This window comes from Prunus mume, linkage group LG3 (assembly GCF_029339155.1).
Source record: "Prunus mume cultivar Tortuosa linkage group LG3, ASM2933915v1, whole genome shotgun sequence".
In the NCBI taxonomy this organism is placed as follows: domain Eukaryota; kingdom Viridiplantae; phylum Streptophyta; class Magnoliopsida; order Rosales; family Rosaceae; genus Prunus; species Prunus mume.
Window position 1 is genome coordinate 15,222,063 of NC_142700.1, and position 261,327 is coordinate 15,483,389.

General features: G+C 36.6%; 9 protein-coding genes, 2 long non-coding RNA genes and 10 pseudogenes across 33 annotated transcripts; 12 read left to right on the forward strand and 9 right to left on the reverse strand.

Moving 5' to 3' along the window:
* Positions 1-11,739: 11,739 nt before the first annotated feature.
* LOC148918844 (N-carbamoylputrescine amidase-like) lies at positions 11,740-13,161 on the forward strand. Its single transcript, XM_089049108.1, has 4 exons — positions 11,740-12,038; positions 12,305-12,396; positions 12,595-12,746; positions 12,825-13,161. The coding sequence occupies exons 1-4, from the start codon at positions 12,030-12,032 to the stop codon at positions 12,905-12,907; spliced, it is 336 nt and encodes a 111-aa protein (XP_088905234.1). The 5' UTR covers positions 11,740-12,029; the 3' UTR covers positions 12,908-13,161.
* A 3,068-nt stretch (positions 13,162-16,229) lies between these two features.
* On the reverse strand, positions 16,230-18,789 carry LOC103326363 ((-)-alpha-pinene synthase-like). The gene is made up of 7 exons (XM_008228579.2): positions 18,579-18,789; positions 18,195-18,474; positions 17,728-18,103; positions 17,433-17,651; positions 17,181-17,319; positions 16,864-17,112; positions 16,230-16,709 (listed from the first exon to the last, which is right to left on the reverse strand). Exons 1-7 carry the CDS (start codon positions 18,693-18,695, stop codon positions 16,413-16,415), a joined length of 1,677 nt encoding a protein of 558 aa, XP_008226801.2. The 5' UTR covers positions 18,696-18,789; the 3' UTR covers positions 16,230-16,412.
* A 10,046-nt stretch (positions 18,790-28,835) lies between these two features.
* LOC103326369 ((-)-alpha-pinene synthase-like) lies at positions 28,836-30,681 on the reverse strand. Its single transcript, XM_089048436.1, is given in 6 exon segments — positions 28,836-29,303; positions 29,306-29,363; positions 29,449-29,697; positions 29,816-29,954; positions 30,072-30,290; positions 30,371-30,681. Coding segments are annotated over 6 exon segments (1,206 nt in total). The 5' UTR covers positions 30,679-30,681; the 3' UTR covers positions 28,836-29,070.
* A 9,228-nt stretch (positions 30,682-39,909) lies between these two features.
* On the forward strand, positions 39,910-43,991 carry LOC103331378 (uncharacterized). Of its 15 annotated transcripts, none has more exons than XR_016125227.1 (8): positions 40,660-40,754; positions 40,841-40,904; positions 41,180-41,311; positions 41,546-41,605; positions 42,352-42,389; positions 42,478-42,570; positions 43,450-43,539; positions 43,728-43,991. It is a non-coding gene; the product is annotated as an uncharacterized LOC103331378 (long non-coding RNA). The 15 variants fall into 15 exon arrangements; XR_016125230.1 differs by having other exon boundaries at positions 42,493-42,570; XR_016125222.1 differs by lacking the exon at positions 41,180-41,311 and having other exon boundaries at positions 40,644-40,737.
* A 5,572-nt stretch (positions 43,992-49,563) lies between these two features.
* LOC103326370 ((-)-alpha-pinene synthase-like) lies at positions 49,564-52,403 on the reverse strand. The gene is made up of 7 exons (XM_008228583.2): positions 52,203-52,403; positions 51,829-52,108; positions 51,365-51,740; positions 51,070-51,288; positions 50,823-50,961; positions 50,506-50,754; positions 49,564-50,257 (listed from the first exon to the last, which is right to left on the reverse strand). The coding sequence occupies exons 1-7, from the start codon at positions 52,326-52,328 to the stop codon at positions 49,961-49,963; spliced, it is 1,686 nt and encodes a 561-aa protein (XP_008226805.2). The 5' UTR covers positions 52,329-52,403; the 3' UTR covers positions 49,564-49,960.
* Positions 52,404-61,908: 9,505 nt separating this feature from the next.
* Positions 61,909-68,421, reverse strand: LOC148918845 ((-)-alpha-pinene synthase-like). Its single transcript, XM_089048720.1, has 6 exons — positions 68,378-68,421; positions 68,200-68,231; positions 63,032-63,263; positions 62,785-62,923; positions 62,468-62,716; positions 61,909-62,205 (listed from the first exon to the last, which is right to left on the reverse strand). Exons 1-6 carry the CDS (start codon positions 68,419-68,421, stop codon positions 61,909-61,911), a joined length of 993 nt encoding a protein of 330 aa, XP_088904846.1.
* An 8,591-nt stretch (positions 68,422-77,012) lies between these two features.
* Positions 77,013-89,782, forward strand: LOC148918846 ((-)-germacrene D synthase-like; annotated as a pseudogene).
* Positions 89,783-92,700: 2,918 nt separating this feature from the next.
* On the forward strand, positions 92,701-96,064 carry LOC148918847 ((-)-germacrene D synthase-like; annotated as a pseudogene). The gene is made up of 7 exons (XR_016124919.1): positions 92,701-92,886; positions 93,075-93,374; positions 93,463-93,835; positions 93,909-94,126; positions 94,368-94,506; positions 94,944-95,189; positions 95,452-96,064. The product of XR_016124919.1 is annotated as a (-)-germacrene D synthase-like (transcript).
* Positions 96,065-99,188: 3,124 nt separating this feature from the next.
* Positions 99,189-103,234, reverse strand: LOC148918848 ((-)-alpha-pinene synthase-like; annotated as a pseudogene). Its single transcript, XR_016124913.1, has 7 exons — positions 103,118-103,234; positions 102,739-103,018; positions 102,264-102,647; positions 101,965-102,187; positions 101,729-101,848; positions 101,389-101,637; positions 99,189-99,784 (listed from the first exon to the last, which is right to left on the reverse strand). The product of XR_016124913.1 is annotated as a (-)-alpha-pinene synthase-like (transcript).
* Positions 103,235-112,858: 9,624 nt separating this feature from the next.
* LOC148918849 ((-)-alpha-pinene synthase-like) lies at positions 112,859-115,398 on the forward strand (annotated as a pseudogene). The gene is made up of 7 exons (XR_016124912.1): positions 112,859-113,019; positions 113,105-113,377; positions 113,488-113,863; positions 113,944-114,162; positions 114,279-114,417; positions 114,536-114,784; positions 114,870-115,398. The product of XR_016124912.1 is annotated as a (-)-alpha-pinene synthase-like (transcript).
* Positions 115,399-126,121: 10,723 nt separating this feature from the next.
* LOC148918850 (cytochrome P450 736A117-like) lies at positions 126,122-128,690 on the forward strand (annotated as a pseudogene). Its single transcript, XR_016124914.1, has 2 exons — positions 126,122-127,116; positions 127,828-128,690. The product of XR_016124914.1 is annotated as a cytochrome P450 736A117-like (transcript).
* Positions 128,691-129,721: 1,031 nt separating this feature from the next.
* Positions 129,722-130,475, forward strand: LOC148918851 (uncharacterized). The gene is made up of 2 exons (XR_016124920.1): positions 129,722-130,156; positions 130,265-130,475. It is a non-coding gene; the product is annotated as an uncharacterized LOC148918851 (long non-coding RNA).
* A 19,383-nt stretch (positions 130,476-149,858) lies between these two features.
* LOC148918852 ((-)-germacrene D synthase-like) lies at positions 149,859-153,286 on the reverse strand (annotated as a pseudogene).
* A 3,808-nt stretch (positions 153,287-157,094) lies between these two features.
* On the forward strand, positions 157,095-162,776 carry LOC148918853 ((-)-alpha-pinene synthase-like; annotated as a pseudogene). Its single transcript, XR_016124917.1, has 7 exons — positions 157,095-157,217; positions 160,358-160,640; positions 160,733-161,108; positions 161,185-161,398; positions 161,504-161,645; positions 161,734-161,982; positions 162,463-162,776. The product of XR_016124917.1 is annotated as a (-)-alpha-pinene synthase-like (transcript).
* LOC148918854 ((-)-alpha-pinene synthase-like) lies at positions 157,293-197,822 on the forward strand. Its single transcript, XM_089048721.1, has 6 exons — positions 157,293-157,608; positions 157,701-158,070; positions 196,381-196,602; positions 196,683-196,821; positions 196,909-197,157; positions 197,275-197,822. The coding sequence occupies exons 1-6, from the start codon at positions 157,293-157,295 to the stop codon at positions 197,446-197,448; spliced, it is 1,470 nt and encodes a 489-aa protein (XP_088904847.1). The 3' UTR covers positions 197,449-197,822.
* A 4,139-nt stretch (positions 197,823-201,961) lies between these two features.
* LOC103342479 ((-)-germacrene D synthase-like) lies at positions 201,962-204,858 on the reverse strand (annotated as a pseudogene). Its single transcript, XR_016124916.1, has 6 exons — positions 204,516-204,858; positions 204,065-204,440; positions 203,731-203,950; positions 203,141-203,279; positions 202,601-202,846; positions 201,962-202,504 (listed from the first exon to the last, which is right to left on the reverse strand). The product of XR_016124916.1 is annotated as a (-)-germacrene D synthase-like (transcript).
* A 2,584-nt stretch (positions 204,859-207,442) lies between these two features.
* Positions 207,443-214,513, reverse strand: LOC148918855 ((-)-germacrene D synthase-like). Its single transcript, XM_089048722.1, has 4 exons — positions 214,348-214,513; positions 213,884-214,163; positions 213,564-213,826; positions 207,443-207,523 (listed from the first exon to the last, which is right to left on the reverse strand). The coding sequence occupies exons 1-4, from the start codon at positions 214,471-214,473 to the stop codon at positions 207,443-207,445; spliced, it is 750 nt and encodes a 249-aa protein (XP_088904848.1). The 5' UTR covers positions 214,474-214,513.
* Positions 214,514-219,230: 4,717 nt separating this feature from the next.
* Positions 219,231-221,791, forward strand: LOC103342535 (cytochrome P450 736A117-like; annotated as a pseudogene). The gene is made up of 2 exons (XR_016124915.1): positions 219,231-220,239; positions 221,106-221,791. The product of XR_016124915.1 is annotated as a cytochrome P450 736A117-like (transcript).
* A 10,231-nt stretch (positions 221,792-232,022) lies between these two features.
* LOC148918856 ((-)-alpha-pinene synthase-like) lies at positions 232,023-235,980 on the forward strand (annotated as a pseudogene). Its single transcript, XR_016124918.1, has 7 exons — positions 232,023-232,256; positions 232,367-232,649; positions 232,742-233,115; positions 233,202-233,423; positions 234,817-234,955; positions 235,043-235,290; positions 235,408-235,980. The product of XR_016124918.1 is annotated as a (-)-alpha-pinene synthase-like (transcript).
* Positions 235,981-237,389: 1,409 nt separating this feature from the next.
* On the forward strand, positions 237,390-239,866 carry LOC148918857 (uncharacterized). Its single transcript, XM_089048723.1, is given in 5 exon segments — positions 237,390-238,103; positions 238,219-238,597; positions 238,921-238,979; positions 239,100-239,733; positions 239,736-239,866. Coding segments are annotated over 5 exon segments (1,917 nt in total).
* An 11,618-nt stretch (positions 239,867-251,484) lies between these two features.
* Positions 251,485-255,344, reverse strand: LOC148918858 (scarecrow-like protein 21). Its single transcript, XM_089047668.1, has 2 exons — positions 254,902-255,344; positions 251,485-253,746 (listed from the first exon to the last, which is right to left on the reverse strand). Exon 2 carries the CDS (start codon positions 253,579-253,581, stop codon positions 251,815-251,817), a length of 1,767 nt encoding a protein of 588 aa, XP_088903794.1. The 5' UTR covers positions 253,582-253,746; positions 254,902-255,344; the 3' UTR covers positions 251,485-251,814.
* Positions 255,345-261,327: the final 5,983 nt, after the last annotated feature.

The following is a 261,327-nucleotide window of genomic DNA, read 5'->3' on the forward strand; positions in this document are numbered from 1 at the left end:
GAAGATGTAGTAGTTACTTTGTGTTTGCTTGAGAAGTACTTTCCCCCTTCATTCTTTGATATCATGGTTCATCTAGTAGTACATCTTGTCAGAGAAGTTCATCTGTGTGGGCCAGTATATTTTAGATGGATGTATCCGTTTGAAAGATATATGAAAGTGCTAAAGGGGTATGTTCAGAATCGTACTCGTCCCGAAGGTTGCATTGCTTGCGGTATATAGCTGAAGAAGCTGTAGAGTTTTATCTTGAGCATTTATCGATGTTAAATACAGTTGGAGTGCCTTCAAGCCAAAGATGGGAGTTTCAAAGCCATTATCAGGTTGCCAGTGGCGTAGTTGATGGGACTGTTGAACCAAGCACATCTATATGTCTTGGAGAATACGGAGAAGTCCTACCTTATATCATGCGTATGAGTTTTATTCTTTAAGTTTCCATTTTAAATTATTTCTTATGTTTATCTTATATGTTTGGGACCGTAATACTTGAATTTTGTGTGTCATGTAGGCAACATATGATTCACATGTCAGACCACTTATCCAAAATTTAGAAGAGAACAAAGTGGCTGCGGGATAAGCACAATAGCACTTTCATTCAATAGCTCGCTTCAAGGTATATGTTATTGAATAACATATTGGACTTTTAATTTTCTTCTTTCTATGTTAGATTGAATGAAGTTATATGATTAATTTGCAGGTTCAAAGTGAACTTAATGAGGGAAGACAATCATGGCGTATCAGAAAATTTAAGGTGGCTAGCAGCTGGTCCAAACATGGCAGTGCCATTATATAGGAGCTATCTCATTAAAGGTATTAAATTCAACATCAAGGCACAAGATGATGTGCGGACAACTCAAAATAGTGGAGTTTATTTACTTGCACATACTATGCAAGTTGCTAGTGCCAAGGATAAAAACCAATTCTCTCAAATATGGGTTTCTATGGTGTCATTCAAGAAATTTGGGACCTTGACTACCAAAAGTTTACAATCCCAGTCTTTAGGTGTGATTGGATTGATAATACTTCTGGTCTTGTAGTGGACGAACTTGGATTTACCCTTGTAGATTTGAGTAAAATTGGACATAGGAATGACCAATTTGTTTTGGCTTCTCAAGTCAAACAAGTATTTTTTGTTGACGACCCGATGCATCGTGGTTGGTCGGTAGTATTATCAATGCCTAATAGAGAATATAATGATGTTATTGGTGATGATGTCTTAGGTGATGTGAGAATTGAGTGTGAGCCATTTACTAGGGGGATGCCAAATGTTGACACATTTGATGAAGTGGTGGTTGAGTTAAGAGTCAAAATATTGAGATGGGTGTGAAGATATATGGGTTGAATGATGCTTTTAATTGGCGATGTATGACATTAATTTTGTAATATATTGTAATGTGATTTCTTCACTTTCATTATACAGGTTTTGGCCACAAACCAATCAGAACAAAAATTACTGGTTCCAGATTACAAAACGGCGGTTTTGATAAAAATGTAATAAAGCGTCTGTTCTAATAAATAACGGCGTTTTGGAGCATTCAACGACCGCAATATATTTACCGGCGTCTTAAAGCAAAGTAACAATGAAGAACCACGGCGCTATTGTGAAGCGGTAATCCGAGGATAACACGTCGGACAAGTATAAAGAACCGCCATGTAATTCAAAATAACACGACTCAATCCCATAATACCGGCGTCTAAAGATGAAATTTTAACACGAGCGTTACAAAGGCGGCGTCGTCATGAATTTACCACGTCGTAAGTTCTTTAATAAGCGAAGTGGAAAGGATGAATTCACGGCGGTATTTGAAGTCCATTAAATTAAATCGACGTTAAGATGAATTAGGCGGCGTTAATTTTTAATGAAGGCGTATAAATTATTAAACACGGCGGTCTTTTTCATGGTACCGCGTTGTATATAGACGACAACGTCGTCCTTATAAATATATGCGTAATTAATGTAGCTCCATCATTTTTTCCACGTCGTTTATTTTCAAAATATGGCGTATAAATTCTATGTCGGCTCTCATTTATTTGGAACCGGCGTTGTTTATTCATTTCACGTCGTCTAAGTAAATACATTCGTAATTAATGAACCGACATCTATTTCCACGTCATAATTCATAAAAAATCGAAGTGGAAAATTTATTTTACGACGTTGTGGGAAATGTTGTGACGTAGTAGGTGTCAATAACGTCGTCTATTATGATTGTAAGGCGTCGTATTTATATTTGTCATCTGTTTCCTTTTTAACGACGTTTTTTTTGTTGGAGTTGGTCGTCTATTCTCATCCTCATTGTTTTTATGTCTTTTTGCAGCACAAAGGCGTCGGTTTTATTTTTGATGGCGTTTTGTTTTAACAACGACGGTTATTCACCGTCGTGGTTTTGTTATGGAAAGATGTCGGTGGATTCCACGACGATTTGAAAACAGAATACACGACGGTGAATACCCGTCGTGGTTTTCCTTTTGTAGTAGTGCGACCAAATATTTAGTCGCGCAAGATTTTGTAGTTTTTTGTGACGAAATTGTTTTCCGTTGCGGGAGTGAACTTTGCTTGCGAATTTGTCTTCGTCGCGTAAAGTCTCATCAGCAAATAGTAAAATGTAGTAGGGAATACTTAGTTTTTCTGCTTAGCAATTGACATAATGCATCATCAAATCAACAATCTAACATTAAAACAAGAAATAACAAATAACCCCAAATCAAAATTTGACCCAACAATTCAAAAATCAAAAGCCAACAGCCAAATTATTAGAATCAGAAATAATATAACCAAAAACAAAAGTAAAGTCACTTTCTTGAACTTCAAATGATATACAATAGCATTTAGAACTCATGTTCAAGCTTATAACTGACTTACTTTCCTTACACACCAATAATTCCTATTATAATTGTAATTGATTTATTTTAATTCCTGATTTCCTACTGTAAATAGATTTAGGAATTTATTATTTACTTACTCATTCAGGTTTTGTTGTATTATAAATATGACCTCCTACAAAGAGAAGAATACACGGAAAATTCCCACAAACAAATATTCTCTCATACTGTTCATATTTTAGCATGGTATCAGAGTGGCGATCTTATTGGGATTGCTGACTCTAGTTTCTAAACCCTAGCTACCGCCATGGGGGAGGATGACTCTTCTAATCCTCATGTCGGTAGCACCACTGCTTCCTCATCTCCTTCTCAACCAACCATAGCAGTTGAGTACCTAGGTGGCTCAACTAATGAAGATGCAGACTCAAACCTTGAACCCAATCCTAAATCGGGATCCTACCAAGATGACCTTGAACTCGACTCGGATGCGACCCGAACTCGAATCAGGAGCGATGATTACGGCGACGATTACCTATGAAGCTTCCGCTGCAGTTGGCATAAAGTTGGAAGTCACCAACTATGCCCTATGGTCCCAAGTTGTTGAGTTGTATATCTCCGGCAAAGACAAATTGGGATATACTAATGGCGATCTTCCACAACCTCCTTTGACGGCTCCAACGTTTCCCCGCTGGTGCATTGAGAACTTTATTGTGAAGGGATGGCTCATCAATTCTCTGGAGCAGAGCTTGATTGGCAATTTCATTCATTTTTTTATGGCAAAAGTAGTGTGGGATGCAATTGCCACAACTTACTATGATGGCACTGACACCTCTTAGGTTTATGATATGAAACGACGAGTCTCCTGTATGCGACAAGCTGGCAGCTCCATTGAAACCTATTACAATACTCAAAAGCTTATGGAGAGAGATTGATTTCCGTTGTCCAACTATGATGGAGTATGAAAGTGATATCAAACATTATAATGATATTCTGTAGGAAGATTGAGTTTACATATTTTTGGATAGCCTTGATGATCGTTCTGATAAGGCCCGAAGTGATGTTTTTCACATGACTCCATTCCCTACTATGGACCAAGCTTATGCATATGTCCACCGTGAAGATGTTCGACAAGCTGTGATGATGGGTTCATTTGCACCCACTGGCGGCTTAGCGGCCAAGTACACCTCGATCGGGTCCCCTTACCTCTTAGGACAACCCGAATTCCTCTGCAGCCACCTTGAGATCCGGTCATATGCTACTGCTGCTAGTACACCACCTCCCAAACATACCCGTGACACTGTTTTAAGCTGAATCATTATCGATTGGTGGGAGGACCTCCGCGCTCATAGCTCAGAAAGCTGCTAGTAGTTTGGCCGTCTGATCTTGTCTCTATCAAACCCCAATTAGCCTTGTTTATGCAGGTAGACCCTATTGATAGTCCCAAGCTTCCGGATGTCTCAGGTAATTGTGGTTATGTATTTTGTACTTCTGATCTATGAGATACTACTGGTTGGATAATTGATTCTGGCGCCACTGATCCTATGACCTTTGATCCGAATGATTTTTTGCACACCACTACATCCCGCTACACAAGTATTACCAATGCGAATGGAGTTACCTATCCTGCGACAGGGGCTGGCACTGTCAACCTTTCACCTTCTCTATCCCTTTCTAATACTCTACTCGTTCCATCTTTGTCCAATAAATTAATGTCTGTGAGCCAGGCAATTGAACAACTAAATTGTTGTGCACTCATTTATCCCAATTTTTGTTTATTACAAGATATTCTCACCAAGGAGATTATTGGGCGTGGTACTAAAAGGGGAGGATTGTACTATGTGGATGACTTCAGTATGGGGCGTGCCAACAGTGTAAACATCTGTCGATAACAAGCAACGACAAATTTGGCTCAGCACAGACGTTTGGGGCATCCATCATTTCGTTATACAAGACACTTATTGCTAGAGTTATTTTCTGTAATTAGGGACTCATATTTTAAATGTGACACTTGCATTTTAGCCAAGAGTCACAGAGCATCTATCCTTTAAGTATGAATAAAAGTACCATTAATTTTGCTTTAATTCATTCTGATGTTCGGGACCATCCCCTATTTCTACTCATTCCTTTTGAAAAGAACTGGACTTTGAAAAGAAATTGCCTTTTGCAAGAGATAGGATCGTGGAGCTGTACTTTTGGATAGTTGGGGTCTATTTCGAACAACATTATATGTCAACAAGAAAAATTCTTACAAAACTGATTGCCCTGGTGTCAGTTTTGGATAATATCCACGATGCATTTGGCACATACGAAGAACTCGTGATTCTTACTGGAGCAATTGAAAGGTTAATTGGAAAAAATTTATAATCTGCTTAATAATTAGTTATTGAAGCTGATTTATTTGTTGCATAACTCCTACCTGCTTGTATGCCTAAGATGAATGTGGTTTATGCAATATTCAGGTGGGATATCAATTGTATGGATGAACTTCCAGACTATATGCAAGTATTTTACCATACCTTTTTCATCTGCAGGAATCAGAAAGAAAAAAACCAAGACATTGGAAAAGCCAGACCTTTTTGAACAACACAAATATAGCCATGATCTAAAAAGAATAAAATACCATTATTGGCAATTAAAAAAAATGATACACAAAGTTTTGGATAAAAGCCTAGCTTTCTAAGAAAATCTCACCACTTGGTCTCTATCCCAAAAAGCAAAAATACCAGTATCTTTCTCTCAAGAAGGATGATACAACTTGATTTTGAAAAGTCAAAACTTTCAATTATCATAGAGGAGTTGATCTCAAGTCAAATTTTCGACCGCAAGATTTTAACTTTTTATCAATGCGATTATGCATATCTAAAGATTGCGGTATACCACAATATAATTTAAATAATTATTAAAATAAATATTTATAATTATTTGAGTTGAAATTGCAATTGCAATTTTACATTAAGATATATTAAATATTGCTCATATGTTTGCAAAGCGAAGTGTCTTTCAAAGTACACTTGCTGAAATTTTCTTTTTTACGAGGATACATTTACTTGAAGAAATTAAAAGAAATATGATGGGCCGATTCAATACATTACAATACTTCTGCATGCTCTTTTTTGTTGATAGAAAGTTCTATAATGTTTTTTTGTTTTTTTGTTGAGAAAATGGATTTCATTAACACATCAAGATCACAATACAAGATGTGGCAGCGTGCACATAAGATGGCCTCATTAAAACCTTTGAGGAAAATCCAAAGGGGTAAAACCTCAGAGGAGGAAAAGAGTACCATACACGCCATAGACTATACTGAGGAGAGTCATACAAAACTAAAAGTGGCAGGATGGTTGTCATAGAGACAGTCCCATATATAATCATAACGGTGGCACATCAAACCAAAAAGCAAGATCCTCTTGACTAAGACCATAATGTGCAATACAATCGGCAACCCCATTTGTAGTCTAGAGAACATAGTGAATAGAAAAAGATGGCACAAAAGCCATAATACGAACAACATCCTCCACCAAACCCCCTGTCTTGCTGAACATTTGTGATTTGCAACTGCAAGTTGGTTTTGCATTTGCTTTCATGGCTTGGATGTCTTTTACGAGTCTTTTTCGACTTTGATATTTGGTTTGTAGGAGTTCCTGTAGAATATTGCTAAGTGATGAGGGATTTTGAAGGGTCTTATGGGTTTGGTAATTAAAGCATCTTTGGTGCATTTGTTAATTGTTTGTTCAATATCTTAAAGTGAAGATTAATGATGATTGCCGTGGTTTTTAAATACAGTTTTCTTAATTAGACAATGAGGGCTGGTTTGGTACACTATATTAGACTTTAGATAGGAGTAAATAGTCCATGTCAAGTGTTTGGTGTCAACTTGTATTATTTAATTACCTGACTATTTTAAACGAGTTGGACTTTTAATACGCTCCTTACCCGACTAATACAACCCACACACCTCGGTTTGGATAATACACACTTAATTATACAGCTAGGAAAAAGAACACGCACGTTCATGTGAAAAATTTGCGATGCTATTTTCATCATCTTCTCCCTAGGGTTCTTCTCTGCTATCTTCTCCAAGGTTATTCTCTTCACTCCCTCTCTCTCTCTCTCTCTCTCTCTCTCTCTCTCTCTCTCTCTCTCTCTCTCTCTCTCTCTCTCTTCTTCTTTTGTGGAAATTAGGTTATGAGTTTTTCCTTTTTGACTTTTTTTCTTGACGTTTTGGAACAATACATGTGGCTGTGTATCCAACTCAATAATCAAATAATCAAATTATCATCATGCAGCCATGTATCCAACTCAATACATGCTGTTGAGTTTTTCTTGCTTTTCTTTTTCTTTATATTTCATCTTCTCCAAGTATCCAACTCAATAATCAAATTATCATCCCAAGTCAATAATTAGAACAATACATGCGACTATGTTTTTCTTGCTGTATTTTTTCTACTTTTGGTGCTTTGTTGGCTTGTTTTCTGGTTATATGAAAACAAAATCTTGGCAAAAACAATTGAAAAACAAATCTTGTCATATGAATCTTATCATAAAATTTTTTTATGTACTTTGAATTTGAATTTCCACTTAAATTATCAAAGAAGTTTTTGTAAAAAAGTAGTTTGATTCGATGTTATCCGGAACAACACCAAACAAAGTATAGTTTAGTCAGACTATTTATCCGGAACAACACCAAACGCCTTATAATATTACAGATAAACAGTCAATACTTTCCAGAACAGATTAATATTATTCGATAGAAATTAGTCAGTACAGTCCGACGTATCAAACGAGTTCTGAAGGTTATGTGTCGTAGAAATATTGACTGCAATATACCGACATGCGGTATATCGCAATTTGTTGGTTAGTTCATGGTTTGTCTTTTTAGCATACCTCAATATGTCGGTCGATTCACGATTTAATTGAAAAGTTGCGGTAACTGAATAGCACCCACCCTTACTTGAAGATATACTTTGAAGCATGTCGTTGATGCACAGCTTCTCTGATTGGAGCTCTTTGGCGGCATTTTCTGGTCATAGAGAGAAGAGGTGACCGGAGCTCTCGAATCAGATGACAATAAGGTGGCCGGCATGTTAAGTGGCTAAATTTATCTTGTAGGAGTTGGCGGCGATGTGGTGTTTTTTAACATATGAAGGTTGAATATACACTAAGTTTCTAAGCCTTTTTATATGTGTAAAACTATGTAATTACTGTAGACATCCCTGAACTTGGCCCCCATTTGCAATTGGGTCTATGAACTTTTTTTTTGGCAATTACATCCGTTAACTCGATAAGCAGTTGCAATTAGGTCCTGCCGTTCAAATCTGTCAATTTGTCCGTCAAAATTAGGGGTAAAAGCGTCCTTTCAGTTAGCATGGATGAACTGCTCCTTCTTCCATAATTATTTACTGTGCTGGAGAAAAGGTAAATTTAAAACAAAAATAATAATAACAAGAACAAATATATCTTAAAGAATAAAATAACAAAAAATTCAAAAAAATAAAACCTAGAACAAAACGTGCACCAACCAGAAAAAGGCACCCTATGTCATCTTAACCCCATCCCAACCTCCCCTTCCCATACCCATCCATGCTTCAAGCGAAACTTGAGGGACTTAAGCGACCCTGTCTCTTGTGGAGAAAACTTTGGCGTGGGCTTGGGATTCCACGGATTCGGTGTCCTTCTATATCCGCGAAAGGCAAGATCGAAAAAGTTTCGGACAATCCAATCCCGGGACTACAAAATCTCGTCGAATTTTATACTGGATTGTTTGGTTGTAGAAATAGAAAGAGTTTTTCTATTTAAACCCCGCATTTTTCTTTGTTCACCCCGTATTCTAAGTTCACCCCAACTTCTAATTCAAATTTTCACAATTTCTAAGAAAACCTCATTATCTTCCCAAACTACCCCTAAATACACACTCAGCATAAAAAATAAAAAAATAAAGAACTCATCAACATCACACCCCACACCCCGCTATCTTGCCCTTCACCATAGCCCAAATGATTAGAAGCAGTTATCCCTCAAGGTCCTATATTCGAATCTCTCCTTCCTCAATATTTCTTGTAAAAAAATATACAAAAAGTAAAAAAATAAATTTTTTTTTTTGGTTGAGTTCAAAACCATGCTTGTTTATACCAAAGTGAACAGCCAATGAATACCAAACACGTGGAACAAACCGAGACACAGTGCCTTGGCACTCACCAAACCTACCGATCGCAACATTAAGACCTTGCCCGCCCTCTGCGATTGCGCCCAGTCTCACGCCGAAACTCTCAACTTGCACACCTCCCAAGGCCTATAAAGGGACACCTATCGGCGAAGGTAATCAATCGGGACTTACGGCATCGCCTATTGATCGAAGTTCAAACTTATTTACTCAGTGCGCATCGGAACCCACCGGTGCCCTAGGATTACCGTGTGTTTGCTGCTTACGAGATCGCATGCCCTACCGAGGACATCGGATGAAGAGACCTAATCCCACTAAGTTACGCGGAAAGTATTAAACCATTTTCTCGTCAACAATGCTAACTAAGTAATCACAATGTTGTCATTGAATAATATAGATGAAAGTATAACTTAGGTGCAAACTACAATCAGCCATCCCTCTGTCATGTACCATTAAAGAAAGACACACACAATTTCAATAGAGCATCCTCTCCTTGGTATAGAGAAACTTTGCACTACACCTAACACATTGCAAGAAGACCATTACAAAGACCACAGGCCCTCAACTTCTCCTCCTTTGCGTGCCTGTTCTTGATCTGACAAGGCCCATGTCTTCCAACCCAAAACCTCAAACCAAAAGGAGGCATTATAATGTGGTCTCTTACAATGCAATGATTGAAGATTCTTGAAGGCAGGATAATTAAGATGTAAAGCGCTGGATCTTTTCAATGAGATGAGGCTTAGATTGCTCCACCCGAGTCTCTTGATTTGTCAACCTTCTTGGTGTTTCAGCTGATTTATTTACTTTGGAATTGAGCAAGTAAATCCATGGCCTAGTCACCAAATATGGGTACTGTTTGGACGTAATTGCTGGCAGTGCTCTTATAGATGTTTATTCTAAGTGTGTGGTGTGTGTGTATAGATGTATTAGGGTTAAGTACTAAGTTTGATGACCTTTTTTGTCTTTTTATACAATAATAAAACTTAAGATCTTAATGATTTAATTATTGGGGTGAACAAAGAAAATGTGGAGTTTAAATAGAAAAACTCAATAAAAATCCCATCTTGTTCGTCCTATTGCTGCATGCTGGGTGTTAATTTCTTGGTTCGTTGATTGGCAAGGAGCTTCTGTATACGAATTTTAATGGGAACTTCGGAGTTTCCAGATCTGGGTCGGCATTGCTACGTCGCCGATTGCCAGCAGATCGATTTCTTGCCCTTCACCTGCGATAGCTGCCATCAGGTCCTCTCTCTTTCTCTTTCTCTGTGAATTATATACTCCATGCTTATGTGAACATCAAATGTTAAGAAATATGTGTATTTGAAATTTTCATTTTGGTTATTGGGATTGAGATTATGTTATGTTTGGTTTGCTTGGAGAATTGGGGGTAAGAATTATTATTTCCTGAAAAAAGAAACAGAGGAAGATCCCGAAATAAATTTATCTAATCAAAATTCGAAAATTTGTCCATTTGGAACTGTGCATAACAACATTCTCTGGGAATTTACAAGAAGTTTCCAGGAAATTTCTAGTCTTGGGGTGTGCTCGAGTTACTATTATTGACTTTATCGGGTGATATTGCATTTCTGAACTGTTTTAAATAATGGTACATCATGTTGCATTGCCATATATGCTCAGAGTTTTTATATTATTTGACTGTTTACTAGTATTTCACGATTATTCCGATTTGCAGGTTGGGTTGGGGAAGATGAGATGGGGGTGCCTTTTTCTGGGTTTGGTGCGACTGTTCTTGTTCTAGATTTTATTTTTTTGAATTTTTTGTTATTTTATTCTTTAAGATATATATATTTGTTCTCATTATTATTTTTTATTTATTTTAAATTTACATTTTCTCTAGCACAGTAAATAATTCTGGAAGGAGCAGCTCATCCATGCTAACTGAAAGGACGCTTTTACCTCTAATTTTGACGGACAAATTGATGATTTGGGCCGAGGACCTAATGCAATGTTTATCGAGTTAACGGATGTAATTGCGAAAAAAAGTCCACGGACCCAATTACAAATGGGGGCCAAGTTCATGGACGTCTATAGTAATTAACCCTTTAGGATATATATGCTTGTGCTTTACCTTGTCACTAGGAGCGTGGTACCTTTGGCTTGACACGTGGAGGGCAGTCCAGCCCTTGATTTGTTGGACTATGGTTTTTGATTGAGATGGGATTTTGTTTTTGTAGGGTGGGGTCTTAAAAAGAAGGGAGCTTGTGTCGATTATGGAATGTTCTTAGGATCTTTTTTTTTGGCACTAACCCACTTTTCATGGAGATAGTTATTTTCAGTGACGAGTGTTTTGTGTTGTGTAAATCAAAATATTTGAAGGACAAATGGTGGTGGGGTGTGTGGGTCGTAAAGGTTCACTAACTCCTAGCCCAAAAGAGAGAACAAGAAAGCTGGATAAAATTTTTAAAAAATAAAATAAAAGAAAGAAACCAAAAAAGAAAAGGGTTTACTTTAAGCTTTCTCTTGGGATTCTTCCATGGACCTGAGATAATCATTCTTCCTACGAATTGGAGTTTAACACATATATAAAAGTAGTAATGCTATTTAGACACACAATATTGACCACCTTAGCTGACCACCTTATGTGGTAGATGATGTGCTTTGCCATGTCAATTAATGAATGTTGTCATGTGTATTCTATTTTTTCTTTTTCTTTTTCCAATAATCCTTAAAAAAACAAAGACATTAAAAATTAAAAATCAAATTAAAAAACCCTTCCTGGCAAGTGGACTCAAGTCGTTCTCAATTCTTCCTCACGTCTCCACAGTACAACCTTCCTCCATTGTTGCTGCACTCTGATAAGAGAGTCACTAGAACGTGGCTGAGAGTTGGAGTCCCCCCGTATTCTCTACTTTGCTTCTCTCATTGCCTCCCTTCCTCCACCAAATTTATCCATCCCCATCCTCCACTGTTGTTGGTGAGAGTTAGAGTTTTCTCAAAAAGAATGAAATTTGCAGTCTGAGTGATTGGGTGGGTTGAAGAATGGAGAGGTTCACTTGTCTATTCTTCTCCAAAAGCCTATCTGACAGAGAGGTTGATGATTGAGGTACATACCCATTTTTAGAGTAATTTTGTTGTAAAACTTCTTGTACAGTTCTTAGTTTTTGTTTCTTGAATTTGCAATTTGTTGTAAAAATTGATTAGTGTACTTAGTTGGGTCTTGCTAGCATGTAGTTCGCGGGTACTGGGTGGCTATAATGTCACTGAATGTGATAATATTTTAATTATAAAGATCATAACACTTATGATTGAATGCAAATTGTGATAGTTTATATGTGGTCTTTTCTTTTTCTTGGTGCTGGATTGTTGCAGGAACTTTTTGAGGGACATTACTTCTGTCAGGCACAAAGGGAGGACTTCTTTCAGCGAGCAAAGCCTTACAAAGATCATCCAACAATTATTAGGTGAAAGCATTGGGCAATAGCTTTTCAATTTTGGTTTGATCTTCCTAGCTGTCCTCATCCTGGATTCTGCATCGTGCTACTAACATATGAGGAGAACCTTTAAAAAGAAAAATGGAGGAAAAAAAAATTAGGTTCTTAATTGACTTGGGAACACTTTTTTGGTAGTAATACTTATGTATTTTATTGCTTGCTCTGTAGGATGCAAAAACTTGCAAAAGAGTTGGGTGTGGTAATACCAGTTAGTTTCTTTGAAGAGGCAAATAATGCCCATTACAACTCAATTGCCATTATTGATGCTGATGGGGCAGATCTTGGACTTTATAGGAAATCCCACATCCCAGACGGACCAGGTATTCAAGTTGCATAATGTTCCTCTTATTTGATCTCATCTTTTAATTATGATAAAAGCCACTATTTTTCTGCTGCAGGCTACCAGGAAAAGTTCTACTTCAATCCAGGTGACACTGGATTCTGTAGCAGTATATTTACACACAAGGGGTCGCTCAGGTGACACTGGATTCTGAAGCAGTATATTTACATTCTATAATCTGAACGTTGCATAGCTTGGTCTACAATGACAAGGAAATTGAGAGATTTTACAAGTCCAAATTCTGCAACCCCAAGTTTTGTTTTATTTTATTTTTCCTACAATTGCAGATAGGTTTCTCTGTCTTGATTGTAAATGCTCATTGATGAATAAGTGTATATACTCATATATTTTTGTAAGGAAATTCATTGAATTATATGTTTTGGTTCTTTGGATCAGTATTGGCGTTTCTTTGAATGTGGTTCTTTCTGACTGGATGATAACCATCCTACTCTTAGGCAACAATGCAGGGAGGCCCAAGTAACTCTTAATAGAAATGCTGGAAGTAATTAGACAACACTGATATTGGAAGAATAACTATAGAAATTAATAATGATATTTCCAATCCACAAATGGACATGATTTGCAGTACCATGTAGATTAAATTGCTACAATAGTGATATATATGAATGAAAAGGAAAAGAAAAAGAAACTAATTTTGCGGTTGAGTACAAGATCAACTCCATTACTTCTGGACACCAAAATGGGACTTGAGCACTTCCTTATTTCATGTGTTCGTGAGGTTGTAGATAAACAACAGGAGGGTGTCGTGTGCTTTCTATCATATACTCTCCATTCAAGTGATGTGGACGATCTGCTTGAGCAAAGCCCATGAACAATGCCATATTATTCTACACAAAACATAAACAAATCCAGTAACCAAATAATTTTAAATACATCACTAATTTAAAAATCAAACAATTAAATACAAAAGTAATAGAACAACATCAGATTAATCTTTTAACAACTCACATTTTGAATGGGAATGTAGGGTATTGATCATCATCCATACCACCATGAATATCTCGTGCATTTTGAGAATCCTGAAGTACAAAAAAACCAAGTATCTCATTTTAAAAATACATATGTATCAAGGCCAAGATATAAAGAATGGGAATCACAACTAAATATTCTTACAGTAAAAAGAATACTCTCTTGTGTTCCAACTATATCACAACTAATTTTGTCAGTGGGTGGAACATCACTTTCTACCATCTGGAACTCCTGAAAAATATACAAATACTACACATGTACAGCATGAATATTTTACTCACATGCTTAATCAAGACATAAATGGCATGTTTGCATAGTATTCCCCTAAACTCAAACTTGGAACAATTACACTTAACTTCACTGTCAAATTCATGGAATATAACTATACCCAGTACCCATGAACTACAAGCTAGCTAGACCCCAACTAATTACACTAATCAATTTTTACAACAAATTGCAGATTCAAGAAACAAAAACTAAGAACCTGTACAACAATTTTTACAACAAAATTACACTAAACATTGCGTATGTACCTCAATCTTCAACCTCTCTGTCAGACAGGCTTTTGGAGAAGAATAGACCAGTGAACCTCTCCATTCTTCAACCCACCCAATTGCCTAGGACTGCAAATTTCATTCTTATTGAGAAAAGCAGAGTAGAGAATGAGAAGCAGAATGAGAGAAGCAGAGTAGAGAATATGGTAATTGAGGGGACTCCAACTCTCAGCCACGTTCTAGTGATACTCTTATCAGAGTGCAGCAACAATGGAGGAATGGAGTGCTATGGAGACACGAGGAAGAATTGAGAACGACGTGAGGCCACTTGCCAGGGATGTTAGGGTTTTTTAATTTGATTTTTAATTTTTAATGTTTTTGTTTTTTTAAGGATTATTGAAAAAAGAAAAGGAAAAAATAGAATACAGATAGCAACATTCATTAATTAACATGGCAAGACACATCAGCTGCCACATAAGGTGGTCAGCTAAGGTGGTCAATATTGTGTGTCTAAATAGCATTACTCATACAAAAGTAGTTCATAAAAAACACAACAAAAAAACTTTTGTATATATTTCACACTGCTATTTGAGAATGTATGAGTTTCTACTTATATAATGAGCTCCTAAACCATTTTCTTAGATAAATTTTATGGCCTAAGCCATTTCGTTTGATACGGCGGACTGTTATGGACAGGACTAAATCTTGGGACTATTTTGAATTAGCTCGGATTAGTCTAAATTTGGATTAAATCTTGGCCTACGTTTGATGTTCGTCGAACTAAGAATCTAGAGTGTAAAAATAGTAAAGACATATGTTTGGTGCTCTTCGGACTAAAAAAATAAATATTTTATTTTAAATTTAACTAAAAAATTTAACCTATAAATGAATAAATAAATAAAATTATAATATTTATTTTTTTGGTCAATTCATCATTTCATTAAACCCACGCTTGTTGTCATTGTCTGTATGTAAAGTGAGAGTGAAACGTTTTCTTCTTCTTTTCTCTATTTTTTATTTTGTATTCTCTCTCCTCTCTCTCTTCTTTCTGATCTCATTTTCTTCTTTTCTTTTCTTCCTCTTTCTTTCCTTCTTTCTTCTCTTTGTTTCTGGTTTCATTATTTTCAACTTTTCTCTATTTGGAACTTCTATGAATTGGAACTGCTTTTCTCTTCTTTTTTTTGGGTTTCATTACTCTTTCTTTTCTCTCTTCTTTATTTTTTATTCTTCCTCTCCTCTCTCTCTCTTCTTTATGATCTCATGTTCTTCTTTTCTTTTCCTCCTCTTTCTTTCCTTCTTTATTTTCTCTGTTTCTAATTTCATTATTTTCAGCTTTTCTCTATTTGGAACTTCTACTAATTGGAACTGCTTTTCTCTTCTTCTTTTTTTTGTTCTCTGTTTCTAGTTTCTTTATTTTCTGGTTCTTCTATTTTACCAATTCCCTAAACCCTTTTCTGATTTGTGTTTTCCTCTTGTGTACAAACAGAGATGGTGAAGAGAGATAGTTCTGGGTTCTGTGGGTGACTGGGGTGGCGAAGAGAGATGGGTCTGTGTGTGGCTTGCGGGTGGTGATCATGAGGGATAACAAATTCGGGGGAGAAGGGAGAGCGCTGGGCATTGGGTTTTGCCAGAGTCTGTCGATTGGGTCTGTGGTGGTGGGGGTTTTGATTCAAGGCGTAAGCTCGCTTGTTCAAAATAGTGATGGTGCTATTTTGCGAACTGCATTTGGGGCTCACTGAATTAGACATGCGAGTCCGGTTATTTTTTCACTGTTGGACAATGCAATCTCATTTAAGTTAATCCTCTTCCTAACCATACGTGGGTTTTAAGTGTTATTTAACACAATCCAGTCCAGCTAGGCATAATGAGGCCTACCAAACATGTCCTAAGCATATAGCAGTGCATGGTGGCATCCACAAGGTAAGTTTCTATAGTCATTGTGCCACATGAGAAAAAAGGAAAAGATACAATCCTCAGCATTCAGGACCCAAGTAGTGTCGGTTTTTTTTTCAGTGATGCATGTAGGATAAACATTATTACACACATTTAAATAAGGGCTAAAATCCAATCAATAACCAGACAATATGGGCAGTACCTAACTCAGAGCATAGAGGTCCCTCTCTTATTTGAGCAAAGACCGAAAGACAGTCTGACATAAAAACTCATATAATTGTCACTGGATCAATAAAATGTGAAGCAATCTTATCCTTCACCACTTTACCAACACGCGTGTAGCCATCGTCACCTTTGTAAAGGAGATCTACCACTTTTGTTAAATTAAGAACTCTCATTAGGACAGCCATTGGCGCTGCAGTTGGTCTTAGAAACTCCTCGTTTATGTCCTTCCACAGATCCACCACTTGCTTGTTCAAAGCATCAAGTGCCTCTTGCTCCGACACCCCATATTGCTTCATGTAACAATCAATACTACAGGCAACATGGCCTCTCTCTTTCTCAAACTGCATACAGATTAATTCAAAATATTATAGAAATTCAAAATATTAGTTGTGGAACCACTTATTATATATGGTGTTTTATTTTGTCAAGTTTACGATGTGAAACTTGCATTTTAAACATGCATACCTAATCTAGCCTGACAAGAATATTTTATACCTTGCTGGTGACAACATCATCCATGAACCTAAAAAGGGTCGAGGAAGCTCTAACAATTTTTGCGTCATTGAACAGCCACTCAAATGTGTCCTTTGTTACAATTTCTCCCATGCCAAGTAAGGATACAGTTGAAAGCATGGGGTAACCAGTAGAAACTATTGCAGCAGGTAGATACTCCTCCATGGTTGGGGTGTATCCTTCATTGAACCATCTGGCCTCCTCAAAGTAAGCTCGGGCTACAGCTTTCAACTGGAGGGGACATAACGTTATAGCTAGATAATGTGGAAGAAAATAATTTAAATATATTATATACATACAGATTCCTTTGCATAATAAACTCGGTATGATCTTCCATCCTTTGCAATCTCTTCCTCAATTTCATCGACAACATTCAAAAGGGTACGATAAAATATTTGCATATAGTCTGGTAGTTCATCTATGCAACTCATATCCCACCTGAAAATTTGATAAACCTTGTAAGTTGGCTTATTTAGGAGCACTTCTGCAATTACAATAAATCAGCTCTAAATTATAAAAAAAATAAATAAATTATGATTTCAAAGTAGTACCTCTCAATTGCTGCAGTAAAGATCTCAAGTTCTTCAAACGTAGCATATGCGTCGTAGATATCATCCATCACTGATACCAGGGCAATCACTTTTGTAAGAAATTTTCTTGCTTCGACGTATTGGGGTTCAAAGTATACTCCGACTACCCAGAAGTACAACTCCACGATCCTGTCTCTTGCGAAAGGCATCTTCTTTTCAAAGTCTACTTCTTTCCACCACCTAATGAGCAATAACATTAGCTGTATGTGTAACTTGAGTATATATGCTCACATTTACAATTAAAAGAGGGACTTACCTAGTAATCTCACTGAGCTCATTTTTGTGCAAAGACTGAACAAGATTGAAATCTAACTTCGCAAGTTTCAACAAAGCTTCATTGTGTGAAGCTTCATCTTGGTAGATTGACATGTAACGCCTGGCACATACCCTCTCTAGATCTTTTTGCAATGGTCTCTCCATGGCTTGAGTGATTTGTTCTGCATGTTCGTAGCTTCCATGAGCTTTTGCAGCAGAGTCAAGGTGAGTGGTGGTGAAAGCAAGAGCTTCATCTAGTATTTCTTCTCCCCGTACTCCTAGATGCCCGGCTTCATAAAGGCTTAGCATCCCCGGAACATCGACAATTAAACATTCCTTGAAGCTGCCATTTTCGCCTTTGAACTTGTTGAACACATCTGCTTGATTGTCATAAAAATGAACAGGCACTAGTTGGCAAAAATCAGTCACATTACACTCCACTACATTATAATTTGTTGATTAACTTACCACATGAAACCTTATATCCATGTTGTCTTAGTAGCCGGAAACCAAGAGCAACGTTGTATAGATCTCCATCATCACTAAAGTCATGGTCATGAAATGCAGCATGCATATGCTCCAACGCTTCTTCAATTTCACCTTCAAAATGGTATGCCACGCCAAGGCGCTGGATTGCATCAATCAACTTGAGCTGATGTGAAAAGTCACCTGCACTAGTTGTAAATACTTCCCTCCTCACTACATCTTTCAGCTCCTCAACTTCTTCTTGGTTCCGGGCACTTGTTATCTGCGGCCAGCAATTAATTAAATAAGAAGAACACTTGCGATTTTTTTTTTTTTGAGAAAAATAAACATGAATATATAATGATAATATAATTTGCATGAGATTACAATGTCTTGGGAATCATAGTTCATGAACCGATCTCCCCAAATGCTTGGTGGGAAATTTGCCGTCCGACGAATAATTTCAGGCTTAGATTGGGCTGTTTCACAGACTTGGATAGACATGTTTTGCTGTTTTTTCTTTGGTAGATAAAAATCAGACGGCACTTATTAGTACTGTTTTCTATACGCTTCGAGCTTTGCTATGAAACTATGAAACACATTGATGGTAGACTCATGTATATATAGGCAAGGGTTGGGATATAAAATTATTGCAAAGCAAGAATAGAATCGTGCATAGCAGAAGACAGATTCATATAAATCATATAATAATTTTCAAAGCAATAATTTCCATGGCTAGGGCCGCTCCCTTTTTTGAGTGCGGGTATATATATTATCTTTTTCCTTGTAACGTTTTTCTCACGTAACATATTATCCTTTTTGAGTGCTGGATTTAGAGCAGATGTGTAGCGTTTTTTTCGCCTCTTTTAAAGCTAGCATAATGGTGAATCGATGATGATGGTACTTTCCTCTTCAATACATGAGTTAAATCAATATGATGATGGTTCATGAACCGATCATCCGCCATGCATCCACATGTTTAAACGTGAGAGAGACATGCGTTACCCTATATTGCAGTAATTCTAGTTAGATATGGTTGATGTGATCTTGTACGACTTATGATTCATAAACCCAATAGCATATCTACAAAAAGAGACATTGTCAACCTAGAAGTCATAGATTCCCACAAATTAATTAATAAGGAATTAATAGACGCTTAATTGCTCAATGATTTGAGGAGTTTGATTGGTTGGAATATAGTATAGCTAAAGATGTTGCATTTTGTCTTCATTGTTATCTCTTTAAACCTAATTTTGATCAAGTGGGTGGTGACGCATTCACTGGGGTAGACTTTAATAATTGGAAGAATGGGAAAAAAAGATTTAACCTTCATGTTGGACCAGTTAGTAGTGTTCACAACCAAACTAGAGAAGTTGCTTACAATTTGATATATCAAATTACACACATTGAAACAGTTGTGATCAAGCAAACAAACCAAGCTCGTACGGCTTATTGCACTTACTTGAATGCATCACTCAAGTTCACTAGGTATTTGTTGCAGCAAGATCTTTCTTTTCGTGGTCATGATGAAAGTGTCATTTCAAGTAATAAGGAGGATTATTTAGAGCTCTTGCAATTTCTTGTGAATCATGATGAAAAAGTTAAGGCCGTTGTGTTGGAAAAATGCTCCGGGCGATCTAAAGTTAATAGCTCCTTTAATTCAAAAAGATCTTGTCAATTCTTGTACCAAAGAAACCATTGGTCTTATCTTGAGTGATTACAAGATAGATTTTTTTTAATAATGGTGGATGAAGCACGTGATGTTTCAATAAATGAGCAAATGGCGATGGTGTTCCGTTATGTGAGTGACAAAGGACAAATAATTGAAAGGTTTGTAGGGGTTCAACATGTACCCGACACTACTTCAAGAGCACTAAAGGAAGCCGTTGATGAATTCTTTTCTTCCGAGAATTGGAGCTTTTCCAAGCTACAATAACAAGGTTATGATGGAGCTAGTACTATGAGAGGTGAATTCAATGGCCTTAAAACAAAGATTTTGAGAGAACAACCTTGTGCATTTTATGTTTATTGTTTTCCTCATCAACTTCAACTAGCTCTTATTGTCGTAGCTTGATTGTTTATATTGAGAGAGATGTTTTGTTTGTATTGATAATGAAACTATAATGCAACATTTTCAAAATATAAAAACTCGTTGTGAACAATTGTAACTTGTTTTATTAGTTTTGTCATGAATTATGAATGGAAGTACTATCTTACTATTTTTTTAGTATTATTTTCTTTGTAGAAAAATTTCGGAACTTTTACACTGTGACCCCTTGGCCACATAATCCTGAATCAACACTGGCTGCAACAATTAATTTCATTAATAAAAGAAAAATACAACAAAAGGGCCCCACAAAAGGCTCTTGCAAATAACAGAAAGATACAAACAATACTCTTAAATTTAATTGGTCCTTTTATTTAGCCTCACATAGGAATACGACTAGTGATTAGATTTAAAAAAAATATGGGTAGGGATATAAGAATTTGGGTGGCAATAGCATAACCAAATTAATTTACAAATATTGAATTTAAAAGAATTCAAAGTTGTAAAACTTGTAGGAGGAGAGCACAAAAGGAAGAAGACGAAGAAGAAAAGTAGACTCCTTTTAAGACCATTGCTGTTGCTGACAGAGATCCATATAAAAGGAATAAAATAATAACAGCGATTTATAATAAAATACCCCAAAATAAAATAATAACAATACTGTCGGTAGCCTTCGACTGATCATGTCCATTCCTTTCCATTTCCCTTCCAGTTTCACTTGGTCTCTGTTTTGGTGGGCAGATTTGTGGATCTTTTGTGGGCAGCTATGTTGGTTTGTGTGCTAGGTTGTAGTGAGTTTTATGCTTTTTTGTGTTTTTGGGTTCATTTTGGTGTGTGTTGGAGCATGAAATTTCGGGTTCTTTAATAAGTAATCTTGTGTTCTATGTTGAGAAGCTGGACGCCATTTCAATTGCCATCAATGAGGAATGAGGAGGGTACCTACAAGAAAATACTCCGACACTCAAGTCAATGTTCGTTTAGGAATATTGCAGTAGAGTCAGAATAATGACATACATCTATTCCTTTATGCTGGGGGATTAGTTGACCTTTTATAGGTATTGAACACTTTGACTTCAAGTTCCATATCCCTTATTTATCTCCACGTTCTATGGTAGTGAATATCATGTTATTTGATTCCCTATCCTCCCACAAAATTAAGGTTCATGGGAAGTGGCTTTTTACTTGAGCCTTAATTTTTGCTCCCACAATGTAACTGATTTTGGCTTTCAACGTTAATAAAACTTGTTTCTGACAAAACAAAAAACTTCGTTCCCAAATTAGTTTCATTAATACAATAAAAAGCCTTCAATCTAGCTAGTATTGTATACTAATCTTTTTATTTTTTAGTTTTGATAATCAATCTCATCTCTTGAACCAAATGAAATGGTCATCAAATGAGATATATCTACGAGTTATTTACACTAACATTTTATGAAGTTTTCAGTGTTTTCATATAGTCCATTGAAATTTTAAAAATTACACAACTACACCATGAAGTTTTAAATTGTTTTCACCTTTTTCAAACGACTGTTGATGACCATTCATGACCAAGGAAAAAAACATAGTTAACGTGTGAAATCCAAAAGGGGTGATAAAATGGATAGATTGGGAGCGTCTTGATAAGAAATGTAGCTTTTGGAATATTTAATCATCCAAATAGATGAAGCCGATCTTCAACAAGATCTTACCAAAATTGGCAGATAATGTCATATGATCCTGCGCATCCAGAATTTGACAGGTAGTGAATCATGATTCATGATGAACAGGTTGGACCTTTCATGATAACGACACTGGATGCATGTTTTGTGTTGAATTATCCAACAGTGCTGCAGCCCTACAAGCTCGTGTTACAATTGCTAATGCTGTAATGTCATGATCTTTTTATCTATATAGATAAAGCAAAAGGAATTCTCAATTATTTTAAATCATTTTAACAATTTTTTTTATAAAAATTATTATTATTATTTTTGCTAAAGTTAGGAAGGTGGGAGGAAAGGAACTCGTAGTGGCTTGAATTGTGGTTTATTTGAGAGCACATCAAAGGCTCGAGCCAATCCAACTAACAATAAGCCTATTGGTGTGGTAAATTATTTTGAACTAAAATGCTCTAATTTGAACGTAACAAAAAGTCAAGAGGTCCTTATTGCAAACAATAGAAAATAAGATACAAAATAATAAAACATAATAAGGAGCCGGCCTATCCCAAAGCTTCAAATACCTTTCAGAGTTAAGTACATGCAGAGATGGTACCTGTTCAGAGCCGGCTTGTTATTAGCCTAGAAGGATAATCGCCTAGTGCTCCACATCGGGGATGGCCCCCAAATTATTTTATGAGATCTATATATATATAAAGGCAAAGACCTCAAACGGTGTTAACATCCAAACACCTTTAAAACGCCCCTTGGTTAACCAATTTGGTAAACAACCACAATTTAATATATTAAGGGCAAAATAGTAAAAACTTAATCTTTAATTAAAAAAAGAAAAAAAGAAAATTAATTTGCTGATGCTAAAAAATGGTCCGACATTGCATTAAGTCTACATCTAGTATGCATTGGGTATTCTAGTCCCCTCTCTTCCAAAACACACTGTTAGAGCCGTTTTCAATTTGAAGGGGGAAGAAACCACTGTTATTATGAGTTTGCAATCTTAGTTGGGATGCCTATGCCAGAGTTTATTTGATCCTACATGATATGATTGTTAGTTAAACTGCACTAAATTGTCTTAATTTTGATGTTAGATTGCTTCATTATTATAATGGCCATTAATTTTGTGTCTAGTTTGTATTGGTCTTTGTGACTAGTGACGTTTTATAAGTATATGTTAAACAATCATCACCGGATATATTAATGCAATCGGTATTTGTGAACATGACGTTTGTCACGCTGAAAACGTGGATACATACCTGATAAGCTCGTTTTTAAGGATCATATCTAATACTTAAATCGGATCAAACACATATCTATGCTCAGAAGGAGGAAAAAGAACACGTGGAAACATATGCTCTAAATTGAGCCAATGGCCTAAATCGTACGTGACAAAAAGAAAAGGGAAAAGAAAGACATCCCACTCAAAGAGTCATGAACGGGAAGCCCACTTAACCGGCCACGACATGGAAATTATATCTGAATTAGAGTGAATGATGTGGATTTTGCCGATATATACATAATCGTATATACATATAATCGTACCCTGTGATCATTTTGCCTATATGTACATAATCGTATGAGCAATATTTCAGTACAAAGCAAACCATGTCTTTCCCAATAGCAGCTCAAGTAGCACACAGTGCTGAGCCAGAAATTGTTCGGCAGACAGCAAGTGGACCAACTGAAAGTAGCAGTGAGGAAGGAAGTATTCACAACAAGTGCAGGTGATTTTTCACATCAGCTCAAGCTAATTGATGCAGTCCAGCGCCTTGGCGTGGCTTACCATTTCGAAAGAGAAATTCGAAGAAGCCTTGCAACGTGTGCACGTTACATATCATGACTATGATGGTGCGGATCTCTACACTGTTGCTTTTGGTTTTCGGCTACTAAGACAACATGGATTCAATGTTTCTTGCGGTAGGGGGTGAAGAAATTAATTAATTAAATGTGTGGAATGTGATGTGAGTGGCTCTTGGCTATAATATTATTCCATGTCTCATATATGTGCCCATTTTTTCTGACAATAAACCAGATATATTCAACAAGTTCAAAGATAAAAGTGGTAACTTCAAGGAGAGCTTAACTGCTGATGTTCCTGGGATGCTAAGCTTTTATGAAGCAGCACATCTAAGGAAGCATGGAGAAGACATACTAGAAGAGGCTCTTGTTTTCCAAGCACAATTCTATAATGGCCTACCCGAAAACAACCAGTGATTTGAGGAGTTTCCATGGCCTTGCAACCTTTTACATGCATTTTGTTCGCTATTTCAATACCCTGACCGCACCAATTACTAAGTGCCTGAAGCGTGAAAATTTAATTGGGGTGAAGAGCAAATACAAAGCTTTGCCCTTATTAAAGAAAAGTTGAGCACAACACCAGTTCTAGCCATTCCCAACTTTGAGAATATATTCGAGGTCGAATGTGATACGAGTAGAGTAGGGGTAGGAGCTGTTTTATCTCAAGAGAATAGAGTAGTTGCATTTGTCTCAGAAAAACTCAGTGAAGCATGCCAAAAATGGAGCACTTATGACTAGGAGTTTTATGCAGTGGTTCGAGCCCTGAAACAATGGGAACATTATCTAGTGCAACGGAAGTTTTTACTTTACACTGACCACCAAGCCTTGAAATTTATCAACAGCCTGAAGAGTGTGAACAAAATGCATGTCAGATGGGCTACTTTTCTGCAGAAATTTCCATTTTTTATTAAACATAAATATGAAGTTCTTAACCGTGTAGCAGATGCACTGAGTCGTCCAGCAACTTTTCTTGTTACTTTGGCTCAAGAAGTTATGGGTTTCAAATTTCTGAAGGAACTATATGAGACTGATGAAGATTTTCAGGAAATTTGGGCTAAGTTTATTTGACAGGACCCGTCCCGAATTTCCCGGAACCCGAGACGAACCCTGCGGAGACCCCGGCATCACACCCACGCCGGGTTCACTCCTTAAATCTATGTCCTCGTTTACCCTAGAGGATTAAGGGCACGAGACTTCCTGCCAAAATTTCAGCAGAGTCTCCCCTGTAAATTGAACATTTCCCCAAAATTTCCACCTGCATAGAACGCATTTTATAACCCAATCGGCAGCACGCACAAAATAACCTCATGCAATTTTACACAAATGGCCTCCGGCCTTCAAATGATTCTAGCAAAACTGCCCACAAAGTTTTTACAATAATTTAATGCATCAAACATGCATATAACAATTTCAAAATCTACTCACGCGCACCTTCACTCACTTAGTCCCCAGGACAAGCCTCAATTCAACCAAGTTTTGGGACCAACAACGAGGTCCAAACCAATCCCAATAAGACCACCTAAGTGGGGTCTAATCTGTGGCTGCACCTAGTAACTTCAGCTGCCTACGCCCTTACTGAGGATCAAGCCACACGTAGCTCTTTCGTATCTATCCTGGCTCCTAATATCAAATAAACCATTACCACCACACAAATACATAATCCCCTCATACGACGGGACGCACTCGGCCTCGTATGGAACCTATCTGCACGCCGGATAAACCTACGACACGTGAGAACCCAACAACATATCACATAATCCCCTCATACGACGGGCGCACCCGGCCTCATATGGGTCTGTCAACACGCGGCTAATCCAAAGACGCGTGCGACCTCACTAGGCCTCGCTACATTCTCACCAGCCTGGCTACATTCTCACCACCATCACACAATCACATCTCCCTCATCGACGCACCCGGCCACGTATGGAGTCATCACACGCCGGCTAATCCAAAGGCGGCGTGCGACTGGCACACCGGGCCTGCATTCTCACTACGGCTACATCACCAGCCCTCACACAGGCCTGGCATACGACGGGCGCACTTGCTAATCCAAAGACGCTGGAGGCCTCGCTACATTCTCACCCTCACAAACTCGATCACAATATGGAGTCGTGGTAGTGCGTATAGCACTGTAAACTAACATTCGATCGCTTTATTTACCTTTATACATCCCCACAATTAAATATAGAAAATATAATTTCTAAACTTATATAAATCTCAACAAATAAAGCATTCCATAAACTTCCCCCATTTAAATTCATCAATTATATCCTAAACCCACAATATTCTTTTGACTCAACAACGCTCAAGACCTGTCACTAAGGTCATCCTAAAGCTCCTGGGATGGTAGAACTACAACAAAAGTCTAGCGGTCAACCCAGGGTCAAACTACCCAAACTTGGTCAAACAGGCCCTTGGGGGCCCACGACCTCCAAATTATGATCCGAAAGTTCCTATAGGTTCTACAAGGTCTAGGACACACGTCCTGCAAGTTTGGTCCAGATCGGACGGTCGGATCGCTCACGATCGCACGATCGGACGGTCGCTAAAACTAACCTAGGGTTGACATTTTGGAGTATCCGGGACTCCATTTCGATCATCAAATCCTACATGATCCTGGAAATACCGATCAACATATTATAATTTCAGACCATCAACGGTCCAAACCTAGCGAACCCGGAAAATACGCGATATCGATATCCGTTCGGAACTCTAACGGTATCCAAAATGAGATCCGAGCACACCTACGCGCTTGTGACATCGAGAGGATCGCAATAGGACGAAAATTCCCCTCATTTATTTCCACCACCTTGCGTGCGGTAGCGTGTATCGCGATATCGCATCACCGGAAAACTTCCAAATCGTGAGCCAAGACTCCTACCTAGGTAATACACCTAATTTGGAGTCACTTTTGTTCTTGGGCATACCCCAAAAATTGACCGGAAGTGGCCGGAATCGCAATCGCAAAATCGGTCGAAACCTAAATCAAAATCGGATTGCCTCGCTACAAATTGATCAATTCCTACCCAGTGAGGCAGCTAGAGCTCGGAAAATAGGTGAGAAACCATACCTCACTTGCCGGAAATCGGTGGCGGACGACGGAGAACGAAGCCGGCGAAATTTCTCAATCGAGCTTTCTCGCTCGTTAAATCACTGGCGGCGAGACCCGGCCGGGTAGGAAGGGGCGGCCGGTCATTTTGGAATCGGCCCGTCGACTTTGGCGGCCGGACGAAGCAACGGCCGGCCAAACGTGGCCGCCATGGTGGCTGTCGAAATCCAGAGGAGAGAGGAAGAGCCGCGGGAGAGAGAGAGTGACGGGGGCAATTCCGTCTTTTTAACCAAAAATCCATTTTCCAAATATTTACGATTATGCCACTGAGCTTCTTTTGACCATATCTCTCTCGTTACAACTCCGATTCGAGCCCACTACGTGTCTACGGACTCATCTCACCGTGCTCTACGCAACGGTACAACTGGAATTCCCAAATTCCTTCCGAGTAAGAAAATGACTAAAATACCCTATCCCACGGGTAATTTCTCAATTCCACTTAAATTAATTAAACATGGGATAAATTTGGGGTCGGGGTGTTACATTATTCGCAATGAGCCGATGACAAATTATCATGTTAATGAGGGGTATTTATTAAGGGCAATCGATTATGCATTCCTACTTCTTCTTTAAGGGAGAAACTGATCAAGGACTTGCATAGGGGTGGACTAAGTGGCCATCTGGGCCGTGATAAAACCATTGCCATTATGGAGGAGAATTATTTTTTGCCACACTTGAAGCGGTGAGATGTCAACACCAATATGCGAAAGTACAACAGTTGTCAGGTATCTAAAGGGGTAGTCCCAAAATATTGGTCTTTATATGCCTCTCTTTGTCCCTGATGACATTTGGCAAGACTTTCTATGGATTTTGTTATGGGACTCCCTCATACACAACAAGGAGTCGATTCTGTTTTGTTTGTGGTTGACAAGTTTTCTAAGATGGCACATTTTATTGCTTACAAGAAGACTGTGGATGCTTCCAACATAACCAAATGGTTTTTCAGGAGGTTGTGCTGTTGCATGGTGTTCCTAAATCTATTATGTCAAACCATGTCACCAAATTCCTTAGCCACTTTTGGATAACCTTACGGAAGATGTTTGGTATGGACTTGAATCGTTGTAGCACCGCTCATCCGTAGACGGGTGGTCAATCCAAGGTTACCAACAGAACCCTTGAAAACATGGTTAGGAGCTTTTGCAGAGACAGGCCGAAGCAATGGGAAGTTGCATTGCCACAAGTGGAGTTCACTTACAACAGTGTTATTCATTCTTCCACATGAACGACAATGCCTATGTCGTGAATCTTCCTTCTTCAATGGGCATATCTAGCACTTTCAATGTTGCGGATCTACATGAGTTCCATGATGATGAGTCAATTTATCCTAATGATAACTCGACGTCGAGTTCTTCGGAAGTGGAAGGGACTGATGTAGAACAAAGGATGGAAGCAATCAAAAAGGAGCTGGAGTGACATGCGCACAATGGCAAATCGGGTAAACTATAGATTTTGGGTCTAAGCTCAGAATCGGGCCCATGACCCTTCGATTTGAAGGGAACAATGTCACGAGTAAAACCCCATTGCTTTGCTGTGATGTATGGGCTTTTTCAAACATCCGATATCGTTTGGTAGCCAGAAATCCATTTTTTATAGTTTTTGGAAACTTTGTTTATTTTCCTATTTTAATTCCTTTGTTATTCCTGAGGTTTCTATGAGTATCTAAGCATACTTTACTCATGGTTATGGTTATGTTTTGTTATTCCAATTTTATCAATAAATCTTGAGGTTTCCTCATATCTTGTTGATGGATTCAAGAGTTACATGTTTTAGGCTAAAGTTTAGCCAATCAATTGTCACGCTTTCTCAAAATGTCAATCAATCCCTCATTATGCTCTCTCCTATAATCATGTATCATCTTTGGAATGAATCAGTATAGGAATCAATATAATTATTCTCTTACCATATCTAGTACACAGTTGCTCTTATATGTTTACTGACAATTATCAAAGAATAATATCAATCATTTCTATCTCAAAATCCTTCAAAGAAGCTATTACCCTCCATTTGCTTTTCGAAGCTGCAAATAGTTATGGATCAAGCTATAGTGGATAATACAAATAATCTTTATTAAGGTTCAGTTTCTGTCTAGCCCGAAACATGTCGTAAAGAAGTGTACACATACTAATACAGCATAGCAAGCCCAACAACCATCTCTCTCAAAAACTCTAAAATCCAATCAACATGACAACATCAATTCTTGGGAATGACCTTATTTTTAAAATTAATTCTAAGGAACGACCTAAAAGTGACTAAAAGGAAATCTCATAATAAGCCAAATCAGAGAGGCACGGGTTCAATAAAAAGTGAAGCAACACTATCTTTCATCACTTTCCCAACATGTGTGTAGCCATCCTCCCCTTTGTAAAGGAGATCAACCACTCTTGTTAGATTCAGAACACGCATGAGGACAGGCATTGGCACATCTGTTGGTCTAAGGAACTCCTCGTTGATATCCTTCCACAAATCTTTAACCTGTTTGTTAAAAATATCAAGCACCTCTTGCTCTGGCACCCATATTGCTTCATGTAACATTCAATACTAGAAGCAACATGCTTTCTCTCTTTCTCAAACTGCAAAAATAAATCCAAAATACAAATTTAGTCATCTTACCTAATTCTGATTTGTACCAAGGTAAGAACATCTTATTATACGTACCTCGTATCCACTAAGGTCATCCATGAGCCTAAAAATAATATTTGAAGCTCTAAGAATTCTAGGATCATTCAACAACCACTCAAAAGCTTCCTTCGTTACAATATCTCCCATGCCAACCAGAGATGTAATTGAAAGCAAGGTGTTACCAACACAAGCTGTTGCTACACTCATATACTCTTCCATGCTTGGAATGTAGTCTTTGTGCAACCATTGGGCCTCAGCGAAGTAGTTCCGGGCTTGAGCTTTAACCTATGCCATTTGTTAAAAGCATTGAAAAGTAAAGTGAGTTGTGACTGTTGAAAAAATCCCAAGGAACAAACTCAAAATAGATTAACAGCAAATAAAGTTGTGCATTTGCATTACGTACAGCTTCTTTTGCATAGTTAACTCGGTATGATCTTCCTTCTTTTACCATCTCCTCCTCAATTTCGTCGTAAACATTCAAGAGGGTATGGTAAAATACTTGCATATAGTCTGGGAGTTCATCCATACAATTGATATCCCACCTGAATATTGCATAAACCACATTCATCTTAGGCATACAAGCAGGTAGGAGTTATGCAACAAATAAATCAGCTTCAATAATTAATTAGAAAGCAGATTATAATTTTTTTCCAATTAACCTTTCAATTGCTCCAGTAAAAATCACGAGTTCTTTGTATGTGCCAAATGCATCGTAGATATCATCCAAAACTGATACCAGGGCAATCACTTTTGTAAGAATTTTTCTTGTCGCCATATAATGCGGTTCGAAATAGACTCCAACTATCCAAAAGTACAGCTCCACGATCCGATCTCTTGCAAAAGGCAGCTTCTTTTCAAAGTCCAGTTCTTTCCACCACCTATAATTAATTGACAATATTAAGTGTATAGGGTGTACTGATTGCAAACTATTTTATGTTTACATGATTCAAAGACTTACCTAGTAATCTCACTAAGCTCCTTCTTGTGTAAAGATTGAATGAGATTGAAATCTAACTTTGCAAGTTTCAATATAGCTTCACTACGTGAAGCATCATCCTGGTAGATTGACATGTAACCCCTGGCACATACCCTCTCCAGACCCTTCCGCAGAGGTCTCTCTAAGGCTTGAGTTATCTGTAAAGCCAGCGGATTTCTTGCGTCCATCGTTTCTGCCGACTCAAGGTGAGTGGTGGTGAAAACAAGAGCCTCTTCTAGTATGTCTTCTCCATGCTTCCTTAGATGTGCTGCTTCATAAAAGCTTAGCATCCCAGGAACATCCACCTTGTTCTCTTGCAAAACTTTCAAGCCTTCTTAAAATGTATCAGATGCTCCTCATTGGTTTTGTTGTAAATCAGAATGTCATCAAAATAAAATACAACACATGAACCAATAAAGGGATGAAAAACCTAATTCATAATTATCATAAATGTGCTCGGTGCATTTGTCAACCCAAACGGAGACAATCCAAACGGCATCACCAACCATTTGTATAATCCATGATTGCTCTTAAAAGCTGTTCTCCACTCATCTTTAGTTTAGATTCGAATTTGGTGGTACCCACTCAAATCAATTTTGGAAAACACTTTAGTGCCCTTCAAAACATCCAACATGTCCTCCAAGCGTGGAATTGGAAATCTGTACTTGATGGTGATTTTATTGATTGCACAGGTTTTAACACACATGGGCCATGTCCTGTTCATCTTTGGTACCAACAATACTAGAACTGCACATGGACTCATACTCTCTTGAATAAATAATTTTTACAGCAATCTTCTATCTTTTCTCTGAGAATCTCATTCTCCTTAGGGCTCATACGATAATGAGGTAGATTGGGAAGACTAGCTTCAGGTACCAAATCAAGTTGATGTTGTATGTCTTTCATGGGTGGTAGGTCATTCGGTAAATCATCTGAAATTAACCCTTGAAAATCAATTAAAATTTTATTTACCTCTCTAGGGCAAGACACACCTTCTAGCAAGGCAACTAAGAATCCTTTCACATACGTAGAGTACATGACATTAGCTTTTTTAATATTTTCCTTAAACTCTTGCTTGCTGTTTGACATCATTAGAAAATTTGAGTTCTTTAGCTTCTCTAATTTTCCAGATTCACTGACAGAAGCCGATAGCAATCTTGTGGGAACCCCAATTGATCAAATACACATTATCACGTCCTTTATGTGTAGCATCTGTATCATACTGCCAAGGATGCACTAGTAATACATGACTAGCATCTATATCGATCACGTCACACGAAACGTCTTGTTGGTAATGCTTGCCAATGGAGATGGGAACCCTGCATACTTCTGTGACCTGAACCACCAGTCCTTTCTTTGCCCACCTCCTGTTTTGAGGATATGAGGACGCTCTATAACACTAAATTGACCATCTCATCACCATCTTTATCCGCAAATTCGGCATCAATATTACCCTCCTTATCTCCGTCTTCAGTCACGTCAGTTAGATTGACCTATTTGTTTTGAGGTGGGCACTCATTGGAGAAATGCCTTGGTTTAGAACACTTGTAACAAATATCATTCGTTGACCTAGCCTAAGGATTGCTTCTCTTGTTGCGTCTCTTCCCCAATTTATGCTGCTACCTTTGTCGCGTGGGGTAAAGTTTTTTTTCTTATCACTCTCCCCAAGAACATGCTACATACCATTGTTTTTCTCCATGGATGGAGCAGAAGATTCATAACTGCTCTTCTTGATACCAATAGTACTCGACTCAATACACTTATCTTTTTCTAGTAGTTCGGCCTTCAATGCTATATTATATGCCTCATGAACTGTCCACAAGTATGAAGCCCAATTTTCTCCTGCAAAGAACGTCTCAACTCAGTGATATACCTAGCAATCATCTGACCATCTATTTCATCCGTATACTCAGACACGGTCCGATTTCCTTAGTGAAAATTACGGTAGAGCCGATATAAGTACTGCTCATAATTGGTATATGTTTATTGATTATTAATATCTTAATTAGCTTAATTAAATAGTAAGATTTTTTTTTACTATTCTATAGTACTATGTTTTTTTGATATTTTTTGTAATTTAATATATATTATATATGAAATATATTTTAATTTTTATTATATATTTTATTTAGAATTATCTTCTAATTATAAATTAACGGAATGATTGTTTATAGCCATTTTATAAATTTATATTATTTTACTATTATGATGTTAATTAAAATTCTTATAACTTATAAATCTTATAAAAAAAAAATTAGAAACAAAATTAGATTACTTTTATAATTAGACCAATCAATGAATAGATCTCTTTACTTGTATGACTTAGATGTCTCGTATTTCTTGAAAAAGTGATTCGATTGATGGGATTTGGTATGATACTTATGATATCGATGAGATTGATATTCAAATATTTCTTCTTAGAACGTATTAATTTGACCCCATAAGCGGGACCACCACCCCATAGCATGTTGCCGACAAAAGCAGAACCCCGTATTTCTTCTAGAGAATCTCCTAATTGTTCCCGAGCAACTAGAAAGAGATTCTTTAACCAGAAAGAATTCAGTTTAGATGTAGGATACCTATCTAGAAGTTTTCCCAACTCAGTCATGTATGATGGAATCATCAAAGATTTGACCCTTTCGAACTCTATCTATAACTCACTATAGGCTCGAGAAACAAAGAGAAGATGTGTACGAATGAGATATCCAGCAACAAGAAGAAGGAAAAGGATTGAATAGAGGAACTCCCGAACATTTGGCGATCGTAGATGTGTCGATATCAATGATGAATCATTATTTCAATGAATCATTTCTTCCGTAGGAATCTCCCCATCATCAGTTGCATCATATGGTGCCGAGTCTTCACTGCTTGCTTACCCTACCGCTGCCATGATTTTTGAAGCTAGTCCTACCATACAACTGCACTACCATTCATATGGAAGATATCCATCTTCACCATCTTCATCTCTGGAACCTCCATAATCTCGAGGAAACGCTTCACCTCTACCAACCAGTCAAGAAAGTCTTTGATCTGTAGGTGGCCATTAAAGTATGGAATATAACCCTTAATTCGAAAATCGTCCATATACTGGTTACGATAATTCTCATTAGGTGCATTCGGGGTGGTGTTTATGTAACATCCCACATCGATCAACGAAAAAGGGGTGATGTGCCTTATATGTACATATCCGCCTCCATCTATTACGAGGATTTTTGGGAGCTCATTGGTTTTGGAGTCATGGGAACTCTGAAGTTAAGCGAGTTTGAGCTAAAGCAATCCCGGGATAGGTGACCCACTGGGAAGTTGCTCGTGAGTTCCTAAAAACAAAACCATGAGGGCGAGGGCTCAAAGTAGATAATATTGTGTTACGGCGGAGCCAACCCCGGGATGTGACAATTTGGTATCAAAACCACTCTGCCATGTGGTGCTAGTGTGTCAACGAGGACATCGAGGCCCTAAGGGGGTGGATTGTAACATCCCACATTGACTAACGGAGAGGGGGTGATATGCCTTATATGTACATGTCCGCCTCCATCTAGCTCGAGGCCTTTTGGGAGCTCACTGGCTTCGGAGTCATGGGAACTCCGAAATTAAGCGAGTTTGGGTTAGAGCAATCTCGGGATGGGTGACCCACTGGGAAGTTGCTCGTGAGTTCGAAACAAAATCGTGAGGGAGGGGCAAAAAGCGGATAATATCATGCTATGTGAGCCGACCCCGGGATGTGACAGTTTATGGAGTTTTCTTCGGACTTGTCGTCACTCACAAGGAAAAGACGTCTCTCAACAACAGGACATTGTAAGGAGGCACCTCTACTAGGTCGCGGTAGGGGGTTTTGGTTTCCCATGCCCAATAATAAAGGTCGAACCTCCTCCACTGCCGCCGAAAGGGTCTCAAAATTTGCACGAGTGACAACTTTCCTTGTTCTATGGGTCTTATCACCTCCATCTTGGTTATTCACAAGGCCGGCCATATCTGCTATGATACCAACGGACGTAGTATGACAATTGATTGGCTAAACCTTAGCCTAAAACAAGTAAAGGTTTATTGATAAAATTATAATAACAAAACATAATCTTAACCACGATTAAAGTATGCTTAAATACTCCTAGAAACCCTAGGAATAAAAATGAATTAAAATAGGAAAATAACAAAGTTTCCAAAAACTGTAAAATCTTTAAAACTGGATTTCGGGCTACTAAACGATATCGGATGCCAAAAAGCTCATATATCATAGCAAAGCAATGTGTTTTACTTGTGACGCCTTGATCCCTTCAAACTGACGGGTCATGGGCCCGATTCTGAGCTCAGAACCCAAATTTGCAATTTACCCGATTTGTCTTTGCACGTGCGCAGCTTTAGTTTCTCTTTGATTGCTTTTACCATATCTTCTACATCACATTTGATTGACATAGTGATGTTGAGGAGGATTCTTTCCAGTATGATATCTATAATGACATTGAGGAAGCTGTTTTTTAGTTTGAGCGAATTGGCAGTACTCATCTTCAGTGCTAGAATGAGAAACACCACCTTGTTTCTTGGAACTCCATGAGACCAAATTTGAACTAATATATTGTTCAGTGCTAGAATGAGAAACACCACCTTGTTTCTTGGAACTCCATGAGACCAAATTTGAACTAATATATAGACAATAGCCTATGGTAGAACAGCGAGTGTTGGGTCTTTAGCATAATCAACATCAGAATAAGTTGTGAGAGTGAGATGACCAGGTTTGTAGAACATTCCATGAGTAGCAGCCCCATTGAGATAACGCATGATGCGCTTAACAACAAGCCAATGTGAGGTGGTGGGTTGGTGCATGAACTAGCACACCTGGTTCATAGAAAAAGTAATATCAAGATGAGTTAAAGTGAGATACTGAAGAGCACGTACCACACTTCGATATTCAGTAGGATCCTCCAAAGAGTCATCACCATCATGAAGGCTAAGACGATGACGACTGATAGCAGGGGTGGAGCCATGCTTAGCATCCTGCAAATGAAAACGAGTTAATAAATCACGCACATACATATGTTGAGAAAGTGAGAAGCCATTGTTATTACTAGTAATCTCCATCCCCAAAAAATAATGTATAGGCTCAAGATCCTTCATAGAGAACATGAGCCCCAAGTCAAGGATGAGTGTAGAAATATGGGAGGGATCATCTCTTGTAACAAGAATGTCATGAACATAAACTAATAAATAAATTCTAATCATACCATGGAGATATGTGAACAACGAGGAGTCGGCTTGGGAGCCGTGAAAACCTAATTCTTCAAGATGAGAGGAGAAAAAGTGAAACCAAGCTCTCTAGGGGCTTGCTTGAGCCCATAAAGTGATCAGCGAAAGCGACAAACATGGTCAAGGAATTGAGGATCAACAAAACCAGTGGGTTGGTGCATAGACACCTTCTCATCAAGATGGCCATGTAAAAAGGCATTCTGAACATCCAACTGATGGACAGGCCATTGAAACTGATCAGATAAGGCTAGAATAAGTTGAATGGTAGAATGATTAACAACATGACTCAAAGTTTCTCCATCATCTAAGCTCACCGGCTAATGAAAACCGTTAGCAACAAGTCAGGCTTTGTAACGTTGAATCGATCCATCTAAATTCCGTTTTAAACGGAAAACCCACTTATTGGGCAAAACATTCATAGAGATGTGTGAGGCACGAAAACCCAAGTACCAGCCTGCTGAAGTGCATTAAATTCATCAGTCATAGCTAACCCCCATTCCCTAACTTTATTAGCCTGAGTAAAACATGTAGGCTCAACAATGTTATCAGTAAAAGATAAAGAAATAGAAGTGTGAGCATATTTAGGATTAGGTTTGTGAATACCAAATTTAGCTCTAGTCACCATAGAATAAGCAGGAGGGTCCCTAACTTAAGGCACAACTGTTGAAGGAGAGTGTCCGAGGAACTTTGAGAAATAGGTGCCACATGTGGAGGTGATGGGAGAGGAAAGGGAAAGATATGGCGATTTGGATCATGTTGGTAGACGCGGAGTGAGCTAGAAACAAGTTCAAGGAGTGAGGCGAGGCCGGGTTGAACAGGTGGGTTTGTAATTGTGTCAGGTACATGGGTTAGAGTAGGTGAGGCGGCAATGGGTGGAAGACGAGTGGACAAAGGGAAAGGCTCAGTTATGTGGAGAGGTGGCATAGGAACTACCGACGAGTGAGACATCCCCGGAGACAGAGACCCCTAGGTCTCATGAAAAGGAAAAGATTGTTCATCAAACAACACATGACAAGATAAAAAGACTGGGTTGGTGGAAAGGTTCACGCACCAATATCCTTAGTGATTAAGAGAATAGCCTAAAAAAATGCATTTAGTATAACAAAATTGAAGCTTATGATGATTGTAAGGTCTTAAATATGGAAAGCAAGCACAACCAAATGTTTTTAGGAAACCATAATGAGGAAGTTTATTACATAATTTTTGGTATGGAGAAATAAAATCTAAAGTTTTGGATGGAAGTCGGTTAATAAGATGTGTGCATGCCCTCAATCTAGTAGAAAGAAGGCAGAGAGGCATGCGCCAATAAAGTGAGACCCGTGTCCACTATATGGGAGAGGATCCGCTGTCCCCAATTTGGTGTCCCCTTCATGTCCCCTCTCTAGTTATTTGACATGTGTCATATAACTTAATAGAGAGTTAACTCTGTTAACTTCTTTTTATTTTTGACATTAAAAAAAATTAAAAACTCAGCAAATACCAAGTAAAGGAGCGTACGCATCCCAGCAGTAACCCTAGGCCATTGCCTTCAAGGGCCAAGTCAATGCCCCTTTGATACCATAGAGCAAGTGCGAGTTGATTGTGAGGTGCCTTTGGCTGTTTCTACATGGACATGAATCTTGGTTGTGGAGAGCTTCTTGTTGTTAAAGATGTCCAAATTTTCTATTTGTTTTCTACTGTTTTGGGAGTTATCTTTGGGTTTTGGAGTTTGCTTCTGTTCTTTTGGACTGTTGATTCCTTCTCGGTTTTGTTTCATTTTGGTTTCGGAGTGTCCCTCTAGTTCTGACTTGTTATTTGTTTTGGGTTTTGGTTGATTTGTTTCTTTGGATTTCAATTTCATTTGATTTTGTGAACTGAGAGGTTGAATAGGAGTTATATCCCTCCAAATCGATTTCTTGGTTTTTTCTTTTTTTGCTCAGAATCCTCCAAATTGATTTCAACAATCATGTATCTTCCCTTTGTTTTTGTCATAAATCAAACAGTCTCTTCATTGTTCTAGCATTTGTGTTACGTAAAAGATGAGTTGGTTTCATTTTGTGATTCAGATGTCTTCTTCTTAGGGATTGTGATTTATCATGTCTCATCTCTCTTCCATTTTGTGATGTATTGGTTTTTAAGTTCACTGCACTTTTGTCTCGGGATTTTTATATATTTTTTAAAGGATTTTTCTTAATGATAAAATAAAACAAGTTAACAAAGTTAATTTTCTGTTAAGTTATATGACATGTGTCGAATAATTAGAGAAGGGGACACCAAATTGGGGACAGCGGATCCGCCCCCCACTATATGGTGGTGTTTGACTTTCCGTGAACCCATTTTGTTCGGGATGATGTGGACATGAAAGATGATGTTTAATGCCATGATGAGCTAAAAATTGAGTAAAGGCTCGACTAGTGTATTCCCCTTCCCCATCAGTTTGTAAAGCCTTAATTTTAGTAAAATACATATTCTCAACAAGGGTTTGGAATTTAACAAAATGGGAATAAACCTCTGATTTTAATTTCACGGGAGAAATCCAAGAATAGCGTGAAAAGTCATCCACAAAAAGCACTTAATACCGAAACCCATAAATTGAACTAGTAGAAGCACTCCATACATTAGAACGAATAAGATGAAAAGGAGCATGAGTATGGACAAAAAGCAGTAAAAGGGACGTTTAACACTTTTGCCCAATGAGCAAGAATGACAAACGAAATTATTAATTTTTTTTTTGGTGTCATCAAGAGGTAGTGCATTGTTCAAAATTATATATATACTAAAACTGAGTTCACGAATTCACTGTTCCTAGACTGTAGCTTAGGAATAGTGAAGTGCCGATTTTTCCCTTTACTGAAATTTTCCTTATGTTCCTTTTTGTCCTCTCTCTTTGGATGCTAACTCTCCCCACTGCTTGTTCCGTTTCCACAGAACGATCGTCCGCTCGAACCAGCTTGGTTGGGCTGGTTGGGGGCAGCAAGCATGGAATGTACGGCTTCGATCTTTGGGATTCCTTTGGGGCCGTAGATTTCCATTTGGGCTAGCGCCTATGCGAATCTCGCCGTTCGTTTGGTCTTCATCTCATCTCATCCTGCTCATTCGTTGGTTCAACCATCTTTCATCTCTGCTGTGCAACGTTCGTCTGCGAGAGATTTTCGATCCTGCAAGTTCTTCCATCTTTTCTCTTCAGGTTTGCATCCCTTTACTTTTTAACGGATTAATGGCTTCGCTGATTGGGTTCTCAGAAGAGCGTATGCTGTTCAATCCTTTGATTCTTGCCCAAAAAATTATTAAGCAAGTCAAGATCTCTCTGTCTCTCTCTATTTGAGCATGTGGATAATGAACCCTAGGAGCTTAATATCTGTTTGCATCTAAAAGAAAATATGATTAGGAGCTGATATTCTGAACTAATCGACCAGTCTCTTAGCTGGAAGGTAGAGATGGTTGGTTCAATATAAGATCATTCAAACAAAAAATCTGATTTTACACTTCTATAAAATATGTAGAAACCTACTTACTCTCTGTTTGTTTGCTTAGAAAATGCAAGAAAAAAACAGAAAATGTCATCTTTTTAAACATTTTACTGTTGTTTTGTGGGTAGGAGTTCAATAATTATGCTTATAAGAGCATTTGAGGTCACCCACTTAATAACATTTCGTACTTTTTATTGAAATCACTTGGGTTTTGTGGAAACTCATGGACATAAAGGAAAAAGTTTGAGTCTTTGTTCTATAATTATGTTGGATTGAAAAGTTGGTGCCTTCTTTCATACATGTGCTTAGCATTACAATGAAAATTTCCTTTCATTGTTTTTTGGTTATTGAATGGTTTGAGCATGAGGAAAAAGGTGATTTTGCAACCTCAACAAAGCATTTCAAGTAAGAACCATATCCTCGAATTGCCTCTTTTGGACCAAAATTAAGCCTTTTGTGTGATGGCTTTATCATATAATGGGTTCTATGTTTGGGCTTATGGATTGGTTCATGGTAGATTTGAATTGGCATGCGGAGTTGCTTGGGTGACGCTGATGACTCGTGCATTGCGAGGACTACAACAAAATGGTGCACTTACATCTCGATTCGTGGACTTTGAAATAGAAACAAGGTTTGCATCTTTTAATCGCCCTTCCACTTGTATTTCAATTTCTTTCCCTTTTATTAATTTTGATTGTATTTCTCCCCTGTGATGGGATTGAACAGGCTTTTGAATTGGTAATGGCAGGTGACTGTTTGTGCGTGAATAAAGGCTTGCCATTGCCCTTGCGATGTTGTGGGCAGAGCCAGTGTATATGCAGAAGTTGAGGATACAATGTTCTCTCTCCCTCTCTTTAATTTCAGTTATTTTTCTTTTAATAGAATTTCGTCAAATATTTTGGTTCTGGATTTTTTGTGTTGAACAAATTTACAATAAAGGTATTTTATGACGTTCTGTGTTCGTAAATATCTTTTGTAGAACAGCACAGAATGTTGACTGACTTTGAAGGTGTTGCAAGAAAAAACGAAGTAGGGTTCCGCATTTGGACTAGCAAAGAGGTTTGTCAATCGTTCTCTCACCCTCAATTTTTTTTCTTTCAATAAGTCGATTATCTCAGCCTTAAATTCGCTGTTTTTTATTTCTGTTTAATTTAATGAGACAATTTCTGTTACAGAATTCTAAATTATGCTTCTTTTTTCCATGTTAGGGTATTGGGATGCTAAGGGGTTCTTATAACTTAGATGGGTATGCTTCAAGAAGGTTGGTTTTATCATGGAAGAATACCCATTTGGTTTTCGACATAGTTTATTTAGTTAAATATATGGTTGCTGGTGAAATGGATTAGCCAAATATTGCATATGTAATATGCCTACAAATTCTTAGTATTGTTGTGAACAGTCAGTTTAAGTGGAGGATTGTTGTATGAAATTTGGTGAACAAATATCTAGAAATTATCTTCACAGTTTCTTAGGTTCCATTTAATTTGGTATTTGTTTTTGTGTGATATATTTCTCTTAGGGCATGTCAAATGGTAAAGCTGCAATTAATGGTGTCTTTTTTGTGTTGCAGTTCCACCAGTACCAGTTGTTGGGAGAAAGCTCCCTATGGCATCTAATGAGCACCCCAAGATTTACCAAATGAAGCTCTGGGCCACAAATGAGGTTCACGCCAAGTCCAAGTTCTGAATAATCCTTAGCCTTCCCAAATGTTCATTGGTGAATTTTTGGTTAAACTTAATATTGTTGATTGATTTGTTTGGATTAGGTATTTCATGAGGAAGCTGAAGAAGGTCAAGAAGAGCAATGGCCAAGTGCTTGCCATTAATGAGGTTTGTTCTCTTTGCCATTTATACTTTATTTTTTTCCAATTAATAAATTTGTACCCATTTTGATTATTTGTTAGTGTCTAATGTAGTCAATGTTTTTTTGGGGTGGGGAAGTGGTTCCTTCTCAACTCTCCTCCTGGCAAAATCAATTTGTTGCCAAAGGGCTCCACCTTTGACCCCAAAGCGTCACTCTTTTATCACATTTATTTAAGCTTTTTCTAATTTTGTTTCGATAATTTGAATCGTATTTTGTATTTGATGTTTGGCTTTGGTGGCAGATGTGAAGGAGGTTGCGTCATAGGCATCCTCTGAATATGAAAACCTATCAGCATATCCACACCTTCTTTTACACCCGATTTCTCTGCACATTCTTCTCAAAAACTTAAATGCTTTATGCTCCATAGCCTTTGGTAGTTTCTCTTCTTTCACTTAGTTCCATTTTAAGTTTGAACTTTTTTTTTAAAAAAATCTTTATTGTAAATTTGTTACTTTAAATCCTTAATTTTAGGATTAGTTGTGGTTTATTTTTATACCTTATAATGAATTGAGATGTGGACAATGAATGTGTTTCTTCCTTCATAGTTATGGTTTATTTTTATACCTTAAAATGATATTTCTCTTGATATCTTTTCTTTGGTATATAGGTGACATGAAGCAGAAACAGGGAAGGAAATCTCATATGAAATGGGTATTTTATGTTGGAGGTTAGGTTTATTTTATGATTTTTAATGTTAGATTTCATACTGAATCAATTTGAAAGGTTCTCTGAGGACTATATTCTGAACTTCTTTTTAAGTTTTTAATGTTATAAGTTTAACACATTAAATTTATTTTTTCTTATCAGTTTCTTTCTACTTTATTTTGCTAATTCAGTGATAGTAGTTGTCAAAATGGCATCAAAGCTTGGCAAATCTATGCTTGAGGGGTTAGTAATTACGATTTGATCGGTGATGAGCGTTTTGGTTAAATCCCAAGCAGGGAATGCATTCTTTGCCATAGTTCCCGGACAGGTCTCTTGGCTTCCCTTGATGCTATCAGTAATTTGATTAGGGTTCTATAACCTATAGGTGTTTATAGGTTATTTCTGGTTTTATAGCTTCTCCATTAAATTAACATAGCCTATAAATGGGAATACATGTATCAGTTTTGACCATAGGTGTCTAGAGATAATCTATTCTTTTGTACAACAAACTTGCACATGGTTTGATTCTGTTATGGGTATTTGGTTTGATTCTATTAAAGGCTGGGTCTTTTGGATTCATTCTGTTATAGGTATTTAATAATTTGTGGCAATGACATTATACTTTTGTCCACCACATTCGTAGAATGTGACGTTTTAAATTGTGGTTTGTGCATTGATTTTGTGGCCTTAATTTGTAATAATAGCCATTGTCTTCACTAAATTTTCCCATTTGTTTGCACTAACACCTACCAGTTTCCAAATTTGTAGCAATAGAATAAACACCCATTGATTTGAGGCTATTAAAGGTTGAGTGTTTTGGCTTAATTCTCTCATACCTATTTAATTATAAATTATCACAATTGTTCTAAGTTTGTTATCAATTGTTATCTCGAGGCTTTGACTTTATAGGAGTGGCGAGCGTTGGTCTTCTTCTTAAGATTGAACTCCAGCTTTTTCTATGTTTCGGTCTCTCTCTCTCACTGATCTGTAAGTAAATTTTGCTTCATCTTTCCATTCAATTTTTGTTGCTCTTCTTTTTCATTTTTTTTTTGTTACTAATATCTTAGATCTTATTTTATTAAACTATAAGACCTATTTTAATTTGCTGCCCTAAAAGTCCAAATTCCTAATTTTTCCTCATAGTGGATCTGTGTTATTGATTTGCAAATGTTATCCAAATACAGAAATTGATTTGATTGTGTTATTATTTTGATGAAACCAGGTGGAACAATTTAGTTATTAAAATACTATATGATTGCTTTTGGTAAGGTTTTCTGTTTGATTATTAAAAATTAGTTGGTAAACCCTCAAAATCGGTATTTGGATATGCTGGTTCTTTTGTTACAGGGTTTAGGATAGCTCTGTTTTGGTAAGCAGGATATGCTGCTATTTGGGTAGTTATGTTTAAAGACATGTTCGTTCTTTTACTACAGGGTTTTAATTCAAATTCGTTCTTATACTGGTTTATGGGACTGGGGATTTGAATTTGATAATTTTTGGTTTTGGTAGGGGAAAGAAAATTTGGGAGTGTGATTCTAGGAAGTGATTGCAATGTTTTAGCATAGTTGACTTGAAGAAGATTGGTTTAGGAAATATGTGGGATTTGAAAATCTGACTTCTAAATTGGAATTCTGTTTGTGGACATTAGAGATGATGAGAAAGAATTCAGAAAAGTTAAAATTCATAGGTTTTTTTGTTTGTGGGTTTGATTTACCAAGCGGATTTTTGTTGATTTTTGCATTGAATGGAGACTTATTGAAAACTAAAAAAGTTTGTATATCCTAATTTCAGAATGCAGAGTTTGGTTATATTGTTTTTTTTCCTTTTCATGGGCTAATAATTTGGCCATGCTTCTACTCTTTGCAGTTGCTAGGGACTGGAATGGATACGCAAGATACATCTCCTTCAGTGTTGCTATTCTTTGACAAGCAAAGATTTATATTTAATGTTGGAGAGGTAAGGAACTCAATTACATACATTTTCCCTGTGGTTTCTTTCCATACAGATTTTGCTCAAGCTAATTTTTTGGTTTAATGAAAAGATTGTGCATGCATAAAATACTCAAGCTAATTTCTTCCCCGATTTTTCTGTTTTTTCTTTTTCTTCTTTTTAAAAAAATCATGTTTTCTTTTGATATTTTGCAGGTGGTCTTTCTTTGCTTTGGATAGAGCAGTTTGGTTGGTGTTTTCAGTTCTGTTAAGCAAGGGGTGAGTTTCTAGGCTGAAATTTCAATTAATTGTTTTAAGTTTTGTGAATAGAGCATAGGAATTAGCTAATGGCATCAATTGACAATTGGTTGGTGTTAATTTGTTGTTGTAATGATAGGTTTAGATGATTACAATATTTGAACATGTTGGTAAATCCTTTGAGTGTTTTGGCAATTGGGTAGTTGAGATGTTCCCTGCCTATTTTCATCGCTTTGTACACATTTCCATAATTTTAAACCATGCATCATCAGCTGTGAGCACCTTTGCTAGTTAAAAACTATAAAATAGGTGAGGAGGGATGACCAAGACGAGAGTGCCAAACCATTACATGAACACGGGTACCAATGAAAGCAACATTACTAAGACCTATGTTGCGGACACTGAAATCTGGAGTGTCGGAGTGGAATGCACCGACACACCCCATTCACCTCTCCGACGCCGCCCCGACACGCCTTTGCATCAACGGCTCCGACACGGTCAAGACACGGCTCCGACACGGCAGGGACCAGATTGAAATTTTGGAAATAAAATTAGGGGTCTAAACGTGATTTTTGAAACTTTAGTGGACTGATTTGAAATAATTTTAAAAAGATGGGTTAAAAGTGGAAAAATAAATTTTTAAACCTAAATGAATCTCACGAAAGTATCAGCCAGCCACTTCACTTCATTTCTTCCGTTGCATCAGCTCTTCTCCTCTTCTCCAACTTTTGCAAAGGCGAGTCTTTTTGCAATTTTTTTTCCTTTGTTTTCAAATGCTTTTATTTATGTTTTATATTTTCTTTTCTTATGTCCCTCCATAACAGTAGAAGAGTTGGACTAGGTGGTGAAGTGAAGATTCTTTTATTCTGTTTTTTTGAAGAGAAACGCAACAAGGACCATTCTTTTTTTTGGTGTATTAATTATTATTTATGGATGATGAACAATGAGTTATTTGTTTTGTTTTATGGAATTATGTGACATTAAAGTATTAAGAATTAATTAAGCAAAAAAAAAAGTATTGATAATTAATTATTATTTTAATTTCCGTGTCCTAGCCGTGTCCGTGTCCTAATTTTTAAAGAATTTCTGTGTCGCCGTGTCGCGTTCCTGTGTCCCCGTACCCGTGTCCGTGCAACATAGACTAAGACGGGTCTTGTTGGATGACTTAGGAAAAATGTAGAGACCATTGTTACTCCGCCCCCAAAAAAAGATCTTCCCCGTCGATAGATCCTGCACAATATAATAATCGGAAAATAAAGTAAAGAAGCAGTTATTATTGGTGGCAAATTTGTTTACAGATAAGAGTTGGCAAGAGACATCGGGACAAATGAAGCACATTGTTAAGGGTATAAACATAATCATAAAGAGAGAGGTTAGAGGTACCAATATGATGTATAGGAAAACCTCTACGGCCAAGCACAAAACCGACAGAATTAGGACCACAACTTGGCACGTTGCTCAGCACTGAGGAGCAGGGCCTCAAGAAGATCAGCATAGGAGATGGGTGTCTCACGAGCTTGAGCAACCGCCACCGTATATTCATATGCATGACCAACATTTATCATGATGAGAGCAAGCAAATCATTGTTATCAACCGGTGAACCAGAAAGAGCAAGGGAATCATCAATAAAATTGATTTTGTCAAGGAAATTAGATATAGATACATCATTGCGACAGAAATGAATAAGTTGGCTGCGAAGATGGAGGATGCGATGGTGATTAGAGGAGGCATATCGTTTCTCAAGGGTAAGCCAGGCTACGCGAGCACTAGTTTGACGAGTGGCGGTAGCAAGAACAGTTTCACTAATGGAACCAACAATCCAAGATACACAAATTGATCCTTCTGAATCCAATGCACTTGGATTTTTAATTATATTTGTAATGTACTTCTAATAAAGAGCTTCTAGAAAAAGCTATTATAAATTGATCAAAAGCACATTGAAATTGATAGTCATTTAGTAACATCAGAAACTCCAAGCACGCATGATTTGAACTGCTCATATCTCAACACCTTATCAGTTCGCTGACTTATTCACCAAACAGGTTTGTCCCAATTTGAGACTTGCAAGTTAGGCTTATTAATTGCACCTTCAACCGTTACAAATGCAGCTGTAACAGCTGCAGATCACCCATGATATTAGCACCAGCTGTAGTCTTTCCTTCCTAAGAATCTTGTAATTATTTTGTAATCTTTCCTAGATCATAGCAAGTGTAACACCTCCTTGACACTATTTGGTGTGAGTGAAGCTTCCCCTTTGGGCACACAAAAGAGAGAACAAGATTGAAAAAAAGGAAAAAAGAAAAGAGAAGCATCAGAGTCAAAGCGAGAGTGAAATTGGTTAGTTGAGGGAGGATAAGTGTTAGTATGAAAATTGTATTGGCATTTCCTAGACTCTAGCATAGGTCGGGAATTAGTGTGTCAATATCTTTTCCAGGAAACACATTCAATTCTGGATTTTCAAAGTATGACTTGATCAAAGTGAGGAACTTGATTTCAGGTAAATCATGATACAATCATGCATTCATTATAGGATTCCTAGCTAGAGCTATTTTCACTCAAATGCTTTTATATTAGTCTTATTTTTAATAGGATTAGATTTTATCTCTTGAGATTATTTTCCTAGTTGGACCTTATTTTGGTTTAAAGTTAAAATATCCTTTTTCATATTTAACTTGGAGAGTACGTCCTATTTGGTTTCATTGTTTTCATCTTGGTACATATTGTTTCCTTATATAAATTGATGAGATTGGAAGTTATTTTAAAGCATGCATAAGCTGATGCAATTGTATAAAGAATCAAATCTGTTTAGGCAATATTTGATCTCTTCGGTTTATGCAATTCCCTTGGAAAAAGGAGAATAGGTCTGTATAAAGATAGGACGTTTTGCCTTGGTTGAAATACAGCTTTTAGATATTTTGGTTGAGAATCTAAATTTCCTAACAAAAGTTGTTGTGCATATCTTTGAGACAAGTCATCAAGTGTTTCATGTTTACTTGGTGATTTATCAAATACTTTCATCATTCATATTGCATTCATTTGCATGTTCGATGACTCATACGATTGAGGGCACCAAAACTGTAGTGGCGGTTTGTCTTCAGCGAGCTTGAAGCAATCGTGACCAGTATTGCATTCAACATAAGGAGGGTCAAAAGATCATCGCATGACGAAGTTGAATTACGAAGAAGTCGGTAAATATTATCTAAAATATGTATAGGATAATTGTGTAAGTACTTCTTGTAATCATCGTTTTATAGTGGATTTGTTTTGGACTGAGGAGTCTCATGGATTTTACCTAGAGATGGGGTTTTACCTCGTAAAATAATTCTCTGCGTGTTCCTTTATTTTATTGTCAACACGTTTCAGGATTGTTAAGCATATCAATCTTGCTACCGAAGTTCATTTTTATTTGATATTGTCGATGAGTTTGATATTGTCGATGGATCCCTCTGTGTTGTTTGTAATCCATTTCTGGGTAGTTGTAGTGGCCATTATGGCTATTGTATTTGTATTTCTCTCGTGGCGAAATTTATGAATGCAATCTCCCTACCCAGTAACAAAGGGAGCAAAGGCCCAAGGTGGGGATGTGCCCCCTCTCAAATTTTATTTTAGGCTATTGTTTTATTAATATAATCCTACTTTTCTAACCAAAATTTGAAGTGCCCATGCATTTCTTTCTTTGTATTTTTCTAATTTTCATTTCTCACTATCATTTTGCAATCCTGATCTCCTATTGCCGATCTGCCAATGCTTATTTGGAGTGATAAGTGATTTTTTAAAAATTTTGGGAAGTATGACTCGTTTGATAAACTATGAAAAAATCACTTATTGTTGCATGCTTTCATTTTTGATTATGTGTAAATCAGATTGAGGAGTGCTCGGTATTTAATGAAACTTTCATAATTCCAATAATACTCTTATTTATGTTTTGTGATGAATTTTGTGCTTATATTTGTGATGAAGTTTTGTTTAAATTATTTAAATCGAAATTCATCTATGTTTTTTGGTTTGATGCTTTCACTACCATCTTGTCGTGTCTTGCTGCGCAAATTGGTGATCTTATCAGTAAGAGTTCTTTGCAGTTGTCACAAGGGTTGCTTTCTTTTCAGGATGCTTTGCTATATATAGCTGCCCTGCTACTAATAATAATAATATATATATTATTATTATTATTATGTTATGAGATTGCTTAATCAGTATGCCCTTATTGTATTTGTTTTATTGTCTCAGTGGGTGATTTCTTGTCTCTTGTTGTCTGAATTCTCTTGCTTCCTATTCATATAGGCTATACGAAATCGTTTCTTCACAGCAATGCACCTCATGTGCCTAATTGTATTTGTATTATTTTTTTTTAATGGAATATCGTTGATGTATATTAGGAATGATGGCAAGATAAACTTCAGGTATTTGAATTTTTTTTGTTATTGTTTTATTAGTGTATTGATATTCAATTTTTTTTTTTCAAATTTAAAATTTATTTTAATATTTGTATATGCCATAATGCAGGCAAAACTCAAGTATGCAAGATTCCAATTTGAGGGTATTATTCATGAGGTGGATGAGAAGTAGATAGGATGTTTTGAACGTTACAGCCACTGGTAAGATGGTCATATAGCACAAGAAATGGAGACATTGAGAAATCATATAACCGCAAGTTTAATGAGTTCATCCACTCATAAATAAATATATATATATATATATATATATATGTATGATTGCTTGTTTGTGACTAGTTTATTTTTTTTTTATGACCATATTATTGACATAATATTTTTTTTAATGGAATATATTGGATTTAATTTGAAACATTAGTTTAGAGCATTTAGATACAAATCTTTAATTTTCAATTATTGGGCTAACGTCAAAAGACTCCTTGAAGGTTTGGGGTCATTCTCAATATGGGCCATCGGATTTTAATTTCATCAATTTACACATCTGACCAATTTAGGCCTTTTGTTAAGTTGACTGTTTGGTTAGACGTTAACTGATGACATGTCCACTATGGAACCCATCAATTCCTTAAAAAAATTAATAAATCAATTATATAATATAATACAATAACATTTAAAAAAAGCTTCGAAGAGAAGGTGCGGGTGGCTGGATTTGTCGGAGGGGAAGGGGGATGGGGTGGGAGAGCTTGGAGGAGAAGGGGACAGAGAGAGAGAGAGAGACGAAGAGAGGGAGTTTCTTTTTTAAAAGCTGTTTTTTAATGTTATTTTATTAACATTATGGCATGTAGGGAGGAAGGGAGTGCTTTATCCGGGTCGTGGTTCATTTGTGCGAATGGTGACTTCATAAGGAATGCTTAACTGCAATCATCGTTGATATTTTATATTTGTAAGAATAATAAATAGAAGGCTAAGAAAATGTTTTTCTGAATAGTTCTGAAGATTTTTCACTGTATTGATTTAGAAAGCTCAACAGAGTACTTATACCCTTACCCTTACCCTTACCCACCACCACCTCCTCCACCACCACCAACTCCACCACCACCACCACCACCACCACCACCACCAACAACTCCACCTTCACTTCCACCTCCACCACAACAACCACCACCAACTCCACCTTCACCTCCACCACCACCACCACCACAACCACCACCTCCTTCAAAACCTCCACAACCACCACCACCATACTGCCACATCCACCACCATGCTGTCACCACCACCACCTCCACAAGCGCCATCCCTACCACCACCACCTCCACTCCATCACTACCACTACTACCACATGATTACTACATAACACTTTTAACATCATGTCTATTTTAGTCATTATTCACAGTTACAACAATTTTATATTAAAACTTACCAAACGGTTTTGACATTGCTTTTTGTACTAACAGCACTTTAAAAATATTGTTTACCAAACACGGAGCTGCTTTACTTTACAGCTAATTATTTTCAAAGACAGTAGAAACAACTTTTTTAAAAGTGACAGCAATCCCAAACTGGGCCACAATCCTCAGCATTCAGGACCCAAATAGGGTCGGTTTATGTTTTTTAGTGATGCATGTAGGATAAACATTATTACACACGTTTAAATAAAAGTTCAAACCCCTAGAGCCCCTCTCTCCCAATAAGGGCTAAAATCCAATCAACAACCAGACAATATTGCCTGGACCTAACTCAAAGCATAGTGGTCCCTCTCTTATTTGAGCAAAGACCGAAAGAGAGTCTGACGTAAAAACTCATATAATTGGCACTGGATCAATAAAATGTGAAGCAATCTTATCCTTCACCAGTTTACCAACACGCGTGTAGCCATCGTCACCTTTGTAAAGGAGATCTATCACTTTTGTTAAATTAAGAACTCTCATTAGGACAGCCATTGGCGCTGCAGTTGGTCTGAGAAACTCCCCGTTTATGTCCTTCCACAGATCCACCACTTGCTTGTTCAAAGAATCAAGTGCCTCTTGCTCCGACACCGCATATTGCTTCATGTAGCAATCAATACTACAGGCAACATGGCCTCTCTCTTTCTCAAACTGCATAAATTCGGTAATATTATACAAAATCAGATTGTCATTCTTACTACTAGTATTACTAACACCGATGTTGTTTCCAACTTAACCACCAACAAAGTTTAGTGTGGGTTTTTATCACCAAAGACCATGATGCTATCAGTTGTGGAACCACTTATTATATATAGTATTTTATTTTGTCAAATTTTCGATGTGAAACTTCGCATTTTAAACATACTTACCTAATCTAACATGACTATAATATTTTATACCTTGCCTGTGACAATATCATCCATGAACCTACAAAGGGTCGAGGAAGCTCTAACAATTTTTGCGTCATTGAACAGCCACTCAAATGTCTCCTTCGTTACAATATCTCCCAAGCCAAGTAAGGATACAGTTGAAAGCATGGGGTAACCAGAAGAAACTATTGCAGCAGGTAGATACTCCTCCATGGTTGGGGTGTATCCTTCATTGAACCATCTGGCCTCCTCAAAGTAAGCTCGGGCTACAGCTTTCAACTGGAGGGGACATAACGTTATAGCTAGATAATGTGGAAGAAAATAATTTAAATATATTATATACATACAGATTCCTTTGCATAATAAACTCGGTATGATCTTCCATCCTTTGCAATCTCTTCCCCAATTTCATCGACAACATTCAAAAGGGTACGATAAAATATTTGCATATAGTCTGGGAGTTCATCAATGGAACTCATATCCCACCTGAAAATTTGATAAACCTTGTAAGTTGGCTTATTTAGGAGCACTTTCTGCAATTACAATAAGTCAGCTCTAATTATTAAAAAGAAAATTATGATTTCAAAGTAGTACCTCTCAATTGCTGCAGTAAAGATCTCAAGTTCTTCAAACGTAGCATATGCGTCGTAGATATCATCCATCACTGATACCAGCGCAATCACTTTTGTAAGAAATTTTCTTGCTTCGACGTATTGGGGTTCAAAGTATACTCCGACTACCCAAAAGTACAACTCCACGATCCTATCTCTTGCGAAAGGCAGCTTCTTTTCAAAGCCTACTTCTTTCCACCACCTAATGAGCAATAACATTAGCTGTATGTGTAACTTGAGTATATATGCTCACATTTACAATTAAAAGAGAGACTTACCTATTAATCTCACTGAGCTCCTTTTTGTGCAAAGACTGAACAAGATTGAAATCTAACTTTGCAAGTTTCAACAAAGCTTCATTGTGTGAAGCTTCATCTTGGTAGATTGACATGTAACGCCTGGCACATACCCTCTCTAGATCTTTTCGCAAAGGTCTCTCCAAGGCTTCAGTGATTTGTTCTGCGTGTTCGTAGCTTACATGAGCTTTTGCAGCAGAGTCAAGGTGAGTGGTGGTGAAAGCAAGAGCTTCATCTAGTATTTCTTCTTCCCGTACGCCCAGATGCCCGGCTTCATAAAGGCTTAGCATCCCTGGAACATCGGCAATTAAGCATTCCTTGAAGCTGCCATTTTCGTCTTTGAACTTGTTGAACACATCTGCTTGATTGATATAAAAATGAACAGGCATCAGTTGGCCAAAATCAGTCACAGTACACTCCACTACATTATAATTTGATTAACTTACCACATGAAACCTTGTATCCATGTTGTCTTAGTAGCCGGAAACCAAGAGCAACGTTGTATAGATCTCCATCATCACTAAAGTCATGGTCGCGAAATGCAGCATGCATACGCTCCAATGCTTCTTCAATTTCACTTTCAAAATGGTATGCCACACCAAGGCGCTGGATTGCATCAATAAACTTGAGCTGATGTGAAAAGTCACTTGCACTAGTTGTGAATACTTCCCTTCTCACTACTTCTTTCAGGTTGTCAACTTCTTGTTGGTTCCGGGCATTTGTTATCTGCGGCCAGTAATTAATTAAATAAGCAAAACACGAGTGAAATAATTTTTTTGAGAAAAATTAACAGGAAATATAATGATTTGCATGAGATTACAATGTCTTGGGAATCATAGTTGAGAAACCGATCACCCCAAATGCTTGGTGGGAAGTTTGCTGTCCGCCGAATAATTTCAGGCTTGGCGTTTGGTGATTGAGCTGCTGCACAAACTTGGATAGACATGTTTTAATGTTTTTTTTAGTACTGTTTTGTTTTCTATATGCTTAGAGCTTTGCTATGAAAAACATGAATTGTAGACTCATGTATATATAGGCAAGGGTTGGGATATGAGATTATTGCAAAGCAACAATAGAATCGTGCACAGCAGGTCAGAATTTCCAAATCAATCATTTCCATGGTACCCCCTTTCACTATTTTTAGTGTAGGATACACACTTTTTTAACCCTTAGATGAAATCGGTTTTAGTGGCTAGGATGACATTGAAAAAGAAATCAACACCCTCTTAAACATGATTAATAAGTAATATATTCTCTCTCCTCTCTCCTCATAAATTTCATTTGTTTTTTTTAAACCATAAATTTCAATTGTTTTTTTTCTTTTTAATCGCTTATTGGAGCTGTTATTTTTTGGTCGGTGTTGCCCCTATTAGTCTTTTGGTTTTTACTAGCCGTTTCAGTTCTCAAACAATAGAAATATATATATTCCTTAAAGTCCATCTCATGAATTCCGGACAATCCAGTTGTGAAAGATGCTGAGAGCGATCGAAAGCTAAACAACAGAGAGTGAAAGGTAGGGCAGATCAAGGGGATTGAAAACTTGTTCATTAAAAGAAAATAGAATTACTATTGTGTATTTGGCTGGGGGTGTGAGAGCAGGGCATCATCTTCATCGTTTGCAGAAGGAAGGCCACAAGAAGGATTTTCACAGGAAAATAGAAATAAAAAAAAGAAGAAGGATATTAAAGAGAGTGAGAGAGGAAACACCGAAGAGAGGAGAGAGAAGAAGAAACCAGACAAGTTATTAACTATTGATATTCCCAATGCACGTTAATTGAAAGAAATAAAAACCAAATTGTCATTAATCTCAGCCATTGAAAGTGCCTTAATCTAACGGCTTAGAATGTGTGTCAAAATTTGTGTTAAAAAATGTGTTTCTCAATCTCATATATATATATATATATAAATAATTTTTTTCCTTATAACATAATTAGTTGTAAAGTAAAGCAGCTCAATGTTTGGGAAACAATATTTTTAAAAATGCCTTTAGTATAAAAAACAATGTCAAAATCGTTTGATATTTTTTAATACAAAACTGTTGTAAATGTGAATAATGACTAAAATAGACATGATGTTGAAAGTATTATGCGCTAATCATGTGGTGGTAGTGGTAGTGGTGGTGGTGGTGGTGGTGGGGATTGTGGTTGTGGAGGTGGAGGTAGAGGTAGTGGTGGTGGAGGTTGAGGAGGAGGTGGTGGTGGTGGCGGTAGTGGCGATCGGTGATGGTGGTGAAGGTGGTGGAGTTGGATGTGGAGGTGGAGATGATCTCGTTTTTTAAAATTCATGATGATATTTTGGGAATTAAAATAATTCATTGAAGGCTCATCTTTGCTTTTTTTGAAAGAAGCTTTGAAAAACAACACCAAGCCTGCTTTTACAAGCTGCTATCAAAAGGCCATTGTTTTTAAAATAATCGGAATATTTTATTTTTACCAAACATCTTAAACTGCTTAACTTTAAAGTGAAGCGGGTTTTTTGGGAAAAAAAGCAATCCCAAACGGGGCCTAAGTCTACCAACTTGCATAAGTTGCTTTCCTCCAGCCATAGTTAGGTTAAATCTCCATATCACGGTAGGTTAAATCTCCATATCATGGGCTTTGTTCACCGACTTGACCATTTCCACAATTGCGAGCCACATGCATGTGTTGTGGGTTTATAAGACCCGATATTGACCTTCTAGTGAGTTTATAGGACAACAGTCTAATTGGCCCTTAATAGCTCTTGGCTTGTTGCTTGTTTGCTTATAGATGTCCAATTTGGGATTGCTGTCACATTTAAAAAAAGTTGTTTCTACTGTGCTTTGAAAATAATTAGTTGTAAAGTAAAGTAACTCCATGCCGTTTGATAAATTTTAATATAAAACTATTGCAAATGTGAATAATGACTAAAATAGACATGATGTTGAAAGTATTATGCGCTAATCATGTGGTGGTAGTGGTGGTGGTGGTGAAAGAGATGGTGGTTATGGTAGTGGTGGTGGTGGGGATGGCGGTTGTGGAGGTGGAGGTAGAGGTAGTGGTGGTGGAGGTTGAGGAGGAGGTGGTGGTGGTGGTGGTGCCAGCGTGGTGGTATAGAGTTAGGGTAAACAATCAGTAATTCTAGCATAGTCAATCAACCTGCTTTGATATCAGGGAGGCTATAATGAGGATTTTAAAGTGAGGAGGTTAATGTCACCATTAACAAATGTAAAGAAATTATGGGACTTAAACATGTTAAATGTTTTGATGGTGGGATTGGCCTCCTTAAATAGCCTCCTCATTTTAAACTCCTTATTATAGCCTCTTCCGCTATGATATTATGTTAAATTTCAGAGAGGCAGGCTATCGGCCTATTACTAGTAACACCGATATTGTCCCTAAGTTAATCATCTACAAAGCCCAGTAGATATGGGGGTTTGTCACAAAAAGGTCTCGATGATATTAGTTGTGAAACCACTCATTATATATTATATTTATTTTGTCAAATTTCCAATGTGGTAAGACTTTAGATTCTTCAACAGTTTAATATGCAATTCAATTAATAAACATATATGTACTAATCATTGATCCTTACGAGAAACCATGTAATTCAATTAAATTCAATAGGGCCAGCTATTATTTTTTGGGTTTGTTTATAGAAACTAATTGGTGTAGGATTTATCTATATCATTAGTGCTAAGAATGGGTATATGACTAAATATCTCTATAGATTTTTGGTTCTTTACTCCAAATTTGTCAACCAATTTATTGTTTGAGTTCATGGAGATTTGGGATTTTGTTGTAGGTGGTGAATACACATAAGACAATTGTTAGATTAATTGATTAGGACTTTGTGTTTTGATTAATTGATTGGGGTTTTGTGTTTTGATTAATGAATTAAGAATGAAAGTAGTATCGTTTAATTTTTTGGTGTTATTTTCATATGAAACAAATTTCGTAACTTTTATATTGTGACTCCAAAAGTCAACAATCATGAATATGCCACTGAATAGATATTTGTTGTAGCTAGAAAACATTAATTACTATTTTGTGCTTTTTAACATTTAGTGCCACAAAAAATCTACGTTGTTTGCCAAATTAGAAACACAAGGGTACTGACAGCTACATGTGCAACATATGTTGTTTACTGTTAAGCTACATGTGCAACATATGTGTTTACTGTTGTAAACAAATCATTGCAGAAAGAATCCTCAATAATGCTATGGATATCTATTAATGCATATGCGTCGTAGATATCATCCATCATTGATGCCAGCGCAATTACTTTTGTAAGAAAATTTCTTGCTCCGACGTATTGGGGTTCAAAGTTACTCCGACTACCCAAAAGTACAACTCCACGATCCTGTCTCTTGCAAAAGGCAGCTTCTTTTCAAAGTCTACTTCTTTCCACCACCTAATGAGCAATAACGTTATCTGTATGTGCAACTTGAGTATATATGCTCACATTTACAATTAAAAGAGAGACTTACCTATTAATCTCACTGAGCTCCTTTTTAACACTTAGATGAAATCAGTTTTAATGGCTAGGATGACATTGATTAATAAGACTCCTCTCTCCCCGTAAATTTCATTTGTTTTTTTTTTTTTTAAATTGCTTTCTTTTTTTTGTCAATCTTTTTATTTTTAACCCTTATTTGAGCTGTTAATTTTTGGTCGATGTTGCCCCTATTAGTCTTTTGTTTTTCCATTCTTCTTGTTCTGAGGGATACTACCCATTTCAGTTCTCAAACAAAAAGGAAATTCTTTCATAAATAATAGAATATATATTCCTTAAAGTCCATCTCATGAATTCCACACAATCCAGTTGTGAAAGATGCTGAGAGCGGATCGAAAGCTGAACAACAAAGAGTGAAAGGTAGGGCAGATCAAGGCTAAAAGTCACTTTTGTTTCCTATAGTTTGGCACTTCAACCACTTTTGACTCTATAGTTTCAATTCTGTCAATTTTGACCATGTAGTTTCGTATTTGTAGCAATATAAGGACAAGTTAGTATTCCTGTCAATTTCTTTGATGGTGGAAGGGGCAATTTCGTCAACCCAAAATCCTTGAGCATAAAAGCTCATCTGAAACTCCCATAATTTCATATTAGGGCTCAAAATTCAACCACTAATCCCAATTTTGGTGTAAAAGCTTGTCTGAAATTCTCATAATTTCATATTAGGGCTCGAAATTCAACCAATAATCCCAATTTTTGAAGAACCCTAAACCCAAATGACCAATTTTAAGCCCTAATATGAAATTATGGGAGTTTCAGATGAGCTTTTATGCTCAAGGATTTTGGGTTGATGAAATTGCCCCTTGCACCGTCAAAGAAATTGATAGGAATACTAACTTGTCCTTGAATTGCTACAAATATGAAAGCTATAAGGTCAAAATTGACGGAATTAAAACTATAGGGTCAAAACTGGTTGAAGTGCCAAATTACATGGACCAAAAAAGACTTTTGGCCTTAAAGAAATAAAAACCAATTTTTCATTAATCTCAGCCATTGAAAGTGCCTTAATCTAATGGCTTAGAATATGTGTCAAAATTCGTGTTAAAAAATGTGTTCCCGATCTTGACCCTATATATAAAGCTTCTATTGAGGGATCCCTTAAATAAACTTATTTGAGGGACACCCTTGTAAGGCCCACTCTGCATTGTATTTCACTAATCCAAACCGTCTATTTTGTAGATATTCATTTAAAGATCATCTCTATAAAAAAATTACTTGAATCCGATATTATTTGACCACTCAATTAATATTGAAATTTTAGTACTTTTTTGAAGCACTGTGTTCATTGATTTTGTAGGATACAATTTGATATCTAAACGGTTTTTCATTTTGTCTAATTTTTTATAAGGATGATCTATGAATGAAGATCTAAAAAATAGATGGTTTGGATCGTTGAAAAAAATTAGTATGATACCCTAAAAGGTGTCTCTCAATAGAAGGGAACTAATATATATATATATATATATATTATTATCTTTTTCCTTGTAACGTAATAAGGGCCATTATAATACAAACTAGACACAAAGGTCCATTACAGTAATATAGTGATCTAATATCAAAATTAAGATAATTTGAGGCTCCTCCATTAACGATCATGCTCTATCGAAGAAACTTTAATATAAACATCCCAACTCAAAATGCAAACTCAAAATAACAAAAAATAGATAATATTTGGAAAAAATCAAGCCATTGATCCTTTCTTACATTGAATTTGAGAGTGGGACAAGTTTTTTTTAGAGGACATCAAGTGGGGCATATTCGGTACAGAAATATTATCCACATACATCTGAGCACACTTAGCACCTTACAATCTTGGCATAATATCCACACCCAGAAAAATATTCAAAAATATATACAGCCTTGACAAATAGAAAATTCAAAAATATTTAACGGCCATAATTTTGTTCACCGGTTAAATGGGCCAATCCTGCTAAAGTTGCCTGATAGATAATGATCAAATTTATTTGTTTGTTTGTTTGTTTGTTTTTCTTACAGAAAAAGAAGAAACGCCTAATGAATGAGTGGACCATATAATTTTTCACAAAGGAATATGACTAGTGATTATATCCTTAGAAAATATGGGTGCCAATAGCCCACTCTATTTTGTTTAAAAGTAGTCTTCGTTGTTGAAAGCAAGGATTGAAATATCGGCCGATACACCAATCTATCTGCCGATATATCGGTATTTTCAACTATCGACACTGATACTGGGGGGTAAGGCCATATCTTCACCTGTATCGACGATATATCCCCCGATAAGTACGATATTTCCGATATTTTGCCGATATCCCCGATATTTCCCGATACCCATAACAGAACCCAAAAAAAATTTAGAAGTTTTGAAGGCAATTGAAGCAAATTGAAACCCAAAACTTGCTAATCCTTGCCCAGACCCTATAATTTATTAATATGAAGAATCTGTGCACAGTCCACTGGCCACATACCTTCAATCCATCTGAAGAGGACATGGGGAATAGTTTTGGATCTATGAGCATAGAAACTAGACCTAGTACTAACTCAAATGAATCTTATGATGGCTATGGTTATGTCATGTCTGATTATAGTGGAACTAGTTATGGAGCTCAAGATGATGAAACAGATTATGGACCTACTAGTTGTGTTAATCCTAACTATCCCATATATGGGAGGACAGTAGGGAGCTCGAGAGAGACTTATGTGCCCCATGTTCTAACATGGCTTACAAACTGCTCGGGTTACATGACTTGGTATGACTATTGTATGAATCTGGATGGTTGCTCCTCATTGTTTGAACCTCATAGGAGCTCTTCATTTATGTAGGTGGACACTTATCTAAATTGTAATCTAATGTTTAAACAAACTATGGATTTATGCATGGTTTATTCATTCTAATCAAAATTTTATTTTCAAATTTTTCATTAATTCGCATTACATACCACTTATATTTCATCAATGTATGTCTTATTATTAGTAAATTTTCAGTTTTATTTGTTCAATACATTCATTGATAATATATATAACATCTATGAAAGTTTTACACCAACGATTATGTGTTTCAATGCCTATATATGTCTTTTTTGTTGATTTTTTCCCGATATCTAAAACGATAACGATATATCCCCCGAAATATCTGTAAATTGGAGGCCCGATATTACCTGCACGGCCGATATTTTAATCCTTGGTTGAAAGTTTAACATTTAAACTCTCAAAACAGATTTTCCTATGCATACAACTCCCTAAATATATATCCTATCCAAAAACTAGATTTAAACACAGTAAAAACAGATTTTTCCTACTCAAAGATGCAAGAAACAGACTCAAAACATATTTAAATAGATTTAAATCACATACATATTACAATTACAGATTTAAACACGATACAAACAGATTTTTCCTATTCAAAGATGCAAGAAACAGAGTCAAAACATATTTAAATCACATACAGATTATAATTACAGATTTAAACATAGTACAAACAGATTTTTCCTATCCAAACATGCAAGAAACAGAGTCTAAACAGATTTAAACAGATTTAAATCAACAAAACAGATTACAAATTACATAATACAAACATATAAACTCAAAACAAAACAAAACAAAAATAGTGTTAGCAGCAACTATTTACCTCCATTTAAGCAAAATTTTCCAAACTTTCAAAGCTCAGCAGCAACAACGATGCTAAACAACTGTGAATGAAATAAAAAAAAAGGGTTAAGTTACAAACAAGCTTCATTCCTTTTCAAACCAAATACCCTTAAATACCCACAGCTCTAAAAATAAAAATACTAAAATTAAAACTAAAATTTGAACTGCATGTCTTAATCTTTAATATGTAACCATAATTCGTTCAAAAAAATCGAAGTATCATGCATGAACAATGTCAGACTACAAATATATCATCACTTTTCCATCTATTCTTTAATAAAAACAGAAACTAACCAATCAAAACAGACCTAGCATGCAACACAACCTATTTAACAAAAAGAAACATAAACATAATTAATACAACAACATAACAACAGAATAGCAGCAGCAGAAACAGAACCTAGTAGTTTCACATAACCTAATTTCATAAAACAAAAATTAATTGGTAGTAACCCTAATTAGAATAATTTAATAGAAGAACCTAAATGCTAGTAGCCCTAATTTGTATAATGAAACTAACAGTTCATAATTTCTTTGTCAATTTCAAATAATCATCACAACACATCATAACCTAATTGGTGGCAGCCCTAATTCAACAACCCTAAAACCTTAACAGAAAAAATATATCATCACGTCAACCTCAACCACCAAATCAACAAGCCTAATTTAAAAGAAAAAAACCATAAATTTAATTTAGAATAAACCCTAAATTCAAAGGAAAATGATGCTCTCACCTTTGACTGATATGAGAGAGAAACCCATAGAAGAAATCGTAGGAGAGGAATAGATGTTGTCGCCGATCAGAAACTGAGACTGAGAAACATAGAAAAATCAAGATAAGAAGAGAGAGCAAAGAGAAAGTTAGTGGAGCAAAGATGCGATGGGAAAAAAATAGAATAAATAAGAGAAAGAGAAGCTGGCATGCGTGCGGATGGAGGCGGCACTGGTGATCGAGAGTGAGAGGATTGAAGTAGAGACGGTCGAGAGAGAGAGGCGTCACAGCCTTTTAGGTCAAAAACAAAAAGAAAAATGAAAACAAAAGAGAGGAGAAGACTGAGTGAAATAGAAGAGAGAGTCGCGTGTGAGGGTTACGGGAAAAAATAAAAAATTTGTGAGGGATCTGCTGCAAGCAGTCTCACATGAATATTTTTTTGGCCAATCATATGACGCCACGTGTAACATATAAATATTGACCGGTTCGGTTCAGGTTCTTCGATTCTAAAAAAATGAGACCCGAAGGCCGAACCATGGACCTTTGGTTCGGTTCAAGTCCTCTGTTGACTTTTTCGATTTGGTCAAAAACACTCTTTTTCGGTTTGGTTTGGTTTAGTTTGGTCGGTTCGATTGGTTTATCGGTTTTTATGCCCACCTCTACTCCTCACAATAATTCCTTATTCTAGCCTCCCCGTCTCTTGGGAAAGAGAGAGATTTTATTGTTGTCTTGGGTTGCAACTTAAAGGGGGTATTCTCAAAAGGCCTTTTTGATGGGAGAGAGTCTGCCAAGAAGACAGGGATGGAATGGGCCTTTTGGTAGTGGTAGTGGGCTATGGTTGATTTTACAAAAGTCCTTTCTTTCAACTAGGCTACGGAAATGAATTTTCCACAGAGTTCTTTTAAATTTTTTGGTGGTTTCAACTAGGCTATAGCCCAGTCAAGTTCTTTTTTCTACATTTGATTTATTGCTTGAAGATATATTTTTTTTTTGGGTCTGAAATTTTCTTGAAGATATACTTTGTAGCTTTGTCATGGTAGAGATACATGAATAACTTAATCCTGACAAGTAGCAGCTGGATTTAATTTGTTTGGAGTAGAAAGATAGACTAACTAATTCCTCGTTTAATGCCACTTTTGTTTCTAATTTTGAAAGTGGCCCTAATTCAAATCTCCAATTCAAATTGAAAAAAAAAAGGAGAGAGATACAGCAATATCTAGACAAAAATCTTGCACAATTTGTCATAAAAAATGTCTTGGGTTGTCTCCCTTTCATGGGCCCAATAAAATTAGATAGAATCGTGAGCAGAAAGAAGATGTGGGTACCCTTCACAACAGAATAATAATAATAATAATATTATTAATACTCTAAGTAGATCACACAATGTCATGTCAAATAAGCATATAGCAGTGCATCATTGGTGACATCCACAAGGTAAGTTTCTTTAGTCATTGTGCCACATGAGAAAAAAAAGGAAAAGATACAATCCTCAGCATTAGGACCCAAGTAGTGTCGGTTTATGTTTTCGTTGATGCATGTAGGATAAACATTATTACACACGTTTAAATAAAAGCTCAAACCACCAGAGCCCCTCTCTCCCAATAAGGGCTAAAATCCAATCAACAACCAGACAATATTGGCAGGACCTAATTAACTCAAAGCATAGAGGTCCCTCTCTTATTTGACCGAAGACCGAAAGACAGTCTGACATAGAAACTCATATAATAGGCACTGGATCAATAAAATGTGAAGCAATCTTATCCTTCACCACTTTTCCAACACGCGTGTAGCCATCGTCACCTTCGTAAAGGAGATCTACCACATTTGTTAAATTTAGAACTCTCATTAGGACAGCCATTGGCGCTGCAGTTGGTCTAAGAAACTCGTCGTTTATGTCCTTCCACAGATCCACGACTTGCTTGTTCAAAGCATCAAGTGCCTCTTGCTCCGACACCCCATATTGCTTCATGTAACAATCAATACTACAAGCAACATGGCCTCTCTCTTTCTCAAACTGCATATAGAAATTCAAAATACTAATTCGGTAATATTATAGAAAATCAGATTGTCATTCTTACTACTACTGCTAACACCGATGTTGTTCCCAACTTAACCACCAACAAAGTTTAGTGTGGGTTTTTATCACCAAAGGCCATGATGCTATTAGTTGTGAAACCACTTATTATATATAGTATTTTATTTTGTCAAGTTTTCGATGTAAAACTTTGCATTTTAAACATGCTTTCCTAATCTAGCATGACAAGAATATTTTATACCTTGCTTGTGACAATATCATCCATGAACCTAAAAAGGGTCGTGGAAGCTCTAACAATTTTTGCGTCATTGAACAGCCACTCAAATATGTCCTTCGTTACAATATCTCCCATGCCAAGTAAGGATACAGTTGAAAGCATGGGGTAACCAGTAGAAACTATTGCAGCAGGTAGATACTCCTCCATGGTTGGGGTGTATCCTTCATTGAACCATCTGGCCTCCTCAAAGTAAGCTCGGGCTACAGCTTTCAACTGGAGGGGACATAACGTTATAGCTAGATAATGTGGAAGAAAATAATTTAAATATATTATATACATACAGATTCCTTTGCATAATAAACTCGGTTTGATCTTCCATCCTTTGCAATCTCTTCCTCAATTTCATCGACAACATTCAAAAGGGTACGATAAAATATTTGCATATAGTCTGGGAGTTCATCTATGCAACTCATATCCCACATGAAAATTTGATAAACCTTGTAAGTTGGCTTATTTAGGAGCACTTTCTGCAATTACAATAAATCAGCTCTAAATTATTAAAAGAAAATTATGATTTCAAAGTAGTACCTCTCAATTGCTGCGGTAAAGATCTCAAGTTCTTCAAACATAGCATATGCGTCGTAGATATCATCCATCACTGATACCAGCGCAATCACTTTTGTAAGAAATTTTCTTGCTTCCACGTATTGGGGTTCAAAGTATACTCCAACTACCCAAAAGTACAACTCCACGATTCTGTCTCTTGCGAAAGGCAGCTTCTTTTCAAACTCTACTTTCCACCACCTAATTGTTGGCGTGACTTGTGGATATTGACTTACTTTCCTTACACACCAAGGATTCCTATTTTATTTGTAATTGATTTACTTTAATTCCTGATTTCCTACTGTAAATAGATTTATGAATTTATTATTTACTTGCCCATTCAAGTTTTGTTGTATTATAAATATGACCTCCTACAAGGAGAAGAATATATAGAAAATTCCCACAAACAAATATTCTCTCATAGTTTTCATATTTTAGCATGGTATCAGAGCGGCGATCTTGGAATTGCTGACTCTAGTTTCAAACCCCCGCCGCCGCTATGGGGGTTGATGATTTTTTCAACCCTCATGGAGGTAGCACCACCGACTCCTTCTCTCCTTCTCAACCAACCATACCTGAGTTGAGTGCCCAAATGGCTCAGCTCCTCAGATGCAGACTTTGGCCCGAATATGATCATGAATCGATTCTATTTTGATTACCCGAACCCGATCCGAATCAGGATCCTATTTTGACGACCCTAACCCGACCTCGACTATGACGACGACGACCCGACCCGACTCAAGACGATCTCGACAAAACCGTGAGGGCTGGGGCTCAAAGCGGACAATATCGTGCTACGACGGAGCCGACCCCGGGATGTGACAGTTTATGGAGTTCTTCTTCAGACTTGTCGTTACTCACAAGGAAAGGACGTCTCTCAACAACAGGACATTGTAAGGAGGCACCTCTATTAGGTCGCGGTGGAGGGTTTTGGTTTCCCATGCCCAACAATAAAGGTCGAACCTCCTCCACTGCCGCCGAGAGGGTCTCAAAATCTGCATGAGTGACAACTTTCCTTGTGCTATGGGTCTTATCACCTCCATCTTGGTTATTCACAGGGCCGACTATATCTGCTGTGATACCAACGGACGTAGTATGACAATTGATTGGCTAAACCTTATCCTAAAACAAGTAACTCTAGAATTCACCACGAAGATATGAGGAAACCTCAAGGTTTATTGATAAAATTAGAATAACAAAACATAATCTTAACCACAGTTAAAGTATGCTTAAATACTCCTAGAAACCTTAGGAATAAAAATGAATTAAAATAGGAAAATAACAAAGTTTCCAAAAACTGTAAAATCTTTAAAACTGGATTTCGGGCTACTAAACGATATCGGATGCCAGAAAAAGCTCATATATCATAGAAAAGCAATGTGTTTTACTTGTGACACCGTTCCCTTCAAATTGACGGGTCATGGGCCCGATTCTGAGCTCGGAACCCAAATTTGCAATTTACCCTATTTGCCTTTGCACGTGCGTATCTTTAGCTTCTCTTTGATTGCTTTTACCATATGTTCTACATCACATTTGATTGACATAGTGATGTTGAGGAGGATTCTTTCCAGTATGATATCTATAATGACATTGAGGAAGCTGTTGTTTAGTTTGAGCCAATTAGCAGTACTCATCTTCAGTGCTAGAATGAGAAACACCACCTTGTTTCTTGGAACTCCATGAGACCAAATTTGAACTAATATATAGACAATAGCCTATGGTAGAACAGCGAGTGTTGAGTCTTTAGCATAATCAACATCAGAATAGGTTGTGAGAGTGAGATGACCAGGTTTGTAGAACATGCCATGAGTAGCAGTCCCATTGAGATAACGCATGATGCGCTTAACAACAAGCCAATGTGAGGTGGTGGGTTGGTGCATGAACTAGCACACCTAGTTCATAGAAAAAGTAATATCAAGATGAGTTAAAGTGAGATACTGAAGAGCACCTACCACACTTCGATATTCAGTAGGATCCTCCAAAGAGTCATCACCATCATGAAGGCTAAGACGATGACGACTGATAGCAGGGGTGGAGCCATGCTTAGCATCCTGCAAATGAAAACGAGTTAATAAATCGCGCACATACTTATGTTGAGAAAGTGAGAAGCCATTGTTATTACTAGTAATCTCCATCCCCAAAAAATAATGTATAGGCTCAAGATCCTTCATTGAGAACATGCGCCCCAAGTCAAGGATGAGTGTAGAAATATGGGAGGGATCATCGCATGTAACAAGAATGTCATGAACATAAACTAATAAATAAATTCTAATCATACCACGGAGATATGTGAACAACAAGGAGTCGGCTTGGGAGCCGTGAAAACCTAATTCTTCAAGATGAGAGGAGAAAAAGTGAAACCAAGCTCTCTAGGGGCTTGCTTGAGCCCATAAAGTGATCAATGAAAGCGACAAACATGGTCAAGGAATTGAGATCAACAAAACCAGTGGGTTGGTGCATAGACACCTTCTCATCAAGATAGCCATGTAAAAAGGCATTTTGAACATCCAACTGATGGACAGGCCACTGAAACTGATCAGATAAGGCTAGAATAAGTTGAATGGTAGAATGATTAACAACATGACTGAAAGTTTCTCCATGATCTAAGCCCACCGGCTAATGAAAACCGTTAGCAACAAGTCAGGCTTTGTAACGTTGAATCGATCCATCTGAATTCCATTTTAAACGGAAAACCCACTTATTGGGCAAAACATTCATAGAGATGTGTGAGGCACGAAAACCCAAGTACCAGCCTGCTGAAGTGCATTAAATTCATCAGTCACAGCTTAACCCCCATTCCCTAACTTTATTAGCCTGAGTAAAACATGTAGGCTCAACAATGTTATCAGTAAAAGATCAAGAAATAGAAGTGTGAGCATATTTAGGATTAGGTTTGTGAATGCCAGATTTAGCTCTAGTCACCATAGAATAAGCACGAGGGTCCCTAACTTAAGGCACAACTGGAGAAGGAGAGTGTCCGAGGAACTTTGAGAAATAGGTGCCGCATGTGGAGGTGATGGGAGAGGAAAGGGAAAGATATGGCGATTTGGACCATGTTGGTAGACGCGGAGTGAGCTAGAAACAAGTTCAAGGAGTGAGGCGAGGCCAGGTTGAACATGTGGGTTTGTAATTGTGTTAAGTACATGGGTTAGAGTAGGTGAGGCGGCGATGGGTGGAAGACGAGTTGACAAAGGGAAAGGCTCAGTTATGTGGAGAGCTGGCATAGGAACTACCGACGAGTTAGACACCCCCGGAGACAGAGACCCCTAGGTCTCATGAAAAGGAAAAGATTGTTCATCAAACAACACATGACAAGATAAAAAGACTGGGTTGGTGGAAAGGTTCACGCACCAATATCCTTAGTGATTAAGAGAATAGCCTAAAAAAATGCATTTAGTATAACGAAATTGAAGCTTTTGATGATTGTAAGGTCTTAAATATGGAAAGCAAGCACAACCAAATGTTTTTAGAAAACCATAATTAGGAAGTTTATTACATAATTTTTGGTATGGAGAAATAAAATCTAAAGTTTTGGATGGAAGCCGGTTAATAAGATGTGTGCATGCCCTCAATCTAGTAGGAAGAAGGCAGAGAGGCATGGGCCAATAAAGTGAGACCCGTGTCCACTATATGGTGGTGTTTACTTTCCATGAACCCATTTTGTTCGGGATGATGTGGACATGAAAGATGATGTTCAATGAAATGATGAGCTAAAAATTGAGTAAAGGCTCGACTAGTGTATTCCCCTCCCCCATTAGTTTGTAAAGCCTTAATTTTAGTAGAATACATATTCTCAACAAGGGTTTGGAATTTAACAAAATGGGAATAAACCTCTGATTTTAATTATATTTTTAATGTACTTCTAATAAAGAGCTTCTAGAAAAAGCTATTATAAATTGATCAAAAGCACAATGAAATTGATAGTCATTTAGTAACATCAGAAACTCCAAGCACGCATGATTTGAACTGCTCATATCTCAACACCTTATCAGTTCGCCGACTTATTCACCAAACAGGTTTGTCCCAATTTGAGACTTGCAAGTTAGGCATTATTAATTGCACCTTCAACCGTTACAAATGCAGCTGTAACAGCTGCAGATCACCCGTGATATTAGCACCAGCTGTAGTCTTTCCTTCCTAAGAATCTTGTAATTATTTTGTAATGTTTCCTAGATCATAGCAAGTGTAACACCTCCTTGACACTATTTGGTGTGAGTGAAGCTTCCCCTTTGGGCACACAAAAGAGAGAACAAGATTGAAAAAAAAGGAAAAAAGAAAAGAGAAGCATCAGAGTCAAAGCGAGAGAGAAATTGGTTAGTTGAGGGAGGATAAGTGTTAGTATGAAAATTGTATTGGTATTTCCTAGACTCTAGCATAGGTCGGGAATTAGTGTGTCAATATCTTTTCCAGGAAACACATTCAATTCCGGATTTTCAAAGTATGACTTGATCAAAGTGAGGAACTTGATTTCAGGTAAATCATGATACAATCATGCATTCATTATAGGATTCCTACCTGGAGCTATTTTCACTCAAATGCTTTTATATTAGTCTTATTTTTAAGAGGATTAGATTTTATCTCTTGAGATTATTTTCCTAGTTGAACCTTATTTTGGTTTAAAGTTAAAATATCCTTTTTCATATTTAACTTGGAGAGTACGTCCTATTTGGTTTCATTGTTTTCATCTTGGTATATATTGTTTCCTTATATAAATTGATGAGATTGGAAGTTATTTTAAAGCATGCATAAGCTGATGCAATTGTATAAAGAATCAAATCTGTTTAGGCAATATTTGATCTCCTCGCTTATGCAATTCCATTGGAAAAAGGAGAATAGGTCTGTATAAAGATAGGACGTTTTGCCTTGGTTGAAATACAGGTTTTAGATATTTTGGTTGAGAATCTAAATTTCCTAACAAAAGTTGTTGTGCATATCTTTGAGACAAGTCATCAAGTGTTCCATGTTTACTTGGTGATTTATCAAATACTTTCATCATTCATATTGCATTCATTTGCATGTTCGATGACTCATACGATTGAGGGCACAAAAACCGTGGTGGTGGTTTGTCTTCAGCGAGCTTGAAGCAATCGTGACCAGTATTGCATTCGACATAAGGAGGGTCAAAAGATCATCGCATGACAAAGTTGAATTACGAAGAAGTCGGTAAACATTATCTAAAATATGTCTAGGATAAGTGTGTGAGTACTTCTTGTAATCATCGTTTTATAGTGGATTTGTTTTGGACTGAGGAATCTCGTGGATTTTACCTAGAGATGGGGTTTTACCTCGTAAAATAATTCTCTGCGTGTTCCTTTATTTTATTGTCAACACGTTTCAGGATTGGTAAGCATATCAATCTTGCTACCGAAGTTCATTTTTATTTGATATTGTCGATGAGTTTGATATTGTAGATGGATCCCTTTGTGTTGTTTGTAATCCATTTCTGGGTAGTTGTAGTGGCCATTATGGCTATTGTATTTGTATTTCTCTCGAGGCGTAATTTATGAATGCAATCTCCCTACCCAGTAACAAAGGGAGCAAAGGCCCAGGGTGGGGATGTGCCCCCTCTCAAATTTTATTTTAGGCTATTGTTTTATTAATATAATCCTACTTTTCTAACCAAAATTTGAAGTGCCCATGCATTTCTTTCTTTGTATTTTTCTAATTTTCATTTTCTCACTATCATTGCAACCCTTTGACATCTCCTAGTGCCCGTCTGCCAATGCTTATTTGGAGTGATAAGTGATTTTTTCAAATTTTGGGAAGTATGACTCGTTTGATAAACTATGAAAAAATCACTTATTGTTGCATGCTTTCGTTTTTTGATTATGTGTAAATCAGATTGAGGAGTGCTCGGTATTTAATGAAACTTTCATAATTCCAATAATACTCTTATTTATGTTTTGTGATGAATTTTGTGCTTATATTTGTGATGAAGTTTTGTTTAAATTATTTAAATCGAAATTCATCTATGTTTTTTGTTTTGATGCTTTCACTACCATCTTGTCGTGTTTGATGTTTGGGAATAAGGATGTTTAGGTTTGAGGGGTAGGATAAAACCCGGTAATCTTTACTGAGAAACAAAGGAATTATTCAATTAGCAGTAGATGCACTGGCTGCCCTTGACGAATCTAATTCAGCCAGATGGGAAGTATTTATCAGTGCCGAGAAAATATAAATTGGCGATCTTATCAAATTGGACAGAACAAGCCAGAGTCTTGGTGCTCAAATTGGTGATCTTATCAGTAAGAGTTCTTTGCAGGTGCCACAAGGGTTGCTTTCTTTTCAGGATGCTTTGCTATATATAGCTGCCCTGCTAATAATAATAATAATAATATTATTATTATTATTATTATGTTATGAGATTGTTTAATCGGTATGCCCGTATTGTATTTGTTTTATTGTCTCAGTGGGTGATTTCTTGTCTCTTGTTGTCTGAATTCTCTTGCTTCCTATTCATATAGGCTATACGAAATAGTTTCTTCACAGCAATGCACCTCATGTGCCTAATTGTATTTGTATTTTTTTTTAATGGAATATCGTTGATGTATATTAGGAATGATGGCAAGATAAACTTCAGGTATTTGAATTTTTTTTGTTATTGTTTTATTAGTGTATTGATATTCAAATTTTATTTTTTTAAATTTAAATTTTATTTTAATATTTCTATATGCCATAATGCAGGCAAAACTCAAGTATGCAAGATTCCAATTTGAGGGTATTATTCATGAGGTGGATGAGAAGTAGATATGATGTTTTTGAACGTTACAGCCACTAGTAAGATGGTCATATAGTACAAGAAATGGAGACATTGAGAAATCATATAACCGCAAGTTTAATGAGTTCATCCATTCATAAATAAATAAATAAATATATATATATATGATTGCTTGTTTGTGACTAGTTTAAAATTTTTTTTTATGACCATATTATTGACATAATATTTTTTTTTAATGGAATATATTGCATTTAATTTGAAACATTAGTTTAGAGCATTTAGATACAAATCTTTAATTTTCAATTATTGGGCTAACGTCAAAAAACTCCCTGAAGGTTTGGGGTCATTCTCAATATGGGCCCTCGGGTTTTAATTTCATCAATTTACACCTGATGGTTTTCAAATCTGACCAATTTAAATCTTTTGTTAAGTTGACTGTTTGGTTAGACGTTAACTGATGACATGTCCACTATGGAACCCATCAATTCCTTAAAAAAATTAATAAATCAATTATATAATATAATACAATAACATTTAAAAAAAAGCTTCGAAGAGAAGGTGCGGGTGGCTGGATTTGTCGGAGGGGAAGGGGTATGGGGTGGGAGAGCTTGGAGGAGAAGGGGACACAGAGAGAGAGAGAGGGACGAAGAGAGGGAGTTTCTTTTTTATAAGCTGTTTTTAATGTTATTTTATTAACATTATGGCATGTAGGGGAGGAAGGGAGTGCTTTACCCGGGTCGTGGTTCATTTGTGCGAATGGTGACTTTATATGGAATGCTTTAACTGCAATCATCGTTGATATTTTCTGTTTGTAAGAATAATAAATAGAAGGCTAAGAAAATGTTTTTCTGAATAGTTTTGAAGATTTTTCACTGTATTGATTTAGAAAGCTCAACAGAGTACTTATACCCTTACCCAAGCTTAATAGTTATGGGGTCCATTCTAATGAAAAATGGCCTTAATTTTCAGACCAGTGATCTCGTAACTCCCATGAAACATTGGTAGAATGTGTGTGAAAAACTCTCTTCTTCTTGTAATTTAAATTATCGCTTATATTCAAAATAATTAAGTCTAAACTAAATGCTTAGCTGTATAAATGACAATCTAACTAATTTGTAAACTGACTAACCAATCGTACAGCTAAGGAGAGACGTGGGTTTACAAATTTCAATTATTAAGTCGAATATCAGAACTTCTCCAATCAAGTGGGGACATATACTACTTGATCAAAAGCTAATTTGTGCGAACCGTGACTTCGTAAGGAATGCTTAACTACAAATGAGGCCACATCCAAGGCAACCCTACCAGAAACCCACTCCTTGAGGGCGATGAAAGGCTTCTTCAGTCAAGGAAGCTGCCGGGAAAAAAAGAATTAAAAATGGTGAACCCATTATAAAAAACAAGATAAATCTACTCGATCAGAAGCAAGAAAAACGAAAAGATGATTAATGCGAAACCATTGTTTGGGTTTGCAATAAAATAATGGAAAGCAAGAGAAAACTAAAAGCAATAATTAAAGAGCACAGGAGAAATCCAGAACTTCCGATGACATCTTCATATTTGTTGTAACTTTCGCTTAGATGTGAACAATACTTTGAGAGGAACAAGTGTTTGCCACGACAAAATGTATATCACTAAAAGACACCAATTATTGAAGGCCACCGGCCTTTATCTTACTATTTTTTGAGAATTCGGGTAAGTCCAACTCTGATGACATCTTAGATATACATTTATAAAAAAACCCAATCCTAGATATGTATTTATAAAAAAACTCAAGCACTATTTAAACATAGAAACACACCCAAAATCAACCATAAAGTTAACTTTTTGGGTGTGTTTATAAATAGGTTCTGAGTGTGTGTAATGATGGGTTTTGGGTGTGTTTATATGTTTAAATAGTGCTTGGGTTTTTTTATAATTTCAACCCCCATTTTGGGTGTTTTAGTGAAACTCCCTATTTTTTAATCACCATAATCCAAAACGCTGTCTATCTCTTATGACTCTGGTGTCATTGCTTTTTTATTTTTATTTTTTGATGTTTACTTCTTAATTTTTTAATTTTTTTAAGAGCTAACATCATTTTATCCCCAAAGGTTCGGGGTCATTCTTGAAATGGGCCATGGAGCTTCAATTTTGTCAATTTATGCCCTAACGTTTTAAAATTCAACAAATGTACACGTTTCGTCAAAAGTAGAATCCACATTTTAGCTTAGCTATAATTAAGTATTAAGAAATAATATTTTTTTAAAATTTAAAGTTTTGACAAATATTAAAATTAAAATAAACACACACACACACACACACACATATATATATATATCGCATCAGTCCTATCTCTGTATCAACCCTTACTCCATTTCAAGAATGAACACAAACCTTCAAAGGGTAAAATGAGGGATTTTTATAGAAATGTCACATGAACTTATACATGAGTTTCCATTTGTCACCTTAAAGAAAAATTAAAGAGAAATGTCACCTTAATTTTTCAAAATCCATGATTTGTTATCTGACTTTAACGTCATCCAATTTTGAAGGGCATTTTAGTCCTTCTATTTTAAAGGAAAAAATAAAAAAAGAAGGGTGTAGTTACCAAGCCCCCAATCTTACAAAATGAAATCTGTTGTCCCCATTTTTCTTCCCTTCGTTATTTTTTTGACACATTTCCACACTACCCTAAACACTAAGGAAAAAAAAGTTAATCCAGCCCTTTTCTCCAAAGTCACCCCCAATCTCTTCCTCTCCTCTCCCATCGCTGATGCAACTTTTTGAACACCTAAAAGAGTATCCAAAAATCACAAATTAAATTACTCGCAAGCGCACAAATCAACAATAGTATAGAGATATGCAAGTACAAGGTCGAACCCACAGGGACTAATAAAAAAACCTTAATTAATTAATCACACTAAACCCAATGAAACGAACGATTGATTGATTTGAGTGATGAATTAAGGAAAACTTAAATTGCAAGAATTAAAATAAAGAAAAATTAAACAAACAGAAAAATATAGGTTTCAAAGTGATGAAGATCTAACGTTATGAATTCACCAATGACAATCCTATTTCCTTTTTTTAGAACCAATTACTATCCAATTATGATGCTATTGAGGCCCAAAAAATCTCAAGCTGGGCCCAAATATATTTTCGACCCAATACAACGCCAAGTGGAAAATCCTTATTTAAGCAACATGTTATGCTACAAGCTTAAGTGGGCCCAAGCCACGCGAATGCCTGGGGTTTGCTGAGCGGGTTGTGGTATGGATGGTTACGAGTATTCACAAGGCCCATTGATGGTCCAAGGAGTAGAAGTTTTGGGCTACTTGAGAGCATCAAAACTCAAGCCCATTCCTTGAGGTCCAAACATATGGGTAAGCTTGAGAGAAAACCCAATAGTCAATCACCTTAAGAAAAGACCCTAACATCTTAGAAAAATATCCAATAGCCATAGCCCATAAAAAATCCCACATCAGCCAAAGCTTCCAGCAATCTGACGAAATCAAAGGGAACTCACAAACCGCTGGAAACAAAACAGCCCAACCCAGCACCTTATAAATATCCAATGTCATGCATCTTTGTTAAAACCAGATCACAGCCAAACCATCAAAACCAAACAAACCCATGTGCTGATCACCTTTTTGACCAAGCACCCTTACACATGGAGAAGTCCAGCTGTTTGAGGACCTTGGAACCTCGAAAAGCTGCGTGCCTATGGGTTCAGGCTAAGGAAATTTCACCAAACAAGGTGGAATGGAAGAAAGTGAGGAAAATCGGAGAGGATGACTTGACAAAATTAAGGTTTTCAGCGCCTATAAAAGGAGCCACTTTCTTCCCAGCAAAACAAGACACAACAAACAGATCGAAGGCAAGCATTCCCTTTGGAATCCTTCAATTTCATGCTTTGTTCTTCCATCTTCTTCCCCTCTCTCTCAAAACCCACTTCCAGAGAGAGCAAGCATCATCTCTCATCTATGGAACCTTTCAATTTCATGCTTCGTTCTTCCATCTTCTTCCTTTTAACAAAATTGACGGCAGAACCATTTGTTCTAACGAAACTGAAGTTGAAGGACCACATGAACGATTTTGGAAATTGAGGGACTTAAATGCAAATCAAGTCTAAGTTCAAGGACTAATAAAACGATTAACTCTTAAAAATAATATAAGTAAAAAAAAAATTCCAAAACCCCCCAACGACATTTCTTTTTTTGATGAAGAAAAAGGGGGAAAATCCCAGACTCCAACACAACAACTAACTAGTACTAATCAGACGAGCCTTAATTGCTAATTGGCTGAGAGGGGAGAGAGGGAGGGTAAGCCAACGAGGTTGACCAAGTAGTGGAGGTTTGATGGGATTGGACCAGTGAGGAAGGTTGAGAAGAGGTTGATTGGATCTGATGAGGTTGGTCGGAAAAGGGTACAAAGGTGGGGTTTTGTCAGGGCAGAGGGAGTTCCTACGAAGTCATCACATGGTATGGAATTTCTTTGTACTCACCATCAAACTTCATCATGATCGTTTAAGGAAAAAAAAAAGAATTATTCTTATTACCAATGAATATAATGCCATGTTTTATTTATTTTTTTGTTTATTTAATTCTAAGCATGATCGTAATTAATTACAACTTGTAATGATGAGTTTGTATTATACAAAAGATCAAAGACTGAAGTTCCTCGATCCTCATCATATAACTAGATTAGGACCTGGAGTCATTTGATTGAATCAAAATATGAAGTTCTTTGATTCCAAATAATTGATGGCGTAAAGTTCCACCAATTTAAAAAGCACATAAGGACATGAAAATCCTTGATTTTGTATTAATCAAAATCAGAATTCCATGAGGTTTGCATATGTCAAGAACTGGAACCAGAAGTTTTGAGCGCGCATATACATTGATTTGAATATGAAGTTCAAAGCACAATTATTAATTCAATTTAATTAGATCTACGTATTCAAACTTGAAGCTTTGAATATATGTTGATATGAACCTGAAGTTCATAGCTATTCATGAATCTTAATACTATATGTGAACCAGAAATTCATTACTCCTTTGTGCCTATTTGCCATTTGAACTTCATAGAACCTGAAGTTCTATGTCCATGGGATGAATTATCAAAAACTCAAATTTTATGATTTCATGGAAAAATATCATACTTTGAGGCACATTGAAATGGTTGGAAATCTGATTCTTCAACTTGTAGTTCTTTCTACATATTGAATCCACATTAACATTGGATTATCTTGGAATTTCATAGTGTTTAATTAATTAATTATAGAGTTATTTACATTAACAACCCTTGAGGTTTTTGGTGTTTTCACAAAACCCCCTCAGGTTTCTATTTGTTTTCACAAAACCCCTTTTCGTTGATTCTACATCCAAAAATGTTGTGATTTCATACATAAAAACTTTTGTAAATAACAAAATTAACCTCAATGAATGTATATGCAATCAAATCTTAAAAGGCTAACTTTTTCATTTGAAGAAATTTTGAATATAAAATCATAAATTTTGGACAAAAAATCAATGGAAATGGGTTTTGTGAAAATAATTTAAGACCTAAGGGAGTGTTCATGTAATTTTCAAATTCTCATAGTGTAAACAACTCTTTAAATTATTCCTCGTTTATACCACTTTACACATTTTCATTATTATTATTTTTAGATTTAATTTAATTTAATTTATGTTGGGTTATTAGTTAATTTTGTTTTACAATGGTAATGAACCGAAAGTTGAAGATTATGATTTCATGAATCAGAAGTTTATTGAAAATATGTGAAAAGTTCGGCTACTATATAATATTTTATTTTTTAATATTTATATTCAATAATATGTGAAACTTTTGTGTTTATTGAAAATTTTGTGAAAAAACACTGTATTAAACATGAATAATATATATATATATGTATTGTATGTTTGCTTTTTAAATAAATATGTATTTTACCTAGTCTTTAAGATGTGTACGGAAAACGAAAGTATTATTGAAAAATATGTACTTATGTGTATAATACAAGTAGTAAATGGAAAAATGCTAAATTATTTATAGAGTAATAAGTAAAAAATCAAAAGAGGATAATAGAGACTTGGGTTATGGCCTAATAGTAAAGGATAATGCTCTAAACTACTCTTATCGATAAAGAAAAATCAGGGAATTTAAAAAATTAAAAAATTAAAAAAAAAACAGTACAGCCGCCCGGCTATACTCTCTATTCAAATAAAATAAGAAAAGAACCCGCCTAGCCCGCCTAGGCGGCCGATTTTTACAAAACTTGAATGGGCATGTTTTTTTCATATTTCTTTTTCCCTGGCGGGTCTGGCATCTCTGCAAATACTAAAAAATGGAGATCATCCCTCCTGTTAGTGATATGAGATATGAATCATTCTTGGACAAATCAAAGCAGCACAAAGCCTCTTCTTCAGGGTTGGTGCTGGGAAGACCATTGTTCATCAACTCTGAGCCACTCCTTGGTTACCATAAATTAGGGTGAACCTTGGGAGTTTGCCTGCATTCAATCAATATCATCAGAATCAAATGACCAACTATCGCTCCGGTTTCAATTTGGAAAGGAAAGAGAGGAGAAATCTAAGTCACAAGCAGTAAGATTTACTCTCTTTTTTTCTCCAGTTTTTTAGATGGCATGTATGTTTGGTGACTTAATGCATTATGTTGTTTGGTTTTGGCAGTGTTAGTTATTCTTGTAGAATGCAGGCTCAGAGTTAGAGTTTATAAGAAATTATGATTCGTTGCTGTGTTAATAAAATATTAAGCATCTTTATTCATAATTTTGTCTTTTGGTAATATAGGTTTTTCTTAATTGAAAATAGGTCCCTCTGTAGTTGAGGTGTTGGTAGTCAGTTTATGTGACTTTTGATCTCATGAGTTTGATGAGAGTAGAAGTTGCCATGCTTTACTAATGCCGGTTACGAGAAGTTAATCCTAGAGAAATACTATTTGAGGTTTAGCAAGATTTAATTTTGAATCTGGTTATTTCTGCCAAATCCTTTGATTGGCTTTTCAATGCAATTAGTCGTATGGCATACAGTTCATGGGCGTGAGGCATTGTCAATTGTAAAGTTGGTGCCCAAAAATGATATGACAAAATTGTATATTTAAAACGTATAGCCGCACGGCTTTACTTGGATATTTTAACAGTATAGCCGCGTGGCTATACCATTTAAATACTGAATATTTTAAGAGTATAGCCGCACGGCGATACGCTTTAAATGTGAACAAAAAGCTTGCACTCGCACATGACGGAGCTTGCAGAAGCCATTTCGCTTCTCTATCAACTCAAGCTTCGATTTGTTTTCTTCAGTTTCGGCTGCTTCGTCCTCCTTGTTCGGCCCCGAAGAAAGACCCAACCAGCCTAGGAGGCCCGCCCAGCCTCCTAGCGCCCGCCTAGCCGCCGGCCTAGGCCGATTTTTCGAAAACAGAGATTGACTGAAAGTCTGAAACCCGAAATTGAAAAAGTTTAGCTGCAAATTTGAGCTTGAGATTGAGATTGGGAAGCCGAAGCAAGCACAAGTCAGGTCCATAGATGAAGAGATCATTAGATTCTTAATTCATCTAATTCCATTTGCTGACTTGGTGTCTGTCTTCATTCAGTGGAAGGAAATGATGAAGCTATCCTATCATGGAGTATCTACGGTCTTGCCAATAACAAGGTTCGGTTTTTAGGCCCCAATCTCAAATTCTGACTATTTATTTCTGGTTTGGTTAAGCAATAGATTGATTGGTTTGGTTCTTCTTGCTTGAAACTTGATAAATCTTTATGCATTTATCCATTGATGGTTCTTCTTGGTTGGACTGCTTTTCATTCTTTGGGTATTGCATTTCTGTTATAGATTTTGACATTGATGGTTCTTCTTGGTTGGACTGCTTTTCATTCTTTGGATATTGCATTTCTTGGTTGGACTACCTATCTTCGAAAATGGAGGGGCAGAAGAGTACAAAATCAAATAGCTTACCATATTTTTGTTGCTGGTTCTTCCTCACATATAATAGCAGGGTTAGGCCTAGGATCAGCAGTCCAGTAGACAACACAGTACTGGTTACTATGATCTTTGTATTGTGTCCTTGATCTAGGAATGAAGTATTTGAAAGCAGAAGACTAAGGAGTCAGAAATTCATAAAGAAGAAAATCTTTACTTTTTATCATCCAACAAACAATTCATGCTAGTTTCTGAGACAATTCCAAAGAATTATTTTTCTAATAATGTCAAAAGTTTTCTGGCTCTATCTTGTTTCTAATCATGTCACTGTTGGAAGATTTCTTTCTTCTTTTTTCCTTGGTGGCTTTTATTTTTCTTTCAAACTTTGTTTTAAACAGCAAGATGACTCCATACCTAGTTATGATGAAGCCATTCTTCTGTAAATATCTTGCCCATTTATATTGGAATATCTTATATCAATCAGATCGCTGAATCACAGCAAGCACCCCCTTCCTCCATCTCAGATATCCAAATTTGAAAAAGCAGTGCAGGAGCAGTTGTTCATGCACATCATCTGACATTCCTTGAGGTTCATACTTGTGTTATACCAGGATTGTTCTGTACTTGGCAATTTCACCCCAGAGTACTTCTTAAAGATGTCTCCACTGCAATTCAGTTGGCTCTTTCTCACACAGCTATAGACCAATCCACCAAGTCCCAGTCTTGTTGAAAGGTCGGTATAAATCCTTTCAGGCAGCTACATACTGTGGACTTGTCAATAATACTTGCACCATTTGGACCACATATTCCATATTTACCACAGATGTCAGTCGTTGTTGCTATTAGATAAACGACCCAACCTTGGTTTCCATCACTCCCGATGTAGCTCAGCCCAAATCCATCTTGAGTTGACTCCAGCCTGAGAAGAGTTGAGCTGTTGAGAAGCTTATAACCATAATATACTTCATCATCATTATCCAACACAAAATCATATGTTGGATTTAAATTATGCATCCCAATTAATTGGATTCCATTCCATGGTGCAGTCCGATATTTTATAACAGAACCCTCCCTCAGAATTAATTCATGGTATCCATAAGGACCAAGTTGATATGCATAAGTCCTTGAGAAGGATCCTGGGGGTTTTTCCAGGGTGTAAGATGCCAATTAAAACATGTGATTTTGTTCCTAACAAGCTTCATACCTGGTATTAATGTATCACCTGGGTAATCAAAACTCTGCCTTAAAATATTATCACGGTCATTATGACCATTGCCATATATCACAACAAGATTTCCGGAATCCAAAAGATGTGCCACTGGATTCTTTGCAGAACTTGATGTGTTGGAAGACCTGAAGTGTTCTTATGGTTGACAGGGACAAGAATTCCAGGGCTGCTCAACTTGTTTACACCTGATGAACCAGTGAGGGGTGTGTTTCTTTTAGTCTGCAATAGCTAGAGTCTTTTGGTTATTTACTTACATTGCTGTGAGAGGAGAAAGAATTTTGTGGGTTGCGAAAGTGATCGGTGGGTATGAGGATGGCAGATTGGGAGATTGGAAGAGAGAGAGGAGACAGTGATAAGTTGGGATAGTGAGAGAACGGTGTTTATGTTGCCAAATTAAAAAGAATAATGCTACTCTTATCAAATTTTGTATACTACATTTCCATACTACATGATGTGGCACCTTATTTTGGACATGCCACCTCATTTAATTTCATTTTATGTTTTTAAATTTTTTAATTAAAAACCTTAGTAAAAAAATTGATTAGATCTTACGTTTTATTCTCCACTCCATCTCTTTCTTCTCTCTCCCACCGCTGCAGCCTCCTCCCTTCTTGTCCTTCTAGCCATTCTCCGTTCTCCGTTCTTTTAGTTGATTCTTATTTGATTTCTAGCAAACCATCTTTTCTTTCCTTTTTACTTTTATAAAGAATGATTTTATCTAATTGTTTCATTCAAAATTAAACGTGTCGAAAGAAAGAAAAATGTCTATATCATGTTAAGGGTTATGGGCCATTGTTCATGGATGAAAGTTCTCAGATCTATCTACGATGATTGGTTTTTTTAATTTACTCTTTTGTATCTTTTGTGATTTTTTTTCCATTTGTTCTGGAAATTAAGGAGGAGGGATGGAGGATGAAGGGTTTGGGGTTTAGAGGTACTTTTAAGAGGGAGCAGGAAATTGATTGAGGGAGACGGAGAATGGTGGAGGAGGAGGACGCAAGAATATGAGAAGTCTGACAAATTTTATTATCTATATATATAAAGCAAAATGTAGAGAATTGTGAAACATTTAAAATACCAGAAAATGTCATTGGTTGATACAAACATTAAGAATTGACATTATTAATTAAATGAAGATAATATGGTAAATTCACACTTTTTCATATTAAAAAAAATTAAAATTAAAAGAAAAATCAGATTAATTACATGGTTTGGTCTACCAAACATTTTTATCACACAAAAAAAAAAAAAAAAAAATTAGTCACTCAATTTTACACAAAAATTCAATTTCATCATTAGGAAAAAAAAATTAAAAAATAAAGCCTAGTGACCAAATTGAAATTTCATGCAAAACCAGTGACAAAAAAAACCCCAATATATATAATCTATTTATAAAAAGAGAAAGACAGAGAATGATAAAATATTCAAAATACTAAAAAATGCCCTTAGTTAAAAAAATATATTAAGAAATGAACATATTCATTACATTTAAATTGACTTACTAATATTTAAAAATAAAATATTGATATATATATATATATATATATATATACTCTAATTGGCATGGGGCTAGTATATATAGAAACTATGATCTCTCTTTATTAATTACAATTGTGTATGGGCACCATTTGTGTAGCCTTGTAATGGCATAATATTATAGGCACGAAAATATTAATTCATGAGGCTTACTGCTTCTCTTGCGTAGTGGATGCTATAAAAGTTTCCCTCATTCGCAAGATTTGCTTCAAATTCAACGTAAACATCCAATAGTGCCTGATAGCAAACTTTTTAGACACTGTTTTAAACCTTTCATCATAGGGGTTTGAGGCTGATCCGATGCAAGTGAAACTTGAACAGACATTGTTTTGCTAAAGAATCTGGAAGAGATCGAAGGTAGAGAATAATGATCTTAATTGCTCAAGGATTGGTGTGAGTTGAAGAGTTATGGTTCTTACCTATTGATAGTCAAAGCGTCTGTCTTTGTCTCTCCCTCACCCTCTCTAACCTAGAAAGGCACAGTTGGAATACCCAACTTGTGTTAAACATGGATCCCAACGGAGAGATTGTTTAATTTCTGTTGTGATTCATATTTAACACATGTTGAGTATCTTCCAGCTGTGCCCTTCTATGGATATATAGCTAGATTACAGAGGGTGAGCGAGAGACAAAGACGCTTTCACTATAAATAGGCAAGAACCATAGCTCTTCAACTCACACCAATCCTTGAACAATTAAGATCATATTCTCTACCTTCGATCTCTTCCAGATTCTTAACTAGCAATACAATGTCTGTTCAAGTTTCACTTGCATCGGATCAACCTCAAAGCTCTAAGGCCACTCCTAATGATATTAATCGACGTTCTGCTAATTTTTCTCCGAGCGTTTGGGGATCTCATTTTCTGTCATATGCCTCTATGGTAGCCTAATACCATATAGGTACTTCGTATCTGCAACAATTATTTTGAATATGTATATATATATTTTTAAAGGACAATGCTTGGCTCCTGATATATCAGGAGCCATTCCTCCTCAATACAAGACATGGCCTTCTTAGAAAACGACACATGTTTGTTTGTTTGGTTTTTTTTTTTCACTGACTCTCCTCTCTTTTTTTGGTTGGACAAATCCCTATCTCTTCTCACCCGCTCTCCTCTCCTCCCCCAGCTCTCTCTCTTCTTTCATCTCCCCATATGTGTCTCTTCCCATGTTTTTTTTTTCACCGACTCTCCCTCTCTCTTCTCACCCACCCTCCTCTCCTCCCCAAGCTCTCTTTTCTCTCATCTCCCCATCTCTGTCTCTTGCCATGTTTCTTTTTTCTTTTTCTTTTTCTTTTTTTCTTTTTTTCTTTTTTTCTTTTTTGTTTCACTGACTCTCCCTCTCTATCTTCTCACCCACTCTCCTCTCCTCCCCCAGCTCTCTTCTCTCCTCTCCTCATCTCTGTCTCTTCCCCTGCAACTCTTTAGAAGAAATTTTCAGCCCCTCTCTTCCTATCGCTGCTCCTCCATCATCATCATCATCACCCATACACTATGTATTGATTTCACTCCTTTTTAATTTTTAATTTTATTGAGCTATTTAATGGGGAGTTTTGGAAATTTTGGGAATGGTGGAAGAAAGAGATGGAGAGATGGAGAGATGAGAGGAGAGAGCACGAGAGGAGAGGCGAGTGGGTGAGAAGAGAGAGAGAGAGAGTTGGTGAAAGAAAAAAAAACAGGTGTCATTTTGTAAGAGGCTACAACTTGTATTGAGGAGGAATGGCTCCTGATATATCAAGAGCCAAGCATTGTCCTTTTTTGAATGAATAAGGGGGAATAAATATGTATATTTTCATATTACTAAAGATTCATGGTTTAAATTTGCATGAACCATGCTGAAGTTCCTATCTTTTTAATGGCCTGTCAATCTGTTTTTGTAGAAAACAAACATCAAAGCTAAGCAACGTGCCCAAGAACTGAAGGAAAAGGTGAAGATGATCTTAATGGCTCCAGTTAAAAAGCTTTCACAAAAATTGGACTTGATTCAGGACATTCAGCGCTTAGATGTTTCTCACCATTTTGAAAATGAGATTGAGGAACTTCTGCAGCAAATTCACAACAGCTCCCATGACAGTACTGAGCCTGGGGACCAAGAAACTGATAATGAGCTTTACACTGCAGCGCTCCGATTTCGATTACTCAGACAACAAGGTTATAATATTTCGTGCCGTACGTAACCCTCATGGTTTGTCTTATAATTATGGATTAATTTTCTTCCTCTGATCATGGCTTGTTTTAAAAATGCCTCATGATGCAGATATATTCAATAATTTCAAGGACAGTGATGGGAAATTTAAGGAATCCCTGGTGAATGATGTAGTAGGACTTTTAAGCTTGTACGAAGCCACACAGACCCACGGAGAGGATATACTTGATGAGGCCTTAACCTTCACCACCACTCATCTTGAATTTGCAACGCACCGTCTAAGCCCCATACTTTCGAAACAAGTCACTCATGCCATGTACCAGCCATTCTGGAAGGGCTTGCCAAGACTAGAAACAAGGCATTACCTGTCTCTCTATCAGGAACGCGATTCACAGAAATAGACTCTCCTGAATTTCGCAAAGCTGGATTTCAATCTACTGCAACAAGTTCATCAAAGAGAACTAAGTGAAATTTCAAGGTTAATGAATTATATATTGTCAATCAGTTTTAATCTCCTATTTACACTAGCATAATGTAATTAATTCATGCAGGTGGTGGAAGGACTTAGAGTTTGTAAACACGCTACCTTTTGCAAGAGACAGAGTAGTTGAGAGCTACTTTTGGGCTTCGGGAGTACACTCTGAGTTTGAGCCTCAATATTACATTGCTAGGATAACACCATGCGAAGTTATTGCTTTGATAACCATCATTGATGACATCTATGATGTGTAAAACTCAGTCACTAAAAATGTTTTTTTCCCCTACATTTTCCATGGATTGGGTGTTCGACGACCCTAAGATGGTAAAGGCTGCATCATTAATTGGTAGAATCATGAATGAACTCAAATCCCACTAGGTACTTTTATATATCAAAAGTGCTAATTAAAATAACAGTATAGTTTATTTGAATTATAGAGAACTTGAGATAGATCTCAAAACCAAACTTCTAACTTCAGGTAGATCCAAAAATTTAACCAAAAGTTGGTTTAGTTCACACAGCATTTTGTTGTTGTTGATCTAAGTCCTTTACCTCGTACATGTATAAGATAAAATTACTTTTATTTATTTATAATTCTAATGTAGACATTTTGTTTTTTCGTTTCTAAATTATTTGAATTGTCCCCCATAACTTACACCCTTTCAAGCCTTAACCTTCAGAGAGGACATGTTGCCTCAGCTGTGAAATGCTACATGAAAGAATATGGCGCCACAGAAGAAGAAGCAAGTATCGAACTAAGCAAGCAAGTGAATAATGCATGGAAGGACATAAACGAAACGTGCATCCAGAACACCACCATCCCCATGCCCCTGTTACTGCGAATTTTGAATCTTGCACGTGTGGTTGAAGTTTTATACAAGCATGGTGATGGCTTTACTGATGCTGGAATTTTTCTCAAGGATTCTGTAGTTTCTCTGTTTGTAGAACCTGTGCCCCTATAGGCCTAGAATTTGAACTTGTCCTTTGTTGGAGCATAAAATTTCTAGTCCTCCAACAAGTAATCTTATGTCCTTGTTGAGAAGCCGATCACCATACTTCACTTGCCACAAATGAGAGAGAAGGGAGTACCTGCAAGAGAACACGCAGATGCCTAAATCAGTGTTTAGAAATATCATAGTAGAATCAGAATATCCCTTACCCAAGTCCTGTCGTAAAATAAGGAGCCAGTCTTCCACGATTGGAACCATTATTTGAATTAATTAGTTTGGTCTTTCTGCGAAAAAGATAAGATGAAGAAAAAATTTACGTGCTCGACTTACCTTGGGATGCACGACAATTCCTCTCTTCAACAAGCAGAACAAATTCTCCAAGATCTTTCTCAGACTAGAAGGTAGAGAAGTTAAGTTTGTGATGTGAGAAAGAGTGAAGAAAACCCCTGTATTTATACAAGTTGGACAACTCAGGTCAAGAAGGAATTGCAAGCTCATTCCTACTGGGAGTCCAACTCGAAGAACAATCAGAAGCCTACTCTAATTGAGAACCCGATCTGCAAAGGAGTCCAACTCATAGAATGTAGCCCAGATATAGTTGGAGAGCCCGAAAAATAATTTCATCTCCTACATACCACACAAGCGTCATGCAGAAGTTGAGAGGCATTTGTGGGAGCAAATATTTTCGTCTCCAATCACGGCATGCAAGCCACGTGGAAAAGAAGATTATCTCTTAAATTAATTAATTGAACCAATTTATTTGGCCTATTAATTAATAGGGATAATATCTGAATTAATATGATATTATCTTTATTTAATAAGATAATATCATTAATTCAAATATTATCCTAATAAAGAGAATATAATATCATTAATTCAGATATTATCCTAATAAAAAGAGATAATATCATTAATTTAGATATTATCTTTAATAAATAGATATAATCAAGTCCGACTCGATCTCTACAAAACCCTACGAAACCTTAGCCCCGAGACTCCTATAAATAGACAACTTCATTCATCATTCAAGGTACATCTAAAACTACTCCTAATACCCGAGAAAATACCCAAAGCTCTCTCCCTCTCCACTCTCCACTCTCCATATTTTCCCCACACGGCTCTAGCCACCACACATGGCTCTGGCCGCCCGGTTCACACCATACATACAACTCCGTACCCTTTGCTTAGCTATTATTTTCCTACAAACACTCGAACTAACTTAGGCATCGAAGGGCCTTTGGCCAACACCCCCTGGGTGTGGTCTATTTACTCCGGTATTTTTTATAAGAACCGAGGAAGAGAGAGAAGGAAGATCCAAGGTTGAAGGATCTAGAAGCGAATATTTTCCTGTGAGATTATTTGCACAAACACTAGCCTCAAGAATGAAAGATAGTTAGTGAATCTTATGAATGTTTTGTGATAACATAAGATTGGTCATAAGGGTCTCAAAGATCATGCGTTAAAAAAATCACTCGAATTTTAAATCATTTAACCACTAATTTAATAATTGTCATTTTAATATTTTCTTTAAAAAGAGAAAAGGTCATACATGATATGAAAGGAAAATAAGTCTAGACAACAAAAAAGGCCATTATGTCTGATTGTTGTAGTAGCTTTACTATTTTTGTTTTTATTTTTTTTAACCTTTTGCTTTCAAAGGTTAATCTTGCCATTATCACCTATTTCTTAAAAAGTGAGTAGAGCTCCATTTTGAGGACTTTTTTAAAATTGTCGACACTGCTTTTGTACCTTTGTATATGACAATATTGAATTCTACTATGTTTTATTTCTTTTAAGAATGAATTCCCATCCTTTTCTTTATTTAGATAATGACTTCCAAGCCCTCACACCACCAAATCGACCCAACTATCCAAAATCTTATCGTTTGAAGCAAAAAACTTATCTATAATAAGGATAACACTGTTTTGCTATCTCCGAGTAATAACACAATGATATGTGGAAAAGTTATCCTACCTGTCATTGCGTTATTGGTCGAGGATAAAAAAAAACTTGCTATCCCCATCACATAAGAGTTTCTCTCTGTTTGAAGGGTTCCTAGACAACTTACAACGTAGGGACGATCCCTAAGAGCATCTCCACCCCAAAGGACAAGGGTAAGGCAAAGACAAGGCAATGTTTGTCAGTATTATTCATGTGAATAGTGGCAACCTTGCCTTTTTTGTTCCACCCGTAAGGGCAAGGGCAATTACTATTCACTTTAATTTATTTTCTATTTTTTATACTCAAACTATCACATCTCGGATCGGCTCTATCATAACATGATATTGTCCGTTTTGGGCCCCCTGCTCTCACAGTTTTGTTTCTGGAAACTCACGGGTAACTTCCCAGTGGGTCACCCATCCTGAGATTGCTCTAGCCCAAACTCGCTTAACTTCGGAGTTCCCCCGACTCCGAAACCAATGAGCTCCCAAAAGATCTCGTGCTCGATGGAGGTGGGCATATACATATAAGGCACATCATCCCCTCTCCGTTGGTCGATGTGGGATGTTACAATCCATCCCTTTTAGGGGCCCGACATCCTCGTCGGCACAATCGCACCACACGGCAGAGTGGCTCGATACCATTCTATCACATCCCGGATCGGTTCCGCCGTAGCACGATATTGTCTGCTTTGGGCCCCCTGCCCTCATGATTTTGTTTTTGGGAACTCATGGGCAACTTTCTAGTGGGTCACCCATCTTGGGATTACTCTAGCCCAAACTCGCTTAACTTCAGAGTGCCTCCGACTCCGAAGTTAGTTAGCTCCCAAAAGGCATCGTGCTAAATGAAGGTGGGCATGTACATATAAAGCACATCACTCTCTCTCTGTTGGTCGATGTGAGATGTTACATAAACCATTAATTTTAATAAGATTTTCGGAAAAAAAATTTCTGTTGCCACGTGTCACTATTTATTATAAAATTCTCATCTCAAATTTCAGATAAAATTTTCGGATAATATTTTCGAATTAAATTTTTGGATAAGATTTTTGGTTGTCATGTGTCCATATTTATTATAAAGTTCACATCTTCCTCATCATACAATTGAAATACCTACTCCACTCATCATACAATTGAAATACTCCTGGTCCTCATAGTCTGACACAATTGAGTACAAGAACGACTCAATCATTAGCGGAGGTGGTTCCACTGAATCAGGACGTGGGGAGTATTTTCCTTCGGAAGACGTAATAGTGTCATTATTTCCGACACGGATGCACCAATGGAACAAACTGTGGGCATTATTCACTTAATGAGCCATGTGTAATGGTTTTCTTCTTTTTTGTTTTGCCATGAATAGTCTATCAAAAAAATAAAATTGGAAATGCAAGAAATATTAAAAAATGACATTAAATTGAATAAAATGGCAATTAATATTTTCTTGCGTGCGAAAAATCACTCGAATATGAAACTATTTAACTACTAAATTCAATGGTTGTCATTTTAATATTTTCTTGAAATAACTTGTTTGCCTATTTTGTTCCTCAACTTGGTGCATTAATGATTTCCGACTTGTCTAAAATTTGACATTAATAACTTTAAATGAAAGCTAAAAAAATAGACAGTAAAATTCATAATGAACCCACACAATGTCCCTCGATAGAAAAGGAATATTAGCATTATTATTTTGGTGCGTATATTGTTTGGCCTGACAATTGATTACTTTACAATTTACATGGGATGGATTCACATAGGAGCAAGGGTGGTCAAGTGACCACATAGGAGCAAATGTCTTTTGACAGGATCCGAGCCAAATTCTACTTTCGAATCTTAGTTAGAAGGGCAATTTGGTCAAGTGTGCCATGCTTGGCACCTGCCAGTGTCGGACACGCACAGGATTCGATGTAGATTCCAAAGTGGAATTTGGGTCGGGTCCTGTCATATTTGTCCTTTTACTTTCATTTATTTTTATATTACTCCATTTACTTAAGTTTACAATGTAAATAAGGAAGTACCCCCCCTAACATTTGGATTCAAATAAAAATACTAGAAAATCAAATTCCTACCAAATCAAAATATGAAAAAAAATCAGTTTTAGTGCAAAATACGATTTAGGCTAAAAATGATGACTCATTGAGTCAATATATACTTCATACTAAAATCTCATAAAATCAAGTTTTCTTATTTGATGTGTAAGGAATAAAAGCCGCCAAAAATTATCTTGAGAAAATGATTTTTCATGTATGAAATGAATGCATTAAGGGATCTAAGGTCAATCTAAGTAAAAAAACCTTATTTTGGTTAGTATGGAAAAATTAAGGATTTTTGAATAGATTGTATTTCTTTGTTTGTATGTTTTATTGATTATTTCTATCAATATAGTTTATGGAACGATACTTTAAGACAAAGTTCTCATCAACTATTTCTAGTTCGGATAATGTGGATAGTTCAAGTTCGAGAGATATGGGTATTTCAAGAGATGTGTTGGGTAGTTCGAAAGAAGTGAGTTGCAAGAAAATTTGAGAACTCGTCATGGACAATTGTACTGTGGATTTTTCTATTAATTATGAATTATAAATTATCGTTTCATTTTTATGAGTTTATTTTTGTGTAATTTTTTTTAACCTCTTAGATGTTGACCCCTGCAAGGAAATTTTTTGGATACGTTAGAGATTGTTAGTATTGCTGAAAAGAATAGATATTGTTTGTCTCTCTGATTCCAGTTGCTTAGGCAACAAGGTAATAAGGTTTCATGCGGTTAGTCTGCGGTCACACGTTTGTTTTATAATTCTAGCTAGATTAATTAATTTTAATTTCTTCCTCTAATCTTGTAATAATATTAATGCATGTGCTGAGGTATGTAGTAGGGCTGCTAAGCTTGTACGAAGCCACACATCTTAGGATGCATTACTAGATGAGGCGTTTGCCTTCACCACCACAAATCTAACTACGGCGGTTGAAACGCAGCGTTTAAGCCCCTCACTTGCTAAACAAGTAACTCATGCCTTGTACCAACCATTCTGGAAGGGCTTCACAAGGCTGGAAGCAAGGATTTACTTGTCCATCTATGAGGAGGAAGGCCACTCACAAAATGAAACTCTCCTAATTAACTTTGGCAAAGCTGGATTTTAACCTTGTGCAGCAAGTCCATCAGAAAGAACTAAGTGAAATTACAAGGTTAATTAACTACATTAAGTGAAATGCTAATTAATTCAAAATTAATGATTATTAATTGTAATTAATTGATATTTATTCAGGTTGTGGAAGGACTTGGACTTTGTAAACAAGCTGCCCTTTGCAAGAGACAGAATAGTTGAGAGCTACTTTGGGGCTTCGGGAGTTTACTTTTAGCCTGAATATATTACTTTGCTAGGATGATATTGGCCGAAGTTATTGCTTTGATAACCATCATTGATGACATCTATGATGTGTATGGCACCTCTGATGAACTAGAGCTCTTTGCTGAAGATGTGGAAAGGTTTATTGAAATCCATATAAACCGAATTAATTTTTTTTAAATTTAATTATTGCAAAAAGTTTTAGCTAAATACTGAATAATGATCATCAGTTTGACACAAGTCTTATTTACTTATTTTTATCATCAGGTGGGATATCTTAGCCATGGACAACCTACCAGAGTATATGAAATTCTGTTGTCAAGCAATGTTGGATTTCTACACTGAAATTGAAGAAAAGTTTGGAGAAGAGGGAGATTTATATCACAGTCGTCACTATGCTAGAGAAACAGTAAGCCTCATATGTTTTGAGCTAGCCACGATTAACATTGTTACATGGCCAGAAATTAATCATTTAGTTAATTAATTTCTTTTTCTAGTATGTATGATAAATTCTGAGGTAATATGTACAAATAATTCCTTCCTACAGCCTTCCAAACTTGGGCCTAAGTAACAGTTTTTTTTTAATTTAAAAAAAAATTGTTTAGGCTTATAAACCGGCTCGATCCAAACTGCCATATTGTTTCTAGATTGGTTTCTCTAACTTGTATTTATATATATAGAGTGTCCATTGAGACATCCCTCAAATAAACTAACTTGAGGGACACTCTTGTATTTTAATTATCAGAACTAATTATATATAATAATAATAATAATAATAAAAAAGTGTACTGCCATACAATTTTTTAATAATTAAAAAAAGTTGTATAGCCACCCCGGCTATACGATTTAATTATATTATATTTACATTGAGTATTGCCGCATGGCTATACTATTTATTGGAAAAAAAAAAAAAAACAGTACCCTTCTAGTTGCATTAGTTTATACTTTATACATATTGCTAGTTTCAACATCTCCAAAGCAGATATTGAAGAAAGAAATTTGACACTAAATCAATTTGAGAGTTCAATTCGTAGTATAGCTGCACGGCTATGCTATTATTAAACCAAAATTTTAAAAACTTCCGTATAGCCGTGCGGCTGTACGATTTAATTATAATAGTATTTTATATGTCGAATGATGCATTCATATGTTAAAGACATGTAGAGAAGCATTTTGTATTTCATACACACAAAGGAGAAAGAATCTAAATTCCTTTCTCTCACCTATTGCCACACCATCCAATTGGTTTTTAAGGCAAACTGTCCACACCTTCTCTCCATCTAGTGTGGCTTAGAGCACTTCCAGCAGTTTGTCCTTTGCCATGGCAAGGGGGGACTAGGGCAACAACTATTCACGTGAATAGTTGCTGCCCTTGCAAAAGGTTGTAGTGTTTCCACCAATTGCCATAGCAACAACTATTCACATGAGATATGATGAGAGAAATTTGTATAGAGTTTTGGTGTGGGAAGTGAAAACTACAACTAAGTATTTATTATTATTATTTTTTTAAAATCTGAAATTTTTTGAAGTTTTTTTAAAAAAATTGTTCTTGACGTCACAAACTCGGGCTGGAACTACAGCAGATCTTGCACTGAGAGCTAACCTGATTTTGTGGGCCCCATCTCCTACAGGGCTAGCCCTTGCTGCTGAAAACAGCTTTTTGGGCCTAAACCCACCCCCATTCTGGAACTGCTCTTACAATACACACAACTCATAAAAAGTATGGCCCATAATTTTCTCTTTTACAGCTGCTCCACGTGGCTTCTGTTCCCTACTTTTTTCACAAGGGCTGACTTTCCCTTCCTTTTAGCTTGCCCACGTGCTGCCTTGTGTCTCTCCATCTCCCTTTCTCACATGGTGCAAGGCTTCACACAAAGGGGAAAGAATCTAAATTCCTCTATCTCACCTAGGGGTGGGCTCGGTTTGGGTTGGTTTGGTTTTGGGCTCAACCCGAACACCGAATCGTAGGCCTCGGTTTGGTTATTTTGAAAACTGAAACCAAACCATAATTGATGAAAACTGACCACTTGTTAACGGACTTGGTGGTTTGGTTTGGTTGTTTCGGTTTTTGGCTTTCTTAGAGAGAGAGAGAGAGAGAGAGAGAAAAGAAGAAGAAGAAGAAGAAGAAGAAGAAATAAAAGCGATGGAAAGGAGAAGAAGAAAAAAAAAAGATGGAGAGGATGGAGAAGAAGAAGAAGAAGAAGAGAAAAAGAAAAGAGAGAGAAGAAGAAGAAGAATTAAAAAAGAAGAAGAGTGAGTGAAGACAGACGTAAGAAGAAGGATAAAAAAAAATAGAGAGAGAAGGATTGATTAAGACAAGACAAACGGAGAGATTGAGAGAGAAGAAAAAGAAAAATATTGAAACTATGTATTTTGTATATATATTTCTTATAATAATATTATATATAATATTTTTTTAATATCTTCGGTTTGGTTTGATAAAACTGTGATTTTGAATATTGCAAATTGTACACTGAACCATATATTTCGATTTGGTTTGGGTTCAAACCGATGACCAAAAAATGATTGAAAAAAAAACCCAACCAACTCAAACCATTGGTTTGGTTTAGGCGGTTTGACCAGGTTACCGATTTGATTGCCCTGCCCTCACCTATTGCCGCACCATCCAATTGGTTTTTAAGGCAAACTGCCCACACCTTCTCTCCATCTAGTGTGGCCTACAACACACACAACTCATAAAGAAGCCTCGAACCATGCACCAACAGCAGCCCATAATTTTATCTTTTGCAGCTGCTTCACGTGGCTTTTGTTCCCTACTTTTTGACAAGGGCTGACTTTCCCTTCCTTTTAGCTTGACTTTCCCAAGGGTCACAAATCAAAAAAACACAATTAATTCAAACCTAAAATTTGAGCCAATTTACAACAGCTAGATTAGAGAGGGTGAGCGAGAGACAAAGACAGACGCTTTCACTATAAATAGGTAAGAACCATAGCTCTTCAACTCACACCAATCCTTGAACAATTAAGATCATATTCTCTACCTTCGATCTCTTCCAGATTCTTAACTAGCAATACAATGTCTGTTCAAGTTTCACTTGCATCGGATTAATCTCAAACCCCTAAGGCCACTCCTAATGATATTAATCGACGTTCTGCTAATTTTTCTCCGAGCGTTTGGGGATCTCATTTTCTGTCATATGCCTCTGTGGTAGCCTAATACTATATAGGTACTTCGTATCTGCAACAATTATTTTGAATATGTATATATATATTTTTTAATGAATAAGGGGGAATAAATATGTATATTTTCATATTACTAAAGATTCATGGTTTAAATTTGCATGAACCATGCTGAAGTTCCTATCTTTTTAATGGCCTTTCAATCTGTTTTTGTAGGAAACAAGAACCATAGCTCTTCAACTCACACCAATCCTTGAACAATTAAGATCATATTCTCTACCTTCGATCTCTTCCAGATTCTTAACTAGCAATACAATGTCTGTTCAAGTTTCACTTGCATCGGATTAATCTCAAACCCCTAAGGCCACTCCTAATGATATTAATCGACGTTCTGCTAATTTTTCTCCGAGCGTTTGGGGATCTCATTTTCTGTCATATGCCTCTGTGGTAGCCTAATACTATATAGGTACTTCGTATCTGCAACAATTATTTTGAATATGTATATATATATTTTTTAATGAATAAGGGGGAATAAATATGTATATTTTCATATTACTAAAGATTCATGGTTTAAATTTGCATGAACCATGCTGAAGTTCCTATCTTTTTAATGGCCTTTCAATCTGTTTTTGTAGGAAACAAGCATCAAAGCTAAGCAACGTGCCCAAGAACTGAAGGAAAAGGTGAAGATGATCTTAATGGCTCCAGTTAAAAAGCTTTCACAAAAATTGGACTTTCCCAAGGGTCTTAATCAAAAAAAAAAAGCTTAGGTGTTTCTCACCATTTTGAAAATGAGATTGAGGAACTTCTGCAGCAAATTCACAACAGCTCCCATGACAGTACTGAGCCTGGGGACCAAGAAACTGATAATGAGCTTTACACTGCAGCGCTCCGATTTCGATTACTCAGACAACAAGGTTATAATATTTCGTGCCGTACGTAACCCTCATGGTTTGTTTTATAATTATGGATTAATTTTCTTCCTCTGATCATGGCTTGTTTTAAAAATGCCTCATGATGCAGATATATTCAATAATTTCAAGGACAGTGATGGGAAATTTAAGGAATCCCTGGTGAATGACGTAGTAGGACTTTTAAGCTTGTACGAAGCCACACATCTTAGGACCTACGGAGAGGATATACTTGATGAGGCCTTAACCTTCACCACCACTCATCTTGAATCTGCAACGCACCGTTTAAGCCCCATACTTTCGAAACAAGTCACTCATGTCATGTACCAGCGATTCTGGAAGGGCTTGCCAAGACTAGAAACAAGGCATTACTTGTCTCTCTATCAGGAACGCGATTCACAGAAAGAGACTGTCTTGAATTTCGCAAAGCTGGATTTCAATCTACTGCAACAAGTTCATCAAAGAGAACTAAGTGAAATTTCAAGGTTAATGAATTATATATTGTCAATCAGTTTTAATCTCCTATTTACATTAGCATAATGTAATTAATTCATGCAGGTGGTGGAAGGACTTAGACTTTGTAAACACGCTACCTTTTGCAAGAGACAGAGTAGTTGAGAGCTACTTTTGGGCTTCTGGAGTACAGTTGAGCCTCAATATTACTTTGCTAGGATAACACTATGCTAAGTTATTGCTTTGATAACCATCATTGATGACATCTATGATGTGCACGGCACACATGAGGAACTAGAGTTCTTTACTGAAGCTGTTGAAAGGTTCAAAATAATAGTCCTTATTTCGTTAGTATTGGTATTTTTATATATAAAAAAAAAAAAAAAACCTCAGTGATTGAGGAAATTTTACTGATGACACTCCAAAAGAGTCATCATGCACTCATCCAAAACAATTATGAAAAGACAACTTTTTTGGAGTGTCCATAACAGCTCCTCATACTAGTATATCTGAATAAGCCGTAACAAGACATATAGTCTCATGTCATCTTATTTAAATGATAAGGTGGGACATCTCTGCTATGGATCATCTGCCAGAGTACATGAAAGTTTGCCATCAAGCACTATTGGATGTTTACGTTGAAATTGAAGAAAATCTTGCAAATGAGGGAAACTTATATAGCATCCACTACGCAAGAGAAGCAGTGAGCCTTTGTGCCCATAATATTATGCCATTACCGATTAGTGTTTTTTTTTAAATTTTATAATAAATATAAATATATTTTTTTTAAATATTAGTAAGTCAATCTAAATGTAATAAATATGTTCATTTCTTAATATATTTTTTTTATCTAAGGGTATTTTTGGGTATTTTGAATATTTTATCATTCTCTGTCTTTCTCTTTTTATAAATAGATTACATATATAGGGTAAAGAACTTTTTTTTTGGTCACTTGTTTTGCATGAAATTTCAATTTGGTCACTAGGCTTTTTTTTTTTTTTTTGGTAATGATGAAATTGAATTTTTGTGTAAAACTCAGTGACTAAAAAAATGTATTTTTCCCCTACGTGTTTTTTTTTTTTTTGTGTGTGATGAAATTATAGAGAGATTAGAGATTAATTACATGGTTTGGTCTTTCAGATGAAAGTCCTAGTTAGAGCTTACTTCCGAGAAGCCAAATGGTTCCATCAGAAATACACACCAACAATGGATGACTACATGTCGGCAGCGCTTAATACATCCAACTTCATGTTGGCAACCACATCCTTTGTTGGAATGGGAGATATTGCTACCAAAGACTCCATGGACTGGGTTTTCGACGACCCTAAGATGGTAAAGGCTGCATCATTAATTGGTAGAATCATGAATGACATCAAATCCGACCAGGTACTTTTATATATCAAAAGTACTAATTAAAATAACAGTAGTTTATTTGAATTATAGAGAACTTGAGATAGATCTCAAAACCAAACTTTTAACTTCAGGTAGATCCAAAAATTCAACCAAAAGTTGGGTTTAGTTCACACACATTAGTTGTTGTTGATCTAAGTCCTTTGCCTTCTACGTGTATAAGATAAGATTACTTTTTTAAAAAAAAAATTCTAATGTAGACATTTTGTTTTTTTCGTCTCTTTTGTTTGAGCAAAAGAGAGGACATGTTGCCTCAGCTGTGAAATGCTACATGAAAGAATATGGTGCCACAGAAGAAGAAGCAAATATCGAACTAAGCAAGCAAGTGAATAATGCATGGAAGGACATAAACGAAACGTGCATCCAGAACACCACCATCCCCATGCCCCTGTTACTGCGAATTTTGAATCTTGCACGTGTGGTTGAAGTTTTATACAAGCATGGTGATGGCTTTACTGATGCTGGAATTTTTCTCAAGGATTCTGTAGTTTCTCTGTTTGTAGAACCTGTACCCCTATAGGCCTAGAATTTGAACTTGTCCTTTGTTGGAGCATAAAATTTCTAGTCCTCCAACAAGTAATCTTATGTCCTTGTTGAGAAGCCGATCACCATACTTCACTTGCCACAAATGAGAGAGAAGGGAGCACCTGCAAGAGAACACACAGATGCCCAAATCAGTGTTTAGAAATATCATAGTAGAATCAGAATATCCCTTACCCAAGTCCTGAAGTAAAATAAGGAGCCAGTCTTCCATGATTGGAACCATTATTTGAATGAATTAGTTTGGTGTTTCTGTTTGTTCTTGATGCTATGAATGAAATAAAATTTGTTTAACTTTTTAGCATATAAAATCCAATTGGAGTAAGTAGGGACTTGTAGCGGAAGTTCCATTGTAAGCCCATGCAATCCAATTTTACATCATAATCCAATCCAATCGCAGTTACCAAATTAGTTTTACGTAGAGTGAGAATCTGGTTGTATTTATATTATTTAGAGGTAAATGGTTTAGTTGATACACAGTTCTTTACATGGCCCTGGATCCACTTGATCGGTGCATATTTACATATCATTTTGTACCCTTCTAACTTATGATTTGGTTATGTTTTTGAGTTAAACTTGTGTTTTTAATAAGTTTTGTCTTTGTTTCAGTGTAATAAGCTTGAGACTCATTAAAGGCATTTTGGAGACAAGTTAGCTCAAAACGGTGTCTGCAGATCAGTCAACTTCACGGATTGAACTGTACTTTCTCAAGAAGAACCAGATAATGAGCCATACATCAATAGAAATATGCGGAAGTCTAGTTTCTGGAGAATTTTACGGTTCATGATTCCGAGTCTTCTAGAGAAAGTTATACAAGTTTTGGCAGCTTAAGGTCAGAAATCGGCAGCATCTGCGTTACTGGGCCAAAAATGACATTTGAAGGTCTTTCCGATTTTTCCTTGAGTTGGGCTGCATATGCTTGGCAATATAAGACAAAGAGCTTCAAGATCCATATTTTTTCAGATTTTTCAGACTGGATGAAGAAGCCCAAAATGAGCCCACAAACTGACTACAATGCATTGTCATGCATGATGAAGTGTTATTGATTGTGGGAAGGTTAGGTAAAGCATATTCAAAACTTATAATTTGAGTGGAGTTTTGCAGCAACCAAATGAAGTAAAAGAAGATGAAGTGGGAGCTGCAATACTAAGCTTGAAGACAAGAAGAATTGTTTTCAAATGCAATTATGTGTTAGGTGAAGTTAGTGAATTAAGTGTTGTAAGTTGGTAAAGTGAGTGTTGTAGGTAGAAGCAATACTTAATTCAGATTTTCACTTCCCTTAGGCCTATAAATAGTGAGTTTCTCCAAGCTTGTAAACACACCCCAATGGGGGGAGCTCTCAAACACTTCTCTAGAGCTCCCCTCCCTTCTCTCCCTCAAATTCTCTTAGTTTTCTTTGCTAAATTTTTCTTTAAGTTTTTTTAAGTTCTACTTTACTTTATTTGTAATGTAAATTATTTTCTTAAGTATCCAATTTTGATTAGTTTCCAGGTTTTAATTATGGTTTTTGTTCTTATTCATTATGCTTATAAGTTAATATCCTAGTTTGAATGATTGATCATCATTAAGGCTTGCATGTTAGCTATCTTTGTTTGAATTAAGAGTAGACACCATGCTTTAATTCGAATTGAACTATGAATAGGAAGAGTATGTATGGACATTCGACAACAGGGATTAAATACATGCTTGGTTGTTTAAAATGTTCTTCTATGCTTAATGGATTCCTAATGCTTAATTTTAGGTTAGACAACAGATAATCAAATTAGGGAATTAAGAATATAAGGTTAGGACCATACACCATGGCTTAATCATACTTTAGCTAGAATCAATCCGTTAATCCAAGTGATGATGGATTTTGAAGGGTCTGATGGGTTTGGTAATTATAGCATCTTTGGTGTATTTGTTAATTATTTTTTCAGTATCTTAAAGTGAAGATTAATGATGATGGTCGTGGTTTTTAAATACAGTTTTTTTACGTAGACAATGAAGGTTATGTGTCATGGAAATATCAACCGCAATATACCAACATGCGATATACAGTACTTTGGTGGTCGGTTTATGGTTTCTCTTTTTAGCATATTGTAATACAGTTGATTCACGATTTCATTGAAAAGTTGCGGTAACCGAACCACAACCACCCCTACTTGAAGATATATTTTGTAGCTTTGCCATGGCAGAGATACGGATCTCTAGCCTATGCATTTAGAGGCTGTGCATTTATCCACATTTCATTAAATCTCAACAGTTGTAAGAGCACTTCTAGCAGTTTGCCATTTGCCATGGCAAGAGGGGGGCTAGGGTAGCTACTATTCATGTAAATAGTGGCTGCCTTTGCAAAAGGTTGTGGTGTTTCCACCAATTGCCATAGCAACAACTATTCACATGAGATATGAGGTGAGAAATTTGTATAGAATTTTGGTGTGGAAAGTAAAAACTATGACTAATTATTTATTTTTTTTAAAATCTGAATTTTTTAAAGATTTTTTTTGTTGCTGACGTCATTGCTTATGTCAACAAACTTGGGCTTGAGTGCTCTAACAATGTATCCACTTAAAACACGACAAGTAGTCAAGCTTTGAGTTAAGATCTTTCTTCAAGTTTTCTAAATGTTAAAACGAGGTTAACTATGATAACAAAGATCAAATATTACAAAATACTATAATATTATAAATAAATAAATATATTTATATTTATATATTTTATGATTTAGGGTTTAGGGTTGCAACTTGAAGGAGGTATCCCAAAAGGCCTTTTTGATGGGAGAAAGCCTGCCAAGAAGGCAGGGATGGACTGGGCCTTTTGGTAGTGGTAGTGGGCTATGGTTGATTTTACAAAAGGCCTTTCTTTCAACTAGGCTATAGAAATGAATTTTATAGAGTTCTTTTTAATTTTTTGGTGGTATCGACTAGATGAATTTGATTTATTGCTTGAAGATATATATATTTTTTTTGGGTCTGAAATTTGCTTGAAGATACTTCTTCTTTCTTAGTGCCTTGTTTTTACAGGTAAGCAAACCACTTATCCTTATACTTTATAGCTTTATTTCTTATGGTAGAGATACATGAATAACTTAATTCTAACAAGTTGCAGCTGGATTTAATTTGTCTGGAGTAGAAAGATAGACTAACTAGTTCTTCCTTTAATACTACTTTTGTTTCTAATTTTGAAAGTGGCTGTAAGTTCAAATCTCCAACTCAAATTGAAGAAGGAGAGAGAGATACAGCAATATCTTAGACAAACATCTTGCACAATTTGTCATAAAAAATATCTTGGGTTGTCTCTGTTTCATGGGCCTAACAAAATTAGATAGAATCGTCAGCAGAAAGAAGATGTGGGAACCCTTCACAACAACAAAAATAATACAAAATAAATACTAATACTCTAAGTAGATCACACACTGTCATGTCAAATAAGCATATAGCAGTGCATCATTGGTGACATCCACAAGGTAAGTTTCTTTAGTCATTGTGCCTCATGAGAAAAAAGAAGAAGGAAAAGATACAATCCTCAGCATTCAGGACGCAAGTTGTGTCGGTTTATGTTTTTCATTGATGCATGTAGGATAAAACATTATTACACACATTTAAATAAAAGCTCAAACCCTTAGAGTCCCTCTCTCCCAATAAGGGCTAAAATCCAATCAACAACCAGACAATATTGGCAGGACCTAACTCAAAGCATAGAGGTCCCTTTCTTATTCGAGCGAAGATCGAAAGACAGTCTGACATAAAAACTCATATAATAGGCACTGGATCAATAAAATGTGAAGCAATCTTATCCTTCACCACTTTACCAACACGTGTGTAGCCATCGTCACCTTTGTAAAGGAGATCTACCACTTTTGTTAAATTAAGAACTCTCTTTAGGACAGCCATTGGCGCTGCAGTTGGTTTGAGAAACTCCTTGTTTATGTCCTTCCACAGATCCACCACTTGCTTGTTCAAAGCATCAAGTGCCTCTTGCTCCGACACCCCATATTGCTTCATGTAGCAATCAATACTACAGGCAACATGGCTTCTCTCTTTCTCAAACTGCATACATAAATTCAAAATATTAATTCGGTAATATTATAGAAAATCAAATTGTCATTCTTACCACTACTGCTAACACTGATGTTGTTCCCAACTTAATCACCAACAAAGTCTAGTGTGGGTTTTTATCACCAAAGGTGTTAATGTATGCATTTTGAGTTTTTCTTTTGGCTTCCCTTGACAATTTTGTGATAGGACAATCATTGTAATTTCTCAAGCTCTAAGTTTAGATTAAGAATTACTTCTCTAGGTGTTTTTATCTAGCTACATTATGATGGACAACATTGTGTTTGACAAAGGTAAGTTTTGCATTGCATTAATATATTCCTGAAGATTATGACTAGTCATCCTTTCTCCGTATGACTAGTCATCCTCCATATGACTAGTCATCCTTCCTCCATATGACTAGTCAACCTTTGCGTTAGTAAAGTTTTCCAGATCACTGTTTCCAGCTGGATCCTACCCACTTTTTTGTCATATTCTACGAAATCCTTTGCTACCTTGTACGATTCTAACTTAGGAATTTTTGTGTAAAAACGCATGCATTCCTCATTTGGTAGCCGTCACTTTTGGTAGGCAAGTTTTGGAAAGTTTCTTTGTAAACTTTCTCTTCTTCCTCAATTGTAACTTTCATATTTTTCATCTTTGAGTTTCCCAAAATGTTTCTTTTTGAAAACTACATTTGAAATATGAAAACCTCATCTTGCTAGATCAAACATTCTCTCATATATATCTAGGTCAGATTCAAGATTGATTTCTTCAAGAGTATGGTTTCTTGAAGAAATTGGTCATTCTCCTTTGAATCCAAATTTTGGTTTCTGTCTGAGATAGAGCTTGCAAGCTGGTGCCGTGAGATGAATGAGCTGGAGAAGGAGCTGCCATTGCCATGAAGAACTGAGCTTCAAGCTTTGCTAAGTTGGAGAAGAAGATTGCACAAAGGAGGTATAACTCATCTTCCTAAATAGATCTAGGTTTTTCTTGAGCTTGCTTGTGTTCCTTTGTAAGAATCTTTTTCTACTTAGTGGATTGCCTGGTCGGTTGATGACCCCCAATTTTTCCCAATGGTGAATTTCTGGGTGAACAATTTCTGGTTTCCATCTCTATAAATTTTCTGGGTTTGTGTTCTTGATAGTTGACTAGTCATCTGGGTTTGTGTAGTTGACTAGTCATCTTTTTCTGCTGTTTGATGTTTGCTTGATTATGCCGTCTTCACACACTTTCACCATAATTGTTGCTAGCATAGGGGATGCCTAGATTGACGGGTCCTTCTGAGTGCCTAGGTTGTCACTAGTAATTCTCTAGGCTTGCAGATACATCTTGGTATGCTTTGTGTATGTTATTGTTTGGTATAATTCATATCTGACAGTTGACTAGTCATAAGAGTATTTGGTCAAGGTCTAGAGTGTGTGAAGTTTGTTGCGTTCTTGGTTGAATATCTTTTAAATTTACCCCTCGTCACCTAAGTACCAATTTCAAAAGACCATGATGCTATTAGTTGTGGAACCACTTATTATATATAATATTTTATTTTGTCAAGTTTTCGATGTAAAACTTTGCATTTTAAACATGCTTACCTAATTTAGCATGACAAGAATATTTTATACCTGGCTTGTGACGATATCATCCATGAACCTAAAAAGGATCGTGGAAGCTCTAACAATTTTTGCGTCATTGAACAGCCACTCAAATGTCTCCTTTGTTACAATATCTCCCATGCCAAGTGAGGATACAGTTGAAAGCATGGGGTAACCAGTAGAAACTATTGCAGCAGGTAGATACTCCTCCATGGTTGGGGTGTATCCTTCATTGAAACATCTGGCCTCCTCAAAGTAAGCTCGGGCTACAGCTTTCAACTGGAGGGGACATAACGTTATAGCTAGATAATGTGGAAGAAAATAATTTAAATATATTATAACCAAAAGTGTATATATATTATATACATACAGATTCCTTTGCATAATAAACTCGGTATGATCTTCCATCCTGTGCAATCTCTTCCTCAATTTCATCGACAACATTCAAAAGGGTACGATAATTAGTTCATCAATGCAACTCATATCCCACCTAAAATTTGATAATTAACCTTGTAAGTTGGCTTATTTAGGAGCACTTCTGCAATTACAAAATCAGCTCTAAATTATTATATAAAATAAAATAAAATTATGATTTCAAAGTAGTACCTCTCAATTGCTGCAGTAAAGATCTCAAGTTTTTCAAACGTAGCATATATATGCGTTGTAGATATCATCCATCACTGATACCAGGGCAATCACTTCTGTAAGAAATTTTCTTGCTTCGACTTATTGGGGTTCAAAGTATACTCCGACTACCCAAAAGTACAACTCCACGATCCTGTCTCTTGCGAAAGGCAGCTTCTTTATAAGGTCTACTTCTTTCCACCACCTAATGAGCAATAACATTAGCTGTATGTGTAACTTGAGTATATATGCTCACATTTACAATTAAAAGAGAGACTTACCTAGTAATCTCACTGAGCTCATTTTTGTGCGAAGACTGAACAAGATTGAAATCTAACTTCGCAAGTTTCAACAAAGCTTCATTGTGTGAAGCTTCATCTTGGTAGATTGACATGTAATGATGTAATGCCTGGCACATACCCTCTCTAGATCTTTTCACAAAGGTCTCTCCAAGGCTTGAGTGATTTGTTCTGCATGTTAGTAGTTTCCATGAGCTTTTGCAGCAGAGTCAAGGTGAGTGGTGGTGAAAGCAAGAGCTTCATCTAGTATTTCTTCTCCCTGTATGCCTAGATGCCCGGCTTCATAAAGGCTTAGCATCCCTGGAACATCGACAATTAGGCATTCCTTGAAGCTGCCATTTTCGTCTTTGAACTTGTTGAACACATCTGCTTGATTGTCATAAAAATGAACAGGCATTAGTTGGCCAAAATCAGTCACATTACACTCCACTACATGATAATTTGTTGATTAACTTACCACATGAAACCTTATATCCATGTTGTCTTAGTAGCCGGAAACCAAGAGCAACGTTGTATAGATCTCCATCATCACTAAAGTCATGGTCAGGAAATGCAGCATGCATACGCTCCAACGCTTCTTCAATTTCACTTTCAGAATGGTATGCCAAACCAAGGCGTTGGATTGCATCAATCAACTTGAGCTGATGTGAAAAGTCACCTGCACTAGTTGTGAATACTTGCCTCCTAACTACTTCTCTCAGCTCGTCAACTTCTTCTTGGTTCCGGGCATTTGTTATCTTCGGCCAGCAATTAATTAAATAAGGAAAACACTTTTGAATATATATATATTTTTTTTGAGAAAAATAAACATGAATATATAATTTGCATGAGATTACAATGTCTTGGAAATCATAGTTCATGAACCGATCTCCCCAAATGTTTGGTGGGAAATTTTCCGTCCGACGAATAATTTCAGGCTTAGAGTGGGCTGCTGCACAAACTTGGATAGACATGTTTTGCTGTTTTTTCTTTGGTAGATAAAAATTAGACGGCACTTATTAGTACTCTTTTCTATACTCTTCGAGCTTTGCTATGAAACTATGAAACACATTGATGGTAGACTCATGTATATATAGGCAAGGGTTGGGATATAAGATTATTGCAAGGCAAGAATAGAATCGTGAATAGCAGAAGATAGATTCATATAAACCATATAATAATTTTCAAAGCAATAATTTCCACGGCTAGGGCTCTCCCTTTTCTGAGTGCGAGGTTATATATTATCTTTTGGGAGCTTTAGTAATATACCCAAAACAGGGGCTTTAATTATAATAAAAAAAACCCTACATGGAATGCAGTTTAGAAACATACCTAAAAATCATTTACTACAAATGAAATTAGTATTGAAGTTCCTATAAATTACATTTTTGCCATTTATTAACTTAAAACAAGCCCAACACAAAATTCCCAAAAAAACCCAAAACAAGCCGAGCAAGCCCATCCTAGATTTTTTTTTTTGAAAAAATCCAAACTTTAAAAATAAAATAAAAAATCACCAAAACCAAGGGTCTGTCCCCATGACCCTTTATTCTCCATCAAACCTCCACAAACCATGTCATAGAAGTACATTGTTAATACCATGTCACAAAATTTCATTGTTAATACCATGTCATAAAATACATTATTAATACCATGTCATAAAAGTAGATTGTTAATAACAAATCAGAGAAATACATTGTTAATAACATATCAGAGAAATACATGTCATAGAAGTACATTGTTAATACAATTTCATAGGAAAAAAAACATTATTAATATAAGAGATATTTAGTCATATATTATAAATAAAACTATAAATAAACCCTACACAATTTAGTTTTTATAAACATACCCCCAAAAAAGCCCAAAAAATGATAGCTGGACCTATTGAATTTAATTTTAATTATTAAATTACTTTGATGCCATATTGAGTCTTTTGGGCTTTCTTGTGAGGTTTTGGGGTTGGGTATGTATTAAGAAACCAATGGCAATTTTGCAATTTAAAGGAAGTTAAAAGTCTTTTTGTTATATTATAAATGGGCTTTTGGTGTTATTTCTAAAGTCCATTTCATATAGGATTTTTTTTTATTTTTATATTTTATAATTTGGACTCCTATATTGGATATAATAGTAAACCTCCCTTAATATAATTACAAATTTATAAATAAACCCAATCCTAGACATGTATTTATAAAAAAACCCAAGCACTATTTAAACATAGAAACACACCCAAAATCAACCCCAAAGTCAACTTTTTGGGTGTGTTTATAAATGGGTTTTGAGTGTGTGTAATGATGGGTTTTAGGTGTGTTTATAAAGTGTTTTGGGTGTTGGGTTTTTTTATAATTTCAACCTCCATTTGGGTGTTTTAGTGAAACTCTCTAATATAATTTCATAGAAAAACATTGTTAATACCATTTCATACAAAAACTCAAAAATACCCAAAAAAGCCTAGCAAGACATCCGATATAATTTGCAGCCACCTCCAATTGTCCACAGTTTTACCAGATACAATCGCGAAGGCAAAAGGAAATACCTTTACAAGAAAAAAAAACCACTGTTAATGTTATGTCACAGAAGTACATTGTTAATATTATGTTATAGAACTATCTTCCCAGTAAAAATCACATTTTGCATATCATAAACTTCAAGTGCACAACTATATATAGAGCAAAATATAAAGCATGCTTTGTTATTGAAAATATGTTAATACTTTGTCATAGAAGTACACTATTAATACTATGTCATATAAATCAACTCAGTTGCAGGGTAACAACTGTTGATACCACAAACTGGAAGTTAACAACTGTTCATACCACTTACAAATCAACAAATTGTATACTACAAATCAACTTACCAACTTGTTGCAATTTACAGAGTCATATATTAGATCCACAACCACCCAAAAAGCCAAAATTGACTTGCTGCAAATGCCACATCAAAGCACAGAGAAATGAATAAATTCAATCACACGACACACTTAGAATGAGTTCAAAATGATAATTTCTCTCTTCACCAAAATAACAGAAGACCAAAATGATATCAAAGCCTGACCATTAAATTCAGCTGCAATTCCATTACAAACTTGCAAGACAAAAAAAGCAAGCTCTCTTTCAGCTACAACTCAGAAGCAAAAACAATTGCACAAAATTAGTACAATAAATAAACCAACTTTCTCATTTTCTAACTCTGAAAATGAGGAATTTGTGAATATTGACACATTTTATCAGCAACCCAATTTCCCGAAATAGATGTTTAGCAAAACATATGTAACTCACCCAATTTTTCGGTTAAACTTTTATAAGACTCTTAGCAAGCAGCTTGAAATGATGTATAACGTATAATGTTTGGTCTCTTGGTTGGGTCGTAGTTTGTTGGCTAAGCATTGTAGTAGTTAGGGGTAAGATAGTGGTCTATTTGTGCATGACTTAACCAATGTGTCCTAAGCAAGACATGCTTCAAGTCAATGAATACAAAACATGATTAATCATTTATTACATTTTAAATGCTGCTTGCTTCGCTATGTTACCTCTCTGTGTAAAACCTAATATTGACCAACAAGTCTAAGCAATCTGAAATCAAGATAAAATTTGTAAATACAAAGATGAAAGTCTAACTCTTGTTGTAAGTGCAAGGTTATGAGTATCCGAAGACTTAGATCATTGGACTATTATGAAATTAAAAAAATTATGTATCTATCTGTGTTCTTTGGATCATTCGACAACACCAAAACTAAATGAATTAAAACATATGTTGTACCTAACAAATAGGCTTTGGTCAATCATAGAGGCAATAGTAGGGAAACTGAATTTGGTTAATATTACAGGGAACAGTCCTATGTATGGAGGAAAGGATACATCCTCTTTGTAATGTATTGGCTAAACATCAACCAAAACAAATATGCCTATCACGACTAAAGAACAAATAAATTAGTTTCCTTCCATATTGAAACGATCATAAACCACAACATAAAAGTTTACATATTCAGATCTCTAACCTAAGCCATACAAGGTAAGTCGTTGAATTTAAAACAGTCACAAGCCAAACACAAACAGAAAACACAACGATTCATACAATAAAGACTAGAAAGTACTGAAATAAGAAATCATCATAAGAATAAATGGTGAAAATACGTACATCAGAGGCGTTACTAATGAGCTCACGGAGAAAGATCTCCTTATTGTTGTAGAAGGTGTTGATGATTAAACTCAAAAGCTAGTTGATCTCATGGATCAGGATCGAGTCCACCTCCTAAGTTGTAAAAAGACGTTCCTGAGGTCGGCGTATCCAGCTCTTCAAAGAGGAGGCAGCCGTAGAGAGGAAGACGGCGGTAGCCCTTTGGCTCTGGAACAATTGTCATCGGCGGCATCAGCAAACAGGAGATCCAGGTTGAAAATCGCGAACACATGACAAATCTGGCCATTTGGAATACATCGGCTATTCGTTGGGGTTGGTGCAGGCGAAAGAGAAATCGTCTTCATCTTCGTTCTTCTCGCAATCACCACCGATGTCTACATTCTGAACACCTTTGTTCGGCAAATGACACCTCAAATCTACAAAGTAGCCACATGAAACTGAAATCGAGTCGAAATTCAAGTAAATTAAGCAAAAATCAAAAGGAAAATAACAGATTGAAGCAGATGGAACAAACCTGCAAAGGAAATGGAGGCATCGGCTGCAAGAACACGTGTGAGGTCACCGACGTAACGGAGATTGTCGTCGGTGTGACGAGGGAGGATTTTTCTACCATAGCTATAGAATAGTTTTAAAGTTTCGTTGGTCTTGTGTTGGTCCATGGCTCTGAGACTGTTTGGTTTACTTTGAAGGCAGAGAGAGGGAAGAAGGGAGAGAACAAAGGAGAGATGAGCATTTGAAGGGGAGAGAGAATTTTTATGTTCTCTGCATTCTAATTTAAATGAGATCCACAACTAATTTAATGCTAAAAAGGGTAATAAAGGTATATCATCTTATTAATTAAATTAAAAATATATATAATTGTTGATTTTTGGGTATGTTTATAAAACTTAAATGGTATAGGGTTTTGTAATAGGACTAGGTGTAGAATTCGGTATTTAACTAAAAAACCTTTATCTTTTTCCTTCTAACTTTTTTCTCACTTAACATATTGGGCCATTGGCTGGATTTAGAGCAGATGTTTAGCATTTTTTTGCCTCTTTTAAAGCTAGCATAGTGATGAATCGATGATGATGGTACTTTCCTCTTCAATACATGAGTTAAATCAATATAATAACAAGCTACATCCGCCATGCACCACAAGTTTTTAACGCGAGAGAGACGTGCGTTACTCTATATTGCTGTAATTCTAGCTGGATATGGTTGATGTGATCTTGTACGACTTATGATTCACAAGTAAAGTTTTATCCTATTGGGTTTTCTTTGGGAATATTTTAATGAGCCCACTAAAAAACATACCATATTTGATGTAACTTGTATGGTATATTGAATATTATTACTATTCCTAACGAAAAAAGTGTCGGGTATTGACATTTTCATATTCATATGATAATTTGGATAAAAATTAATGATTGATTGAATTAATTGATGTGTAGATTTATGGAATGATTCTTTAAAAGAAAATTATCAACGGATCGTCCTTCTCCGTCTAATTTGGGTAGTTCAAATGCAAGACCAATGAAGTAGATGAAATATTGGCTAATCCTCAGGCAGACCTTGGACTAAGAACTCAAATGATGGATTGTAGTCCTAATATTCGAGATGAGATCTGAAGAGCATATCTACAAAAAGAGACCTTGTACAAAAAGAGACCTTGTCAACCTAGAAGTCATAGATTCCCACAAATTAATTAATCAGGAATTAATAAATGCTTCATTGCTCAATGGTTTGATGTGTTTAATTTGTTGGAATATAGTATAGCTAAAGATGCTGCGTTTTGGCTTCATTGTTATCACTTTAAACCTAATTTTGATCAAGTAGGTGGTGACGCATTCACTAGGATTTGATTTAATAATTGGAAGAAGGGGAAAGAAAGATTTAACCTTCATGTTGGACCGGTTGGTAGTGTTCACAACCAAACTAGACAAGTTGCTTACAATTTGATGCATCAAATCACACATATTGAAACAATTGTGATCAAGCAAACAAACCAAGCTCGTACGGCATATTGCACTTGCTTGAATGCATAACTCAAGTGTACTAGGTATTTGTTGCGACAATGTCTTTCTTTTTGTGGTCATGATGAAAGTGTCATTTCAAGTAATAAGGGGAATTATTTAGAGCTCTTGCAATTTCTTGCGGATCATGATGAAAAAGTTAAGGCCGTTGTGTTGGAAAATGCTTCGGGAAATCTAAAGTTAATAGCTCCTTCAATTCAAAAAGATCTTGTCAATTCTTGTGCCAAAAAAACCATTTGTCTTATCTTCAGTGATGTAAAAGATAGATATTTTTCAATAATGGTGGATAAAGCACGTGATGTTTCAATAAAGGAGCAAATGGCGATGGTGTTCCATTATGTGAATGACAAATGACAAATAATTGAAAGGTTTGCAGGGGTTCAACATGTAATCGACACTACTTCAAGTGCACTAAAGGAAGCCATTAATGAATTTTTTTTCCTCCGAGAATTTGAGCTTTTCCAAGCTACGATGACAAGGTTATGATGGAGCTAGTACTATGAGAGATGAGTTCAATGACCTTAAAACAAAGATTTTGAGAGAACAACCATGTGCATTAATGTTTATTATTTTGTTCATCAACTTCAACTAGCTCTTCTTGCCGTAGCTTAATTGTTTGAATGATAGCTTGATTGTTTACATTGAGAGAGATGTTTTTGTTTGTATTGATCGTGAAACTATAATGCAATATTTTCAAAATATAAAAACTCATCGTGGACAATTGTAACTTGTATTATTGGTTTTGTCATGAATTATAAATGGAAGTACTAGCTTTCTATTTTTTTAGTATTATTTCTTTGTAGAAAAATTTCGGAACTTTTACACTATCACTCCTTGGCCACAGAATCCTGAATGCACCACTAGCTGCAACAATTAATTTCATTAATAAAAGAAAGATACAAAAAAATGGCTCCACAAAAGGCTCTTGCAAATAACAGAAAGATACAAACAATACTCTTAAATTTAATTGGTCCTTGTAGTCTCACATAGGAATATGACTAGTGATTAGATTTAAAAAAAATATGGGTATGGATATAAGAATTTGGGTGGCGATAGCATAACCAAATTAATTTACAAATATTGAATTTAAAAGAATTCAAAGTTGTAAAACTTGTAGGAGAGCACAAAAGGAAGAAGACGAAGAAGAAAAGTGGACTCCTTTTAATACCATTGCTGTTGCTGACAGAGATCCATACAAAAGGAATACAATAATAACAGAGATTTATAATAAAATACCCCAAAATAAAATAATAACAATACTGTCGGTAGCCTTCGACTGATCATGTCCATTCCTTTCCATTTCCCTTCCAGTTTTACTCGGTCTCTGTTTTGGCGGACAGATTTGTGGATCTTTTGTGTGTAGCTGTGTTGGTTTGTGTGCCAGGTTGTAGTGAGTTTTATGCCTTTTTTTGGTGTTTTTGAGTTCATTTTGGTGTATGTCGGAGCATGAAATTTCCGGTTATTTAACAAGTAATCTTGTATTTCATGTTGAGAAGCTGGATACTATTTCAATTGCCATCAATGAGGAATGAAGGGCTACCTACAAGAAAATACTCCGACGCTCAAGTTAGTGTTTGTTTAGGAATATTGCAGTGGAGTCAGAATAATGTCATACCTCTATTCCTTTATGCTGGGGGATTAGTTGACCTTTTATAGGTATTGAACACTTTGACTTCAAGTCCCATATCCCTTATTTATCTCCACGCGTTCTATGGTAGTGAATATTATGTTATTTGATTCCCTATACTACCTCAAATTTAAGGTTTATGGGAAGTGGCTTGTTACTTAAGCCTTAATTTTGGCTTTCTACGTTAATAAAACTTGTTTATGACAAAACAAAAAACTTTGTTCCCAAATTAGTTTCATTAAAACAATAAAAATACTTCAATCTAGCTAGTATTGTGTACTAATCTTCTTATTTTTTTAGTTTTGATAATCAGTCTCATCTCTTGAACTAAATGGAATGGTCATCCGATGTTCATAAACTCCATTGAAATTTTGAAACTTACACAAATACCCCATGAAGTTTTAAATTATTTTCACCTTTTTCAAACGACTGTTGATGACCATCCATGACAAAGGAAAAAAACATATATAGTTGGTGACCAGAGCAAGTTGATCTTTTCAAAGATAAGATCTTACCATTAGTTGGCCCATGAAGCCAATGATGGGCAGATAGTTAACGTGTGAAATCCAAAACGAGTGATAAAATTGATAGATTGGGAGCGTCTTGATAAGCAATGTAGCTTTTGGAATATTTAATCATCCAAATAGAGGAAGCCGATCTTCAACACGATCTTACCAAAATTGACAGATAATATTATATGATCCTGCGCATCCAGAAGTTTCATGATTCATGATGAACAGCTGGACCTTTCATGATAACGACACTGGATGCATGTTTTGTGTTGAATTATCCAACAGTGCTGGAGCCCTACAAGCTCGTGTTACAACTGCTAATGTTGTAATGTTATGAACTTTTTATTCTCAATTATTTTAAATCATTCCAACAATTTTTTTTTATAAAAATTATTATTATTATTTTTGCCAAAGTTAGGAAGGTGGGAGGAAAACTCGTAGTGTCTTGAATTCTAGTCCATTTGAGAGCACATCACAATGGTTAGAGCCAATCCAACTAAGAGCATCTACAATGGGCTCCCTAAACGACCTCCTTAGACAAATTTTAGGGAGGAATTATAAAAATGCAACTCCAACTATGCTCCCTATCCACCTCCTAAAATAGGGAGTCCTCTAGGAGCTCCTAAATTTGAGGAGAGAGAAAAGACTCCTAGTGGCTCCTATAATTTAATGCTGATTTATTTAATGAGTATTTCAAACATTTATTTAATGCTAACTATTTTTTATTTTATTTTTTAATATAGATGGACCAATCAAAAAATAGTTATAGTATTTATGACTCTCCAAATTATGGAGTATGGTTGAAGTTGAACTTTTTTAGAGAGCTCCTAAAATAGCTTTCTTATATTTTTAGCTAAATTTTAGGTAAGAAATAGAGAGCATCATTGTGGATGCTCTAACACCCTATTAGTGTGATAAATTATTTTGAATTAAAATGCTTTAATTTTAAAGTAACAAAAAGTCAAGAGGTTTTTATTGCGAACAATAGAAAATAAGATACAAAATAATAAAACATAATAAGGAACCGGCTTATCCCAACTAACCAGAATCAAATACCTTTCACAATTAAGTACATGCAGAGATGGTATCTGTTCAGAGCCGGCCTTGTTATTAGCCCGGAAGTATAATCGCCTAGTGCTCCACATCGAGGATGGCCCCAAAAATTATTTTATGAGATCTATATATAAATGAGTAATGCTACATTTATAACATTTTTATACCACATGATGTCATATGTTCATATCATATGTCACATCAATTAAATCAATGAGGTGTATTTTAATTAAGACAATTAGAAAAACAAATACTGGAATAAATCATAAAAGAAAATATTAAATAATTTTAATTGATGTGACTATCCACCTCAGCTGCCACATAAGATAATATAAAGATGCGGCATACAAATGTGGTAAGAGTAACATTATTCTATATATAAAGGCGAAGACCTCAAACGGCGTTAACATCCAAACACATTTAAAACGCCCCTTGGTTACCCAATTTGCTAAACAACCACAATTTAATATATTAAGGGCAAAATAGTAAAAACTTCATCTTTAATTAAAAAAAAAATAGAAAACTAATTTGTTGATGCTAAAAAATGGTCCGACATTGCATTAAGTCTACATCTAGTATGCATTGGGTATTCTAGTCCCCTCTCTTCCAAAAAACATTGTTAGAGCCGTTTTCCATTTGAAGGGGGACAAAGCCACTGTTATTATGAGTTTGCAATCTTAGTTTGGATGCCTATGCCAAAGTTTATTTTATCCTACATGTTCGTTAGTGGAGGCACGCTAGATTGTCTTAATTTTGATGTTAGATTGCTCTATTATTATAATGGTCATTTTGTGTCTAGTTTGTATTGGCCTTTGTGACTAGTGACTTTTTTGACTGAATTATGAATGTAATCCTATACTTTCTCCAAAAAAAAAAAAAAAAAAGCCAAGTATTTTTCGTTTTATAAGTATGTTAAACAATCATCCCCGGAGATATTAATGCAATCGGTAGAGGTAGTAGTATTTGTGAACATGACGTTTGTCACGCTGGATACTTAAGTATTTTTGGCTGATAAGCTCGTTTTTCAGGATCATATCTAATACTTAAATCGGATCAAACACATGTTAAACATATCTATGCTCAAACGTATGCTCTAAATTGAACACATGTTAAACATATGCTCTAAATTGAGCCAATGGCCTAAATAGTACGTGACAAAAAGAAAAGGGAAAAGAAAGACATCCCACTTAACCGGCCACGACATGGAAATTATATCTTAATTAGAGTGAATGATGTGGATTTTGCCTATATATGCATAATCGTATGGGCAATATTTCAGTACAAAGCAAACCATGTCTTTCCCAATAGCAGCTCAAGTAGCACACAGTGCTGAGCCAGAAATTGTTCGGCAGACAGCAAATTATCACCCAAGCATTTGGGGAGATCGGTTCCTCAATTATGATGAAAAAAACATTGTAATGTTATTCAAATTATTTATATGCATTTTATTCTTTTCAAATTTAATTTGTTGCTAATTTAATTTGTTGTGTTGTGTTGTAGCAGATAACTTATGGCCATATGCGACAGCAAGTGGACCAACTGAAAGTAGCTGTGAGGAAGGAAGTATTCACAACAAGTGCAGGTGACTTTTCACATCATCTCAAGCTAATTGATGCAGTCCAGCGCCTTGGCGTGGCTTACCATTTCGAAAGAGAAATCGAAGAAGCCTTGCAACGTGTGCACGTTTCATATCATGACTATGATGGGGTGATCTCTACACTGTTGCTCTTGGTTTTCGGCTACTAAGGCAACATGGATTCAATGTTTCTTGCGGTAGGGGTGAAGAAATTAATTAAATGTGTGGAATGTGATGTGAGTGGCTCTTGGCTATAATATTATTCCATGTCTCATATATGTGCCCATTTTTTCTGACAATAAACCAGATATATTCAACAAGTTCAAAGATAAAAATGGTAACTTCAAGGAGAGCTTAACTGCTGATGTTCCTGCGATGCTAAGCTTTTATGAAGCAGCACATCTAAGGAAGCATGAAGAAGACATACTAGAAGAGGCTCTTGTTTTCACCACCACTCACCTTGAGTCGGCAGAAACAACGGACGCAAGAAATCCACTGGCTTTACAGATAACTCAAGCCTTAGACAGACCTCTGCGGAAGGGTCTGGAGAGGGTATGTGCCAGGGGTTACATGTCAATCTATCAGGATGATGCTTCACATAGTGAAGCTATATTGAAACTTGCAAAGTTAGATTTCAATCTCGTTCAATCTTTACACAAGAAGGAGCTCAGTGAGATTACTAGGTAAGTCTTTGAATCATGTAAACATAAAATAGTTTGCAATTAGTACACCCTATACACTTAATATTGTCAATTAATTATAGGTGGTGGAAAGAACTGGACTTTGAAAAGAAGCTTCCTTTTGCAAGAGATAGGATCGTGGAGCTGTACTTTTGGATAGTTGGAGTCTATTTCGAACCGCATTATATTGCAACAAGAAAAATTCTTACAAAAGTGATTGCCCTGGTATCAGTTTTGGATGATATCTACGATGCATTTGGCACATACGAAGAACTCGTGATCTTTACTGGAGCAATTGAAAGGTTAATTGGAAAAAATATATTATCTGCTTTCTAATTAATTTGAAACTGATTTATTTGTTGCATAACTACTACCTGTGTGTATATCCTAAGATGAATGTGGTTTATGCAATTTTCAGGTGGGATATCAATTGTATGGATGAACTCCCAGACTATATGCAAGTATTTTACCATACCCTCTTGAATGTTTACGACGAAATTGAGGAGGAGATGGCAAAAGAAGGAAGATCATACCGAGTTTACTATGCAAAAGAAGCTGTACGTAATGCAAATGCACAACTTTATTTGCTGTTAATCTATTTTGAGTTTGTTCCATGGGATTTTTTCAACGGTCCCAACTCACTTTACTTTTCAATGCTTTTAACAAATGGCATAGGTTAAAGCTCAAGCCCGGAACTACTTCGCTGAGGCCCAATGGTTGCACAAAGACTACATTCCAAGCATGGAAGAGTATATGAGTGTAGCAACAGCTTGTGTTGGTAACACCTTGCTTTCAATTACATCTCTGGTTGGCATGGGAGATATTGTAACGAAGGAAGCTTTTGAGTGGTTGTTGAATGATCCTAGAATTCTTAGAGCTTCAAATATCATTTTTAGGCTCATGGATGACCTTAGTGGATACGAGGTACGTATAATAAGATGTTCTTACCTTGGTACAAATCAGAATTAGGTAAGATAACTAAATTTGTATTTTGGATTTATTTTTGCAGTTTGAGAAAGAGAGAGAGCATGTTGCTTCTAGTATTGAATGTTACATGAAGCAATATGGGGTGCCAGAGCAAGAGGTGCTTGATATTTTTAACAAACAGGTTAAAGATTTGTGGAAGGATATCAACGAGGAGTTCCTTAGACCAACTGATGTGCCAATGCCTGTCCTCATGCGTGTTCTGAATCTAACAAGAGTGGTTGATCTCCTTTACAAAGGGGAGGATGGCTACACACATGTTGGGAAAGTGATGAAAGATAGTGTTGCTTCACTTTTTATTGAACCCGTGCCTCTCTGATTTGGCTTATTAAGAGATTTCGTTTTAGTCACTTTTAGGTCGTTCCTCAGAATTAATTTTAAAAATAAGGTCATTCCCAAGAATTGATGTCGTTATGTTGATTGGATTTTTGAGTTTTTGAGAGAGATGGTTGTTGGGCTTGCTATGGTGTATTATTATGTGTACACTTCTTTACGATATGTTTCGGGCTAGACAGAAACTAAACCTTAATAAAGAATATTTGTATTATCCACTATAGCTTGATCCATAACTATTTGCAGCTTCGAAAAGCAAATGGAGGGTAATAGCTTCTTGTTTCACAGTGCATCATAAATCACAATGCACTTGGATTTTGTGAAACCCTATATTTTTAAGGATTTTGAGATTGAAACGATTGATATTATTCTTTGATAATTGTCAGTAAATATATAAGAGCAATTGTGTACTAGATATGGTAAGAGAATAATATTATATTGATTCCTATACTGATTGATTCCAAATATGATACATGATTATAGGAGAGAGCATAATGAGGGATTGATTGACATTTTCACACAGCATGACAATTTATTGGCTAAACTTGAGCCTAAAACATATAACTCTGGAATCCACCAAGAAGATATGAGGAAACTTCAAGGTTTATTGATAAAATTGGAATAACAAAATATAACCCTAACCATGGGTAAAGTATGCTTAAATACTCCTAGAAACCTTAGGAATAACAAAGGAATTACAATAGGAAAATAACAAAGTTTCCAAAAACTATAAAACTGGATTTTGGGCTACCAAACGATATTGGATGCCCGAAAAAGCTCATACGTCATAGCAAAGTAATGGGTTTTATTCGTGACATCGTTCCCTTCAAATCGGCGGGTCTTGGGCCTGATTCTGAGCTTAGAGCCAAAATTTACAGTTTACCCGATTTGCCTTTGCGCACATCACTCCAGCTCCTTTTCAATTGCTTCCACCATTTGTTCTACATCAGTCCCTTCCACTTCTGAAGAACTCGACTCCGAGTTATCATTAGGATAAATTGACTCATCATCATGGAACTCATGTAGATTTGCAACATTGAAAGTGCTCAATATATGCCCATTGAAGAAGGAAGATCCACGACATAGGCATTGTCGTTTATTTTCTTCATAACTTTGTAAGGGGCCATACTTTCGAGGTTTCAAGTTGCCGTAGGTACCAATTGGGAAACATTTTCCCCTCAAGTAAACCATCATGGAGTCTCCTTCCTAGAACAGCTTCACATGGCGGTGCTTGTTAGCGGCGACCTTAAATTTGGTGTTGGTCCTCTCTAGCTTTTCCTTTAGTTCTTCCCTCAAAGTTTGAACATGTTCAGCCATATTTTCAGCAGCTACACTAGTCTTCTGGGCTCTTAGAAGCTTGACTAGGTCAACCACATGCTTAGGCATCGAAGTGTAAACAATGACAAAGGCTGATTTTCATGTGGAAGAATGAACAACACTGCTGTAAGTGAACTCCATCTGTGGCAATGCAACATCCCATTGCTTCGGCATGTCTTTGCAAAAGCTCTTAGCCATGTTTTTTAGGGTTCTGTTGGTAACCTTAGATTGAACACCCATCTACGGATGAGTGGTGCTACTACGATTCAAGTCCATACCAAACATCCTCCAAAAGGTTATCCAAAAGTGGCTAAGGAATTTGATGACATGGTCTGACGTAATAGATTTTGGAACACCATGAAACCACACAACCTCACTGAAAAGCCATTTGGTTATGTTGGAATCGTCCGCAATCTTCTTGCAAGCAATAAAATGTGTCATCTTAGAAAACCTGTCAACCACAAACAAAACAGAATTGACTCCTCGTTGTGTACGAGGGAGTCCCTTAACAAAATCCATAGACAAGTCTTGCCAAATATCATCTACTACATAGTTAAGAACTCCATATTTGAAATTTGAAACCCATAGACAAGTCTTGCCAAGTCTTGCCCTTCATAAATTTGAAACCCAGTTGCTCGACGACTCAGTGCATCTACTACATAGTTAAGAACTCCATATTTATGTTTAATAAAAAATGAAAATTTCTGCTGAAAAGTAGCCCACCTGACATGCATTTTGTTCACACTCTTTTGGCCATTGATAAATTTCAGGGATTGGTGGTTAGTGTAAAGTACAAACTTCTGTTGCACCAGATAATGTTCATATTGTTTCAGGGCTCGAACCACTGCATAAAACTCTTGGTCATAAGTGCTCCATTTTTGGCATGCTTCACTAAGTTTTTCTGAGACAAATGCAACTGGTCTCTTATCTTGAGATAAAACAACTCCTAGACCCCGAAAAAACAAGAGCAGCAAATCCAAGAAAATAAAAATATATATTTTTGGATTAAACAAAGGGGTTCGCAAATAAAAGGGCTAATGCTACAACCAGTCCATAAATTGTTAAAGCTTCCATAAAAGCCAGACTAAGCAATAAAGTACCTCGTATTTTTCCCTCCGCCTCTGGTTGCCTCGCGATCCCTTCTACACCTGCCCCACATCAAGTACCTTGACCAACCCTGGTCCAATAGAAGCAAGCCCGACGGCCAACCCAAAGAGCAATAACGAAGGCAGAAATCGGTGGATTCATGTTAAGTTCCTCGCACCAAAACAAAAAAATAAAAAAATAGTTAATGATACAATCAACCAACGAATTATGACTTAATTATTCCATCGCTAAGATTTATTCAGTTAAACTAATTAGAACCCGAATTGAAATATTTCAATATTGAAATAAAAATAATATTAATATAATTATATTATTGAATGCAGAACTACTTCGATATCTATTTTTAGTTCCTATCCACGTAGTTTTTGTGAATTCGCATACAACTTTTGTTCTTTTCTTACATTTCTTTCTGTTTCTTTTTTGAACCGTTCTTTGTTTTTTTTTCGTGATTAAAATTCATTCAATATTCAATTCACAATTACAGATGAAACGGAAGAACTTCCATTGGAATCCCTATCTAAATTCACAATAGTAGGACAAATTAGATATATCTTTAGTTCATATATACCTAGTTAATATCACATATACATGCCTTTCCCCCATACCGTAAACCAAATATTCTATCTTAGATTTAATGGGGCTCTAGAATCATTCTTCGAAACATCGACAAGAGTTGTCTTATAGCGATTAGATTTCATACACCTAGTTCGACCCCCTACCCCCTTACTCCGCTAACCAATCTTTTTTTTTAATCTCGTTTTTTGTAAATCCTTAATCTTCCATTTTTATTATCTCGCATGGATAGGTACAATCAATTTAAATGGACGAATTTGTTAGAACGAATCATTGCATAGAAATATTAGTATTTGATTGATCTAAATTCATGTAATTTAGTATTTATTCAATTTTTTTGGTCAATCCGTAAATTGAATAAAATCGACTGAAATGAGAATCATTCTCCATACCATCTTTTTTTAATCGCACGTCGTAAACAGATACAATAAAAATTATTACTCAGATTATGACTCCGAATATTTATTTTATACTCACATCACATTCGACCTCGAATATCTTATCAAAGTTAGGAATGGCTAGAACCGGTGTTGTGCTCAACTTTTCTTTAATAAGGGCAAACTTTGCATTTGCTCTTCACCCCAATTAAAATTTCCACGCTTCAGGCACTTAGTAATTGGTGCGGTTAGGGTATTGAAATGGCGAACAAAACGCATGTAAAAGGTTGCAAGGCCATGGAAACTTCTCAAATCACTGGTTCTTTTCAGGGTAGGCCACTACAGAATGGTTCACACCAGATCTTCATCCACGTGGATTACCATATGCACTCCTCAAATCAATTTTGGATATCAATCCTGCTACCGAAGTTTATTTTTATTTATTTATTTATTATAATTTTAAATTGGCCTATTCATCCCCCCCTCTAGACATTATTAGTCATCCTACAGGTAATTTCATGAGGAATACTGTATGAGTTTGATATTGTCAATGGATCCATTTGTGTTGTTTGTAATCCATTTCTGGTTAGTTGTAGTGGCCGTTATGGCTATTGTATCTGTATTTCTCTCGTGACGTAATTTATGAATGCAATCTCCCTACCCAGTAATGAAGGGAGCTAAGGCCCAAGGTGGGCATGTGCCCCCTCTCAAATTTTATTTTAGGCTATTGTATTATTAATATAATCATACTTTTCTAACCAAAATTTGAAGTGCCCATGCATTTCTTTCTTTGTACTTTTCTAATTTTCCTTTTCTCACTATCATTGCTACCCTTTGAAATCTCCTAATGCTCATTTGGCATTGCTTATTTGGGGTGATAAGTGATTTTTAAAAAAATTTGGGAAGCACAGCCAGTTTGGTAAACTATAAAAAAATAATTTATTGTTAAAAATTGCTATGATTTCATTTTTTGATTATGCAGAAATCAGATTGAGGAGTGCTCAGTGTTTAATGAAACTTACATAATTCCAATAATACCCTTATTTATGTTTTGTGATGAATTTTGTACTTATATTTATGATGAAGTTTTGTTTAAATTGTTAAAATCGAAATTAATCTATGTTTTTTTTTTATTTTGTTGCTTTCACTATCATCTTTTCGTGTTTGATGTTTGGGATTAAGGATGTTTAGGATTTAGGGGTAGGCTTAAAGCACCGGCTAAAACCCAGTAATCTTTATTGAGAAACAAAGGAATTATTCAATTAGTAGTAGATGCACTGGTTGCCCTTGACGAATCTAATTCAGCCAGATGGGAAGCATTTATCAGTGCAGAGAAAATATAAATTTGTGATCTTATCAATAAGAGTTCTTTGCATGTGTCACAAGGGTTGCTTTCTTTTCAGGATGCTTTGCTATATACAGTTGCCCTGCTAATAATAATAATAATAATAATAATAATAATAATAATAATAATATATTATTATTATTATTATTATTATATAATTGATTTATTAATTTTTTTAAAGGAATTTGTGGGTCTCACAGTGGATATGTCATCAGTTAACGTCTAACTAAACAGTCAACTTAACAAAAGGCTTAAATTGGTCAAATTTGAAAACCATTAGGTGTAAATTGATGAAATTAAAACTTAAGGGCCCATATTGAGAATGACCCTAAACCTTTAGAGAGTCTTTTGACATTAGCCCTTATTTATTTTATAAATAAATATACAAGTGAAAGTGAAAGTGAAAGTGCTTTTTCTTTTACCAAACACTTGAATCGAAAAGTCATTTCAATATAATGCCCTTTTTAGTCATTATACACAGCTTACAGCACTATGATAAATTATTTATCAAACACTCAGAAACTAATTATTGTATGAACATCACTTTTAATAAAAAGTTTACCAAACGCCAAATTACTTTATCTCATAGCAAATATGACGGCGATTATTTTCACAACCAAATTGTTTGTTTGTTTGTTGGTTTGTTTGTTTTTTTTTTCTTTAGAAATGGAGTTCATTCATAGAATCAAGATAGCATACATAGAATAGTATAAAATTTAGGGATTTTCTGACGCCACCACTGTACCTACCGTTTGACTTTAAAAAAAAAACAAACAAACAAATGCCTGCTGATTTCATTTTCTACATTTTAATATGGAAATTGGGCAAATAGCCTAGTTGCATAGGAGTTTTTTACTCGTTCGTTCTATAAAAGTCGTACAAATCCTCATAGATAAGTCAAATAAATTGATCAAGTCAGTCAATTGTACAGATGCAGAGGCGATTTTCTCCACTAGCTCAAGTTATTCAATAGCACTAGATATTGATCACAAAATAAATAAATAAAAAAAGTCGCACTACAACAAATAGGGGGCCTGAATGATCACAAAAAAGTCGCAATCAATAAGAGTTCAGTATTACTCTCTGACAATAAATCTACATCGTTGATAAACAGAAGGCTAAGAATATCGGAGAAAACCAGAAATGTTTTTCTGAATAGTTCTGAAGATTTTTTGGCTGTATTGATTTAGAAAGCTCAACAGAGTATTTATACTCTTACCCAAACTTAATAGTTAAGTCTTAATGCTAATGGGGTCCATCCTAATGAAAAATGGCTTTAATTTTCAGACCATTGGTCTCGTAATTCCAATGACACATTGGTAGCGTGTGTGTGAAAAATCTCCGTCTTCTTATAATTTTGATTATCGCTTATATTCAAAATAATTAAGTCTAAACTAAATGCGTAGCTGTATAAATGACAATCTAACTAATTTATAAACTGACTAACCAATCGTACAGCTAAGGAGAGACGTGGGTTTACAAATTTCAATTATTAAGTCGAATATCAGAACTTCTCCAATCAAGTGGGGACAGATGCTACTTGACCGAAAACTAATTTGTACGAATCATGACTTCATAAGGAATGCTTAACTGCAAATGAGGCCATATCCAATGCAACCCTACGCGATCAGAAGCAAGAAAAACGAAAAGATGATTGATGCGGAACCATTGTTTGGGTTTGCAATAAAATAATGGAAAGCAAGAGAAAACTAGAAGCACTAATAATTAAAGAGCACAGGAGAAATCCAGGACTTCCGATCAGATGTAGGAGCTGTAACTTCCGATCAGATGTAGGAGCTGTAACTTTCGCTTCCGAACAAGTGTTTGCTACGACAAAATGTATATCACTAAAAGACACCAATTATTGAAGGCCACCAGCCTTTATCTTACTATTTTTTGAGAATTCGGATAAGTCCAACTCTGATGACATCTTCATATTTGTTGTTATTAATCTAATTGCAGAAACGTTTTTTTAAAAAACTGCTTATTTTTTAATCACCATAATCCAAAACGCTGTCTATCTCTTATGACTTTTGTGTCATTGCTTTTTATTTTTTTATTTTTTTATTTTTTATGTTTACTTCTTAATTTTTTAATTATTTTAAGAGCTAACATCATTTTATCCCTAAAGTTTGTGGTCATTCTTGAAATGGGCCATGGAGCTTCAATTTTGTCAATTTACGCCCTAATGTTTTAAAATTCAACTAATGTACACGTGTCGTCAATTTGACCCTTCGGTCTTTTGTTAAATGATGACATGGCAAAAGCAGGATCCACATTTTAGCTTAGATATAATTAAGTATTAAGAAATAATATTTTTTTAAAATTTAAAATTTTTGACAGATGTTAAAGTTAAAAAAAAAAAAAACACACACACACACACACACATATATATATATATCTATCTCTCTATCTCAATCACCAGTCCTATCTTTGTATCAACCACTGCTACATTTTACACTTTGCGCGATTTAAAAGAATTTCGTCGCAAAATACATTTAGTCGCAATTTCACGCGACAAAAACTTCGTCGCAGAATCCGTCGCGTAAAGATCGTGAAAAAGACTTTGCACGTTTTTTCATTGGTCGCGCAAAGTGACTTTGCGCGAAAAATATTGGTCTCGCAAAGTGACTTTGCACGACGACGAAAAACTTTGGTAGCGCAAAGTCTTTAATTTGCGCAACGAATACTAATGTTGCACAAATACTACTTGACCGAAAGCTAATTTGTGCAAATCGTGACTTCATAAGGAATGCTTAACTGCAAATGAGGCCATATCCAAGGCAACCCTACCAGAAACCCACTCCTTGAGGGCGATGAAACAAAGATTTAAAAATGGTGAAGCCATTATAAAAAGCAAGATAAATCTACTAAAAGATGATTAATGCGAAGCCATTGTTTGGGTTTGCAATAAAATAATGGAAAGCAAGAGAAAACTAAAAGCAATAATAATTAAAGAGCACAGGAGAAAACTAGATGTGAACAATACTTTGAGAGGAATAAGTGTTTGCTACGACAAAATGTATATCACTAAAAGGCACCAATTATTGAAGGCCACCAGCCTTTATCTTACTATTTTTTGGGAATTCGGATAAGTCCAACTCTGATGACATCTTCATATTTGTTGTTATTAATCTAATTGCAAAGGGTTTTTTAAAAACTGCTTATTTTTTAATCACCATAATCCAAAACGCTGTCTATCTCTTATGACTTTTGTGTCATTGCATTTTTTTTTTTTTTGGATGTTTACTTCTTTTTTTTTTTTTTTTTTTAAGAGCTAACATCATTTTATCCCTAAAGGTTTGGGGTCATTCTTGAAATGGGCCATGAAGCTTCCATTTTGTCAATTTACGCCCTAACGTTTTAAAATTCAACCAATGTACACGTGTCGTCAATTTGACCCTTCGGTCTTCTGTTAAATAATGACATGGCAAAAGCAGGATCCACATTTTAGCTTAGATGTAATTAAGTATTAAGAAATAAATTTTTTTTTAAATTTAAAATTTTTGACAGATGTTAAAATTATAAAAAAAAAACACACACACACACACATATATATATATACAGTCCCCTTCTATTAAGGATCCTCAAATTATTTGAAGGATGCCCTTTAGGGTACCCTACAATTTTTTTTCTAATGATCCAAACCATCTATTTTTTAGGTCTTCATTCATAGATCATCCTTACAAAAAATTAGACAAATCGGAAACCATTTCAACATCCAATTGTGTCCTACAAAATCAATGAACACGGTGCTTCAAGAAAGTACTAAAATTTCAATAACTCAATTGAATGGTGAAATGATATCGATTCAAGTGATTTTTTATAGAGATGATCTTTGAATGTGTATCTACAAAATAGACGGTTTGGATTAGTAAATACAACCGAAGTGGGGCCTACAGGGTATCCTCAAATAAGCTTATTTGAGGATCCTCATACTGAGCTTCCATTGAGGATCCTCAAATAAGCTTATTTGAGGATACCCCTTGTAGGCCCCACTCGGATTGTATTTCACTAATCCAAACCGTCTATTTTGTAGATACACATTCAAAGATCATTTCTATAAAAAAAATCACTTGAATCCGATATCATTTGACCACTCAATTGAGTTATTGAAATTTTAGTACTTTCTTGAAGCACCGTATTCATTGATTTTGAAAGACACAATTGGATGTCGAAACGGTTTCCGATTTGTCTAATTTTTTGTAAGGATGATCTATGAATGAAGACCTAAAAAATAGATGGTTTGGATCATTGGAAAAAAAATTGTAGGGTATCCTAAAGGGCGTCCCTCAAATAAAATTATTTGAGGATCCCTCAATAGAAGGGGACTGTATATATATATATATATCTCTATCTATCTCTCTCACCAGTCCTATCTTTATATCAACCCTCACTTCATTTCAAGAATGAACACAAACCTTCAAAGGGTAAAATGAGGGATTTTTATAGAAATGTCACATGAACTTATACATGAGTTTCCATTTGTCACCTTGAAGAAAAATTTAAGAGAAATGTCACTTTAATTTTTCAAAATCCATGATTTGTCATTTGACTTTAACGCCATCCAATTTTTAAGGGCATTTTAGTCTTTTTATTTTAAAGGAAAAATAAAAAAAGATGGGTGTTGTTACCAAGCCCCCAATCTTACAGAATGAAATCCATTGTTCCCATTTTTCCTGTCTCATCCCTGTCCCTTCGTTATTTTTTTTTGACACATGTCCACACTTACCCTAAACACTAAGGAAAAAAAAGTTAATCCAGCCCTTTTCTCCAAGTCACCCCCAATCTCTTCCTCTCCTCTCCCATCGTTGATGCAACTTTTTGAACACTTGAAAGAGTATCCAGAAATCACAAATTAAATTACTCGCAAGCGTACGAATCAACAATAGTATAGAGATATGCAAGTACGAGGTCAAACCCACAAGGATTGATAAAAAAAAAACTTACTTAATTAATCGCACTAAACCCAATGAAACGAACGATTGACTGATTTGAGTGATGAATTGAGGAAAACTTAAATTGCAAGAATTAAAATAAATAAAAAATAAACAAAATAAAAATATAGGTTTAAAAGAAAAAGTGATGAAGATCTAAGGTTATGAATTCACCAACAACAATCCTATTTCCTTTTTTTAGAACCAATTACTATCCAATTATGATGCCAATGTTAAAGGTTGTTCTTTCTAAAGTATGAAGTAAGCCTGTCGAGGTCATAAATCGTGTATCCCTATATGCAATTATACCATGTCAAGGTGTCAAAATTTAACATATAAGAACCCGTTAAGATTAGAAGAATTCAATCAACTAAGTAAGACTAGTGGATGACATTTCTTTCCTAGCTATCTACTCTTTTTAATCTTAGTTCCAATAAACCTATATCTTCTCCCTCTCTCTCTCTCTCTCTGTGCAGTAAGATTAGAAGAATTAAATTTTTTGACAGATATTAAAATTAAAATGAAAACATATATCTCCTCTCTCACAGCAGTCCTATCTCCGTATCAACCCTTACTCCATTTCAAGAATGACCACGAACCTTCAAGGGTAAAATGATGTTAGCCCTTTTTTAAATTATTCTGTAGTTCCAATTTTACCCCAAAAACATAAATAAGTTAAAAATTGATAATTATTTGGTATAAATGGGGATTTCTATCACAATAATGACAATATTTTATTATTTTAATATAGGGTCGTAAATAGGGTGAAAAATTGGGTTTTATGACAATAATTACTTCAATAAACTATATGTTATGCATAATTGTTGGAGTTGTACTTTTTCAATTTCTTCCCAAAATTTTTCTAAGGAGATGGTTTAGAGAACTCATTGTAGATGCTCTAAATATCTTAAATCTTGGGGACATAAGATTTGTTCACTTGGCCACATTACTGGATTTGTGGATTGCAATCAACAATATAGGCAATTGATGTCCTACATCCATTATATCTTAATGAAAATGGACCTATTTTCAAGAAGTCCTAATATTTTTCCCAATATGTCATGCTTGCCTCAATTGGTTTTACTTATATTCGTTTTTTATTATTCGTAAGGTGTTTTATTTTATAGAGCATCGCAACAAAAACATATTCTTTTTTATTATCCAATAATTATTATTAATTCCTGCACACAGAATAATAAAAAAATCATTAATTTATCATTTTTTTAATAGGTGTTCACCTGATTTTTTTCATCCAAAAAGTCCGGGGTGATCTTATATATGGAGCACCCTACAAACTTTTTATTTGTCAAGCACAAACACAACACCACCTAAAAAATTAAGAAGTGGAAGAAGATGTTAAATCTCCTGAATGAAACCTTCTCAAGCTTGTTGCAACCTTTTTCCTTCAAGTATTTAGCACTTCTTGCAATTTTCGTCATCCTTATATATAAATGGTTCTCCACTTCCGCAAACTCATCACCACCTTCTCCACCAAAGCTCCCTATCATTGGAAACCTTCACCAACTAGGCCAGCACCTTCAGCGCTCTCTTCAAACCCTAGCTCAACGCCACGGGCCGCTCATGCTCCTCCATTTTGGAAGTGTGCCGGTCCTTGTGGTCTCCTCAGATGAGACTGCCCGCGAGATCATGAAAACCCATGACATCACATTCGCCAACAGACCCAAGAACACCTTCTTCAAGAAGATTTGCTACAACTTCAAAGACGTGGCCTCGGCTCCTTATGGTGAGTATTGGAGGCAGATGAAAAGTATATGCGTCTTAAATCTCCTTTGCAACACAAGGGTTCGTTCTTTTCGTGCGGTAAGAGAAGAGGAAACTAAATCCATGATCGACAATATAACTAAGCACTGCTCCTCATCCCCCTCCTCAGCATCATCAGCGTTTAATTTAAGTGAAATGCTCGAGACGCTTACGAATGATGTTATCTGTAGAGTGGCTCTTGGGAGGAAGTACAGCGATGGCGGGGAACGTGGGAGGACGTTTAAGAAGCTTGCCGGGGAGCTGACGTTGGTGATGTCGCGTATCCATATTGGAGACTACATCCCATGGCTTTCCTGGATCGCCCGTCTCAATGGTTTGGACGCCAAGTTTGACGATCTGGCTAAACGGTTCGATGAGTTTTTAGAAATAGTTGTTCAAGAGCATATGGATGAATTTGATGGTCTTACCAAGAATGAGGACCAAAAGGATCTTGTGGACGTTCTGCTTTGCCTTCAGGCTGATTCTCCTATTGATAGAGTTAGCATCAAGGCTGTCATCTTGGTAATTAACTCTCTCTCTCACTCTCTCTGTTACATTACATGCATAGTGGTGTTGGATTGCCTAATCTTTTTCACCATAGTAATGCTAGGATTACTCAGTTTGTTCAAAGAATGATGTTAAATTAATTATGCTTGTTATGTGATCGTATCTAAAGAAATAAATAAGTTTTTAACAAAAATTGAACCATATCTGAAATTTTTTATTGTCAAACTTGTGCTAGCCTGCCAAGAAACACAAAGAAAAAGATGTGTTGTGTGACAAGAGACTAGTAATATTAAAAAGAAAATATTTTGTAAAAACCTAATATAAGTCAAACATTTTGGATTAACGTGGTTTTTTTAGGGCTTATTTATTGATGTGCCCTCTATGCTGTTCCGAAAATCTCAATTTGTCCCCTACAGTTTCAACTGAGTCAATGTGCCCTCCTGTGTATTCATTTTGTGTCTCACGTTTCCTCATTCCGTCAATTTACTCAATAATACCTTTAACTTGTTGACATGACATAGATGTTTTAGTAATTTGACATATTTGTTTGAAGCATGAGCATTTTCAGGGATTTTGAATATTTCATTTTTAAGGTCTTCTACCTATATATATAGATATATAGATAGATAACTCGTGGGGTTATTCCTAATGAACCCCAATTCTTTTGGGTTTATATCTAATTTTCCATTAAATTTTAATCGATTTTTTCGGTTAAAATTCTTGTAGGATATTTTTGTCGGTGGCACTGATACCTCATTCACACTCCTAGAGTGGACAATGTCCGAGCTTTTAAGGCATCCAAGAGTCATGGAAAAATTGCAGAATGAGGTGAGGGGGTAGTGGGCAAGAAAACAGACATAATTAGAGAGGATGATTTGGTTGGAATGCACTACTTGAAGGCAGTGATCAAGGAGACTCTTCGCCTACATCCTTCAGTTCCATTGCTATTGCCCAGGCTATCGACCCAAGATGCACAAATAAATGGCTACGACATTAAAGCCAACACACAAGTTATAGTGAATGCATGGCAAATTGGAAGAGATCCCAAGTCATACAACAAGCCGGAGGAGTTCGAGCCAGAAAGGTTCTTGGACAGTGCCATAGATTATAAAGGCAATTACTTCCACTACATTCCATTTGGGGCTGGCAGAAGAGGTTGCCCAGGAATTCAGTTTGCCATGGCTGTCCAAGAGATTGCTTTGGCAAATTTAGTGCACAAGTTCAACTGGGCGCTGCCCGATGGCACAAGAGGGGAGGACTTAGACATGACTGAATCTAGTGGAACAAGCGTTCGTAGAGTATATCCTCTTAAAGTTGTTCCTATTCCATATTCGGGCTAATATAGTGTTGGTGTATCCGAATTGGACCTCCTTTATTAATAGAAAATAACAAATTATAATATCTTACGCCATTATTTGGTAATAAGAATTTGAAATAATGTTTAGGTTTTATGTTATCATTAATATAAATATGTATTAAGAAAAGTGTGTGGAACTGCTTGTGGGCTCACTGACTATCGAGTTGTTGAAATGTCCATTGTTTGGTTTCCCAGGAAAGGATTTTCTAATAAACTCTCAATTTGGCTTTTATTTATTTATGTAAAGGATATAATTTTAAAAAAAGACGCGATACATGCATAATTACCATAATCACAATAATGTGAGAATTGGTTATGATGTGCAAAGAAACATGTGCAAATTATTAAAATAGTTATGCATATAATTGTTATTGATAGGAGCATATTTATGCGACTTTTCTATCTTATTTCTTTGCATTTACTTAGTTAATTCCCATTTATTAGAGTGATTTAGCTTATTTTCGTACTATTGTAGGTCCAGATGGCAAGAAAGGGCATATAATTGTTATAAATATAAATATCAAATGATATACATGTGAAATTCGAGTTGTGTAACGGATTGTATCGAAAATTACCACCCCTAACTAAGGTCGCCCTAGAAATAAATTCATATATGTAATTTGTAAGAAGTTCTATATCAGACACTAATTTTAATAAAATTGATCATTGTGCAACGGTGTGCACTATCCATGTGTAGACGTGGACTTACAAATTACAATAGGCGTCTATTATGTGTAGATTATGTATGAGTCGGTAACATGACATAAATATATTTGTATCACTTTATTTTAACTATCTATTTAGCATCAATATAATTTTCTTTTTATATGAGTACCATATTTGTACTGACATTTTAGATGAAAAAACAATTATCGTTTTGACAGGATTTCGTTTTTCCTTTCCAAAATGGTTTGAGAAAGGATATGAAAATTATGATGGTTTGGACTAGAGTTGGGTGGTTAGAGGATGTGTTGTCTTAAAATGAAATGTATGTACTGCATATATACCGGTAGCGCCAAGTGATGATGTTCGTAGTTTGATCATTGTTTTGTTCATATGCCGCCACTGGTCCAAACACAAAACACACTAAAGCCCAACCTGAGGCTGCAAACAAAGATAAAAGGCCCATCCAAGCTCATTGCCTATAACATATATTACATATGATACATGTGTTATATTACAGTGGTGACATTTGTGAAAAAATACATTCATGTTTCCCAATGGGCGGTGGAGGGTCACTGGTCGCTCAAAACATGGATATATATGCTGCAAAGGGACAAACGATAAACATGTGCTGCAAATCTGGCCAATGGTCGGTGGAGGGTCACTTGAGATTACAAAAGATATCCCACAAATATGCTTCGACCCGCATTGAACGCTGGACCATTCGTTGAAGATAAAAGTACATCGAAATCATATGAAGTTTTACCATGAGCAAAGAAGTTACTCATTCTGCATTTGTGCTGTAAGCCAGTTCCATCCCTTCCCTCTATATACATGAGTATATGAACAATATTTTCCTTACTTGCAGATCAAAAAAGATCTGACATTTTTACACAAGTACAAATCATGGCTCTAGAAGCTGGTTCAACAGCTCAATCACAAAATTCTAAGGCTGATCAAATTGTTCGACGGACAGCAAATTACCACCCGAGCATTTGGGGGGATCAGTTTATGAATTATGATTCAGAAGACATTGTAATTTATATATCATACAAATTGTTTCAATAACTAAATGCATGTTTCTCTGTTTTGTTTCAAAAGAAATTTGACATGTATTTTGCTCATTCAATTTTGTGGATGCAGATAACTTATGCCCATAAGCAACAAGAAGTTGAAGAACTGAAACTAGCAGTGAGGAGGGAAGTGTTCAACTTTGAAATAAAGCAGTTGAGTGTAGTGAAACTATTGTGAGTATAAACAACACTATTAAGTGTATGGTAAACTTTTATGTAGAATTATTGTGGTTGTGTATAATATCCAAAAAAGGCATGATGTTAAAAGTGTTATTAACTTATTTGAGTGGTGTTATAAGATTGGTTAAATCAAGTGCTGCTATTTTCACCCATGTCTTATTTTCTAACCCATCTTATATTCAAAATTTTAAAAACAAATTTACCTTTCTGTAAAATGACTTCTAAGAATTTAGAGAAAAAACCTCAACTCACCTGTCCCGACCCACACACTTTCTCTCTCTATACGCCCCAAACTCCCTGAAAAATAGAAAATATCCCTCAACTCCTAAAAAACGTAGATCTGGTTACGTGAGGATGATGGTTTTTAGAAGAAAGAGGGGCGATTAGTCAAGAAACAACTAACTAAGCAAAAACCGCCATATTAATCATATACAAAATACAATACTTAGTTTTTCTGCTTGGCAATTGACATAATGCCTCATCAAATCAACAATATAACATTAAAACAAGAAATACCAAATAACCCCGAATCAAAATTTAACCAAACAAATCAAAAATCAAAAGCCAACAGCCAAATTATTAGAATCAGAAATAACATAACCAAAAACAGAAGTAAAGTTACTTTCTTGAACTTCAAATGATATACAATAGCATTTAGAACTCATGTTCAAGCCTATACGGGCTGGTCCATTGACTTACTTTTCCTTACACACCAAGAATTCCTATTATAATTGTAATTGATTTATTTTAATTCCTGATTTCCTACTGTAAATAGATTTAGGAATTTATTATTTACTTGCCCATTCAGGTTTCGTTGTATTATAAATATGATCTCCTACAAGGAGAAGAATACATAGAAAATTCCCACAAACAAATATTCTCTCATACTTTTCATATTTTAGCATGGTATCAGAGCGGTGATCTTGGGATTGCTGACTCTAGTTTCTAAACCCTAGCCACCACCATAGGGGAGGATGACTCTTCTAATCCTCATGTCGGTAGCACCACTGCTTCCTCCTTTCCTTCTCAACCAACTGTAGCCGAGTTGAGTGCCTAGGAAGATCAACTAATGAAGATGCAGACTTAGACCTCGAACCCAATCCTAAATCAGGATCCTACCAAGACTACCCCGATCTTGACTTAGACGACGACCCCGAACTTGAATCAAACGATGATTCTGACGACAATTACCTATGAAGCTTCCGCTGCACAGATTGGCATAAAGTTGGATGGCACCAACTATGCCCTATGGTCCCAAGTTGTCGAGTTGTATATCTCTGGTAAAGAAAAATTGGGATATACTACTGGCGATCTTCCACAACCTCTTTCGATACCCAACATTTCCCTGTTGACGATCGAGAGCTCTATTGTGAAGGGATGGCTCATGAATTCTCTGAAGCAGAGCTTGATTGGCATTCATTCGTTTTTCAACGGCAAAAGTAGTGTGGGATGCATTGCCACAACTTACTATGATGGCACTGACAACTCTTAGGTTTATGATCTGAAACGACGAGTCTCCTGTATTCGACAAGCTGGCGACTCCATTGAAACCTATTACAATACTCTCAAAAGCTTATGGAGAGAGATTGATTTCCGTCGTCCAAGTATGATGGAGTATGAACGTGATATCAAGAACTATAATGATATTTTGTAGGAAGATTGAGTTTACATATTTTTGGATGGCCTTGATGATTGTCTTGATAAGGCCTGAAGTGATGTTTTTTACATGACTCCATTCCCTACTATGGACCAAGCTTATGCCTATGTCCGCCGTGAAGATGTTCAACAAGCTGTGATGATGGGTTCATCTGCACCCACTGGCACTGGCTTAACGGCTAAGAGTGTGCCTTGATCAGGTCCCTTACTCGTGCTGACAACCCTGCATTCTTCATCGCGACCCACCTTCGATCCAGTCATATGCTACTGCTGGTGCGCCACCTCCTAAAACCATCCCACCTTCCTGTTCCAAGCCTCCAATCGATGGAAGTGGTTGCACGCACTGTGGCAACCCCAAACATACCCGCGACGCCTGTTTTAAGTGAATGGTTATCCTGATAGGTGAGAGGACCTTCGTGCTTGCAAGCTCGAGAAACTGCTAGTAGTTCCGGCTGTGCTACTCTTGTCTCTATCGAACCTGTTAATGTATGCATTTTGATTTTTTCTTTTGGCTTCCCTTGAAAATTTTGTAATAGGATTTTTATTGTTTTTATCAAGGTCAAGTTTAGATTAAGAATAGCTTCTCTAGGTGTTCTTAACTAACAACTATCCTATGGAGGTTCAAGCAAATTGACAAAGGTAAATTGTGCATTGCGTCACATTGCACTAAACTAATTTCATAAAATGATGACTAGTCATCTGTTTCTCGTATGACCAGATGACTAGTCATCCTTGCTCAGTAGGATTTCCAGCTGGATAGCCAACTATTTTGTCCTATTATCCTTTCTCTCTTCGCTGCCATGTGTTGATTCTGACCTATGAATTTTTGTAAAAGCCAAAGAATCCCTCATTTGGCAGTCGTCACTTTTGTAGGCAAATTTTGGAAAGTTTCTCTGTAAACTTTCTCTTCTTCCTCAAGTGTAACCTTCATATTTTTCATCTTTGAGTTTTCCAAAATGTTTCTTTTTGAAAACTACATTTGAAATATGAAAACCTCATCTTGCTAGATCAAACACTTTCTCATATATATCTAGGTCAGATTCAAGTTTTCTTCAAGAGTATGGTTTCTTGAAGAAATTGGTCATTCTCCCTTTGAATCCAAATTTCGTTCTTGCTTGAGTTAGAGCTAGCCAGCTGGTGCCATGGGATGAAAAAGCTAAAGAAGGAGCTGCCATTGCCATGAAGACCTAAGTTGCTGATTTTGCTAAGTTAGAGAAGAAGATTAGACAAATGAGGTAAAACTCATCTTCCTAAATAGACCTAGGAATTTCTTGAGCTTGCTAGTGTTCTTTGTAAGAATCTTTTTGCTAAGTGGATGTTTGGTCGGTTGATGACCCCCAGTTTTCCCAATGGTGGGTTTCTGGGTGAACAATTTTTGGTTTCCATCTTTGTAAATTTTCTAGGTTTGTGTTCTTGATAATTGACTAGTCATCGCATGATTCTGGGTTTGTGTTCTTGTGGTTGACTAGTCATCTTTTGTTGTTGTTTGGTGTTTGCTTGGTTATGCTGTCTTCACACACTTTCACCATAGTTGTTGCTAGCACAAGGGATGCCTAGATTGACTGGTCCTTCTAAGTGCCTAGGTTGTCACTAGTAATTCTCTAGGCTTGTAGGTACATCTTGGTATGCTCTGTGTATGTTATTGTTTGGTATAATTCATATCTGACAGTTGACTAGTCCTAAGAGTATTTGGTCAAGATTTAAAGTGTTTGAAGTTTGTTGCGTTCTTGGTTGAATATATTTTAAATTTACCCCTCGTCACCTAAGTACCAATTTCAATTGGTATCAGAGCACCAGCTCTTAACATAAATAAAGAGATCCTTTGGGTGCTAATTGGTATTAGGTGTGCAAACATAAAAATGGATCAAATTGCTCATTGCATTCATGATAAGCTTGCCTTGTTTGTTAAGAAATATAGAAGGGTTGTCAAAGATAAAACCAAAGTCACTAGGAATTGTCAAAATCTTCCTAGTTTATGTACATGTGTGTCTCAAGATAATGTTTTTAAGGAGAAGAATTTTTTGGACTCTTATGGCTTTAGGGAGGACAAAAGTTTGAAGGGTCTTGTAAAGTGCTACCTATGTGGTGGTGCTGGTCACATTGATGTGGAATGTACAAATAACCACATGACAGAGTCTTATGGGAGAGAAGAGTCAATTAGTGCACAATGGAGTGATTGTGATAGAGATGATTCCAACAACTATATCACTTCGTCTTATGAAGAGGCAAATAATTTTTCCCTTGTTAGTTCTGTTCATAACTCTAGCCTTGCTAGATTTCATGTAGTTAAGAAAGGAAAATATGATTCAGGAAATGAATCTGTGTCTGGAGATGATAGGCAGGATGACCAGTCATACATAAAACAAGATGACTAGTCATACATGGAACAAGATGACCAGTCATACAGGGAACTATGTGAAAAGTATGATATGCTTTCCAATGAAACCTGTAATTTCAAAGAACATAATCACATGGTTGAAGAAAAGGTCAAGAAACTTGATGAACTGAATGAAACTCTCAAAATGGCCAAAAGGAAGTTGAGTGATAAGCTTGTATGAGAATGAAGTTGACATGTATGACTTGTATCATAAAGTTAGCACACTTGAAAAAGAAAATTCTAATTTGATTGAGAAATTGAATGTACTTGAAAATGACAAATCCTTGCTTCTTCATAGATTGATTTTATTTGAGTTTGAAAAGTCATTAGTTGAGCATGAAAAGGTTGTCGTGCGTGATAAGTTTATGGTTGAAAATTCTGTTTTGCAATGCATGTTATTTGAGATAGACGTTGAGGTTCAAAACTTGTTTGAAGTGGTAAAATCACTTGAAAACAACATGGTTAAACAATCTGATTCTTTTGATGCTTTACAATTTGAAAATATAAGATTGGAACATGAACTTGAGTTGGAAAAAGAAAAGATTCAAGGTTTAACCATTGGTGCTAGAAAGATTGATAAAATGCTCAATTTCGGAAAATTGTTTGGTGATAAAAAAGGTTTAGGTTATATAGATGAGTCTTTTACACCTTCATTATTTGAGACAATCTTTGTCAAAGATGTGTCAACTCAAGAAGCTCCAAAATTTGTTCATGGTCTCAACTTGGGTTTCGATTCCATGAATATTGTTTCTAAGAGAAAGTTGTCTCTTCCACAATCCAAATTTGTGCCTACCTGCCACTATTGTGGTGTGAAAAGACACATTCGACCTAGGTGTCATATCCTTAGGATTGGGTCTCAAGTTTCCAAAGAAAATGAGTTTAAGACTCATATGTCATCTTTTAAGGGGTATGTGGATGTAAAGTCTACGGTTTGTTCAAGTGATAAACACTCTTCACTTGCAAAATTTGGTTTCCAAAAACCAAAAAGGTTCATTCCTACATGCCATCATTGTGGCACATTAGGACATATTAGACCAAAGTGTTTTGAGCATTGGAATTTTGAGCAAAACCTTTTGTTCATTTCAAGAAATTAAATGGTAACTCATTTCAAACTCAAGTGAATGACCTTCTTTATAAAGTTGCCAAAATTCCTAAGTTGATCTCTTTACCTCGTAAAGTTTCAAAAGTAAAGCAAGTTTGGGTCAAGAAGGAAGACCATGTTCTTCCTCATGTTGGTGATTAGTTTCCTCGTCTTATGTATCTAGACCATTCTCTTGTTCGTGTGTGCTTCATGGAGTTTAGATACATTGTCATGCATTTGCACCTTGTTCTTTTGTTTTTTTTTTTTAAATGTGGTCATTGCATGCATGTCTTTCAATCATCTCTCTCACAGTGCTTTGAATCTTGGGTGATCAACAAAATTTCATGTTCTTTTGAACTTGTTCACATTTATCTCGTTGGTCTTGTCCAAACCTTTTCCCTTTGTGCAAAGAATACATCCTAGCCATTGTAGATGACTTCTTTGGGTTTATTTGGGTCTCATTCTTGCTTGAAAAATCAGAAACCTTTCAAAGGTTTAAATTTGTCTGCCATCTTTTACAAAAAGTTAGGATGACTAGTCATCTGCCTCTTGTTAGAATTAGAACAGATCATGGTGCTGAGTTTGAAAATTCTACAGCTTGTTACATCTCAAACAAGGTGTTTTTGAGCTATGATGCCAATTAAACTCCCTATGAGCTTTGGAAAGGTAAGAAACCCAATATGTCTTATTTTAGAGTCTTTGGTAGCACATGTTATATCGTAAGAGATATGGAACACCTTACTAAGTTTGACTCTAAACGTGACAAATGAAGTTTTTCTTGAGTATTCCACTTCAAGCCGAGCTTATAGAGTATACAATTATAGGACTAGAACCATCATGTCAATATTGATGATTTTATTGCCTCTACTGAGATGGCATTAGATGAGGATAGTCTTTTATCTCTTATGCTTGAGGGAGAATCTCTAGGTGTAGTGGTTGACCTGTCAACTCCTGACAATTATGTTCCAGTTAACCTGTCAACTTGTCATAATCAAACTCAGAATCCCAACTCATCTGTCCTTGTGGAAAACTTTTTATAGAAGCATGGTAGCAAGCCTTCTCTACTTGACTGCAAGTAAACCTGACATTTCTTATAGTGTAGGAGTTTGTGCTAGGTTCCAAAGTGATCCCAAAGAGTCTCATATGTTTGCTGTTAAAAGAATCATAAAATATGTGAGTGAAACCATTGATTTTGGTTTATGGTATACCTATGATACTAGTGTCAATCTTGCTGGGTATAGCAATGCCGATTAGGCTGGGTTTAGTGTTGATAAGAAGAGTACTTATGAGGGTCTTTTATGTTGGCAAAAATCTTGTTGCTTGGCAGAGCAAAAAAACAAAACTTTGTTTCATTGTCAACTGTTGAGGTTGAGTTTGTTGCAGCTAAAAGTTACTGCATGCAACTCCTCTGGATGAAGCAGATGTTGGAAGATTATGGTCTTTTTCAATCATCCTTCCTTATCTACTGTGATAATATGAGTGCAATCGATATTTTCGAAAATCCAGTTCAACACTTTAGAACAAAATATATAGACACTAGGCATCATTTTATTAGAGATATTGTGGAAGATAACATTTTAACATTAGAGTTTGTTCCTTCTAAGAAACAACTTGCAGACATACTCACCATGGCCTTGGACTCTCATAAACATGTCACCTTTAGACAATCCATTAGCCTTTGCTCAATTGATTGATTATCATGTCTGTTCCTTATCTTCAGCACATTTCAAAACAGTTGACTAGTCATCTTGCATGTAGTTGACTAGTCAAGTCCAATTTTTTTTATTTAAAAAAAATGCTTTCAAATTGATATGCTACTGTTTCACATCTCTCATCTCTGATGGTGTGAAGGTTGAATGTTTTTGTGCTTTGCCTGACTTGTGCATAATCCTCTTTCTTGTTTAGAGCTATGAGATGAGACTTAATTCGTGCTATCTTATCCTCTTGGTGAGCCAAGTGTCTATGCTTCATTTTGGACTGTCATTGTTATCGTCTATTAGCTTATCTCACTCTCTTAGCCAATTTATTCAATAATTTGAAAAAAAGAAAAAAGAAAAAAGGGAAGTGTGACCAATGTAGTCACGGCTCTCGAAAGGTATAAGGTGATATGATTGAAGCATCTCGAGCAAAGAGCCGTAAAATTGGGCCATTCAAGCACTTATGTCTGAGATGTGCAAGTGTCACAAAATAAATCATCAAATATTTTGTCAATAGAGAGTGATGATACTTGAACTTTGAGCCTATAATCTGATCATGTCATAAAATTTCATGTATACATGTCTCTGCAAAAGAGATAAGATATCATCTCTTGTGTCCCTTGGCTCTGAACTTCCCTATTCCAAAATATGCCGTGTCTCTAAGCATGAAATGCAATTCATATTCTATCTCTCAGAGTTGTTTGTAAATGTTACTTGCATAGGCTTTTAATTCATGTGCTTGAAGACTTGGCATAGACAATGATTGCTGAACATCCTTGATCACTTGATATGTTTGCTAGTTCTTCTCTATGTATTAGCAAAGTCCTTCATCTTCTATAAGGTCAATACTAAACATTATGCTTATTGTGATTACTGCTCTAGTTGACTAGTCACTATATGCATATGCTGATTGTGGTTGACTAGTCATCATGTTCTATTTTCGTTTTTGACCGTGTCTCTGGTCTTGTCTTTTATTCCTTAGCTATGTCTATGGCCGTCAAGTCATGTTGTATATGCTTAATAGCGATCTTGTGCCTTTTTGGTGAAATCAATTTTCACTCTCTAATAAAGACCATTGGTTATGAAACAAAGCACAAAGACTCACTTGTCTTCTCCTTGTCTCATTTACACCTTCTGTTTCAACACTGGAATTGTGTTTATATGTTGTCGTGTTTGGATGACGCCACTTTGGTCTATGACCAGTCATCTTAATAAGTTGTGTTCCCACATTTAATGATTTAGCCTAACATAATTCTTGAAATCCTTACGAGTCTGCTATGCTATATGAATTTTGGATTGTTGGCTAATTTATTTTGTTGGGGGAGTTTCTTTGAGATGCATGTGTTTTGGCAACATTCTTGCTGGTTGTTTTTATCATTTTCATACATCAATGTTGCCTCCCTAAGCCTTCTCTCGGTTGATTTGCTCTATTTTATTCTTGATTGTGTCTATGAGTTTGTTGGTCTTTTGATGCCATCTCAAATTTAGACATGTGTGACTAGTCCGTTTCACTAGTCCACTCTCTTCTTCTTGTGCTTTTTGGAAAAGTTATGTTGTGTTTTTTGGACAACCTCGAGACTTATTTCTTGTGTTCTTTCTCACATGTCCTCAATTTGAGCAAAAATTTAGGGTTCATCTTGCTTGGTGCTTTCTTCAAATTTGACAATGATTCGATGCCTTAAATTTTGAAATCTTGGTGCTCTGTCTTGATTTTTCAATATGGTGTGTGAAGAAAAATTCATTGGTTGTCCCTTGTTTTGATAAATATGTTGCTTAAACTCTATCTTTTAAGGGAGTTTCTTTATGTGTAATGTGTACACATTGAAATTAAATTCAGCCACTTGCTTTTAATTGCTTTAGGTATGATTCCGTGCAACTTTTGCTCCATTTCTTATTCTCTTTAGCCATATGCACTTTTGTATTTGTTGGCTATTTATGGAAAGTTTGTTGGATTAGTACGTCAAAGGTTAATTCCTTTATGTTATATGATACTCAGGGGGAGTATTTTTGGACAGGTTGGGTGGTATATTTTTGTAATCACATTGTGGGAATATTTTTGCTTGGGTAGTCTGTGCAACTTGATAGGGGGAGTTGTCTTGTATTGTTTTGAACAAATGCTATTTTGCTTTATAATCAAACTGTGTCATGTGCATATTGTTCAGATCTGATTATGTGACTTGTGTTTAATTCACTTGATTACTGTTTCTTTATATTTGCCTTTTTGTTATTTCCTTATCAACAAGGGGGAGAACATGCTCAACCCCATATTGCATATATTGCATATTGCTTCAAATTTCTATGATATAATATGCTTGTCTTGTGTCTGGGAGTTTGGTTGTTGTTTTGCAGGTACATCACTTCATCTCCTTAGGTTTGGTTTTGGGTTGAGTGTATTTAGAGAGTGTGTTGTCAAGGAAAGCCAAAAAAGGGGAGATTGTTAATGTATGCATTTTGAGTTTTTCTTTTGGCTTTCCTTGACAATTTTGTTATAGGATTTTTATTGTTTTTATCAAGCTCAAGTTTAGATTAAGAATAGCTTCTCTAGGTGTTCTTAACTAACAACTATCCTATGGAGGTTCAAGCAAATTGACAAAGGTAAATTGTGCATTGCATCACATTGCACTAAATTGATTTCATAAAATGATGACAAGTCATTTGTTTCTCGTATGACTAGTCATCCTTGCTCTATAGGATTTCTAGCTGGATAGCCAACTATTTTGTCCTATTCTCCTTTTCTCTCCGTTGCCATGTGTTGATTCTGACCTATGAATTTTTGGTAAAAGCCAAAGAATTCATCATTTGGCAGTCATCACTTTTGTAGGCAAGTTTTTGAAAGTTTCTCTGTAAACTTTCTCTTCTTCCTCAAGTGTAACTTTCATATTTTTCATCTTTGAGTTTTCCAAAATGTTTCTTTTTGAAAACTGCATTTGAAATATGAAAACCTCATTTGAAATATGAAAACCTCATCTTGCTAGATCAAACACTTTCTCATATATATCTAGGTCAGATTCAAGATTGACTTCTTCAAGAGTATGGTTTCTTGAAGAAATTGGTCATTCTCCCTTTGAATCCAAATTTCGTTCTTGCTTAAGTTAGAGCTAGCTAGCTGGTGCCATGGGATGAAAGAGCTGAAGAAGGAGTTGCCATTGCCATGAAGACCTAAGTTGCTGGTTTTGCTAAGCTAGAGAAGAAGATTGCGCAAATGAGGTAAAGCTCATCTTCCTAAATAGACCTAGGAATTTCTTGAGCTTGCTAGTGTTCTTGGAAAGAATCTTTTTGCTTAGTGGATTGCCTGGTCGGTTGATGACCCCTAGTTTTTCCCAATGGTGGGTTTCTGGGTGAACAATTTCTAGTTTCCATCTTTGTAAATTTTATGGGTTTGTGTTCTTGATAGTTAACTAGTCATCGCATGATTCTGGGTTTGTGTTCTTGCGATTGACTAGTCATATTTTTCTGCTGTTTGGTGTTTGCTTGATTATGCTGTCTTTACACACTTTCACCATAGTTGTTGCTAGCACATGGGATGCCTAGATTGACGGGTCCTTCTAAGTGCTTAGGTTGTCACTAGTGGGTACATCTTGGTATGCTCTGTGTATGTTATTGTTTGGTATAATTCATATATAGCAGTTGAATAGTCATAAGAGTATTTGGTCAAGGTTTAAAGTGTGTGAAGTTTGTTGCATTCTTGGTTGAATATCTTTTAAATTTACCCCTCGTCACCTAAGTACCAATTTTAGAACCCCAATTAGCCTTATTTCCGCAGGTAAACCTTACTAATAGTCCCGCGCTTCTAGATGTCTCAGGTAACTGCGGTTATGTATTTTGTACTTCTGATCTATGAGATACTATTGATTGAATAATTGATTATTGATTCTGGAGTCACTGATCCTATGACCTTTGATCCGAATGATTTTTTGCACACCACTACAACCCACAGCACAAGTATTGCCAATGCAAATGGAGTTACCTATCCTGTGACAGGGGCTGGCACTGTCAACCTTTCACCTTCTCTGTCCCTTTCGAATACTCTACTCGTTTCATCTTTGTCCAATAAATTAATATCTGTGAGCCAGACAATTGAACAACTGAATTGTTGTGCACTCATTTAACGCATTTTTTATTTATTACAGGATATTCTCACCAAGAAGATCTTTTCAAAGAAGTTTTCAAAAACAATTTGAAAGACTCATTTATGAAAAGATGAAGAAATCACTCCAAAGGAAAGGAGAGCAAAGGAGGAAAAACTCACAACCTCTCAAAAACACCTTTCCTGAAGTGACGGCTACCTTATAGAATGAAGGGTCCATTTACCCAAAAGAGTATCAAAGAATAAGAGAAAATTCTTTAGAACCCAGCTGGAAATGCAAATGAGCTAGCAGACGTCATGTTGCACAAAAGATTACTAGTCAAACACATACAAGTTGACTAGTCATAACCTAATGCATTCCAACAAATGTAATGCAAAATTTACCTTCGGCATCCCTTGATTATGTTGAGCCATTGATGATCAAAGCCAAAGGAGAACAACTAGATAACAATTTAACCTAGTCTAATACCCTTGAGCTTGGGAAATACATTACATGTCCTATTATAAACTTGTCAAGGAAAGTTAAAAGAAAACTAGCTAGAATACAACTTAACACTTAACATTACATTACATATTTTGACTTTAGGGCATACTCAATTACTAGAATTTGTGCATATAATAACCAACTTTAACAATTATTATCGATAGCAAAATGACTAATATGATAACCATGGTGGAAAGAAAGTATTTCAGATCTAGGTTTAGAGAGAGAAATGAATGAAAGGTAAAGCTCTGTATATTTCTGAGAAGTGTTTTCTTACATGATAATGAAATGAACTAATCACAAGTTTATATAGCTGTGTAACAATGACTCCTTCACTAATCTGATCTTAACAGAATAACTAATTAGACTAACAAGAGTAACTAACAAACACGTGAAGAGCTAACAGACTTGCCACCTCAGCAAGTACACGTGTCAGCACATCATACTGTTATCATCCCCCCTCAATCTCAGCTGGGGGTGAGCCAAGACTGAGATTGCCACAGTGTTTGACAAACAGGGGACTATGAAGACCCTTGGTAAGAATATCAGCCACTTGCTCATCAGTAGAAACATATTGAACAATGAGATCTTTGTTTTGAACTCTCTCCCGAATGAAGTGGAAATCGATATCCATATGCTTGATACGAGAATGAAGTACCGGATTAGTACTTAGTGCTAAGGCAGACAAGTTATCACGTAAAACGAGCTTCAGGAATAACCATATGTAAATCGCATAGCAGCTGTCTAATCCATGAAATCTCAAGCAGCACAATGAGCAAGAGCTCGATATGCAGCCTCTGTGGAGCTTCGAAACAAGCTTGCTTTTTAGATGCCCAAGAGATTGGATTATGGCCAAGAAAAACTGCATAACCAGTGGTGGATCGACGAGTGTTTGGGTCACCAGCCCAGTCGGCATCACAATAGCCGGAGAGAAGCATAGTGCCGGAAGCGATCCCATGTTGCAGAGTACCTTGCAGATACCGGAGAATTCTTTTGACAAAACCAAAATGAACATCAGTGGGATTATGCATAAACTGACAGACGGTATTAACTGCAAAGGCTATGTCTGGACGAGTGAAGGTTAAATATTGTAGGGCCCCGACAATACTGCGATACAATGTAGGATCACTAAGAGTAAGACCATCAGTTGTCAAAGCTTGCTGATGAGGTTTGGAGGGTGTACTACAAGGTTTACACGTATCCATGGCAGCCTTCTTGATTAAATCCTTAGCATACTTAGCTTGATTGACAAACATATTGCCATTAGCCTGATAGTGAATCTCAAGACCAAGAAAATATTTCAGCTGACCCATATCCTTGAGTTCGAATACTTCCCCAAGATCACGAATAACAGAGTTGACAAGGGCAGGATTAGATCCTGTGAGGATGATGTCATCAACGTACAATAAAAGAATAAGAATATCAGAAGAAGTTTTCTTGATAAAAAGGCTTAGATCAGAAGGAGACACTGTGAACCCCAGAGTAGGTAAATATCCTGTAAATTTGGCATTCCATGCACGAGGAGCTTGTTTTAAGCCATATAGGGACTTCTGAAGTTTACAGACAAAATCAGGATATGTAGGATCAACAAAGCCTTGAGGTTGCTTCATGAAGACTTCTTCTTGGAGCTCGCCATGAAGAAAGGCGTTCTTAACATCTAGTTGATGTAATTTCCATTGAAATTGAACTGCCAGACCCAAAATCAAACGAACTGTAGTATGTCGAACCACGGGACTGAATGTTTCGTCATAATCTAGACCATATTCTTGACTAAACCCTTGTGCGACAAGCCTGGCCTTATATCGAGAAATAGTACCATCTGCATTCTTTTTAACTTTAAAAATCCACTTGCACCCAACAATGTTTGTATGAGAAGGAGGAGGAACTAAAGTCCAGGTGCCTTGTTGGTGAAGGGCTTGAATTTCTTCAGACATGGCTTGCTGCCACTCAGGCTTTCAAGTCTGCCTTGAAATGAGCAGTGTATCGAGGCTCGATGATAGAATGAAGCTGAGTAGTAAAGCTCGAGTACTCAGGAAATTGCCTATGCTGGATAATGCCAGACTTAGACCGAGTCTGCATAGGATGACAATTATTGGGACTAGCTGATCTGAATAAGCGACTCATAAGAATCAGATATATGAGGTAATATGACTTCCAGTTGATCAGCAGAGATGATTGGCAGCATATTGTTATCAGATGTTGTGGCACCAACAGATGATGTAGAATCAAAAATGGTAGGAGAGAGCCTAGGTGAGGAAGTAGAATGCATGCTAGGACTGAGTAAAGACTGAACCGTAGGAGAAGAGGATGGTGGTGATGGCATAATGACAGGGACCGGCGACATACTAGATGGAGAGGCAGGAGAAGATTGTGATATAGATGGGGTAGCCAAAGAATATCGGTGAGCCTTGAAGGGAAACACATCTTCATTGTAGACTACATGTCTAGAAATTAGAACTTTCTGGTTTTGAAGGTTGTAACAATAAACTCCTTTATATCCCATTGAGAACCCCAAAAAGACACACTGCTGGGAGCGAGGTTCAAGCTTATGTGCATTGTACGGTCTGAGCAAAGGATAAATTGCTGAACCAAATATTTTAATAGAGAGCAAATCTGGTAATGTACCATAAAGCTTGGAATATGGAGATTGCATGTGCAGAGTGCGACTTGGCATTGAGGAAGACTGGCTGTAGTTAGAAGAGAAAGTGCAGTTTCAATAATATGCCTATTTTTTCTCTCGGCTACTCCATTTTGCTGAGGAGTATATGGACAAGATATGTGATGAACGATGCCTTTAGATGCCAAAAATTCAGTGAACACCTTACTAGTATACTCTCCTCCACCATCAGATTGAAAGAACTGAACATGAGCGTGATAGTGATTCACAATATACGCATAGAACTTGCAAAACACTGAGAAAACATCTGATTTATTTAATAAGGGAAACACCCACATGAATCTGGTACAATCATCAATGAAGGTAAGGTAATATCTATAGCCTCCTAAAGCAATACAAGGAAGGCCCCCTGACATCTGAGTGCAGCTTAGAAAAGGGTTTGGAAGAAATGGTAGAAGAAGAAGGAAAAGGCAATTTATGCATTTTTCCTTGTAAACATGATTCACAAAGGGCATATGTGGGATCTGGAGCAACAGAAATGTGAGAAGCCTTGAGCATGTGTTGAAGCACTTCATTGGTGACATGACCCAGTCGGAGATGCCACAGTTTAGTCTTTACCTGCTGACCAAGCAAAGCATGAGAACTTGATGAAATGACAGAATTCTTGATTTGGGGACTGGAGCAACTGATGAGGTTGTAACACCTGCGGAAGAATCATACTCTTTATTTGAGACAAATGGAGAGGCCTTGATCCTGGGAAAGAAACGAGGAATGGAATAGAGACCTTTATTACTCTGACCCAACATGAAGGGTGTTGGTTTGTTTGTCCTGCACAAATATGTGATGCTCATCAAAAATAACCCTGCAATTGTTATCGCGACAGAGTTGATAGACAGAGAGTAGATTTGCTGCAAGTTTAGGGACATGATATATGGTATTTAAATGTAAGGTGCCTGTAAAGCAGTTAAAGCAGAGGAACCAATATGATTGATGCAGACCTTCTCCATTCCCCACAGTAATCTTGTCATCGAATGATAAGGAGCAAGCTTGCAGATTATGAACATTGGGAGTCATATGATGAGATGCTCCATCAGCTATCCAGATCATTTGGAGTAAATGAGGGAGAGATATTGGCAGTCATGGCTTGCAGAGATTGTGGAGGAGGAGTGCCTTGGTAGACAAAATTGGACCTGTGGTAACAGTTCAATGCGATGTGACCCTTCTTTCCACATATCCTGACATTCAAGTACAGGAGAAGAAGAACTCTCTGAATTGATAATAACATTTGGAGTGTATGACCTCTCTTGTTACATATTTGGCATTCCGGGATGGGCTGATTCTGATTCCTGGAGTTTGAAGAAAACCTTGGTGAAAAACCGCCTCGATTATTAGAAGAGAACCTACCACTAGGACCCCGTCCTCTAGGAGTGAAGGCAGAAGAAGACCCGGAGGAGTGAAAAGACTGATGCGAAGATGATGACATTAGGCATGGTGCAGAGGTCTTAAAATCATTAAGCCCTGTACCAGAAAAATAAGAGGATTGTGGATGAGCAATTAGTGTCCCAACGAGAAGCGAAGCGATGCTTGGCAGAGCTTGAGCATGAGACGATGAACCATATTCAACACCGAGCAAACCAGTCATATTATGATGCATAGCAGTTATACGTGACTCAATATTCTTCTCGGCAGTTAAGAGATATGCTCGGAAGTCCTTAAGTGATATTGGTGTGTCACGAGCCATCAAGACAGTCTTAATGATGTCAAACTCGGGTGGTAGACCATTTAAGGCTGCAATGATTATATCATCATCAGAGAGCTTGATACTTGCTGTAGAGAGTTGGTCTCGAATATGCTTCAGCCTAAGTAAAAATTTATCTATAGAATCCCCTCCTTTGTGAATAGTATAGAACTCTATTTTAAGTTGATTGATGCGAGCTCTTGAGACAGAGGCATATCGATCAATGAGACTCAACCAAGCTTCTCGTGCAGATTTACACCCAACCACATATTCAATGGCATCATCTGATAGCGTAGCAATGAGTAGGCTAAGCAAAGCCTTATCCAGTTGAAGCCAATGTCGATAGTCCTCAGAAATCTCAATAGTTACTCCCTCAGATTCAGTAACAACATATTTAGGTGGACACACAGAGGTGCCATCAAAGTGACCATATAGATCATAGCCTTGAAGGACAGATTGCAATTGATAATTCCATTTCACAAAATTATCATCATTGAGTCGAATAGTAATGACTCCTAAGAGACCGTCAATTTTTGGAACAGAAAAAGTCATATTTGCCTTGTGCTTCAACAATTGTGTGGTAACAAATTAAGAATCAAATATTGCTTGGTGCTTTAACAAATCAGAAAGTAGCAAAAGTGCTTCAACAGGTAGAACAGATTATTCAGATCTTCAAGAAAGGAGCTTCGTGCTTCAAAGAAATCTCAGATAAGTGCCTCGTGCTTCAAGAAATCATAGACAGCATAATTGAATAAGACCGAATCGAGTCAAGAAGAGGAATATCAGGCATACCAGAGGTGAATTCATCACCGAGTCAAGAAGACAATTGCAGAATCGCCGAAATATGAGCAAACGGACAGAACATGCAAGCAGCCACGATTCGCCATTGTTGCAATTTGAGAGCTCGAAAATGAAATTAGCGGTGATACAGTAGAGCGGGCTTTGAGATTGTGGAGCGGAAGCTTAAAATATCAGGAATCGATGAGCCGAAGCTCTGATACCATGATAACCATGGTGGAAAGAAAGTATTTCAGATCTAGGTTTAGAGAGAGAAATAAATGAAAGGTAAAGCTCTGTATATTTCTGAGAAGTGTTTTCTTACATGATAATGAAATGAACTAATCACAAGCTTATATAGCTGTGTAACAATGACTCCTTCACTAATCTGATCTTAACAGAATAACTAATTAGACTAACAAGAGTAACTAACAAACACGTGAAGAGCTAACAGACTTGCCACCTCAGCAAGTACACGTGTCAGCACATCATACTGTTATCATAATATTCATGCACGTGTCTTGCACAAAAAATGACACTTCATTTATATCTACATTACGTTGTTTTCTTTTGTCTTCGATAGCATATAGCAGAATTATAAACAGAGCAATGTAGTTTCTGCAATGAATTTTGATGACAAACCTATACAGAAAAATTAGTTGACGTAATCGTATTGCAGTTTTCTATTTTTTACAGTGATTTTGTTTTTGTTTTTTCTTTTGTTTTCTGTTAGTATTGTAGTTATCCATATGTTAGATTGCAGATTGATAATTGTGTTTGAGGTGGTTCTGGTAGTGTCTTTGTGTTGCTAGAATTCTAATTGAATCGTAGTTTCTTCTTTTGATTGGAAGTTTTTTTTATTTTTAATTTGATATGTTTTTTTGTTCTTGTTCCAGTTATGATTTTGTTGTATGTTGTGTCTTTGTAGATTGATCATTGTGTTTGAGGTGTTTATGATAGTGTCTTGGTTTCCTTGTATGTTGTGTTTTTCTTAGAGTTGTAAATGATTGAAGTTTCTATTTTCGTTTTACTTCATTCATATTTATATTACTTTGTTATAAAAGTAGTAGTTGATTCCAGTTTTGTTTTTTCGAAGGATTATATATTTGTTATAGGTAGATGATCAATTATTGTTTTGGAGGAGGTTCTAGAGTGCTTGACTCAAATTATGCAATGCAGTGGTTTCGGTAGAATTGGTTTTTCAGAAATTGTTGTGCAATTTACGTTTAATTATTACATTTGTTCATGGATCATTTGGAGTTTATTTATGTTTTTATGCAATTTTTGGATTTTCACAAATATACAAACAATCAAAAAAGACCAATAAATAACCGATCAGGGAAATGTTAGATCGCATTAATTAGCAACATATTTCTTCATTCTCTAAGTTGCATCTCACCAATAATAATCAATCTCTAAGTTGTTTTATGCATGTTTCTTCATTCAAGTTAAGCGGTCATACACACACACAAAGTAGTAGCTAGCCCAGTTGTATATTACATGATTATGAAATCTCTCCAAGTTTATGCTAGCCATGCTCATTATGGCTTTAGCCATTACTATCTCTGTCAACAAGCCGGTTCCTTGCCTCTTAGTCGTCTCCGGGTCGGGGTGGTGGTGGATGCGACCAAAACCCTCTTGCTTGTAGAGAAACTGAAGGCAGCGCAGGACCAGATTGCCGCAACAAAAAATGTGTGGATATGAGGACATACATATCCAACTGTGGTTCTTGTGGGAAGAGATGCAGTAGCTCAGAGATATGCTGCAACGCTCATTGTGTGAATCCAATGTCTAACAAATATATGCATTTAATTGTATGTTTTTTTAATACAAGCGATAGTTTAAATCACAAGGGACTTGTGGGTATAAAATGCATTTATTTGCTACTTGAAAAGGTCGTTAATCTTTAATTTGATACTTATTTATTTTTCTTTTTCCTGATTGTTGAAGGGATGTGCTGCACAAATATGCCAATAACTATGTCTTGTTTATTTATATATTATTTATTTCTTACATCGTAAGAAAGGAGAAATTTTTTTATGTTCTTCTGTGTACACAAGTTGACTCATGTACCATCTAATACAAGTGTATTGGAGAATATTTCCGCATGTTGCATGTATGGTGTACTCGGAGCATACAAAAATTACGCGTAAAAAAGAGTTTTGGCGTTTAGGCTATGGAGTTAAAATGTGGATTGGGCTATGCGTACATAACACATGTATACGGAGGAACTCATGTATTTTGGTCAAGCTCATAAAAGTTTGTATTGTAGGGGCATAGAGAGCAGGGCTGACCTTGAGATTTTGAGGGCCCTGTGCAAAACTTAAAAGAGAGCCCTCACATAATGTAATATGAAAATATTTATAAAAAAATTTGCCATGACGTAATACCATTATAACTTTTTTTAATAACTAAAATTCATCGTGTATTAGCATGCAATGGCAATCATAAATCCAATTCATAAAAGTTTTAATGTTTCAATTTGAGAAAATAGAAGAGGAAGAAGAAGACATGATCTTTTTTTGTTTTGTTTTGAGTGGGTGAAAACATACACTACAATTTTTTGATTGATTGAAGAAAGCTTGTTTTTTGACATGTTTCCTTTTTTTGTTTTTTTGACATGTTTTTTCACTTTTTTTTCCTTGTTGTTAACAATAAAAAAAGAAGAGTAGAAATGTTAAAATACAACTACTGAATGATACAATATGGACTCGAATCCGACTTTGTTTTATTCAGAACATCAATTGCAAACTAATCTATATGACATATAAAATCTAAAGTACTAAATGGGCTGACAAACAAAGGGTCAATACAGTACAAATATTGTAGTCTTATTCCGAGTAACGCCCATGACTACAAATTTTCAAAACAAACCAAATTACTATTTTTCAAAACCAAAAAGCAAAGACATGACTTGTGGAGACCTTATTCTTTATAGCAAAGACAAGAAGACCAAACTTGATTTTAGGCCTATATGGGCACAGGGTTGACAAACAGAGACACCATAAGATCCTTAAGCACAACTCCAGCGTGAGTAAAGCCATCTTCATGCTTGTGCATAAGTTCATCGGTACGTGCAAAATTCAGAATTCTCAATCGTAGGTGGTGAGGTTGATCCACTCTTCATTTATGTCCTTCCATGCCTTATTTACTTGTTTTCCGAGTTCGATTATCGTTTCTTCTTCTGTGGAACCATACTCTTTCATGTTGCATTCCACAGCTGAGGCAATATGTCCTCTCTTTTGCTCAAACTACGTAAATATAGACATGAATTTTAAGGTTAAAAGGGGGTATGCGGAATAAATAAAAACGAAAAGGTTGCATTTATGTTAATATGTACCTTATGGGACTTCATGTCATCCATGAGTCTGCCAGGTATTGATAAAGAGTTCACAATCTTAGGGTCACTGAGAACCCAATCCAAGGACTCTTTTGCGACAATATCTCCCATTCCAATAAAGGACGTGGTAGATAGCATCATGAAAGATGTACCAAGTGCTACTGTCATATATTCATCCATAGTTGGTGTGTATTTATGGTAGAGCCATTTGGCTTCATCAGAGTAACCTCTAACTTGACATTTCATCTACGAAATCAAGATACGATCTCCAATTACTTTCTATGCAATAATATCATGAGAATTTATATTTTATTAGAATTAAGAGCATCCAACCCAAAAAGTAAAAAAAAAAAAACTTATATTCCCTGGCCTTTTTTTTATTTGGATCAGACCGAGTCAGGCACGCACTCAAACTTGTCTAGATAGGTCTGAAGCCCGACCCAAAGAAATGTAAGATATCAACTACTATTTGTGCATATATAAACTTGGAAATTAACTCAAATACTAATTTATGCCCTTGCAACTCTGTAATCTAAAAAATATTAATAAGGCTTACTGCTTCTCTCGCATAGTGGATGCAATATAAATTTCCCTCTTTTCCAAGCTTTTCTTCGATTTCAGTGTATACATCCAACATTGCTCCACAACAGACTTTCATATACTGTGGCAGTTGGTCCATAGATGAAATGTCCCACCTGATGATTAAAATAAGTTAATAATAAGATATAGACTAGTGATGGCTTAATGAGTAATTAGAGAAGGACAATTGACTACTGGATATAATATTCATTCATTCTTCTTTCCCTTGAACTCTTATTTTTTTTTTACCGAATATGCTAATATTTAATTTTATCAAAGAAAAACATTAAAAAGTTTATGAATTTGATTTGTATTTGTTATTACATGCTAATTGATGATGAATTTTAGTTATAAAAAAATAGTTTTATAACATTACGTTATGGCAAAAAAAAATTTAGTATTTTCATATTAGATTATGTGAGGGCTTAAGTTTCACACAAGTGAAATTGGTACTTAGGTGACGAGGGGTAAATTTTACGATATAAACAAGACACAACAATCTTCACACTTTAGACCTTGACCAAATACACATATGACTAGTTAACTGCTATTCATGAACAACCACAATCAAGAGTACACACAGAGCATGCCACAAAGTACCTGCAACTCTATAAAATTACTAGTGACAACCTACGCACTTAAAAGGACCTGTCAATCTAGGCATCCTCTGTGCTAGCAACAACTATGGTAAAAGTCTGTGAAATCATCATAATCAACTAAAAACCAAACAACAGATAAAGATGACTAGTCAACCACCAAGAACACAAACCCAGAAAAATTACAGATATGCAAAACAGAAATTGTTCACCCAGAAACCCATCATTGGGAAAAAACTGGGGGTTATCAACCGACCAGGCAATTCACTAAGTAGAAAAAGATTCTTACAAACCAAGCTCAAGAAACACCTAGATCTATTTAGGAAGATGAGCTATACCTCCTTCGTGTAATCTACTTCTCCAACTTACAAAACTTGAAGCTCAATTTTTCATGGCAATGGCAGCTCCTTCTCCAGCTCTTTCATCCCATGGCACTAGCTTGTAAAATCCAACTCAGACATAAACCAAAATTTGGATTCAAAGGAGAATGACCAATTTCCTTAAAAAAACCATACTCTTGAAGAAATCAGTCTTGAATCTGACCTAGATATGTTTTATGAAGCTAGATGTAGATTCGTATTTCAAATGCAGTTTTTCAAAAGAAATCAATTGGGAAAAACTCATAGATGAAATATATGGTTCTCTTGAGGAAGAAGGAGAGAGATAGCAAGCCAAACTTTCCAAAACTTCCACACAATAGAGACAATTGCCAAAAGAGGAATTCTTTGGCCTTTACACACAAAACTTCCCTTAGGTTAGAATGACACATGGCAGCAGAGAGAGAAAGAAGAATATGACAAAAAAGTTGGTTATCCAGCTGTAAATCCTACAGAGCAAGGATGACTAGTCATACGAGAAACGTATGACTAGTCATCATTTTATGAAAACAGTTTAATGCAATGTTATGCAATGCACAATTTACTTTTGTCAATTTGCTTGAACCTCTATAGGATAGTTGTTAGTTAAGAACACCTAAAGAAGCTATTCTCAATCTAAACTTGAGCTTGATAAATAACAATAGAAATCCTATTACAAAGTTGTCAAGGGAAGCGAAAAGAAAAACTCAAAATGCATATATTAACAACAAGGCCCTCAAAATCTCAAGACCACCGATGGATATAGTGATGACTTAATCAGCACTTAGAGAAGGATAAATGACTAATCTAAACAACTTATAAATTAATTGGGTTTCGATTTCAATAAACCTTTCAACAGCTTCAGTAAAGAGCTCTAGCTCCTCTTGTGTATTCAATTTTGCTTTGTATATACATGCTTCAGATGAATATGGTGTATTCAATTTACAGATGGCATGTCAATTGCATGGATGGACTGCCAGCTGACTACATGCAAATATTCTACCATGCGGTTTTGAAGGTTTTCAATGAAATTGAGGAGGAGATAATGAAGGAAGGAAGAGCATCATTGCACCCAACTATGATTAATTAATTAACACATGTACGGCTTAATTTAAATTTCACTTTTTTGAATTAATTTACATATGTCCCATATATGCAGTGGAAAACTTCAGCTAAAGCTTACTTTGATCAGGCCAAATGGTTCCACGAAGGATGCATCCCAAACATGGAGTATATGCGTGTTGCTACAGCATCTGTTCGTAACACCATACTTTCAACTATATCTTTACATGGAAGACATTGCAATTAAGGAGTCCTTTGAGTGGTTGTTGACTGATCCTAAAATTCTTAGAGATTCCAATATCATTATTTGGCTCATGAATGACTGTGTTTCGACCAGGGTAAATCATTCTCTCAATTCAATTATTAAATTTTATAGTCCTCGCACAGTGTTGCTTTAGTCCTTCCATCAAATTTTATAATGTATATATTTTTACCCCGCTTCTCATTATCCACTTTCCTTCTCATATTTCATCCTCATTTGAAGTTAGGAAATTATAATGACATCAGATGAGACCAACATGACTTTGTATAAAATAAGGCCAACATGATGATCGTAAAAAAGGGGGGTGTAGTATACTATCTAACATACGCTGCATATACGATTTAACCATTCTGATAACACATCAATTGCTGATTAGAATTTAAAGGTTCTTTTTCTTTTTTTCTTTTTGTTTTTTTGTTCAATAATGGCAATACCCATTACATCCAATCAATCAATCTTATAACTCTTTAAAAATAATATAAGGAAAAAAAAATTTCCATAACCACCAACGACATTTCCACCTCATAATCCTCCCTTTCCCCCTCTCAATGACAGGACCGCTCGAATTTCCCGGAACCCGAGAATCCTGCGGGGACGGCATCACCCCATGCCGGGTTCACTCCTTAAATCTATGTCCTCGTTTACCAAAGAGGATTAAGGGCACGAGACTTCCTACCGAAATTTCGGCAGATTCTCCCCTGTAAATTGAAAATTTCCCCAAAATTTCCACCTGCATAAAACACATTTTATAACCCAACCGGCAGCACGCACAATATAGTCTCATGCAATTTACATACAAATGGCCTCCGGCCTTCAAATGATTCTAGCAGAACTGCCTACAATGTTTTTAAAATAACTTAATGCATCAAACATGCATATAATGAATTCAAAATCTATTTATGCACACCTTCACTCGCTCATTCCACAGGATAAGCCTCAATTCAACCAAGTTTCGGGACCAACAACAAGGTCCGAACCAATCTCAATAAGACCACCTAAGTGGGGTCTAATCTGTGGCTGCACCTAGTAACTTCAGGCTGCCTACGTACCCTATTAAGGGATCAAGCCACACGTAGCTCTTTCTTATCTATCCTAGCTCCTAATATCGAATAAACCATTACCGCCATACAATTTCATACATTCTAGGATTTATCCATCACAACACACCAAACACAATCATATCTCCCCTCATACGTCGGGATGCACCCGGCCACGATGGTGCACACGCCGGCTAATCCAAAGCGCGTGCGACCTCAACACGCCTTGGCTACATTCTCACTAGCCCGCACACAATCAATTCTCCCCTCATCGCCGGACGGCACCTGGCCACGTATGGGGTGTCAACACGCCGACTAATCCAAAGACGCGTGCGACCACTGGGCCGCTACATTCTCACCAGCCATCATCTGTTCACTTGGGCTGGCTACATTCTCACCGGCTATCATACTGTTCACTTGGGCCTGGCTACATTCTCAGCCCACGGGTTTAAAGGCCTCAACATAATCGCAATATGGGGGGGTACGTCGGGTGGTGCGTATAGCACTGTAAACTAACATTCGATCCCTTTATTTACTTTTTATACAACCACACAATTAAATATATAATATAATTTCTAATCCTATATTAACCTCAATCAATAAAGCATTCCATAAACTCCCCCCATTTAAATTCATCCATTTATATCCTAAACCCATAATATCCATTTGACTCAACAACGCTCAAGACCTGTCACAAAGGTCATTCTAACCCTCAAAGAAAGGTAAGACTATCTCGGAAGTCTCACGGTCAACCTAGGGTCAAACGGGCCTGCGGGGCCCACAACCTCCAAATTCCGATCCGAAAGTTCCTATAGGTTCTACAGGCTCTAGGACACATGTCCTGCAAGTTTAGTCCAGATCGGACGGTCGGATCGCTCACGATCGCACGATCGGACGGTTACTAAACCTTACCCTTAGGGTTGCCATTTTCAGAGTATCCGGGACTCTATTTTACGATCCGTCGAATCCTATACGATCCTAGTAATACCTAGATCAACATATTATAACTTCAGGACCATCCAACGGTCCAAACCTAGCGAACCCGGAAAATATGCGATATGCGATATCCGTTCGGGACTCTAACGGTACCCAAAATGAGATCCGAGCACACCTATGCGCTCGTGACATCGAGAGGATCATAGTGGGACAAAATGCCCCTCAGCTACAGTGCCCACGCGCCGCCACACACGGCGTGGGTGTCAAAGCGATATCGCATCGCCGGAAAACTTCCAAATCGAGAGCCAAGACTCCTACCCTAGGTAATACACCTAATTTGGAGCCACTTTTGTTCTTGGGCATACCCCAAAAACTGACCGGAAGTGGCCGGAAATTCAATTTGAAAATCTGCCGAAACCTAATTCCAAAATCGAACTACAAACTCTCAAAATTTCTGGAATCCTATCCAACAGGCAGCTAGATCATGAAAAATAGTCGAGAATCCATACCTCATTCGTCCGATTTGGTGGAGAAATGAGAGAGAACGAAGACTTGGAAAATCTGTCAAAATCTGTCCGGAAACAGCTCGGATTTCTTCAATTTCTGGCCAGTACCGGCGGTTCCAGCTGCTGAAATTGGTCGGGCTGGGAAGAGGAAGGAAGCCCGGTCATTTTGGTACCGGCCCCGTCCAGTTTGGTGGTCGGACGAGCGAAGGGCCGGCCAAAACGTGGCGGCTGCGCTGCTTTCGCGCGAATGAGAGAGAGAGAGAGAGAGACGGGGGCAGTTTCGTCTTTTAACCAAAAATCTATTTCAAAATATTTATGATTATGCCACTGAGCTTCATTTGATCATATCTCTCTCGTTACAACTCCGATTCGAGCCCACTACGTGTACACGGACTCATCTCGCCGTGCTCTACGCAACAGTACAACCGAAATTCCCAAACTCCTTCCGGATAAGAAATGACCAAATTACCCCTATCCCAAGGGTAAATTCGTAATTCCACTTAAATAAATTAAAATATGCAATAAATTTGGAGTTGGGGTGTTACACTCAGTCAATAATTGCTGAAAATAATCATCAGCGTATGTGACGTGAAAATATTTGACTATGCAATAGTTATGAAAAAATATATATTATTTATGACATGAAGTTAGGGGTGGCATTTTAAACCAAAAAATCGCAAAATCGCAAAAATCAACCGACAGTTTATCGTAATGAAACCGCAATCGCAGTAAACCGAACTGCATTTGCGGTATTAAAAACCGAACCGCATTTGCGGTTGCGGTTGCGGTGTTTGATTTTCAAAACTTGCGGTTACCACAAATCGCAAAGTATAGCCGCATGGATAATGAGGTTAAATTCTACAAGGAAATAAAACATATGACAACTTGTAAGTAATTAGTTTATTTATGCTAATGTTATTTATGCTTATTCTTATAATAAAATGTACTAAATTATGTTGTTTTATTTGTAGATAACATTGGTGCTCAAACAATACAACTGAGTTCTTCAAATCCACTCACCACCAACACTTGAGTTTGTAACGTTGGTACATTGCATTTTCCTTTTAGTTTGTAACTTTAATTAACTTTGAATTGGATTTTTCTTTTTGGTTGTAACTTTAATTCATTTTGCTTTGCATTTTCCTTTTGGTTTGTAACTTTAAAGGATTTGGAAACGGAATGCTTGAGAAGTTTAACTTTAATTGGAATGTTTGAGATTGTAACTTTAATTTTCTTAGGTTGTGAATGCTTGAGAAGTTGAGGAGATTGTGAATTTATATATGCTTGAAAAATTGAGATTGTGTATTTATTTATTTAGGTTGTGAATTTATATTTTTGTGAATGCTTGAAAACTTGCGGTTTTAAACCGCTAATTCGCGGTAACCGACCGCATTTTGCGGTTTATCGCAATGCGATAAACCGCAAAACGTGGTCGGTTTGCAGTTTCAAAAATCACCAAACCGCAAATAGTCAGTCGGTTTGCGGTTTGAGTAAAAATTCGCGGTTACCGAACCGCAACCACCTCTACATGACTTGAATCTGGTTCAACAGCTCAATCACAAAATTCTAAGGCTGATCAAATTGTTCGACAGACAGTAAATTACCACCCGAGCATTTGGGGGGATCAATTTATGAATTATGATTCAGACCACATTGTAATTTATATATCATACAAATTGTTTCAATAACTAAATGCATGTCTCTCTGTTTGGTTTCAAAACAAATTTGACATGTATTTTGCTCATTCAATTTTGTGGATGCAGATAACTTATGCCCAAAAGCAACAAGAAGTTGAAGAATTGAAACTAGCAGTGAGGACGGAAGTGTTCACAACTAGTGCAGATGATTTTTCAAATCAGATGAAGCTAATTGATGCAATCCAGCGCCTAGGCTTGGTGTACCACTTTGAAAAGGAAATAGAAGAAGCACTGGAACATATATATGCTGCAAATCATTTCCATGATGATGATGATGGTGATGGTGATCTATACAATGTTTCTCTTGGTTTTCGGCTACTAAGACAACATGGACACAATGTTCCATGCGGTAAGCTAAATTATTAGATAAATTAATTTAACGAGATTGAATTTGTCCAAAATTATTTCTTATGTGTCCATTTGCTGCAATTAAACGAGCAGGAATATTCAACAAGTTCAAAGATATTAAAAATGGAGGCTTCAAGGAAAGCTTCATTGCTGATGTGTCGGGCATGCTAAGCTTTTATGAAGCGACTTATCTGAGGGTGCATGGAGAAGATATACTAGAAGAAGCTCCTGTTTTCACCACCAAACATCTCGAGTCGGCAACAACCCATGTAAGCGATAAACTGGCAGAACAAATACTTCAAGCCTTAGAGAGACCGCTGCGAAAGGGGAGGTTATGTGCCCGTCGGTACATGTCAACCTACCAGGATGAAGCTTCACATAATGAAGCTCTATTAGAACTTGCCAAGTCAAACTTCAATCTTGTTCAGTCTTTGCACAAACAGGAGCTCAGTGAGATTATTAGGTAGGTTATCTTTGCAAGAAACAGAATTGTGGAGTTAGAGCATCTCCAACCGATGTGTCAAACGTGCCACATAGACATTTAATAGCTAAAAATAATATCTCACATCACTCCAACCGATATGTCAAAGCAGATGTGGAATGAAGGCTAGAGGTTGAGAAGTTATTTTTGACATCCCAACAGCAAGATGTCAAATGAATATTTTATTATTTTTTCTTTTATTTTCTTATTAATTAAAAATGAATCAACACTAAAATGTAATAAAGTAATAATTTAATTTGACATATCGGGTGGAGTGTAAAGCTGTGTAAGATGTCAAATTGTTATATCAGCCATCAAATTTAAATTTGATGTCTGGTATTTGACATCTCCCTTGGAGATGCTCTTATACTGCTGGATTTTGGGGGTCTATTTTGAGCCCCAATACCTTGTTGGAAGAAAATTTCTCACAAAAATTCTTGCCCTGATGTCTGTAATGGATGATATCTATGATGCATTCGGTACATTTGAAGAACTTGAGATCTTTACTGAAGCAATTCATCAAAGGTTTGAAATTATTTATTAAAAAAAATTGTTTCGTTTATATGCTTCAGATGAATATGGTGTATGCAATTTACAGATGGCATGCAAATATTCTTCCATGCGCTTTTGAATGTTTTCATTGAAATTGAGGAGGAGATGGTGAAGGAAGGAAGAGCATACCGAGCTCACTATGCAAAAGAAGCTGTATGTTAATTAATTAAAGAAACACACCGTTTATTAATTTCCACTATTTTAATTAATTTACATAATATTTATGTACCACATATGCAGTGCAAAACTACTGCCAAAGCTTACTTTGATGAGGCCAAATGGTTCCACGAAGGATGCATCCCAAGCATGGAGGAGTATATGCGTGTTGCTGCAACTTCTGCTGCTACCTTCGTACTTTCAACTACATCTTTAGTTGGCGTGGGAGATATTGTAACCCAGGAGTCCTTTGTGTGGTTGTTGAATGATCCTAGAATTCTTAGAGCTTCAAATATCATTTTTAGGTAATAAGATATTCTTACCTTGGTACAAATAAGAATTAGGTAAGATAATTTGAATTCTGTATTTATTTTTAAAGTTTGAGAAAGAGAGAGAGCATGTGCTTCTAGTATTGAATGCCACATGAAGCAATTGGGGTGCAAGAGCAAGAGGTGCTTGATATTTTTAACAAACAGGTTATGGATTTGTGGAAGGATATCAACGAGGAGTTCCTTAGATCAACTGACGTGCCGATCCTCCTGCGTGTTCTGAATCTAACAAGAGGGAGGATGGCTACACTTTTTTGCAATCAATAATTGCTGATTATAATTTAAAGGTTCTTTTTCTTTTTTTGATTTTGTTTTTTTGTTCCAAAATGGCAGATTCCCAATCATTCAATAATGGCAGATTCCCAATCAATCACTTTAAAAATAATATAAAAGAAAAAAAAAAACATTCCAAAACCCCGGACGACATTTCCCTCTCTCCCCTCTCAGCCAATAATTGCTGAAAATAATCATGAGAGTATACGATGCGACACTTACTCCCACCGACACTTACTGAGTATATGTTATGAACAATATTTTCCATACTTGCAGAGCAAAAAAGATCTGACATTTTTACACTAGTACAAATCATGGCTCAATCACAAACTTCTAAGGCTGATCAAATTGTTCGACAGACAGCAAATTACCACCCGAGCATTTGGGGGATCAATTTATGCATTATGATTCAAAAGACATTAATTTATGGGATATGATTTCCCCACTCCCATTTTTTCCACTTACACTCCCTTTGGATTTTTAATACTTTTTAATCAATTTTGTTATTTCTCTTTCCTATTCTACCCTTACCCTACATTAATTTCTTTTTACTTCACTTTTATATTAGTTGTTTTTATTTATACTTAATTTTCCAACTTGCACTCTATTTTCAATATTTTTTTCCCTTTAATCGAGTAAGAAATTAGGTTTTTTTCCCCTTAATACTGAAAATGGAGTGTAAGTTGAAAAATTAAGTATAAAGAAAAAGAAATAATATAAAAGTGAAGTAAAAAAGAAATTAATGTAAGGTAAGGATAGAATAGGAAAAAGAAAGAACAAAATTGATTAAAAAGTATTAAAAAGCAAAAAGGAGTGTAAGTGGAGAAAATGGGAGTGGGGAAATCAGCTCCCAAATTTATAGATCATACAAATTGTTTCAATAACTAAATGCATGTTTCTTTGTTTTGTTTCAAAAGAAAATTGACATGTATTTTGCTCATTCAATTTTGTGGATACAGATAACTTATGCCCATAAGCAACAAGAAGCTGAAGAACCGAAACTAGTAGTGAGGAGGGAAGTGTTCAAAACCAGTGTAGATGATTTTTCAACTTAGATGAAGCTAATCGATGCAATCCAGCACCTAGGTGTGGCGTACCACTTTGAAAAGGAAATAGAAGAAGCACTGGAACATATATATGCAACAAATCATTTCCATGATGATGATGATGGTGACGGTGATCTATACAATGTTTCTCTTGGTTTTCGGCTACTAAGACAACATGGACACAATGTTTCATGCAGTAAGCTAAATTATTAGATAAATTAATGTAACGAATTTGAATTTGGCAAAAATTATTTCTTATGTGTCCATTTGCTGCAATTAATCAAGCAGGAATATTCAACGAGTTCAAAGATATTAAAAATGGAGGCTTCAAGGAAAGCTTAATTGCTGATGTGCTGGGCATGCTAAGCTTTTATGGAGCAACTCATCTGAGGGTGCATGGAGAAGATATACTCGAAGAAGCTCTTGTTTTCACCACCAAACATCTCGAGTCGGCAACAACCCATGTAAGCTATCAACTGGCAGAACAAATACTTCAAGCCTTAGAGAGACCGCTGCGAAAGGGTCTCGAGACGTTATGTGCGTGTCGGTACATGTCAACTTACCAGGATGAAGCTTCACATAATGAAGCTCTATTAAAACTCGCCAAGTTAGACTTTAATTTTGTTCAGTCTTTGCACAAACAGGAGCTCAGTGAAATTATTAGGTAGATTATCTTTTAATTATGTGAATTAGCATGTAATAAGTTAGTAATTCACCAAGTAATATTGTCAATTAATTAGGTGGAGGAAAGAACTAGAGTTTGAAAGGAAGCTGCCTTTTGCAAGACAAAGAATTGTGAAGTTGTACAGTGGGAGTCTACTTTGAGCCCCAATACCTTGTTGGGAGAAAAATTCTCACAAAAGTGATCGCCCTGCTATCAATAATAATGGATGATATCTACGACGCATTCGGTACATTTGAAGAACTCGAGATCTTTACCGAAGCAATTCAAAGGTTTGAATTTTTGAAAAAATAAAAATAAAACCAAAAACAAAAACAAAATAAAATTTTGCTTTGTATGTATATGCTTCAGATGAATATGGTGTATGCAATTTACAGATGGCATGTCAATTGCATGGATGGACTGCCAGCTGACTACATGCAAATATTCTACCATGCGGTTTTGAATGTTTTCAATGAAATTGAGGAGGAGATAATGAAAGAAGGAAGAGCATACCGAGCAAACTATGCAAAAGAAGCTGTATGTATTAATTAATTAAGAAACACATGTACAGCTTAATTTAAATTTAACTTTTTTGAATTAATTTACATATGTCCCATATATGCAGTGGAAAACTTCAGCTAAAGCTTACTTTGATGAGGCCAAATGGTTCCACGAAGGATGCATCCCAAACGTGGAGGAGTATATGCGTGTTGCTACAGCATCTGTTGGTAACACCATACTTTCAACTATATCTTTACTTGGCATGGGAGACATTGTAACTAAGGAGTCCTTTGAGTGGTTGTTGACTGACCCTAAAATTCTTAGAGCTTCCAATATCATTATTAGGCTCATGGATGACATTGTTTCGACCAAGGTACATGATTCTCACTTTCGTCTATCAATTCAATTCTTAAGTTTTATAGTCCTCGCACACTAAGTACAGTGTCGCTTCGGTCCTTCCTTGAAATTCTATAATTTTTAAGGCAAAAAATGTCTGCTGACACCATATATATTTTTACCTCACTTCTCATTATCCACTTTCCTTCTCATATTTCATCCTCATTTGAAGTTGCAACTTCAATTTTACCTGGAAAATGTCATTAGAGCTTCAATTCAAGATGAATTATGAGAAGAAAATCGGAGGTGGGAGGTTAGAGAGGTGTGTGCTACATACGTGGATATGTTTACTCCTAAGTTTTGACCCAAAAAAAAAAAAAAAAGGCAAAGGGATTTCGACAGATGGACCAAAAGTGACAAACAATTAAATATAGAAGGACTATAGAGCTCAAACAGTTGGGGACAATTTAGTCAAAATTAATCTTACAATCATGGATTTTGGATTCCATTTTTGCAGTTTGAGAAAGAGAGAGGGCATGTTCCTCCTGCTATTGATTGTTACATGAAGCAATATGGGGTGTCAGATAAGCAAGAGATAATTGATGTCTTCAACAAACAAATTGTGGATTCATGGAAAGATATGAACGAGGAGTTCCTAAGACCAACTTCTACGCCAATGCCTATCCCTGTACGTATTGTTAATTTAACAAGAGTCGTGGATCTCCTCTACAAAAAAGATGATGGCTACACACATGTTGGAAAAGTCATGAAAGATGGTGTTGCTTGTTATTTTATTGATCCGGCACCACTATAAGGACTGTCTGTGAGTTGGGATTGTGTGTATGATAGCTTTGCTTTTTATATTCTCTGGTTGAATAAGATGACCCAAATGCTTTCAGGGATAAGGTGTACTGTTTCCTCCTAAGGTGTGTTTGGGCCGGACCATGCTCAACTTAATAAAGAATATTCAAATTATCCTTTACTTTTGACCTTATTCCTTTTTAGACCCAATTTTTTCGTCCCAATTTGAATTATGTAAACATGTCATAAAGAAAAGTATGGACACTACTACATTTTAAGATTTGCGTGACGATGAAGACTTCGTCGCGCAAAGTTACTTTTAGTCGCACAAATTTCATAGCAACAGAAAAGTTGTAACGCACAATCCGTCACGCAAAGAGCGTGAAGAAAGACTTTGCGCGACCAATATTTTGCATTCGTTCGTGCAAAACAGAGCGACGTTTAACCTTCGCTGCACAAAAGAATTAGGGATGACACAATTATTCGTCGCACAAACCTTTGCGCGACGAAAACATGATCGTCACGAGAACACTGCGCAACGGATAATATTCTTCGCGCGGTTAGTGTCGCAACTATTTGCGCGACGATATTTTTTTCATCACGCAATTCGTGTCTCCAACATTTGGGCGACGAAACATTCGTCGTCGCGCATATCCATTTCTGAAATTGGTACTTAGGTGACGAGGGATAAATTTAACGACACAAACAAGACACAACAACACAACAATCTTCACACACTTTAGACTTTGACCAAATACACATATGACTAGTCAACTGCTAGTCATGAACAACCACAATCAAGAGAATACACAGAGCATGCCACAAAGTACTCGCAACCCTAGAAGATTACTAGTGACAACCTAGGCACTTAGAAGGACCCATCAATCTAGGCATCCCCTGTGCTAGCAACAACTACGGTGAAAGTGTGTGAAATCATCATTATCAAGTAAACACCAAACAACAGATAAATATGACTAGTCAACCACCAAGAACACAACCCCAGAAAAATTACAGATATGTAAAACAGAATTTGTTCACCTAGAAACCCACCATTGGGAAAAACTGGGAGTCATCAACCGACCAGACTATACCTCCTTAGTGCAATCTTCTTCACCAACTTAGCAAAACTTGAAGCTCAGTTCTTCATGGCAATAACAGCTCATTCTCCAGCTCGTTCACCCCATGACACTAGCTTGCAAGCTCCAACATAGACTGAAACCAAAATTTGGATTCAAAGGAGAATGACCAATTTATTCAAGAAACCATACTCTTGAAGAAATCAGTCTTGAATCTGACCTAGATATAAATGAGAGAATGATTTAAGTAGCTAGATGCAGATTCGTGTTTCAAATGCAGTTTTTCAAATAAGAAATTAATTGGAAAAACTCATAGATGAAATATTTGGTTCTCTCTTGAGGAAGAAGAAGAGAAAGATAGCAAACCAATCTTTCCAAAACTTCCACACAAAAGAGAGGGCTGCCCAAAGAGGAATTTCGTAGCCTTTACAGACAGAAATTCCCTTAGGTCGAGAATCAGACCTGGCAGCAGAGAAAGAAAGGAGAATAGGACAAGGAAGTTGGTTATCCAGCTAGAAATCCAACAGAGCAAGGATGACTAGTCATACGAGAAACAGATGACTAGTCATCATTTTATAAAAATAGTTTAATGCAATGATATGCAATGCACACCTTACCTTTGTCAAATTGCTTGAACCTCCATAGGATATAACTTAGATAAGAACACCAGGAGAAGCTTTTCTTAATCTAAACTTGAGCTTGATAAATAACAATACAAATCCTATTACAAAGTTGTCAAGGGAAGCCAAAAGAAATACTCAAAATGCATACATTAACCATCTCCCCTTTTTGGCTTTCCTTGGCAAAACACTCTCTAAAAACACTCAACCCAAAACCAAACCTAGGGAGATGATAAAGTGAATGTACCTGCAACAACAACCAATCTGCCAAGCACTAAAACAAGCATATTATATCACAGAATTTTTAAAACAATACGCAATGTGGGGTTGAGAGTGTTCTCCCCCTTGTGAATAAGGAAAGAGTAAAAAGACAAGGAAACAGAATCATCACACAGTGGGATTGCACACAAGGCAGATAATCTGATTTGAACAAAGTTAAAAACACATAGCATAGGTTGATTACAAAGTAAATAATACTTGCTCAAAACAGTACAACACAGCTCCCCCTATCAAAATGCATAGACTACCCAAGCAAAAATAAAGATACCCACAATGTGATTACCCAAGCAAAAATAAAGATGCCCACAATGTGATTACAAAGTTATACACACAACCTGTCCAAAAATACTCCCCATATCTAGGACACAACCTATAAGATCACTGCAGCTAAAAAGCAAGTTAATCAGCAGACTCATCAGAATATGCAGAATCATCCGAGTCCTCCGTGGCAGGAGTCGGTTGAGGATTTACTTCAGCAGCAGCAGCAGCAGGAACATAAGAGGATGGAATGAGGCTTAACAGATGTTGAATGTGTCTCTCCTTGGCAGCAAGTTGAGATCTGAGAGTGGCATTTTCAAGTAGAAGACACAGAGGTGTGAAAGGTTTTCGAAACCTTTTGGCTAAAGGCAACAGAGGCCTTGCCAAACGGAGCAATGGGAGGATTCCACTGATCAGAGTCAAGAAAAACCAACTGGTTTCTCTCACAAAGGCGCTGGATAAGACAGGGGAAGACAAGAGTTCCCTTGTGTTTTGTACCATGACCTATGGTTTTGCCAAGAATTGCATGAGAGACAATATCCCCAAAGGGAATTTTATCATGATTCACCATTGAAATCATGAGTTGACAAGTAGCCAGAGTGGGATTTGAATTGTTTCCAGTAGGGAGAACATTATGACGGATAAAATCCCATAAAAATTTGTAGAAAGGTGAGCGATAAGACTTGATAGGGACGCCTTTAGAAGTCAGGGGCATAGTTTGATCAGTATAGGCCATGGTTTTAAACAGATCAACATTGTACTGAGAAGAAGCACAAGCAAACTTCTCATAATCAAAACCAGGGCAAGACCTAAAACCTAAAACCAATTTATGACAGATGGTCTCAGAGGAATGGGCACAGACCTAACAACAATCTAATAATTCGACTCCTTAAGATCAGCAGGAAAATTTGAATAAAATTCCTTGATGACTGAGGCATTGAACTTACCAGACAGAGTATTGAGAGATTGAAGACGGTAGTGCTCAAAAATCTGAGTTGCAAAATCCTAGGCTGCTAAGGGAAGCGCACCAATTTGGTAAGATCTCTCAGGCATAAACTTTCTTTTAGAGATAACACTATCAAAGAACGAGGCTGCCTCAGGGGACACAAACGGGAGGCGTCTCCAACAGAACAGAGAGGAAAGGAGCGAGTCCTAGGAGCCCTAGGAATGGAAGGTATGAAATCCACTCACATCTGGATTTTGATTTGGAGCTACACTGGTAAATGAGGAAAGGTTTGAAGATGACATGGCATGCAGCGGGAAGAAATTGGGAAGAGAAAACATATGGAAGAAGGGCGATGAGACAAGAACAAAGTGAGAAGGGGAGAAAAGTTTTTTGGTGTCAGATCTGAAAGGGACAAACTGAAGGGAAGAGAAGGAGGACGAAAAAGAGAGGGAAAACAAACCTAAAAGGAAAAAAAAACGCAAAAGACACGACCTAAAATAAAAAGAGCCGCTAAAAAAAAAGAAAAAAGAAAAGAAACTGCCAAGAGAAGAAAACAAAACAAAAAAATAACTGCCAAAACGAAATGAAAAAGACGTATTGGTTAGGAGAAAAAGCTGGTGACTAGTCAACTAAGGCAATATTAGAACAGGCAAAACCAGATGACTATTCAACCACAAAGATGATGACTAGTCAGCTAAAGCAATCTCAAGACGAGCAACAAATATAACACAACCTGATGACTAGTGAACTAAGGCAATAACATGACATGCATCAAATTTGGTATCGACCCTGTGAAAGACAAGGTTTTGGTTTTAAAAACACAAGCATGAACTATCACATATATCAAGTGATCAAAGATGCATTAGCACAATAGCCTAAACCAAGTCTTCAAGCACATGAAGGAAAATTAATTAAAAGGAAAAAGACGAAAGTAAAGAAAAAAACCATATGCAGTGTACAATGCATTCTTAAGACATGATCATAGTATGGGCTCATAGCAAAAATATCATCACTCTATATTGACAAAATATTTGATGATTTATTTTGTGTTACTTGCACATCCCAGACATAAGTGCTTTGAATGGCCCAATTTTACGGCTCTTTGCTCTAGATGCTTAATCATATCACCTTATACCTTCCTAAAGCCGTGACTACATTGGTCACACTTCCCTTTTTTTTTTTTGGATTTTAAATAGATTGGCTAAGAGAGTGAGATAAGCTAAGAGACAATAACAAAGACAGTCCAAAATGAAGCAGAGATACTTAGCTCACAAAGAGGACAAGATAGCACGGTTTAAGTCTCATCTAATAGCTCTTAAACAAGAAAAGGGATTATGCACAAGTCAGACAAAGCACAAAAGCATTCAACCTTTACACCATCAAAGATGAGATATATGAACAGTGACATATCAATTTCAAAACATATATATATATTTTTTTATTGGACTTGACTAGTCAACTACAAGCAAGATGACTAGTCAACTGTTTTGGAATGTGCTGAAGACAAGGAACAGACAAGCTAATCAATCAATTGAGCAAAGGCCAATGGACTGCCTAAGTGTGACATGTTTCTGATAATTCAAGGCCTTGGTGACTATATCTGCTAGCTATTTTTCAGAGGGGACAAATTCCAAAGATAAAATTTTGTCTTCCACAAGATTTCTAATAAAATGGTGCCTAATGTCTATATGCTTAGTCCTAGAGTGTTGAACAGGATTTTTTGAAATATCTATGGCACTCATGTTGTCACAATAGATTAGAAAGCATGATTGAGCAAGACCATAGTCTTCCAACATTTGTCTCATCCAAAGGAGTTGAGTGCAGCAACTCCCAGCTGCAACATACTCTGCTTCAGCAGTGGATAAGGAGACAGAGTTCTGTTTTTTGCTATGCCAAGCAACAAGGTTGTTGCCTACATAGAAGACCCCCCTCGGAAGTGCTTTTCCTATCATCACTACAACCGGCCCAATCGGAATCACTATACCCAACAAGATTGACACAAGTGTCATAGGTATACCACAACCCAAAATCAACAGTCCCACTCACATATTTTATGATTCTCTTAACAACAAACAAGTGAGACTCTTTTGGGTCACTTTGAAACCTAGCACACACACCAACACTATAAGAAATGTCTGGTCTAATAGCAGTCAAGTAGAGGAGACTTCCTATCATGCTTCTATAGCGAGTTTGATTCACACTTTTGCCATGCAAGTCTCTATGAATTTTAGCACTAGTGCTCATTGGAGTTCTTGCAGATTTTGCGCCCTCCAAACCAAACTTTTTCACAAGATTTTTTGCATATTTGGATTGAGATACAAAGATCTCATCATGGCTTTGTTTGATTTGAAGACCTAAGAAATAGTCATGACATAAATAAAATCTTGAACATGCAAGTCAGAGGTAGAACCGACCACAATATCATCAACATACACTTGAGCAATCAAGACATCCTTTTTGAACCTTTTTACAAACAAAGTTTTGTCAACTGACCCTCTATCATACCCATTTTCTAGAAGATGAGAGGATAACCTCTCATACCATGCTCTAGGAGCTTATTTCAAACCATAGAGTGCCTTTTTTTAACCGAAACACATCATTTGGATGATGTGGATCTTCAAAACCCTTTGGTTGCTCAACATAGACTTCTCCATTTAGAATACCATTCAGGAAGGCAGTTTTGACATCCATTTGATAAAGTTTGAATTTCAAGTGACAAGCAATGGCAAGACGTAATCTAACTGATTCTAATCTTGCAACAGGGGCAAAAGTTTCATCAAAGTCAGTGCCTTCCATTTGAGTGTATCCTTGAGCAACAAATCTAGCCTTGTTTCTTACCACATTACCTTGCTCATCAGTTTTATTTTTGAAAATCCACTTAGTGCCTATGACATTTGTGTTGACTGGTCTAGAAACAAGGTACCAAACATCATTTCTCACAAATTGATTTAATTCTTCCTGCATTGCAAGAAACCATTCACCATGGTGCAGGGCTTCTTTCACATTTTTAGGCTCTTCCTTTGAGACATAACACACATGGCTAATTTCTTGAGCAAGTTGTTTCCTAGTTCTCACTCCTTGATTAAGAGGGGCAATAATGACACTCTCAATTTGAGTGAGAGGACTATGATCAGCATAAGAGCTGGCAGCCTGGACAGATGAGATGGAACTAGAAGTTGAAGGGGTTAATAGGTCAACCGGGACAGAATTTCCAAAAGTTGACAGGTCAACCACAAGATCCAGACCTGGAGATTCTTGCTCAAGAGGAGGAGGAAAAAGACCATCCTCATCTAATGCCATCTTCGTAGAGGCAGCAAAATCATCAATAGTGACATTTATGGATTCAATGATGGTTCTGGACCTATAGTTGTACACTCTATAGGCTCGGCTTGAGATGGAATACCCTAGAAATATTCCCTTATCACACTTAGAATCAAACTTAGCAAGATGCTCCCTATCTCTCAGAATATAGCATGTGCTACCAAAGACTCTAAAATATGACACATTAGGCTTCTTTCATTTCCAAATCTCATAGGGAGTTTGTTTGGTACCATACCTCATAAATACCCTGTTTGAGATGTAACAAGCTCTATATACAGCTTTAGCCCAAAAATGTTTAGCAAGATTTTTGCTATTTAGCATCACCCTTGCCATCTCAACAAGAACTCTATTCTTTCTCTCCACAACATCATTTTGCTGAGGTGTAATAGTTGCATAGAACTCATGTTTAATTCTCATCTCTTCACAAAATTTCAGAAACTGAGAATTCTCAAACTCAGAGCCATGATCTGTTCTAATTCTAACAAGAGGCAGATGACTAGTCATCTTCTCTTTTTGCAAAAGATGATAGACTTAAACCTTTGAAAAGTTTCAGATTTCTCACGTAAGAATGAGACCCAAGTGAACCTAGAGAAATCATCAACCATGACAAGAATATATTTCTTTCCACCAAGGGACACGGTTTGGATAGGACCAACAAGGTCCATGTGAATAAGTTTTAGACTTACATTTGTTTGAATGTGTTTGACCTTTTTGTGTGACACTCTAACTTGTTTGCCCAATTGACATCCTTCACAAACATGCTGATCAGATTTGTCAAGCTTTGGTAGACCACTTACTAACTCTCACTTGGACAATTTATGCAAGTCTCTAAAATTCACATTTCCAAGTCTTTGATGCCACAAAACACTTGTTTCATTCACAACCTTGTTGCAAACTACTTCTTTTGCATCATTGACACCATCAATGCAATAGCAATTGTCCCTAGACCTTGCCACGCTCACAATCTCATTGCCACCTTTTCCAATGATTTTGCAGCCATGCTTGGAGAATCTAACTTCTACTATTCCATCATCACACAGCTGACTCACACTAATGAGATTGGAAGTGAGACCCTCAGCAAATCTAACATTCTTAAGCTCGAGTAAACTAGGGATACAAACAGTACATTTTCTAACAACTTGAGACTTATGACCACCACTAAAAGTCACAGTGCCTCCATCAAAGGGGCTAAGAGATTTGAAAACATTCTTATCCCTAGACATATGTTTGGAACAGCCACTATCAAAGTACCAAGAGTTGGTGTTTGAAGCAGCAAAAGCATTTAGCAGAACAAGAGATTGTTTGTGCCTAAATAAATCACTACGCCGGAAGGGACCTCTTCTCGCCGTGGCACTGCTCATGGATGAAACGGCCACGTTTCCACAAACATTTAGCCTTTTCAAAAACAGAAGAAAAATACGAAAGCAGGATCTTCTCGGCCTTACAACCACGGCATTATAGGCCGAGGCCGAGGTCCATGAGAGACAAGGCCAAAGATACTATGGTCAAATCGCCACGTGGCCTCAAGGTCCCACGCCCCATTTAATGAAGTAGTGCCTCTGACCGCCACAGAAAACCACTGGGTGTAAGAAGCATTTAATGCATGAGGGCAGAAGGGAAGTGATTGAAGTCGGGATTTGGTAACAGGAATCGAGTGGTTAGGCGCAAACGTTCTCACAATGCATTCTTACACCTTGAGGTCAGATCACCAACCACTGGACCAGAGCATTAAATGCGTTCCCACGGCCAAGAGTGCAGAGCCCACGATCAGAGCGGTGGCCGAGATTTGCCGAGCTTTATGGGGGTCACACCACCATGCTTCACGATCCCAAATGCCGATTTGACTACCCACTTGCCCCGATCAGACTCTATCATGCAGATATTTTCAATCCATCAGGCAGATCTTTTTTAGCCTCGATTGGCCCTCCAGGACTCCTCCTATAAATATTAAGCTCAAGACCACGTTCAAGAGGTCCAACACCAAACAAAAGCCTCCCACGGAGCAACTTATTTTTCCTGTAATGCACTTTCAATACCTTTACATGCTTTCCTAGGAGTAGTGGTAGATTGTAAGGAAAATCCATTCATCAATATATCATACGACCCTTGATTTTCAAGGCGCCGGAGCATCATCCCTGTTATCGCCTCATTCACCCCATATATCATACGACCGTCGCTCTCCGAGCAACGCGCCGGAGCACCGCCTAAAACCCACCACCAACACCACCACTAAACGGCCTTGTAGCTCAGGCCGTGAACCTAACGGCCGAGACCAGTTCCTCTCTTGGCCACAATCGTTTGATTAGAAGTCAAACCCGAAACAGGCACATCATTTGAACATCTTCTACCCAAACCCCATCACCATCTCGACGCATGGTAGACCGTGCTGGCACGCCCGGGCACAACCGCACCCCATCCAAAAGGAGGACGTCACGTGTTGACGCACATCCTTCGCCCAGAGCACCAGGCCGCGAGATTTGCGACGGACCAACAGAGATTTGGTATGACCTCTTGCAATCCAAGTAGAATTAGGCACAATGGGTGAACTCATTTTGAGGGAGACAAGTTTGGCAATCTTGGTTACTTCATTTAGCAAATGATCAACTTGAGCAAAGATCTGGGATTCCTTTTAGATTTTGAAGACAATTTTCTGGTCTTATCTTTGTTATACATATGACAGACTAGTCGAATATGACCACTCAACCCACACCTGTGACAAGTTGGAACAAACTTAGTTTCTTGACTACCTGCTGAAAATCAAGAGGTACAGTGACTGAAGTTTCTGACTTGACAAACTTAGTGGTAAAGCTAGATGAACTAGAACCAAAGTGATTAAATCCAAGACCACCTTTGTCCCTATGAAGTTTTCCCATGTTCAACATTTTGTCAATTTTTGAGGCACCAATAGTCATAGATATAATCTTACTTTTTGCTTCATTCAATTCACTTAGAAGCTGTTTGTTTGAGTTCTGGAAACCAATGTTACTTTCCTTGAGCACATTAACTTGATTCTCAAGATTACTCCTAATTGACACAAGAGCAACAATTTCTTTTTCTAGAGACTCAAATTTGTCACTCAACTCCATTTTGGTTTCTTTTAAGATGAGAATTTCATGTTGAAGATCTTGGTTATTGGCCTCAAGTTTGAGGCTCTCTTCTTTCAAAGACAAAGTCTCTTTGAACAAGCAATCATATTTTCTTCCTAATGACTCATATGACAGGTCATCTGACTCAGAATCAGATTCATCAAACACGGGCTGCACAGAGGCAACAAAGACAAATTGTTGGTTATCATCATCAGAGGAAGATGAATCATCTTGAGACACTTCACTTTCACTCTCACTCCAGCTCACTTTCATGGCCTTGTCCTATCCTTTGGAGTATTTTTTCTAATTGTTTGCACAGTCGGCAACATAGTGCCCAATGCCTCCACATGTGAAGCACTTGACAGATTTTCTAAAATCTTTAGTGAAAGGTTTGACATCCTTGTTCCTCTCATTATACCGATCAGTTGATGGTCAAAACTGTTTCTCACTACCAGAGCTTCCCTCTCTAGCAAACTTTCCCTTATCCTTAAGAATTCTGCTAAATTTTTTGACAAACAAGGCCATCTCATCCTCAGAACCTGAGGATTTTTTCACCACCTTTCAGAGAGGACATGCACTCCTTGAAGTGCAACATTTTTTGATTTTTTAGTGTCATTTTCTTCCATATTCAACTCCATCTCATAGGTTTTCAATTTTCCTACAAGCTTGCCAAGCTTAATTTCATTTAAGTTTTGGACCTCCATGATTGCGGTTTTCTTTGCTCTAAACCTAGATGGTAGAACACGCATAATTTTCTGAACAACAAGAAGGTCTTCAATAGGTTGACCAAGACTCATGGCTTCATTTGTGATCATCTCAACTCTCCCATAGAACTCAGAAATAGACTTAGTTTCAGACATCCTAAGTTCTTCAAATTGTGCAAGCACCATCCTGAAGTTTTAGGGTTCTAACTTGGTCCTTCATGAACCACCCTTAGTTTATCCCAAACCTATTTAGCATTAGGGATGTGTTGTATATGTGCAAACTGTGTGCTAGACAAAGGCTGCAACTAATGTATTTTTGGCCCTCTTGTTTGAATATGCAGCAAACACCTCAGCTTCAGTCCATTCGGACCTAGGCTTGGGCACAACTTCACCCTCAACAGTCTTGACCGGAGCAACCCACTCTTTTGTGAGATACCCACTTGCATACTTATCAAGAGCATCAAGGAATATCTCAAATTTTTCTCTCCATGCAGCGTAGTTATTGCTGTAAAAATAAGGAGGGGAGTTGCAAGATCCAGCAACTCGATCCCTTTCCATAGTGAGCACACCAAAACAGCAAAACAAATCCTAGGATCTATCTATTTGTGTTAAGAGCTAATGCTCTGATACCAATTGAAATTGGTACTTAGGTGACGAGGGGTAAATTTAAGAACACAAGCAAGACACAACAATCTTCACACACTTTAGACCTTGACCAAATACACACATGACTAGTCCACTGCAAGTCATGAACAACCACAATCAAGAGAACACACAGAGCATGCCACAAAGTACATGCAACCCTAGAAGATTACTAGTGACAACCTAGGCACTCAGAAGGACTCGTCAATCTAGGCATCCCCTGTGCTAGCAACAACTATGGTGAAAGTGTGTGAAATCATCATTATCAAGTAAACACCAAACAGCAGACAAAGATGACTAGTCAACCACCAAGAACACAAACCCATAAAAATTACAGATATGCAAAACAGAATTTGTTCACCCAGAAACCCACCATTGAGAAAAACTAGGAGTCATCAATCGACCAGGCACTCCACTAAGTAGAAAAAGATTCTTACAAAGGAAACACAACCAAGCTCAAGAAACACTTAGATCTATTTAGGAATATGAGCCATACCTCTTTTGTGCAATCTTCTTCACCAACTTAGCAAAACTTGAAGCTCAGTTATTCATGGCAATGGCAGCTCCTTCTCCAGCTTGTTCATCCCATGGCACTAGCTTGCATGCTCCAACACAGACCGAAACCAAAATTTAGATTCAAAGGAGAATGACCAATTTCTTCAAGAAACCATACTCTTGAAGAAATCAGTCTTGAATCTGACCTAGATATAAATGAGAGAATGATTTAAGTAGCTAGATGCGATTCAGAATCAAATGCGCTTTTTCAAATAAGAAATTAATTGGAAAAACTCATAGATGAAATATTTGGTTCTCTCTTGAGGAAGAAGAAGAGAAAGATAGCAAACCAATCTTTCCAAAACTTCCACACAAAAGAGAGGGCTGCCCAAAGAGGAATTTCGTAGCCTTTACAGACATGAAATTCCTTAGGTCGAACTGCGGACTGGCAGCAGAGAAAGAAAGGAGAATAGGACAAGGAAGTTGGTTATCCAGCTAGAAATCCAACAGAGCAAGGATGACTAGTCATACGAGAAACAGATGACTAGTCATCATTTTATAAAAACAGTTTAATGCAATGATATGCAATGCACACATTACCTTTGGCAAATTGCTTGAACCTCAATAGGATATAAGTTAGATAAGAACACCAAGAGAAGCTTTTCTTAATATAAACATGAGCTTGATAAATAACAATACAAATCCTATTACAAAGTTGTCAAGGGAAGCCAAAAGAAATACTCAAAATACATACATTAACAATTTCGCGAGACGATTACTTTTGTCACGCAAGAATAAAATATATGTATTTAAAATGCAGTTTTTCATTTTTTTATTTTGTACAAATGAATTTGTGCGACAAAAAACATTTCGTCGCACAAAATTAATATATATTATTTAAATTTAATATTACGTTTTTTTTTATTTTGTAAAAAAATAAATTTGGTTTTTTTTTTTTGGTAATAAAATGAAATTGCAATAAAAAAAGGAATCGAAGAGAACAAAAAATTATATAAAATAAAATAAATGTATATACAAGAGAAATGTTTAAAATATAATTATGAAAATAAAAAACTAATCAAATAATGTTGCAAAATCTACTTGGTCGTCGCCTATATAGGGCTCGAGGTCCGGGCGCCCATAGGGGCAAGGTCCGTGGGCGCTCTGGTGACAGTTCAAGGTCGACACATCAAATTGCAGGATCGAATGCCGAGCGCGCGAGGGACCGTGATAATCACCGACATCCGACCGCAACTCGCCACCTTTGCTGCCAAAGTAGTGACTGACAGCTTGACTACGCTGGCGAACAGGTCTAGGTTCCTCCGCCGGGCATTCCCATCCTCGACAATATGTTCTCGGCCCTCCCGAGAGTCGATCCAACGCCTCCATCAAGATCTCAAACCCAAGATCCTCGTGGAGGATCCACACTGATCGGAGTATCGGGAGGAAGTTGGGAGGCGGACTCAAGAACCAAATGGCTCCTATCCACCATCATCGTCTGTTTAATATAACATAAAATATAAATTAAAATATTCATATAATAACAATGAAACTTGAATGCATAACATAAGAATTAAAATTAAATAATACTTACATGAAGGGACTCGGCCAACTCATTCCCAAGTCGAACATAAACGTCGCCAAAGACGTCGATCTCTGGGAATTTGGACCCCCCTTAAATTGAACGAGAGAATAAAAATATTAGTACGAAAAAAATAAATTAATAATAATGACATATTAAAAATTAAATATAAACTATTTTATTATTACCTGCCACCGTGCATCCATCCTATATGAGAAGGGCCTGGAACCTAAATGGTGGAGAAGAGTCTTCTTCTTCCTATTGCCCTTATTGAGTTTGGTTTTATTATCTTATACAAAAAATAAAACGTATTAGTTGAAATTGAAATGAAATATAAAAAATTAAATAAACATGAGTAAGAAATATGTAATAATTTTGAAATTAATATTCAAAAACACCATAAAATCGGGCGCCTGAAAATGAGCGCAAAGCCACGCCCAACTATCCTCCCACCCCTCAAGCTCCTTCGAGCAACCCTCCTGAAAAGCGACTTGCGGATCATCAAATGCCTCAAAATGGTGGTGCAAGTCGCTCTTCCACTGCTTGTACCTCTTAGCTAAGAGTTTGTTGTCGTACGCCAACGACTCGTCGTCGAGGTCCTCTAAGTTGTAGTTCGTCTGTAATAAATTAATTACATACATTAAGTAATAGAAATATATAAAGTTTGAAAGAAAAAGAATTAAAAGGTAGGATACATACCGACAACTGGCCGAGAACCTCTGCCTTGATCTCGCCAGGCATGACTCGAGACTTCCATTGCAACGGGCAATGGATCCGAACGACGTGACAACGCCGTGGGCCAAGGACCTATGCAACTCGCGTGGGTGCAGCCCAATGCCGCCATCGATCCGATGTTGATATGACGTTGGTCACCGTGACTCGCGATCTTCAACTACCGGACACGGCCCTCAGGTGTTCTTCTTGGCTGCAAAGAAATATGACATTAATGTTAAATAAGTAACAAATTTAACTATAAAATACACAGAACTTATTTTTATTTTTTTAAAAAGGAACTAGAGTTGAAGGAAATTTATACCGCTATGACCCCGATACACCCGAGCGCGGTCGATGTGGTGGTGGTGTTGGAGGGCGGTGACTCCGCTACGCCATTAGGCTGCGCCACCGATGAAGCCGATGACGCGACCAATCGCTAGGAGTTCATTAGTGCTGGAGCAAAGGCGCAGATGTCGGCCGAGTTGGGGAGGCAAACTCAATGCATCGCCACCGCTACTTACGACTTCTAATTAGGTTTGACATATGCAAAATTTCATTAATACACATACAAATTAATCAAATTTACGAATATATAATTGTAAGCACATACAATGTCATTAAGAATTTTAACTAATTAATTAAAAACATAACTTGACCTAGGGTTTGCAATTTCAGAGTATCCGGGACTCCTATCCACAATACGTGGAATCCAACAGGATCCTAGAAATACAAGGTACAACATACGTGAGTTTGAGTTTGATCCAATGGTCCAAACATATTGTTGAGGCCCAAAATATTCACAGTTCGGCCCAAATAAATTCTCGGCTCAATGTGATGCTTTACCAAGAAGAAACCCGATTTGGGCATGCTAAAGTTCATCATATGCGCTTGCACACATGCCACGCCAAACGACACGCCACGCTAAGCAAGGAATTATCATTCCGCACCTAATCACGCCACAAGCTTAAGTGGGCCCCAAGCCACTCAAATACCCGGGGCTTGCTTGAGTGGGTTGTGGTATGGATGGTGATAAATCAACATGAGACCCATTGATGGACCGAGAAATGGAAAGTCTCGGGTTGCTTGGGAGCCTCGAGACTCAAGCCCGTTTCTTAGGCCCAAATATGTGGGTAAGCACAAGAAAGAAAAGTAGCCCAATACCCAAGCAAAACAACCCAACCAAAATAAAGTCCAAACTAAGAAGCCCAATGTTTAGTAAAAGCCCTTTTGCTTAGGAAATCACCTTGGCCCATATAAAAATCCTAAAATAGCCCACAAAAAACCTCAGCTTTTGGAGAAAGCAGAGGACACGTGAAGAGCAATGGCAGACTCCTTAAGCAAAGCTCTGGAAACCGCCCCTGCCGAGACATCCAAAGAACGATGAATACCATCCCGCATGTCGTCAGAAGCATCCCTTGACCAGCATGTATTTTCACCTTTTTCCTTCAGATTCAGCCAAGGAAAAGGAAAGAAAAGAAGAAAAACAGAAACCAAGAGTGGAAGCTCCCATTGCACAACAGCCGCGGGAAAGGAGGATGTTGAGCCCCAAATCCCCAATTCATGAAAATAGACAGAAGCAATCTTTGCCAAGAAAGGGAAGTCAGAGAAGGGGAGGAGAAAGGAAGAAAAGCTTAGCCAAAGTAAGTAGAAGCCATTAGGGTTTCTTGAAAATTGGTGATTTCCGGCAGCTATAAATTGAGCCTTCCCCTACCCAACAAAAACAACTCACAACCTGCAGAGAGCAAGCTTTTCTCTCTATCTTGCAAAACTCAGACTCGTGCACTGTTCATCTTCTTCTCCAATTTGTTTTTCTGGCAATGCGTAAGAACTCGCTTTCTTTTCCTCTTTCCCTAGTCGAATTCCTCACAAAACACCTCATTCCTTACTTAAACACTTTCTTTTCTCATAAACCAAGCCTAATTTCTCTCTTAGTGCTAAACCCATGTTGATTTTGCTCCCATGCCACATGCCACTCATGCTGAGCTGAAAAGACTATCTGTAAGCATGCCAAAACTATCTGCAAGTTACCATTATTCTCGTTGGTGAAGATAACCAAAATACTTCCTAAGGCTCTACTGCCTTTTCGAGGTATTTTGGGGCTTAATTTTCGAACTCAGGCTCAAGGGGCAATTTCTTCCATTTTGCCCTTTACAAGTCAGGCCCGTAGTAGCCGCTGAAGAAAAAGCCCTACACATATCAAACCCTGTAATCGCAAGAATAGGGAAAATCCGTTCGAGACTCAAACGGTAACCAAATTCAAATCCGAGCACACCTATGTGCTTGTGACTACTAGGATTGGACTGGACCGAATGCACCACTACTACATTATCTCACGTGACACCACATGCGCCAGTAGTGCATGGGTGTCCAAAGCGATAACAATCGCCAGAAATTTGTAAAATCTAAGGGCCAAGATTCCTACCCTAGGTTGAAAACATCAATTGGAGCCACTTTTGTTCTTGGACCTACCTCAATGGCCGGAAGTGGCCGGAATTTAAGTTCAAAATCGCCAAAACTTATGGTTTCAATTCGAGATACCTAGAGCACGAAAAATAGTCTAGAAACCATACCTCGTGTCAACTGTGGCCGGAGGAGAGAGAACGAGGTCGGTGAAGATTTTGTGAAACCGAGCAATTTCGCGGCAAGCTAGACAGGACGCGGGAAGGTCTGGCTGAAGATGTGGCGGCCCGGTCCTTTTCTCCGGCGAAGCAAGGCTAAGGTGACGGCGAGAGAGAGAAAGGTTAGGGCAGCGAGAGAAAGTGAGTGAAGAAAGGAGGGTCGCGTTTTTTCAAAATTTAATCGATCTTGGCGCGATGAACAAGATAAAGCATTGCGAGGAATAAACTAAATCGTGCTCAAGGTTGTCATTCCGCCAAAATTTTAGGGTTTAGGGTTTAGGAGAGGGTGAAGGGTCTGATCGAGCTTTGCGTGACAAACAATTAATTGCTCTATCGTGCAAGGTTCAGCCCTATAGACTTTGCGCGGCAAAGAGTTAAATTCTTCATCGCTCAAAGTTGTCATTCGCCAAAATTTTGGGGCTTCGAGTTTAGGATGGAGTGAAGGGTCCTGATCGATCTTGCACGACGATAATTAAATACTCTGTCGCCTAAAGTGGTGTATCCGCCCTAAACCCTAAACTCGAACCAAGATTAGACAACTTACGCGACGGAGAAGTGCTCTGTACGTCGCGCAAACCGCTCACAAAGTAATATTGTAATTACTTTAAGTAGTATTTAGTTTTTAATTTTATTTATTTACTTTACAAATTTTTATTTAAATATTTTAATTTATTTATGTAAGTACTTAATAAAAAGTATTTAATTCTTTTATGGACTTCAAAACCTTTTTTAATGTTCACAAGTATTTTTAAAATCCTGGAAACTTATTTTAAGTAGGCAAACATATTGTAAAAACTTTTGTAGTATTCCAAAAATTGATTTTTAGCCTCCAAAACCCAAAATCCATGTCTGAAATTAAAAACTCTAACTTCTAAACTTGTTCCAACACCATAATCAAGTCTCGAACCCTAACCAAAAGCATACTCTAGGGCACTTGCCACTGACACGCTTGGATACTCAACAACTTGACCTAGTAACCGGACTTAATCCAAGTTAATTGAGTACACCTTTATGTACACAATTATATTAAACTTATATTCTTAGTTTAAACGGTATAGCCATTTTATAATTGAGTACTCCTCTTGGGATGTGGATATTAGTGGATTAAATCACAAATAGAACACTTTATTTTTGAAATTGTAGTTTTTACTCTTCTTATGATACTTACGAGTCTTAGTGAGTTATAAATATGTTTTGCGCGACGAAACATTACAATTTCGTCGCGTAAAGATGTGTTGCGCGACACCAAGAGTACTATCGTAGCGCAAGGATATATTTCACTGAAAAATTATCGCAACTTCCACGACGTACAAGGTTCACATTCTGCTCGAAGAGTTGTTGTTGCGCGATGACATAAGTAATTCGTCGCGCATGTTTTGAAGCATAAATTTAATATTATTTTTTCTAGAATATACAGACAACTTGCGCGACGTGGAAGATCTCTTTGCGTCACCCATAAATTTAAATTTGTTTTTCTTTATTTGAAATAATTGTTATAAAAATTACACATGTTACCTTAATGAACTTAAGTTTCATATGAATTACAAAAAAAATTCAAAGATTTAGGGGCCCAATTCTTTAATTTTTTTTTTCTTCAATTTTTGTTATTCTTTCAATGTCAAGATTTTCAACTCCAAAAATCCAAAAACCCTCATTCTTATATTCATAAAGACCACTGAAAATCAAATAGACAGATTCAAATCTATTTTCAAATTTAGGTATATATCTAAATTTTAATCTATATATTATATGACATATTTTAATTTGTGATTACTAATTTTGTGCAACTTGATTTTAATTTGTGATTGCCATATTTACACTACCATAATTAAATTACAACAAATTTCATTTAATATGTTTTAGATGGACAGTTAATAATAAATTGTATCATTCATCATCCGAACTATAATAACCTTCGTTATCGTCGCTATCATCACTTTTGGTCTCCCAATCCTTCTCCTCCTCATCACTTTCGTTGTTCGGGCCCATTGAAACTTCGTATCGCGGAAGATCGCCGAGGTCAATTGTAATTGACTGAATCGGTATTTCAATTGAAGACACTCCTTGAAGCTGAAATGGTTCTTGTATAACATTTATATCTCGCGTTTCTGCATCATTTTTCATGGAAGATTCCAACCGTTGGTCAATGACGTTGTCGATGTCACTGACAGCTAGGTCTAGTTCGGGTATAGCATACACGTTCCTCTGATCCATCTGCAGAACCACTTTCCAACCGCTCCCGGCTTTAGGGTCATCTAAATACACAATCTGTTTTGCCATGTTTGCCAAAATGTAAGGGTCGTCATCATACCAGGTTCTGTTAATGTTCACTGATAATAAGCCATGATCAATTTTAACATGATTAAACATGATTACTTGGTACCGGTCTTTGTAAAGCAATGTCCGAACTTTCGCCTCCACTTGGGACATGGACATACTCATGGCGACACAACTTGTCATCTTGTGCAGTCCCCAAAACTTGACGCTGCGTTAACATGGCAACCTGAGAACAATTCAGCGTGAATCGGGCCGAACGCAAGGTTATATAACTCTTCACTATAAGAGGGTGAATTCGATGATTTCAACTTATTCACCTAATATTATACAAAAACATTCACATGTTAGTTTGATAACATTAAATAATACAATATATATATATCAAATACAAAACACTTATAATTTACATATTCCAAAAACCATTTTGGAAACAATTCACGGTGTTTCTTGGCATACAAATGTGATGGATGTTCTCGCTTCATCATCTCTTCATGCTCATCTAAGTATGTCATTATCTCATCACAATTGTTGAGTAATGAACCAACGCGCTTACCTCCATGTCATTTTTGAAAACGACTCTCCTGACAGATCTCCAAAGGGTCGGGCGTCATGACGACATTGAAAGCCAGGTTCATATATTTTAAATACATTCCATAGAAAGTAAGCTACCTATATTGAACCCAAGCTCTATAATTGATCCTTCAAGTCACTGCTATGCATAGTTTCAGCTCTCCGAGAAACCTGCCAAAATAAAACCAAACGATACAAATAAGCGAGCGTGTGATAAGGATGCATAAAGAAATGATGAGGATTAAATACCTTTCTATTGGATACATCCAATACTTGGTAGGACCAGCAAGCAATGCCTCTTCTGGCAAGTGAACCATCACGTGGATCATACTTGTGAAGAAAGCTAGAGGGCATATCATCTCAAACTTGCATAGGACTTGGACAATGTCATGGCGCAACTGATTAATGTCTATTTTTCGCAATGTTTTTGTCTGTCAGTTGGAAAAAAAATATGGACAACAACATGATGGGTTTCGCTACATCTTTCGACAAAAGGGTCGTATGATATATTGATGGATGGATTTTCCTTACAGTCTACCACTACTCCTAAGAAAGCAAATAAAGGTATTGAAAGTGCACTACAGGAAAATGTAATTTGCCTCCGTGGGAGGCTTTTGGTTTTAGTTCAAACAACGTAGTCCTGAGCTTAGTATTTATAGGAGTCTCTGGAGGGACACTGAGGCCTGACAACACCTGCATGGTGGAGCCTGACTGGGCAAGTGGGTAGTCAAACTCGCATTTGGGGTTGAGAAGCAGACTCCATAAATCTCGGCAAATCTCGGCCACCGCTTTGATCGGGTTCTGCCTGGCCGTGGGAACGATTTAATGCCCTCGACCGGGTGGTTGATGATCTGACCCTGTCGAAGATTACTGATGAGAATGTTTGCGCCAACCACCTCTGATTCCTATCACCAAATCCCGACTTAGTCACTCCTCGGCATTGAATGCTTTTGTGACTAGTGAGTTTTAAGCGAAGTCGAGGCACTTTATTAAATGGAGCGGGGCCCGAGGCCACGTGGCGATTCAACTACAGCTTTTTTTATGTCTTTGCAGCCCCGCCTCTCGGTCTTCAAAACTACGGTCATGAGGCCGAAGGGGATTCTCCTTTGCAGCTTTTCTTTGCTCTTAGGAGGCGAAATGCTTGACGAAACGCTAGGCGCCTGCCGGGAAGTCCTTCAATCAGCTCATGATCAGATTTTATTAGGCACAAACAGCCTTGTGCGCCCAGCTTAATGTGTAGAAGGTCCTGGTCCAAGATCTCATCACTAGACCATTATCTAGGTCTAAGGCGACGCTCTGTGTTCCTATCGAACACTTTATCTTTTTCCCGCCACTCGTGGTCCCTTGGCAACCATCTTCGATGACCAAGATAACAAACTTTTTCCGCATGCCAATCAGAAGTTACATCTTCCTTGCATACAAGGCATGCCATATAACCCTTTGTGCTCCACCCAAAAATCATTGCATATGCGGGAAAATCATTCACACTCTACATAACTGCTGCTCGCAAAGTGAACATCTTCCCAGTGGCTTTATCGTACATGCGCACACCGTTAGTCCATAAATCCTTGAGCTCATCAACGAATGGCCTTAAGTAAACATCGATTGATCTGCCAGGATCCTCACTTATCAAAACACTCATCATCATGTACTCTTTTTTCATGTATTTCCAAGGCGGCAAATTATATGGGAATACGAAAATCAACCAAGTGCTGTGGTGTTGGTTTAGAACCCCGTACGGATTGAACGTCCGGCGGCAAGTCTCAATCTAACATTTTCGGGGAATGAAACTCGGGAATGTTCGATCAAACTCTTTCCATGCCTCCCCATCTGCAGGATGCCGCATCACATCATCGCTCACCCGCTTCCTTATGTCATCTCATGTCCGTGGCGCATGAGTCCATATATACAATCGCCGCAGCCTAGGTTTCCGTGCGATAAAGCATGACTTTTGTGGGATCTTAGTCGCTCTATTCTCGAGATGTCATCTTGAACTCGACTCTTTGCATATATGCCATGTATCCAATGTTTCATACTCTTTGTAGCATAACATGCAATTATTTTTGCAAGCATGAATTTTTTCATAACCCAATCTAAGACCATTCAACACATTTTGCCCGTGTCTATGGTCTTTCTTTCGGCAAACAATTGTCTGGTTTGTGATTCTCCCAAAATTAATCAAATACAAAGTTCGATATAACATACTTTATTTTTCCGCATTAGCTCCACAAGGGCCGTGAGAGACATAAAAGCTTTACACCGGGTATTAGGGGTATTTAAACCGAAACCAAAACCGCAAAACCAACCGACAATTTACCGCAATGAAACCGCAATCGCGGTAAACCGAATCACATTTGCGGTATTAAGAACCGAACCGCATTTGATTTTCAAAACTTGCGGTTACCGCAAACCGCAAACCGCAAAGTATAGCCACACGGATGATGAAGTTGAATTTTACAAGGAAGTGGAACATATGACAACTTGTACGTAATTAGTTTATTTATGCTAATGTTATTTATGCTTCTTCTTATAATAAAATGTACTAAACTATGTTGTTTTATTTGTAGATAACATCGGTGCTCAAACAACATAACGGGGTTCTTCAAATCCACTCACCACCAACACTTGAGTTTGTAACTTTAGTTTGTAATATTAGTGCATTGCATTTTCCTTTTAGTTTGTAACTTTAATTAACTTTGAATTGGATTTTTTTTTTTTTTTTTGTAACTTTAATTCATTTTGCTTTGCATTTTCCTTTGGTTTATAATAAAGGATTTGGAATTGGAATGCTTGAGAAGTTTAACTTTAATTGGAATGCTTGGAATTGTAACTTTAATTTTCTTAGGTTGTGAATGCTTGAGAAGTTGAGGAGATTGTGAATTTATATATGTTTGAGAAATTGAGGTTGTGTATTTATTTATTTAGGTTGTGAATTTATATTTTTGTGAATGCTTGAGAACTCGCATAGCTTTAAAACTGCTATTTACGGTAATGACCGCATTTTATTTTTATTGCGTGTAAACCGCAAAACACGGTCGGTTTGCGGTTTCAAAAATCACCAAACCGCAAATAGTCGTTCGGTTTGCGGTTTGAGTAAAAATTCGCGGTTACCAACCGCAACTACCCCTACGGGTATAACTCTTGGTTGGCATTTTTTTAATAGTTTTTCATATTGTTCTAACTCTGCATTGTCCATTGCTGTAGGCACGTCATCTTCCCCTTCCTGATTGATGTTGGTCGATGCAAATGGAAAAGCATCGTGTATAATATCCATGACTTGATCATTAGGATCCACAATAGATTCAGCATTGTCCACCCTTATGACATTTGAAGGAGAAGCATTGTCTAATTGTTCCCCGTGAAGGTTTCAAATGCTATATGTCTCAATCATTCCATTCCTTACTAAATGAAATCCAACATTTTCAATTGTCTCCCACAACGTGTTGTTACACCTCCTACAAGGACAACGGATTCTAGTTGCACCCGGGTTGTGTGTACGTGCAAACTCAATAAAATCATCGATTCCATCCAAGTATTCGTATGCGCATCTATTCGGGTTCTCAGATCCACCTCCTGCTCATAATTCCTGGAACCACAATCACAACACAACAATCACAACAACTTCATATGAAGTTATAATGTCACCTTATGCCTCTGGTAAAGGTCCTATCCCATTCGGGAATGCATAGTCTCTCATGTAATCTACAGCCACATGAGATTATATTTTGATGTGGATGATTTCTGCAGCATCTCGATACAGTTCTTGAGGTAAGTAGAGGTATAAATACCTACGTATCTCCCAAGAACGTGACAGAGATGACACCGAAATCTCCACAATCGAAACCTAATCCTCTTAGCAGTAGATTGTGTGACATGACTATGCATTCCCAAACTGTCCAAATAATGAGACAATTCAAGAATTAATTGGACCTCAGTCATGCTTTACACATCCATACACGAAATCTAACTAATCTCGAACGGGAAATCTCGAACGGGAAACTGAGTGTTACTTATTAAAATATAAAGTACGAAGTTAATTTCAACTAACTCCGTACATCACAACACATTGTGCTACATCACGCACAATTTCACAAAATAATATAAATATAATTTCACCAAAAAAAAAATACAAACATAACAAACTAAGTTTACCATAATGTAATTAATTTAATATTTTTAAAATGTAAAACAAATAAAATATCTTCTTAATCGTTCTCTACCAATCACTAATTACAAATATCCCTAACGAGACCGAAATTAATAGCGTTAGTATGAATTTTCATTAATACTTTTAAACGAACAACAAAAAATACTTACCCAATGAACGTATTGAATTTGCAACAAAGGCAGACGCAGAGGCAGAGCTTTTTTTTTGCATTCCGCTCTCTGCAAATGGAGAATCTTGATATGAAGAAGAAGAATTTTGCACAATGAAGTTACAAATTTGTTGCGCAAACAAAAAATCGTCGCGCAAAATCACATTTTCGTAAGCAAAAGTGATCCATCTCGTCGCACAAAATACATTCTTCGCCATGCAAGGGCGGGCGAAACCTGACTTTTACGTGACGAAGAATTATTTTTGTCGCACCAAATTCCTTGCTATGCGCAGAATCAATTTTTTGTCGCGCATGATTGTGCCGACATACAAAGTTTACGCGACGACATACCTTTTCCGTCGCGCAAGTTTTTGACGCCAAAATAAAATATCCCACGTTTTTGTTACGCGACGATAAAGTTTGTCGTGGCGCTAAGTTGTCTTTTGTGACGACTTTTGTCATCGCGCAAATGTTTGCCGCCATAGAAAAAACACCTACCGTTTTTTTCGTCCAACTTTATGCGATTTAAACACTAAACCGTCACGCAAGGTTCTTCTCCTCGACGATTTAATTATACTGTGGTGCAACGATCTTGTCTTTTGTCGCACTAAGATCTCTTGCACGATGAAAGTTTTGGTCGCAAGCAGGTTTTCGATTTTTTGCGCGATGAATATTTTTTCTCGTCGCTATAAGTAGTAGATGTTTGCGCGACTAATTTTGCTTCACACGCAAATAGTAAATGTAGTACTGAGAGTTGTTGTTGTTGTTTTTTTTTTTTTTATAGCAATTATCAAATAGTAAGAAACATTCATTCCAACCATGAAGGTCCAATTGCAAACAAAAGAAAATGGGCTTGTTAAAACCTTATCATAAAACCCCAAATGTAGGAATTGGGTCAAGGAAAAAGAGTATCACAACATCCTGAAAGCAATAAGACAAATAAAACTACCCACCCTATGTACTGTTACCAACATTGATACTAGTCAGTCGGAAGCTAAACATCCTAAAAGACGGATGTTGTTCTGCAATCCAAATCTCAAGCGCTATAGCATGGGCTACCTAATTTCCCAATCACGGCTGAAAACGAACATCACCAACACACAACTGCACCATCAACCTTCTAGTGTCGCCCACAATATTTCCAAATTACTTATAGCTCACCGTCACTCTCCAAGAAAGCCACCACTTATGCGTAGACCTGATGCTACCAAGAAACAAGATAGTCCCAACTCGGAATCCTTCATCAAACCCATGTGTATAGCAACAAATTCAAGTAGCTAAACATCCAAATCTGCTGGACCCTTATTTGCAGACTCCCAAATAAAGTTACCCTCGTAATCCTTAAGACACCACTCAACCCCTACTATTACAAATTCCTTCCTTTTCTAAGAGCTCCATCACAAGCCTCAATAACAAAAACGAAGAAGCGTTTAATCAACATAATACAATATGGCACCCTTGCTGGTTTTGTGCAAGCATTATGAATTTTGAACTCGCTTCCCAAAATTCCATGGTCCATTTAACAACCTCATTAAGCCCACCAACTTCCTTTCCTTAGAGCACATCTAAGATTGTGAAGCTTCCAAACTCTCCAACAATAGCACACAAACTGCGTTCCAAATCACTTTCTGACAGTAAAGTATGAAACATAATCTCCAAAAAGTCAGCAAAAGAACCCTTGCATGCTTGCCAAATCAACGCTGAGGTTAGCGCCAAAATCGCCATCACTCGCGCTTACATCCCTAGAAGTCAATTTTCAGACGGCGCCAAACTATTAATGCTCTTTTGGGAGGGTCAACTTAGAGAAGGGTAAGATCTCGTCTGAAGGGAAGAAGGTGAGGACTCTTCGAGTTAGAAGAACTTCAGTAGACAAGGAGGAAGAGCGCAGTCGCTCAAGCCACACTGCAGGTGGTGCCTCCTCGCAGGCTCTCCAATGCTTAAGTCACCGATGACCCGCCTAATTTTCCTCGGAACCCGAGGGCGTAGACCCCGCATCACACCCACGCCAGTTCACTCCCCTTAAGACTATGTCCTCGCCACTGTAGAAGATTATACACGATTAGACTTTCTCACTAAATTTCGGCAAGAGTGTCCTCGTGAATTGAACATTTCCCAAAATTTTCACCTACATAAAACACATTTTATAACCCAACCGCCGACGACAATATAATCTCATGCATTTATACAAATGGCCTCCGCCTTCAAATGATTCTAGCAGTAACTGCCCACAATGTTTTTAAAATAACTTAATGCATCAAACATGCATATAATAAATTCAAAATCTATTTATGCACACCTTCACTCACTCACGGTCCACAGGACAAGCAAGCTCAATTCAACCTAGTTCGACCAACAACGAGGTCCAACCAATCTCAATAAGACCACCAAGTGGAGTCTAATCTGCTATACCTAGTAATCTTCAGCCGCTACGATTACTAAGGGACTCAAGCCACACGTCGCTCTTTCGTATCAATCCTGGCCTCCTAATATCAATAAACCATTACAGCCATACAAATTCATACATTCTAGGATTTATCCATCACAACACACCAAACACAATCATATCCTTCCCTCATACGCCAGACGACACCCGCCACGTATGGTCCGCAACATGCGGCGCTAATCCAAAGACGCTGTACGACTCAACACTAGGTCCGCACATTCTCACCAACCCGCATCACAATCATATCTCCTCATACGCCGTGAGACACAACCGCCACGAGGGTCTGTCAACACGCCGGCTAATCCAGACACGCGTGACTCTCAACACCGGGCTGGCTACATTCTCACCAGCCCGCACACAATCATATCTCCCCTCATATGTCGGGACGCACCCGCCACGTGGTCCGCGCAACACGCCGCTAATCCAAAGACGCCGCGGCGACTCAACATCGGGCCCGCTACATTCTCACCAGCCCGCGCACACAATCATATCCCTCATATGTCGGGACGCACATTCTGCCACGTATGGGGTCTGTCAACACGCCACCTAATCCAAAGACGCTGCGTGCGATTCCCTTTGCCTGCGCCAGGCCTCACCAGCCCGCACACAATCATATCTCCTCTCATACGTCGGCACGCACCCGGCCACGATGGGGTCAACACGCGGCTTAATCCAAAGACGCGCTGTGACCTCCGCATTGGGCCTGGCTACATTCTCACCAAAGCCACACGGGTTTAAAGGCCTCAACAAAATCACAATAGGTACGCAAGGCGCGAAGCACCAGTAAACTAACATTGATCCTCTTTATATACCTTTATACATCCACACAATTAAATATACAATATACAATTTCTAATCCTATATAAACCTCAACTAATAAAGCATTCCATAAACTCCCCCATTTAAATTGATCAATTTATATCCCTTTAACTCAACTAAGGTCCGAACTAACCCTCGGTAATACATCTCGGAAGACTTGTCACTAAGGTCATTCTAACCCTCAAAGAAAGGTAAGACTATCTCTGAAGTCTACACCACAACCTAGGTCAAACGGGCTACACGGGGCCCACAACCTCCAAAAGTTCCTATAGGTTCTATAGGCTCTAGGACACATGTTCTGCAAGTTTGGTCCAGATCGGACGGTCGGATCGCTCACGATCGCAGGATCGACGTTATTAAAACCCCTAACCCTAGGGTTGGCATTTCCGGAGTATTGTCGGGACTCGCTTTGACGATCCGGCCAATCATACACGATCCAGGTAATACGTAGATCAACATATTATAACTTCAGGACCATCCAACGGTCCAAACTAGCGAACCCGGAAAATACGCTGATATGCGAGATCCGTCCGGGACTCTAACGGTACCCAAATGATATCCAAGCACACCGGCGCGCCGCGGACATCGAGGAGATCGCCAATGGGACAAAAATGCCTCAACTCATAAGGCCCACGCGCCACCACAGCGCGCGGGCGTGTGAGTGTCCAAAGCGATATCGCATCACAGAAAACTTCCAAATCAAGAGCCAAGACTCCTACCCAGGTAATACACCTAATTTGAAGTCACTTTTGTTCCTGGGACGTACCCAAAAACCCACCGAAAGTGGCTGAATCAGAGGCCGCAAACCGGCCAAACTTCCATCCCTTAATCGATCTCCAAAACGCAGAAATCTCTCAAATCTAACACAACAAGCAGCAAGAACAGCTCGAGAGGTTCAAGATCCATACCGATCGCTTCGGAAATGGTGGACGGACGACACGAAACGGCCGTGAAAATCGAGCAGCAGAACCGCCTCGAAATCACCTTTTCGGCGGTGTACAGCCGCGCGGCCGCCGGGAAGGGCCGCGACACACTGTGGTTGATCCGATCCTTTTGGCACCGTCTGCTCGCTCCAGATACGGGTGGCCGTGGTCGTGAGTTGCGAAGGAGCGAGGAGGGCGACGCTGTCGTCGCCGTGAGAGAGAGAGAGGGCACACGGGAGAGAGAGAGAGAGAGACGAGGGGGTGCCTGCTCTTTTTATCAAAAATCCATTTTTCAAATATTTACGACCGTGCCACAGCTTCATTCGATCGTAACCTCTCTCGTTACAACTCCGATTCGAGGCCCACCTACGTGTCCACGGACTCATCTCACCATGCTCTACGCGAACGGTACAACCACAATTCCTAAATTCCTTTCGAATAAGAAAATGACTAAAATACCCCTATCCCATGGGTAAATTCTTCTTAATTTCACTCAAATTAATTAAAACATGGGATAAATTTGGGCGGGGTGTTACATCAAGCTATATGTAATTTTGGCAGAGTATAATAAAAGTAGGAAAATAGTTATCCTTTTTACTCGGGCACCCCTATTTATAGGGAAGTGAAATGAGAGTCTGCATAAAGTTTCGATGTGGGACATTGTGCAAGTCTGTGGTAGTGACACGAGTCCGAGATTAGTCGGCAGCAGAGCTGCAGTGGCGCCGCTTGGGAAGATTGTCTTCCTTTGGAATGTCGGAAAGTGATGACATTAGTCTTTTCAGGGATTTGTCCTGTGTCCCTTTAGGGTATTTCACTCACGGAGAAAGCGTATCCGCTTTATGATGCCAGTCGTTTTGATGTTGGATATGATCGTTGATTATGATAAACACAAGTTATAGTGAATGCATGGCAATTGGAAGAGATCCCAAGTCATACAACAAACCAAAGGAGTTTGAGCCATAAAGGTTCTTGGATAGTGCCATAGATTATAAAGGCAATTACTTGTACTACATTCCATTTGGGGTGGCATAAAAGGTTGCTCAGGAATTCAGATTAGCCACGGCTGTCAAGAGATTGCTTTGGCAAATTTAGCACAAGTTCGACTGGGCGCTGCCCGATGGCACAAGAGGGGAGGACTTAGACATGACGATCTATTGGATTCGCGCGCAGAGTATATCCTCTTAAAGTTGTTGCTATTCCATATTCGGGCTCATATAGTATTGGTGTATTTGAATTAGATATCGTTTATTCACAACAAATAAGAAATTATCATATCTTACGCTATTATTTGGTAATCAAAATTTGAAATAATGGTATTGATATAAATATGTATTTGTGTATATATATATATGTATCTATTAAGAAAAATGTGGAATCGCTTATGGTCTCACTGACGATCCAGTTGTTGAAATGTCCATTGTTTGGTTTCCCAAGAAAGGATTTTCTAATAAACTCTCACTTTATCTTTTATCTATTTATTTAAAGGATACTACTCTTCGACGCGCTTCCGCGCTTAAGAGGCTTTTTAAAAAAAAATTTAAATTTATTTTAGAATTAAAAAATATAATGGTTAGTTATATTCCATAAAAAAGGATCTATTATCTGATTTTTTCTTTTAAATTTTAATTTTTTAATATGAAAAAGTGTGAATTTACCATATTATCCTCATTTAATTAATAATTTCAATTATTAATATTTACATTAACCAAGAGCATTTTCTGGTATTTTGAATGTTTTTCCATTATTTACCTTTTGCTTTATATATATAGATAATTAAAAGGGACTAAAATGCACAATTACATAATTTTATGACATGATTTGAGTATTATATGTTAATGCATCCAAGGTATTAAACCAAACTGGTTTCTCTCATACAATGGAATTGAACGGTATTAAATGTTATCGAAATGCAATTTTTGGAGAATTGGCTCGAGATAGCACCACAATAATATTCTCCATACAAGTAAGTTTTTCCCAAGCCTATCATATGCATTAAATGTTAAAGCTGATCAAATTTTTCCATACTAGCAGACGTAAAAGGATCTTACATTTTTACACAACTACAAATCATGGCTCTAAAGCTGGCTCAACAGCTCAATCAAAAAATTCTAAGGCCGATCAAATTGTTCGACGAACAGCAAATTACCACCCGAGCATTTGGGTGGATCAGTTTATGAATTATTATTCAAAAGACATTGTAATTTATATATCATACAAACTTTTTCAATAACTAAATGCATGTTTCTGTTGAAAAGTTGAAAGATGGTGTTGCTTGTTAACATTTCAATATGGGACAAAACTCAATAATGCATTCCCATTTGCTTGACTTGACATCGAGTCCGATTTTTTGGTAACCTGTGTTTTGTGCCCACCTGTGTTCTAGCTTGGAAGATTCATTACAATAAATAACCGATAAGGGAAATGTTAGATCGCATTAATTATGCAGCTAATGCATGAGCCCAAGGAAATAAGCAGCTTGCCTAAATTGCAGCGCACGCATGAGCCCAAGGAAAGTATTAGCTTGCCTCAACCTGCCGCGCATGCGAGCCCAAGGAAAGTATATAGTAGGTAGGAAAGTACGGAGTAGCTTGCCTAACCTAAGCCCAAGGGAATAAGCAGCTTGCCTAAACTATAGCGCATGCATGAGCCCAAGGAAAGTAGTAGCTTGCCTAACCAGCAGCGCATGCATGAGCCCAATGAAACTACGTAGTAGCTTGCCTAACCTAAGCCCAAGGAAATAAGCAGCTTGCCTAGACTGCAGCGCATGCATGAGCCCGAAAGTATTAGCTTGCCTAACCTGCAGCGCATGCATGAGCCCAAGGAAAGTACGTAGTAGCTTGTCTAACCCGGAATGAGCCCAAGGAATAAGCAAGCTGGTGCCTAGACTGCAAAGGTATGCATGAGCCCAGGAAAGTATTAGCTTGCCTAACTCACGGGCATGCATGAACCCAAGGAAAGTACGAGTAGGTAGAGCATTACGTAGTAGCTTGCCTAACCTAGGCTTCCATAAGGAAATAAGCAATTTTGCCTAAATGCAACGCATGCATGAGCACAAGGCGGATCTTAAGTTTAAGGCAGGGTAGGCTACCACCACCCAAAAATATTTTACTAAAAAAACCTATATATAAGCTATGTAATTGATATCCATTCCATGTGTTGGTATACACTCTTGCCTACCCAATCCATATAAAACCCACAGCACAAGCCCACCTCAAACTTAAAAAACTGAAGAAAAATAATAATAATAACTAACCAATCTGGCCCATGTTATGAATGGCCCAATCAAACTTAATAAAAGAAAGAATATAACTTAAGCAGCCAAATATACTGTGGCAGCAGTGCACCTGCATGTAGTCGGAGAGCTTCTTCAACGCAAGTTCTTGCAGTCGTGGTGCAATCGTGGGACACGGACACCTCTTCTCTTCTCTTCTCATATACAAGGAAACAAGTATTCTTCTTAATCTCTTCTCTTTAATTATCTTCTTCTATTGGGTTATTCTTAAAATAAATGTATGCATCTTAGTTTTAATTTTAATTTGAAATTGAGTTTCTAGGGTTTAATTAGGAATGAAATAAAATTTGGGGATTTTGTTGAAATTAATTAGGTCTTTGATTTTAAGAATTTTGTTGAGATGTTTGACTTGATGTTGGCATTGTTGACATGTTTGATTTGTTGTTGGTATGTTAATGTTTGACTAAATTCATTGATGCTATTATGAGAAATTGTTTGATTTTTTGTTGGGATATTTGATTAAATAGGTTATCTTTTATTATGTCGGATCACAATCAAAACCCCAAGAAAACAAAGAATTTGTTCTCTTTTTTTAAGAAAAAGAATGATGGGTCATCATCTTCTAGAATGCTACCATTGGTGGAAACAACTTTGGCAGAAAACTACCATTTGCTTTATAGATTGATTCAGTTGGTGTTGACTCTTCCTGTTTCTATAGCAACAACGGAACGAGCTTTTTCATGTATGAGAATTATTAAGAATAGACTCCGAAGCACCATAGCTGATGAATTCCTTGCTGATTGCATGATTCTCCACATTGAAAGAGAGTTTGCTAATAGTATCGATAATGAAGAGATAATTGAAGAATTTAAGATTTCTAAGCCTCGAAGGGTACAATTTTAGATTAAAATAGTTTAGTTTTTGTGTTGCATTGCATTTACTTCTTGTTTTTTTTGTTAAACTTTTATTTATGTATGGATATGCATATTTGAGGGTAAGGCTCATTACGTCCCCCCTAACTAGGTGTATCTTTTTATTTTTATCAATAAAATTCACCTGCACCACGATTTTTAAGGTAAGTTTAGCCTATCTGACTTTTGAATCCTGGATTCGCCACAAGGAAAGTACGTAGTAGCTTGCCTTGAGCCCAGGGAAATAAGCAACTTGTCTAGACTGCAGCGCATGCTTGAGCCCAGGGAAAGTACGTAGTAGCTTGCCTAACCTGCAGTGCATGCGTCAGCCCAAGGAAAGTAGTAGCTTGCCTAACCTGCAACTCACCAATAATAATCAATCTCTATGTTGTTTTATGCATATTTCTTTATCCAAGTTAAGCGGTCATGTATACTTTGATCTCTTTTAGATGCCACTATATATAAACCAAACTGGTTTCTCTCATACAGTATGCAGCCAAACACAACTTGTAGACAGGTATGTAACCAGTTTAATAGTTGTCATACAACATAATGGAACGGTATTAAATGTTATCGAAATGCAATTTTTGGAGAATTGGCTCGAGATAGCGCCACAATAATATTCTCCACACAAGTAAGTGTTTCCCAAGCCTATCATGCATTAAATGTTAAGGCTGATCAATTTTTTCCATAAATACTTGCAGAGGTAAAAAGATCTGACAGTTTTGCACAACTACAAATCATGGCTCTAGAAGCTGGTTCAGCTCAATCACAAAATTCTAAGGCTGATCAAATTGTTCGACAGACAGCAAATTACCACCCGAGCATTTTGGGGGATCAGTTTATGAATTATGATTCAGAAGACACTGTAATTTATATATCATACAAATTGTTTCAATAACTAAATGCGCATGTTTCTTTATTTGTTTCAAAAGAAATTTGACTTGTATTTTGCTCAATTAACGTACAGATAAATTATGCCCATAAGCAACAAGAAGTTGAAGAACTGAAACTAGCAGTGAGGAGGGAAGTGTTCACAACCAGTGGAGATGATTTTTCAAATCAGATGAAACTAATTGATGCAATCCAGCGCCTCGGCATGGCCTACCACTTTGAAAAGGAAATAGAAGAAGCACTGGAACATATATATGCTGCAAATCATTTCCATGATGATGATGGTGATGGTGACCCATACAATTTCCTTGGTTTCGGCTTCTAAGACAACATGGACATAATGTTTCGTGCAGTGAGTTATTAGAGAAATTAATGTAAAGAGATTGAATTTGGACAAAATTATTTCTTAATATCTATGTGTTATGTGTCCATTTGCTACAATCGAGCAGGAATATTCAACAAGTTCAAAGAAAGCAAGAATGGAGGCTTCAAGGAAAGCTTAATCGCTGATGTGCCGGGAATGCTAAGCTTTTATGAAGCATCGCATCTGAGGGTGCATGGCGAAGATATACTAGAAGAGGCTCTTGTTTTCACGACAAAACATCTGGAGTCGGCAACAACCCATGTAAGCTATCAACTAGCAGAACAAATAACTCAAGCCCTAGAGAGACCGCTCGAAGAGTCTCAGAGGTTATGCGCCCATCGGTTCATGTCCATCTACCAAGATGAAGCTTCACATAATGAAGCTCTATTAAAACTTGCCAAGTCAGATTTCAATCTTGTTCAGTCTTTGCACAAACAAGAGCTCAGTGAGATTATTAGGTAGGTTATCTTTTAATTATGTGAGATTAATTACGAACACCGACTGTAATTAAGTTAGTAACTCACTAATTAATGCCGTCAATTAGGTGGTGGAAAGAACTAGACTTTGGAAGGAAGCTGCCTTTTGCAAGAAACAGAATTGTGGAGTTATACTGCTGGATTTTGGGGGTCTATTTTGAGCCCCAATACCTTGTTGGAAGAAAATTTCTCACAAAAATTATTGCCCTGATTTCTGTAATGGATGATATCTATGATGCATTCGGTACATTTGAAGAACTTGAGATCTTTACCGAAGCAATTCATCAAAGGTTTGAAATTATTTACTTAAAAAAATTGTTTTGTTTATATTTTATATGCTTCAAATGAATATGGTGTATGCAATTTACAGATGGCATGCCAATTGCATGGATGGACTGCCAGACTACATGCAAATATTCTTCCATGCGCTTTTGAATGTTTTCAATGAAATTGAGGAGGAGATGGTGAAGGAAGGAAGAGCATACCGAGCTCACTATGCAAAAGAAGCTGTATGTTAATGAATTAAAGCAACACACCGCTTATTAATTTTCACTATTTTAATTAATTTACATAGTATTTTTGTCCCACATATGCAGTTGAAAACTACTGCCAAAGCTTACTTTGATGAGGCCAAATGGTTCCACGAAGGATGCATCCCAAGCATGGAGGAATATATGCGTGTTGCTGCAACTTCTGCTGCTAGCTTCGCACTTTCAACTACATCTTTAGTTGGCATGGGAGATATTGTAACCAAGGAGTCCTTTGAGTGGTTGTTCAATGACCCTAAAATTCTTAGAGCTTCCAATATCATTGTTAGGCTCATGGATGACATCGTTTCGAGTAAGGTACACAGAAACTACGTACTAAATTGTGCTCTAACTGTTACATAATATAGGTCTCTCAATTCATAACTATTTCATCATTTATATTCTTTTTTGGGATTCTGGATTCCATTATTGCAGTTTGAAAAAGAGAGGGGCCATGTTGCTTGTTCTATTGATTGTTACATGAAGCAATATGGGGTCTCAGATGAGCAAGAGATAATTGATGTCTTCAACAAACAAATTGTGGATTCGTGGAAAGATATCAACGAGGAGTTCCTTAGACCAACTTCTATGCCGATGCCTATCCTTTGAACGTATTGTTAATTTAACAAGAGTGGTGGATCTCCTCTACAAAAAATATGATGCATACACACATGGTGGAAAAGTGATGAACGATTGCATCGCTTCGTATTTGATTGATCCGTACCAGTATGAACCCATGAGTTGGATTATGAGAAAGAACTGGTGTGCTTTATATATTCTCTGTTTGAATAATATGACCTAATGGCCTTGAGTTAGCTGTAGTGTCAGTTTAGTATTGGTGTACTTCAAAAAGTTATTTATCTTGAGAATAACCAACTTTGAAATAAAGCAGTTGAGTGTAGTGAAACTCATGTGTGAGTATAAACAACACTGCCAACTGTCTGGTAAACTTTTATGTAGAATTATTGTGTTAGTGTATAATATCCAAAAAAGGCATGATGTTAAAAGTGTTATTAACTTATTTGAGTGGTGCTTCAAGATTACTAAACGAGTGCTGCTATTTTCACCCATATCTTATTTTCTAACCCATCTTATATTCAAAATTTTAAAAACAAATTTACCTTTCTGTAAAATGACTTCTAAGAATTTAGAGAAAAAACCTCAACTCACCTATCCCGACCCACACTCTCTCTCTCTCAACGCCCCAAACTCCTTGAAAAATAGAAAATATCCCTCAGCTCCTATGATATTATCAGTGTTATAACATTCAAAATCTTCATCTACCACTCTTGAAGAACTCAGAGGTTCACGACTCATGGTCAGCTGACCAATTGCCCGTCCAGGGATAATTGTGACACTTAATGTCCACCTACAACTATGGCCAGTTAATTGGTCTCAGCTCAAAGGCGAAAGGTATAGTTGCTGCTTTTCTCCTCTTCTTTTTGTAATTTGATCTGCATGTTATAATTTGATAACTTTTGGAAGGTTTGAAAATTGGAAAGCAGAACGATCTTGTGTATATTGACGATTGATTTACGAATCCCTACATCATGAGTTTCAGTTTCCAGATTAATTAATCAGTATCTTGTGAATTTTAACAGGTGCGAAATCCCTAGTTGTTTGGACTCAGGTAAATTTGGTGTCGAAGCCGCTTTTGAAAATGTGTTTGTGATTCTGTCGAAGCCACTCTTGGCCTCTCCTTCTTTTCATATTTTATGTTTTCCTTATGCTATATGTTTTTTATATTTTATGTTTTCCTTATGTTTGGTCTGCCTGTAATTTTTTATACATTATTTATTTCTGTACTTGGTCATTATTTATTATGGATCACAAGGTTAGATACCGTTTGTCGTCTTCATTATTTACTTCAAGGTTGGATAAAGTTCCCTCTTTTCCAAGCTTTTCTTCGAATTCAGTGTATATATCCAACATTGCTCCATAACAGACTTTCATATACTCTGGCAGTTTTTATTTGTTTAATCTTTTTTTTTTTAATGTATCAAGGGCTGCTATGTATGAGTTGATGAGGTGTCGTAAGTATAAAATAGTAGAATAAAATAACATTTGATGGGTTGATTGGCTTAAACATTTCCTCTCACCAATTAATGAATAACCAAAAGGCAGAGAATATTTGCATGTGTTAATTAATTCGAAAAAGTGAAATTTAAATTAAGCTGTACATGTGCAATGATGCTCTTCCTTCATCATCTCCCCCTCAATTTCATTGAGAACATTCAAAACCGCAGGGTAGAATATTTGCATGTAGTCAAAATAATTAAGTCTAATTAATTATTGAAGCTGATTTACTTGTATGCCTAAGATGAATGTGGTTTATGCAATATATCTTATAGTTTAAATTATTGTTTATATTCATAATAATTAAGTCTAAACTAAATGCTTAGCTGTATAAATAACAATCTAACTAATTTGTAAACAGACTAACCAATTCTACAGCTAAGGAGGCTCGCGGGTTTCCAAATTTCAATTATTAAGTTGAATATGAGACCTCCTCCAACCAAATTTCAATTCTGCTAAATGATGACGTGAAAAAAACACGGTCCACTTTTTAACTTAGATGTAATTAAATATTAAGAAATAATATTTAAAAAGAATTTAAATTTTTTTGCTAGATATTAAAATAAAAACAAAAACATATATATATATATATATCTCCATGTTCGTATCAATCTTCACTCCATTTCAAGAATGACTCCAAACTTTCAGAAGGTAAAATGATGTTAGCCCTATTTTAATTGTTTTGTGGTTTCAATTTTACCCTAAAAACATAAATAATATACATTTTCTATGTTGCAAACCGTGAACTCCATTAAAAAAAAAAAAGGTCAATGGTTGGATACCGTAAAAAGTTGCGAACTCATTAGCAGGGTCACAAGTTGGATACTGTTTGTCGTCTTCAATTATTGCCAATCAAATTTTTTTTTTTTTAATAAAACTTATATTCCCTGGCCTTTTTTAAAATAAATAAATTTTTGATCGGACCGAGTCAGGCACGCACTCAAACCTGTCTAGATAGGGGTGAAGCCCGACCCAAAGAAATGTAAGATATCAACTACTATTTGTGCATATATAAACTTGGAAATTAACTAGAATACTAATTTATGGTCTTGCAACTCTGTAAAATCTAAAAAATATTAATGAGGCTTACTGTTTCTCTCGCATAGTGGATGCGGTATAAATTTTACAAATTTATAAATAAACACAATCCTAGACATGTATTTATAAAAAAACTCAAGCACTATTTAAACATAGAAACACACCCAAAATCAACCACAAAGTCAACTTTTTGGGTGTGTTTATAAATGAGTTTTGAGTGTGTGTAATAATGGATTTTTGGTATGTTTACAAAGTGTTTTGGGTGTTGGATTTTTTTATAATTTCAACCTCCATTTTGAGTGTTTTAGTGAAACTCCATATAAATTTCCCTCTTTTCCAAGCATATCTTTGAATTCAGTGTATACATCCAACATTGCTCCATAACAGACTTTCATATACTCTGGCAGTTGGTCCATAGCTGAAATGTCCCACCTGATGATTAAAATAAGTTAATAATGAGATATATACTAGTTATGACTTAATCAGTAAGTAATTAGAGAAGGATAATTGACTACTGGTTGCTCCATGAAAAGATGAAGAAATCGCTCCAAAGGAGGAAAAACTCACATCCTCTCAAAAACACCTTTCCTGAAGTGACGATTACCTCAAAGAATAAAGGTTCCATTTACCCAAAATAGTATCAAAAAATAAGACAAAATTCTTTAGGACCCAACTGGAAATGCAAATGAGCTAGCAGACCTCATGTTGCACAAAAGATGACTAGTCAAACACATACAAGTTGATTAGTCATAACCTAATGCATTCTAACGAATGTAATGCAAAATTTACCTTTGGCATCCCTTGATTATGTTGAAACCAAAGGAGACAACTAGATAACAATTTAACCTAGTCTAATACCCTTGAGCTTGGGAAATACATTACATGTCCTATTATAGCTAGAATACAACTTAACACTTAAGATTACATTTCATATTTTTGACTTTAGGGCATACTGAATTACTAGAATTTGTGCCTATAATAACCAACTTTAACAACTATTATCGATAGCAAAATGACTAATATTCTTGCACGTGTCTTGCCCAGAAAATGACACTTCATTTATATCTACATTTGGTTGTTTTCTTTTGTCTTCGGTAGCATATAGCAGAATTATAAACAGAGCAATGTAGTTTCTGCAATGAATTTTGATGGCAAACCTATACAGAAAAATTAGTTAACGTAATTTTATTGTTTTATATTTTTTACAGTGATTTTGTTTTTTTCCTTTTTGTTTTCTGTTAGTATTGTAGTTATCCATATGTTAGATTGTAGATTAATAATTGTGTTTGCGGTGGTTCTGGTAGTGTCTTTGTGTTGCTAGAATTCTAATTGTATCATAGTTTCTTCTATGTACACAAGTTGACTCGTGTACCATCTAATACAAGTGTATTGGAGAATATTTCTGCATGTCGCATGAATGGTGTACTCAGAGCATACAAAAATTACTCGTAAAAAAGAGGTTTGGCTTTTAGGCTATGGAGTTAAAAAGTGGATTGGGCTATGCGTACGTAACACATGTATACGGAGGAACTCATGTATTTTGGTCCAGCTCATAAAAGTTTGTATTGTAGGGGCATAGAGAGCAGGGTCGACCATGAGATTTTGAGGGCCCTATGCAAAATTTAAATGAGAGTCCTCACGTAATGTAATATGAAAATATTTATAACCATGACGTAATACTTATAACTTTTTTTATTAACTAAAATTCATCATCTATTAGCATGCAATGGCAATCATAAATCCAATTCATAAAAGTTTTAATGTTTCAATTTGAGAAAATAGAAGAGGAAGAAGAAGACATGAACGTTTTTTGTTTGTTTTGAGTGGGTGAAAACATACACTACAAATTTTTTGATTGATTGAAGAAAGCTTGTTTTTTGACATGTTTCCTTTTTTTGTTTTTTGACAAGCTTTTTCGTTTTTTTTCCCTGTTGTTAACAATAAAAAAAGAAAAGTAGAAATGTTAAAATACAACAACTGAATGATACAATATGGACTTAAACCCGACTTTGTTTTATTCAGAACATCAATTGCAAACTAATGTATATGACACATAAAATCTAAAGTACTAAATGGTCCGACAAACAAAAGGTCAATACAGTACAAATAGTGTAGTCTTATTCTGAGTAACGCCCACGACTACAAATGACCCAAAACAAACCAAATTACTACTTTTAAAAACCAAAAAGCAAAAACATGACTTGTGGAGACCTTATTCTTTATAGCAAAGACAAGAAGACCAAATTTGATTTTAGGCCTACATGGGCACAGGGTTGACAAACAGAGACACCAGAAGATCCTTAAGCACAACTCCAGCTTGAGTAAAGCCATCTTTATGCTTGTACAGAAGTTCATTGGTACGTGCAAAATTCAGAATTCTCAATCGTAGTGGCATAGGGATGGTGGTGAGGTTGATCCACTCTTCATTTATGTCCTTCCATGCCTTATTTACTTGTTTTCTGAGTTCGATTATCGTTTCTTCTTCTGTGGCACCATACTCTTCCATGTAGCATTCCACAGCTGAGGCAATATGTCCTCTCTTTTGTTCAAACTACGTAAATATAGACATGAATTTTAAGGTTAAAAGGGGTACGGGGAAATAATAAATAAATAAAAAAGAAAAGGTTGCATTTATATTAATATGTACCTTATGGGACTTCATGTCACCTAAGAGTCTGCCAAGTATTAATAAGGAGTTCACAATCTTAGGGTCATTGAGAACCCAATCCAAGGACTCTTTTGTGACAATATCTCCCATTCCAATAAAGGACGTGGTTAATGGCATCTTGTAGGATGTAGTCAGTGCTACTGCCATATATTCATCCATCGTTGGTGTGTATTTCTGGTGGAGCCATTTGGCTTCATCAAAGTAACCTCTAACATGACATTTTATCTACGAAATGAAGATACGATCTCTAATTACTTTCTATGCAATAACATCATGAGAACTTATATTTTATTAGAATTAAAAGCATCCAACCCAAAAAGTTAAAAGGAAAAAAAAGAAAAAAACTTATATTCCCTGGCCTTTATTTTTATTTTTATTTGGATCGGACCGAGTCAAGCACGCATTCAAACCTATCTAGATAGGGTTGAAGCCCTACCCAAAGATAAACTTGGAAATTAACTAGAATACTAATTTATGGTCTTGCAACTCTGTAATCTAAAAAATATTAATGAGGCTTACTGCTTCTCTCTCATAGTGGAGGCGATATAAATTTCCCTCTTTTCCAAGCTTTTCTTCGATTTCAGTGCATACATCCAACATTGCTCTATAACAGACTTTCATATACTCTGGTAGTTGGTCCATGGCTGAAATGTCCCACCTGATGATTAAAATAAGTTAATAATAAGATATAGACTAGTGATGACTTAATCAGTAATTAAAGAAGGATAATTGACTGCAGGATATAATATTCATTCCTTCTTCTTTCTCGTGAACTCTTTTTTTTTTTTTTTTTTTATAACCTAATAGTATATTTAACTTTATCAAAGGAAAACATTTAAAAGTTTATGAATTTGATTTGTATTTGTTATTACATGCTAATTGATGATGAATTTTAGTTGTAAAAAAGTTGTTACGTAATGGATTTTTTTTTTTTTTTTTTTTTTTAGTATTTTCATATTAGATTATGTGAGGACTACTTAAGTTTCGCATAGGGCCCTCAAAATCTCAAGACCACCCCTGGATATAGTGATGACTTAATCAGTATTTAGAGGAGGATAAATGATTAATCTAAACAACTTATAAATTAATTGGGTTCGATTTCAATAAACCTTTCAACAGCTTCAGTAAAGAGCTCTAGCTCCTCTTGTGTGCCATGAACATCATAAATGTCATCAATAGCGGTTATCACAGCAATAGCTTTGGTTAATGATGTCCTAGCAAAGCAATATTGGGGCTCAAAGTCGGTTCCCATAGCCCAAAAGTAGCACTCAACTACTCTGTCTCTTGCAAAAGGGAAGCTTGTTTACGAAGTCCAAATCCTTCCACCACCTGAATTTATCATTTAATTACATAATAATAACTTAATTAGTATATTGATGAACACTAATATATTCAGTATATATATATATATATATTTGTATTTATGTATGTATATTAATTAACTTTGAAATTTCACTTAGTTCTTTCTGATGGACTTGCTGCACTAGGTTGAAATCCAACTTTGCCAAAGTTAGGAGAGTTTCATTTGCCTGATGAGGTTCCTCCTCAAAGATAGCCAAGTAACGCCTTGCTTCTGGCCTTTGGCAGCCCTTCCAGAATGGTTGATACAAGGCATGGGTTACCGTTTTGTGCAAGGGGCTTAAGCGGTGCGCTTCCACTGACTCAAGATGAGTTGTGGTGAAGGTGAGCGCCTCATCCAGTAAATCCTCTCCATGCATCCTAAGATGTGTGGCTTCATACAAGCTCAACAGTCCTACTACATCATCCACAAGTGTTTCCTTAAATTTCCCGTCCCTGTCCTTGAACTTGTTGAACATGTCTGCAGCCGCATGAAACAAACATATAAGAGAGAGAGAGAGAGAGAGAGAGAGAGAGAGAGAGAGAGAGGACTGACCGCATGAAACCTTGTAACCTTGCTGTCTAAGCAACCGGAAACGGAGAGCAGTTGTGTAAAGGTCAAAACCATTTTCTTCATCACTGCCGTAAGAGTTCTTGTGAATTTGCTGCAAAACTTCCTCAACTTCATTTTTGAAATGGCGGGAGACACCAAACCGCTGAATCTCATCAATTAACTCCAATTTTTTTGATGGATTTTTAAGCATTGGAGCCATTATCATCCCCTTCACTTTTTCCTTCAGTTCTTGGACATCTTGCTCTGCTTTGATATCTGTTTTCTACACAAACAAATTGAAAAGGATATTAAGAAAAGTATGACCTTCATTCATTGTGCATGGAAGTTAGAACTATTAATCAAAATTAATTTATAATAATAAAATATTCAAAACATACGACACAGCTATAGCACATGATGAGTATTACTAGCCCATAAATAATTGTTAGGATTAATTAATTTCCTACCACAGAAGCATATGATAGAAAATAATTGCCCCAAGTCCAAGTGCTGGGAGGGAAATTAGCTGAACGTCGCTTAACATCAGGAGTCGTATTCGGGCTTTGAGCTTGGGATGCAGCTAAAAATTGAGCAGACATTTTATTCCTAAGTGCAAGGAAATGATCAATGTGCTCTTAATTGAATGTATCAAGGGCTGCTATGAGTTGAAGAGGTGTTGTATTGTGCTATTTATAGCGGAACATCTATTAGTGGGCTGCCGTTTTTTGGTTTAATCTTTTTTTTTATGTAATGAAACAAACATCGGTGTAATATTGGCCTAACTCCTTCACGACATTTACCTAACCTTAACCAAACTGCATTGAATTGGGATTTGAAGAATGCATATGTGAATGGGGACTGATGGCTTTTTAAGTGTATTACATCATTGCAAAGTGATATGTCATCATTTATCCAAGCCACCACTCCAAATATCAGATCCCAATCTTTAAGCCGTTCAACATGCCTTGACTTAATTGCAATGGGTGCATCTTAATAAGGTAATTTTGTAAGGGGAATAGGCGGCTGTGGCCTTGCCTCCAATATTTTATTTTATGTATCCATAATTTTATTTTATGTATAAAAATTGAATCAAATGACTCTACCGTTTGGTTGATCTAACTCTGCTTTCTCTCTCTCTCTCTCTCTCTCTCTCTGTTTTTTTTATTTATCAAATCTAATCACATAGATGAGTAACATATTCTTATCAAAAGAAATAAATATTACTCAATCACGAATAATATTTCATAAACACTCACAAACCAACAGAAATGGTCAGATTACAAGAGTCTATATTCCCACAATTCTCCTAGCCCAATACATGGGATGTAATCAAATTGAGAATATTATATGAAAAAAGTATCCACATAATGAATTATGGGTAAAGAAACAGTACCTAAATAATAAATTAATGGGTTTAAGGGCAAAAAATTATATAATAAAATATTGTATGCAAACAATAAAAATATGAGACAATCAATATAATAAAATATTTATATGCAAACATAGCTTTGTGATGAAATATTGATAAGCTTCAGGATGCAAGCATGATGAAAATAATAGAAGAAATATTCATCAACAGAGGGAAAGTACACGTGTGGATGAGAAGGGAAGAAAAACATTCAAAAATTTTTACTAACCTGAACTGACTGGAGGAAGTGAAAAACATTCAAAAACATTTGCATTACACAAAATATGTCCACTAACATAATAAAATTACAATAAAAATTAATCATTCATCATCCTGAACTATAATAACTTTCGTTATCGTTGCTATCATCACTTTCGGTCTCCCAATCCTCTTCCTCCCTCCTCCTCCTCCGCCTCCTCTATAACTACATCATGCGCTGCTCGGGCCAACTGCAACATCATATCGCGGAAGATCACCGAGGTCAATTGTAATTGACTGAATCGGTATTCGATTGAAGACACTTTGTATTTGAAATGGCTCTTGTATAACATTAGTATCTCAAGTGTTTCCGCATCATTTCATTGAAGATTCTAAACGTTGGTCAGCTACATTGTTGACGCGGTTGCGTCTGGGTCTAGTTACGTATAGCATACGCCTCACGTGATCCATCTTTTGAACAACGCCCAACCGCTTCGGCTTTAGGGTCATCTAGATACACAATTGTGTTGCCATGTTTGCCAAAATATATAAGGGTCGCCATCATACCAAGTTCTGCTCTGTTCACAGATAGTAAGCCATGATCGATTTTAACACTTCCTGGCCTATTTGGGTTGGTGTCAAACCATCGACACTTAAACATGATCACTTGGTATCGATCTTTGTAAAGCAATTGCACGACAGTTGTCAGAGTTTGCCATAGAAATCAATGTCCGTACTTTCGCCTCCACCTAGGACATGGACACCGCTGTTTTGCGTACACAACTTGTCATCTCAAAGCTCCGGCCAAAATTTGACACCGTTGACATTACAACCCGAGAACAATTCAGCGCGAATCGGGCCAAACGCCAAGTTATATAACTCACACTGTAAGTTGGGGAATTCGATGATTTCAACTTATTCACCTAATATTATACAAAACCATTCATATGTTAGTCTGACAAAATTTATTAAAAAAATTTATATTTCTCAAATAACAAACACTGATAACTTACAGAATCCAAAAACCATTGTGGAAACAATTCACGGTGTTTCTGGGCAACCAAATGTGATGGATGTTCTCGCTTCATCATCTCTTCTCATATAAGTATCCCATGATCTCATCACAATTGTTCAGTACGAACCAATGCGCTACCTCCATGTCATTTCTAGAAAACGACTCTCCGCGTCCAGGATCTCCGAAGGGTCGTGCGCTTTGGGCAAAATAGAAAGTTTTTCATTTCTCATACCTCCATCATGATTGCGCTGAGGACGATTGAAAACCGTCTCCACATCTTTTAAATACATTCCGCAGAAAGTAAGCGACTCATATTGAACCCAAGCCTCTACGATTGATCCTTCGGGCTTCACTGTACTGCGTACACTTTTTTTCAGCTCTCCGAGAAGCCTGCCAAAATAAAACGATATGATTGAAATTAGCAAGCATGTGATAATGATGCATACACAAATGATAAGGATTATATACCTTTCTATTGGATACATCCATGATAGTTGACAGTGACCAAGAAGTAATGCCTCTTCCTCGCAAGTGAACCATCACGTGCATCATACTTGTAGAGAAGAGAAGCTGGAGGAAATATCATCTCAAACTTGCATAGGACTTGGACAATGTCATGCGCAATCAAATGAAACATGTCCTTTTCGCAAAGTTTTAGCCACATTGGAAAAAATCTGACAACAAAATGATTGGCTTCACTACCATCTTCCGCAATAGGGTTGTCGAATACCAGCAGGAAGTAGGCGTTGCATAAACACATGGCGTCATGGCTTTTAAGTCCAGAATTTACCCCCTCACAACATTCACACAACATTCACATCTAGATTGTGCCTCAATTTTAGTTTCGACCAATATGGGAGCTCAAAAAACATAGGTTTGTGCGCCCAGCCTATATGTGTAGAAGGTCCGATACTAATGCTTTCCCAAGGAGCAAAATCCAACCGGTTCAGCTGGTCCAATATCTCATCACCGGACCATTCTCTGGGTCTAAGGCGATTATGAAAATATACACAATTAATAAGGATTTGTATCCAATTTTTTTTTTTCCTAATTTTTTGTTCCATGTATGCCGACTAGTTCATTCAACATAAAAGATAAATGCTATTCGTAAAATTTAAAACATTAAAAATAAGTATTTAAAAGTCTATAAAACTCTATGACAAAAGTATATGAAAGTTTGTCACTTAACTTTATCAAGTATATTAAAGTCATTAAGAATTTGTCAACTCTAGGAAAGTCACTCACTTAAAAAAAGTCTTTGAAAGTTAGAATTGGATACACCCCCCTTACTTTCATACAAGTAATTATATGTAATGATGAATACTTCAGATTAATAATATGTGGTTTGCGCGACGAAGACATAATGGTCGCGCAATTTTTGCGCGATGGATAATGTACACGTCGCGCATACTCTACCATTTGCGCGACAAATAATATCGTCGCGCAAGTACCTTTAGCGCGACAAAAAAAGACCCCGTCGCGCAAACATATACATATATATATATATATATATTTCTGAATTATACACACGTATATAGTTGAAATTGACGATCGAAGTAGTTCACTGTATTCACATAGGGTTAAACAGTATAGCTTTAAAAAATCATCAAAATCAGAGTCAAAATAACCGTTAAATCATGACTTTTCGCTTATAACCGTCAAACGCTTTGTCCTCGTTACTTGAGCTCTGAATGTTTTTTTTTTCTCATTTTTGACGTATAAGATCTCGAAGTATAAACAAACATATTTGACGGCTAGATTACTGAAACTAGTTTCCTAGAATGCGTATTCCATAAAAAGACAATATTCATAAAAACTGAATAATTTCTTTATACATTCTTTCAGTCTAACATAAGATTATGTGATGTCTTCTACTGTAAATATCTGAAATTGAAGATCGAATTACATCTCTGTATTCATATAGGCTCAAGAACCGCAGCTGTAAAAATTTTCAAGATCGAGCTAAAATCACCGTTGAATCGGGACAATTTGTTTACAACCGTCGAAACATTTTGTCCCGTTACTCAATCTCTGAATGTTCATTCATTATGATTTTTGACGATACGATCTTGAACTATGAAAAAGAAGATTATCGGTTGGATCATTGAAACTAGTTCAGAGTTCGGTTTAGGCTTAGGGTCCAGGTTTTAGGGTTTAGGGTTATGGTTTTGCGCGACGAATCGATACTTACGCGTCGCGCAAACCTTATGCGATAAAAGAATCAATTGTCGCGCAAAATCATTAAAAATTTCGCCTCTCCGCTCCAAAGACTTAGTGAAATTTTTTATCAAAGCCGCTTATGCGATTTAATACACTTCCTTTCGTCAAGAATCAATAAAAAATTTCCTCCTCTCCGCTCCAAAGACTTAGTGAAATTTTTATCAAAGCCGCTTATGCGATTTAATACACTTCCTTTTCGTCACAAGAATCAATAAAAATTTCCCTCCTCTCCGCTCCAAAGACTTAGTGAAATTTTTTATCAAAGCCGCTTATGCGATTTAATACACTTCCTTTCGTCAAGAAATCAATAACAAAATTTCCTCCTCTCCGCTCCAGACTTAGTGAAATTTTTTATCAAAAGCCAGCTTATGCGAATACACTTCCTTTCGTCACAAAATCAATAACAAAATTTCCTCCTCTCCGCTCCAAAGCACTTAGTGAAATTTTTTATCAAAAGCCAGCTTGAGCGACGAATACACTCCTTTCGTCACAAAATCAATAACAAAATTTCTCCTCTCCGCTCCAAAGACTTAGTGAAATTTTTTATCAAAGCCTTATGCTGATTTAATACACTTCTTTCGTCGCGCAAAATCAATAACAAAATTTCCTCCCTCTCCGCTCCAAAGACTTAGTGAAATTTTTTATCAAAAGCCGCTATGCGACGAATACACTTCCTTTCGCGCAAAATCAATAACAAAATTTCTCCCTCTCCGCTCCAAAGACTTAGTGAAATTTTTTATCAAAGCCCGTTCTTGCGCGATTTAATACAATTTTAAGTCGCGCTAATTCATTGCATTGATTTTTCCGCGCAAAATCAAATCCCAAAATTTTGGGCTGCACAAGTATCGCGACATGTAGTTTTTTCGTCGCGCAAAGTATATCTGTTCACAAGTTTGCGCGACGAAAATCATTGTTTTAGTCGCGCAAAGGTCCAATTTTTATAATATTGCGCGACGACATGTTTATTTTTTCGTCGCAAAGGTTATTTTAATGAAGTTTGCGCGACGAAATTCATTGTTCGTCGCGCAAAGTCGAATAAGTTTTCTGAAAATCGCGATCTTCTCCTTCTTCCCCAAATTCTGAAACCTAACCCTAAAACCTCCCAAATCTCTCCGCCGTGACTCAGCCCCTAATCCGCCCCAAATCAGATCCTGCCGCCGCCACCGCGATCCTGTGAGCTCCGCCGTGGCTGTCCATCCCCGCCGTGAATTGCTCGGCTTAGCCCGATCTCCGCCGCCTGTTCTCTCTCCTCCGGGCACCAATCCGCAATTGAGGTATGCTTTTGGGCTATTTTTCATGCTCTAGCTGATGGTTGTGTAGGATTTGATTGATTGTGTGCATAGGGTAGTCAATTTGAAACCCTAGGTTTCGGCCGGTTTTGAAATTCAAATTCCGGCCACTTCCGTCCGTTTTTCGGGGTAGGTCCGAGAACAAAAGTGGCTCCAATTGATGTTTTAAACCTAGGTAGGAACCTTGCCCCTTAATTTGTAGGATTTCCCGGGGATCGTTATCTCTTAGGGCACCCACGCGCGCCGCCGTGGGTGGCGCGGTGGGCATAGGGCATTTTGTCCCAGTGCAAACATTTCGCTGTCACGAGCGCGTAGGTGTGCTCGGATTGGAATTTGGTTATCGTTTGAGTCTCGAACGGTTCTAACCTATTGTGCGATTTTAGGGTTTGATATGTTCGGACCGTTGGATCGAGCTGAAACTCACGTATGTGGTACCATGTATTTATAGGATCGTTTAGGAATCGACGGATTGTGGATCGGAGTCCCGGATACTCCGAAATCGCAAACCCTAGGTCAAACTATGATTTTTTACTGACATTGTATGTGCTACATTGGATTAATGAAATTGTGCAGATGTCAGACTTGATTAGACGTCGAAGGCGGTACGGCTACACCGAAGTTGGAGGCTCGGCCACCGCAGCCGCCATCGCTCCAAAGATCGATGGAGCACGACCACGCTAGGGTCCTGGGGGATCCTGACGGCTGCATCATCTTCTTCGTGGTGCAGCCTCTTAGCGCTAGGCGGCGACACCGCCCGCTACTACTACCGACACCACATCCATCGATCGATCGGTGCCTCTGGGGCACCTCTAATACCCTTTCCCTTTCATTTTTTGTTTAACATTTTTTTAATTGGGAATTTGATGGTTCAATTTGATTGTATATGTAACAATATTGTCCTATCCCTTTGCAGCCAAGAGGAACACCCGAGGGCCGTGTCGGCTGAAAGAAGGTCACCGGGTGACCAACAATCGACAAGCATCGGATATGACGAGCGCCATCGGGCTGCACCGACGGCGGACTTGCATAGCTCCTTGGCCCACGACATTGGCCACGTCGTTCGGACCCATTGCCCGATGCAATGGAAGTCTTGGAAGGTCATACCTGACGAGATCAAGATGCAAGTTCGCGGCCAGTTGTCGGTATTTTCCTATCTTTTAATTATTTTTCTTTCAAACTTTATATATTTCTATTACTTAATGTATGTAATCAATTTATTGCAGACGAACTACGACTTAGAGGACCTCAACGAGGAGACTTTGGCGACGTCAACAGACTCTTCGGTGAGAGGTACAAGCAGTGGAAGAGCGACTTGCACCACCATTTCCAGGCGTTTGATGATCCGAAGTCGCTCTTCAGAGGGCTGCCCGGGAGCTTGAGGGGCGGGAGGATAGTTGGCGTGGCTCGCGCCATTTCAGGCGCCCGATTATGTGGTATTTTTTTAATAATATTTGTTTAATGTTTATTTTATTTTTATATCTCATTATTATTTAATTTATTTATAGTTCAATTCTTACGTTTTATTTTTTGTATAACAGAATAAAGCCCAAGTGAATAAGGGCAATAGGAAGAAGAAGACTCTTCACCATTCCTGCCCAGGCCCTTCATATAGGATGGATGCACTCGGGTAAGAATAATATAATTTATATTTAATTTTTAATACGTCATTATTATTAATTTCTTTTGTTCATACTAATATTTTTCTCTTGTTCAATTATAAATTAAATTCAGAGATCGACGTCTTTGGTGACGTTTATGTTCGACTTGGGAATGAGTTGGCCGAGTCCCTTCATGTAAGTATTATGTATTTTTAATTCTTATGTTACACTTTCAATTTATATGCATTTTTGAATTTATATTTTATGTAATGTTAAACAGACGACGATGGTGGAGAGGAGCCAGTTGGTTCTTCAAGAGTCCGCCTCCCAACTTCCTCCCGAGACTCCGATCGAGTCTGTGGATCCTCCGCATGATGCTGGATTTCAGATTTTGACGCAGACGTTGGATCAGACTCGGGAGGAGGCCGAACGTAGGGGATGGGGAATGCCCGATGGGAACCTCGACCGGCGGTCATCGCCGCAGCAAACAATCGGTGACCGTTTTGACATCGCGGGTTGCCGAGCTTGATGTCGGTGATTCTGCATCGCCGCGCTGTCCGGATTCCAATCCCGAATTTTGCGCGCGACTCGAGCCCGCCCAGCCCGAGCATCTCAAGACACCACGGCCCGCAGACACCCATACCTCGAGCCGCCTACCTCCGAGCGCATGTGGCGGATGACCAATTAGATTTGGAACATTATTTGATTAGTTTTTTATTTTTATAATTATTTTTACAATTTGTATACATTTATTTTATTTTATATAATAGATGTTTTCTTTACGATTAATTTTTTTTATAGTAATTTCATTTTAATTTTTAAAAACAAAAACAAAATTTATTTTTTTACAAAATTAAAAATCAAATAATAATAAATTTTTTTTAATAATATATATTGCTTTGCCTAACGAAACATAAATCGTCGCGCGCAAAAACATTTAAATATATCTTAATCTTGCGCGACGAGTAATTTGTTGCGCAAGAAGTATATATACGCGACGAATAAGATGTCGTCGCGCAAGGTTCATATGTAGTTCGCGCGACGGACAATCCCAAGTCGCCGCGATGCGATTTTTGCGACGACTTACATTCGCCCGTCGTCGCAAAATATTTGTGCGACGGACAATGAGGTCGTCCCGAAATGTTTTTTGAAAGCGAAGATGTTATCGTGGCGCAAACTGCGCGACGAATGACATTTGTTCGTCGCGCAAATGCTTTCTTCACGACCTTTGCGCGCGACGGATTGCGCGCGACGAATATTCTGTCGCGCATAATGATGTGCGACTAAAATCGTTTTTGCGCGACGAAAACACTTTCGTCGCACAAAGACTAAAATGTAGTAGTGTTGGCAGCCCTTCCAGAATGGTTGATACAAGGCATGGGTTACTCGTTTTGCAAGCAAGGGGCTTAAGCAGTGCGCTTCCACTGACTCAAGATGAGTTGTGGTGAAGGTGAGCGCCTCATCCAGTAAATCCTCTCCATGCATCCTAAGATGTGTGGCTTCATACAAGCTCAACAGTCCTACTACATCATCCACAAGTGTTTCCTTAAATTTCCCGTCCTTGTCCTTGAACTTGTTGAACATGTCTGCTAGCCGCATGAAACAAAACATATAAGAGAGAGAGAGAGAGAGAGAGGACTGACCGCATGAAACCTTGTAACCTTGCTGTCTAAGCAACCGGAAACGGAGAGCAGTTGTGAAAAGGTCAAAACCATTTTCTTCATCACTGCCGTAAGAGTTCTTGTGAATTTGCTGCAAAACTTCCTCAACTTCATTTTTGAAATGGCGGGAGACACCAAACCGCTGAATCTCATCAATTAACTCCAATTTTTTTGATGGATTTTTAAGCATTGGAGCCATTATCATCCCCTTCACTTTTTCCTTCAGTTCTTGGACATCTTGCTCTGCTTTGATATCTGTTTTCTACACAAACAAATTGAAAAGGATATTAAGAAAAGTATGACCTTCATTCATTGTGCATGGAAGTTAGAACTATTAATCAAAATTAATTTATAATAATAAAATATTCAAAACATACGACACAGCTATAGCACATGATGAGTATTACTAGCCCATAAATAATTGTTAGGATTAATTAATTTCCTACCACAGAAGCATATGATAGAAAATAATTGCCCCAAGTGCTGGGAGGGAAATTAGCTGAACGTCGCTTAACATCAGGAGTCGTATTCGGGCTTTGAGCTTGGGATGCAGCTAAAAATTGAGCAGACATTTTATTCCTAAGTGCAAGGAAATGATCAATGTGCTCTTAATTGAATGTATCAAGGGCTGCTATGAGTTGAAGAGGTGTTGTATTGTGCTATTTATAGCGGAACATCTATTAGTGGGCTGCCGTTTTTAGGTTTAATCTTTTTTTTAATGTACCAGGGGCCGCTATGAATCCATAATTTTATTTTATGTATAAAAATTGAATCAAATGACTCTACCGTTTGGTTGATCTAACTCTGTTTCTCTCTCTCTCTTTCTCTCTCTCTCTCTCTGTTTTTTTTTTTCTAACATCTTAATGGCTTACAAGCTTTTATTCATTATGATTAATAATAATATTAAAAAATATATGGCAAAAGACAGTTTGCTGTGCAGTTCATTGTGTGTGTGGATGGGTTGTTTTTTTTTTTTTTTGTTAAGCTTTTATTTATGTATGGATATGCATATTTGAGGGTAAGGCTCATTACGTCTCCCCTAATTAGGTGTATCTTTTATTTTATCAATAAAATTCACTGCATCACGAGTTTTTAAGGTAAGTTTAGCCTACCGACTTTTGAATCCTGGATCCGCCACAAGGAAAGTACGTGGTAGCTTGCCTAACCTGAGCCCAAGGAAATAAGCAACTTGCCTAGACTGCAGCGCATGCTTGAGCCCAGGGAAAGTACGTAGTAGCTTGCCTAACCTGCAGTGCATGCGTGAGCCCAAGGAAAGTAGTAGCTTGCCTAACCTGCAACTCACCAATAATAATCAATCTCTATGTTGTTTTATGCATATTTCTTTATCCAAGTTAAGCGGTCATGTATACTTTGATCTCTTTTAGATGCCACTATATATAAACCAAACTGGTTTCTCTCATACAGTATACAGCCAAACACAACTTGTAGACAGGTATGTAACCAGTTTAATAGTTGTCATACAACATAATGGAACGGTATTAAATGTTATTGAAATGCAATTTTTGGAGAATTGGCTCGAGATAGCGCCACAATAATATTCTCCACACAAGTAAGTTTTTCCCAAGCCTATCATGCATTAAATGTTAAGGCTGATCAATTTTTTCCATAAATACTTGCAGAGGTAAAAAGATCTGACAGTTTTGCACAACTACAAATTATGGCTCTAGAAGCTGGTTCAACAGCTCAATCACAAAATTCTAAGGCTGATCAAATTGTTCGACAGACAGCAAATTACCACCCGAGCATTTTGGGGGATCAGTTTATGAATTATGATTCAGAAGACACTGTAATTTATATATCATACAAATTGTTTCAATAACTAAATGCGCATGTTTCTTTATTTGTTTCAAAAGAAATTTGACTTGTATTTTGCTCAATTAACGTACAGATAAATTATGCCCATAAGCAACAAGAAGTTGAAGAACTGAAACTAGCAGTGAGGAGGGAAGTGTTCACAACCAGTGGAGATGATTTTTCAAATCAGATGAAACTAATTGATGCAATCCAGCGCCTCGGCATGGCATACCACTTTGAAAAGGAAATAGAAGAAGCACTGGAACATATATATGCTGCAAATCATTTCCATGATGATGATGGTGATGGTGACCTATACAATGTTTCCCTTGGTTTTCGGCTACCTAAGACAACATGGACATAATGTTTCGTGCAGTGAGTTATTAGAGAAATTAATGTAAAGAGATTGAATTTGGACAAAATTATTTCTTAATATCTATGTGTTATGTGTCCATTTGCTACAATCGAGCAGGAATATTCAACAAGTTCAAAGAAAGCAAGAATGGAGGCTTCAAGGAAAGCTTAATCGCTGATGTGCCGGGAATCCTATAGTAGTGCCCACTTTCTTCCTTTTAATATGGAAATTGGGCAAATAGCATAGTTGTAGGCACTACTATAGGAGTTTTTTACTCTTTTGTTCTATAAAAGTTGTACAAATCCTCAGAGAAAAGTCAAAAAAATTGTTCAAGTCAGTCAATTGTACAGATGCGGAGGAGGCGATTTTCTCTTTTTACACTTGCTCAAGTTACTCTCTCAAATTATTTGGCAAAAGAAGAGTAGGATAATTGGTTAGTTCAATGAAAAAACCTTCGTATGTAGAGAGGCTCGCTTCATCTACTTGGCTTGGTCCCTTTAAAATTTGAAATTCCATCTCCTTTTTCTCAAAAAAGAAAAAAAAGAAGTCAATAGCACTTGATCAATAATGGTGAATCTACAATCATTAAGAGTTCAGTATTACTCTCTGGCAATAAATCTACATCGTTTATATTTTCTGTTTGTAAAAATAATAAACAGAAGGCTAAGAAAATGAGAGAAAACCAGAAATGTTTCTTCTGAATAGTTCTGAAGATTTTTCACTGTATTGATTTAGAAAGCTAAACAGAGTATTTATACTCTTACCCAAGCTTAATAGTTAATTAACGCCAATGGGGTCTAGCCTAGTGGAAAATAGCCTTAATTTGTATCGTAAATTTGGCTTACACCCTTCAAATTCAATTTGCCGTACCTAAAACCCTTCACTTTTTGTTCCTACAAATAATACCCAATTTGTATAAGTAAAAACCCATGACTATAATCCAACTCAGCAAGTTACTTAATTAAGCATAAAATCTGATTTATTGTACTTTTCATATTCCAAAAATACCCTCAACTAAGCCATTATTGCATTTTGTATATTAATATAGGAATCAATATGGAAACAGTTTTTAATTGGATTGTATATAATGACAGATGTTGAATTTGGAAAGATCTCCAAATGGTTGTAATGGATGTAGGAATTAATTTTGAAACATTTTTAAAAAAATTAACAATAAATTCAAATTTAGGTAATCGGTTTGTTTAATAAAATGTTTATGTTATTTTCTTTTTATGAATTATACATGACTAATAATCCACTTTATAATTGTTTATGAATAAAACTGTACATAATAATTATGTTGAAAAAATAATGTACCTATTACTTGTTTGTTTTATGAAAAACATAATTTACCTAGTATGAAAAGTGTACATAATTATCTATTCCAAATAATGTACCTATACACATTTACGGTATATTGTAAAATAATTTACCTGTGGGTAAATAATGTACCTATATTTTATATAAATTATTGTGTACCTATTTTTAATTATGAAAAATATACGCAATTACAAAGTAACTGACTTTTTTTTTTTTGGTAAATAATATACCTATATTTTATATGTATATATTTATATTATATTTTTCATAGGTACATTATTAGATATGTAATTTACATATATATATATATATATATATTTTTGTAATTTTAGGGGGCGAGATGTTAGAGGGAATGGCAACTAAAAGAAATGGGGTGATTGATATGCTATTAATAGGGAGTATATTAATTACAATTATGACAGTTAATGAAATGCTTGAAATAAATTATAAATAAAATATGAAGTTTGGTGGCAATGATGTAAAAACATAGAAATACTACGACCTCTTATATCCTACTAGTCATTTAAATTTGAAATTGAGTTTTACACATAGATTTATAGAGTGATGGGTATATGTCTAGGAAATAGAAAATGTAGGCATCTATATTGGACAAGTCCTAATTTGTATATCAGTAGTTTCTTATTCTAACATTTATGATACATTGGTAGTGCGTGTGTGAAAAACTATCGTCTTCTTATAGTTTAAATTATTGCTTATATTGAAAATAATTAAGTCTCAACTATGCTTAGCTGTATAAATAACGATCTAACTAATTTGTAAACAGACTAACCAATCCTACAGCTAAGGAGACACGCGGGTTTCCAAATTTCAATTATTAAGTTGAATATGAGACCTTCTACCACTTGATCAAAAGCTTATGCTTAACTGCAAATCAGGCCTTGACCAAAAAAAAAAACTGCAAATCAGGCCACATCCGAGGCAACCTACCAGAAACTTACTCCTTGGGGGCGATGAAAGGCTTCTTCAATCTAGGAAGCAGCCGGGAAACAAAGAATTAAAATAATGGAAAGAAAGAGAAAACTAAAAGCAATAATTAAAGAGTAGGAGCTGTAACCAATATTTTGAGAGGGTTTGATTGGCTGCAGACATTTATAAATTCAAACAAGTGTTTGCTACGAACAAAATGCATATCACTAGAAGACACCAATTATTGAAGGCCACCAGCCCTTATCTTAATATTTTTAGAAAATTCAGGATAAGTCCAATTCTCATGACATTTTTTTGAAGCTACTTATTTTTTAATCACAACAATCCCAAGTCTTTTGAGTTTTGTGCATTTTTTTATTTTTTTATGTTTACTTTTTTTTTTTTTTTTTTTTAATAACATCATTTTACCCTCTGAAATCGGTCACGAGCTTCAATTTTGTCAATTTACGCCTAACGCTTTAAAATTCAACCAATGTACACTTTTCGTCAGTTTGACCGTTTGGTTTTCTGTTAAATGATGACATGACAAAAACACGGTCTACTTTTTTGCTTAGATATAATTAAATGTTAAGAAATAATATTTGACAGATATTAAAATAAAAATAAAAACATATATATATATATCTCTCTCTCTAATGCAATGCTCCAAGTAAAAGATTTTCTGATGTATGATCCCATGATCCAACACTTATTTGAATCCAAAGGGAGGTATTGAGATCCAATCCTTACCTACAACCTTACCTATACCACCATTACCTACACCATAGGTTTTTATTATCCAATCATTATTATTAGTTCCTGCACACAGAATAAATAAATAAATCATTAATTTATCATTTTTTTAATAAGTGTTCACCTGATATTTTCATCCAAAAGGTCCGGGGTGATCTTATATATGGAGCACCCTACAAACTTTTTATTTGTCAAGCACAAACACAAGACCACCTAAATAATTAAGAAGTGGAAGAAGATGTTAAATCTCCAGAATGAAACCTTCTCAAGCTTGTTGCAACCTTTTTCCTTCAAGTATTTAGCACTTCTTGCAATTTTCCTCATCCTTATATACAAATGGTTCTCCACTACCGCAAACTCATCACCACCTTCTCCTCCAAAGCTCCCTATCATTGGAAACCTTCACCAACTAGGCCAGCCCCTTCAGCGCTCTCTTCAAACCCTAGCTCAACGCCACGGGCCGCTCATGCTCCTCCATTTCGGAAGTGTGCCGGTCCTTGTGGTCTCCTCAGATGAGACTGCCCGCGAGATCATGAAAACCCATGACATCACATTCGCCAACAGACCCAAGAACACCTTCTTCAAGATGGTTTGCTACAACTTCAAAGACGTGGTCTCGGCTCCTTATGGTGAGTATTGGAGGCAGATGAAAAGTATATGCGTCTTAAATCTCCTTAGCAACACAAGGGTTCGTTCTTTTCGTGCCGTAAGAGAAGAGGAAACTAAATCCATGATCGACAATATAACTAAGCACTGCTCCTCATCCCCCTCCTCAGTATCATCAGCGTTTAATTTAAGTGAAATGCTCGAGACGCTTACGAATGATGTTATCTGTAGAGTGGCTCTTGGGAGGAAGTACAGCGATGGCGGGGAACGTGGGAGGACGTTTAAGAAGCTTGCCGGGGAGCTGACGTTGGTGGTGTCGCGTATCCATATTGGAGACTATATCCCATGGCTTGCCTGGATCGCCCGTCTCAATGGTTTGGACGCCAAGTTTGACGATCTGGCTAAACGGTTCGATGAGTTTTTAGAAATAGTTGTTCAAGAGCATATGGATGAATTTGATGGTGTTGCCAAGAATGAGGACCAAAAGGATCTTGTGGACGTTCTGCTTTGCCTTCAGGCTGACTCTCCTATTGATAGAGTTAGCATAAAGGCTGTCATCTTGGTAATTTACTCTCCCTCTCTCTCTCTCTCTCTCTCTCTCTCTGTGTTACATGCATGGTGGTGTTGGATTGTCTTATCTTTTTCACCATAGTAATGCTAGAATTACTCAGTTTGTTCAAAGAATGATGTTACATTATGCTTGTTATGTGATCATATCTAAATAAATAAATAAGTCTAACCAAAATTGAACCATATCTGAAATTTTTTATTTTCAAACTTGTGCTGGCCAGCCAAGAAACACAAAGAAAAAGATGTGTTGTGGGACAAGAGACTAGTAATATTAAAAAGAAAATATTTTGTAAAAAACTAATATAAGTCAAACATTTTGGACTAACTTGGTATTTTTTAGGTTTAAATATTGATATGCCTCTTATGTTGTACCCAAAATCTCAATTTGCCCCTACAATTTCAACTGAGTCAATGTGCCCCCTGTGCTTTCATTACGGGTCCAATGTTCCCTCATTCTGTCAATTTCTTTGATAACACCATTAACTTGTTTACTTGACATGGGTATTTTAGAAATTTTAGCTGTTTAAAAATTCAACTTATATTAGATTGTGGTTTTCTAATATTTCTTTGAAAAGCATATATGGGCTTAGCCAAGTTGGCTAGAGCAGATGTGCTCCCATTCTGCACTGAGTTCAATCTCCCTCCTCGTAATTTAGAGTAGATCGCTTGTATAAAAATAAAAAAAATTCTTTGAAGCATGAGTTTTTTCAGGATTTTTGAATGTTTCACTTTTAAAGCCTTCTACCTTTTTATATATATAGATAAATATATAGATAACATCCTAACCCCAATTCTTTGGGGTTTATATATAATTTTCCATTAATTTTTAATCGATTTTTACCATTAAAATTCTTGTAGGATGTGTTTGTTGGTGGCACTGATACCTCATTTACACTCCTAGAGTGGACAATGTCCGAGCTTTTAAGGCATCCAAGACTCATGGAAAAATTGCAGAATGAGGTACGGGGGATAGTGGGCAAGAAAACAGACGTAATTAGAGAGGATGATTAGGTTGGAATGCACTACTTGAAGGCAGTTATCAAGGAGACTCTTCGCCTACATCCTCCAATTCCATTGCTATTGCCCAGGCTATCGACCCAAGATGCACAAATAAATGGCTACGATATTAAAGCCAACACACAAGTTATAGTGAATGCATGGCAAATTGGAAGAGATCCCAAGTCATACAACAAGCCAGAGGAGTTCGAGCCAGAAAGGTTCTTGGACAGTGTAATAGATTATAAAGGCAATTACTTCCACTACATTCCATTTGGGGCTGGCAGAAGAGTTTGCCCAGGAATTCAGTTTGCCATGGCTGTCCAAGAGATTGCTTTGGCAAATTTAGTGCACAAGTTCGACTGGGCGCTGCCCGATGGCGCAAGAGGGGAGGACTTAGACATGACTGAATCTACTGGGGCAAGCGTTCGCAGAGTATATCCTCTTAAAGTTTTTGCTATTCCATATTTGGGCTAATATTGTGTTGGTGTATCCAAATTAGATCTCGTTTATTCACAATAAATAAGAAATTATCAGATCTTACACTATTATTTCGTAATCAAAAATTGAAATAATGGTATTGATATAAATATGTATCTATTAAAGTGTGGAATTGCTTATGGTCTCACTGACGATTCAGTTGTTGAAATGTCCAGTGTTTGGCTTCCCAGGAAGGGATTTTCTAATAAACTCTCACTTTGTGTTTTATTTATTTATTTAAAGGATATAATTAAAAAGGGACGCGAAAAACGCATAACTACCATAATTTTATGACCTAATTTCAGTCAATCTTATTTGTATGTCTCCTTCTTGTATACTGTATGGCCTGAACCTAGATAGAGGCCTGGGCCTATACTTGATCTCTTGGTGATAATGCCTTCTGGAGAAGACTTGCACACTTCGAATAGTTATCATAATAGGAGCGAACTGGGGTTAGTCCTAGTTGAGCCCCCTCTAATGGCTAAGTTAGAAGCTATTTAGAGATGGAGAAAAGGATGTAGAGTTTTTTAGGTGAGAATCTTTATTACCTTTGTCCAGAGATAGGTGATGGGTATTTATAGGTGTAATCATTAGGTCTTTTTTTCTTTGGGCTGGTACAGGATGTGGGTGTCCAAGCCCGACGTGGCAGTGGCCTTCTTAGCTAGGTTCAGCTGCTCGGCTTGTGTAATCGATGGCTTCGTGAAGAAGGTCTTTATATGTCTCCCGGAGGTTCTTGGTGAGGGAGAAGTATAAGTCTCATCCCTAGAGTCCACCCATCAACGCATTGTGTGATGTCACCTCATCACACCCTTCACGGCGTGCGACTCGTTGTTGAATTGAGTGATGTAGTCTTTGAGTTTCTCGTCAGGTCGTTTTCTGACCGTGGATAAGTCATTCGCAGTTTATAGCCAATCAGAAATGATTATGTATCTTTCCAAGAAGACTTTCCTGAGCTCGGATAAGGAGCCGATGGACTCGGGTGAGTCGTTTGAACCAACCGTGGTCGGGCCTTTGAGCGTTGTCGAACAAGCGGCATTTGGTTGCCTCGCTTGAGCCACGTCCTTCCGTGGCATAACGGAAGTTATCCGATGGTCGATGTGTCGGTCATCCCATCGCTTAGAGGGATCTTCTGAGCCTTCGAATCTCCCACTACCCTAGTGTCCAGTAGGTCGTATATGGCGGATTTCCTCTTCGCTAATTCTAGTCCTCGGGCATTTTAGATTTATCTACCGCCCGAGCCGATCCCACACACTTATTAACATCTCGGTGACCAAGTCTCGAGTTTGGAGGTGATGCCATCGACTTCATCCTCGGCTTACTCGAGCCGATCCGGGCCTTTCCTTTGTATAAACTTCCCGCCGACGCTTGTTGCTCTCCGCCGTGCTTTTTCTCCTTCAATATGTTCCTTGCGCTGGTCGCCACTCACTTTGATGTCTCACCGTCACAACATGGACGAGGTTCCGTTGGTATCCTTGGTACGGTCGACTCAGTGGTCTTATTGCACATCCACCCGGTCGACACCGGCGTGGTTCTCTTGCAGATTTCGCCTCGAAAAGTGAGGTTGTTAAGATATCAGACATCTTTACACCCTTCAGTGTTCATCTTTCCTACAAATTCTTCAAAGGCGTTCAAACCTCACCTCTCTTTCTTTCGCCTGGCTTTTCTCCCTACCGTGCCCGATGAGGTTTTCTTTCTCCGAGGTGCTGATTTTTCAGCATGGTTTGGTTTTGCTCATGTCGAAGCTCAAATGGATGAGGGGATGTGACTTCTGTTCGTGAAGAAATTCCCACATACGGTGCCAAATGTAAACCGTGTTTCCTTCTTGTATACTATATGGCCTGAAGCCTATACCTGATCTCTTGGTGATAATGCCTTTTGGAGAAGACCTGCACACTTCGAACAGTTTAATGGGAGCAAAATAGGGTTGGTCCCAGTTGAGCTCCCTCCTATGGTTAAGTTAGAAGACATTTAGAGATGGAGAAAAGGATGTAGGGTTTTTCAGGTGAGATTCTTTATTACCTTTGTCTAGAGATAGGTGAGGGGTATTTATAAGGGGAGAAGCAAAGACAAAGATACTTAAGGAGGGGATATTTTCTTCCTTCCCCTTGGTAGGACTAGACCATATTAAATGACTTGTTCTGATCACCATACTATTTGATAGAGATTGTGTGACGAAGTGACATGTGATTTTGGATGGGAGGTATATTAAATGATCCATCTCCATCACCAGCATGTTCACTCAGTGATCAAAGGGTAAGCCGACACCTGGTCTTGGATGGGATGTACATTAACTGATCTATCTCACTTGTCAGGCTGTTTATCAAAGGGGTGGAGTGTTTAACTTGACAGGGGCCTGATCATGCTTGTTGATCATTAATGCGCCTCTGGTCGAACACGACACCACAGTGGTTGGGTCGATGTTCAAATGCCGAGCACCGATTCACCTTTGTCTCGCCGATCTTGGTTAGAAGGCCTTTTATCGACCCCCGAGGGTACCAAGTCTGATCGGGTTGGTATTAAAGGTAACCCAACCCAACTACGACCATGTGCCGTTCTCTAATAGGCTCGACTCACAATGATGATATGAGCCATTAACATTATTATATGTTAATGCATGTACGCATCCAAAGTATTGAAAAACAAAAAAAACAAAAAAAGCCATATCTACCACGCATGCTACAAATAAACCAACATTTCCGTAAAATAATTACAATAGCTTATGTTTTTTATATTTTATGTTTTCCTTATTTTTGGTCTACCTGTAATTTTTTATACATTATTTTTTTTTTTTCTGTATTTGGTCATCATATTGCACCCATTATTATGGATCCAAATATTTTTTATGTGGAATATATTTTTAATACATTCTGAATGATCCTTTGTTTTATTTTCTATGTTGCAAACTGTGAACTCCAAAATTTTGTTTGGGTTTTATTTTTTGTTTTCAAAAATTCAAACCTTTGAATTTCTTCGATGCAGATCTCGAGTTCTTCACATGTACCGAATGCGTTGTAGATATCATCCATTATTAATAGCAGGGCCCTCACTTTTGTGAAAAAATTTCTCCCAACAAAGTATTGGGGCTCAAAATAGACTCTTACTTAAGGAAACATGCATTTAATGCTTAGGAAATGAACTTTAGCCACAACATATATTGATTATTGGTTGCAATCATAATTGTTCTCGACAAAGGGATAGACAAATACATTTTAAGCAAGAAAAATTGTAAGAGATAGACAAAAAGTAGCGATTTAGAAAATATCTTTAAAGCTTTTTCCCCCATTAAACCCAATAGAAAAAAAAATCAAAATTTCACAAAGTAAAAAAAACCTTAGGTCCCTTCATGCATTCATATCATATATAAAAAAATTGTCTTATGTAAAAATATTGACTAAGTATGAAAAATGGTTTTTTGAAATAATTATTTTCTCAATATCATTTTTGGCGGCTTTTATTCCTTACACATCAAATAAGAAAACTTGATTTTATGGGATTTTAATATAAAGTATATATTGACTTAATGAGCCATCATTTTTAGCCTAAATCGTATTTTGCACTAAAATATTTTGATTTGGTGGGAATTTGATTTTCTAGTATTTTTATTTGAATCCAAATAGGGATACTTCCTTATTTACATTGTAAACTTAAGTAAATGGAGTAATATAAAAATAAATGAAAGTAAAAAGATAAAGACATTAACTTAAATGCGAAAATGGAAATAAGGTAATTAGACACCTGAGGCACCACCACCACCAACTGAGCAAATGAGCAATTTAAAGACCACATTCAGGCCTTAATAGATCCGCCACAACACATGTAGGTACATATCAAAACGTAAAATATTTGAAATAATATACATATAGAAATACATAAACAGTATATTACTTTTAAAATATATAAAATCGTGAATGAGGGCCCGGGACCACACTGGTTCCACTGTGGCTCCGCCCCTGCTTACCACACGCATGCTACAAATAAACCAACACTTCCGTAAAATAATTACAATAGCTTATGTTTTTATATTTTATGTTTTCCTTATTTGTAGTCTACCTGTAATTTTGTATACATTATTTATTGCACGCTAACCCATTATTATGGATCCAAATATTTTTTATGTGGAATATATTTTTTATACATTCTGGATGATCCTTTGTTTCATTTTCTATGTTGCAAACTGTGAACTCCATTAAAAAAAGGCAGGTCAATGGTTGGGTACCGTGAAATGATGCAACCTCATAGCAGGGATCACAAGGTTGGATACCGTTTGTCGTCTTCAATTATTGCCAATCAAATTTTAGATGCCACCATATATAAACCAAACTGGTCTCTCTCATACAACGGAATTGAACGATATTAAATGTTATCGAAATGCAATTTTTTTTAAAAATATTAAATTTATTTTAGAATTAAAAAAGATATAATCTGAAGATGTAGTCTCAACTTTAAGCAGAAATCTTCAAATCGATTTTAAAAAAACCCATGTCAGATACCAGAACAACACAACAATAATAATTCACATGAATTTTTCCAAACCCATATTAAATCTGGAGATTAATCTCAACTCAGATTTTAAAAAACCCAAAAATCTACAAACCCAGATCGAAAAACCCTCGTACATCTCCAAATTGACGACCACAACCCAAATTTCAGAAGGAAAAAAAATCCATGACAGTGGATACCTTATAGAAATAGAAATCTCGCAAGCTCAGTTGGAAATGGTGGGTCATCTCTTCATCTCGAGAGAGTGGGTTTTCTCTTAGGCTTGCAAGGGGCTCTTCCTCTTCCTTCGTTTACCATTTGAGAGCCTGCGTGCCTTAGGTTTTCTCCAGCATTGGATGTGTCGGGTTATTTGGCAAAAAACTTGTTAAAAGATGTAAAACAATCTCAACCACACAAGATCATTAAAACATATCCAACGGTTGAAAGACCTCATCCTCAAATAACACTATTCGGGAATTTCTCAACTGAAGAGGACTGTATATATATATATATATATATATGTGTGTGTGTATATTATTTTTTAATTATTGTTTTACTTGGTTCTTGAAAAACCTAGAATTATATAGAGCAAGCTTAGCTCCTTTAGCAATGTTTCGACCAACTAAGATTAATCTTGGGAAGCAAAAAACAAATATCATAATTTTATTCTTTATAAAAAAACAGAATTTTATTTGTTTTTTTTTATTATTATTTTAAACAAGTAAAATGGTGTCCGGCTTCTCAACATGAAATACAAGATTATTCATGCTCCAAAGTGAACTCAAAAACACAAAAATGCATAAAATTCACTACAGCCTGGCACACAAACCAGCACAGCTGCACACAAAAGATCTACAAATCTACCCACCAAAAGAGAGACACGTCAAGACAAACAGCCACCCAAAATTCACCAATTCCGTCAATTCCGAACCCACAAAGAGAGCAGCAGCCAACAAAGCATGACCAAGGGATTTCATATCACATCAGTACTGACACTGTTACTGTTTGTTTTTCGACTTTAATCAATTTGTGTTTGTCAGTTGATGTCGTTGGTCTTTCTTTCTTTGTTTCGCGCCGAAGCCCATGGAACAACACCGAAGACCAAGTAAAACCGGAAGGGAAATGGAAAGGAATGGACATGATCAGTTGAAGGCTACCGACAGTATTGTTATTATTTTATTTTGGGGTATTTTATTATAAATCTCTATTATTATTTTATTCTTTTTATATGGCTCTCTGTCAGCAACAGCAATGGTCTTAAAAGGAGTCCACTTTTCTTCTTCGTCTTCTTCCTTTTGTGCTCACCTTCTACAAGTTTTACAACTTTGAATTCTTTTAAATTCAATATCTGTAAATTAATTTGGTTATGCCAATGCCACCCAAATTCTTATATCCCTACCCATATTTTAAAAAAATCTAATCACTAGTCATATTCCTGTGTGAGACTAAATAAAAGGAACAATTAAATTTAAGAGTACTATTTGTATCTTTCTATTATTTGAAAGAGCCCTTTGTAGGGCTATGTTCTTGTATTTTTCTTTTATTAATGAAATTAATTGTTGCAGCCAGTGGTAGATTCAAGATTATGTGGCCAAGGGGTCACAGTGTAAAAGTTCTAAAAAATTTCTACGAAGAAAATAACATTGAAAAAATTAGAAAGATAGTACTTCAATTCATAATTCATGACAAAACTAATAATATAAGTAACAATTGTCCACTCATTACAGTTTCGTTATCAATACAAGCAAAAACATCTATCTCAATATAAACAATCAAATTATCATTCAAACAAGGGACATTTTAGAAAAAGCAAAAGGAGAGAGAAAAACTTTAAAAGAAGCAAAAATGGACAAAAATGCCCTTATTTATTTTTAGATTTCCTAAGGAATCCAATACATTTGCATCTTTGATTTGAAAGTTGAGCGGTTTTTTTGTCTTTTTTGAAAAAGCTTTCGCTTTTCCCAAAAGTGAAAAAAAATTTATGTCTAAAACCTAAAAACCTTTCAAGGAATCAAGCTACAGCAACAAGAGCTAGTTGAAATTGATAAGCAAAGCAATGAACATAAAATGCACAAGGTTGTTCTCTCAAAATCTTTGTTTTAGGCTATTGAACTCACTTCTCATATTACTAGCTCCATCATAACATTGTTCTTGTATGGAAAAGCTCAAATTCTCGGAAGAAAAAAATTCATCAATGGCTTCCTTTAGTGCACTTGAAGTAGTGTCGGTTACATGTTGAACCCCCCACAAACCTTTCAATTATTTGTCCTTTGTTATTCACATAACAACACCATCATCATTTGCTCCTTTATTGAAACATCACGTGTTTCATCCACCATTATTGAAAACTATGTATCTTTTACGTGCTTCATCCACCACAATGAAGACAAAACGCAGCATCTTTAGCTATACTATATTCCAACCAATCAACTCATTGAACTATTGAGTAATAAAGCATCTATTAATTCCTGATTTATTAGTTTGTGGGAATCTATGACTTCTAGGTTGACAAGGTCCTTTTTGTAGATATTCTCTTCGAATTTCATCTCGAATATTAGGACTATAATCCATTATTTGAGTTCTTAGTCCAAGGTATACCTGAAGCTTAGCCAATATCTCATCTACTTCAATTGGTCTTGTATTTGAACTACCCGAATTAGACGGAGAAGGACTATCCATAGATAATTTTCTTTTCAAGAATCATTCCATAAATCTCTACACATCAATTAATTCAATCAATCATTAATTTTATCCAAATTATCATATGAATATAAAAATTTCATTAACCCACTATCAATATTCAATATACCAAATTATCATATCAATCAATATCCAATATACTCAATCAATCCACATTATCAATCAATCTACATTATCATATCCATAAATTTCATGCCATAAAAAAATATCAATATCCACAATAAATATTATCACTATAAATTTATAAATATCAATTTTGCTCACTTGTAATTGAAAAAAAGGGCAGTGGATGGCGGCACAAGGTGGTGGTGATCGGCATCGGTAAAGAGTTGTGGTGGAGGTTGTTGGAGGTTGGGAGGTTAGGGTTTGAGAAGGTGAGAAGAGATGTGAAATTGGGAATGAAAAGGGTTTGGAGGTGCTATGCAGAGTCGGGTAAGTGTTGATCTTTTTTTATCTTTTTTTAACCTGACCCAAAACGACGCATTTTGAGGCCGATCAATTAAAAATTGATCGAGCCTTGGACCAAACGTTGTCTTTGGCAAGGCTCGCTTTTAAAGAAATGATGCTCACCGCGCAAAGATAGCAAGGCAAATGGTCGACTTTCATCGAGCACTGGTGTGCACATAAGAGGTCTTTCAGCTGTTGTCCAAGAGGTCGTTCATGGAGTCCACAACCAAATTTCTGGCATTCGGTCGTACTACCCCTCTTGTCCCAACTTGCTTCGGCCCCTGATTGCAGCTACCAAAAAAAATTTATATGAAAAAACTTGATAACAATAAATGTGTTCCCCCTCCTTGAGTTTAGATTGGATTAAAGAAGAATGTCGTTTGTATAAACATTAAAAAAAATTATTAAAAGGGGCTGCCACCTCCTCCATTGGCAATGTTAAATAACAAAATCCACCCACAATAAGTTTCCCTCAAAATCTAATTTTGAAGTGAAAATTAAAGAGAGAAATTTAGAATATAACAAATGCTACATGTGTTAACTTGTTACGTTTATTTTAGAGGAAGATCAAAATTCCATTACCACCAAACAAGTTACATCAAATACGGTATGTTCTTTAGTGGGCTCGTTAAAACATTCCCAAAGAAAACCCAATAGAATAAAACTTTACTTATGAATCATAAGTCGTACAAGATCACATCAACCATATCTAGCTTTTCATAAGTCGTACAAGATCACATCAACCATATCTAACTAGAATTACTGCAATATAGGGTAACGCATGTCTCTCACATTAAAAACATGTGGATGCATGGCGGATGTAGCTTGTTATTATATTGATTTAACTCATGTATTGCAGAGGAAAGTACCATCATCATCGGTTCACCACTATGCTAGCTTTAAAAGAGGCAAAATGGCAAAATGGCAAACGCTAAACGCTAAACATATGTTACATGAGAAAAACATTACAAGGAAAATATAATATATATCCCAACACTCATAAAAGTGAAAGTGCCCCTAGCCATGGAAATTATTGCTTTGAAAATTATTATATGGTTGATTTGAATCTATCTTCTGCTATGCACGATTCTATTCTTGCTTTACAATAATCTTATATCCCAACCCTTGCCTATATATACATTAGTCTACCATCAATGCGTTTCATAGTTTCATAGCAAAGCTCGAAGCATATCGAAAACAATACTAATAACTGCCGTCTGATTTTTATCTATAAAATAATAATTTTAAAATAATAAAAAAAGGCTTGTCCAATATAGGTTCCTATAATTTCTATCTTCTAGATATATACCCATCATTCTATAAATCTATGTGTAAAACCCAATTTTAAACTTAAATAACCAGTACTATATAAGAGGTCATAATATTCCTATGTTTTTATATTGTTGCCATCAAACTTTATTTATAATTTATTTCAAACATTTCATTAACTACCATAATTGTAATTAAAACTCCCTATTGCATATCAATCACCCCATTTCTTTTGGTTGCCCTTCCCTCTAACATATCGCCCCCTAAAATTGAAAACCAAAAAAAAAATGTAAATTACATATCCAATAATGTAATATGAAAAATATAAATATAAATATATACGTATAAAAATATAGGTATATTATTTACCAAAACAATTATAAAAAAAACTAGGTCAGTTTCTTTGTAATTGAAATTTTGCGTACATTTTTCATGAATTAAAAATAGGTACACAATAATTTATAGAAAATAGGTACGACTTTTAGGTAGAATTTAAAGTTGGGATTTATGATCTCAAAAGTCCTTTTTTTTTCCACGCGGAATTTCTAAATTTCTATGTTTTTTTAAGGGAGTTTCACTAAAACACCCAAAATGGAGGTTGAAATTATAAAAAAACCCAACACCCAAAACACTTTATAAACACACCCAAAACCCATCATTATACACACTCAAAACCCATTTATAAACACACCCAAAAAGTTGACTTTGGGGTTGATTTTGGGTGTGTTTCTATGTTTAAATAGTGCTTGGGTTTTTTTATAAATACATGTCTAGGATTGGGTTTATTTATAAATTTGTATTTTTTTTATCCATAGATGGGAATTGGTTCATGTCAATTTAGAAATTCAGACTTTTGTCAAAATCTCAAGTTTATTTCCCTCATCCAAACGTGCCCTTGGAGATGCTCACCTACAATAATCATCAGTGTATGTTACATGACATACATAATAGTTATGCAAATATTTGACATTTAAAGCTTGCCTGATGTATATTTAATGCAATAATTAATGTGTTATAAGATTGGTTAAATCAAGTGCTGCTATTTTCACTGATGTCTTATTTTCTAACTCACCTTATAATTAAAATTTTAAAGACAAATTTATCTTTGGTTTTGAGGTTCCACCCCAAAACCAATTGGCAATGGAGGGAGTAGCTCAACACCTTATAAACCGAGTCTAGGTCTCTTAACTTTTCAATGTGGGACAAACACTCTCAACATACAGTGGTGACATTTGTGAAAAAATTAAATTCATGTTTCCCACACGCTCAAAACATGGATGCATATATATATGCTGCAAAGGGACAAACGATAAACATATGCTGCAAATCTGGTCGGTCGAGGGTCACTTGAGATTACAAAAGATATCCCACAAAAAGAAGTTACTCATTCTGCATTTGTGCTGTAAGCCAATAGTTCCATCCCTTCCCTATATATACATGAGTATATGAACAATATTTTCCATACTTGCAGAGCAAAAAAGATCTGACATTTTTACACAAGTACAAATCATGGCTCTAGAAGCTGGTTCAACAGCTCAATCACAAAATTCTAAGGCTGATCAAATTGTTCGACAGACAGCAAATTACCACCCGAGCATTTGGGGTGATCAGTTTATGAATTATGATTCAAAAGACATTGTAATTTATATATCATACAGATTGTTTCAATAACTAAATGCATGTTTCTCTATGTTTTGTTTCAAAAGAAATTTGACATGTATTTTGCTCGTTCAATTTTGTGGATGCAGATAACTTACGCCCATAAGCAACAAGAAGTTGAAGAACTGAAACTAGCAGTGAGGAGGGAAGTGTTCACAACCAGTGCAGATGATTTTTCAAATCAGATGAAGCTAATTGATGCAATCCAGCGCCTAGGTGTGGCGTACCACTTTGAGAAGGAAATAGAAGAAGCACTGCAACATATATATGCTGCAAATCATTTCCATGATGATGATGATGGTGATGGTGATCTATACAATGTTTCTCTTGGTTTTCGGCTACTAAGACAACATGGACACAATGTTTCTTGCAGTAAGCTAAATTATTAGATAAATTAATTTAAGGAGATTGAATTTGGCCAAAATTATTTCTTATGTGTCCATTTGCTGCAATTAATCAAGCAGGAATATTCAACAAGTTCAAAGATATTAAAAATGGAGGCTTCAAGGAAAGCTTAATTGCTGATATGCCGGGCATGCTAAGCTTCTATGAAGCCACTCATCTGAGGGTGCATGGAGAAGATATACTAGAAGAAGCTCTTGTTTTCACCACCAAACATCTCTAGTCGGCAACAACCCATGTAAGCTATCGAATGGCAGAACAAATACTTCAAGCCTTAGAGAGACCGCTGCGAAAGGGTCTCGAGAGGTTGTGTCCATCGGTAGATGTCAACCTACCAGGATGAAGCTTCACATAATGAAGCTCTATTAAAACTTGCCAAGTCAGACTTCAATCTTGTTCAGTCTTTGCACAAACAGGAGCTCAGTGAGATTATTAGGTGGGTTATCTTTTAATTATGTGAGATTAATTACGAACACCGACTGTAATTTAGTTAGTAATTCACTAATTAATGCCGTCAATTAGGTGGTGGAAACAACTAGACTTTGGAAGGAAGCTGCCTTTTGCAAGAAACAGAATTGTGGAGTTATACTGCTGGATTTTGGGGGTCTATTTTGAGCCCCAATACCTTGTTGGAAGAAAATTTCTCACAAAAATTATTGCCCTGATGTCTGTAATGGATGATATCTATGACGCATTCGGTACATTTGAAGAACTTGAGATCTTTACCGAAGCAATTCATCAAAGGTTTGAAATTATTTAGAGAGACTCCAATATAAGCCCATACAACTGATATCCCCTAGACACAAACCCATCTATCTATATAACTACGTTGAAAACCCAAATTCAAATTTAAATGACCAGTAGGATATAAGAGGTCATAGTATTTCTATGTTTTTACATCGTTGCCACTAAACTTCATATTTTATTTATAATTTATTTCAAGCATTTCATTAACTGCCATAATTGTAATTAATATACTCCCTATTAATAGCATATCAATCACCCCATTTCTTTTAGTTGTCATTCCCTCTCACATCTCGCCCCCTAAAATTGCAAACAAAAAAATCTGTAAATTACATATCCAATAATGTACCTATGAAAATATAATATAAATATATACATATAAAATATAGGTATATTATTTACCCAAAAAAAAGTCACATCGTAATTATGTGATATTTTTCATAATTAAAAATAGGTACACAATAATTTATATAAAATATAGGTACATTATTTGAAGAGGAAAGATAGGTACATTATTAGAGGAAAAAATTGGTAAGTTATTTGGAGAGAGAAAATAGGTTCATTTAAAAAAATTACGTTTGATAAAATAAATAATAGGTACTTTATTCAGAGCAAAAAAGCTATATTATTTATAGTAGAAAATAGGTACATTATTTAGATAAATAATAGGTACTTTATTCGTAGTATGTATATTATTCAAATGGTAGGTACATTGGATGACATATAATACCTAAATCCTAATTGTAAGTACATTAAAATTAATGTAGGTATATTGGAATAGATAATTATGTACACTTTTCATACTAGGTAAATTATATTTTTCATAAAACAAATAGGTACATTATTTTTTCAACATAATTAGTATGTACAGTTTTATTCATAAACAATTATAAAGTGGATTATTAGTCATGTATAATTCATAAAAAGAAAATAACATAAACATTTTATTAAACAAACCAATTACCCAAATTTGAATTTATTGTTAATTTTTTTTTAAAATGTTCCAAAATTAATTCCTACATCTATTACAACCATTTGGAGATATTTCCAAATTCAACATCTGTCATTATATACAATCCAATTAAAAACTGTTTCCATATTGATTCCTACATTAATATACAAAATGCAATAATGGCTTAGTTGGGGGTATTTTTGGAATCTGAAAAGTACAATAAATCAGATTTTATGCTTAATTAGGTAACTTGCTGAGTTGGATCCTAGTCATGGGTTTTTACTTATACAAATTGGGTATTATTTATAGGAACAAAAAGTGAAGGGTTTTAGGTATGGCAAATTGAATTTAAAGGGTGTAAGCCAAATTTACTAAATTATGTATTTAAAAAAATTGTTTTGTTTATATGCTTCAGATGAATATGGTGTATGCAATTTACAGATGGCATGCCAATTGCATGGATGGACTGCCAGATTACATGCAAATATTCTTCCATGCGCTTTTGGATGTTTTCAATGAAATTGAGGAGGAGATGGTGAAGGAAGGAAGAGCATACCGAGCTCACTATGCAAAAGCAGCTGCATGTTAATTAATTAAAGAAACACACCGCTTATTAATTTTCACTATTTTAATTAATTTACATAATATTTATGTCCCACATATGCAGTGGAAAGCTACTGCCAAAGCTTACTTTGATGAGGCCAAATGGTTCCATGAAGGATGCATCCCAAGCATGGAGAAGTATATGCGTGTTGCTGCAACTTCTGCTGGTATCTTCGGAGTTTCAACTACAACTTTAGTTGGCATGGGAGATACTGTAACCAAGGAGTCCTTTGAGTGGTTGTTCAATGACCCTAAAATTCTTAGAGCTTCCAATATCATGCTAGGCTCATGGATGACATCGTTTCGAGCAAGGTACACAGAAACTACAGTAAATTGTGCTTTAACTATTACGTAACTTAGGTCTCTCAAAATTCATAACTATTTCATCACTTAGATTCTTGTTTGGGATTCTGGATTCCATTTTTGCAGTTTGAAAAAGGGAGGGGCCATGTTGCTTGTGCTATTGATTGTTACATGAAGCAATATGGGGTCTCAGATGAGCAAGAGATAATTGATGTCTTCAACAAACAAATTGTGGATTCGTGGAAAGATATCAACGAGGAGTTCCTTAGACCAACTTCTATGCCGATGCCTATCCTTGAACGTATTGTTAATCTAACAAGAGTGGTGGATCTCCTCTACAAAAAATGTGATGCCTACACGCATGGTGGAAAAGTGATGAACGATTGCATCGCTTCGTATTTGATTGATCCGGCACGAGTATGAGCCTATGAGTTGGATTATGAGAAAGAACTAGCTGTGCTTTATATATTCTCTGTTTGAATAATATGACCTAATGGCTTTGAGTTAGCCGTAGTGTCAGTTTAGTATTGTTGTACTTTCAAAAAAAATTTATTTAATTGTTTATCTTGAGAATAATCAACTTTCAAATAAAGTAGTTGAGCGTAATGAAACTGTTGTGAGTATAAAACTGTCAAAGTGTTTGGTAAACTTTTATGTATAATTATTGTGGTTATGTATAATAATAAGAAAACTAATTTTTTTAAGTACATACAGATATATATATATATATATATATTAAGTATCAAAGAGAATTTGGAAGAACCAATTAATATCATTAACTCAACAAAGCATAGCCTAGAAGCATGCCTCCAAATCCACAATTTCCGAAGACCTTTTTTTTGAGAGAAAGCGATCAATTTGTATTCAAATAGAAGGAGCTTACATAGAGCAGAGCATGTCAAGAGTGGTCTCGTTAAAACCTTCCCGGGGAAAACCCAAAGGGATAAAACCCCGGGGTAGGACAATTTCCGAAGACCTTAGGTCTTGGCTCAGAAGAATTTTTGTCATAATGACTTTTAGTGAAGCATGTGACACGGTAAATTAGGGTGGTGTTGTATATTATAAAACATACGGTTCATATAAGGTTCTTTTTCTTTTTCTTGTCTTTTTTTTGTTTCTGTTTTTTGTTCTCTGGCAGATTCCCATTACATCCAATCAATCAAAATTATAACTCTCTAAAAATAATGTAAGGAAAAAAAAATTTCGACAATGTGTTATAGTATTTTTACAAAATTAGTTAAACACCCAATTCTAGACATTAAACTATAATAATACCCTAGACTATTTAAAACATATAAACACACCCAAAATAAACCCAAAAACCAACAGCTGTCGATTTTTGGATTTATTTTCTATGTTAGATTACGGTTTTGACCTTTTGGTCCAATTCTTTGAAACAGCCCAAAATTCGCCAGCTAGGATAGGAATTTCTGAAAATTTACGCATGACCTCATAAAAACCTGCTTGCCTTAGCAGATCGAATATTCCAAACGAGCTTCGCTCGCTTCTTCAAACGGCGAGCTTCGCTTCACCTCTTCGAACGGCTCAGATGATGTGGTTTCGATCTTTTTGGATTCTTCCGAGCTCAGTATGGTGTAGATTGGAGTTCTATTGCTTCAATTTTTTTGTTCTTTGTTGTTTGATTTGGTAATTTTTGGATTGATATTGCGCTGCAAGAGACTCGATTGGAGCTTGGTGCGATCTGTGATCTTCGATTTTGAGGTATTCGATTTTTTCTTGTGAATTCATATTCGTTTTTTGAGGATTCGATTATATTGTAGTCTGATTTTTGGTGATTTCATGTTCGATTAATTAAGTTGCTGATTAGGTTTTCGTTTCTTTTTGTTTATAATTTGGATTGATTTCAGATTCGTTTTGATTGTGGATTTGCTCTTGTGTTTTGATTTGAGGTGTGGTGAAAATTTTGTGATATTTGATTTGGTTTTCATATTAATTGAGGTTTTTTCAGTTGAATCTGAGTATATTCGTGTTTTTTCTGTTTATGCACTATTGGTTTTTGAGTCGACTATAATTCACTGTTAATACTCGGCATCCACTGTTATTGCTAGTAGTCATTTTTGTTTTGTTTGTTGTTTTTTTATATAGATATGGATGATTCAAGAGTTGCAAAGTGCACCTATGGTGCTGGAACTTTAATGCTTATTTTGTCTTCAACTACTACTTTTGATTGGCTGTCGAACGAGTTGTGTAGTAGGTTCAAGCTAAAGTTAGGTAATTTTGAGTTGAGGTACTCTTTTACAGATTGCTCCAATTGTTTATTGGAATTGGATGATGATTTGAAAATCATGTTTATGATATGTGGACTGACGAAGGATCAATTAATTCACATTGCTGTTAAGGATAAGACTATAGTGAATTATGTTCAAATTAATACAAACATAATTGTTTCTCCTTTTTTGTTGGAGGCTGTTCCTAACAATTACAGTTTTACACAAGATGAGGATACATGTAAATATTCAAGTCAAACTGGTAGTATTGTAGATTCAAGTGCAGCTTCTTCTTCTTGTTTGAGTATGGATTTTGATGGTATTAGCAGTGAGTATGAAAATGAATATTTAGGCAAATATGGTAGTTGTGGAGGTCGTAAGTATTTGTCTACTGATTGGGAGGGTTATATTACTCATGAGGGTCAGAAGTTTGAGGGTGGAGTTTGTGAATTCCGTGATATGTTGGCTAAGTACTCGATTGAGAATGGTTTTAAGATGAAATATTTGAAAAATGAGCCTTGTCGTGTTACTGCTGTGTGTGCTAAGAAGGAATCAAATGGCTGTGAGTGGCATGTGCATGCTGTTAAGTCGAATGTAAATGGATTTTTTTATATTAAGAACTTAAATAATGCACACAGTTGCAGTGGTTTGATCTGTGAGAAGAGAAATAAGGCAATGGGGTCTCATTTGGTGTCTTCAATTGTCAAAGATAAGGTTCAGTAGCAATCCTTTGGTAAGGCCTATTGAGCTGATTACTGATTTGAAAGAGAATTATGGATTGGATATCCCTTATCATGTTGCGTGGTATGGGAAGGAGTCGGCTACTAAGGATTTGCATGGTGATGAGGAGTTGTCTTATGCTCACCTGCCTTGGTATGTGAACGTTTTGAAGGCCAGCAATGTCGGATCTCATTGTATGCTTGACTGTGGCGAGGATGGTTCTCGTTTTCAACGGATCTTTATATGTTTTAAGGCCTACATTGATGGTTTTCGGTGGTGTAGGCCTATGTTGTTCATTGATGGTACTTTCGTCACAAACAAGTACAAGGGTACTCTTCTAGGAGCTACTGCAAAGAATGGAAATAAAGGTATGTAATGTAAATGCTGTAGTTGTTGACTTCCATTGAGTGGTATGAACAGTATAGTTATGCAAATTTAAATGTTGTAGTTGTTGACTTCCATTGAGTGGTATGAACAGTTCTATACTATTCATACCCTGCATCTGAGTATTTTTATGCATTGTAGTTTTACTCTGCTTCATGTGGTAACACTGTTATAGTTCAAACTAACTAATATAGTTCTCTGTTTCTTGTAGAAGTATTCCCTTTTGCCTTTGCGATTGTATCCGGTGAAACTATGGACAATTGGAGGTGATTTCTGCAAAGGATATCTGAAGTCTTGGTGGATGAAGGTAGGCAACTTACATTCATCTCTGATAGGCATGGTGCTATTATCGATGTTGTTAGGACTGTTTTTCCTGCTTCTCCCCATGGTTTTTGTCTATATCATTTGAAAGAGAACTTGAAAAAGAAGTATTCGCATGTTGTTGGTTCCTCTTTCAAGAATCATATTTTATGGCTTTTTTGAAAGTTGTTGTATGCACCAACTGTTGAGGAATATCAAGATACGTTGAAAAAATTAAGAGATGATGGCGGTTCAAAAATAATTGATAAGTTTTTGGCTGATCTCCCTGTCCAAAATTTTGCTAATGCATTTTTTCCGGGAAAGAGGTATGGGGAGGTTAGTAATGTCTTGTCCGAGTCGTTTAATTCATGGGTTAAGGATGTGCATAGACTTCCAATTTATGAGATGATTGACACTGTGAGGATCAAAATGATGGAGATGATTTCTAGGAGGAAGCTTGCATCCGAGAAATGGAGTAGTGTTTTGTGTCCTGTTATTGAGGATGAGTTGAAGAATTTAGCTGCAAAGGGTCGTCATTGGAGGATATGTCGCGCGAGTGAATTTATTTTTGAAGTTCATGCTGATTTGAGTGTTATGGTCAATTTGGACGAGAGGTTTTGCTCCTGTTATCAGTGGCAATTGCTTGGGTTTCCGTGTCAACATGCGATTCAAGTTATCCAACATTCCGGGTTATGTTTGTACAACTTTGTGGATGAGTATTACAAGGCATACTTTTATAGGACTACTTATGCAACCCCTATATTTCCCATACCTGATATTGAGAAGCCTCCTCCTGGAGATGTTCTTCTTCTACCTCCTCATACAAAAAGCCTCCGAGACAACCTCCGACAAAGCGCTTCAAGTCAAGCAATGAAACTAAAAGGCAGGTGAAGTGCAAGAGATGCGGTTCTTGTGATCGTCATAATAGGAGGACTTGCAAGGTTCCTATTTGATGTAAAGGTTCTGGAGTATAAAGACTTGAATGAGAGTAGTTAGTTTTTAACTAGTTAAAGTGTTATGTGATTGATTAATGACAATCATAGTTGAAAGGAATAGAAATTGATATGCAAGTTGTTAATACGGTGAAATAGTAGTCACTGCATATGAATACACTTTGAATTTTTGGTATTAATACATAATATTTACCATTTTTGGTATTTTGCAAATTTCGGTTTTGAAGTTTGATATGAATTAAGCATTACTGCTGTTTGAATAATCTATAAATGAACGAACACTATTTAATGCTCCCTGTTCATGCCATTGTTGAAATTGAAAGATAATTCTATGACATGGTATTAACAATTTATTTCTATCAAGTAGCATTAACATTGTATTTGAGAGTGCGTTGTTATTTGTTATAGTTCACCTTTTTAGTTGTTTTAGTGTTATGGAGACCATTATTTCAGGTTACATACACTGTTAATTCACGTAAATAAACTGGTTTTTGAATAAGTACATAACTTGAATTTGAAAATCACTTTACTTCAATGTTCTAAACCTACACAAGTCCTAAGAAACTACAATATAAGCAAGAATTTTGGCAAAATATTTGATTACAACTTCATTCTTTTGCATTTCTCTCTTCTCTTTCTTTGATAGAAATCCAACTTCTTTCATTGCTCATAACTTTCATGAGGACTTCTTTTCTCATTTGCCAGACCTTTTCTTTGTTGAAATCTGATTTTATTTGTTGGTCTTTGGAAAGCTGCTTCATGAAGTGCATGACAAAGATGCCACAATCATTGCTGCATAATAGAGATACGCATGCATGAGTTATTTCAGTATTTTTTTAGTTGAATATGATGAAAGTTTCACTGTTATTGCGTAACTTACGAATTGTTTGCTTGTTGGAGACATTCTCTGTTCTCAGTCACTTGAAGTTAGTAGTATCATGACAAATCAGATGCTTCATTGTCTGAGCATATTCTGATGTAAGTTTCTTGCTGGCAAGTATTTTTGTTATCATTCTAGCTGAAGCTTCATTAAGCCCTCTCGGCTTCTTGGCATCAAAATCAGGAATTTGGTCAAGTTTTGTTTTCAGTTATACTGCAGCACATTCCTTAAGAAGACAAAGGAATATATTTGCTGTCTCAACCTGCATCATAGTCAAGTATGTGCTTAGTTTCCTTTAAATTTAGTGTCCTATGTATTAACAGTGTTAATCACCAGTCTTACTTACCAAAACAATTGCCTTCTTGTGATAATATTGGAGAGTTTGTTCTGATGTCCCCCTGAATGAGTTGAAGTGTGTCCATTTTGCTGCACCGGTGTCAAAGACAAGCAGCGTATGGTGGTTCTCATCTGTAATTGGTATGAACACTCTATCAACTCTTCCAATATTTTCTAGGAGTGGCATATAGAAAGCATGATATGTCAGCTTAGTGTGAGGCACCTCGCAAAAACATCTGCAAAAGTCATGTGTTGGTGATTAGTGAGCATGTTGATGATATAAAATTGATGTATTAGATGTGATCTTACATAGTTATTGGCGGACAAATATGCATTTTTCTGTTTCTGAGGGCTCTGCTTCGCATCATCATTAAGTGCCTCTCCATAAGCATCGATGATTAGTGCAGAAATTGGACCATCTCCCATCAGCTTTTCAATGTTATGTTTGTACAATATTGTCCTATTGTGTAGGTAAAAAGCGTCCCTGCGGCAATAATGTTGTTTAAAATGATAATCTCATAACATTTTAATAACAAGACAGTTCTATGACATAGTATTAACAGTGTAATTCTATGACAGTTCTACGGCATAGTATTAAAGTGTAATTCGTGATGATTGGCTTACTCATCGAATCGATGCATTTCCAGTAATTTTTCAACTTCTTTTTGATATTTCATCCATTGCTGTAGACCTCATACATGTACAATCAAGGTATGTATCTTTGTCCTCCTTTTTTTTGTTGGTCGCTTCATCTTCGCTTGGCTTGCTCTTTTTCGACATTTCTTATGTGCTTCGGGTATGTGTAACTGCTTTTTGCGTGTCATCTTTCTCTTTGATTATTTTGATGCTGCATCGCAATGCCGTGTTCCTACTTCCTTTGCTTGCATGATAACTAACTTTTCAGGAGTTTTTCATCGGCGTTCTCATCTTCATCATTAGGAGATTCTTGCATCTCCAATTCACTTTCTTCTGCTATTCTCTCATCTTTTTTCTCCTTATCAGCTTGTTCTTTCATCGGAATTTCTCCTTATTCACTATGTTTGAATTTTTTTCCCATCACATGTTGCAAAGAGGCAATAACAGTGTCTTTTTCTTTCATGCTCTCAATGCAGGACAACTTTTCCCCTTCAAGTAGTTCATGTTGTTCCTGTAGCTGTCTCCTATTTGATTTGAGTGCATGAAGTTCCCCTTGTAATTTTGCACCTTCTTTTTTCTCTTGCTCAAGCTGCTTTTTCAGTATTTCAATTTGTTGCTCCAACTCTTCTTTTTCAAGTCCATATTTGTTGAATGAATAAATTTTTCTTTATGCAGGATTCTATAGCAGTCTGCATCATATCCCTTCGAGTATCTGCATTTTCAATCCAATAGTCGACTGCTTCTTTCAGCTGTTGGATTTTCTCATGGGTATGGGCTATTTCATGCTTGTAGTACTCTAGGATTGACCCCACTATGTCCACAAAAATGGCGTCGAAATCTTCTTCCTGCTGTCAAGTTCGGGTTCTGTCGACATTAATGTGTCCTCCTCCGCTATTCACCGCAATAAGGTCAATCGCTTGTTCTTCAATTTCACCATTCGCTTGCAGATTCCAATGATTGTGCCTGGTGGTTCTTCAATTTCATCATCTGCTTGCATCCCAATGATTGTGCATTGTTTTCATTTTGCCTGCTGTGGAGTTTTTGTGCACTTTGGTCTACATTTTTATGGAAGTCAAGTTCTATTTCGGTAATAAATTGTTTTTTTCCTTTTGTGTTTGACTCTTTAACTGTCACAAATATTATAAAGGAAAAAAAAAGTATTAGCAAATTTATATACATGTATATGTGTTTGTACACTATCAATTCAGTTTTGAAATATAAATGTTGGATCATTGCAAGTTATCTTACCCAATCTTTAAGTGTGATAACAAAGTCATCATCCTCTTCATTTTCTTCTTGTTCTTCATGGTCTGCATGATCAGTATTTGTTGCTTCTTCTTTTTCATTGTCAGCAGCTTTTATCTGTTGAATTATTAGAGTCAGTAGTAATTATGGTGTACTAACATTATATATGTTTATGGAAAGTAAGAAAAATGCCTTAATGTTTTCATATGTTGCAATATTCAGCTTGATATTGAGCTCTGGAAGGCTCCATTTGACAGCCGCTGGTTTGTGATCTTCTCTTCTAGGAATTGGACTGATCAGGTTAGTTCTTTCACACAGCCAATATTGCAAACATGTTTTTCAATATAAAGTGTTAGTGCACATGAAAACAAATAATATAACAGGATTAACAAATGGATGTAGTTTCTTACCAGGATTAGCACAAGGCAACCACTGACACTTGGTTGATTTGTCTTGTCCTTTTTATTTTTTATGGCTTGGTCCAGTCCATAATGCATGTAATCTAAGACTCCTTGTGCCCAATTGTAGCTGTTCATAGCTTCTAATGTGTCGATCATAGTCAAAAAGGTCCAAGCCATTGTCGCCCCAGAGTTGCAAAAGAGATTTGTGATGAAGAGCTCTAGGATTAACAACCTGACAACATCCATTGCATTCTTCTTTCTGTCATCTGCTATTGCTGTGTTCAGACACCTATCAATCTCAGTTTTTGTGATTTTTTTTTACTTCTCAAAGTACTTTTTCCGAAGGCCAAATTTGTTCTTGTGGAAGTTGTTGTGTTTGGCAACTTGTTTCCTTTGTTTGGCAATCCAAAGATGTCAGACACATCATTGCTTGTAATTTCATGCTCGTTGCCTTCACTGAATTTGAATTTTTTGGCTGCGGGGTTGTAGAGTCTGATTAGTTTAATTATTTGATAATTAGACTTCTTGCATTCTACCTTGGTTAACTGACCTTCCATGTGAGCCTTGATGATGCTCCAAAATGGCGTTTTTTGTAGGATCTTGAGGACATCCTTTCTTGCTGCAAGCTTGTCTTTTACCGTTTGCATTGTGTTGTCAAATATGAGCATGTTGCTCTTGATCTGCACATAATCTGGGTTATTGCGTCTGTTTGGTTGAGGTTTTTGTGTTTGGGATTGTGTTTTTTTTTCTTCGTTGTTTTATTTGGTTTCAGTGTGTTTGCGGATTTGGGTGTGGATAGTTTGGCTTTTGCTGTTGTTGGTGTGTGCCTTGTGTGTTTCTTGATGCTGTTTTGTGCTTTTGCTAGCTTGTGATCCTTCTGTATGCTTTTTTTTTTAATTTCAACCCGGTTACCTTTTTCCATATGACCACCTGCAAAGTGAAACAAATAGGTTACTTTAACTAAACAAAAGAAAGATGAAACATAAGTATTAATACTTCTATGACATGGTATTAACCATTTACTTCTATGCATTGGAACCTCATGCTTCTCTTTTCTAGTGCACTACGATTTTTTTTTCATATACATTTCTAGTGCATGTTGCACTAGAAAAGCAAAATGCATAGAAGTCCTAGATTTTGATTAACAAAGGATGCTACATATTTTGGTCTTCAAGTGCATTGCAAAGCAGTGCACTAGAAGAGCAAGATACATAGCATGCTATATATTTTAGTCTTCAAGTGCAGCAAGCACTAGAAGAGAAAGATGCATAGCAATAGATTTTGATTAACAAATGATGCTATATATTTTGGTCTTCAAATGCACTGCTTCGCAATGCACTAGAAGAGCAAGATCCATGGTATTAATACAGACATGGTAATAATAATCAAGTTCTATGACATAATATGAACAGCTAGAACGATACATTTGCCGTCAAAACATGCGTCTTTTCAAAACATTGCTATGGACTTTGAAGTTAAGAAATTTTGTAAAACCTAGGAGTTTGATAGTGATGCTTTGTCAGCCATTTGTGAAGAATCTTGAGTGTTTGTTTCTGTCATTGTTGGACCTTTTCGTTGGTTACCTGTATTAAACGTGGTACTTTTGCATTAGTTAGCAGAATCTTAAGACGAAAGTGGAAAGTGAGTGTGGGTTTTTGAGATTGTACCTTTCTGTCGATGTTTATGGAAGAAATTTTCTTCCTTTTTCCTGGTTGTCCTTGTGCTCAGTTGCTTTTTGTAGTGTCGATTTTGAAGACTTTTGGCTATGGCAGAATATAACTCGATTCGCCGCTTTCTCGTTATGGAGTTTGTAGTTGAATAGTGGTTATGGAGGTTGTCCCTGCGTGGTGGTTACTGAGGTTTTCACCGCTTTTGGAGGGTCGCGTCGCAAAGATCGGAGTGAGAGGTGAGTGGGTTTTTCGCTTTGGGTGCGTATGATACTCTGCGTTGAGATATTTTCTTTTTTTTCAATGGGCTTAGTGAAATTTGGCTTTATTGGCTTGTTGAGTTTTCTGGGCTCTTTTTTTGGTTTGTTTGGGCTTTTTTTTGTCAAATTAGACTGGCCTTTTTTCTGTATTTTTCTATGGCTTGCTTGATTTGTTTTGGGCTTTATTTCGTTTCTGACCTTGATTTTCTCAACTTGGGCTGGGCTTTTTGAAAGTCACTATTAATACGCATTTTGAACACTGTTAATTCACAGTTTGAAATATAGAAGAAGCTATAGAGTAACAATTTTTTACATTTGAATCTCACTACACAGTAACTATTTGACATTTGAAAGTTAAGAAGCATCAAAAGATTTTGGTTAGAAGCTACATATTAACAATTTGACATTTGGAAGTTAGAAGCCGAACATTTACTATTTTATAGTTCTAAAATTTGTGAAATCCATACTTTCATCCTTCATTCTCTTTTGTGAAATACCAACTTTTTTCACTTTCCATTGTCTTCAATAAAACTTCTTTTCTCATTTCTCACACATGTTTTGTACTCAAGCTTTCTTCAATTTGTTTTTCTTGTGACAACTTCTGCATGTAGTACATGACAAATACTCCACAATCGTTTCTGCAAATTCACACACACACACGCATATATATATGCAACATTTAGTGAATCATAGTTTAATTTGAATTGGGGGAAGAAAAGTGTTATTGTGAAACTTATGACTTTTCAGGTTGTTGGGCCCATTCCCTGTCCTCCTTAAAGTTGAATTTGGTGGGATCATGTTTCATCAGATATTGTATTGTTTGAGCAATTGCTGGTGTAACTTTCAAGTTTCAAGAAGTTTTGCAATCTCGTCCAATTCTTCATTGTAGACGGGCTTCTTGAACTCAAGAAGTGGGAAGCTGTTTTTTTCTAAAATTGTTGGAGCACATTCCTTGACACTATTGAGGAAGACATTTGTTGTGTCTGCCTGCATTGTAGGCAAGTATGTTGTTAGCTTCACTGATTAACTGTTTTGTTCATGCCTTGTATTAACAGTTCATAGTACGAGTCTGTCTTACCAAAATTATTGCTTTTTTGTTGTAGTATTCAACGGTTTGCTCAGTTTCTCAATGAGTTGTAAAGTGCCCATTGCAATGAATTGGTGTCGAAGACAAGCAGGGTGTGGTGTCCGCCATCCGTTATTGGTATGAACACCTTTGAAGTTTTCCCTATGCATTCAAGGAGTTTGACAAAATATTCATCGAATGTTCTTGGGTGCATTTTATCTGTGAGATACCTCTGCAAAATTAATAGTTTCGGCATTAGAGAGAATGTGAAAAGTATAGGAAGATGAATAATTTGTGATTTTTACTAGAAGTAATGGGATAGCTATGATCTTACGTATGCGTAGCACGTGATGTATGCATTCTGTTGTCTTTTAGGGTCCTTCTTTTCATCATGATGAAGTATCTCGGCATACGCATCTATGATTTGTCCATAAATTTCAGTATCTCTTAATAAGCTTTGTATGTCATCTTTGAACAAAATGCTTGTCCCTTACCAAAAAGCAGTGTTGTAACAGTATTTGTAGTTAGAAAAAATGGCAATAAAATTGAAAGAACTGTTCAATAAAGTTCCAGTATAGAGTAATAATACTGCTTGTTTCCTAAAAAACCTTTTTCTAACGCATGTCTACCATTGTAAAGTTCCAGTATAGGGTAATAACACTGCTTGTATCCTATGAAATCCATATATCTAATGCATGTCTATCACTGCAAAGTTCCAATATAGGGTAATAACACTGCTAGATTCCTCTGAAATCCTATAACTAATGCATGTCTATCCCCTGTAAAGTTCAAATATAGGGTAATAACACAATGAAATCCTATTTTCTAATGCATGTTCAATAATAGCATCTTGCATTGAAAATGAATGAAACACATTGCCTTACCCATCAACTGAATTTTTCCAGTAATTTCTCAGCTTTTCTTGTGAGAGTTCATCCAGCATGTTGTAGACCTGATATGTATTCCATTGCAGGAATGAACCTTGGCCCTCTTCTTTGATTTGGCTAGTTTTTTTGTGCCTTTTCTTTGTGCTCTCGTCTCGCTTTAGGGAATGAGGAATCTGGTTTTCTTGATTTTATCTTTTCTGCTTCACCTTCTTTCTTTTCTTCTTTATCCTCTTCACTCTGCATTCTTGCGCTAATTTTTGATCTCTCAACGAGACAATAACAGCTTCCTTTTCATTAATAATGTCCAAGTAGGAAATCTTCTCTGCAAGAAGTTGATCATTTTCTAGCTGCAGCTTTGTCATGTAGGATTTTTCCTGATGAACATCTAATTGTATGACTTTCTTGTGATCTGCTGCTTCCTTAACCATCTTCTGCAGTTGCTGTTGATGCTTCAATAATTCTTCTTTTTCATTGTACAGCATCTGAATCAATTTATTCTTTTAATGCAAGATGCTATTGCATCACGGATCTTTTGATGCTCTCCTTTCTTTGTCCAATATTCAGCAGCATTATTGATCGCCATCATATACTCTTTTGTAAGCTGTATTTCATCCTCCTTGTATTCTGGTACTGATCTAACAATTTCCTCAAACAACGTTGAATTCGGTATTCTGGGATTTCATTTTGGAGGTCTTCTTGTACCTGGTGGTGTTGCTGGACTTGATGTTCAAGCAGCATCATCATGGTCTCCATTCACTTCAGCATCCTCCTCCTCTTCATTTTCTTCTTCAGAAAGCATCACCATGCTCTTCATTCACCTCTTCAGCAGCATCATCCTTGTCTTCACTCACTTCTTTAGCAGCATCATCATCATGCTCTTCATTCACTTCTTCAGCAGCATCATCCTCCTCTTCATTCTCTTCATTCTCTTCTTCAGAATCATCATCCGGCTCTTGAGCTTTAGTGCTTTTTATCTGTTTGTTGAGTAGAGTTAGTATTAAGAGTGCACTTCTATGACATGGTATTAAGAGTGTAATTCTATGACATGGTTTTAATAGTGTACTTCTATGAAATGGTATTCATAGTTTACCTCTGTGACATAGTATTCATAGTTTACTTCTATGACATGGTATTAACAAGTATGTACATGACATGGTATTAACAATGTTGTCATATCAGCACAGATTATTTGAAAGGAAAGAGTACCTTTATCTGGTTGTTCTTTAGATGATGAAGCTTCGCGCTGAGTTCTTGAAGACTCCATTTGACACAAGCTGGTGTCATTTGTTCTCTTCCAGGAATTGGAGTGAGCAGTTAAATCTTTGACACAGCCAATACTGCACAATATTTTTTTGAAATATCACGTGTCAATTCATATCTTTAGAATAATGCTACGAATTTGCAGTTTGGAGATTTGTGTTCTTACCAAGATAGGATTAGGCAACCACCTGACGCTTGGCTGCTTTTTTTTGTCCTTCTTGTTCTTCTTTGCTTGTTCTAATCCAAAATACATATAGTCCAAAACTCCTCGAGCCCAATTATATTTCCCCATCTCCTCTAAGGTGTTTATTGTGGTTGTATATGTCCAAGCAAGTGTACAACCAGAGTCGCATAAGAGATTGGTCATGAAGAGTTGTAGGATTATCAATCTTGTTACATCCATAGCACCCTCTTCTGTTTCATCTTCAAGTGCTAAATTCAAGCACTTATCAATTAAAGTCTTTGTTATCTTCTTATACCGCGTGAAGTATTTCTCTACAAACTGCAATTTTGGCCTTGTTGAGGTTGTTGTGCTTGGTAACTTCTTGCCACTGTTTGGCAAGCCAAAAATTTCAGCCACATCTTTGCTTTTCATCTCACTGTCACCATCATTAAACTTGAACTTCTTTGTCTTTGTGTCATAAACTTGTATGAGTCTCACAATGTCGTAGTTAGACTTCATGCACTCTACCTTTGTTAACCTTCTCTGGATATATGCTTCTATTAATGCCCAAAAAGGTGTCTTTGATAGCAGTGTTAAGACATCGTGCCGACGTTCAAGTCTCTGTCTGATGTTGTCAATTGTTGTTGCAAAAGAGAGCATGTTGCTCTTGATCTGCACATAATTTGGGTCCTCCCATCTGCTTGGCTTCTTGTTTGTTGTTGTTTTGGATGATGACTGTTGGCCTTTTGTTTTGGAGTTTCTTCTGGCTCTTTCTTTCTTCATCTTTTAATTGGTATACCTGCATTAGAAATAGGAACACGACAGTAAAGTATCGATGTTAATAGCCCATACTGGAACTTGACAGTGGTAGACATGCACTAAAAATAAGATTTTATAAGGAATTAGCAATGTTATTACCCTATACTGGAACTTTACAGTGGCAGACATGCCTTAGAAATAGTATTTCATAGGGAACAATCAGTGTTATTACCATATACTGGAACTTTATAGCCATTAATCAACATGAAAGCAAACTAGCGGCTAAATTAGTGACTAGAGTAATGGTCCTATGCAGTCAGTCCTATAGTGAAATCCAATATAGTTTCAAGATTTTGTCTTTCATTCGAATCTAAAATACTGTTATTACCCTAGACTGGATCTTTATAGCAAATAATCAATATTACAGTAAAGGTTTGGTTTGTAAATGTCTTACCTTTGAAGCGTTTTCTTGTTGAAATGGTTCACTGAAATTTTGTCTTGATCAGTGTCTGGTGTTTGTTTTTGAAACGAGATCAATCTTGGTGGTGGTTATGGAGTCTCGGTTTGGACGACGATGAAGACGAATTGATGAAGACGATTTGACTTGATGAAGACGATGAGTGTTGTGAAGAGACGTTTTGCAGAGAAGGTTTAATGAAGGCGCGCATGCCGGAAGTTACGGTTTACTTTTTTTTAAGTTACGGTTTACTCTTTTTTTTTTTGACGAAAGTTACGGTTTGGGCTTGTTTATAAGTTTGGGCTAGGTTTGGTTTGGGTGTCTTTTGAGTTTGTTTGGTGTTGGGCTTGATAGTGGCAGACCTGTAATTTATAGGAACTTGAACACTAATTTGTTATATAATAAATGAATTTTGGGTGTATTTATAAAGTGTATTCTATGTGAGGTTTTTTTATAAATTCAGGTCCCATTTTGGGTATATTAGTGAAGCTCTTTATGTACCTTTTTTTTATAGGTAACATACAATTTTATGTCTATTTTTTGTATCTGATTTATAGGTAGTCTTCTAATTTATGTTCCTAACTCTAAGTTTTTTCTGTTGCTAATAATAACATTATTTACATGTATGTCATGTACATAATTTAATGTGGGTGCTTGTCTAATGGATTGATATAATATGTTTACTTTTTATTGATTAAATTGTATTTTATCCATATATTAGGAATATTATCAAGGAAAGAATTCAATTACAATGAAATAATTCATTAAATTTAGATTTTCAATGTGTTTTCCTTATTTACCTCAAAGGGTAAAATCGATACAACAAAAAAAGACCTACATCTAAAACCAAAAGCTTGTGGACTAAACCAAATGGCAGCTAATCTTTTTGAACATAGATCTAAGATGCCCTAAATAAAAACAAAACAAAACCAAACCAAATTTTTATTTTGCTTTGTAGATATGCTTCAGATGAATATGGTGTGTGCAATTTTGCAGATGGAATGTCAATTGCATGGATGAACTGCCAGAGTACATGCAAATATTCTACCGTACGCTTTTGAATGATCTCAATGAAACTGAGGAGATGGTGAAGGAAGGAAAAGCATACAGAGCTTATTATGCAAAAGAAGCTGTATGTAATAATTAACTAATTAAACACACAGCTTAATTTACTTTTCACTTTTTTTAATTAATTTACGTATAATTTATGTCCCATATATGCAGTGGAAAAATGCAGCTAAAGCTTACTTTGATGAGGCCAAATGGTTCCACGAAGGATACATCCCCAGCAATGTTTTGTTATTGAATTACATTGATTATTTGTGAATTTTCTACAAATATAATAATTACACCTTATTTTCTTTCAACAGGGCTGCAATAGATAACAACCACAATTTTCCAACGGGGACGGAGATCATGCACCTCACAGGCTTACCAGAATATGAGGGCTGGCCAAGAAATGGGCCGAGGCTCTGATTGTGGAATGAGTTTTCATCAATTATCATGAGTTATGGAAGTTAAAAATGGATCACAAGTACACACATATACAACTCTGACAAAAAACAAAAATAAAATAAAAATTCGTTGTGACAAGAAGAACAGAAACAAAAAGCCCTGGATCACAAGTACACATATACAACTCTGACAAAGAAACAAAAGAACAGATAAACAGAATATGTATAAAGAACAGCCGTAACAAGCTTGGTGGTATGTGATCCTTTTCTCTATCGGCTTATAAATGTCAGCCTTTCTAAGTATTAACAATAACCAAAACAACGTCATTGAAAATATAAAATGGCTGATACCATAGCGCTCATCACTGAACTAAAGCAAAGGGATGTGTGTTCCCACCATGAATCTATCAAGGAAAGGGAAAAAAAGAACCGAAGTGGTTATTTCTACTGCTACCTCTGTATCTTTATTTTATATACTCAATGCCAGGCAGAAGCTGATATCAAGTTCCTGTCCTTCCATCCCAACAGCATAGCCCCGTCCCTCTCCACCAGCGTGTAATGCTCCGAATAACACCTCAGCAGACTCCTTATGACAGAGTTGACATATGAGCTCAATGGGTATTGCTGAAACCCTGCCATTGTCAACCTGGACTTCCACTTGCCAAAGAGCTCATGGCGTTCCACCCTTTCCTTTCCCTCGCAAGCAATGATGTTCACCATATCTCTTGCCAGACAATGCTGCTCCACGTTGATCCTCTCCTTGTTGTTCCTCGGCAGGGTCACGTCAATAGACTCAAACATTGCCAAGTAGTATTCTAGAGCTTCCACAAACCTATTGAAGAAAGGGGTTGTGTTTGTGTTTGACTCTTGCTCCACCAAAGTGGTCACTTTTGGAGATAGTGACTTTACCATTCTCAACAGCCCATCCCTCGGATTGTTCTCGTCAACACTCTCATCTGGTGTGTGATGAAGCTGCAGGGGAAAGTTCACAGCAAGAGCCTCTCCATGCCTGACATCAAGCATGTCCTGTGTGACATCAGGTGCAAAAACTGGCACTCCATGAAATTCAACTGGGATGTTAAATTTCTCAGAGATAGCTTTCAGCCGTCTCCCAACTGCCTCCAATCCATCACCACGGGCATATTGAGAAAGAGGATCATCAATACCTGTAATCCGTACATGGGGTGCCCCACCGGGTCTTGCTGCAAGTGCTTGAAGGAGAGTCACCCACTGGGTTCCCTGAGCAATCTGGAAGTCTATAATGTGGATGCGGTCCTCATTTCTGCAGGCTTCAGCAATGGCCCCATTGGCTGCCATGTAACCAAACTTTAAATAGGGGCAGATCTCATACAGAATCTGCATGTATGAGAGCAAGTCATCGCTTTCAGGCTCTCTACACCTCCGGGCACGGTAAATATTGGCACCCGATGCCTCCTTCCTTGCTACCAGCCCTTCTACCAAGTAAGCTCCAAGTCGCTGGATTGGTTCTCCACTGACAGACACAGCCCCTCTAGCCTTTTCAATCAACTTATCAAAACTATCAATGTTGTTGTCAGAGAGAGCTCCAGCACATGCAATCAGCAATTCCTTCAGATTACCTGCTGGTAAACCCTTTAGAGACCCTTCATCTATTACTTTGTAACGTTTCTCAATCTGAAATTCACACAACTGCCTTTGCCTAGAGACAAAAGATGTCTGACGTTGAACTACAGGTGAACCCTGGTGCTCCTGGATCTCCTGGATCCATGAAGTGGACCTCTGTGTCTGCTGCTTGCTACTTTCTCCAAAAGAAGTGTTCGGTGTGGTGACTTCTTCTTCTTCATTGTCAGGCCCCATTAAAGTACTCTCCAGTTCCTGCAAAGCGTGTTTTATATTCTGGCTAGAATTTGCATCCTGTAATAAAGAAGACCTGCCAGAATAGAGCTGCAGACTGTCTCGACGACAGTCCACAGAAGGACTGAAGCTTAATTGATGAATGTAACTGTTTGTTTCAAATGAAGAGTTACAGGAAGGGCTAGCTCCTGAGAGATTCTCTGTGGAGCTGTGCTGCTCCTGACCGTCACTCAGTGTAGTAAGGGTATCAGAATCAAAGTGAGTAGAAAAGGGTGAATTTGGTGAATTCCCTATATCAAATTTCAGTGACCCCAGTAACCTTGTAGGTAAAGATGGAACAGTGGAATGTGGAGCTGTATATGAAAATCCTGCACCAGTCACACCAAATCCAAAATGTTGGTGCGAGTCCATGCTATGAGATTGGCATCAGCTATTCCATGCGACAAGAAATCTGATGGTATAATTATCAACTATAATAGGATCAGCCTCAGTGCTTTTCCCAGAAACAACTGTTGGCAGCTTTGCAATCTTCTAATAGGAATCAAAGTTCTGAACTTGTAAGATAACAAAATCAACCTGTAATATTGACACAGAAAAAATCCCATCAACAAGAGATTCTGAGGGGAAAACTTTCATATACCCAAACCTTGTGAAGCAGAAATTATCACCAAATCACAAACTCTCTTGTCTAAATGTTTTCTCAAGTAAATAAACATACAAAATAGAGACTTTTTTTTACATTTTTAACTATTTAAGTGATTATTATTACGCCAGAAATCATACCTGGAATGTCTTTTATGGCATGGAATATTGCTTCTGCAGGTCATATGATCATATCTATACTAAGAATTCCCGGCTTTCCTAATTCCTAACACTTTTTCAAAACACATGGCAACATGACCACCTACCCCTTGACAAAAATCCCTCAAAGAAGCAGGGAAAGGCCTCTAGTTTTCCAAAAGCACCACTAGTCCTTCTATGGATTGGTTAGTTCACTAACAAATACCTACAGTGGAATTCTTTCTTTGTTTTTTTTTTTTTTTTGGAAAGAGACAACTATAGTGGATAGATAAAGGATAGGTATCAATAGATGGAGATTGAACCCTAGGGCCAGACCATGAATCAACCTCATAAATCGACCAAATACAAGAACAGTATGACCCCCAGTACAAAAGAAAGCAACAGAAAGCAAACAAGAAAACAGTATTGCATTAAAATGGAGAACACAGTTCCAGAAATAACAAAACTATGTGAATCTATACAATTTATATGGTAATCCACACAAATGAATTAGAAAGATGAAAACAAAACCAAAGAATTAACTTCCGAGTGGGTAAATTAGAAGTTTTTTTTTCCATTTGGAACCAAAACCTTAAACCATACCCAGTTGAACTGATTTTGCAAAACCAATACTTCGAATCACAAAACGGTCCAAAGTCACGCTCTGTTTTTGCTTTCTGAGAAGGAGATAGAAAACAGATGAAAACACCAAAAAACCCAAGATTTTCCTCACTCAGTCAAGCCCAATACCAGCTACCCGCTCCGATTTTTCCATTTCCCAAAACCCCAAATACACAAACAACACAAAAGCTCATAAGAATTCAGTTTCCACCCAACTTTCTTTTCACCTCAACTTTCTCAGCTACCAAACAAATCATGCTGCAAAACCAATCAATTCAAACACACACCAACATATATATATATGAACAACTAATTTATATGAATAAATACCTTTGTCTTCTCTTTCTTTCTTCTGGGTATCTTTGGTCTTTGGCTTGGACTTCAAGTTCTGGTTGTGGGTAAGCTCCGGTTGGGTCCAAGACCCTGTCTTTTCAAGTTGTGGCAGCTCTGAATTTGCTGAGTTTTCGAAAGAAGAAAGGGAGGCTAGGCTTGGAAGGTATATATAGGAAAAAGAAAGAGAGAGAAAGAGAGAGAGAGAGGGTTTTTGACGGCAACTTTGTACGGAAGTAACAGTAAAAATGCAACTTTGCACGTTTGGATATGATCAGAGACCGAGAGGGTTTATATTTTAAGTTATAGGGTGACCTGTTGCGCCGACCACAAGCTCCAGTCATTGAACAACACAGAACATTCCTTGCTCTTTCTCTTCGTTTTTCTCCTTCGCTTGGGTTTTTGAGTTCTCCTTCTCTTCTCTTCTCTTTCTCCTTCGCTTTGGATTTTTGGGTTTGGCTGGCCTTCCGTCACATCGTCCTCTAGTGTGAGAAGGTAAATCCAAGCGAATTTTCTTGAGAAGGAAGGTTTAAGATTTAATTAGGATCATGAGAGTTAAAACATGTCTAATTAAATTAAAATTATTATTATTATTTCTTCTACCGTGGACCATGGGTTGGAACTTGGAACCAATCTTTGAGCCTTAATAAGTGGACCTGAGTTTGACTTCGAAATACTTTGTCAAACTTCTTGACTTTTTCACGAACTTTTGTGGTTTTAAACTCTCTATTAACTCAAAATTCAGCTTTTATAACCGAGTGTTTGTCAAGTCAACATAAATGAGTTTATGAACTCTAATTTTTTGTTTTTGACAAATCAAAGAGATACTGTATTTATGAATCACGCCACAAAGGCAATATAAATACAATAACTACAAGGTATTCACAAAGAGTTACAATCAATATGGAGGGATCTAATAGCAACATCAAACTCATACGGTATACCTCCACTCAAAGCCATACAGGACCAAAGACAGTTCATCATATATATATATATATATATGAGAATGTGTTTAATGCATGTCGTATTAATTTTATAAGAAGTCATCAATTGATATATGACGATAACACAAAGAAAAGAAAAGCAATCTTCACATAGAACCCAATTAAACAGTAATTCTAAATCTCAAACATTTATTAGACTAAAGTACTTGACGGTGAAAGCGAATTTAGTCAGCTGATATATAAGTTACTTAATCTCAACCGTCGATCAGTATGCTATTTCTTAACATCCAAGTTGTTGGCACATGTGCAACTGTAAAAATCAACGACATGAATAATCCAACCGTGTTTGACCGATGACGATCACGTGACATAAAGCGTGACGAGTTTAATTAAAACTTAAATTATTAAATAATTAATTAATGAAGTGTCAAACAAAGGAGGTCGAAAAGAGCCCACGCCAGCAGTGACACTAATGAAGCATACGCGCTACAACGAGGAATTTATAAGTTTCTTTATTCTTTCCTTTGACTCTTTGACCTGACGTGGCATCCACTTCTTTCCTTGTCATAAAGACCAAAAGGCAAGTCTTCCAGGTTCTCTTTTATGATTTATCCCACATACCCCGTTGTCTCTTTTTTAACTGATGTTTTGTATTAAATGAACTTTAAAAACACACTCAAAGTTCATTTATAATATAACAAATATACTTTTAACTTCTTATAAATTATAAAATTGTCATTTGTTAAAACAAACCCAACTTCAAAACGTCATTAAAAAAAACTCAAAACATTCAATAGGACATCAAAGTAATTTAATAATTAAAATTAAATTCAATGTCATTTTTTGGGTTTTTTTTGTTTGTTTATAGAGAATTAAATGGCGTAAGATAAATCTATATTATTAATGCTAAGAATGAGTATATGACTAAATATCTCATATATTAACTACTTTCATCATAAGTATTTATTTTCAAGGCCATCTTTCAAAGATTACTTATGAAAAAAAAAATTCAATTAAATTGAAAATTATTTAATCACTTTACCAGTTGTGTAATTATTCAGTTTTTAATAGAAACATGAGTTCGTTGGTTAAATATTTAAAAACTCAACAAATATTCTTTACTTAAATCAACTAAACCTGAAAATTAAAATAAACACACGTAATGCACAATTCACCTAACTCTAGAGTTCTAAACACTAGCATTCATAAAAATAAAAAAATAAAAGAAGAAGAATATAAAAACACGGACCAAGAGGCTAGTAACAGTCGAACAAGGTAATTTTTGATGTGATTGATTTTTTACAAAGACGATGTTTAAAGCCGTGTATATGACCGAAAATGCAAATATTCATATGAAAAGTGCATTAACCATACCCAACAATGAACCTGAGGGGAAAAAGACCACAATCATATCTGACAAAATCATAGTAGTCTTATCCTTAAAAATTTTGCAATCATATATTTTTCGGCAGAAAAGCAGATACCTTTGTTTTGGCTTTATCCCAACGAAATCAAATCTAATCTCATCTCACTTTCATTTTGGCCTTAATGATTTCCTTTTTGCGTCACCAACGTTTAAATGGTTATAAAGGAATTGGAAGCAAAGATTGATAAGCTAAAACCTGCAGCAGCACTTTAGCAATGTTTCACATTTCTATTCTATGTGATCAACTTGCGCACAACTTCTATGGACTTTCTTCATTCACACCACATCTACATTATATTGTTGAGGATGTAAAAGCAAGTGTCAAATGCTAAGATAAGAAAGACATTAGTCATGCATCTGGCACTATAGAAAAATTTATTTGTATCATCGAACCAATTTACATATGTGCGTCACTAGTTTAAAGATCATAATGCTTTTAATTAAGAATAAGTTATAAGATATATCATTAGTTAAGACGATTCGTAGAATCATTTTAGCGGCAGCCAAACTCTAAGGGGTACTCACCGAGAAAGAAATATAAGAAAGCTAAATCAATGACAAATTAAAGGATAAACTAAATTGATGTAAATACTTGTAAATAGGTCGGAGATGGATCGAATCACCCTATATCTGATCTAATCTAATAATAAAAAAAATTCAACTCCATCCGACCCGATAATCCAACGGATCGTTCATAACTAGAACCATATCCGGTTTGTTGGATTATTGGATATCGAATCAAATAATCCAATTCGAATTCCTATATCCTAAGAAGTTGAAAAAAAAAATCTTATTATTTACACACAAAATCACAATATTGTTAAATGTACATACATATTTAGTAAGTAAAAATAAAATAATATATTACATCAAATCGGTGTAGATCATTATCGGATCGGATTATATCAAATCTATATTTGTTCTGTTAATTGAACGAGTTAATAGATTCAAAACATAATCGGATTATCGAATTATGCCACAAGATCCATCTCATATTAATTAATTACATCGAATGCATATCGAATCTCAATCAAATACTCGGTCCATTGACAACTCTATATTTGGTTGTATCCCAAACCCTAACCCTAAAGCAACCTTGGTTTTTACTTCTACCACTTATGTTGGGCAAATGAATACACTCATATTGACACGTACGAACCCAAAAATACCAAAATTTTTGGTATTTTTTCTATAAATACCAAAATTTTATCCGATTGAGATATGAATTTTATAATAAATATTGACACGTACGAACCCAAAAATCTTATCCGAAAATATTATCCAAATTAATTGTTTATGTAAACAAATTTGTAAAAAAAAACACAAAAAAAAAAAAAGAATAGTAATTGTCATTTGCCATGGCAACGGGTGGAAACACAAAATACTATTTGCAAGGGCAACCACTATTTACTTGAATAATGGCTGCCCTAACTCCCCCTTTGTCATGGCAAGGGGCAAATGGGTGGAGTTGCTCTAACCCTAAAGCAACCTTGGCTTTTTCTTCTACCACTTAGAGCAGTTCCACCGAGGCCCTTGCCTCGGGGGAGTTTTTGGCAAAATTGGTTTCAGTGAGCCCAAGCAAGGGTCGGAGTGGGTCCCACGCAACTCTGGCCGCCCAAGGCCGGCACCCGAGGTCCAAAACTCAAGCCGTGTTGATGTCACCACCGATTTGATTTTTTTGTTGCCACGTGGCGCCGTCTGACTCTCCGATCGATTTTTCCTCCAATCCAATGCCAATTTTTGCAATAAAATACTGGAAAAATTTTGAAATCTTTTTAAAAAAATACCCAAAAATTAATTAATTTTTTTCTATAAATACCAACCAATTTTAAAAAAAATTTATATGAAATTTGAAATTGAAAATTTTATCCGACTATGAGATATGAATAGTATTGATACGTAGGAACCCGAAAATATTATCCAAATTAATCATTGAGGTAAAAAAAGTTGTGGAAAAAATTAAAAATGAATAGTAATTGCCTTTGCCATGGCAACGAGTGGAAACGGAAAATACTATTTACAAGGGCAGCTATTATTCACGTGAATAATGGCTGCCCTATCTCCCTCATGCAAGGCAAATGGGTGGAATTGCTCTTATGTTGGGCAAATAAATGCACTCATATTGGACCTTATATCTCCCAGCTATGGATAACAGTCAGAGCCTGCAGGAAAAAATATCAATTCATATTAAAAGTTAAAACCCAGTTTTATTTGCTCCTTCCCAGCTTGGATTAATTCCTTCACTCAAACAAGTCGTCCATGGTCTCAGATAACCTGACCCATTTTCATGTGCTTCCAATCCACAAAATAAATTATAAAATAATTAGAGAGCGTTGGGAAAATTCACAGGCCGTTTCCAATTTCCATTTTGTTAGCGTTGGGAATTTATGAATCACATGGGAAATGCACGGGTGGTGGGAAAAGCCGCAGACAAAAAATTAGAGAGCAGAGAGTGCGTTCCCATTTCTCACCTCTGGGGATAACCCACACGTGATTAATTAGGAACAATCTAGCTCTAATTCTGTTTGCTGGTGCCACGTCACCAATGTATCAAGTTGGATGGTGATGTGTCAAACCTGCCCCTTCGCTTTGACGTTTGACCAAGATTTGAAACATGACCCCTCATGTTGTTGACTTCTATGCTCTCGAATTAAAATATCCTATAATTTCAATATTCCATATTGGGTCCTAGGCTAGCTCCTAAGTTTTTTTATTTTATTTTTTATTTTAATTATACAAAAATAAAAGATTCCTAAAGTTTGTGTGATCAGATGTGTTTGTTTTTTTGGTCTGTGTGTACTTTTCATTTTCCCACCTGAAAGTGTGCTTGAATATAAATTTGCTTCCACTTTCAAAGTTGACCGTAATCAAATTTTGTGTTCGTTGAGATGAAATGTCAATGGGAAATTTGATGTATGAGATGACCAAATGCATGTGTTCCACAAGTGCATGGTATGGATGGATGGATGAGTTGTGCAATTGCCTTCAGCTTTCCTCTTTTCTCTTTTTTATTTATTTATAAAAATTATAAATTTTTTGCATATACTTAGGGCACAGTTTTTTTATTTAATGTTTTGGGGAGACCCTTGTTTTTTTCCGTTAGGTTAGGTCCATAATAATTCTTTTTCTTTTTTTTTTTGGTCAAAGGCCCATAATAAATTAGAACATAGAAATAGTCCACAATGGCATGGCTCAAGTTTATTAAAATAGTATTTTCTTTTCTCTTAATCTCAACTTAAGATGCTTGAGTTTACTACCTAGCTTTCTTTCTTTGCCTATGAAAGTCGGTTATTGGGAAGCTTGAAATGAGCGGGAAAGAAGCCCAAGCAATTAAAAAAGGTTGATAATGAGTCGTGTCGTGTCTAAATAATAAATATGTCAAGAATGTTCAACTCATGGTTGTGTTAAACAAGTTATTAATAAGTAACATGTTGAATAATTTGTTCAAATTATTAAGAGGAGATGAAAAAAAGAAAAAAAGAATTAGCATGAGGAGATTGACTTAGGCTGAGTTTTCTTTTGGGTGGGTTGAAATCCACCACCCTAAGGTGCACGGTCGAATGTAATAGAACATGTCAATATATGCATGCCACATATTTATTATTAACAATAAAAATAAAAAATGAAATAATAAACATGTCAACTAGGTCATTTCATAGGTTGGCAGATTGACCATAAATTCACTTATTTATTAGACGTGTCATGACAGATTGACCTAAATTTAACCTGCAATTTTAATTGTGCATGTTGACTTGCTAAAGGGTTTTCCCACAGCGCACGGCATTGAGGAACAAAGCAAAATTTATTCCAGCATATTGAAGAGCCTCCTCCACCACTTGAGCTTTGATTTCTGCCAAAAATTTGACATGGACTTAAGTCTCTTTCTGGCGACATAGACCGCTCGCTCTTTCAAGATTGGATGATGCGGGAAGGTCATGAAGTTGATATAAACCTACTCTCCACTCATCTTTTCTGAAGGTCGAACAATTTGACTGAGAAAGGGATGCAAAAAGGCCAACAAGCACATCTGCTGAAACTCCAGTCCAATCATCCCAG

Bases quoted from the DNA above. Each gene is read 5' to 3' on its own strand.
- LOC148918844 (XM_089049108.1), top strand. The intron at 12,397-12,594 runs GTGAAAGCATTG...CTTGCTCTGTAG, and splicing joins GATCATCCAACAATTATTAG to GATGCAAAAACTTGCAAAAG. The intron at 12,747-12,824 runs GTATTCAAGTTG...TTTCTGCTGCAG, and splicing joins CCACATCCCAGACGGACCAG to GCTACCAGGAAAAGTTCTAC.
- LOC148918858 (XM_089047668.1), bottom strand. From the start codon at position 253,581: ATGGACTCGCACCAACATTTTGGATTTGGTGTGACTGGTGCAGGATTT.
- LOC103326363 (XM_008228579.2), bottom strand. From the start codon at position 18,695: ATGTCTATCCAAGTCTGTGAAACAGCCCAATCTAAGCCTGAAATTATT. The intron at 17,652-17,727 runs GTAAGTCCCTCT...ATTGCTCATTAG, and splicing joins GAGCTCAGTGAGATTACTAG to GTGGTGGAAAGAAGTAGACT. The intron at 16,710-16,863 runs GTATAAAATATT...ATCTGTATGCAG, and splicing joins ATGATGTTGTCACCAGCAAG to TTTGAGAAAGAGAGAGGCCA.
- LOC148918854 (XM_089048721.1), top strand. From the start codon at position 157,293: ATGTATTTTGCTCATTCAATTTTGTGGATGCAGATAACTTATGCCCAA. The intron at 158,071-196,380 runs GTAGGTTATCTT...GCCGTCAATTAG, and splicing joins GAGCTCAGTGAGATTATTAG to GTGGTGGAAAGAACTAGACT. The intron at 196,603-196,682 runs GTTTGAAATTAT...TGCAATTTACAG, and splicing joins ACCGAAGCAATTCATCAAAG to ATGGCATGCCAATTGCATGG.
- LOC103326370 (XM_008228583.2), bottom strand. From the start codon at position 52,328: ATGTCTATCCAAGTTTGTGCAGCAGCTCAATCACCAAACGCCAAGCCT. The intron at 51,741-51,828 runs GTAAGTTAATCA...TCAATCAAGCAG, and splicing joins TGGATACAAGGTTTCATGTG to ATGTGTTCAACAAGTTCAAA. The intron at 50,258-50,505 runs GTATAAAATATT...GAATTTATGCAG, and splicing joins ATGATATTGTCACAGGCAAG to TTTGAGAAAGAGAGAGGCCA.
- LOC148918845 (XM_089048720.1), bottom strand. From the start codon at position 68,421: ATGAACTTCGGTAGCAAGATTGATATGCTTACCAATCCTGAAAC. The intron at 68,232-68,377 runs GTGTTGACAATA...CACTTATCCTAG, and splicing joins ATGCTTACCAATCCTGAAAC to ACATATTTTAGATAATGTTT. The intron at 62,924-63,031 runs GTACTACTTTGA...TCAAATTTTCAT, and splicing joins TTTACCGCAGCAATTGAGAG to GTGGGATATGAGTTGCATAG.
- LOC148918855 (XM_089048722.1), bottom strand. From the start codon at position 214,473: ATGTCTGCTCAATTTTTAGCTGCATCCCAAGCTCAAAGCCCGAATACG. The intron at 214,164-214,347 runs GTAGGAAATTAA...TTGTTTGTGTAG, and splicing joins TTCTATCATATGCTTCTGTG to AAAACAGATATCAAAGCAGA. The intron at 207,524-213,563 runs GTGCGACGAAAG...TTATTTTGGCAG, and splicing joins ACTACTACATTTTAGTCTTT to GCTTCTCGGAGAGCTGAAAA.